The 272,453-nt window shown below is 49.5% G+C and overlaps 3 protein-coding genes across 6 annotated transcripts in view; 1 reads left to right on the forward strand and 2 right to left on the reverse strand.

The window, feature by feature from the left end:
- GLP2R (glucagon like peptide 2 receptor) overlaps positions 1-18,625 on the forward strand; it is a 41,658-nt gene extending 23,033 nt beyond the window's left edge. Inside the window, exons 9-13 of the mRNA XM_010991773.3 lie at positions 277-346; positions 4,765-4,853; positions 11,705-11,843; positions 16,994-17,035; positions 18,045-18,625. Coding sequence (XP_010990075.3) covers positions 277-346; positions 4,765-4,853; positions 11,705-11,843; positions 16,994-17,035; positions 18,045-18,380 — 676 coding nt within the window. The 3' untranslated portion in view covers positions 18,381-18,625. The remainder of the gene's footprint in view (positions 1-276; positions 347-4,764; positions 4,854-11,704; positions 11,844-16,993; positions 17,036-18,044) is intronic.
- Positions 18,626-23,011: 4,386 nt separating this feature from the next.
- On the reverse strand, positions 23,012-30,568 carry RCVRN (recoverin). Its single transcript, XM_010991774.3, has 3 exons — positions 29,871-30,568; positions 26,715-26,826; positions 23,012-23,302 (listed from the first exon to the last, which is right to left on the reverse strand). Exons 1-3 carry the CDS (start codon positions 30,249-30,251, stop codon positions 23,187-23,189), a joined length of 609 nt encoding a protein of 202 aa, XP_010990076.1. The 5' UTR covers positions 30,252-30,568; the 3' UTR covers positions 23,012-23,186.
- Positions 30,569-38,075: 7,507 nt separating this feature from the next.
- Positions 38,076-222,425, reverse strand: GAS7 (growth arrest specific 7). Of its 4 annotated transcripts, none has more exons than XM_031467632.2 (14): positions 221,822-222,425; positions 104,810-104,930; positions 83,417-83,497; positions 72,726-72,810; positions 65,900-65,957; positions 60,340-60,429; positions 58,410-58,525; positions 55,833-55,907; positions 51,127-51,205; positions 44,350-44,478; positions 43,350-43,473; positions 42,258-42,337; positions 40,748-40,846; positions 38,076-40,018 (listed from the first exon to the last, which is right to left on the reverse strand). In XM_031467632.2, the coding sequence occupies exons 1-14, from the start codon at positions 222,002-222,004 to the stop codon at positions 39,905-39,907; spliced, it is 1,434 nt and encodes a 477-aa protein (XP_031323492.1). In that variant the 5' UTR covers positions 222,005-222,425; the 3' UTR covers positions 38,076-39,904. The 4 variants fall into 4 exon arrangements, with proteins under 4 accessions (XP_031323492.1, XP_031323493.1, XP_031323495.1 ...); XM_031467633.2 differs by having other exon boundaries at positions 65,900-65,953; positions 72,725-72,810; positions 221,822-222,423; XM_031467635.2 differs by lacking the exon at positions 221,822-222,425 and adding an exon at positions 118,582-118,939.
- Between the last annotated feature and the right edge of the window lie 50,028 nt (positions 222,426-272,453).

Consider the following 272,453-nt stretch of genomic DNA (forward strand, 5'->3'; position numbering starts at 1 on the left):
TGCTTGTCTAAGAGTTTATGTTTGTAGGAACACGGAGAAAACTGTGGAAGGATACACACCAAGATGTTAGCATGATGAGCACTTCACTAGTAAGAAGAGTCAAGAGTACCGTCCTAACAGGAAGGGACTGGAGTCCTCCCCTCCCCTCCCGCCCTTTAGGAGAATGGTGGGAGGAAAATGAGTCTTGAGTATGAGCATCCTTCTTCCGGAGGGCGTGAGCCCTTCCGTCAACCTTGTCTCGATTGTAAGTCTTCTGTCGCCTGCTTTTTGCCGTAGGTGCTGGGGAACCAACAGGAATAAGAGTATCTGGTGGATCATCCGAGGACCCATGCTGCTGTGTGTGATGGTGAGGACAGCCTGCCCACCTTCTTCCTCTCTGAGCTCTGCAGCAGGAGAACCCCGCCCCCTTCGCTGCCACCCACCCTGTTCTCTGGCTCAGAATGAACCCGGGCCAGGTCCCCTGAGATGGAGATGCTGAGCTGTGAGTAGGATCTGCTGAAGGAGAAGAAACAACTTAGAAAAGTCTCTTTGTTCAGGCTCAGTCCCGAAATCCAGGCTTATACTATCAGCCTTCTTCCCTCTGGGTTTTCAAACGAGGTAAAGAAGACTGCAGTCAGCTCAGTGACCTCCTCGTAAGGACTGGCTGTGCAGTGTACAAGGCCCTGGGGTTAGTGTTTTCAGTCACAGATGAGCCCAGGGCTGGCAAAGCTATTGGCCTGGATTTTAACACCACTAGCCAGAGGGAGGGGAGACAAAGGAAGCTTCTTTTTGAGGAAGAAAACATACAATGGATATTAACCCAAAGCCCTGGTGGGGGTGGAGTCTAGAGATGCTGCTGCTCTGAGACCTTGGGGAGGAAGGACCTCTGTTCCTTAAGGCTCAGAATTTGGGGGCGGAGGAGAGACTGCTCAACCCAGAGTCCTAAAGCTCCTTTTGTTTTGTTTGCTTTTGTTTTTCTGGGGAGAGAGGTAATTGGGTTTACTTATTTATTTTTAGAGGAGGTACTGGGGATTGAACCCAGGCCTTGTGCACGCTAAGCATGTGCTCTGCCGCTTGAGCTGTGTCCTCCCCCACCTAAAGCTCCTATGGATGACAGTGTGTGAGAATGATACCCGCCAAAGAAGTTCAGGGGAGGGGCAGGGAGTTAGTGAACAGTTGGGAGGATGAGCAAGGTCCTGCAGGGAAGTGGGAAATCCTCCTGCCTGGACCCAAGGCCAGCGCCTCTGGGTGCTCACCAGCCAGGCTCCTCTTCCACCTGCTCTCTTCCGCAGGGGGTTGCTGGGAATTCCCTTTTTCCATTTTATGTAAATAGTCTGGCTTTTGTGGTTCCTTGAAAAAAAAAAGCTTGTTTTCACAGAAGAACGTCAGTGTTTGTCAATAACAGAAGGCAACTCTCCGCCCTGAAAGGGAGCCTTCTGTGCTTGAGGCTCTGAGTGCCCCCCATCTGGCCCCAGAGTCCAAGAGGAGTTGGCTGGGCTCCTTAAAAATTTCCTCCTTCGGTCCCTTTCCTGCCCATGCGCAAATGACAAATAGCCCCATCCGAAGGTGACAGCAAAACCCTTGTCTCCTGGGGCGCCTGGATGAAAGGAGGCTCTGTGGTCAACCGAGCTGGTGTTTCCTTCCGTGGCCGTGAAGATGCTGTTCTTCCATGTGGTCCAGTGGTTGATGCCCATTTTCTCTTGTCTGGTCTCTGGGAGACACAAAGAACCACGAATCAACACGCTTCTCATCCCAGCCCTTCATTTCCTAGGAGACAGTCCTCACCGAAATTAATTCGCTGAAATATGTGCCTTTCCCCTGTTAGGCTTACTTGGTAAGAAAAATGCCCGAGTTCAACAAATGGCTAAGCCAAGGACACAACGTTTTCCCTTTGTGATGAAAAACAGACAACCCATTAAAAGGGATAAATTACTTGGTTACATTTGGTTTGTGTTTAAGTGTTCTGTTACTAAATAATTCTTTGGCTGGGAATCTCCATTATTCCCGTTGGCTTGTGGATTGGATGAATAGCCTCTTGCCTGAAACCCTAGTCTCTTCGCTTTGAGCATTGATTCTCCCGAGGCCAATGAGGCAAGTAATAGCAGGTGGGTATTGGATTCTACAGCTTGTGTTTCGTTCAATATGTGGTTTAAGACAGGGACATCAGTATTGTGTTGGCTCAATGCCGTAAAGACTTTTCTCCGTTAATTGTCACCCGACCGCCATCTCTGTGGGCTCTTTCTCCATCGCACAGAGGCATTTTTAAGTCTTTGCAATTTTAAGAACAACTGCACCCAAACGCCTCTTCTAGCTCCGTAAATTAGTGGAGAGACATTATCTCCAATCTGCATCCCTTGCCAACTACTGTTCCATCGATCTGCTTCCTGTCGAAGCCAAGCCTCTTAAATGTGGTCTACACTCGCTGCCTTCCATCTTCACAAAACAGCATTGAGACCTGGCTTGTGCTTCTGCCTGTGAACTTGTGCTTCTGCCTCTCGTAGTGAGCTCCTTGTTGCTAAGTGCGGTCTTATTTTGCCTAAATTCCTTGTAGCGTTGAAACCTTCTTGAAATTCTTCCCATCCTGGGCTTCCAGGAAACCGCTTCCTTGTGGTTCATTCCGGTTGGCTACCTTTTCTCCATCTCCTCTGCTGTCTCCTTTCCTCCACCTTTCCCTTCATTACAAGGTGATTCTCTTAACCCTCTTTTTCTCCCAGTCTGCGTAGCCTCCCTGGACATCTCACCTGCTTCACTGGCTCCATGCTCTGTCTGGGACCTCCCTGCTGAGGTCTAGACATAAATATCTCACTGCCTTGAGATAGCTCTTGTGTCCGAAACTACTAGATTCCCCCTGGCCCGAATGCTCTTCCTCCTCCAGTGGTCATTCTCGGTGAGGGGCACTAGCACACGTTGAGATCTACAGGAAACTTTGGAGTCATCTTTGACCTCACACCCAGCCGGCAGCAAAGGTCATCTGATGCAGACTCCTTAATACTGTCTGATCCGTCTCTTCTGCTCCGTCACTGAGCCACCAGCGCTACTGCTCTTCCCCTCGCCCTCATCCTCCCTGGGAACTCAGCAACTGCCTCCCAGCTCATCTCCCTTCCTCCATCCAGTCTTGCTTTCATCCAGTCTCTTCCCAGCCTGCTACTAATGAGATGCAGAAATGCAAATCTGATCAGGTCACTTGCCCCTTTAAAATTCATCACTGGCTCCCCACTGTTTTTCAGAAGAAAACCCAAACTCCTTAGGGTGACTGTGAAAGGCCCTGTAGGAACTGGCCCTCCCTCCCTCTCTCTCCCATCTCATGTCTCACAAACCCGGTTCTCATTCTCCAAGCCCTACCCACGCTCGGACCACTTGCTTTGCCTTCCCAGGAGGTTCGCAGTCTCTCGTAGGGTTGCTGTCAAGAAGGTGGCCGGGCTGCAGCCCTGTGAAGGCTTGGCTGGGCTGGAGGGTCAGCTTCCAAGGGGGCTACATGTGTGGCTGGTAAGAGGTGCTGGCTGTAGGAGGGCGCGGCCCCCGACGTGGGCTTCTGCTTGAGTGTCCTCACAACATGGCGGCTGGCTTCCCCCAGAGTGAGCGCCGAGAGAGAGGACACCAGGTGCAAGCCATCCTTTGGAGGACCTGGCCTCGGAAATCGCATAGCATCACTTCTGCCATATTCTTTTCATTAGATGCAAATAGCTAAACCCAGCTCACGTTCCAGAGAGAAAAGGGAAATTCGGCTCTGCTTTTGAAGGGAGCAGTGTTGAAGAGCTTGCAGACAAATTTTTAAAAATTTTTCCAGCTTTAGTTAGATATTATTGACTTGTAACACATGTAAGTTTAAGGTGTTCAATGTGATTTTTTATTGAAGTATAGTTGATTTGGGGATTATCAGATATAAACTATTATATAGAGAAATAGATAAACAACAAGGACCTACTGTATAGCACAGGGAACTGTATTTAATATCTTACAATAATCTATAATGAAAAAGGATGTGTGTGTGTGTGTGTGTGTGTGTATATATATAAAATAGCTGAATGACTATGCTGTACACCAGAAACTAACACAACATTGCAGACGTATTCTTAAATGTCTCCCAAGGCTGACAATGAAGGGTCCAGTTTTCCCAGGCCATGACAGTTATGGAAAATTGTCTAGGGAATGGAGAAAATGTGCTTTCCAGTGAATTCCATGGCAGCAAGAGGATGTCAAATTTGACTCCAATAGGCCTGGAGTCCTTTGCAGCAGGAGGCATTGTGGCCTTCGGCTTAAGTAAAGGGAGGGTGATAATCAGATAAATCTGGACTTAACTACCAGCTCGTCCCTTCCTAGCTGTGCCACCTTGGGAATGGTACTTGCCTCCTCTGTGCCTCTGTTTTCTTACTGTATCATGGCATAAAAATAGTGTGGCTTCCTCAGAGGGTGTTGTGAGGATGAAATAAAATAATGTTTGGAAAGTTAGCCCAATGCCTGGCATGGTGAGTACTTAATAAATGTCAGTTAAAAATAATCATGTAAATGTCCAGCTGCCTTCCTCAGATGGCTGCGGTGGTGGGTCTTCCTGAGGCAGAAGAATAAACTAAGTGACTTTTCAGGATCCTTTCCAGACTCTCAGTTGAGATGGTATTAGGGAGAGTGGGGATTACGGTAAACACTTAACTACCTGACGGGCTGACTGCTGCGTTGCCCCTGTTTACATGGACAAGGATCTGATGGCCTGGTCCAGGGTGACCTGAATATGCATAGCCACATGGAGTCCATCACTTACCCATATCTGTTTGTTTGTTTTTTTTCCAGGTCAATTTCTTCATCTTCCTGAAAATTCTCAAGCTTCTCATTTCTAAGCTCAAAGCTCATCAAATGTGCTTCAGGGATTATAAATACAGGTAAGTAGCCAGAGGTCAGGACATCCTTTACACAGTCACCCTTTCTTTGTAACTTGCATTTGCTGGGTCCCGCCTTCTGTTTCCATAGCGACCGCTGTCCCACCTTACGGTAAGTCAGATCATAGGTATTTCTTGAGCTCTGAATTGCTGTAAAGACGAATGAATGAAAGAATGGAAGATAAAGGACTCCCTCCCACCTTCTCCCGTTACTCTTTACTTTCTGTAGAATCTGTGCACTTCTTGGGGACAGAATGTTTTAACCCAAAGTTTAGCTCCAAAGGTGGAGATTTCAGTCCATGTGCCAGGCCAGAGGTGGAGGGGTGAGTGAGGATGGCTGTAGCTCTGTTTCTCCCTCTCTGAGGCCAGAGGAGGGTCAGAGCCAGGTGAGACGGGAAGGTAGTTTTTTCATTCACCTGGCAAACGTTTAATGAATGCCCGCAGTGTGCTTGGCACAGCGCTTCGAGCAAAAGGTAAATAGGATGGGGATCCCGGCTGCGAGGAGCACACATTCTGACTCACCAAGGGCCTGGATGTTGGTCTGGAACGTGAGGCCGGAGGCCATGGCCCCAGACTGACCCAGGGCAAGTTGCTTGGCCTCCCTGGGCCCGCCCTCTGGTGTGTAACGTGGGAGTGGCACACCGGGCCCCCCTACCCTGCTCGCGGTGAGGATTAAAGGAGGTCAGAGGCACAAGTGGCTCGGTGTGGTCGGATGTGGTGCTTGGTATTTACCCAGGGTTTCCAGACCCCACATCTTGTCTTCCTAAAACTCTCCCCCCAGGAATTCCAGAAGGGAAAACACACACAGCTGAGGGCCGGGCAAGTATGTACCATAGTTGGCTCAAATACCTTACAAAACCCCCGAGCCCTGGGGCACTTGGGCCGGCCTGGACCGCACAGAGCTACGCCGACTTTCTTGGCGCCTCTGGCCGAGTCTCCAAGTGGCCGACAGCCTCGTTGGCCCTTTTCCCAAGGCTCAGCCTCTCACTGCTCTCTGAGGGTGGAGGCCCAAGGCCAAGAGCCGGGCTTCTCTTGTCTGCTGCGTGGGCCCGTTCAGGCAGGGCAGCCCTCTCCCTAACCAGGGGCCGGGGGCACCCAGGCACCACCAAAACCCAGCAGGAGACGGCAGGAGACGGCAGGAGACAGAAACGGGGCAGACGAATGCCAAGGCACCACTTTCCACTCAGACCGAGAGCCTAAACCCCATCATCTTGTGCCCCCAAAGCCCACCATGGAGCACTGGGGCTGTCCCCAAGCTGCAGACCCACAGCGGCCCCTATGGTAGCTTTCCGTCCTTGCTGCTTTAAGCATCACCTGACAGCTGGCCCCAACTTGTGAGCCCCCCACAGGGTACTTGACTCAGTACGTGAGGGAAGGAACCCCACCACGTGACCTTCTTACAGGAGAATCCCCAGAAGATTCTGATACACAGCCAGAGTCGGGGGCCGCAGCCAGATGCTCTAGTGAAATAATGCATGGAATTTTCTGGTCGGCCCATGGCAAATGTGTTTCTAAGAAGCCTTGACATCCTCTTTTCCTGGCTTTCCTGCCTTTCCTCTAGAGTTATCCAGGACAGTGACTCCCAGGCTTTTCTAATCACACATCGCTGTCAGTAAAGAATGATGTCACCTCATCACATACACACGTGGTCTACTGAATGAGTGCATACATTGTAAATACCGACACAAGACAACTACAAGGAATAGATAAAAATTAACTTACATAGAACTTCTATTATCTTCTGTTGTATATTCTTCCAGTACCAAACAGATTTCCTGGCAGAGCCCTGAAGTGTGCACACCTGATTGGGAGCCAATTATCTAGGCAAGTGTAAATTAGGATGCTGGGGAGATCTTCATGACTGAGCAGTGACTCAGGCCAGCTATCCTGGGGAGAGAAAGAGTAACCCTGACTTACATCCACAGTCTAAGGACCTGGTGGCTCCTTTTTCCTTTCCCCTGTCATTTCCTCATTCAAGGAAAAAGCTCAAAAAGAGGAACCTGGGTACCTACCAACCTGGAGGCCTCCCAGTGTGAGACACCTCACCTGGGCGAGTCTGCCCTTACCCGGGGACTGTCCTGGTGACTTCTCAGTGTCCCTGAGTGGCTGAGACTTTGGAGGGCTGACAAATACCAGCTGAAGTCACAAGAGACTAATACACAGACCAGACTATACAATTATTCATTCTTAGAGTCTGTGAAAGATGGGGGTAGGGCGGCGGCAGGGGTCCTTCTAGTGCCTGCACTCCTCATAAAGTTGACATCGAAAGATCCAGAAATCCAAAGCAGTCCGCAGAATGCTGCTTGGTGATCATGTCATCTAAGTGGTTGGTGTTGAAGGGTCACTGTGGTGGCCTGAGAAACCACCACTCCCCTGTGGCGCCCCTGGCTGTTGAGAGGGAGGGGTCATCCCCCAGAGTCTCCACCCATAGGGCTGGGTAAGTCCTGAGAACTTCCTGCTTCTTTGTGACTTTTCCTGCCATTTTGGTTGCCCATCTGTTTTCTGTTTATTCATTCTATCTCCATGCAGAGTGCAATACAATTGATTATCCACTAAAATCTGGAACAAGACAAGGATGCCCACTCTTACCACTAGTATTCAGCATAGTATTGGAAATCCTAGCCATAGCAATCAGACAAGAAAAAGAATATATATCTGAATCACTAAGCTTATGCTTATTAATTAAGAAAAAGCGAGGGCTCTGTCTCTTAGGATGCACCCAGGCCGCCTTATTTTACTCCCTGGGCTAGCTTTGATAAGCCCATTTGCCCATTTTTTCCATCTAGGCTGTGCTAACTCCCTCATTTCCAAGTTCTGGGAGGGCTGCTTTCTATTACCCCAGTGCGTCATGAGCACCCCAGCTCACACTGCCCTCCTTTACATTAGAAAGTTCTCCTCTTCCACAGCCCCCTCCATGTACATGTTCCATTAGGGCCCCCTGCTAGGGTGAGGAGGAAGGGGCAGTGGGCAAAATGGCAGCCCATTTTGTCCAAACTCTGGTAGGAACAGGCCTGTCTCCAACTCTCCTAGATTTTGAGAACTTTCAGAATGTAGTTTTGGCCCCTCTCCAGGAATATATTTCAGGAAAGTTTAAATTAAACACACTTGCCAGAGAGGCAAGTTGCTAGGAGCTGGAGAACCTTCTGGAGTCCTGGCCCTTGTCCCCAGGCTTCTACCTTTCAAGGGGAGAAACTGTAACCAGCCCAGCTGCCTGGTCTGGAGAGGGACCACTGAGCCAAGCCTGGAGGGAAAGCAGTGCCCTTGGACTGTGGACAGACACCAGTGGGCCCTCAGCTTCTCTGCTCTTTGTGGTTCCCAGCACAGAATGGCTGTCTCCTAGATAAATGATCTTAGCTTTCCATGTGACCCGTGGGGCAGAACTCTTAAACATATGAAGGAGAATCATTTCTTAACATGCTAAACCCCTGAAAGGACGTTCTGGTAGGCAGCTGAAGATGAAAAATGTCACAGATGGAAGTAAAATTATTTATCCAAGTCATTGAGGTTGTGTACAACTTGAGGGCAGGGATGTCTTCTGTAAAAATAGTGATAGCTGGGAGGTGGGTGTGGCTCAGGGGTAGACAGTATGCTTAGCGTGCAGGAGGTCCTGGATTCCATCCCCTGTACCTCCAATAAAAAAGTTTTTTTTAATTTTAAAAAAGAACTATAAAATTATTTAAAATAAAAATAGTGATAGCTAAATTTTATTGATCATGCATCCTGTATCAGGTACCATTTATTCTAAGGTTATTTAGTTCTTACAATGACATGTTATTTAATCCTGACAGTGGCACTGTCAGGAATTACCATTAATAATACTTTTATTATTTTAACATTTCACATTCTATTATTAGTAGTACAATCCTCATTTTCACAGATAGAGAGGTGAGATGATTTGCCCAAGGCCACATCTCTAGTAACTGGCGGCGCTGGGGTTTGAGCCCAGGACACAGGTACTGTCCCCACGTCCTGCTGCCTTAGACCCCAGCCCCTCCTCTCTCACTTACTTGCTCATATGCCCAGAGAGATGCTCAATAAATATTTGTTGAATAGCTAAACGACTGCAATAAACTAAACCATTTAAATAAACAAATGACTATAGATGAAAAACAGGCGTAAACACAGTCCCTAAGAGGAAGCTGCTATAGATATTTAGGGATTTTCATGTGGACAGCGACACACATAGTACTTTGTCTAAGGAGAGCTGAGAATGAGATGAGGAGTGGGAAGTCCCTTCTGACATCCACCCAGCGAGGCGGCAGTTATGAAAATGGCCCAGAACTTCATAAAAAGATGGTTATTCCTTCTTTTCATAAAATAAGCTGCAAGAATTTGGATTTCTGGGTCAAAGGATGTCAATATTTTAAAAGATTTTGATGTTTAGTTCCAAATTACCTTCCAGAAAGTTTGTATAATTTACATTTCTTCAAAAAAAATTCTTTAACACTGGATATTAAATTTCAAATATTTTGCTGATTTTATTTGTAAATATTAGCAATAAAAATAATATGATTAATATTAAATATAATTAATATTGGGCAAAATATGGTTATTTAAAAATCATCCCATGCTAAATGTGGGATCTTGGATTGGATCCTGGCACGTGGAAAGGACCTTAGTGGGAAAACTGGTTGAAATCTAGATAAAGTCTGAGTATTGGTATTGGTCACATGCCAACATTGCTTTCTTAGTTTTGACAAAGGTTCGGTGGCCGTGTAATATTTCAACATTAGGGGAAACTCAGTGAAGGGGATGTGGGCACACTCTATGCTGTCTTTGCTAGTTTCTTACAGATCTAAAATTATTCTAAAATAAAAAGTTTATTTAAAAAATATGTCAGGGGGGCAAGGTGTAGCTCAAGTGGTAGAGCACATGCTTAGCATGCACAAGGTCCTGGGTTCAATCCCCAGCGCCTCCATTAAAAAAAAAAAAAAAAAAGTCATAGCCTGGCCCCAAGACTAAGTTGATAAGACATGGGTCTGCATGTAAGTATGTAAGTGCATGTCCGGGTGGCCCAGAGCAAGGGTCGTAGACTCACACACTTGCAAAGACCAGCAGGCTGGTCAGGGTTGGAGAGCACGTGGCCCCTCTAAAGCCTGTAGCCGACGATTGCCAAGCAGCAACTGGGGCCCAGAGTGGCCAGATCTCCCTGTTCCAAAGAAGCTGGAAATGTGGACACCTTTGCTTGAAATCTCCTTGTTTTCCAAGATGGTGCCAATGACAAAAATCACTGCCTAGCATAAGCAGAAAGTGTCTGCAGGCCGAATAGCCCATGGTTGCCACTTTGCAACCGTTCAGCTAGAGGGTTTTAAAACACTCCTGGAAATTAAACAAAACCCCAAACCCTTGAATAGTCTCTCCTCGGGAGCGCAGTTAGGTGGCCCTGGGCGTGGAAGCGGATGTGAGGTCGGCCCAGGAGGACCACGTAACTGGGGCCCGTGCCTCAGACTCCCCACTGCTCGGCCTCCCCTTGACCACCAAGGCCCTGGGACACTCAGCCCACGTGCTCAGGTAGAGTCCCTGTTCCTTGGTGACTCCTGCTCAACTCTTACTGGCTTGAGGTCCTTTTAGGACACAAAGGTGAGGCTTTCTGTTTCATTGACAACATTGCATTGAAATGACTCTGACAGACACAGGATTCGTGGTCAGCGCTTCCTCTCGGATAGAGTTAAACCTTCCTGGAGATACCGCCCAGGAGGGGCTGATGACCCCCTCTGTGTCCGCATCTTTGATTCCAGGGGACTTGTATTCAGTGGGGAGGGACTCTGGCCTACTCTGGCCCTTTAAGACAAGTGACTTGGGCTAAAAAAGAAAAAATCATTACATTTAAATTCTTTTTTCCCCAATGTGTATCAGACAGTAGCTTTGTTTATGCCCTGAATGTGAGTCACCTTTGCTAATGGAGTTAGTTTTAAATTGAGAAGCAGCTCAGTGGTAGAGAGCAGTTGTTCCCAAATGTGGCTGCTGACGCCGTGGCCAGTGGGGAGGTCTTTCAAAATCCCCGTTCCCAGGATATATATATATCCAACCAATAAAAAATATATATATTTAAAAATCTCCGTAAGGAATTCTGGTAGCCTATTTGGGAACCACTGGCATGCGGTGCGGAATGTTTGGGCCCCAGCTGTGCAGTTTGCACGTGGGTGGTACCGAGGAATGTTTGTCTTTTTCGTGTAGAGTGTATACAACAGTGACCTTCCACACAGTGCTTTTTTATGGGGAAGGATCAGTGTCTCATTTCCTGCTGCCTTCGCTGTCACCAGGGTTGAGGGGCAGCCTGCGGGCAAATGGTGAAGTCTTGCTTGGAGGGTGCAAGGCTTGAGTGCGAGGTCTGAAGCCCAGCTTCCAGGCTGGGATGTACCACTTAGTAGGGGTGTGACCCTGGGAAAGTCACTTTCTTTCCCTTCTCAGGCTCAGTAGAGCCCTGACACAGGAAGTCTGGAAAGAGAAAGAGGTGGAGACTCGCTGGCTAGCCAGGTGATCGGAGACGTGTCAAACCTGGAAGGGGCGTGGCGTCCCAGGGTGACAGCCATGGGCATGGCAATCTACCCATCAGGCAAAACGTTAGGGTCTGTAGGTATATCATAATCTACGTGGGGGAACTCATTCATTCATTCATTCATCCATTTATTCATTCAATCCATGTGCTCTGAGCATCTTCCATGAGGCAGGTGTGGGGATGCTTCAGTGACCAAGACCACACTGGTCCTTGAGGCATTCCTTGAGACAAGCAGACAAGTGGGAAAACCCGCTGTCGGCAGGATAAGGGCTACAGTAAAGGACGCCCAGGAGAGAAGGAAATGTTGCCTGTTCCCCGTGTGCCCTCCTGACAGCGGTTGGGTTGTTGTTTGCAGACTGGCCAAGTCAACGCTGGTCCTCATTCCCTTACTGGGTGTTCACGAGATTCTCTTCTCTTTCATCACTGACGATCAAGTGGAAGGATTCTCCAAACTTATCCGACTCTTCATTCAGTTGACTCTGAGCTCCTTCCACGTAAGTAGACATCTGAACAAGGATGCCTTGGTTTTGGAGAAAACAAATTGCCCTTGACCTAAACAGATTCAGCATTGGGAGACCCCACGGTTAGAAACAGATTCTCGCATCAGCAGGATTTATCGGCGAGGGCCTCTGGCATTGAAGGGTGTGTAGATGGAAGTGTCGCCTTAATCCTGCCAGCATGACTCAATGACAAGGAAAGGAAAAGTGGTTTGTTTCCTGCCCTCCAAGAGTTCGTGTGACTCACGATCATATTAACTGTGAGTGTCAACATGAAGCCTTTTATTAAGTGCCTGTTTTTTGCCGGGTTCTCTGCAGAGCTTGGGCAGAATGAACGTTGTCTGTGCTTTACACTCTCAGAACACAACACAACTTGGGTAGGAACCAGTGAGCAGAGGCCAAGAGGGTCTTGAAACTTGACAGATGTGTCGGGGCTGAAACCAGAACCAGGAGGCCAGCTTACCTCCTAGTTCAGGTACCTAGGTGTTTTGGTTATCCATTGCCTCAGGTGTTATCCATTACTTAGCAGATTAAAATGACAATACTCTATTTCTCGCGATTCTGGGGGTCAGGAATCCAGGTGGGACCAGTAGGGCTGTCTCACCTGGGCTCCATGTGATGGCTACTGGGGCTGGACCTCCTAGATCACTCCCCGCTCACGGGTCTGGGGCCTAAACGTCGAAGGCTTGAGAGGCTGAGGCTGGCTGGAGCGGCTTTATTTGGGTCAAAATAAATTGCACTGACCCCTCACACCTGCCGCTGTAAGGGAGCAATTATTCTACAGTTTTAAAGATGAAGGGCCTGAAGCGCAGAGGAGAATTTGCAAATAATGCGAGGAAGTAAGTAAGAGATGAGATTTGCATTCAGAGATTAAGCCCTTGTTGGAACCACTGTGCAATGGTGCCTCTCAGGTGCCCCTGAGGGACAGAACCAGGAGACACCAGGTTCCTTATATCAGGGTCTGAAAGCCACTGTCACCAAGCAGGGTCAGGAACTGAGATTCTGTGGACGGAGGGAAGAAAACGTGCCTGACCTCTGCACACACACCAAAGGCCAAGGAGACAGAGCCTGGGTTACGGGCTGGGCAGCTGGACCATGGCTCTTTTTTCCTTCTGGTAGAGCTGACCTGATGTGGCTTTGAACCGAGACAGAGGACCCACGGGTAACTTTCTTCATTTTGAAACCATGTTTAATTTATTTCAATCTTCTGGGGGATTTCAAAGACTAAGGCTTAGTAATTTGGGTTTCCTCTGTTGCTTGACCTTAATCTTCTTTAAAAAGTAATCCCAAATTAGAAACAACAACAAAACACAAAACTACAGCTGTTCTTTCTGGTGTATCTGGTGGTCTTTTTTCCTCTGAGGGCTTGGTCGGTCACGTGACTCCTGGATCAGCTGACCTCCCACACCCAAGGCTAGCTGAAGATCAGGCACTCACGCAGAGCTTTGCAGGACAGATTTCTGAGAATGAATCCGAGCCCATCAGACTCCTCTGGTGAGGGAGCAGGTTTTGGTTGTCCACTACTCTGCCACAAGCTACCCCCAAACTTCATGGCTTGAAGCAGTAACCATGTCATTATCCTTAATGATGCTGTGAGCCTGGGTGTCTGGACTCAGCAAGGTGATCCGTTTGATACACGTAATCCTTGAATGGGGCTGCAAACATCTGAAGGCTTGACTGGGCCGGAACATCCAAGATGGCTCCTTCCCATGGCTAGTCAGTCGTTGACCTGCGCTGTTGGCTGGGAGCTCCGCTGAGGCTATCAATGAGAGAGCCTCAGCTGTCCTCCATGGGGCCTCTCCATCTATCCTGCACCGCAGCTGGACTCTCAGGGCATCCCAGGAGCAAGTGTTATGAGAGAGAGGAAGCAGGCACTTCTAACCCTCTCAAGGCAGAGGCTCAGGAAGTCCCAGATGTCACTTCCACCACGTTGTGCTGGTAGAAGGAGTCACAAGGTCACCCCAGATTCAGGGAGAGGGGAATAAGGTCCATGTCTCGATGTGAGGAGCAGCACATGCCTACAGGGAGGGGAGGGATCCTTGGGGCCATCTCTGGAGAGCAGCTGCCACATGGGACCATTTGGTCCTTTCCTTGCTACTTTGGGGGCCCTTCACTCTCCCAAGGGCTGATTGCATGGAGAGTCTCACCAGCTTCCTGCTGTCGAGGGACCTTTGGAGGGACTGCCACGTGCTGGTGACACGTGACATGAGAACCTTACGTTCATGGGACCACTCCCTTCACACTTGCTTTGGTAGGAGACCTCTACCAGACTCCAGGACATTCCTCAAACCATGAATCAAGAACCCAAAGAAGAGAAAGACATGCTTGTGCTGTGGAATCCTATTTTAGCCAACTCATGCGCAAGAGTTCTGGCTCCCTGAAAACCCTCCTCTTCTAACCTCATATGCCCAGAGGCAAATAACACCTGCGCTGCCAACTGTGCAGGGCAGCTGGGACCCTCTAAGGAGATGGTGTGTCTGAGAATGGTGACCTGGACCACCGCACCCCTGTCCAGGAGCAATCACCATGGAATAAAGGTGCCTGAGACAAGGAAAATTCCACACTCATGGACAGAATCCCCACATGTGACAGCCAGCGTGGAACTCTCTGGCTTCCGTAAGAAGGAGCATAAAAATCTTCCCCCAGAGCCACATTTTATAATTCCTTTTCAATTTCAGCTCCTTTCCCAGGACCAAACCCCCCTTACTAGCTACAGAGGGTGAGAGAAATGTTGTCGAGAGAGATGGAAGGGTCAGTCTGCACTGTGAGCTTCACTCTTGATTTGGAAATGTGTCCTTTCTTTGTGAGTCCTGGCATTTTACGAGATTCTTCCCATAAACACTCAAGTCCTTGGGTCCTGCACACAGATTTAGCACCAATATATCAGACACACAGCCTGAGTCCCACTGACCCTCGCGTCCCAGGGAAGGCCATGGCTCATAGGTTGCCACAGGAGGCTATTTAACAAATTAGGATGCAGAAGAGTCTGGGAAAACAATGGAAACAAACATTAACAAGGCGTCTTTGATTCCAGACCTCTGGTGGTTAAGCAGCACATCCAGAAAATGTTTGCAACCTCAAGAGATTACCCCTTGGTCGAAACTTCCCCAACGTGGATGCTTTGTGAACAGACACGCCATATAAAGGTGGCCTCATGTTTGTTGTGACTCGTGCCCACAGTTCCAGGAAGAGAACAAAGGAGGTTGTCCTGTCGTAATTCAGAAACGGCCTGACATTGTACAAGGCAAGACTCTTTTAGTCATGACAGAAACTCAATTCATTCATTCGTTCACTCATTCACTCAACAAATACTGTTGACCTCCTACTATGTGCCAGGCGTTTGTTTCGGGTGCTGGGGATCTGGCAGTGAAAAGACCAGATAAAGGCGCTGGTCTGGTTGGGGAAGGTGGGGGCGGGGAGGGATGGATAATAACCAAGTTGGCAAATAAATAACAATTCTGGTTATTTGTATCCTGAAGAGTATAAAATGGAGGACTGCGATAGCGACTGGAATGGCTACCCAAACTTGAGTGGTCGGGAAAGACTTCTCTTTTAGGGAATTTTTGAGCTGAGACCTGAATTTTGAAAAGCCAGTTAGGCAGAGATATGAGTGGAGAATGGTCCAGAAAACAGGACGTGTGAAGGGACCCGAGGAAGAAGTGAGTTACAGTAGCCAGTCTCCAACATGGCCCCCAATGAGCTTTGCCTCCTGGTTTTCAGGTCCTTGAGTCACTCCCTCTTACGCTGAGTAGAGTTGAGCTGGGTGACCGTTAAGGTATTGTGGACATGAAAGCATGTGATGTTTGAGACCAGGACATAAAAAACGAGTCGCAGCTTCCACCTTGCTGACTTGGGTCACCCCCTCTAGGGGAGGCCAGCTCCTATATCATGAGGACACCCAAGAAGCTCTAGTTGAGGGGACAGAGGTCTCCCACCAACAACCAGCACCAACTTGCCAGGCACGTGAGTCACCTTGGAAGCAAGTCAAGCCTTCAGATGCCCGAAGTTCCATCCAACATCTTGACCGTGAGTCAGAATACCCAGCTAAGCCATGGCCAGATTCTTAGCCCATAGGAAGTATGTGAGATGACAAATCTGTTGTTTGGATCCACTTAGTTATTCAACATCCTAATACATCAGCTTGAGATGCTGGAGGCAGCCAGAGGGCCCGCGTGCCTGAAATGTGGCGACCGAGGGGCAGCGTGGTACAAGATGAAGTCAGTAAGACGGACACAAGCCCACATCACCTGAGCTCCTTCTGTGGTTAGGATGTTAGATTTGAATCTAAGTGTGATGGGAACCCACTGGCATGGCATGATCTATCTTTGCAAGAGGAATATTCTGACAAGAGAAAGGGGTATCTGTGATCTCACAAAAGTGCAAAGTCCAGGATCAGGCATAACTGGATCCAGGGACTCAAAGAACATCATCAGAAATCTGTCTCTGAGCATCTCCAGGCTCTGCTTTTCTCTGCGCTGGCTTTACCCTCAGTCAGGCTCTCTCCGTGTAGCTGGGAATATGCCCTTGAGCATCTCCAGGCTAACTTTGACTGTAAAGCTGGCAAACACAGGGAAGACGGTGCAGCCTTCTCTTCTTTCACGGTGAAAAGAACTCAGATGGGCCCTGCTCGGGTCACATGCCCATTGGGGTTGGTTATAGTGGTCATGGCCACCCTGGAACGTGAAGACCACATGATTGACAGCCTTGCCAGAAGCCCAGGGAGTAGGAGAGGGTCAGTTTCCAAAAGGAAAGGATGCAAGCCAAGCAAAAAACAAACCAAAAAAAAAAAAAAATTAGCCATTGCCCACTGTGGACAGGTAGAAATCAGTTACCTTGTACAGTATTTATATAATTGAATGAATGAGAATTTAGGGTCTAATCATCATTGACCTGTAAGCACCTAAGCAAACATCTAGGCTGATATGGGTGGTGGGTGCTAACGAGGACACCCCGTGGAAACCTGAGTTAACAGTGACTCAGTCACTGTACGGTTAGTCACAGAACACGACTAACTGCAGTTACTTCTGGCAGGTAGCTGCCTGCCTCTTGTAGGGGCTCCTAGGACAAGGGTGACTTTAGGACTTTCCAAGTAACCCCCAGACACCTCTACCAAGTAAAGCTTCATGCCCCTCTTACTTCCATTCCAGGGACTACTCGTGGCCTTGCAGTATTGCTTTGCCAACGGAGAGGTATGTTTCCCACGCTGTCACCCTAGGCTCCTGCGAGGCTGGGGCTGGCATCCCACAGTCCCCGGAGATTCCCGCGTCCATGATGGCGCCATGGGGGGAAGTGCAGTGGCCAGCATGTGCCGTGGGCATCCAGCAGAGAGAGCAGGAGGCAGCTTAGAGCGGTGGGGAAAGGTACTGGGATGTGCGGCAAAGCCAGAACCCAAACCTGGCCCCGCTGGAGCCACGCTGGGAGGATCAGAGTGTGACAGAGGGAACCAGCTGGAACTCTGGTGTCCAGAAATCTATTTAAGCCACGACTCACCTACTGAGGAGCTCTGAGTTAGTCAGGTCAGTGTAGTTCTTTGAGCCTCAGTTTCCTCATCTGTAAAATGGGAATAATAACTGTCCCTACCACACAGTGTTGCCCTGGGCATGCCTGGGAAAGGTCCTATGCCTGGTAACAATGATTATTTTTATTATTTATATTATAGCGTAGCCCCAGCCAGCTCTGTGCACCCTGGGAAACAGGCTTGAAGGGGGGGGGGGCAGGCAGAGGCCCGAGCAGTTTTCTCCTGACTTTAGGAGTTGGTGGAAATTTTCTGGCTCTCTTTCATGGTCCCCTCTCTCCACCCCAGGTTTAAATATGGATTTCTGTCTCCTGCCACTAGAATGTAAGCTTCTGGGCAGCAACACCTCTTCCGCCTCGCTCACTGCTGCCTCTTCTGTATCTTCACGCAGGGACCCCTTATCTGCCAGGCAGGTCTCAGATGCCACCTCAACACAGTCCTTTTCTGAGTGCCGTTTCTCACATTTTTGTCTCTTACCCCACTGTCCTGTTTAACAGCCTCCAGGTGTCACTCCCGCCTGCTCTGCTCACATGCATTTGTTTGCTTCTCTTTGCTTGTTTCCCCCAGTGAGAAGGTAGGTTTCCCAAGGGTGGCCCAGAGAGGACACTTGAGAAATATTTGCTGGGTGGACACGTGGTGCATTGGCTCCAAGACAGTAACCCTGCCCTCTCCTCACCTGGTAGGTGAAGGCCGAGCTGCGGAAGCAGTGGGCCCGCTTCCTGCTGGCCCACCACTCGGGCTGCAGAGCCTGGGTCCTGGAGAAGAACTTCCGATTCCTGGGGAAATGTCCCAAGAAGCTCTCGGAGGGGACCAGCGCCGGAACGCTGGGGAAGGTGCAGCCCTCGTCCGGCAGCAGGCAGCTCCTGCACTTGACTGTGGAGGGCCTGGGGGAGGTGGGCGCCCCGCCCCGCCGCGGCCACGCCGCCTGGCCCCGGGGCAGCAGCCTGTCCGAGAGCAGCGAGGGGGACTTCACCCTGGCCCACACCATGGAGGAGATTCTCGAGGAGAGTGAGATCTAGGCAGGAGTGCCCCGCTCTGGCTCTGCTCTGGCTCCCGGGGGACTCCTGAGACCAGCGGGGAGGAGGCGGCCAAGCCAGATGATGCTGCTGTGGAGCAGAGTCCGTGTCCTCCCGCGCATCCCGCCCACACTGACACATCCGTCTCCTGGCTCTTCTGCTCTGTGTGGCAGAGGCTGCGCAAACACACTGCTTCTGCCTGCCCTCATCATCCTCATCACCCCGACAGGTGTGCTTTCTAGAATGACCCCCAGCCTCGGGGGCTGGCCCTACATTCAAGTGAATGGAGCCCTAGGACACAGGGAGATGTCCGCTGTGAAACAGGCCAACCGCCATCCTTCCTTCACCCTTCACAGTGCAAGATGTGTATCTGAAGTCGAGTTCAAGGTGTCCAAGGACTGCCTGCAAAGCGACTTAAATGCAGAGCCTGACTCATGGCAGAGATTCTAAGAGACTGTGTCCGGGGCCATGGGAATTGTGTAGCACGCATCCCAGGTAATCCGGATGCAAGCCCACACTGGGCAGGGTGTGCAGGAGCTAGAAGGCCCTCTGAGCCGGCAGATGGCGGGATACGGCCGGTGCGTCAGCGGTGAGACGCACGCCTTCCTCTGATGGTGTGGACCCCACATCGCCCACCAGAGCCCACTCCTTTCCTTCTCTCCTCTTCCTCTCTTGTCAAGTCCTTCCTTCCTCTCTGCATCTCAGTTCTCATCCGTGGGCCGCAGAAGTTCTATCTGATCCGTAACAGCTCCATCCTTCCTCTGAGGGTTGGGCCCTGCTCCCAGGGCTCCTGTGAAGGTTGCCGTTGGTCATCTCCTCTTTTTTCTGGTTCCACCGGCCTTTCCGAGCTCGGCTTCTTCAAGCCTGCCTTGCCTACTGTTCTCTTGGCTTGCCCTTGGTACGTGGGCGGCTGTACCTCCTGCTCTGGGAGGTTTGCCCACTGCTCTCCCTGACTGAGTCCGCACCGGTAAGACTCCGACTCCTCTGATGGGGACGGGTGCTGAAAGCTGGAGGGGGCCCAGGGGAAATCAAGGACTGGGGCTGATCTGGACACGCCCAGGCGGCCCTGAGGACCCGTTCTGCTGATGGAGTGCAGGGTGCTTCTGGAGACTGAGGAGGGCCCAGGCAACCAGGGACAGGCTCAGTGGCTGAAACTGTAAGTCTAGAGGCTGAGGAAGATCAAGGGAGGAACATTCTCTGGAAACAGGGTGTCAGTGCTCAGAAGTGTGGCTGTTACAGTATGTAAAAGTATGTGTATGTGGGTGGGTGGTGTGTTGTCATGGAACCAAATGCTGCCCTATGTTAGGGGGAGGGGGTGATATGATACTATCAAGCAAGGTTGCCAGATTTAGCAGTCGATTAAATTTGAATTTCAGATAAATGAGTAATGTCGTTGTATAAGTATAGCCCATAACTGTAGCCATAAGTATGTCCCATGCGATGTGCTTTCTCTGAGATTCAAATCTCATTGCACATCTTGTATTTCACCTGGCAACTCTCTTGCCAAGAACAAATTGCAGCTGGGCAGGGACGAGGGCAAGGCAAGTGATGAATTTGGGATGCAAAATTTAAGAGAGTACTGAAAAAAACCCCTCCATTGTCAAGATAAGTAACAGTTTAATGCAATATTTTAAAAAATCAAATCTGCAAACTACAGCCTATGGGGCATTTATAAAAATAACATTTTATTGGAACCAGGGCTGGGAGGAGGGTGGGGCAGGTGAGGCCATGAGATGCAAATGCAGGGTCTGGTCCTCACTATTTACAGTTTTGATATTTTGCTCATCATGGACATTTTAAGATTAATTTTTATTTTTAAATGATTGCATCAGAATATTTATCTTGATTACTGAGTTTTTTTTGGCTCCTGAAGGTCAAAACTAAATTTTGCTCCAGAGGCCAGTGCCCATCTTGCCTTTGCCCCAGTCCTGCCTCTGCTTTGCACCGGGGGATACGGAAGCAATGACATTAGGCAAGTATGTAATAAAGTAAAAGCTTTTTGGGAGCGTCCAGATTGTCTGTAGTTCAATCATTAAAATATGCATCCTTCTCGCTTTTCTTTTCTGCAAATATCCCTGCCATTTCTCATCAGCCCATTAGCTCCTGGAAAGCTGGGGTGTCTCGTATTCCCAGCTTGTATTCAGAGCAGGTGCTTAGAACACATTCATCAAATGAGACAAGACAGAAATGTCTCGGGAGCATTGGATGCTGTTGGGGGTCAGTTATCTAGGACCTGGTCACTGATAGAAGGAACTTTAAAAAAAAAAAAGCATTTGTAAATATATTCTCCCCCCTCTACAAATGGGGTGGCGCACACACACCCTGCTTGCTCTTGTTCTCCTAATAATTAAAATAACCAGTTTATTGAAGTTGATCTGTATTGTTGATTCTTTTATGTTGGTTTCTCACTGGGGCTGCAGGTCTCCACCCCTGGAGAGTCTGGGGCCAGAAGTGGGGAAAAGAGCTGCGGTATTAAGCCTGGGGACCTGGTGGTCCACTGTCTCAGGGACCAAGAGGAGTGGGCAGAAGGGGAGGGGAGGGGAGCAGAGGTCAGAGGTCAAAAGGGTGGAGGACAACTGTCTCCCTTCTTCTAGACTACTCTCTAAATTATTCACTTTGCTGTTTCCTTGAAGATCCAGCTGGTGAGTCTCAATCCTGGCATTGCACTTACGTGGGAAACTTTCAAGAAACACTGATGGCTGGTGAGACCAGAAGTCTCACCAGCAGCCCAGCACACAGCTCGGGCATGTCAGGAACGCAGTAGCCTGGCTGTGGTGGGAATGTGGTGCCCGGTGGCAGCAACGGCCCCTGGCACTGAGACACCTATTGGCGACTCTGTAGAGGACACCTCCTAGGGACGCTAAGAAATACCCAAGAGCCACCACACAACAGGCTGGGACCATGTGAGAGCAGTTTGGGTCATTGTTCTTGATGAGGCCACTTCTGCCCTTGAGTTTCCACGCACATGAGGAAGCAGGAAGTTCAGAGGTGTGAAATGACTTCTCCAAAGTCTCTGTCGTGGACACCTATTATTACAATCCACTTCTCTCAGACTAACAGCACCAGCATTTTCCTCTTGGAAATCACACATCTCCCACTCTCAGTCCATGAAGTTTGAGTGGTTCCAACTCTACTCTCAAATCTGAAAATCTGCTTGGCCAGCCTGAGCATGACATCCTCCTGGCACCAGATACCGGGTCAGGGTTGGGCATATAGCCAATCAGAGCCAATGAGAGACAGTCCTGGAACTTTGGGACTCTAGACAAAAAAGAATTTTTTTTCACTGAAATTGGAACCATGAAGTAATAAGCCTGGGTTGGCTGGTGGCCCCTTGGGGAAAAAGCCTGGCTGGGAATAGAGCCTCCACAGCAGGAAGCAGAACCAGGAGAGGGAGAAGGAGCCCCGAGACCTTGCAGCCCCTGGATTAAGCCTGGCCCAAAGCTGGTGCTACTCCGGGAATTTCTGTTGCGTGAGTCAATAATCTTCGTGCCACAACCGGTGTTGGGTCTTCTGTTCCTTGCATCTGGAAGGGTCTTGACATGGTTCCTTACCACCCCTACCTCTTCCTCTTCTCTTCAGTCAAGTTGGACTTTACACTGTTCTCTTAGCATCTTCACAGAGTGTACTTCACAGAGTACCCTACAGCTGTACAGGATGCCAGCCACCCTATGCTCCCAGAAGACGTGCTATTTAGGTTATGACTCCTGGGTCCTCCAGGTGGATTCTCCCTTCTAAACATTTCTAGAGTTGGCCCCGTTCTCTCCATCTCACTGCTGGTACCCTGGCCTGGGGCCACCTGGGCAACTATGAGAGAGTGACCTTCAGGCTCCCTGCCCCCAGTCTGGCCCCTCTGATTTATTTCCACCGGCCAGAGGGATTTCTGACAAACATATACCCCTCTTACCTCAAACCCCGCAGTAGTACCCACTAGCCCCACGGTAACGCTGGGTCTTCCCATGGGCTGCAGGGAAGGCCTTGCATGGTCTGGCCCCTGCCTGCCTTGGAGGCTTAACTCACAATTTGCTCTCCCTCCTCCCTCTGCTCTCCGGCTACACGTGCCTTCTCATGGTCCCAGAACTTGAAATGCTCTTTCCTGCCTCAGGGTCTTGGAGACACAGTTTCCCCATCCTCACCTTTCCCCCAGCCCAGTCCACTGGGTCTTCATTTAAATGCCTCTTCATCCGGAACCCCTTTCCTGACCTCTGGACAGGTCAGCCCCTCCTGTTGTTTCTTCCCACACTGCTTTGCTTGTCTCCATGGTCACTGCATCGCCAGTAAGGGCGTCTTCAAGGTCTGCAGTCCCCTGTGCACCCTGAGCCGTAGGAGGGCAGGGCCAAGTCTGTCTCCTCCGCCACCGCAGTCCCCGCACCCTGGCCTAGGACCGCAGTGGCCACGCATTCCGGTCTTTGAGGTTGAACCGACAACTCATCTCCTTTTCTGGTTCAAGAACGACCAGTCAGCCATGTGCCCAGCTCCTCTTGCATTTATTGGAACCTGCTTACCCAACAGTCCACAAAGCAGCTTACACGGGGGCTGATATTTGGGGCTCCTGTGACCTAATCCTGGGATTATCAGGGAGGCCTGGGCTGGCGGGCGGGGGGAGGGGAGGCGGGCAGGTAGGGCGGGCGGGACGCTAGACACAGAGGGAAGGTGGGACCAGTGAATCGCTAAAGACGCTTCCGTTTGGCAGGGAGCTGTGCTGTGGGTTTACCGTGCTGCGGGTTGGAGGCTCTCCCGTCCCCCGGGGTGTGTGCACACGTGTGTTTGTGTGAATGGCGGGGAGAGGGGAGGAGACCTGAGCAGTTGACATCAGGGTTTCTTTTCCTTCAACTTCTCCTTCACTTTTTGTGGCTCAAATTGGATCAGTCGCAGAATTTCCTTATTCGCCAAGGTCCCCTCAATGAATTCTTTCTCTGTAAGTTTATCTGCACAGGGGGAAAAGACCACAGTCAGGATAGGCTGTTTCCAGCTGTGATGAGGCTAACATCGGCCAGCATGCCCAGGATGGATGGCTCTATTCTGAAAAGACTGAGTCTCAGTGCCCCTGGGGGTACCCCCGCCCCTCACTCCTCCCCAGGACCCCTGGATCTCCCCATGAATGAACAATAAAAGGGTTAATGACAGGCACGGCAGGGCCTCCCGGGTGCGGTCTAGTGCTGTGTCTCCTCTGACTGGTTGGCACCTCCGCCTTGCTGGTTATGAAATATTTCGAATATGACTCCAGGTCTCCAACCTCATGCTCTGGGGGATCTTCTAGGGGACTGGGCAAGGAAAGAGAGTCTCAGTTAAGAAGCAGGAAACAGTGTCTGCCCAGGAAGTAGGGAGTGAAGGGTGAGGGGTCCAATGTGTCCCAAGGAGAGGCTGGCTTATGAGGTGGCTCTCCACCCTGCTCCCAGCTCCTGGGCAGCCCCCTGATTCTTGGCTGACAACCCCTCCGTGGTCCTTCCCTGCGTGTCTCTGCATCCTCAATCTACCTCCTTGTTTGGGACGAGAGAGAGCCTCCAGCTATTGAATTCAGTCCTATCTAGTTAAATGCACGTCACAGAGCCCTCCCTCTGTGCCAGAGCCACTGTGCTTGTGGCTGAGATTGCAGGGGGCAGAGGGTGGGGTGTGGCATGGAAGGGAGTGAGAAAAGGCCCCTGGCCCTGGGAAACTGTTGGTCTGATGGGGAGACAGTCACCTGTAGAAATGACTCTAGAATGAGGCAGGTGCTCCTTCCTGTTTATGGCTATCCTCATAGTCCTGCACGTAGTAGGTGCTCAGTAAAGCTTGGCTGAACTCACTGTTTACAACAGCCAAGATGTGGAAACAACCTCAATGTCCATCGACAGGTGACTGGATGAAAAACTACTACTCAGCCATAAAAAAGAATGAAATCATGCCATTTACAGCAACATGGCTGGACCTAGAGATGATCATACTAAGTGAAGTTAAATCAGACAAAGATAAATATCACACGGTATCACTTATATGTGGAATCTAAAAAAAAATGACACAAATGAACTTATTTACAAAACAGAAACAGACTCACAGACACAGAAAAAAACTTAATGGTTACTTAATGGGAAAGGAGGGGACGGATAAAGTGGGAGTCTGGGGTTAGCAGATACAAACTACTATGTGCAAAGTAGGTAAACAGCAAGGTCCTCCTGTACAGCACAGGGAACTATAGTCAATAGCTTGTAATAACCTAAAATGAATGAAAAACCTGTAAAACTGAATCACTACGCTGTACAGCAGAAACTAACACAACATTTTTAACCAATTATAATTCAATTAAAAAAAAACCTCAGCTGAACTGAATTGGGTTTCCATTGGCTTATGTCCCAGGCCTTTGGGCAATCGTAATCATTCCTGGGTTAGGAGCCAGGCTGCTTCCCGGTGCAGGTCCGGCTGGGAAACTGGGTTTTAAGGTTCCAGCTGCCCTGTCAGCCTCGCACAGAGCTTGAAATCCCACCCTCGGAACCCGATGCTGGAGTGAGGCGTTGACTCCAGATGGGCCGTGTGGAAACACAAGTCACCAGGTACGAGCGCGCGTGTGAGCCCCCAGCACCTCCCTCCCCACTGTGACTGTGAAATTCACCTGGGGCAGTTTTCCGGTTAGCAAGTAGCAGAACAAGGGCCTCAGCACGTGGCCGACCCCGAGGGACGTCACGAAAGGGGCTAAAGAGGGGCGAGGAGCCTCAGGGAGGAGCCTTGAGCAGCCAGGGTCTGGGCAACGGAGGAGAGGATGCTCGAAGGGGGAGATGACGGCTGGGTGAGGCACGGGAAGGGCCTCCCCTGCGAAATCTGAGGAGGTGCTCAGTTTCAGGGTCGTGTGAGCACAGGGCTGGCACTGACAACAAGGGCCGCCTTCCATTTGTGCCTGGGCACCTCCTTGCCTTGCCCTAATTCTGGCCCTACCATCAAAGACCTCGTTGCTTCCCGACTTCCTCCTGGACCGCAGAATAGTAGGGCCCTGATTTAAGGTCCTGCTCAGACCTGTGCCGGGGAGCCCCGTAAGAGGCTGCCCCAGAGACCACAACAGGGGCCAGTCCTGGCTCCGCAGGTGGCCTTGGGCCATGCAGGCCGTCATCAACGGAGGCGCTTCAGAGGTTAAAAATCTTGACTGCAGGGGTGAGGGGAACAGCTCAGTGGTAGAATGCGTGCTTGGTGTGCATGAGGGAAAAAAAAAAGAAATCTCAATTGCTGGCTGCTCTTTTTAAAACAATCAGGTAGCGAGACACCAGCAGCCCCGCACCCCCACGTGGCAACAATCGATCAGAGGCCATCAGACCAGACAGCCACTCCCCACTGTTCGCCAGGCCCTCACTTACTGGGCAGCCGCTCTCCTGTTCATCCTCCCAGCCCCGGGAGCCATTCAAGTTTGCCGCCCCCGTCTGACACCAACCCCTCTCTCATGTCCTTCCTGAGCTGCACGTGGGCACCCTGCATTAGCAGCCCCCTTTCAGTGCCAGACCACGCTGCTTCCAGCCAGACGGAGCAGGGCAGGGAGCCAGGAGCAGGGGCTCGAGGACGCCCCATCGGCTTGGCCAAGACCTTCTTAGCCCAGTGCTGCAGTCTCAGACTTTTCTTAAGCCCAAACTACCCAGAGGCGTTTGATCTACTTTGCAGCCCGATGGCTCCTCCAGATCCCTCCCCATTTTCCCTCATAGGCCTTCCCCCCCATCAATCTCTTGCCGTCCAATTTAAATCTAATCCCATCTGGTGCTGCCTCTCGTGGGCTCCAAATTAACTTCCTAAAGTAAAACCGTTTAAATCCAGATCCTGCTTGCTTGGGACTGGGTGCTCATTCAGATGGAGACTGAGCTGAGGTGTGCCCTGTCCTAATTGTGCAGAAGGCCTTTTTATAAACAAGTAAACCAAAGTGTCTTTGAAGGAAAAAAAAAAAAAAAAAGGGCACTCCATTTAAAAAGAAAGCCGTTCGCAAAGTCTCAAAACTCGCCATTTGCCTACGAACTGCTCCTGAGCTGTGCCCTTTCCTGGTTACTACTCCCTCAGTGTGGGTGAGCTCTGTCGTAACGAAAGAGGTTTTCTTCCTTCAAAAGCACAACATCATTTAGAGCCTTGCTTCTCCCCAAGAGCGTCTCAGGCAGCAATGGAGTTTTACAAGCAGTGGGAGGCGGTACTGTTTCCCGCCAGCTCCAGAGTGGGCGTACGCACGACTGCCCGCGGGCCGTCCTGTCACCACCCACAAAGGCCCGTCAGGCAGCCCTGCAGTGGGCGGAGGTGACCTCTGTCCTGCCTGGGCACCGGACTCGGAAGGATAAATCTGGCTGGGCTTTCTGGGAAACACCCCGGGACTGGAACAAAGGCTAGGAAGGAGAAGGAATTTACCGTCTTCCTTCTTGCCAAAGAACCCCCAGACCTTCTCGGCTCGCTTCTCCGGGGTGTTTTCATCATCCGGAAGTCGCTTCACGTCCTCAGGACTGATCATTTTGAAAATAGCCTGCACCAAATCAAGAGGAGGAACCCATCAGAAGGAGCAGCTCCGGGGGAACCCACGTCGCCAGCCAGCATCCGCTGCGGCAGAGGCTAAAATGCAGGTGTCCAGGTCCCAGCTTGCCCTACTGAACCCCAGTTCCTGGGAGTGGGGACCGGGCATCTGGACTTTTGAGACCCTCAGAAGGGATGGAGAACGCAGGGGAGGGGGTGAAAGCAGCTTTCACTTCTTATTTTGTCCCTTTCCACCCTGCTGGAATTTCCTGATCATGTCAGCATATTACTTTCATTTTACTAAAAAGTGAAAATAAGAAATAAAAAGCTTCCTGATGATAATCTGACAGCAGCCCCAGGGCGGCAGTTTGGGATCTCCTACCTCGAACCCCACTGTCCAGAAATTTAATAACAGCAAATGGCTTTTTCTGGGTCCAGGGGGTACCTTGGTTGCCAACCCGGCTGGGCTAATATATAAGTGCTTAACGTGTGCCACCTTTCTAAGCGTTTTGCATGTGACCTTCACGACAACTTTATGAGGTGGGTATTATCGGCCCCATCTCACAGATGAAGAGACTGAGTCAACTAACCTGCTAGAAGTCCCTCACCTGGAAGTGGAAGAGTGGAGGTTCTAACCCAGGTGAGCTTGGTACTAGAACCTCTACACCTGCAGCACGTCCTACCCCCGGAAAGCCTTGGAGAGCGTTCTGGGGGCTGGCGAAGGTCTCCCAGGGCACGGGAAGCCCCTCATTTACTCTTCTCAGGGAGGCAGCCAGAGACAGATTCAGCTTTAAGCTCAAGGGTCTTGCTCATCACCCTCTAGTCTCACTGACAAAGGAGCAGGAAGTGGTCAGGGAAAGGGACAAGGCCGTCTCCACGTGCCCTTCCAGCTCCAGGCTACTAGGAGTCCACCAGGGCTGGCCAGGCCCAGAGGGGACACTCAGGATCGGACTCCAGGGAAACTAGGCTGGAGGGAGGATCAGCAGCGTCAGCAGCCCCCTTTCAGCGGCCCCCGCGCTGTAACACGCGGAAACCAGACCCAGCGGCTCCGGGCAGCAGCCCCGACGACGGCGGGACTCAGACCCGGGAGGTGCCCAGCGCAAACGGCAGCGGCTCCCTTAACACCGCCATCTGTCCTGAGCCGGGGAAGCACGTGCAGGCCGGAGGGCTAACGGCTGGGAGTGATTGGCTGCCTGCCCACCCTGCGTCCAACACTGAGGACAGACCCTCACGGCCTCAATAAAAGGACAGAGAAAGAACCATTGCATCTTCACCCTGGGCCCTGGGAGGTTATATGGTTTTCCCGAGGCCACGCGGCTTGTTGGTGGCACAGCTGGGACGAGAACCCATCGCTTCGGACTCCCAGGCCAGTCACGTGGACTTGGTAAACAGCGGAGGCTTGGCGTCGTCTTGCATAACCTCAGGTGTGGGTGCTCCACAACCTCTCTCCCCCTCCCGGCCTCCGTCCTCCTCTCCCCGCCCTCCCTCCCTCCCCTTCCTCCTCCTTTCCCCGAAGGAGCGCCAGCTCACAGGCCTCTGCTGGGCCTGGCATCCTTTAGGTGGTTCCGAGGGTGTGGTCCTCACCCCCGGCCACCTGCCAGTGCAGGGGGGCTCATTCTGCAGGCCGAGCCCAGAGCCCAGCGAGGCTCCCACACACACCTGTCCCTAACGGGAGGCCCAGGCAGAGTCCACTGACCAGAGGCTGCCTGCTTGGCCATTTTATTTACAGTTTCCCCGAAAAAGGGTGGGAGAATTGTGCGAATGAAAGCAGGATTATAAATGCATCGAAAATTATATAAAATATGAAAAACATCCTCTCTCACAGAAATGGAATTAGAGAAATAAAGGAAGTGGCATGAGGTAGAGGGCAAAAAACAGATCAAGTAAAACGAGGGTGCTGTAAATGAGGTAAGAGGGGAAAATGCAAACATTCGAATCCTCCAGACATAGAGGAGTGGGTACGTAATATGGCATGGCCAGACGATGGCGTTCTAAGCAGCTGTTAGAAATGGTTTGATATTGAAAGCACTCACAACAAAACAGTGACTGAAAAAAGGAAGATAAAAATCACATGTGAATATGTCATTGTTCTAAAATTACTTGTAAATATGTGGATGCAAGGCTGGAAAGGTGTATGTCAATACGTTGACAGTAGTTTGCTCTGGACGATGACATTAAAGGCCATTTTAACTTTCTTTTGCGTCGGTTTCTAAATTTCACTAATTACTTACATATTATAAAACTATTTTCCAGACACTGAAAGCCTTCTCAACAGATGATCTGATGCTGGGCCAACATGGACAGAGAGGAGAGCAGGTGTTGGGAAGCCCTGGCTGGCAAGGAGAGTGAGGAGCCAGCAGTTTGTGTAGAACACGAGATGGACGCGAAAGGCAGGCTTCTGGGATGAAGTGACCTGCCCCAGGTCGTGAAGGCAGGACTAGAACCCAGATTTCACGTCCTGCAACTTGGGCCTTTTTCTTCGGGATATTTGACACATGCTATGTCTTTTAAATGACTTGTGGGGGAGGGTGAGTCTATAGCCCAGTGGTTGGGCATATGCTTAGCGTGTGTGAGGTCCTGGGTTCAATTCCCAGTACCCTCATTAGAAAACAAAATTTTTAAAAGAGGGCAGGGTATAGCTCAAGTGGTAGAGCGCATGCTTAGCACGCACGAGGCCCTGGGTTCGATCCCCAATCCCACCCTTAAAATAAATAAGTAAATAAATAGACCTAATCCCCTCCCCCACAAAATGACTTGTGAAAGAGCCAGAACGTGTACTGTTGAAGGTTTTGAAGGACATTCTCATGGAGAAAGGAAGGAAGTTGGGAGGGAAAGAAGGCAGGACGGAAACGAAAAGATAAATACTAGGAAATGCCCCGATTCTTCTGGAGGAGGAAAACGAAGCCATGGGTAAGTGTCCCTCATGAATATCGGACCCCTCCTGACCACGCTCTTGGGCCACCGAGTCACAAAGCCTGGGTCCCCACCCCGCTGCAGCCCCGCCCCCAGGTGGTGACCCCGGCGCCCAGAGCCGGAAGCCCAGAGGCCAGCACTGACCGTGACGATCTCCAGCACTTCGCTTTTGCTGATGGTGCCGTTGCCGTCCACGTCGTAGAGGGAGAAGGCCCACTCCAGCTTCTGGTTGGTCTTGCCCGCGGTGGTCATGTGCAGGGCGATGACGTACTCCTTGAAGTCCAAGGTGCCATCGCTGTTGGCGTCGAAGCTGCGGAACACATGCTGGGCGTAGGCCTTGGGGTCGGCCTCGGGGAAGAACTTGGAGTAGATGCTCTGGAACTCCTGCCGGGTGATGCGGCCGCTGGGACACTCCTTCAGGAAGGACTGGTACCAGGTACTCAGCTCCTCCTCCGTGAACTTGGTGTTCAGCTGCAGCTCCTCCAGGATCTCCTTGGACAGGGCCCCGCTCTTGCTGTTCCCCATGGGTGAGGCGGCGTGGGCCCGGCCGGGCAGGCGCTGCTGGGCGGGCGGGCGGGCGGGAGTGACCGAGGCTCCCGGCTGCCGGGCTGGGTGCCGCTGGGGACGGTCAGACCCTGAGAGGCTGGTGGACTAGGCGGATTTGTGGCGGGTTCACCCCAGCACTTGGAGGGAGGAGGGGCCTGGAGCTGGAGGCGGGAGACAAGCTCCTAGATGCCCCCTGAGATTAAAATAAAGAGCTGACAGCAGGAGGTCAATCCACGTCGGCCTCCTGGCAGGACTGGGCAAGGGGTAGAATCTTCAGAGCGGAAGCCTCCGGCCGAGGCCTTTCCTGCTGCCCCTGGTCCATCCCTGCCCCAGCCCACCTCTGCCTCTGGCTCTCTGGCAGCACCGATGCTCCCTGGCTGCCCGCTGCCCTTACTCTGAGGACCTCAGAGGCAGAGATGGCCCTGTAATGCAGTGATTAGGAGCCACGCTCTGAAACCAGCTTTGGTTCAAATCCCAGCTTTGCAGGTACTAGCTGTGTGACCCCAGGCACGTTTCTTAACCTGTCTCTGCCAAGAATGCGCTTCTAATCTCTCACAGCTTTCCTTAAATGTCACCTTCTTAGCAGGGCCTATACTGAGCACTCTATTTACCGTAGCACCCCTACCCCCAACCATCGGCACGCCCCCAACTTTCTCCTGCTCAGTGGTTCTCCCTCACGAGTACGCCTGACTTACTGTTTATTTATTCTTGGTGTTGTCTGTGCTTGGCAGAACGAGAGCCCCGTGGAGGCTGGGGTTCTGTCTACTTTGTTCTCCACTGCGTCTCCATTGCCCAGACTGGTGCCTGGCAGCTTTGGGCCCTCAGTGACTATCCCCTGAGCAGACAGCAATAACAATGGTGTCTACCTCATTGTTACCGTGGGGCAGAAATGAGCCAACGTGTGCAGTGCACTTAGAATTGAGCCCGGCATGGAGTGAGAGCTCAGTATCTACTGGCCATTGTCATTCTTTGCCTACCACAGGGACTCAGCTGCCTCCAGGGGCCTGCAGGCAGGGTGTGCAAGTGAAGCAGGTGGGTCGGAGAGGCCGTAGGGAGTGGTGAGGCCTGTGTCATACATGCAGGGGACGGCCAATGTTCAATTCCATTTGAATGTGATCATAAGGGACAATGGCCCAGTGTTACTCGATTTCTTTTTGATAATCCAAGGGAAATCCAATTGCTAGATGGAATTGCCAAACTTTTAAATGTTGAGAGCCATTTCAAAATTTTCAAAAACCTGGTGTGGGCCAAATACAGCTTCTCTGTGGCTGTTCCAGCATGCAGGTCGTCAGTTTGCAACCAAGCCTGGTGCCAGGAGCTGGCAGACAACAGTCCATGCTGTCAAGTGAATGAACGGGTAAATAGGAGAGCAGGGCTCAGCCAGGGAAGGCTTCCACCCCTCAGTCAGCTCAGGCCACAGGGAGAACCCTCATGAATATGTACCTTAAATCGCACCACCCAGAGGAAAGGTTGGTGCGTCCTGGCGTGGCTAAGCGTAATGCCTGGGATCCCAGAACCACCATCTTGGATGGGAAAGATGGCTCCGCTTTGTCTAGGGGTGGTAACTACAAAATCAAAGCCCGCAATGTCTAGGCAGGAGAATTGGGGTTTGTATTCTATTTCATAACAGTCTAGCAGCAGGGGAAAGCAGGTCCCTGTTGCTGGGAGAAAGCCACCTGCCACCCCTCCCCCCGATGTCACTCAGGAAGGACTGAGACGCTCAGGCACCGATGTGCTGACCCATCCCTCCCACCCACCCCAGGCACTGCGAGGCCAGAGTACTTCTCAGGAAGCCTTAATGTTGTGGGCGTGTGTGAGTGTGTGTACTTAGTGTTTTTCCCCACCAGTTTGTGAGAGCATATCATTTCTTAAAAGAAGCCCTTTCTCTTTCTCTAGCTTTTCACTACCCACAGCAAGGCATTGTTCTCAAGAGTGGTTAGAACCAGGACAGTTGCTGACTGGACTCAAAAACAAACACACAAGCAAGATGCATGCCATGCCAGTGAGGCCAGAGGCCGCCAAACCTGGCACGGCAGGCGATTAGAAGTGCCTCCTGGGTGTCCACACCGAGCCTGCAGGTGAGGCAAGGCCAGCGTTGCAGGAAGAAGCCAAGCTGCAAAAGGATGTTGCCTGCCTACGTCACACGGTTGCTAAATGACAAAGCCGGGAGGCGAGCCTCCCTGCTCAGAGCTGTTTTCACGAGTTACAGTCGCCTCCCTTCCCAAGGAGGCCTGAGCAGAAGGGGTGAGAAGATGAGTTTCCGGAGGTGAGGGGCTGGGTTGCTGTGACAACAGAGGAGGCCACGGGCAAGGAGACAGGGCCCCGGGTTCACACAGAAGGCGGCCGAAGCCCTTCAGTCCCTCCTGTCCTCCCTGAGGGCGAGGAGGAGGAGCCAGACCAGGTACCATCCACTCCTCCCGGCTGCCGTGCCTGCGAAGGGCCTGGCGCGGGGGGACCACTGGCAGCTGTGTTGATGCTGCTGAGAGAGAGGTCATGACCTGGAGGTTTGTTTGAAAACCTGCGTAAACATCTTCTATCAGAGGGAGAGTTTATTCCCCTTAGCCAAACAAGTTGTTGGAGATGATGTATTGTGAATGGATTTGTTAAGTCTGAACTGGGGCCATAAACTCTCCCCAAACCCCAGAGACCACTGGGAAGAAGGCCTCAGCTCTGGCCAGCGAATCTCAGTTGGTGACTCCCCATCCGGGTCCCACCATGACTGAAAGAAGCAGGCTCTTCCCAGAGGCTGGCCCTGTTGCGTCCCAAGCCAGGAGTCCCCCAGCCACCACCCCATGCCTCTTCCCTCCCCTGTTAGGAGCTGAAGGACAGAGAGCCCTTCCACGCCGGCCTGGAGCCAGAGCCTGCCCACAAGTCTGCCCTCGGGGGGAAAAGGGGCTTGGAGAGGGTGGGTGGGAGGCAGAGGAGGGGGAAGAACCCTCCTCCCATGGCTGTCCCCATCCCAGTAAATAGCAGTCCATCCTTTCGGTTGCTTGGACTGAAGTCCTCGGAGCCACCCCAGTGCCTCTCTGTCACACCCCACTCTAATCTGCCTAGAAACCATGTTGGCTCCACCTTCAAAGCACATCCAGAACCCGACCATTCTCCCTGCCTCCACGTCACCACCCCTGCTGGCACCGTCCCCTGGACGTACAGCGAGCCCGACAGCAAGGACGTCAGGCCGTGCACCTCTCGGCTCCGACCCCCCCGAGTAAAAGTCATAGGCCTTCGATGGCCCGAGAGGCCCTGGAGAAGCTGCCCCACCCCCACCCCTCTGCTCCAGCCACACTGGTCTCCCCCAAGTAGGTGCCTCTGGCCTTTAACCAGGCCACCTCCTCTGCCTGGAACATTCTTCCCCCAGCTACCTGCTGGGCTTCCTCCCAGGAATCCCGTCTTGGATCAAATGCCACCTGCGCAATGAGGCCACCCCAGTCATCCCACCTCATGCTGCAGCTAACCCTCTCTCACCCGAGACCACTGATCCCCCTCACTCCGCCCTGTCTCTGTAACACCCAGCATCTTCTACATCCACACTACACAATTCCGTGAGTCTGTCTCTTCCTGCTAGAAAGGAAGTTCTATGAGGTCAAGGTTCTTAATCTGTTTTAACCACGGATGTGTTCCCAGTACCTAGAGCAGTGTCTGGCTCACTGTGGTGGTCTGTAATTACTGCATGGATGGATAGACGGACAGACGGATGCATGGGTGGATGAATGGATGGACAGATGGATGGGAAAAGAAACAAAAGGCAGGAGCCCTTCTGTCCACAGGGGAGGGGACTGGGGCCAGGGCCAGGGGTGTGATTTTGGCAACGTGATACCCCGCTGGGGGTCAATGCCCAGGTGTCCTCTATTCCCCTGCTAAGTCATCAGGGGTAAAAATAAAATCACGAAGCCTGGGAGTCTGGGAGCAACGCTGAGCCCATTCGTACAGAAGGGAGTGTGGCAGTCCTCCAGGAAGGAGGGTCGCCCAGCGGGACGACTCAGTGTCTCTGGACAGTTTATTTTACATGGGATGAAGCTAAGCATCTCAAGTGTACACACAAAGCCAAAGGGGGGGAAAATGAGAGCATTTAACTTCCTGAAAATGCTCTATCATAATGCAGAACAATTATATATAGCAAATGCCTTCAAAATTTAAACTCTTTTAAACATTTAATTTGTCAGCATCAATACACACAAATGCTATTACAGGGGTGGGGGTGGGGGTGGGGAGAGGGTGGGAAGGGCGGATTACAGCCTCCATAGGGATCAGAGTTTCAACAGTGTTACTTATAAATTATAGCACATCGATTTTATTTACTGATCTAGGCAGCCGGGGATGGAAGGATATACAATGTGGAGTAAACACATTCATACCGGGATGAGGATTGCTGGCAGGAGACGCAGCATTTTAACATTAAAAATGTATAAAGTATTTAGCAAAAGTTACAGAAAACAGAGCAAACAAGCAAGTCTGTTAGAAAATTCCACGTTCATGGGGTTTGCTGATGTGCTCGCGTCTGTGAAAGGGCTGCCCCCCACCCCCATCATCTCCTTCCTAAGGGAAGGGCAGAGATGCAGATGTGGGGCCCCCGTCACCAAGGATGGCTGGTGTGACAGTCCCTGGGTCCACCTGGCTTCCCGGAGGCCACGGTCCCAAGAGCCGGCCGCTGTAGCTCGTGACGCTGGGTGCGGAGCACCTCCACTAGGCAGAGAACAGAGGTCCCAGGAGGGGACGTGGCTTAACTTCAGGTTACAGGACAAATGAGACAGCAGAATGGGGCCAGTCGGTGCCCTTGCCCGGGTACCTCCTTCCCTTCCTCGTCCCCATGTCACACTGCCCGCATCAGAGCACCCAGGTGCCTGCCTGCCTCCCCCACTGCAGTCCCATTAGGAACGTCCCTCAGACACCAAAGGGTCCGTCCCCCTGAACAGCACTCAGAGGTGCAAGGGCATCACGACCCCTCTCCCTCAGAGGCGCCCCCCGACCAGGGCTCCACACAGCCACGCCCCAGCATCTGGAGGCTCAGGGGAGACGGGACATGGGCTTCTGTCCCCTGTTTATTCTCACCCAAATCAGGAAAGAGTTGGGTCCCTCACCTTCAGGAAAGGCCAGCCAGAGTGCTCTGGGGGGACGAAGGGGAAAATTCAACCCAGAAGCGTCCTAGCAACATGGGACCCCGAGACCTGAGCTCCATGACCCACACCCTCACCCGGCCTGGACCCAGGAATGCCTTCCATTTGCTGGGAGAGGTGCCTGGTTGCCTTCCGGGGTTCACCTTTCACTGAGCAGGGCACAATCAAGTATGGCTTGGACGGGTCATGACCCTGGGGGTCACACCCAGAGCCTGACCAGTGTTAACAGCAGAGATCCAGGAAAGGGTGGTGAGCCCCCTGCTGTCTCATCCACGTTGCCTCCATCTTCACCCTCTAACGCTCAACAGATGGCTGGGAATGTGCGGGTTGAAGGGAGGGGAGGGTCCCCAGGAGCTAGTGGATCTGCCAGCTGAGATACAAACTTCAGGGTGTAGCGGAGACCCTGCCAGACCCTGCCCCGACCCCTGGCCACTTTCTGCATTGTCAGAAACCTAAAATGAACCCCATAAGCAAGTGTGAGCCCTAAGAACCACTCGTGGGCACAGTGGGTGGAAGTAGCCTTACAAACAAGCTGGAGAGCCTGGGCCGGGGACTCTGGGGACAAACAACTCATTTTAAAAGCAAGGAAGCAGTGGGTGCCCCCAGGCAACGGACGGAAGGCGACTTGGAGATGGAGATGCGAGGGAACCAACTACTGACACACAACGTGGTGACTCAGAGGCATCAAGGTGAGTGAAGGAAGCCAGACTCGAAGGCTGCATCGGTGTGGCTCCACTTTTAGGACGTTCTGGAAAAGGCAGAACTCCAGAGTCACAAAATCCATCAGTGTCTGCCTGGTGCTGGGGCTGGGAGGAGCGGATCGACATCAAAGACGCCTGAAGGCATTTCTGGGAGTGATGGAAATGTGTTGATTTTGGTGGTGGTTACAAGACGGCATAAATTTGTCCAAATTCATTGACCCATATACTTCAAGTGGGCGAACTTTACTGTATGTCAGTAAACTCCCAGGACTGTATATTGAATACCTCAATAAACCTGGAAGAAGAAAAGCCAGTGGCTCTTGTCAGGGTGGGGAGGATGTGGGAACGAGACAGTGTGCTGGCTAAGGCTGCGTGCTGCTGGTCTGCCCCCCACCTAGCATCTGTCCAGTGCTTCCCCTACCTACATCATCCCCAGCAGGTCTGCAGGATCCTGTTTAAACGCTCCTTGTCAAGGCCACTCACAGCAGGAAGTAAAATCACTTAAACAAGCCGAGGTCTTTGACGTCCTTTGAATTTTATGGCTTGTATTTCCAAGAAGGGACTTTGGCTCTGCCAAGATCTCTATGCACCCATCCCCTAATCTAGGAATTGATTGGTTTTCACAAAGGGAGTAGAAACAAACCTCTGGTTCCTGAATGTGTACACGGTTTCTATTTGCTTTAGGCATTAATCAGCCCCACCGTGGGGAGAAGTGTCTCCCCCCACAGAAACGCAACCCTATCCCGGCCAACAGGCGTTGGCTGGAGTAGAAAGGAGCCCAGAGGGGTCCGATGGCAGACCCTCAGCACAGCCGTCTCTGTGGTTCAGGCTGTCACGGCAACCAAGTCACTTTTGTCTTAGAGACTGTTTTTTTAAACAATCAGGTTTTTGCAGACAAAACGAAGCAGCACCCATGTCTCCCAGGCAGAGGCATGTAGGAGAGGCTCACCTGTTCTCAGGAAGGGAACCATGGATGTGCTCAAGAATAACCCGGAGTGGCTCACTCTGAATAAAGCCAGGCAAACCCCCTTATAACCTAAACACCAAAACAGAAACCCAACCAAACTAAACTGAAACCGCAGAGCGCCACTCAGAAGCGCCCCTTCAGATATTCCAGACTTCATCCGAATCTCGATTTTGCCCAGAGGGGGAGCCCTGTTAACACTGGAACAGGGGCCTGGACCTTCAGCTCCAGCCCAGCTTGTAAATCACCATTCATTTCATGGCCCTCAGTGGCCATCCTTGGGTTTCATTCTTCCTCTTTGTGAAGCGAGGGGAAAGGAAATCTCTGAAATCTGAGTTGGATATGAGCTGTGAGGGTCTGGCTTTTCCGTCCTTGGGGAAATGCCACGTGGCAGTAGTTTGTATGATGAGTACAGGCTCCCCGTAGGTTAAATGTGGAAGGGTGCAAAGCTGTCATTCTCCAGAAGGGTCTGAACATCCCCCTGTCCACCTGGAGAACAGAGGGGACGTGGGGAGTGCCTGTCCTGTACGCACCCACACAACACCTGGCTCGCCCCAAGTGTCTGCTGAGTAATAGGATGAAGGAGTGAATGAATGGACAGAGAGCTGTCAGCGCAACAGACAGTATCGCGGCAAACCAAAATTCTGCACAGGGTGCCCGTGTGTGAAGGCCAAGGTCACTGAGCCGCAGGGCCCTGGAGAAAGACAAGTCCACACAAAACAAGAGATCGTGGGGCTTCCCTGATGATAGGGCCATTTCTTGTCCTCAGATCTTAGCACATGGCCCAGACTTAGCTAAATGCTTGATGATGAATGAAGGAGGGAAGGAAAAAGGAAAAGAAGTATGTGGAGGAGCTAATGAGACCAAGGGGAGGGGATGAAGCGGAAGAAATGACTTCAGAACGCAGACTGGCCCGCACTGGGCCAGCCCGGGCTACCCTGGAAGAGGCAAGAGAGGTCCACAGAAGAACAGAAGACTCTGGAATCCTCAGATGGGAAGGAGGAAACAAAATCCACGAGCCACATCACACTCAAAATATCTGTGTTAATAACAAGGCTACTGGCTTTGAATGTTTTAAAACCATCCACAGATTAGTTTACCAAGCCACAAAGCAACTGCTACTAGCACCCATTTTTTTTTTTTTTGAAAGAAACCAAGGAATATATATCCCCAAACTGTCAGCTGGTGTCACGGCCCAACCTCACACCCGGAAGGAGTGGTTCTCCACACCAGACACACAGACCCGTCCTGCAGGCCTTCGCCTTGAAGGCCTTCACGGTGAGCTTTCTGGTTGGGACGTTTTAATAAAAGTGGCCGAGCTTGGTTTGCTGTAGGATATTTGGCATCTTTTCTGTGATAAACTATGGCGGCGCCATTCTGACTCAATGAGAGAGAAGATTAACGAGTCATCAGTTACCAGCACGTAAGATGGAGAGAAAGACCAGTGATTTGTGCTCTTAGACTTCTGCCCTTTGGGAGACGTATGGGATCTGTACATCCAAAGTAATCAACGGGAAAGATTAACAAGAAAGATGGGTTTTCAGGACACGGGTTCCAGGCTAGAAATCTGCCCCTTGCTAGCGGTGTGACCTCCCTCAGCCCCTTTCTTCTTCTGGTCCCCTTGAGCTGAGCCTCAAGATTTAACATGATGGAGAACGTGTTTGCTGTGGTTCTGTAAAGGGAGAAAGTGATGAGTGAGACAGGGCCAAAAGCTTCCCAGGTCACACTCAGCCCAGGCTTCTCCAGGAATTGGGAGGCGGGGAAAGGGCAAGGTGGTACCAGCGCCAAGCGGGGGCTCCGTGCAGGGCTCTGGAACGTGCAGAAGGGGCTGAGAGGCCGAGGCGGCCGACTGCCTGGAAGGCGACACGTCCTGTGGACGTGAGGGTCTACGGTGCCTGTATGGTACCCACCAGTGAAAGCCACACAAAGGACAGTGGTCCCAACCCCGCCGGGCACAAGCAGGTGGAGCCATCTGGGGGGTGACAGAGACTTGCACCACCACCCATCTCCCTCGTGGAACTGAGCCAGCCCCTGGGATGGGCAAGGGTGGGAGGAGGGAGCTTCCTGGAGGAAGAGGCTGCAGGTTGAGTGGACGGGGATGTCCAGAGAGGGGACTTGACAGAGGATTCCTGATCTATTAGGAAACAGGATTTGATGCTCCGACTTGGGGCTAATTTGCTGAGTGAGGTAGTTCCATCCTGACCTCTCTAGGCTGGGTCAGTCCGGGAAGACAGGGGCCAGGCCTTCTTCCCAAGACTCCCAATGATGAAAAGGAGCAGAGAAGAGCCAGGATGTGGGCTCCCGGAATGCAACGGGGAAAAATCAGAGAGGAGGGTTGCAAAGGATTCTGGGTGCGGGCTGTTGAGCTGAACGGTGGCTTCTATCCATGATTCTGTCAGGACACTCGGTTTTGAGACAGAGACCTCCCTCCCCTGCCCCTCCAAAGCCCTGGGGACAGGGGGGCCAGCTGGAGGAAGGGCCTTGGGGCTTCCAGGGGCACAAGCGTGTGACACAACCGTCTCTGGGTGGGGAGGGGACCCTGCAGTGCTCAGCAGGGACCAGAGTTCCAGCCTCAGTTGGTTCTTGGAGTGGCAAGCACAGCACAGGATTGGGGGGCTTCAGCCTCGGAGACAAGGGCAGGGCTGTGGTTCCATCTCCTCGGCCTGGGAACTATGGAGAGCTCCCAATGGGGCCGTCCAGGCCGCCCTCCTGGCATCACTGTCCCCTCTCCTCGGGGGACCAGGAGAGCGGGTGGGAGGGAGGCTCCGCCTGGCAGCAGCCCCCACGGCGGGGGCGCCACTTCCTCTCCGTGGGGCCCCCAGCCCCTCCTCGGCAGGACCCCCGGCCGCGTGTCTAGATCTCCATGTCCACAGGGCGAATGTTGCCCGTCTTGTGCTCTCTGACCCACAGCTCCCGGTCTTTGGCTGGGTCCACTTTTCGAAGCAGTTGGTCCACAGGCTCGACTGTCTGTAAGGGACGGAAAAGCAGGGAAACCATCAGAGGTGGCGGCCCAGCCAGGGACGTATCTTCTGAGCCATGCCGCCTGCACCTTTGCGCCCATATCAGAGCAGCCTCTCTAGGGGGTCGTGAGGCACCAGGAGGCCCAGGCAAGGGACACGTGCAGGGGGCCATGAAGGGCGGGGCCTGGAGCCCTGGTCCCTGGGAGCCTCCAGACCTCAGGGTGGATGAGAGGGCAGGTGGGTCTGCAACCTGTTTCTCCATTTGTCCCCATGTTTACCACCTGAGAGCAGGTCAAATGGAACTTCAGCTTTAGCTTTTTGCTTTGTTTCGTTTTGTTTTGTTTTGGGGGAGATTAGGTTTATTTAGTTAGTTATGTTAATGGAGGTACCGGGGATTGAACCCAGGACCTCGTGCATGCTAAGCATGTACTCTAACCCCGCCCCCCAGTTTCAGCTATTTTGAATATTTCTAGAATTGTAAGAAGTCCACCGGGGGAGGCAACGACATCTCCAGCGAATTCAACTATCGTGAGCATCTTTTACCTCAGCGCCCGGGCTCATCTACGTCACGCGCTCAGGAAGGATTCACGCGGACGTCCAGGGCCATTGACACGTCCACCCCCAGAGGTCGCCTGCAAGGCCGAGCCCCCACCCAGCGCCTGCCTTCAGGACAGATTCATCTGTAGCAGCTCCTTAACCTGGTGGCCCGGGACCCGGGGCCCCGCCGGGAACTCACGCTTTGGTTGAACATGTCCGTCTCGTGCCGCAGCTGCGTGTACTGGCACAGGTGCTGCCGGATCATCTCCACCCTCTCCACCTCCAGCCGCTCCAGCTCCTGGGGAAGGAACCACCGGAAACCTTCGAGCGTGTCGCTGCACCCTGGGGACCACGCAGGGCCCAGACCGCCCGGCTCGCACCCCGCCCCATCGGGCCCTCTGGGGTCTGCCGAGGAGCTCGCCCCATAGCCAGGGGAGGAGGTCCGGCTGCGGGTGCAGCAGCTCCTGATGCCTGAGTCTTGTTCTGCCAGACGCGCTGGGTGCATTCCTTAATAGTCCTCACAATAAATTTAAGGGATAGGTTCTAGTCTTATCCGAATCCTCCAAACAAGGGAATTAATTCCCAGAAAGGGAACATCACTCGCTCAAAGTGACACGGCATTCTGGGAGGAGTGGGCTTGGCACCAGGGTCTGCTGTCCTCTCAATCGTGGTTCTGCACCAGCGCAGCCCAGCCCCTGGTGGGGGAGGGAAACGGAACATGTGCAGGGGCTTCTGTGCCTCAGACTCCTGGGGCTTTGTCCCCAGGCCTCTGCTGGGTGGCCTTGTCTCCTCTGTCCACCCCTAGTGCTGAGGGACCAGCCAGAGACAGGCCGGGAGGGTGGGAGCGGGGTGGCCACTGTCAAAGGGAAGAGCGGACAGGGCTCGCCCTTCGGTTCCCCAGTGGTTCTGCATCTTTGCAATTTAGGGGATCAGACTGTTACTCTGCACACAACTAGGTCACTGCCCAGGTGGTTAACGGAGGTAGGGGGAGAGTAAAGAAGGAGCTTAATTAGGAGATTAACCAGGAGGAAAACTGGGTCACTGTCCCTGGGGGAGGCCTCTAATCTGCTCTGGTGGGCTGACGCCTGGGGACGGCAGGGGGTTAGTCCCACGCTGGACGGACAGATGGACAGGGGTGGCTTTGGGCAGTGGGACGGTGTGATAAGCACCTGGCATGTCTCCTTTCTCGTCGCCCAGTGGCCCAAGCGCCAGCCTCACCTCACTGTCCCACTCAGCAGGTGCTGACTGACTTCACTGGAAATACTCGGGAGATCAAATAAAGGGGTCTGATGCCTGACCCCCTGGCCCCTGGTCAGAAGCCTCCCCTGACCCCTCCCACACTGCTGCCCCAACCTCACCTGTTCACCCGCCTCACAGGGCTCTCCTGTCTCGGACCTGCACCTCTTCGGGGCATGGGGAGGCTCATGCTTCCTACAGCTTGGTTATTTTTCCTAAAAGGACCACTGTCTGCTTGGTTGACCCTGACCCCCCAGGGGGCGGAGCAGAGAGCAAGAACTGATCGTTGCCTGTGTTCACAGCCCGGAAGGGCCAGAGCAAGGATCTGAATCCACACGGACTGGCCCGGAGCCGAGGTCTTGGTCCCAACACTAGAGTAGACCTAAAGACCATCTCCAGGGTCCTCTCCACTCCGGGCTTCCTGAGCGCCTGTCCCTGTACTGTGGCATGCTTATGCATCTCTGGTCACTCACCAGTGTGGTGGTCACCATCTCTTCGAACCACTTGGACTGGGCCTGGTTGTAGAGGTCCACACAGCGCATCAGGTCATCTCCTGAAAAGGGCCAATGCCACCGTCAGTGCTCCATCCTGTCCTCACCGTGGCTGCCCTTTCCCACCTGCACCCAGGAGCCAGGCCCCTCGTCTCACCAGAAATTGACACAACATTGTAAACTGACTATACTTCAACTTAAAAAAGTCCAAAAAAAGACCTTTATATACAATGCTGTATTTAATTTCTTTGTCATTGACATTTTTATGCCACTTTATCTCAAAATGTCCATAAGGTGGCTGTTTCATCCTATAATGAACTGATTGTACTAGGTTCACCAGAAGTTAGGATGAAAGGGATTTAGAGACCAACTAATCCAAACCCCGATCCCACAGCACACATGTTAATCCCCCGAAGCAAGATGCATTGTCCTTATACACAGTAAAACTGGTTTTTTAGAAATATTCAACATTTTTTTTAGCAAGCTTTTTTTCTTCCTTAGTGGAGGTACTGGGAAATGAACCCAGGACCTCATGCGTGCTTAGCATGAGCTATACCTACCCCCACAATTTTGTTTAAACTGTTTCTAACTAGCTTTTCTCCCCCTTCCTTGCGCATTAGCTAGTTTTTACCTCTAGGGGGAAGCAGAAGCTAACTCACTGGGGCACTCCTTTGGAGAGACTCTGAAATGTGGTTATTTCATCAAACAAAATGTCGGCCTCTGTTCTGGGACAGAAGCCTGTCACCGCAGGTGAACTGTGCAGCCTTACTCCCCGGGGAGGTGGGACAGATGGGTGGGTGGGGTTTGCACTTATCCTGGAAGCTCCACGCGGCAACAGGACCCCTGAGTTCTGGGTGCCTGGAGGTGCTGGTCCATCTCCTGGCCAGAGACCCAGGACTTCAGCCACAAGGAGCCCCCTCTGGGGAGTGTGGGGAGCCCCGGCCCCCGCCATGGCCTGGCCACGGCCTGGCCTGCTCCCCACTCCACAGCCTCATCCTGTGGGACGCACCTGCCCGGGGCCCCATCTCCCGGGCTGCTGAGACCCGCTGAGGACGGCGGCGGCGCCGCGCTCACCTGCCTGCGTGGACTTCCTCCGCGCCTTCTTAATGTCCTCCTCTGTCTTGTTGCTCAGCTTAATCTCTAGCTGCTGGGTCTTCATCTCTAGGTCTCTCTGCCGCTCCGTGAGGGCCTTCCGGGCCTGGGGTCCGAGGATGTGGAGCTGTTCACGGGGCTCAGAGCCAGGAGGGCCCGCGGGGCACCCATGTGGCCTGGCCTCCCCTCCTCGAGGTTTGAGTCCTGGCTTTTCCCTGCTTTTGTGGTTGACGCCACGTGGCTCCGACAGGCTGAGCAGCTAGACTCGCATCACCCAGCCAGTGAGGGACCCTGCAGGGGCCCACCCCTGCCTCTCGGCCCAGAGCAAGCGTCTCACACCGTGCTTTCACTGGAGTGTGTGCACGTACTGGGGGCCCAGGCAGTCCCCAAACCACAGAGGTCACCCTCCGTCACAGCAAGGCTAAGCAGATGGAAGCACCAGCCACTGCTTTCTGGGGCAGGATGGGCCCTTTGGGGGTGCCCGCAGCAGTACATGCCCCCTTCTCCTGCACCCCTCTCTAAGGCTGGCTGGAGTCAGCCCCCAGGAAGACCTCCCCCCCCTCCACGACTGGCCACCAGCAGCTCCCACCGAGGTCACCTCAGCCTCTGGGAGGGAAGCGATTCCGTCAGGAGGGAATCTGCCAGGTGAGACCCAGACAAAGGGGGATGTGCTGTGTGGACCAGCAGCACATCCAGACTCCAAGTCCCACGAAAGCAGGGTAGACCCTGTCTCACGTGCCGGATGGAGGCCCCTCCATCGCCCACTGCAGGTGCAACCTCGTCTGCTCCCACCGGGGGTCTGAGCGCCACCAGCTCAGAGGGAGCAGCTCTTACCTGCCCTCTAGCTGGGGGTAGGGGTGCCCCCAGTCCCACCACAGAGTAAACAAAGGCCCCTGCCTTGGCACACGGGCCCCGTCCTGGCTCCCAGCCCCCTCTCCCCCACAGGACCGCTCCCACGAGGCCCGGCGTCCTGTACCCTCACCTTCTCCACCGCGGCGTAGCGGCTGGAGAGCTGCTTGCGGAGGTCAGCGATGTGGTGGTCACACTTTTTCATGTCTTTCTTGAAGTTCTCGCGGAAGTTCATCAGGGGTCTCTCCACCTCGCTGTGCAGCTGTCGATGAAGGAGACACACTCAGGACCCCGGGCATCAGCGGCAAGCAGAGGGAGGGCCGCTCTCCCCAACCCCGCAGGCGAGGATGGGGCCCATCCCGCAGGAAGGGCAGGGACAAGCGGCTGCTTGTCCGGTCACGGTTGAGGAAGTCACCTCAGCTGGCCAGGCCCCGGTGCTCACGCTGATGGACAGGTTAGCGTCTGGAACCTTCCGAGTCCCCTTTTGGCACCCTCTTCCTGCTCTAAGCCCCCAGAACTTCCTCTAGGGCTTTGCTCAGGTGTCTGTCCATCTTCCTAACTTTCCAAATTGGGAGCTTTCTGGGTGTGGAAACCAAGCCACCACCCCTGCGTCCCCAAGCACCTGGCACAGCGACTGCGTGTGGGTGACGTTTCATCAGGTGATCCTGACTCGGTGCTACTTATTGGTCATCTCCTGTGTGCCAGGCGCTGAGACCACAGATGGTCCGGACATGGTCCAGGGCCCAAAGAAGCCAAGGTGGGAGCTCACAGGGCCCCTGTCCTGAGCTGCACCCTCACGGCTGCGTGGAGACAGGCGCACCCCCATCCCATCAGACCGACCTGGCCTCGCACCCTGGGGGCCAGAGAAGGGGTTTATGCTCTGAGAGGCACTAGGTGACGTGGGTTGTCGAGCTTTTTCCTTCTCTTTCATTCCTTCCCTCTTTCCCCCTCCACTCTCTTTGGAAGAACTTTTTACTTAAACCTTTTTTTGGGGGGAGGGGTTTGAACATAAGATGCATCTGGTGAGAAAACAGATAAATGTGGACCTGCTGTGGTCAAGGTCACAGCCTAGATCCCCCCGGCTCAGCCTCTCAGACCCCTACCCACCCCAACTTAGCTTCCTCTGGCCACTGACCCTCCAACACAGCCTTCCAGGACCCCTGACCAGCCTCCTATGCAACTTTCCAGAACCCCCCTGATTTGGTCTATGCCTCCCCCAAGACAGCTTTTTCCAGCCAAGAGTTTTTCAGGAACCTCTTGATTTGGTCTGTGACCACCCCCCCCCCCCCGCCCCAACACAGCTTCCCAGGACTCCTTGACTCAGCTTTCCAGGACGCCTCCACAGGCCTTCCAGGGTCCCCCAGCCTCCATCCATCTCTGGGAAGCAGAGCTGAACGTCCCCAGCCGGATGACATCCCAGCTCCAGGATCCTGTGATTTCTCTCCTCTTCCTCCTCAACAGGCCCTTGCCACATTATCCTTTCCCCGGAGACCTCGAGGACGGGGTGTTCCTAGTTCCAAACCACCGCTCACACATGGCTGTGAGCTCTAAGAGGGTGAGGGCCAGGCTGGCTTGGCCGCTGCTGTGTCCGCAGCATCTGGCCAGAGCTGGCACGCAATGAGTGCCTCTCACTACTTGGAAGAATGACAAAATCTCCAGGGCCCGATGCCCTGGGTGACAAGACGACGTCTGTCAAAGACTAACAGAGAGCAGGCCACGCACACGCCCCTCTCCTCCTATGTTGGTTATGATGTCTGCTGTCTTTTTTTTTTTTTGAGCTCCTGGAAGTTTCCTTGTACAGGAAAACACCCCCATCTGCTGGCAGTTTGCAAGATGCTACAAACTTGAGTGCTGCCGATGAAAACCTCTTCCCCACAGATTAGGCCTTGGATGGGAGTCCATGTGGGTTAACTGGGCTTGTTGACCCGGTGACTCTGGGGTCTCTTTCTGAGGGCCTGGGAAGAGACAGACGTCTAGACTTCAACACGCCCAGGAGTGGCCTGGAGGGGCTTTCAACACGCAGGACTCCTGGGCCCCGGCCCCAGGTCCTGTGGTCTGGGGAAGGGCCCGGGATCCTGCCAATGCAGCCAAATGCTCTCCCCAAATTCCAAACGACATTCTGGAAACACGATGCTACTAACTGTCAGAAGTGATTTAATCCTGTAGATGGAAGATCCATGGATTCTCTCTATATATGTTAAGTGCTTAAAAGGCTAATTGTTTTCTTTAAGAAAGTTGTCTGGGTATCTTTTCATACTCATTCTTAACTTTCCAGCATCTTTGTTTAATAGGAGGCAGAAGTCCCTCCAGCAAAGCTTGCCCTCATGAACTTGAGTCAGCCTGTCTTGGCTGGAACCGGCTATTACAACCATTCAGTTTGCCTTTCAGAACTCCTGCCTCCTTTCAAGTCACTCATCAGAAGAGAGTAAGAGAAATCTCAAGTTGGAAGGAATTTCAGAGACTAAAGTCAGACCTCAGAGACAGTGCAGTTCAGTTCCAGACCACCACAATAAAGTGGAAATCGCAGTAAAGCTAGTCACGTGGATTTTGTTTTTTGGCTTGCCAGTGCACGCAAAAATTACATTTATGCTACATCGTAGTCTATTAAAAGTGTGCAATAGCATTATGTCTTAAAGATGCACATACCTTAATTTTAAAAATACTTAATCGTTAAAAAACGCTAACCATCTGACAACACAGGTGGCCACAAACTTTCAATTTGTAAAAAACACAATAAAGCAACGTGCAGTATAAAATAAGGCAAGCCTGAATGTAGTCCAGGGTTTTTGTTTTCCAAACAGTGAGTTGCTAAGAGTTGTGAAATCAGTTTAGTGGGTCAGGACGAGCTTTCAGATGAGAAGAGACCAGACATGAATAGAAAACAGGGTGCATTTCAGGCAAAAGGGTAAGCAGTTTCACGAAGGAGCTGTTTCAGCTACGTGTGTGCGTAGCTGCGTGTGGATACCTGGGCGTCCTGGGTGGCTGTGAGAAACGTATTACTGTGAGTCACAGTCAAATAAGTTTCAAGTTCACTGATCTGGTCAAAACGCTTCATTTCATACATGAAAAAGCGGAAGCTCAGAGATGCTACGTGACTTGCCCCAGGCTGCAAAGCTTGTTAGTGATGGCACTGACAGCAAAGTCATGTCTCCTGACTCCCGCTGTGCCCCTGAAATCTTCTGGCTGAATGCATGGCCTCTGCTGCGGGATCAGCTTTTCTCTCACCATCAGAAGGAGCTTTTCTCTTCTCCCTTCCTTTATACGCAGCAGTCTTATTTCTTTAACAGCCCGTTGCTATGAACAGTGGCTCGGGCTAGCAGACTAGAAAGGCCTAAAAGATTGCCGTAATGAAATTACATTTCCTAAAGAGCTCTTGCCCCAGACACAGCACATTCAGGGCGGAACTTCAACGAGCCTTTTGGAGCAGATGTTAAAATGGGTTTTGCGTGTACATGGTTGTGTTATCCTTGGTGGATGGATAGTCCTTGCGGCCTTTTCTTTTTAAGGAATCATCAGATAACCACTGGGCCACCACTCCGACTGCCTGGGGCCACCAATAATGATTGACAGGTTGGAGGCACAGACATTCTTCTAGAAAAATCTATGGGTGAATTTTGTGGAAATCATCTTCATAATCCTCCCATCAGCTAGATGAAGTCGGCCCTGACTTAAAACATCCTGACATTTGGAGGGCCAGCTTGTACCACCCCGCACAGTCCCTAAGAGAGGGTACTGTGCTCCTCAGAACAGGGTTCTGTGTTTTCAATGCCACCGGGCTTCCAGGAGGAAAGGTCTGGGGCTCCAGCCTCCAGTTCGCTCAGTCCTCTCCTTTGCTTCTTCAGTAGCTGAGCCCATGTGGCTGTGTGACCATGGGCTGTGATGTAACCTCTCTGTTCCTTCTCATGTGTGAAATGGAGAGGATGTCTTGTGGGGTGGCTGATAAAATTGAGAGGGATGAGTTTGTATCCTACACATAACCACCTAGAACATGTACATCACTGTGATTTAATAACAAACATATAGTTTGGTCTTTGTCCCCAGCTCCTGGCCACAGCTCCTAAAGCCACTGCAATTTCCTAAACAACTAAGGTGCCAGAAGCATCTTTACATCTAATGTTGGGACTTTGATCCCGGTTCCTGACCCCATTCCTACATCCTTTGGAATTTCATGGGTGATAGGAGCATCTTTTGTTCTAATGAGGCGACTCTCGGTGGGCTTGTCGAAAGCTTCAGGATGGGGGCTGGTCACCAGAAAGGCCAAGCCATGATTAGAAGCCTGGGACTTTTGGCCTGACTCCCCATCCCCTGCGGAGAGGGGCGGGGCAGGAGCTTGAGTTCACAATTGATCATGCCTTCATGATGGAACCTCCATAAAAATCTGTAAATCACAGGCCCCAGAGAGCTCCTGGGCTGGTGAACACATCCACGTGAGGGGAGGATGGGGACAGGAACAGCATGGGGACAGGCTCTCCTGCACTCAGGACTCTTTCATACCTTCCCCTACGTGTCTCTTCATCTGTATCCTTTACGATATCCTTTAATATACAATAAACTGATACACCTAGTGTTTCCCGGAGTTTTGTGAGCTGTTCTAGCAAATCATTAAACCTGAGGAAGGCGTCATGGGAACCCCTGATCTGTAGCCAAGTTGGCAGAAGTAGTGGGACCCATCTGAAGTGGCGGAGGGGGGTTCTGCGGGACTGAGTCCTTAACCTGTGGGATCTGATGCTGACCCCAGGAAGTTAGTGTCAGAATTTAGTTAAACTGTTGGACACACAGCTGGGGCCTGGGAACTGGTCGGCGCCAGGAGCCCAGGGACAGGAAGGGCACTCCAGGCTTCCTGTACCAGCTCCTCCCTGGCCAATTCCCACCCACTCATTTGCGGACCAGAAGCACTGGTGCGAGTGGCGGTAGTAAAAGGAAAGATCAGAAGGAAACAGTGCAGCAGGCGTTCTGTCGCCCGCTGAGCACTTTATAAACAACCGAGAATCGGGGTCCCGCTGATGGAGAGTACACATCACCAGGATTCCCGGGGAGCCACAGGCGACCATTCAGAAGCTTGCAGACCTGGCTCCCAGCCCCACCACTCCCGGCGACAGCCCCACCGCCCTTCATCTCACAGTCAGTGGAGGTTTCTCACCGCAGAGAACAGAGCTGCTGGGGGCAGGAGAGGAGAAGGGAGACCTAGAGGGAACACCGCCATGAGCTGCAGCGCAAAAATAACTCGCTGCTTTGTAAGCAAGGCTCAAAAGAGACTAATTCACGGAGCTCCCTTGTCTCTCAGTGGCAATTTCCTTGTGAAAATGCTTGGGGTATGAGGTTAGTGTGCCGCTGTCAGCTCAGGAGTTCTCCCTCGCATCTGGTGTCAACACCACCTTGGGGCACTAGCATCCTTCAGATGCGAGGACCTGGTCCTTCCTCCCACCCCAGCTCTTTATAAAGCTCCTCCACACGTCTCAGCTGTGTGAGTCATTCATTCTGTCCTCACTGTGCGGAGAACCATGCTGGGGTGGATTGGGGAGAGCTGGATACAAAGCCAGTGTCTTGTCCCCCGACAGGATACAAAAGCCCAGAATCGCAATTGCTGTGGGAAAGGCACTAGGAAAGAGAGAGGACCAGAGAGTGCTGAGTGTGGAGGTCCCGGGAAGGAGCAGCCGTCTGCGGGATGCCACCTTCAGTAAAGGAGGTAGTGTACCCCCGATTTTAAAATGTGGGCTCAGAGGGTTTAAGCACTCTGTCCCACTGTTGTCTTGGGCTGCTGTGTCTGACGGGTGACTGTGGGAGGGCAGAAGAAAGAGTGTGGACCCGGTAGGCAAAGGTCACTGGGAATGGTGCCACTCTCCGGAGCTCCTCCTCCTTTAAAAGGCAAGCATGCAAGTGGGTGGTCCCATCAGTCATGCACACTTTAGTGTGAATTTCCCCCTTAGACTCTTGGTTTATTTTCACCTGAGAAGCAGCTGAGAGCCTGAGAGGGAACCTGGAGGCAGGAGTCAGGGACTGGGGAAGAGAGAGTCATTAGGAAACTTGGAGAAATCCTGGGAGAAAGCAGGCCTGAAAAGACGAGGGGGCCGAGAGGAGATAGGGGCCTGTTCATTCATAATTCCAGGAAACATTTGTTGAGCATCTACCATGTCCCAGGCACCACCCTGGGTACTGAGGGCAGAGTGAGCAGCACAGAAACATCGCTCTCCTCAGGGTCACAGTGCTAGAGTCTTTTGGACCAAATGAAAGAAGGGTCAGTTACCTAGTCTGAAATTCTCTAGTAACAACAAATGAAACAAAACAAAATTCTCCCTTTGAAACAGTCTAGTTTCTCTAGACACCAAGAAGAGGCAGAAAATGCCAGTGCGTTCCTTTGAAGGCCCAGCGACATGAAAGTGTGGTCCCATCACTCAGGGGCTCACCTGAGGAACGGAGGGACACCCACCCTCACGGCACACAGGTGAGCAGGGGCGGCTCGTACCGGCTCACCAGAGCCCAGTGTTAAATTCAGAGGAACTCTGTCGCCTGGTTGTTAAAGATGGCCAGTATTAAAAATTACACGAGCGAAACTTAAAATTAACAAACTATGCTAAAAACAGGTAACACGGGGAGGGAGGGAGGTCTAGCTCAGCAGTAGAGTGAGTGCTTAGTGTGCATGAGGTCCTCAGCTCAACCCCCAGGACTTCCGTTAAAAACAAAGGTAAGGCACACCCAGCCCCTGTCCCTTCCTAACCACCTGGGACTGTTACCCACGCTCCTGATGGACGTGTACGGCTACTGGTACAGGGGAGGACCCTCTAATGCTACGTGTTTTGTACTCTTGAAATTTACACCACTGGGCGACACCACACTGGAAAGATATTTGCTAAACATTCAGCGGTACATCGCTGTGTAGGACCAACCCAGGGAGGCCGCGGGGAGAGGTTACCTTGGCGGAGAACTTGAGGTGAACTTCGGCCTCGTCCGCAAGGCTCTTCTTCACCTGCGCCCACGCTTCTCCCAGGGAGCTGCAAGACCAAGGGCACGGTGAGGCTCGGAGGGGTCTGCGCGACCTCCCGTCAGACACCACGGCCCTCCCTGAGGCTGGCTGGTGGGTCTCGACCCCGAGTCCTGGGGGAACGCAGGACCCCTGGGACGGTGGACTTGGATGAGGCAGAGGCCAGGCACAAAACAAACGCGGGTACCACACCTCACCCGATGGGACCAGGTGAGGCATCCTGAACTGAGCTGAGGATCTTGGAGCTGAGAGGACAGACCACGGCAGACAGCTGAGTGCCTGTGGAAATATCAGGGGGCCCAGAGGACTGGGGAGATGTGAAAGGGAGGTGCGGTACAGTGCTGTGAGGGCCCGGACACCTGGCCCGTTACTGTCCCCTGCCTTTCCATCACTGCTCCCGGGTTTATTGTTGAGGAGTACGAACGCCTGCTGGCAAACCAAGGAAGGAGGACGGCTGCATTTTTAGGGAGAAGCTCTTCTCAAACAGAAGGTACCAAGTAGCCTGGCTTGCAGGCAAACGTCCAGTGGCTTGACTTCCAAGAGGGGTCAAAGACGGACCATCTGGGTCAAGGGACCTCTCAGAGAGCTCACCATCACCACCCTCAGAAGCGTGCCCCCCCCCCCCCCCCAGGCTAGTACTGATTCTGGATATGAGCTCCAGGGCTGCCTGGAGCCCGCAGAGAACAGAACAGAAAGTCCTCTAAGCTAAATCACTTTTCCACTCGAAGAAGCTGCTCCAAATAGAAGCAATCTCCTGAAGTCCCCAAGACCTTCGAATGCAGGCCCCCACGCTCCAGTCTCCCTTATTTGGAACTCTTGAACCTCGCTGAACTTCCAAACGATACCCCAGCATCCTGACTCGAGACCTCTCCATCCAGAGGGTAAACCCCGGCTGAATGTTCAGTTGACTCAATTTCTTCCAAAAGCCACTTCCCCCAGAGAATTCACTAAACTCAAGTGGCAAAGGCTGATTAAAAGACAGCGTACTGTGAGGCTTCTGGGTTTTGAGCCCAGCAGCCTACAGCTGAGAATTACCCAACAGAACAGAACGGATCCCTGAGACCACAGTCCAGGCCTGTCCGGTCGTGGGGCTGGCTGGGGCCGAGGTGGGTGTCTATGGGAAATGACTGACAGCTTTTATCTAAAGTCTGGCAGCTAAGAAGGTCCGCTCGGGTGATCTCAGCTGGGGGGGCCCACCAAGAAGAGATGGAGTGAGAAATGGGGTCATCCAAGCTGTTGACATTTGTCTTGGCCTGACGGGCCTGAGCTCCTGGAAGCCGGGCTGGGGCAACGCTGGGTGGCCTGGCTCCTCACTTTGATTTGGCAGACAGGTGAGGGGTCCACGGTAGGGGAAGGAGGGAATGGAAGCAGGCGTGATAGTCATGCAGATACAGAAACTGAAAACCAGGTCCAGAAAGAAACTCACCCAGATACGGGCGATGAGGGTGCATCAAAGATGCCAAGCATTTCAATGGGGAACAGACGGCCTTTCAACAAATGGTGCAGGGACAACTGTGCAACCACAGGGGAAAGGGGGTCCTGACCCTGACCTCGTGCCACACACACAGATTATCTCAAGATGGACCGCAGGTCTAAAGTGAAAGCCAACAAGCTTACAGAGGCAGTCCCGGGAGGAGCGGGGACTTGATTAAAGGAGGCTGGAGACGGGGGCTTGTCCCTGCAGCCGAGCCACACGTGAGCCTGCGGGAGGTACACACAAGAGCCTGGAAGCCAAGAAACCCTGGGTGGTGTCGAGAGTTTCTAAATCTTCTGTCAGCAGAGAACGTGGTCTGTAATTGGCCCAGGGACCGCAGTAGTGGCTTGAGACTGTCATCTGAGGGTTGCCAGGAAGAAAGGAGGAAACCCTGTTTCACACTCAGGACAATGTCCTTGGCCCCATCTCCTGGCTGGGCCTTTGCGGGGGGAGGATGTCACTCCAAACATTCAGATAGGCCTCTCTGAGCTAATACATTCCCAGGCAGGTCTCCCCGCTACCAGTATTCCAGCCCCACTTGGAGCTGCTTCACAAGGTAGAAAAAAGCAATTTAGAAATTCTCTCATTGAAGAGAGATTTCTTCATCTGATAAGAGGTTAATGAAAAAGAAAAAAAAAAACAAAACCCGAGCTATAATTCCTGTGCCAGGAGACCGTCTGAGGCCTGCCAAAGCAAAACGCATGTGACTGTCACAATTCCCAGCCAGAAAAGACCAAAATCCCGTTTCCTTTCCACACAGGAGAGAAAACTGAAGACAGAATAAGTCTCCTGGTTCTGTTTATGTACTGACCGACATGCACGTCTCAAGCCTCCCCATAGGCATCTTCCTAGACGGCCCCAAACTTCTAGGCTCCAGCACTGCCCTCTTCAAGTTTCAGGTGGACGAGCTGATGCCCAAAGCCATGCAGTGTAGCTGCACGTTGTGAGTCGAGGGCCGACGCGCCTGCTGGAAGGAGCGGGGTGGCCGCAGCGCAGTGCGTGCGTGCAGTGGCCGTGGGGTATGTGTTCACGGCCATGAGCAGTGCTGGTGCACGCCCATGAGTGTGCGGCGGCTGCCCCCTTGTAGGTGCTGTGTGTACGGCGTGGTGATACCGCCTGACTCGTGCAGCTGGGAGCATGTGCCACGCATGCTGGCGGGATGCAGTGGCCCTGGTAGCAGCCCAGGCCGAGGACGTGGAGACCAGTGCAGCACTGCGTTCCAGGGCACGGGGGTACTTAGGAAAGCCCCCTTCCTGCCCTGGTCTCAGGCCCAGTGTTCGGAGCAGGAGTCTGGAGGCAACTTCACTGACGTCCCCAGGAGACACTGGCCCTGTGGGGCTGCCTGTGGCCTGCTGGGTCAGTGAAAGCCATTCAGAGGCGGCCTCCTGGCTGCACAACAAGCCCACGCGGAGGCCCTAATCAAAGCCGCATTCGGTCGGCAAAGCCCTGTCCCCTGAAGGACTCCAGCCGGGCAGGCAGACTTGGGCTTGTCCAACATCACAGCTCTCTGCACGCTCCAGCCATCGCACGGCAGAGCGCCTTCCATCCTTGGGCTCACTTCCCCTCGCAGGAGGGATTCAAACAGAGACTGCACTGCAGGGAGGTCGGACTAGACAGAGGACCTCGGGGGACCTTTCAACTCTAACCTCCCGAGACTCTGCATTTGTGTCATTATGGAGGTGAAATTCACAGAACACAACATTAACCATTTCAAAGAGAACAAGCTTTCAGGACACTCACCACCCTGTGCAACCACCACCTCTCTCTAGTCCCCAGACATTTTTATCACCCTGTTAAGGACTGAATGTTTGTGTCCCCCAAATTCACGTGTTGATGCTCTGACCCGCAGTATGGCTGTAATTTGCAGGTAGGGCCTGTAAGGAAGTCACTGAGATTACATGAGGTCATATGGATGGGGCCCTGATCTGATAGGATTTGCGTCCTTGTAAGAAGAGACACCAGAGAGCTTGTTCCCTCTCACGGAGGAAAAGCGGCGGGCAATGCAAGGAGAGAGCTCTCACCGGACACCAACCCTGCCGTCACCTGACCTTGGACTTTCCCAGCCTCCAGAACTGTGATTAATTGAATTTCTGTTGTTTAAGCCACCCAGTCTATGGTGTTGTTACAGCAGCTCAAGCAGATAAATAAACATCCCCCCCGAAAATAAACCTATTAGACAGTTACTCCCTTTTCCCCCAGGCCCTGGCCACCACCCACCTTCATTCTGTCTGTATGGATCTGTCTCCTCTGGACGCTTCACATAGATGGAATCACACAAAATGCAACCTTGGTGTGTGGCTTCTTTCACTCAGTATAATGTTTTCGAGGCTCATGCACATGGTAGCATGGATCAGTATGTCATTCCCTTTACGGCTGAATAATATTCCATCATATATCCATGTATCCAATGTGGAGGGGCCACAATTTGTTTGCATTCACCCCCTGATGAACATTTGGGCTGTTTCCACCTTTTGGCTACAGTGAGTCCTGCTGCTATGAACATGCACGTATATGTATTTGAGTATCTGATTTTCAGTTCTTTTGGATACAAACCCAGGAGTGAGACTGCTGGGTCATACAGTAATTCTACGTATAGTTTTTTGAGGCACTGACAAACTTTTTTTCCATAGTGGCTGCGCCATTTTGCCTTCCCGCTAGCAGGGAGGGGGTGAACCCTCTTTGCTAACAGACGGAGCAGAGACGGCCACAGTCTTTTCCCAACGAGGGATTCTTCTGTGGCTGAGAAGGTGGGGCTGGGCCTCCCCCAGCCCAGGGCCCTGCCCGGGAGGTCTGGGCTGCTGCAGCTGGAGGGGGCGGGCAGCCTGGGCCTCAGGCCCACAGGAGGGAATTCTAAACAAGGGGCTGGGTGTCAATCCTCACACAGCCAGTTTCCCGCCAGCCTGCTCTCAGAGGAAGGGGAGCAGGGGCGGGCGTCTGGGGCCGGTGCCCAGCTACCACGGGACGGGCCAAAGGGGGTCCTGACACACTGCAGCACCTGGCGGGAGGCCCATGGCCACCACAGAGGAGATAATGTGCAAGTGCAGCCTTGAGCCAGGACTATGGAGACCTCCCTATCCACATGGGACCAGGGCCATGGTGAGCGAGGGGTGAAAAGGGACTCCCCTTCCTGAGTGTCCCCTCTTCCTCCCCACTCCCTACTCACCCCTCCTCCTGTGCGGCCAAGGAGTTCTGAGACAGCTTGGCTAAGTTCTTCGCATATTCTTCTTCAATCTTTATCCTGCAGAGGGAGAAAAATCCAGGTCAGCTCCCCGGCGCCAGACTGTGGGTCCGACCTGCAGCCCTGCTGCTTACTAACCATGTAAAGGAACCCACCAGGCCACAAGCTCTGAGAACGTGGCTCTTGTCCATCCCCCTGACACACAGTAGGTGCTTAATCAGTGTTTGTTGAATGAATGAGTGAACGAAATTGTTGGAACCTCCATCTCCTCATATGCAAGGTGGGATGTCTGCACCTGTGTCCCTGGCTGTGGCGATGAAGAGCTGTCATTTGCGCAGCTCCTGGCACAGGGCTGGATGCCTGGCAAACCCTTAACTGAGTAAATGTCACACATGGACCACTGCTGTCCCCCTCTCCCAGCCCCAGAGCTTGGGGTGGAGACCCTGCAAGGCAGTGTCAGCCCATCTGCATTCTCCCAGCCCCCAGTGCTCCTGTCAAGCCTGCAGGGCACAAGCATCTCCATGGAAACCAGCAGTGCCCAGATCCCACTTCCCCTGAGAGCCAAGATGCCTTGGGTTTCGCTTCCAGCAGGCAGGCCCTTGACACACTTTCTAGGCAGCTCTCTGGGGAGTGTCTTGTATTATCTGGCATGTCCGTGTAAAATGTGTTGTCCTGGAATTATTCACCACCTAAGCGGTCCCCCGAGGAGCTGCGCTCATCATGACCAGAGCTGGCCAGGAGGCGGGGGCCTCAGAGCCCCTGGGCTGTCACTCGGCAAACAGAAAACCCCAGAGATGCCCCCAGGGCTGCAGCACGTGCTTCCAGGCTGCACAGAAGCTGATGCACGCAGTGTGTGAGGATGCAGGCAGGACGTCCCGATCAAGTCCCGTGGCAGCATGCTGAGTGAGGATGATCTCCCGCTTTGGTGCTGAGAGACCACAGTCTGGTTCCTGCCCTCACCGCTGTGCCCTCAGCGCGCTCTCCATCTACCTCCGGCCCCCATCACTCGCTCTCCGTTCACTCTGCCTGTAGTCCCTCCCCTCCCCTCCCCAGGACCACAAGGATGGCCAGCCTGCAGCCTCTAGCCTCCAGCCCGAGGCCAGGAGACCTCTCTAGAAAGCAGATCTTACCATGTCACATCCTTAGCATCAAACCTCCAAAGGCGTCATCAGTGCCAACTGCGTGCACCGGGCACGAGGCCCGTCACCCCCAGAGCCCGCGCCCGCACCGCTCCCCAGAGCCGAGGCCACGCGGACATCCGGCCTCCAGCCCAGCGGGCGTTCACCTCTGGCCCCTCCTGGCTCTGAAGGGGCCTCCCTACCAGGTCCCGGGTGGGCTGAGAGAAGTCTCCGGAGCCCACCTGTCCCAGGAAAGACCAGAGTCCCCGCGTGGAACACTCCATTTACTTGTCAACGTGACGTCTTTGTGAAAGTATGAGCCCTAAGTGTGCTCACAGTCAGCTTCTACAGCCATTTTCCTCTTGGCCTGCTCTGCACCGCTGTTTTCTCACACCTGAGCTGTGCCACTTCTCAATTTCCTACTAGTTTAATGGGTCATAAAATAAAGACTTGATTATACCAAGAGGAAACAGGTGCTTTAAAATGCCAAAGAATTGCTACTGGATCATCGTTGTTATCATCAAAAAAGAAATGTTTTAAAAACACACTGCCATTTACTACAAATATTTCCAGTGTGTCCTGGAAACTCGAGAAGGGAAGTGTGTGTGTGTGCACGCATGTGTGCATATGTGGGGGTGGGGTACGTGCACATGTGGGAGTTTGCAGGTCTGCGGGTGTGTGTTTAACGGGGTCTCAAAACTTGGAGAGGCTGAGAGGAGGAGGGAGATGGAGGAGCTTCTCTTCTTTGCAGCTCTCCCCACTTGCGTTAGGCTGAATTCACGACTTCCTCATCTATGGTCAGGCAAACCACTACTAGAATCCCTGCACTGATTATAAGGACCTTATCTGACTCCCCCATTAGAATGAGCTCCCTGAAGGCAGGGATGGGATGGTAGGGGTTTCCGTATGCCCAGACCTGCGACATAGTTTTGGCTGAAAGATGAATTGAAAGGTAACATTCTCCTTTTTTGTTATGATGAGAAGCAGTGCTTCAAATGGGGGCCCTACAGGTAAATAAAGGGGTCTGTGTGGGGATACAGTAGGGAGTGGTGGAGAGTGTGGCAAACTGGACACACATGCTCCCTGTACAGGGGCAGCTCCAGCCAATTACGGCATCACTTACGTTATGAGGGATGCAGAGTCACTGTGGCCAAACTTTCTGCTTTCCCCAGAGATGCTAGCTATCCAGATTTCAATGCGAAACCTACCAATGTTTTTTTTAAAAAGTCGGTTCAAATCTTTAAAAACACTACATAGGCCAAAGCAACACATCTGCTGGCCAGACATGTCCCCAGGGCTGTGAGTCTGCGGCTCCAGTCCTGCGTTGCCCTGTGCACTAACCGAAGTGCTGGGTGTGAGGTGCTCAGCCCCTGCTGCTCACTCCCTCAGGCTGAGGGTCCAAGGTGGTCACCAGCCCCCAGAGCTGGGTGGGCCCAGGCCTCACCTTTCCCGGATGAACTCCGACATTTCCTTCTGCATCTGTTTGCCCTTCAGCTGTTTCTGAAGCAGCAGTTCAAACCCAGCCACAGTGCCATTGCCTTGCGGGTCCTTCTTATCCGCCTAGGAAGGAAACAGAGTCCTGAGTGTCTAGGTGACACCGGCACCTGGAGCCAGGAGGAGTGCAGCGTAGGGAGGACAGGCCCCAGAAGGGAGTTGGACGCCCCTAGTAACCCCAGCCTCAGCCTGAGAGGAAGCACAGGGGCGGCAGTGCCAGCTGCCCCAACTCGTGGCCCCCCTGGTGCCCCGGCTCCCCCACGTTCCTTGGTGCTTAAGCAGTGCTTTGTCCACACTGGGAAAAACCAGCAAGATGTGGGCTTTAATAACTGGGTCAGCAGAGAGATTTCTGTGAGAGGAAAAGGTCTTGGCGGTCAGGGGGGTGAAACCCTGAGCTAAGTTTCAGAGTCCCAGGAGAGCGGGAATCAAGGTGAGAACTGGATGAGGCTGACCAGCGAGTGGCAGGATCACACAGTCCCCTCGGCTCCCCGACACCCCTACACGATACCCCACAAGCTGACTCCGGCTCCTTGGGTGCCCATTCCCGGGGCTCGAGCCAGTCTCCCCGCACGCTCTGTTTCCTGCACCCTCTTTATGGATGATGTCTCCAAGCCCAGCCGCGTCTCTCCATCTCCGCAGCCGCCACCATCTTTACCGGTGTCCCCCACCCGCCTGCTAACAGGCACTCCTGGCTGCTTACATACAGCCCTGCCAGCACAACACAGATAAATCAGATCACACCTTCTTCCCACTTCAACCCCCCAGCACCTTCCTACTGCAAACTGAGTAAAACTCAACAGACCCGGAGAGCCTATGAAGTCTCTGATCCCTGCTCATCCCCGCCCCAAAGGTGTCAAACCCAGAGCCATCTCTATCCTGTTTGCTGCCTCTGCCCAGATCTCAGATCTGGAAGACACACAGCTGGGGCAACAGGAATCTTCCACTATCTTTTAAAGCCTAAGAGATTTGGTAGGAATTAAAAAGCACTCTTGTCCAACACTCGGTTAGCGAATCTAAAAACAGCGTAGATACAATCCATTTTGCACGGTGGTGAAAAACAATTTTTAAAAATTTTATTTCTTGTTCCCTGGGGCCTTTGCAAAAGTTAATTTTTTTTTTAGGTGTGCTATTCACTGGTATCTGATTCCAGAATGGGGTGATTGTATTTTAAAAGTGATTGTTAACTTTAAAATGCAAATATCTAAGGCTATCCCCAGAGCTTCTGAGTAGGACTCTGCATTTCACCAAAAGGCATTTATTTAATCGAGGAAAAATACACATGAAATTTACCATCTCAACCATTTCTAAGTGCACAGCTTAGTGGCATTAAGCACATTCATGTTGTTGTGCAATTGTCACCATCATCCCTCTCCAGAACTTTTCTATCCTGCACAACGGAAACTCTGTCCCCGTTAAACGATTTGCCAAGGCTCTGGGACCACAGAATTCTTAAAGTTGCAGCTCCCCCCAGATCCATGTGCCCAGCCTCCTCGTGACTTTGATGGAAACAGTCCAGGAGGAGAAGCACTTGTCCCAGGTCACCAACAAGAGTGACAGAGCAGGTGTGGAGCCCAGGCTCCTTTAATGAGGTTGATCCTGCTCTCCTGCCATCACTAAGGGACAAAGTGACCCTCCAGCATTCTGGGTGGGGTTTGCATGTTTTCAGGAATGAAAACTCTGTTGACTTTGAGATTCGTGGAATGATCTGGACTCCAAGTGGGTCTCAAGTTCCCACCTCAGGTGCTCAACCGACTGCCAACCCGTGAAGTTTCATCCGGAGACGTCACTCCACTTTGAGCTCAAGGCCCCTCCCGCCTCTCCTGGGTGTCCACTCCTGGTCCCCGGGGCCACAGTGCAGGGGGAACTGAGGCACCGCTCACCCAGAAGTAGTCGCAGTAGCTCCACTCAGTTGGCTTCAGCAGCTGTTGCTCTGGCATCGTGTCTGGGTGAGGAAAGGTCACGCAGTTTATCTGGAGGGCACAGAACAGGGAAGAAAATGGTTTGACTAGAGGGTTGGGAGAAGCCATGAAGGCTTTGGTTCCAGGACACAGCACTAAAGACGCCTCCTTTTAGGGCCAGCTTGCTAGAGAACTCACACAGGGGTCCCGGGACGCTCCAGCGGCCAGCACTCACCCTGTGCCCCCAAGAGGGGCTGAAACTGATACAAATTCTCTAGAGAGCAGCGGGACAGGGTCTGTCTACACTGCAAACGTCCAGAGCCTTCCATCCAGCGGCTGCCCTTCTAAGACTCTGTCCTCTGGGTGTGGTCACACGTACGCGTTCTTCACCACGGCTCGATGTGTAGCAAAGACTGGACCCCGACTCCACTGCCCATTAACAGGTGAATGGTTAAAAAGTGTGAGGCCGACACTAACGGGGACTGCATCTGTGCTGAAGGATGTGAGCACGTTCTTACACGGTGGGTGGGTGGCGGAAGAGCACGATGTACAACGTATTTATTGTTTGCCACCTTAGTGCAAAAAAAAAAGGAGGAAGGAAAAGATACACAGTTGGTTTATTTCTGGAAACTGGTAACATTTTCATCTGCTTCCAGGGAAAGGAATTAAGTGGCTGAGCATCCTGGGTGAGAGGCTGCCTTGTGAATTTTATCTCACAACATATATTCTAGGAACAGGGGAGTTTAAATTCTACTCCAGGGTGCATGCCCGGGGCTGGCCCGAGCCCAGGAGAGGGCAGTGCAGGGGCTCCTGGGCTCTGTCTCAGCCTTTCATGCCCGAGCACGTTGACGATGCCCCTGGCTTCCCCGCTCGGTGGAAGTGGCTTTGCCGCTGACCCCACGGACGTTGCTTCAAGCCCTAGATCCACTCCAAGGGGAGCCGGCTAATTTGTTTTGGGAGCCGCAGGCCTCAGGAAGGCAAAGCCTGAGCCCTGTCAGTCTTTAACACCCATTGCAGCCCCAGCACCTGCCAACATGGGAGCCGTCAGATGTTCAAGGCAAGAACAGCGCAGAAAATCCCCGAGGTTTTGAACAGAAGCTGCGGACTCTGATGCCTGGCAGCCACACAAACAAGGAGGTGCTGGATGTCACGGAAGCTGCAGCTCGAGTTGAGGGGTGACCAGCCTCCGTTTTGGGAAGGACGGGGTGGGGGATGGAGCCTGTGAAGGTCTGTCTAGGGGCCTGATCCCCTTCAGCTCCCACCAACTGCTGTCAAGCCGGAATGAGGAGTCCAGGGTTGTCAGCTGACATGATAATTTGACAGATGCTGAGAATCGGGCTTTTTATAGGAAGTGTCTCAGTGTTTAAATGCTGGCAATTAATTCAAGGTTTATCATCGTCATCAACACCGTGCAAGCCAAACCAACCCCTGTCGGCTGAGTTGGGCCCACAGGCCCCCAGCCATGGTCTCTGGTTCAGGGGCTCAGGGCAGCTGGAGGTAAATCTAGGCCCCTTGGCTCTCAGGGGCACAGGCCTCACTTGTGGTCCTGAGGGGAGAACACAGGAGAAGTCCCAGCCAAGCAAAGAGCCCCTGCCTCCCAGATACTGACACCCAGCCGACGTGAGGGCGGAGATTCCCGCTCTGGAGGGAAGCAGGCCACAGGAGGAAGCATCAGGGGCAGGAATGACCCAGAGATCCCTGGAGATGGGGAGCATGGAGTTTTACCAAGGTCAAGGTGGAGGCGGGAGGGACCCCTGCAACCCCAACCAGGTTGGGGAGTTTTCTCCCAATGCCACACCTGCAGCCACCCAAGGTGTCACTGGCCTGCAGGAACCTGCTCAGGGGAGGGCCAGCCTCCCAATGCCCAGCTCAGACAATGGTCTCCCCACACCCTCTTTTTGGGGCTGACACCCCAAAGTGTGTCCAGAGGTGGGTTTCCTTCTGGAAACCAGAGCTGGATTCCAAAGTTTCACATGTTCCTTATTTCCTATTCTTGTTTCAACAATAACAATGGTCACAGCCCATCTTTATTTTGCTTAATAACGTGGTCCATGAAAATTTCAAACAAATTTAATGATAAATTAACTACGACATTACACTGGGCATTAAGAATCATGGAAGCGGGAGGTTGAAGGTACGCAGCAGTGGGTATAAAGGTTTTCTAGAGTGCCCTGGCCAGGGTCTAGAAGGTTGGGCTGTGTGTGTGTTGAGCGGGGTCCCCACAAGTGGCCCTGTAACAACCACTGGAGGAGAGAGATTGGGGGTGAGGGAGAGGGGTTAGGGGAGGGTAAGGCCTCATCCCTCTTGTGGCTTCTGCCCCCTCTCTGAGGACACCAGTCCTTGGATGGACTGGCCAGTGCACCTCCCTCCCCGGGTGCCTGTCCCCACCCCTGTCAACTCTGGTTTTGGGGTTTCTCACACCCAGCAACCCCACCACAGTTTCCCTGAATCCTCCCAGAGCCCTGCACCCCCTGGTGGGCATCTCGAGAACTGCACCTCATCGGCCCCATTGTGGGATTCCTGGGAGAATTCCTGCCAAGAGCTTTAGGTGCATTCTCACTTCATCTTCCTGGCAACACCACGAGCTGGGTCACATTGGCCTCATTTTATTAACTGAGGATCACAGAAGTATCTGCACCCAGACTGGGCTGACTGCAGAGCTCAAGCACTCAACCACGATGCTGTGCAATGGAACACTTGCTTGATCACAGTCCATGCAAACATTTGTTGAATGGCTACTTGGGGCCACGCACTAGGCTAGATCTTTCCAGCACTTTGCATATGTCCTCCTGGCAGGAAGCTAACCTGGGAGGGTGTGGCAGAGGCAAAAGCCAGAGCTAGGATCCGTGGAAGCAGAACAGAAATGCCCTGAGTACTTACACCCCATCCTCTGGTTCCCACCTCAGGTCCTGAGGTCCCAGACTGGCCACACCGGGAAGCGCAGAACCACGGGAGTCCCCAGATTCCTCTTTCTAGGACAGGAGCATGGCTGGGTGGCCTTACTGTCTACCATTCTTTCTGGAATCCTCCAGATTCTGATGCATCACGTTTGTGCCGAGGGCTGGAACCTGCCGTGAGTGCCCGTCACTCCCAGTCAAGCCCACTCACAGCAGCCCTGCGCGGGGGGAGGCCCCAACGCTGTCAAGAAGCCCACGTGTCTGCCTCTTCAAAACTTGTTCCTGGCCCAGGTCAGTTGGGGAGCTTCTTGACTGCACTGCTGGCCAGACTCGGATATCTAGCTGCATCACCCATCGCCACGCAGGCCTGCAAAGTTTCTGCTCCATGGGTCAGACTGCCTAAGGAGATGCACGGGGAGAGGGGAGCTTGGGCCCTGGCCTCCTCCCCTGCAGGGTCTCCTCCTAGGGCAACCATGCGCTCTGGAGGATCAGGACTCTGGGCAAGGGGCCGGCATAGGGAGAGCAAGGGCTCCGTGGAAGGGACCGAGCAGCGGCTCAGAGGTCTTCAGCCCCACCGGCTGGCCAGCAAGGATGCCCGTCTCCACCCTGGAGATAAATGGGGCCACCTGGGCTGGCAGCCGGCAGCCCCGGGTTCGACTCCAGGGCTCTGCTCCTCACTCACCCTGTGCCTCTCCCTCAGTTTCCCCAGCAAAAATTCCCCGAGGCTCAAGTGTTTATTTAAAGCCTCTAGGAGTGCTGGTCACAATGCAAAGTTCCCAGCCTGGCCCCAGAGAGACCACCTGTAGGTCCAGGATTCTACTGAGGAACCTGCATCTTAAATAAGCATCCTAGAGGCGTCAGATGCCAACCAGTTTGCAGGCTACCTTGTAAGAAGCACTGATTTAGGGCAGCGGGAAGGAGGCAGGAAGGCGGTGAGGCAGGGATGGACCAGGTGTGTTGCCAGGAGACGCGGGCCCACTATGAGAAAGCCCCAAGCTCTGGCTGGAAGGCAGACCAGAGCAGATGACTCGGGCCGCTCCCAGTGAGCTGGGCACCACCCCCAAAGGTCTTTTAAGCAACTCTGGGAGGCATAAGACACTGCTTTTCAATCTCTCGGATTCACTTTTCTTCTACGATGCTAATATATTCCCTCTCTTGTACTTTTTTCTGCCTCTTTCCAGGAACCTGTGGGAACTCCTGCTTTGCCCCAGCACTCTGGGGCTTTTTGTGATGATGGAGACTGTGCTCTCGGGAGGTCTGGCGTGTGAACCTGTCCACGCCCTGCCTGGCCATCATCAGCTCCAGTACCAAGGAAGCTGTCCCTGGCCCAGGTCCACGCGGGCTGAGCCACCTGGTCCTGCCCTCAGAGGGCAGCTTCCATCGGGGACACTGCTGGTGGGTGAGAGTGTGGGTCTCAAACCCCTATGCTTTCCAGCTGTGAGACTGCGGGTGAGGCACTGCTCTGAGCCTCAGTTCCCTCATCTGTAAACAGGGTGATGAGGAGACCAGCGCGAATTGAGCATTTACCATGTGCCAGGCTAAGTGCTAAGTGCTTTCCACGTTGAGACTCACTCAGTCCATACACCATTCCTGTGACATGCACGCTCACCGTCACCCCATTGTACAGATGTGGACACTGAGAGACCGGGAACCTTGCCCTGGGCTGCTGCCCAGCTGGTAGGTGCTGTGACTGGCACTGGCTTCAGAGTCCAGGTTCACAGTCACCACACTGCCTTGGTCCTGTCACCTGCACTGGCGCATCATAAATGCACACGCGATGGCAGCAATTATTATTGCCATTGTTTGCCCAACGCTCTTCTTCCTCCCTAACAGGACTTTATGCCTGCAGGAGCCCAGGCAGGGGACCCACTCTTAGTTCCATCTCCCTGGGGGTCAGCAGCATGGCTAGAAGTGTGTGACGGAGACTGAGCCAGCGACTCCCCGTCCCCAGCTCTGCAGACTTGGGTCAAAACCGCAAACCTAGAACCACACATCTCACATCTCCAAGTTCTTGGCTGTTTGAGCAGCTGGACAAGTCATTTCTCTACCTGGAGGGGCACTGACGTCCAGTGCTCACTTTCCCTCAGGAGCACGGGGCTGACCTGGGGCCAGAGATGGGGGCCTGGCGGGCTATGGAAGGACCCTGGGAGGCAGCCTGGCCACCCCAGGCAGAGGCTGCCTGCTTCCCGTCAGGAACTCCCAGGAACTCTATTCTTAGGGCGCATTCTCTTGCTGTTAACTTTGACGTCTTCCAGAAGTTACCCCGCACAAAAGCCACCCTGCCGTGGCTGTAATTTACATGTCACATCACTTGCTCAGAGCACAGTCCACCCCCTCCAACCCACTCCTGCATGCGTACCTTCCCCTGCCAGCCCCGCAAAAATGGCTTCTGCATGATTCCAACCTCCATCCTTCCACCTGTTTGCCCAGAGAGAAAAAGTGAAATGGGAAATCAAAGGGCCGGTTGAGGGTGGTGGGGGAGGCAGGGGGCAAACTTCCGCTACATCCAAGCTTTGGAACTTCCCAGATTACAGGCTGGGCATCGCTTCCACTCCGCGGTCTGCATTGCCATAGCAACAGCCCAGCCGTGGTCCACAGCCCCATCCTGCCACCCAACCTGTGCGCGCTCCGCGGGAGCCGCTTACCGTGATGGTGTTTTCCTTGCTCTGCTTTTTGCCTGGTGACGAAGATCCCAGGTTCTGGGGAGAGAGGCAAGAAACATCGTCAAAGCTGCTCTCCATATTGGACATCCTCTCTTTCATTCAGTTTCCCTGAAGGTGGAGGGACTGGTTAAAAGCCCCTTGCCAGGGAAGTTCGGGGATGCTCCGTTAACCCCCTAAGTCACCATATTCTGGGAGAAGGCAGGCAGGAGTCTCTCGCGCCCCAGCTTGAAGGCAAATTGGAGGAAGCCTCCAGCACAGGCTCGGAGGAAACTGCTCCAAACCAGGTCTGCCTCCTCTTCTCCCCGCTGTGGCTGGGGGAGTTAACCCCTCAGCTGCCCTCTGCTGGTAAGCGATTCCGTGCGCCGCGTGCTGCCTGAACCCACAGAATCCACCCGGGAGCACAGAGTTAAGGCAGATCGCAGACCACCTCCTGGCACTGAGGATTCAGAACATGACATCTTATTCCGAATTCCCCAGGTCCAACATACCACGCCCTATACCACGAGCACTGTGGGCAGGGGTGCTGGGCCACCTCCGTGCTGGGCCCCCTCCCAACCCCAGGAGCAGGGAGGCTGCGTTCTGGCTTCCATTCAGACTTTGGGTTGGTTTTTGATGTCTTCCCTTTGCCAGCAAGAAAATCACCATCCCAAGTACTGCCAACCCCACAGGTCCTCAGCATCTTGCCCCGGACCTAGGGTGCTCCTGGCATGAAACATTAAGGACTGCCAGGTGAACACGCCACATTGGTCATAAAGGGGAGTTCAGTTCTGGGTCTTTGTTGTCCCACAATCAGCGTTATTACATTAAGGACTCAATAGGGTCCCTGAGCAGACATGGGGTGCCCACTCCTGTCCCGAGTCCCATGTCGAGCTGGGAGCAGGCACTGTGGTGGCATCACTCGCGTGGGTGTTCTGGGACTCGTGGCCTTATTCTGTCTCTAGTGAAATGGAAGGGAGTGGCTGTTGGGACTTTACAGAGAAAGGCCCAGAAAAAAGCGCAAAGGGGCTCCCCAGCAAGCCTCAGGGTACCAGCAGCCCCGTCCCGGGGCCAGCACAGCCTGGCGCACCTGGCAGGATGAGCCTCAGGAACCCAACTGCTTGTCAGGCAAAGCGGGGAGCTTTGAGGAGTCCCTGCTTACGGTGCCCTCAGCCCCTCAGCCCCATCCAGGCCTCCCCTGGCTGGCAAGTAGACGAATGAGGACTGATATCTCTGACCGTCCAGCTAAAAGGGACCTTACAGGCTCCTTGGAGAAACGGCTAATTCCCAATGCCAGGCGGACCTGGAACACCTACTGGGCTTGGAGGTAAGACAGTGTTCAAAGAATGACACCACAGAAGGCAGCTCAAGGGGGCTCCCACAAGCCAAATTTGGGACCATCTGAGCATGAGTATGAATAATGACCAAATATTAACTCCAAAAGATGGAGGGGGAGAGAGGGCCGTGCTTCCTTACAGAACGCCAATTAAAGTATGCATAAGGGCTTCAAAAGCCACGTTTGTGAACCCCAGCGTCAAGAGACTCAGGTCGCGGCGTCAGGGATGCTCGGAGCTCTGAGTGAGAAGGTCGCTCCGGAGCAGAATGTGTACGCGGCCTCGCCCTGCCACCCCAGAGGCTGCCAATACATCCGGAAGGGAAAACGTGCCCGTGCCAGGGAGAACTCTGGGGGTCCCCGCATGCACAAAGCACTGATAACCCGGGACTGTGTCTCCTGACGGCTGCAGGGAAAAGTATTCCACAGGCCCCCAGAGCTGCTAAACCTGAGCCCAAGCAAAAGGGAACAGCCAAGTCAAGAACGTAGGTCATTCTACCAGACAACTGACCCGCACTCTCCCCTAAAAGAGTCAGCGTGAGGAAAGACAAAAGAACAAATGCGCAGGAAATAGAGTCTAGATGAAAAGAGACTAAACAAAGCGAGAATCTGGATGAAATGGTAACCAGACACACACAAAGACCACGTATGACATGATCCCACATGCGTGAAACGTCCAGAATAGGCGAACGTGGACACAGAAAGCGCATCTGTGGTCGCCTAAGGCTTAGGGGGACTCTTCTGGGGGTGATGGAAACGTTCTGAAATTGATTTTGATGCTGGATGCACAACTCTGAGACTAGACTAAAAACCTCTGCGCTGTACAATTTTAAACGGGTGAACTGTACGCTATGTGAATTACATCTCCACAAAGCTGTTCTTAAAAGAGAAACTAAAGAGAGCGAGAGAGAGCAACTGATGCATCCACGTGTAAAACTGGAGCCTGGGCTGCGGAGAAGAGCAGCTATGAAAGATATTCTGGGGACAACTGGGGAGCATAAACACGGCTTATACACGTACGTATTAGATGATCTATTGAGTTCATGTTTTCGTAAAGTGTGCTAATGGTATTGTGGTTATGTCTTCATCCTCAGGGATATGTTCTGAAATATTTACAGTTAAAACCATACGTGATGAATTTGCTTTAAAGGAATCCAGTGAGGGGGTGGGGGAGGGGAGAGAGAGGAGAGGGGAGGGAGAGGAGACGGGAGTATAAGTGAAACGAGACCGGCAGAATATTTGCTGAAGTTCCATGACTGGTCCGTAGCACTTTATTATAATATTCCTTCTGCTTTCATATATGTTTGCAGATATCCATGACCAAAGTTAGTTTTTTAAATTTCCCGTTCCTGATTCTAGAAGTTTTTTCTCCTCGTCTTTTTTTGAGCTCCCTCCCCAGCCTGGTTTCCTAGCCTTGCCTGGGCTGCTTTGCTGTCACTGTGAGGACTGACAGACAGTGGGGACACACAAGGCAGTGCCAGGTGGACTTGCAGTGGGTCACTCCCAGCCGATCCAGTGAGCCCTTGGTCCACATGACTTCTCAGCCCTGTCTCCTTTCTCTGTGAATAATCTGGGCCCCACATTCTCAGCAGGTGGGATCCAGCGTGAAACCCCTCAATGGCTCCCAGCAGGCCTTGAGGACTCCTCCAGTCACCTCTTCCATCCTCCCTACACCAGCTAATAGAGTAAACCACAGCCCTACTCGGCCTCTCTGGGTTCTGTGAAATCACTGTTCTCTGTCCTGCCTCCAGGCATCCATATATGCTGTTCTCTCCACTTGAATGCTGTTCCCCTACCACCACCTCTTAACCAAGTTAAACCTTTGCTCATCTTTCCAGTCTTAGCTTTTCTTAAAGAGTCCATCCCCGACATTTCCATCACCACCTGGTCAGGTCCTCAGAGCACACACTTCCTCCAGCCCTGTCACTGACAAAATGAAATAATCCTTTATCTCCAGTCTTTCTCCAGGACCAGCTATTACCCTCCATCAAGACAGGGGCTATACTGTCTATGACTTGGTGCCCAGCAAAGACAGAGATGCTCTATAGAACATGTGATATTTACTAAGGAGGGAAGGGGGAGCCCCATGAAGCAAATGAGCTCTCAGAATCTCACCTCCTTCTCCATCTAGAGCTCCCTTCTCCAATAAGTCCCTTAAGTTTTCAAGCTCTTAGTCCTGTTCCCTTTCCTCTCTCTTGCGTCTAAAGACAGCCTTCCTGGGGGGGGGGGCAGCTCATGGAAGCTGTAACAGTTGAAAGGTGGGTCACAAAAGGGCCTGGGCTCTGATGGGAAGGTTCCTTGTCCACCCTTTACATGTGCAGGGATCAAAGAGGGCCCCCACCACCCTAGCCACAGGCAGGCAAGGGACGGCCTAGAATGTGTCTCCGCAGAGGCCAGCAAGACTGTCAGCCTCTGATTCCCCCAACCTCCAAACAGGTGGGCCCCACATATCCAATACCCAGGCAGGGCTGCAACCCACCCCAGGGCTGCAGACTTGCAAAGCTCCACTGGGTGGCACTAGATCACCACCACCACCTGTGCCCAGCTGTCAGGTCTCCCAGAGCTGGGGAAGGAGGGGAAGGGCAGGCGACCCCAGGGCTGCTGGGCACCCAGCCATCAGACCCCACCCATGATGGCATAGACACACTCCTGGTTTCCATGAAGATTAGACACGACCCCCACCTGCCCAACATTCTAATTTTCCTGATTAGTTTGCTCAAGGAGGGGCAGCTAGCTGGTAACAGAAAAAGAAAGATGCTTAACCCACCCCCGACCCTGCATCTCCAATGGCCATGTGTTCATTCATTCACTCATTCGTTCTTTCACTCATTCTTTAAATACTATCAGGTGGTAACTGCCATTAGTTACAGCCGGCAGCCTGGGGCAGCGGGAGTAAATACCACGCACACTCAAGTGTGCCGTATATACTCCGGGGACCATTTGCCAGCGCGCTCCGTAAACGCCAGCCCTGCTTAACCTGTCTCTATGGTTGGCCTCTGGCGCCTCTGTGGTTAGGCAGCTCCGCAGTTCACAGACCCTTTGACAGCATAAAAGAATAACACCGTACCTTACAGTTCTGGGAAGCAGTGAACGAACGCGGCTTTGCTCTCTCCGCGTCCTGCACTGTTTATTTTGGTCACTTGGACGGTGCCGCACCCTCTTGACCTTATCGTCTATACAGAATACGCTGGAGCCCGCCCGTCCTGAAGCAGCGCCCAGGCCTGGTTCTCCAGAGCTGCCCTTCCCTGCGTGCCCAGGACCAGCACCTCGCCTCTAACTCCTTGCTTTAGAATGCTCACTGTATGTGCCTTCTGGAAAAGTAAACTTGTAAATTTTAAAAATACTAAAAAGCGTATTTTAGAAAAATCACCTCAGACTAAGATGTCTCAACCTCTGCCCCAAGCATTTTTCCAGGCTAGGTACTTCTTCATTGTGGGGCCATCCTGCGACTTGTGGGGTGCTTGCTAACATCCCTGGCCCCCACTGCCCGGGTGCCAGCAGCACCCCCTCCCCAGCTGTGACAACCACAGAGTCCCCCAACGCTGCCAGACGCCCCCTAACTGAGAACCGCAGTCTGAGACGCAGACAGACCACCACCAACGTTCTGGCTTATCTGTCTTCTAGCCACTTGTCTCCACATATGGGTAGACTGCCTCCTCCCAAGTGAGACGGACTGGACACGCAGCTCTGTTCTGACTTTCCCACTCCATATTACGGCCTCAGCATTCTCCTGAATCATTCAATTTTCTTCCAAAGAAGGCGTTTTTCACAGCTGCCTGGTATCTCTGGCTGGGTGGGTGTCAGTGCCATAATCCGTTTGACCCGTCCCCTGTTGTTGGACAATTAGGTTGTGTCCAGTGTTGCAAGACTGAAAATAAAGCTTTAGTGGACAGCCTCACACACAGATCAGAATCCCTGAATGTACCCCAAGAACATGCTGGAAGGGAAATTCCTGGGTCAAAGGCATGGCACACACTGTCAGACTGGCTTCTGAGAAGGCTGGGTTTTAAACGTTAGGTGACAACTTGGTAGTCTTTCAGGGTCGGGGGAGCCGTGTTCCGGGGGGGAAGGCAGGCAGAATAATGGTGGGGAGCAGGGGCAGTTTCCAACATCCTTCCTGATGGTGCCCAGGGGAGACCAGCCTGTTGAGCTGCCGGTAAACCACAGCACGACTTCGGCTGGCGTCCTAGGGAAACCCGCCGCAGGTACACGGCAGATACCCTTCATTTCAAACAGACCGACAGAGGCTGCGATGAGAAGGCTACCTGGGGGCCCTGCAGGCAACACGCAAAGTTGCTGTGGGGGGTGCTGTGAGAGGGGGCGAAGGGGACACGCTTGACTGCCTGGATCCTCGGCGGTCAGGCACGGTCCCCCCACCAGCAACACCAGCATCCCCTGGGGGCTCGTGAGGCCCCCTCCTTAGACCCCCGAGTCAGAACCTGCAGTCTAATAAGAGACCCGGTGGTTCGTAAGCCCATCAGCGTATAAGGAGCCTTGTAGGTAAGAGGTCCCAATTCTCTTCCAGAGTTTGAACTGACCTGACCTGAGCCCAACGTTCAGCCTCCTAAGACAACAACATAGTTAGGTTTCTGAGAATTAACACTCTTGCCTGCATGAAAGCTAAGTGTCTCATTTGAGCCAACCGTCATCACAGACCACAGGGTCTTCCTCTCAGTGATGGCACGTAGTACCCACCGGTGTTGACAACAACCAGCTACTGTCACCACCACCACCACCATCACCACCACCACCCTGGGAGCCTGGCATTTTAACTCCTGGAAAGGGCTGGTGTGGAGGCTTCGTTAGGAACATCTGGGTAACTTGTGGCTGGACCACAGAAGACCAGTCCTCAGGTCCTCAGACACGGCTGAATGCCACTGGAAGAAACATGGGACTTGGCATCAAGTCTAGTCTGACCGCTTGGTAATCGTATCTACCTGCGTGAGTCACTGAACCGATCTGAGACTCCGCGACCTCACCTGCAACACGGCCATCGAGCTGACACTTGCCTCATGCGCTTGCACAAGTGTCAGCTGAGATGACACGTGAGAAAAGAGCCTGGGAATCTGAAAACATACTCCCACCGCCTTCCATCCCATTGCTGCCCCTCTGCTAGACTGTTAAATGTGATCAAATGTTTTACTCAATTCCATTCTGGGTGAAGTCTGGGGGTGGGAAAAGGGTGGGTAGAAAGGAAAATGGCCTGGCCTCGTCCACATTCTTCAGAGTGCTGCAAAATCCAGACAGCAGGATGGAACAGCTGTAATTCCATCACCATCACCCCATCCAAACCACCCTCAGCTTCTAGAGAAAACCAGCAGACCACAGCGGTCTGCTCTCCCCGAAGGGACGCTGGAACGACCTGGACACCAGCCACTTTCTACATGGGGCAGAACAGGGCTGTAGCCACCTGGATCCCCACAGCATCCCCGTCCTAAAGACACCTCCCTGGCTCTGCCTAAATGGCTCCCCCTACCTCCCGAAACAGGACCCCTTACCTGGGAATCACCGGTGGACTTTCGGACACTCATGTGGGCAGTCTCGGGAGGGTGCGCTGGGGTCCCTGACGTGTGGTATCCATTCACTGCGGGGACAGAAACACCGCTCAGACGCCGTGCTGGCCACAGGCGGGCACCGCTGACCTTCTCCCACCTCATCGCCTGGTTCTGAAGGGTCGTGCACGGCTAGGACCACCTCTCAGGATCTCCCCAGTGTCTGGAGCTGGAAATGGGTTGAGAGCCTCTCTCTAACCCCCAGCACGCAACTACCGAACTCTTGGGGGACCAAGTTTCCTTTTGGACCAGAGAGGAAAAGGAAGATGTGTAGAAAAAGCTGAAATCGTCGGAGTCAAACAGCCACCACAGACAATGCCGCGTCAACTGTGGTCACTGGTGCTGATCGAGGGTCCTATCTTTCTCTACAGGTTCAGATGGTCCTGGGCCACCTTCCTGCAAATCCCACTGAGGAACTTCTCCCTAAGGACCTTCTCACCCTTAGTGAAATGTGAGTACAGTGAAAAGAGGACTGGCTTCACTGGTTTCCATGAAATTTGGCTTTACCAATTAATAGTCAGAGGATCACATGACATCCTTCTTGAGTCACGGTTCTCCTGAAAGTTTACCAAAAAAAAAAAAAAATTCAAGGCCCTAAAATTCTACCCCTATGACACTCATTCATACTCCTAACGTGAGCTGATACACCTGCTCTCCAAGGGGGGATGGGGAGCCTGGTCCGCAGCATTTGCCAATTTCTGTGGCATCAACACTCCCATTGTGGCCAATTCAAATTCCCTGTCATTGCTGCCTGCTCCTGACACCACAGGTACACACTGCAGCCCATGCATCCTCAGCTCTCAGAGGCGGTCCTGCCCTCTCACAGGTGTAGTTACATGAGCCTCAGTTTCTGAATCTGTAAAATGGGGACAATCCCACCTCGTCTCTAAACCTACTTTGTTGATATGAAAATCAAACAAGACAATACTTGCAAAAGGGGTCTGTAAATTACAGAGTATCCCACGACAAGAGATGGGAGGGATGGAGAGAGGGAAGGTCATTGCTTCTGTTCCTGAATCTGGTGGCCTTGAACCTCAAGCCTGCATGATCTCTGGAGACCGGGAAAGCATGCCTTCCTCAGGCCCCGGGCTTGGCGGACTTGCTACAACACAGACACTGAAGGTCAGCCTGGAGAAAAATTCACCAGCCGACATCCAGCTGAGAGCACTCTGCAGTGAGGGAGGAAGGGGAGCAGGAGGGGTTGAAGTCACTACCACCTGCCCATTTGCAGGGCTGGGGTCGAGCAATGGGGTGTAAAGGCCACCCCACAAACAGCCTTTTTCATGCTGGAGGACCCTTCCATTCTCCACCAACTACAGCCAGAAAATCCAGGACCACTCGGAAGCAGAGATGCACTCAGCAGATTCCCGCGGGTGGCTGCATTTCTCCCTGATATGCCTGTTGGTTCCAAGCTCCAGAAGGAGAGTGGGCAGAGACACTCCAGGGCGACAGCAAACTGGCCACAGAGCTGGCCTCCCAGGGCAGTGGCTTAGGGAAGCCACAAGAGACAGCAAATGAACCCCGCATGGCCAGCCACGCTCAGGGCCCTCAGGAGGCCAGCCAACTCTTGATAGTTGCCAGCAGTCCTCTAGGTAAAGGAGGGGTGGGTAGGGGCCAGGATTCCAAGGGCATCGGAGAATGTTGAGGTCGTCAAAGAGAATCTACTCATGTAGGCATGAGCTACGTCAGGCAGGCACTAGACTGGTGCTAAATAAAACCCAAAGGAAGGCATAACATTCGAGGAATTTTTACTAACCCAGGAGCACAGGGCTGGCATGGACAGAACACAAATGCTGGAGGATCTAAAAACAACAGTAGGAAACCTTAATATATTGCTCTCAGCCTTGGGCTGATTAGTGGGCAAAAAGTCAGGATGTGGACTATCTCGGTAACTTAATTTAAAAGGCTGGCTGATTGAACTTGATGTATTAAATGTCATATCCTATAAACACAGACAATATCTTTTGCCAAGAAGCCATGGAACATTAAAAAAAAAAAAGAGTTGGGCATATTCAAGCCACAAATAAAATATCAATAAATTGCAGAAGGCATAAATAACACAAGCCACATTCTTTGACCAGAAAGCAATTAAAATAGATACTAATAATGAAAGAACAAATACGCAAGGTTCCTCTCCCTCGGACTCCCAAACGTTCAGAAATTTAGGGAAATACCCCCTGAAACAATCTCAGGTCACAGAGGAGTTTAAAACTATAATTACATAATATTTGGAAAACAAGGAGGAAGAACATATCAAAACAAATGGGATAGGGCCTGAATTATATTTAGAGAAAAATCTATGGCCTTAATTATTTCATTACCAAAGCCAAGAGAATAAAAATAAATGGACTAAGAATTTAAGAATTTAGAAACAAATTTTAAAAGCCAGTAAAATAAATCAAAGGGAAGCATGAGAAAAGAATATAAATATGACCACAGAAGTTAATGAGTTAGGAGACAGGATAACATTAGCAACCCTAGCTGGTTCAGTGTGTGTCAGGGCAGTCGAGATGGGGGTGGTAGAGGGGTGGAGAATCACAACAATAAAAAAGGCAGAGCAGCCTAATTTGAGAGTAAGAGAAAACCCAAGTGCTCAGAATTGAGAATTAGAAAACATAAACATGACAAATATAGTAGAAAAAAAATTTAATACAAGAGCATATGATTTATAACTATGCTATTAAGACTTCCGTAAGGCTCACAGGATCAAAAGGGGTTCAGAGGACACCTTTTACCAAAATGAGTAAAAACTTTGAAAAATAACCTCCTTCCAAAAGGCACTGGACCCAGGTGGTTTTATGGGCAAAGTCATTCAAACTCTCAATAAAGAAATACCCAGGCTCAGATCGCACCACTATAGAAACACCTGGTGAGTTTCCCAGTTTATTACACAAAGCCAGACTCTAAAATCTACCACCACCAACAAAACAGAATCAAGTTCAGTTGATCACAAAAATGAAACACATAGTTCTTACCTGAGCAAGCCTTAGTTTGGAACCAGTCACTACCTCTGATGGCGCCGGGTCCTTGTAAACCACCTTCCTGAGGGCAGAGGCTGCCCTTCTGACCCCAGCTGTGCCCCTTCACAGCGCCTCAAAAGTGCACCCTCAACACACCGTTCTGTATCCCCAGCTTCCAGCCTCCCCCAGGCTTGCAGCCCCCATGCTTAGGGCAGCCAGGAACCGTCTAACGCCACGGCATTTGCCTCTAATCCATCCTCTTGTTCTCACTTCAGTTCTGGTCTGTCAGCTGTTGGCTAATTACTGCTCATGTCAAAACAATTACTGAGGAAGAAAAAATAATTTTCCATTCAACCATCTCTCCCCACACAGCAGCTCTGCTCTGACACCCTGTCTTGCTGCATTTCACTCAAACAGTCCTGACATCTTCAAAAAAAGTCATCAGTGGGGATCTGAACAGTTACATCTCACCCACAACGCTCCTGACTGGCAATCCCATGCCTCTGGGCCCCCAGTGCCAAGGGTGAGACCCCAAAACAAACGAGGCCAGAAGTGGGTGCTTTCGAGGCCTCCAGATGAAACCGAGCAGTACCCTATGGGGTCCGCCCCAGTACACATCGTTTCCATGCCCCCCGTTTCTTGTTTGTAGCACATAGGCTTCATTCAGCCTCCTTGACCCCCCCCCCCCGACGAGTTCCAAAGGGCAGATTCTAACAGTTGCTAATCAAGGAAAGGAGAGAATGCAGAAACAAGGGAGGAACCGCCAAGAAACAACAGTGCAGGCTTGGCAGGGTCCTGGTTCCTCCTCCAGGGACACACGTAACAATACGAGTAAGTCCTTCTGCAGGAACTAAGGCCCTCATCCAGGTGGAGGACAGCAGCTTCAGGCTGGACCAGGATTCCTGGAGCACCGCCTGTTACCTCACCGCCAGCCAATTAGGAGACAGTCACACGCTCTGCAGCCCTCACTCCAAATTTGACCTATAAAAACCTCTCCCCGAAAACCACCAGGGAGTTCAGGGTTTTTGAGCACAAGCCACCCGTCCTCCTTGCTTGGCCCTGCAATCAATCTTCCTCTGCTCTGAACTCCGATGCTGTGGTTTGTCTGGCCTCACTGTGCACTGGGCACATGAACTTCTGTGCAGTGACCCAGCCTCCGAGGGGAAAAAAATAAAATAAAATTGATCAAGGATTACTCATAACCAAAGGAACATAATTCAGTTGGGGATACAAGAAAAAAAATGTAAAATGCCAAATTCAGCTGTTTTTAAGATAAGAAAAGGGAACAGAAAGCCCTATCTAGTGACTTTTGTAACTTCAAATACAAAAACATACACATTTTATTTCTCTTTATGGGCAGTGAAAGAGAGAGCTTGGGAGACGGATGGTGAGAGGCGGGCTGGATCCTGTGTAGGAAGGAGGGGGGGCTCTTTGCGGGGGAGGGAAGTGGATAAAAACGGAAAATAAGACGCAAAGAAAGAGCTGTCCCCACGAGAGTCAAAGCCACACAGAATTGCCAGCGTCACCCGCTGCCCAGAACTCCACCTCCCTGCAGTCTGGTACCATCCCCAACTCCAATCCACCACATAAAACACCCGTCCTCCGAGTCCCACTGTCCAGCTTCTATGCCCTAAAGAAACCCGAAGACAAGACTTAACACTTCCGAACAGGAAATCGGCCTGACACCTTCCTCCTGCCTCCTGTGGGGATGGCCTCACCTCCCTTCTCTCTGGAACAAACAGGTGATTTCCTTCCTCAACCAGAAGAAACCTGGCAGCCCGAGGGCCCTTGTTTTTGAAATCCTTCTTCCCTCCCAACTATGACATCAAAGGCGGAAGAAAGGAAATCTCTCCCCAGGCGTTCGATGCATGCACCAAGTCTGCGGGATGTTCACTGGATGTGTTCCGTGGTGAACGTACAGGGCAGGGTCTTGTGGTCCAAATGCCCCCAGTATTCAGATTTGACGTTGTTTGTTTACAGCAAGCCTTTTAAAACACGCTGATGTGCTCTGTGAATCTCAAACGACGCAGCAGCGAGGTAGTCCTGAACTTACACGGACCGTTTGGGTGCAGGAAAGCTGGGGTGCTGCAGAACCCACTTCGGGAAATGCAGTGGAGGGCTGTCAGAAGGCAGGTTTTGAAGTCAGGCTACGAAAGCAAGCACCAGAGCCAGATCCGCAACTCAGCATCTCTGACTGCGCAGCAGGCAGCACCCTGCCTCGCTGCCCCACCAGGCCCAGGAGGCCACGGAGGGCTGCCCTTCCAGCATCACATCCACCTCGCCGGCTGAGCGCTGCACCTGCCCGGGTCTGTTCAGGGGACTGGTTTTCACATTTATAGCCTTCTGGTCTGGAAATTCTTCTGGTTTTGAAATTTCTATCTGGCCACCCTGTCCCCACTGCCTCCCTGGTTGTCTGAGATGTAAACTGTATTCCCCCAAAGAGAACCCACAACACATGTGTCCGTGGGTGTGTGGGGTTGGAAAGCTGCAGCTATTCTCCAGGGTGTCAAAGGTTAAACAGGCCTTTGGGGCCTCAGCCAACAGGAAGCCGGCTTCTAAAGGAACATGAGCCCCCTGTGCCTTCCCAGGGGGGCCATGGTGAGGTCCAGTTGGGGCCACAGAAACTGCTGTAGGCCAGGAGGTTTTGCTAATTCTGCAGTGAGGAGGGGTCCCCGTTTGCTCCTGCGTGGGAGGGGACAGCCGCCCAGGGCTTCCTGATCTGGAGGAGAAAGTGTGGTGTGGGTGGGGCCCTGGGTCTTGGAGCCCTTTTCCTGGGGGAAGCACAGCTGTCTGTCCGCACACACTCCAGGCCCGAAGGCAGGCCTTCCCGGATGGACAAGAGGACTGGCTCACTCCCCTGGGACCTGGCTCTCCTGGGGCTGCTGGTGGCAGGCTGTTTATCCAAGCATAATCCCTGAGCGGGGGTCAAGCTCCTGGCCAGGCAAAGCCAGCATCTGAACCCAGGGTTCCTGACATCCCCCGTCCCAGGGTAAGTCAGTAAGAGAGAGATTTCCTCCATCCTGAAAGGAAACAGATTCAAGCTCAACACACATCCAGGCCCAAAAGCTCAGAAAGGGATTCACTGCCCACACCGGCCCTGCCCAGTCAGATGGGGCGGCCACTAGCCACAGGCGGCTATGTCAACTTCAGTAAACTCTAACTGCAGCGCGGAATCCAGGATTGGATCCTAGAACAGAAGGACAATCTTGGAAAAGCTGGTGACATCGAATGAAATCTAGCTTAGTTAATAATACTGTACAACACCGATGTCTTAGTTTTGACAAATGTACCCCGGTGACGTAAGACGCTCACGCGAGGGGAAATTGTGTAAAGGGTATATATAAGAACTCTCTGCACAGTTGTTGCAATTTTTCTGTAAACTTAAAATGACTCCCCAGTTTAAAAATCACTACAGTATGTTCAATGAAGTTGAATATTCAGCCCCTCACACATGCATGACACATCATGTCAGGTACCCGAGAGCCACATGTGGCCAGCGGTTGCCATACGGGACTATGCAGATACAGGACACTTCCGTTGGTGCAGAAGGTTCTAGGGGACAGCACTGGTCTACGTGGTCATCCATTCTACCCCGAAACTCCCTCATTTTTCACTCACATTTTTTCTTTCCATCTGCCTGTTACTGCTTCTCTCTCTCTGAATCACGACTTCATAGTAAACCAGCCTGAAGGAGATTTTTAACACAAGCAGTCGTTACTGACTAGAGCTTTGGGTGTGCTGTTTGGATTTCAACTTTACTTATGTGGACCTCGCCCAAAAAGCCTGGCAATAAGTGCCTCCTGTAAAGCTACTGAATAAACATAGCCCCCACTGTGACATTAAAGGAAGCCACGGAGGGAAAGTCCGGGGCCCAGTGCTGACTCCAAGCACCCCGCAACATTCAAAGGGCAGGATCCGATGTGTGGGGGGCACTGGGTGTGTTTCCAGGTCTCCCTCCCCAGCTGACAACCTGGCTGGCTATGCTTCAGGCATCAGACAAACCTGTACTAGGAAGGGAGAACCAGCCCTGTGCAGGGGTGGTCCTTCCAACCCTCTCCAGAAGCTCGACTCAAAAGTAAAACTGAGCCCCGCAGCCGCCTCCACCCGAGGCCTCCTTAAAGGGGAGCTGCCTAAGCTTGGCTTGGCTGGTTCATTTGTGGTTCCCGCCCTCCTTCTTCCTGACCTGTGTTTCCATGATCTTCACGAACGGCTACATGGGATGCTTGTGGTCAATAAACGCAGTTAAGTTTTCCTTCCGCACTCCCCCACCCACCTTGCAGGTAACGACCCCCGACCCCACCACGGCGAGCCAAGAGCTGCCTGGCTGCTTCACGGAGTCAGCTTCTTAGGAAGACAGACACCTCTGCTGCATTTCACTTTTACCTGAGTCCCAACCGTCACGCTCAGAGTGAAATCCCCATGGCGCCTTCCGCCGGCTCAGGGAGCCTGTCAGGCCCCACCCCAGCCACGGTCTTCCTCCCGGCCCTCGGCTTACCAATGGGCAAAGTGAGGCCTGGTGAGAAGGGACGTGCCCCGAGGCCCCAGTCTAACGAGTTGCAATCTCAGAAATCCAAGGTGTCACCGATTGTCAGAGGTGCCCTTAGGTACTACTGAGCAAGAGAAAGGATGCTTGCAACTAGACTAGGCTTCACCGTTGACTTCCAAGGTACCAAGCCTGGGGAACAGTACGTGGGTCTGAGGATCAGTGAGCTGGGGTCCTGCAGGCCTTGTTGCTGCTTCTCACTGCCATGGGCTGCGGTCCGTCGTCTGACCCCGAGCACTGCTGAGAGGATGCTGAGTCCCTCGAGAAAAGAGCTTCTAGCCCGGGCCCTGCTGACACACGGGACTGGATGATCCTTCGCGGTGGGGCCGTGCTGTCCTGAGCACCGTAGGGTGTCTAGTAGCATCCTTGGCCTCTACCCACTAGAGGCCTGTAGCATCTCCCCCCAGAGTGACAGCCAAAAATGTCCCCGGACATGGCCAAATGCCCCCTGGTAGGCAAAAATCACCCCTGAGTTGAGGACCACTGCACTCGAGCCAGAGAAGCTTAACACCAATGAACACAGGATGCAAACACACACACGAGGACGGAAGCACCGAGTTACACGATGTCTTCGCTTCAGGCCTTCTCTGAGCAGATGTGCAGTCTCCAAAGGGGCAGAGAGGAGTCAGGATTTCCAACCATATTTGACCACAGAGCCCTTTCTGGCAGAGGACCTGGCAGATCTGGGATCCCACGGGAATCAGGTGCCTGGGGCGGGTGGGGCAGGGGAGGGACAGTCGGGGTCCACACACTGTCTAATGCCTTGGCCACCTCGGCAGGTCTCATCACTGGACCAGACCCTTTCCACGTCTCCCACCTTTCTTGGCCCCTCGGAGCCCCAGCACCCAGCACAGTGCTGGTGGACACAGCTCTTGGGCTGGTCGTGAAGGCACGAATCTGTCATGCCGAGGCCTCTGGGCCAGGGGGCCTGAGCCAGCATCTCCCAACCCTCCTTTGGGGGATGGCCCCACAAACAGCAAAGAGGGGACAGGATGCTGCCGGGGACAGCACCAGGGCCAGCGGGCTTTGGAGAGGTGACCCCACCGACTCAATGGGCAAGTTCCCTGACGAGTCCCACGCTAGCAGGCTGCACAGCCTGGCAGTCCTCACCTGTCCTCTCTCACCCACACCTCCCCCCGTGGCCTGTGTCACAGCCTGGTCCTGCTCCCCAGACCACTGCAGCCGAAAAAGACAGCTGGATTTTCTTTCTAGTGTGCGGGTGGCCTGGAACCAGCCAGGATAGAGGGCCCCACCTCACATTATCCACACTAGGCATTTCTATTGTTTAAATAAAAAAAACAAAACACAAGAACAGCAACAAAAGACAAGGCAGTGTGCCTGGAAACGCCTACTGTCACATGACAGCCAGGAAGGCCGATGGCCCCACTTCTGGCCACTTGGTCTGAGGCTGCAGCACTCACTGCATCATGAAATCAGGAGGAAGTGCCCCACGGCCTTGCCCCACATGGGGTTCCTTTCTTTAAAAAAAAAAAAAAAAAGGTGGGGTGGGGAGGGTAGAGCTCAGCAGTAGAGCGCGTGCCTAGCAGGTACAAGGTCCTGGGTTCAGTACCCAGGACGCTCACTCACTCAATCACCTAATCCCCCTAGCCAATTACAGTTAAAAAGAAATATATATATGTGATTACACATACAGACAGACACACGATCACAAATATAAAAACACTTCAAGAGCCTAGAAGAACTTTCCATGGGAAACAGCCACACATCCCCTCTCCCAGGCCTCAGCTGATTCTCCAGATGTGTGTTCTGCCACCACTTCGGTTCTGAGTTCTCCTGCCAACAGTCTTCACATCCCTGAGTAATGCGCTTTGCTCACACTGTGATTTCTGAGTGTATCAGTGGTGGAGAACACCTAGTCTCTCCACGAGGACAGGTGGGGCCCTGGCCCGCTCCCACTGCACCTCCTTTCCCCCGGCCCAGGGTTTAAGAGTCCTCTTAGGACTTTCAGCTTTTCGTTCGGTTACCTGGGATGCCTGAAGTAAATTATTTGTGTTCCAAGAAGGTTATGAGGCTCTCATCTCCCCTCCCCTGGAGTGAGGTGAGGGTATGGCTGCTGCTTCTGCCCTCCCCTGACCCCCTACCACGTGCCTCCCCTACAACCTGCCTCCCCTCCCCTGTCTAGCTGCAACCACGATGTCACAGCTACTGATGTTTACATTCCAGGCTGCAACCACCACCACGATCACCATCACCAGGCCTGGCCTCAGATTGATGCCTGAAGTCAAAAACCAACAAATGGGCTTCACACACCACATGATTATGGAGACATTTGTGAATTCACTCAACACTGAGGCCAGGCTCTGTCTGGGGACTGAGGAGTTTACGAAAGAAAAGGAGAAATGAAGTCTCCACCTCAGGGAGCTTACAGTCTGGAGTGGGTGAGTGACAGACAACAGGAGGAGTGCTCTAAGGGCAAGGAAACAGCAGGAGGCGGGGATCCAGAGTGATGGGTGTGGACTCTAAAGTAAGCCGGCCGGGGAGGCTTCTTGGAGGAGGTGACATTTAAAACAAAGCCTAAACCACAAGAAGTCAGAAGCTGTTCTCCCCACTGCTGCATCTTGCAGTCTGTCTCCTGGGATCTCAGAACAAGGTACTTCCTAAGAGTAAATAATAAACCTCCCACCTATTATAGTAATGTCTACCTTGATGACCTCCACTTGATTACCTATGCAGACGGAGAACTCATATCCTTCACAAGGAATCTATTTCCTTTCCAAACAGTGTGAAAATTTCCCTGGAAACATCTGCCTCCTTTAGCTTCTACTCCTTGATGCCTTGGGGAACCATGTTTGGAGCAAGTCTGCCCCTGGTTCGGGTCTCCACACTGGCAGACAGGGGAGTGCTCTGATGCCTCACCTCACCTCACCATCCCCTCTCCCTGAGCACCTGAGAGGGAGTGAGAGGGACCAGAGCTGCTGCCGGCACTGCCAGGGAGACACCATCCCACGGGGAAATAGACTATGGAGCCTCCGAGTCCTTTCTAAAGCCTTCCCCAGGTTTGGCCCACCATATCCCTAGCCAGGTTTCAGACCCGGGATCCAGAGTCTTGGCCTCTCCAATGAAGGTGTGTGTGCGGTCCCTCCCGGATGCCCCAACGTAGCGCATGGACAGTACCTGTTGGAGGCAGAGAGCTCCGGTGAGGGCCAGGGCTGGCTGGAATCCCAGGAGAACTGCTGGGACGCTCCCAGGTGGTCTCTGGTCAAAGAAAGAAAACAACCGCTTTGAGAATTTCACAGGGCAGAAGCTTGGAGTGTCACAGAGCAGCACTAGCTGGGAAAAACAGAGACATGGCTGCCACCTTCCTCCTGAACCTCGGGAAACAGAAATCTGCCTTCTGCTCCCACATCCATCTCCCTTCCTGCCTCCCGTGATGACAGAGCTTCTTTGCTGGGGACCCTGCTCCATGCAGCTGGGACCAGAGGAGGTAGCCTTCCAGCTACGCCCAAGGCTGCTAACTCACACACCTCCACTTTGGTCTCTCGTCCCAGAATCCCAGCTGCTGACTGGGCATCACTCCCCAGACGCCCATTGTCACCTGAAACCCCCGAGTCCAGAGGAAAGGAGCCCTGGCGGGGGTTTGCACAGAGACACGGGTCCTCTGCCACACGAGTGATCCTCTTCCTGGTCTACAATTCTGCATCTTGTTTAAGTTAAAGCTGCTGCATCTGACTGGACACTTCTCCCTCCTCCGTTGCCCAGAGAGGATTCTAGAGAACTGGATTTTTGCCTCGGTTCTGCCTCTCATCTGCTGTGCAGCCCTGGGCAAGCACGCTACCTCTCTGGTCCTCCGACTCTTCATCTAAAATAAAGGAGCTGGGCTGACTGGTCTTCTAGGCCCCATACTCTTGCCCTCCAGCTTTGATCAGTGGTCTTAAAACCTTAAGACTCATCATTTAGGTGTAAGGATCTTATGGCTGTAGGAGTCGGGTGGTAATACAGTCCCTTCAGGTGCTCCCAAGAGCACATCCCGCCTCGAACCTCCTGCACATAAGTGTGTCTCAGACTTGTCTGAGAACCTGACCTCAGAGCCCCACCCCCAAACATTCCATCCAGCTCCTTCCAGGGAATAAGCACTTTGTCAAAACCTCAAGGCACAGATCTTAACCTTGACATTGATCTCATCTCCTAAGGTCCACATCTGTGGTTGGCTCCCCTTTTCAAACAAGGCACCTCACTTGACGGACGCCTGGACAGATGGGCCGACAGGAGGATGGACATCGTGACGGCACGATGTGGATTCCCACCCGACGTACCTCCTCTCTCCAGGGATAAACAGACAGCACCAGTCTCCGAACAGCGGGAAAGGTCCTCAGAGAACTATCCACTGGGTACTGTGGCCTCCACCCCTTCGGTGGTTGATGCCACCAATCTTACTTCAAAAGAAGACCCAGCAGCTCCTTCCAAAATCTCGGAGCTGGTAGAAGTCTGCTGGGAGCTGGACTTCCAAGTCGGCAAATATGTCTGGAAGGCTATGGTCTGAGGCCATTGCTCTGGTTATAAGCGGAGTCTCTGGAACCAGAGGGAACCCACAGCTCTTCTTAAAATAAAAGGTGTTCATGCCTGAGATGAAACTGAATTCTATTCGGGCAAGAGATGTGCCTATGTATACAAAGCAGTGAACAATACAGTGACTCCTGGTGGCAAATGGAACAAAACCAGAGGAAGGGGAGGGGAGGTAACTCATGCCTTGGAAACAGTAGCATTTGGGTCAGACTGCAAAGCAATCTTCTAGCTCAGGCCACTGGGTCTGTGCAACACTGTACCCCTCAAGATGTGAACTTATTGAAAAGTAAATAAATAAAAGTGTAAATCTGCTCTCTTGCAAAGGATGGGAGGAGGGGAAAGGAAACCCAGCAGCCAATGTGAGGACTCTGCCATTTTATTTCCTGGCAATAGCAGGGGCTCCCGATTCACGCACAGACTCTTTCTTCCATCCACGCACCCGTTCGTCCATCCCTGTGCGCTGCCAACTGCAAGACACCACCAGCCGTGGGGAGAAACAGACACTTAATATTTAGCAGAGAAGCTACTGGTCCCCACTCCTCCTTCCCGAGCCTCTAGAGCTCTAGTAAGCAATCGAGTCCTCAGGTAGCTAATGGAAACGTGCCCAGAGCAAAGGGCAGGGTGCAGCTGCCCCTGAGAGGCCCATCTGCCTCTCGACGGGAATCCCAGTTACAGAGAAGAGAGGCCAGTGTGGCATCAAGTAGCACAGGGGGCTGCAGGAAGAGGCTCTGAAATCACAGGTAGATGCTGCCTGTGGTCACAACCCCGCTTGGGATGCTGGGTCCCAATGGACAGCCCCTTGGCCTGAACTCACTGGCCTGGTGCACTCACAGGCCCCAGAGGCTGGAGTCCCTTCTCCCCATAAGCACTGTGCCTGCCCATCCGACCTCCACCAGGGCTCCATCAGGGACAACGCAGACGCCTAAAGGATTCCGCCCAGCCTATGTCTTGGTGTTAGCCAGCTCTGATCAGCCCCAAACACAAAGCTCCTGGGAGCGTGGGGCAGGAATGGGGCAGGCCAGGCCTGACAGATATCTGGAGAGAGGCCCCAGGGCTCTGGCTGAGGGACCTCAGCAGCAGCAGGAAAAAACTGTCCCAGATGACCGCACCATCCACAGGGAGGAAGCCATTTCCAGGTCTTTTCCCATAAAAGACTCCCTAATCTATTTACAGCACACCAGGCTCCTGGACGGAGCCAGAGCCAGAGCAAAACCAAAGTGGCAGCTTGGGGCCCAAGTTACCCTGGGCTGAGGCCCCCTTGCATTCTCTGGGCTGCCATCCTGGGGTTCTTGGTCATTCCAGGTGACCACCCAGACTCTTAACAGAGTCACTGCCATGCCCCAGAGGCTCTAGGGTGACAGCGAGGTCAGAGTGCAGGGAGTGAGACCTGTGCTCTGAAAGCCTCTGACCGTCCAACCCAATTCATGAGAAACACAGTTTTTTTCCCCCCAAGGCAACTCTAACTCAATTTGAAACTCTTCCACTGAAACCAGGGGAGACAGACACACACAAATGACCTGACCATGGATCAAACCACCTCAAGGGAGGTTGCTATGCTAGCCACCCATGCTAGAAGCCAGAAATTTCCAGTTCCCCATCAGTGGATTACAGCAGCTGCCCTATGTAGAATAAAACCCTTAAAGAGAAAGTATAGTTGAAAGGTGGAGTGATGTAAATCCGGCTTCAGAGCAGAGGTGCCCCTTCCTTAAAATAACGATAATTATTATAATTATTATTTTAAATAAACAGTAAGCAAGGCAGGAGTTAGTAGCTCTAAACAGTCACTTCTGGACTTCGTTTCCCCTTGCTAAGACTGCATCTTGCTTGCATTACATGTGTTAGCTTCCAGTGGGAAAGACCCAGGCCACTGGTCACGGTGATTTGCCCTGGGCCATCTGTAAGCCTGGGCCCCCTCCCTTTACCCTCTCCCCACTCTGCCCCACCCACCAGAGGACTCCTGTTCCTGATTGGTCAGTTTTCTTGGTTGGGTAGTGGCTCTCTGCTGCCCCCACTGGGGGCCTGAAATTAACACAACATTGTAAATCAACTATACTTCAATTAAGAAAAAAAAAGAAAGAAAAAAGGGTGTCTTATTGAGCCAACCAGGTGTGGGCAGCCGTCGGCCAGCTCAGAGAGATTATGACCCCTGCTGTATGGCTGAGAAAACTAGGTAGGTATTGAGAAGAAAATCTTATCAATTCAAAGCCTGGATGCTCAGGATTCAGGCCCTAAGCACAGCTACTTGGCAAACCCCAGTCTTGTTTCCCAAACTTGTTCGCTCACCAGGATGATTGGAGCTGCCTGCTAAAATGACAGATTTCCAGACCTTGTGCCCAAAGATTCTCATTTAGCAGAACTTGGGTGGAACCCAGAAGTCTGCATTTTAACAAACAGTCTCAGGGATGAACCAGAGGCCGGGAAAACTGGTAGAGTCCATGGTGAAACATGACAGGAACCAGCCACAGACTGGGAGGTACCAGGATGAGACAGAAACCCCAGGGGAGGGGTCAGCATCAGGTGTGGTAGGAGGCAAGATGCATGGTAGCAATGTAGGTAACTCAGGGAACCCCCAAATGCCATTTCCACCTCAATTTTCTAAAAATAGCAGGTTCATAACATCTGTCCCCAGAGAGTCCCTGCTTTGACATGTGGCTTTGTTATCTTAGTTCCTGCGGGAGCCTTATGAATTAGAGTGAGAATTACAGTGATCACCACAAACCCTTTAGCATGACTGAGTCCTTGGAGTTCTTCCTAGAAAAGGAGAGGGAAGAAAGCACTACAGTGAAGGAAGCCAGGAGGGAAAAGGCACCAGGAGAAGGTTCTAGTGAGTGTGCAGCATGGTGGGGGAGGTGCTGCAGCAAAGCCTTATCTTAAGCCCCTGAGGGCAGAGTCCTGAGTCAGGACAAGAAGGGTGAGTTTTCTGCAATCCTGTTCCCAGGTGGTGCTTGGCGAGGACGGAGCTGACAGATCAGGGCCAGCAGGATATTCTCAGCCTGGCTGGGACACTCACGGTCCTGTGTGCGCCCCATCAACATCATTCAGACTTTCTGAGCACTAACTATGACCCGGCACCAGGCTTAGGGAAGAGATCTGAGAACCCACTGCATCGTCTCTGCCCTCAGGGAACTGACAGCAGGGGCGTGTGGCTGACTCTTCTACCTCAGCTGTAACGTCTGCCTTCAGATCCCACCCCACACTAGATGTGCTCTGAGGGCAGGGACTGCGTCAAATACATGTATCCCTGTCTCCCTGGCACCCAGTACAGCAGGCACTCATAGGGGTTTGATGAATCAATGAAGATTCAGTTCAAAGAGCTGTTAGAAGTCAGTCTAGTTACACGGCCAATGGCTGACTTTAAAAATGAGTGAGTGAGTGTGTGTGTGTGAAAAGACAGAGAAACAAATGATAGGAAGGCAAAGAAGGGCTGGAAGGGCAGATAGCACACCAATTCCCTTCACACAGTATGAATTACAGATCAAGCAAGACGCCCAGTCTAAAAAGAGCCAACACACACACAGGTGACTCACAGAAAAATAGTTACAAATGATCCATGAGGAAGAAAATGATGTTCCTTTTCACTCAGGATCGGAGAAGTGCAAATTACTAAGATAAGACACATTTTTTCACCCACTAGGTCGCTTGTCTTTTAAGATGAATAATCCCTCATTAGCAAGGATCTGGAAAAACAGGTTGGGAATCTCTCTCTTCAAAAGGCAACACGCATCATTAAAAAGTCCACAAACGATAAACGCTGGTGAGGGTGTAGAGAAAAGGGAGCCCTCCTACACTGCTGGTGGGAATGCAGTTTGGCACAGCCATTTTGGAAAACAGTGTGGAGAGTCCTTAAAAGCTGAAAATAGACTTGATCCAGAAATCCCACTTCTGAGCATATATCCAGAGGAAACTCTGATTCAAAAAGATATATGCACCCCAATGTTCATAGCAGCACTATTTACAATAGCCAAGATATGGAAGCAACCTAAATGTCCATCAACAGATGACCAGATAAAGAAGGTGTAGTGTATATGTGTGTGTGTGTGTGTGTGTGTGTGTGCATATATATATATATATATATATATATATATGGAATATATATAAATGGAATACTACTCAGCCACAAAAAAGAATGAAATAATGCCATTTGCAGCAACACGGATGGAACTGGAGATCGTCATACTAAGTGAAGGAAGCCAGAAAGAGAAAGAAAAATAACATATGATATCACTTATATGTGGAATCCAAAAAAAAAAAAAAAGACACAGATGAACTTATTTACAAAACAGGGTCAGACCCACAGACAGAAAAAGTTACGGATACCAGGGAGGAAAGGGAGTGGGGAGGGGTAAATTGGGAGTTCAGGATTTGTAGATACTAACTACTATATATAAAATAGATAAACAACAAGGTCCTCTCTGTAGAGCCCAGGGAACTATATTCAATACCTTATAATGGCCTATAATGAAAAAGAATAGGAAAAGGAATATAGGTATGTATAAATAAATCACTATGCTATACATCAGAAATTAACATAACATTGTAAATCGACTATATTGCAATTTTAAAAAAGTTAAAAAAAAAGGCAACGTGGAGATAGCTATCAAAATCCGAAATGCACATACCCTTTGACCTAAATAATCACACTAGGTGTGCAATGATGTAAGTATAAAGATATGCTTTGGAGCACTTTTTGCTGAAGGGAAAACACTCCTGAGAGACAACACAAATGTCCACCAATAGGGGACCAATGATGCTGCGTGGAAGGGATGGCATTCTGTGCAGCTGCTCCAGCGAATGAGGTAGACCTGGGAGACGCCGACAGGCAAAGCAACTCCAAAACACCCTGCTAAGTGCCGGGTGTACCAAAGGTTCTCAGATGCTTTTATAAAAGCGCCTAAATTAAAGGGCCATGAATGGAAAGCTGCAGAAAGAACACACAAGAAACATCTGATGCTGATTAATCCCTAGAAATGAAACCAAAGTAAGAAGGCTCTTTTTTTTTTTTTTAATAACAGTATAGCCCATGTGAATGTTTTCCCAAGTACATGAGAACTTCCCATGAAAGAGAAATAAACTGTGCAGTGCTGGTGCAGGAATAAAACGACATATCTATAGAAAGGAAAAGAAAAAAAGAAAAAGAAAACCCAACAAGAAACAGACCTAAGCGGACCAGTTTAGCGCATGGTAGAGAGGTGCATTTCAGGCAGCGGTGAAAGGCTGAATCAGTCAGTAAATGCTGTTAGAACAACCGGCCAATGGTTTGAGTAATAAAGAAGGCAGATCCATTTCCTATGTTATTTTCTGAAATTAAATTCCATCTGGATTTAAAGCTTTAAGAGGGGTGAAAATTCCCAGCCTAAAAGAGTGGTCAAGATAATATTACTCTTTTGTTGTTGTTGCTAAAGGTCTTTAGAAGTGTGACCTCAAAAGGCAGAAATTGTAAAAGGGAAAAGACTGGCTGTCCATGAAAACAGAGTTTAGAAAAATCACAATCAGAACGATAAGACATTAAAAAAAATTAAAACTATGTGCCACTATGATCAAGACCCCTTTCTAAGAACTGTCTAAACCTCAGGGCTCCTCCTGGGCAGACCCACGTGTCAAGGGTGTGCCAAACTGGCCATTGCACTTGGACCAGCATCCCCTAGAATAGGACTTGGGGTGGATATCTCCTACCATCTGCAGCTGTTTTCTGCTAAACAGTTGCTAAAGAAAAAAGGCAAATCTGCAGAGAAAAATACGTATGAAGCAAACCCAGAGGAAGAAGGAGGCATAAGACATGAGGAAGTCCCAGAGACCCAGGATAAACAACGCAGCTGATTTTCGGTTCTTAAGTGGAGGCTTCTGGGAGATGCCCCATATCCTTCTAGTGAAAGTCTTTTTTTTTTCATGAGCTAGTCTAGGTAAGCTTCTGGTCCTGTAACAAAACAGCCCCTGCCCACAGACATTCTCCAAACTGCACTGCCCTGTGAATGGCCTATGCCAGCCCCAAGGCCATTAGATCCACATCTGGAATCTCCTTCTGTGACCATGCTGACTTGTGATTTCTTAACAAGCCCCCAAGTGGGATTTCCATACCCTCCTAAGGAAAAAAATCACACTGCTCAACTGTTGAGAAGCTCCTCTACCCACAAAGTGGTATGTTCTACTCTTACATCATCTTGTTTTGTTTTCTGAGAAAACTCAGCATTTATGAACTTCAATCGTTCTGCATCACTAATCCAGATTTAGAAGACTTTTTCCAGTAAAAGGTGTGACTTTGTATTTATAAATAATGCTCAAAATCACTCGGAGTGTTGCTTTTCACAAGCTGGAGGAAACTGTCAGAAAGAGCTAAGGTTATTTTGGGAAACAGAACTCAGCAATAATCTCTCTGAGGTGCAGCCACAGAGGCACTTCCCAGCCCGCTGGATTCCCGAGGAAGGCCGGCCATCCCCTGCCCAAGTCACAAAGGGCCCACAGCCCCTGCAGGTGCACAGAAGTCCTTCTTGTGAATCAGCGCCACAATGAACAGGTGTAGACATTCTGGGCAAAATGAGTTCTTCTCAAACATCAAGAAAAGGTATTCAGGATAGAGAAGACCACGCCAGATGGGGAAAAAATAGGTAGCATTTTAGAGTTGAATGAAATAAGATGCCTCGGGAAAACTGCAGGAGCAGGTTAAAAAAAAAATTCTGCTCTGCAAAGAAGCCCCAGAACACTTGATCCACTTAGGGGAATTCAAGAGTGCGGGGAACAGAGGCGGCCTCCAAGGTGGGGCTCCTCCAGCTTTACAGCGTCACAGCATCACCTGGAGGGCTGGTCAAACCACAGAACACAGCGCCCATCACGGTGTCTGATTCAGGAGGTCTCGGGTGGAGCCTGAGAAACTGTATTTCTAACAGATTCCCAGGAGCTGCTGATGCTGCCGGCCTGGGGACCCCACTTTGAGAACCACAGACCTAGAGGAAGAACGGGGAAGGGCAGAGTTCCCTACAACTTTGGGAGGTGGGGCCATCAAAAAAATTTTTTTGAAAGGTACAACAATCAAACCAACCCACGAATTACTACTCCTGACTTGAAAGAAAGTGTCCACTGCTCACCCCTTCCCTCCAAACAGGCGGTGCTGCCCAAAACCGCGGCAAATAATCAAGTTGTCTGGAGACATCCAGAGAAAGCCACGTGAAGCCCACAGGGCAGGTGCTCTGAGAGTGAAGAAGAAATCCACCGGGACCACAAACACTCAGGATGTCACAGAAGCCCCCGAGAGTCCCCCTCCATCTCTAAAGTCCACTCGCTGAGAAAGCTGTGCATCCGCACAGCCGTAATAGGAATTCACTCTTCACGCGCAAGAGCTAAGCCCGCTGGGCGGGGATGTGGTGTCCAAAAGCACCGTGCGCTCCCTGCCCCTTCTGTCCTGCTTCCCAAGGCTGTGCCCCTGCTCTGTCTTCTCCATACCTTTCCCGGCAGTGTCTCCCCCATCAGCACATATAGTTTTTATATACCAGCAGCAGAAAGCAAGTGAAGTCTTTATGTGAGGTAGGGGCAGAGAGAGAAAGAAGAAAGGGAGGAGGGGGAGGTGGGGGAGGGGGAGGAGGGGAGGGGGCCTCCTTGACTCCCAGCCCAGCACACCCCTCCTTCTGTGGCAGACATCACGTGGCCTGGCATCCTCGGACACCCCTCACACCATATGAAAAAGGCCCCTTCTGGCTCCCCTTTGTGCATCTCAGCCCTGGAAGAGCCCCCTGAACACAAGACCCCCTCTTCAGAGGGACAGAGGAGGGTGGATATTGTGCTGGGGAAGGGGAAGAAAGATCTCTGGCGCTCAACCCCGGTCTGCTCCTCTGTTTCAGAGAAATTATTTTTACCCTACTTAATACAAGTAATGCAGGGCCAGGGAGAAAACACTGGAAAACACAGGAAAGTCAAAAGAGAAAATAAAATTCCTCCTTAGTCCCACTGCTCAGAAAGAACCATGGTGAACAAGCATCTCCCTCCACATCTAAATGCCATGGTACCTCATGAGAGTGGAGGCCACTCCGGGCAGCAGGGTCAGGGACAGAGGGAGGCGGTGGCATGGAGCTGGGTCCTGTCTGCATGGCCACGGGTCTACCCCTAGAAAATACAGAGCTTGGAAGGGGCTTTCAAAAGCATCTCCTTTAGAGATGGGGGCGCTCGAGACCAGGATGCAAGTAGGAACTGGTACGCCAGGCAAGGGCAGAGCTGGAGCCATGACCTCCAGCCAAGTCCTCTCTGGTGTATTCAAGAGAAGCATCATAAGTATCTGGAAATTGATTGCTTTATTAGGGTCTCTTTTCTGTGGCTTGTACTAAAGGTTTCCTGCAAGCACTTCTCTGGGAATTATCAGAATTCTGGTACCCAAGGCAGCTCTTTTAAACCAGAGCCTACACCCCATATGCACTGTTAGGTTGGAAACACAACAGAAAAGCAGGCTACCCTTCCTGCTGCTGGTGCTACCTGACCCTTAAGCCAGGTGTCTGAGACACGGATGGCAGACTGCTCCATCCCAAGGCCTTGCGGGGGACAAAACATCACCTGTGTGGCTTAGCAGTGCCCAGAGGTGATGAGTGGCATGATATATGTGGGAAGGGTACTGGTTTCCTGCGCTGCCCGAACAAAATACCACCAACCTGGCAGCTTCAACATCAGAAATGCACTGTCTCACGGTTCCAGAGGCTGGAAGTCGGAGATCCAGGTGTCAGCAGGGTGGGTTCCTTCTGAGGGCGGTGAGGGAGAATCTGTTCTAGGTCCCTCTCCTGGCTTCTGGTGGTCTCGGTCATTCCTTAGCTCATAAATGGGCTCTCCCGGTGTCTTCACATAGTCTTCCCTCTGTGGGTGTCTGTCTCTATGTTCAAAATTCTCCTTTTGGCGAGGATCCAGCATATTGGATTAGCATCTTAACCTGATCATCTGCAAATACTCTATATCCAAGGTCACCTTCATGGGTCTTGGGGGTTAGGACTTAAACGTCTTTTTTTTTTTTTTTTAACATTTTTTATTGATTTATAATCATTTTACAATGTCGTGTCAAATTCCAGCGTAGAGCACAATTTTTCAGTTATACATGAACATACATATATTCATTGCCACATTTTTTTTCATTGTGAGCTACCATAAGATCTTGTGTATATTTCCCTGTGTTATACAGTATAATCTTGTTTATCTATTAAACTTCTTTTTTGGGGTAAGGGGATTGCACAGTTCAACCCATATCAGGAAGCAAAAGGCTGGAGCTGGCTGGGAACTGTAGGACCCCCGAGTGGAGGCTGAGCTAACTCAGGGAGTTGATCTGGGTTGCAGGCAAGAAAGTCCAGACAAATGAGAGACAGAGGAGTCCGAGGATTCAGCAGCAGAGGGTCTGGGTCTGTGGCAGGACCAGAGGGGCAGCCAGGAGCCCGACCACCAAGGAACAGGGGACAGCTGTGCCCCAACCCTAGCGCACATGCCAGCAGGCATCCAGGCAGAGTGCATGAGTGCAGTTAGACTGGTTGCTCTAATAAGTGAAAATTTTCTGTACCAGTTGGAAAACTGCTTCTGCTCTGATCTCTCCACTCCAAGTATCCACAGTCACCAGGACCTCCCCATTAGGTCACCACAGGGCCACTAAAGTCCTAATGCCTGGGGAGGGGGCAGAGAGAAGTACCCACCTCCGGCATGTTGTTCCCACCATCCATTCCTGTGCCAGACCACCCATTACCGGGGCTATTTCTTCCCGAGCTGAGGGCATCTCTGGGCAGATGGGCACACTAACCACAGCTGGCAAGAGGGCAGAGCTTCATTCAACAGGAACACCCAGGGGGCCCAGCCTATGATCTGTTGAAGGACAGCAAGACCCTTCAGGGGAGGCTCTCAGTGCCCCGTGCACAGCCCAGCGCCCCACTGCCAGGGAGTGGCAAGCAGTAAACACTCATCTCGCATGAGTAACTTCTCACCCCATTCTCCTCCCACACCTCTTGGAAGAGCACTGCCTACTTTGGAATCCAGCTTGGACTGAAATAACAAAAAAGCTGTTCCCCGACTCCAAGATCTTCCTCCAATAGTGAAGATCCGATCGCTGGGAAACCACGCCAGCTTTCCATACGGAGGCACGTTCCCCAACGGTGGTGGGTGATGAGCACGGTGGTGTGGCAACTCCTGGTCTCATAGAATCTTAGATCCGGAAGGGACCTTCAGAGGGCTATTCAGGCAGGAAAGGAAATTGACTTCAATCTCCAATCTCATCTCCACCGGGAAGCACTCACGTAGCCACTCGCATCCTGCTCGCCCACACCACCCCTGCAAGAAGCCATCCATCCAAGTGGATGTTAGAAATGGGCAGAGAGAAGGCACTGAGCAAACACTTTATTGCCTGATAATCAATTCACACAGTCCTTGCCCACTCACTTATTAGAATATGACTTATGGATAATTTCCATTTTTGCCAAGAGTTCCACTGGCTCCATGGGACCTAACCCTTTAAAGAGCGAGGATGGTTACCTCTGCTGAGACTGCCCTTCCCTGTGGACCCCGACTTCCTGCTGCAGTCACATGCTCCCATTCTCCCCACGGACACACTTACGGGCTTTCCAGAAGCCCACAAGAGGCAAAGCTTCCTGAGCTAATATGTCAGGTGCCCGTAAAAGCTCCAAGAATACAGCAGAGCATGGGATGAGTCTGAAGGTCCTTGTTGAAGCTAACCAGTCAGTCCTTTCTCCCCAGATTCTTGAATCTCATGCCTGGTCCGCTTTCATAATCTCCAATTTCCAAGTTCATTTATAAAATAGCTTCCCAGCTTTCTGTCTACTACCAGTTCTCCCCTACAATGCTTGCTGGGAAGCCAGGAGGCTCCTTCTGAACAGAGGTCAAAGCTCAAGCTCCCACAAGAGCCAGACACATAAGATGCTTGCACGAAGCCAACTAAGTAAGAAGAATCCGGAAAGGTGGCGACGTTCTCAGCTTCACCCAGTTGTATTCAGGCAGGAAGGTGGGTGGGATGTAGTCACACCTTACGATTTTTCAAAATGAGACATGTATTTGGGTGCTTGTGGGAAAACTTTCAATTTTTCAATGTTGGCAACTCGTCGAACATCTTTAAGGACTGTGGACGCAGAATGAAATGCTTCTGTGGACAGCCTCTGGCCTCAAGACAACACAACATGTGCCATCTACTACACCTCAGTCTTCGCAAGACAGCTCCCCTGGATCTAGAGGTCCTGACCCTGCCCTGCCTGATGCCACCACACTCATAGGCACTACGATGCCACTGCCCTTGAAATGCAATTGTCACAGACCAGCATGTTGTTTTTAACAAGAGTTCAAGCCAAGCAAATGTCATTCCTTCTGGGTGCACAGCTCACAGTCAGCTTGTACTTTCTTTGCTCTTTAACTAATGGATGTGGGTGGCTCTAATGACTGGTATAGATCTGGCCAATCTGCATGGGTGGATTAGCCTGACACGGCTAGATTAGGCATTCAACACAACCCGATCCCACTGACTCACTAGGCCACTGGACTCTGCAGTGTGACGAATGAAGGGGGCACAGCCTTCCTGAGCAAAGCAGAGGCAAGCGAGGACCCAGGCTACAAATCTCCAGAGAAGAGAAATACGAAGGCAGAAACCGTACAGCTTCCTTACGTCTCCAGGGACTGAACTGTTTCACTGGACTTCACGTTCCTTGAAGGCAGGGGTGGTGTTCAGTCTGCCTAGATGCCAGAGTGCTATGCAGACGCGGACAATGAAGACAGTACAAGCTCACAATTCTCTGACTTAGCTGCAGCTAGAAGCAAAGCTGAAACCGGAGTCCATAGGTTTTTTATTTTTCCCTAATGGCAAAAATACACTTTTTGAGATTAAAAAAAAAATTGTTTTTTGAGCTATTGACTCAAAAGCTTTGAAATTATAAGACCTGCCACTACATCCTGTTATGTTGGTAAGAATAAATGCTAGAAATAGCCACAAGTCAGCTACCTTGACAACACTGAAGACTATAAACATTAGCCAGGTGAAGGGCCTTTCTTGGCAGTTTTACACTCATTCTGTGCCCTGTCATATAAAACTGAGTTATTCGTCTTCAAGTCCCTCTTCCATGAGATTCTACTTTAAAGACAATAGTTTATGGTTATATAACCTTTAACCTTAAGACCAGAATACATGTTTACTTGTTTAAAGAAAATTTTATTTTTGCATTGGATTTCCGTTAAGAGAAAATTGGATTTAAACGGACTCTTTAGCTTCAGAATATCTGATCCACTGACCATGCTGCCATCAATCTGGTTGTCTCCTTGCAAGTAAAAAAATAGGTGATGACTATTTAAAAAGACTTACAATTCTAAAGCATAAATTTTTACTCCTACCAAACAGTAGATTCCAGTTCAGTAGGTCTGCAGTGGGACTTGTCTATTGATATTTTTTCAACAAACTCCCTACGTGCTTGTAATACCACCAAAGTTTGGGAAACAGGCAGAAAGAATGCCCCAGCTGAGGCATCTAAGGAATTGTTCTGGAAGGACACCAGGAAGGTCACCAACTCGCCCACCCTCCCCAAAATGCCTGTTTTTATTGTGATTTATCTACCATAAAATTCACTCTCTAAAATCATACACTACAGAGGCTTTTAGTATATTCACAGAGATGTGCAACCATCACCACTATCTAATTTTAGAACATCTTCATCACCTCAAAAGGATCCCTCTTACCCATGAGAAGTCACCCTTTCCCCCTACTCCCTGGAAACCACAAATCTACTTTCTGTGTCGATTTGCCTATTCTAAGCATTTCACATAAATGGATTCACACAATATATGGCTTTCTGTGTTCTGGCTTCTTTCACATAACATGGTATTTTCAAGGTTCACTCATGTTGTAGCATGTACCCATTAATACTTCACTCCTTTTTATGGCTGAATAATATTCCATTGTGTGGATAGAACACACCTTATTTATCCATTCATCTGTTGATGGACATTGGTGTTGCTTTTGATTTTTGGCCCTTATGAATAAAGCTGCTATGAACATTTATGTATGAGTTTTTGTGTGGACATGTTTCCAACTGTCTTGGGTGATAACTAGGAGCAGAGCTGCTGGGTCATATTCCACACAGTCCTTTTTGTTTCACACCTGAACCATTCGCTAATTGGTGACTCCAGCTCACAGTCAAAGAGGATAGTTCTTACACTGCTGACCAATAAGTAGTCTTTTTCAAAGTAACTCCAGCAAGCAGTAAAATTATTTGTCTCCTCTGTCTTTTGATTTTAATGGGTCATCAATTTACAGGCAGCGTAAATGGCTCTCTAACCCACTTGGCATTTGCAAAATTCCAAGAGATTACCCGTCTTAAAAACTGCTGAGAAATGAAGGATGTGTTGTATGCTTAAGTGTTACCCTAAAATTACAAATTAAAATGAATTCTCTGCAAGGAAAAGCAAAACCCACACAGAAACATACTAATAGTAAGATTTAAGGTCTAACAGCCTTCCATTAAGACTCCATCAAAGAAAAATAAGAAAGCCAAAATAAGAAACATGTATAAACACACACACACACACACACACACACACACACAGAGAGAGAGAGAGAGAGAGAGAGAACTAATCCAATCAACAGAATGTGCCAATTAAAAGCATCTTTTTACTAAAAGCATCTTTTTAATCTCACATTTGTTCAACACAGATGCACAGAAGAAAACAGATCAATGTTTTTGCATGTAGAAGCATCTCAGGGCAACTTTTATGAACAGGGAATTATCAGGGCTGTTCTATCTGGGGAGTTAGAAAAGTATCTAATTGCTTGTATCAAAGAAAAGCTCAAAGAACGCTTTAAAAAGTGTTCTACAGGAAAACTTATCCAGAAACTCATATTAGCTCCTGGTATAATAAAGTTAAATGGGAATCTGCTCATTTAAAGAAAAATTAAAACAAGAAATCAAGAGAAGCACCACCTATGTGGCAGACAAATCTAAAAGCTCAAATCCTGGTTTAATCCTCCAAGCTTCACTCACAAACATAATAAAACATTTATACAGATGAATTCTTTGTCAAAAGAGTTTAAAAACAATCCCCAGGTCTTCTGGGTTTCAGTTGATGCTCTAAGAAGACAGTTATGTTTCCCTTAAAAGTAAAAGTTATTTCAGATAGTTTTTTCTACTAATCCATGAACTCAGTCATCCTAACTGCAAATTAAGTCACCACTCCCCATGCCCATCCTCCTGGATACTGAGGCAAACAAGAAAGGATTAGAGGACAGCAGACCCAGGCAAAGCTTGGCCGAGGGAAGGCCAAGGAACTCTGACTGAGTCCCTCTACCATGTAGGGGACTCCATCCCGCCTGTGTGAAATCAGTGGGCTCTACTTTGCAGAACCATCAAACTTTTTCTTCTAAAGGCCAGAGAGTGACTACTTTGGGTTTGGGGAGCTACATGGTCTCTACTCAGCTCTGCCATCTTGCTGCAGCAGCAGCCTTTGGCAACAGGTAAACAAAAGAGCATAGCTGTGTTCCAGTAAAACTATTTACAAAAATAGGCTGCCAGCTGAATTTGGCCCAAGGGCTATAGTTCACCAACCTCTGTGTTGGATGATTTGGAAGGTTCCCCCTAGGATGACTGCAGAGTAAAAGTCATTGGCCACCTAAACCCTATACATAAGCAAGTCCTCCAGGTCAGACGGTGGAGAGGGTCGCACAGCACTCAGTGCTACAGGAGCCTTCGGGCTGGGACAGACATTGGGCCTTCCCTCAAGTGTCCATCGACCGCCTCCTTCTATTTTGGTTGGTATCTCACCCATGCTCCATTGACCATCCACCTTGGGCTTGAATGAAGCATCACTCCATAGGGGTGGAATCAGGCTTTCCAAGAGACTGCTGGGGGAGGGGGGGTGGCGGGTGATACAACCCCAAAATGTGGGGAAACAGCTCTCCAAGCAGAGGAGCTTGGCCAGTGGGAAACAGGAGATGAGAGGGAGGTGAGCAGGTAAAACACCTCTGCTCTCCTACGGACTATTCCAAGGCATGGCTTCTCTCCGCAAACTTTCCAGAGAAGGGAACACACCTACTGAGTGACCTGCTGATCTCTCTCAGCTTACCATCAATGCTAGCCAAAATCACGGGGCATCTCCCTTTGCCTCTCTTCCCCCTCTCACCTGCTCTCACTGCTCTGGGCTTATACCTCCTAAATAAGGCATTAACACTTAATCCTTGTCTCAGGCTCTGCTTTCTAGAGAAATAGGGCTAAGGCGCCACCCTCCCAACAAATGATCCTCTTTCTTTAGAAATGAAAGACATAGATAAATGAAACTATCCCTTCAAGATCCCAATGGTCAAATATATCCTAAACAATAGCTAAAAAGTCGGTATCTCTCCAAAAAGAGGACCTGAATCCCTATGATGCTATCACTATTAAGTGATTAAATGCGCGTATCTGGCCTTCCAGTTAGAAACAGAACAAAACAACTTTGTTTCTGTATTTCTTGAAATGCAGTTCTCTGTTACACAAATAAGAGGTGCCCCTTAACACTAGCTTAGGTGCCTGAACAGGATAGCTAATGATGATAGCCAGACATCCAGAAACTAAACACAACCCTAATTTTTGAGAATAGAGTCAAATTTAGGTGGAACAAAGCACTTTCCAAGACAGTGTAGTGCAAGCAATTTCCTGATACCAGAACCCCTGGGGTTCCTGGGGCCTCAGCTCAGGACTGCCCTGAATGACAAAACACCCTGGAGAGCCATTAACCATGGGGAGATAGGGTAGATGAAGGCTTCCCAAAGTCATGTAAAGCATGCTCTGATGGCCTTGCTGAGTTTATATGAAATCAACAGCATCACTGCATTAACTTACCCACCGAAATTTCCTGTTAGCCATCTGGTCCAACACCATTTATTAAATAACCTGTGCTTTCCCCAAGGATTTAAAATATTCACCCCCTACCCTCCACCATAAATATGATCTGTATTTCAGTCTGTCTTGACAATCTTTTCTCCTTTGCCTTTCATGACACTGTCTGCTCTAGGATGCCTCACAGCTCTGACAATTCTTTCAAAGCCTCCTCTGACTGTCCCTTAAGTGTGGTTCTGCAGGGCTCTCTACTCCATGCCTGCCCTGGGTGGTCTCCTGCATTCTCATGACTTCATTTCTCTGCTAATGAAATGCAAATTCTGGGCCACCCGTGCCTGTGCAGGTCGTTCACCACACAATGGGGCCAGGCCAAGAGGCAAATGGGGGAGAAACCCATCCTGCTCTCTGCCCGCAGCCACACGGCTCCCCAGAGTCCTGTCTCTGGCCCAGACACCCCCTGAGTCACAGACCTATCCATCCAACATAGGCTGACCATCTCTCCCTGAATGCTCCACAGGGAACTGTACACCAACATGGATTTACGTCCTTTCTTCCAAACCTGTTCCTCCCTCGTGTCCCTGTTCTCACTGCACTGCTCCAGCACACAAGGCAGAGGAATGTGGAGGAAGCTGAGAGGTTCTTCTTTGCGGGACCCGCCACATCCCATCTGACAGATCCTACCTCCTCCCCTCCGCCACAGCTGCAGACTCGGCCCTGACCTCATTACTTCTCCTCCTATCGGGTCTGCCAGGTCCCTGCTCACCATCACATCACCCTTCACTCTGCTGCACGAACAACCTTGCCACAACATTCCGATGATGTTAAGCCACCACTCGGAAACCTTCCATCACTTTCCAGGCCCACAGGGCAAAGTCCCAAATCCTCAAAGGGCCCTATGGGGTCTTTAGCAGCTCAGACTGAGTCCCTCTGTCTCTCTGCTCCTCACCCAGGCCAGGCACAGCAGCCTGTCCCCTGCTGCCCGGCTTCTGCTTGTGCTGCCACCGCAGCAGGGACGACTGAGACGAGGGCTCCCTCTTCAGAGATTTGTCTGCTGCCCAGATAGAGCTGACGACCCCATTCCTCGAGCCCCTAGATTTCCACGCTGACAGCCACAACACGTGCTGGTGTCTGCGCTTCTCTGCCTGCACTAGAGTTGCAGTGGCTGAAGGCGGAGACGGCCTCTGGTTCGGTTTTGTGTCCCTAGCACTGTGAGCATCCCCATACAGAAAATCCTAAATGGATTTGAAACTAAGAAGATTAGCCAGAGCAAGGGGATACAAATGTAAATTGAGCTGTCACCTCGTTGTATCTGTACATGGTATAAAAACGGGGGGCAGAGTGCCTAGCGTGCCCCAGGACCCTCTGCCAAAGAAACGATGGGGGATTAAGGGAGACTAGAACAGTTTGGAAGAAAGGGAGAAATGGCCCGTGGCAGCTTAGAGCCAGGCTCTGCGTCCTGGGCAGTGGTGCGCGGCTCTGGCCCGAGTCACACGGTGGGAGAGGTTCAAGAGTTGGGGCCCAGAGGTGGATGCAGCTGGCCCAGTTGAAAGGAGACATGAATGCCTCCAGGAGTCAGGAGGTCAGATAAGCATCTGCATGAGGCTGTTCTGATAAGAACTTTCCCGCAGAAAGGCAGTCAGTCTGATTCAAAAATTTAAAAAGCAGCCCAGCAGCCAAACATAATAGGTCTGAAGAGATCCCAGAGGAGAATCAGAAAGACAGCTGGGCTGCCGAGTCCCTTTAAAGAGCAAAATCCTTCCTGTGATATTTAGGGTCCACACGATCCTTCCCAACATGACTATCTTTGCTGTCAATGTCAAGAAGGACTTTCCCAACCCCAACTCCTTCCTCATGCTCCCTGTCTCAGCTGAAGGGCACCTCCTCCTCCAGGAAGCCTCCCCTGACCTCCCAGGGTCTCCCTGGGACATGCTCTCAAAACACCCTGCCTGGACTTCTCTCCTTCACAGCCCTGCTCAAGACTGTCATCAAACACAGATTCATTTAAAGTCTGCTTCCACTCTAAGGCGGCAAGCACTTGAGAGCTGAGCCCGCTTCTTTTTTTTATTACTATATCCCCAGCATCCAACACTCTGCCTGGAACAGATCTGAGGCCCAGTAAATGTTCGTTAAACAAATAATTCAATCAACCAAACAGATAAAAAATGAATTAAACAATGAATTAATAAAGCTGGCATGTGTCTAGAACGCAAGACTGAGAGCCAGGATTGCGGCGAGCACATGGGAGAAGGTGGGGAAGGCTGGGCAGGGGATGGCAGACAGCCTGGAGTGGCGTTGGCAGCCATTATGGCCTGTGGGCCAACCCCGGGCCACTCTGTTATCATACAGGCGGGAACTCCTTAACTAAGACCCTTAGTCTTTGACATTTTTAAATGGTTGAAAAAAGAAGCCAGAGTTACCTGAAATTCACGTTTCAGTGTCCATAAATAAAGTTTTATTGGAACACAGCTGCACCTGTTGGTTATTATCGTCTACAGCTGCTTTTGTGTGACAGTAGTAGAGCAGAGTAGCTCTGACTGAGATCCCATGAGCCTCAAAGCTTAAAATATTTACTATTTGGCCCTATACAGACAAAATCTGCTGACCCCTGGCCTGTGTCTCAGGACCCACAAGACAGGGCTGACCCATGGCACATGCTAACATCTGGGCTTCAGGAAAAAAGTTTTCTGATGTCTGGTAACGTAAAATGCGACTTAAATATCCCCTTAAAAAAGGGGGAACTAGTTAAATTAAGGAGAGCATACACTAGCAATGGACTGTTCTATGGCTGTTTTGGAAAAATGAGTTCGACTTTAGAAAGCCACTTTTACCTCATGCCCCTTTGCTCCAGAGTGACTCACTCAGGACATGAAGCCAAATTCTTAACGATCTCAGCATCACATGGACCAGTTCCTGCACTTTACAGATGGGGCACTGCACATAAACACAGTTTCCTCTGAAACTTCAAACTCTGATAACAACACAAAGCTGCTCGTGTGTTTATTTTGAGGAAGCTTATGATTAGAAAGGTCAGAAACAGTGCTACTTCCCTTTTCCTAGAAACCCCGGTTACCTTGTCAACGAGAACAACCCCTCGAGCCCGCAGAAGGCCAGGTTGCCAGGGAGTATAAACAAACCCAACACCCCGAGTGGCAGCTGTCAGCTGCTTTCTCTGCGGCTCTGGTCTAAACAGCAGCTGGCTCTCCTGTCACCAGGTCCCCTCCGAGTGCAGGTTCACAAACATCACTCATGTCAACGGTGCCGTCCGGTGGAAAGGTGGCCATCAGTCAGGTGGGCACAGGCGAGGGAAGTGACGCATCAACAGGTGCATCTGGGAAGGACCTGGCGTTCTGCCCGGGCACACACCTCTGTGAGGCCCACCAAGTCTAACTTTCTGTGTTTTCCTCTCTCGTGGCAATTTCCCTGGGGAGTCTTGGAGGTCGAGAGACAGAGTCGCTGGCTGGGTTTGCTCTCCCCGGCCCAGGACCACAGCCTGCACACCTTGTATAAATCCTGCCGCTCCTCCTTCTATAACCCTTCTCTGGCCTTCTTGCAGGTCACTCTGCAGCCTACCTGCTAGGATCCTGGTGTCGCTGTGAAGGCCCAGGAAGCCCACAATAATTGCGGGCAAGGAGGTACGAGCCTAACTCAACTCAGAAATGCACAGAAAACTTCTGTTACAGGTTAGAATAAATCATGAAGGAGCCCCAGCATTTCCCAAAGAACATTCTAAGAAATGCCAGCCAGTGAGATACTTCAGGGAAGAGAGAGTGATGCTGTGGTGAAATTAGGAAATCCTCACTGTCGTTAAGCCCTGCTCAGGTAGCCACTAGTGCATCCCAGGTTCCAAGAGATCGTGTAGTAGCTTAACCTGTTTAACTTGACTTAAACCAGCTGTGCGCTGTAGACCCCTCCGAGATCCCAGTTTGGAAAACACAGCCCCAGACCATGAAGCTGAGTTCCACAAAGATGCCAGGTGGTCGTGGGGTTCCAAGGATGACCCTGACCTTGAAGGGCACCCTTCCCCACCCAGGCGCGGCCCCCTCCCACCCAGCCCGGCGGGGAAGACAAGATCTCACTGCAGGTAGACTTCAGAAGGAAAAGGCTAAAACCCAGGAGGTGGAGGAGGGAGGGGAGAAACGCCCCCCACCCCCGACAGAGGACCCAGGAGCTGGCGCAGGACGCTCCCCGGAGCGAGACTCACCGTTGGTGGCCGTGTTGACATAGTAGCGCCGGCCCTGGGGGGACAAGTAGCTCTGCCAGCCCGGTGGAAGGACGAAGGTCTGGCTTTCCTCTCCCGGCGGAGGGGGGACCATTCCAGGCTTCTGTGGAGGAGGAACGGAAAGGTCACACACATGTGGCATTTTTTGCAGCTGTCTTTCAACCAGGAAGTCAGAGGCAGATAAAGGCTCCTTGGTGTGTCTCGACGTTGAGGGGTGTGTGGCCCACAGGCCTCCCTAGGGGAGGTCACCGTCCACGTGTGTGTTTCGGGGGTTGCCTGAGCGGGAGGAGCCCTTGATTTTCAGAACGACCGGAGAAGGGACAGCTCCCCCCAGAGGACAGAGGAGATGCCAGTCAATTAGCAGAGCGGAGCTTTCTCCTCCTGGCCGCTAGAAACCCACTTACAGGGCTCCCACTGCGGAATCTGAAAATCCCCAGGACCACCGAATTCAGCAGCAGACGAGGCCCAGGGCCTGGGGTGGGAACCCCCCAGAAGTAATTAACGCAAGTCGCAGCGGACTTCCATAACAAGTCCGGGAACTGATGAAGGGCTGGGTGGGTTTTTCCTAATCTAGTATCCAAATCACTCTGGCAAGGAGAACTGGGAGTCTGAGTGGAAAGAGGCTTCCTTTCCATTGTACGCACTTGTGTACGGTTTAATTCTTTTAACCATGCACAGTAGTACTTTTCTTTAAAACAAAATGAGAGAAAAATATGTAACAGAGGAACGAGATGCAGATACAAAGGCTGAAACAGACAATTCCTGGTGGTGGGATGACAGGGAATTTGTAGTCTCTTCTTTTTGCTTCTCTCCTCCACCTAAATTTCCTTCAATAAACACAGAAATAAAAGTTGTTAGCTCAAGAACATTTAAAGATAAGGAAAGAGGGTCCAAATGAGCCCATTCAATTGCTGTTCCTTGCGAAGAAAGAAAACTGACTAAAATCAGAATTCCAGCCACACGAGAAGTGCTGTCAATTTCTCAACAAAGATGGACTAATAATAAAAAATATTAAAGCTCATCAGCTCTTCCCAAGCATCCTCAGCATTCCCCAGCCAGGCCTGCAGAGGCGGTTTCCAGTCACTAAGGACCCCTACTTAGGAAAATAAGAGACTGAAAGCCAGCAGTAGAGACACGCAGCTCCCAGACTGCTCTCGGCTTTCTGAAGCTGCGAAACCACAAGCGTCCGCTCCCTGTGGTGTGCCCTGCACGCCCTCAGCGGGATCAGACCAATCCTAGCTGCTCCTGGGACTCAAGTAAACAGCCTCCCCGTGGCCCTCTGCGTAGTCACGGTGCGTGTTTCATTACGAATTTTCACAATTTAATTAAAAGCCCTCCCCCATGCCCCAAATGCTTCTGTCTCCCACACACCTGTCAACCCGCAGTGCCTCTCTGATTCCGTGTGAAAGGCTGGCTTCTAAAGACGGCAGCCAGGAGGCCTCCTCACCAGCAGGGCACATTCACCGAGCCCAAGCACACACCTGAGCATGTTTACCTGGGCGTCTAGACACTGCTCTCGCCTCTCCCGATCGACGGGTGGTCAAAATACATGCAAGACCAATAGCCCTATGATGAGCACAGGGCTTGTACATATAAAATATCCCACGTGCAGGAGGTGGACCTTTTGGGTGAATGGAGTTGGGCGTAAAGTAGGAATGGGAAGGTCTTGGCTTGAGAGAAGAAGTCTAGAACCAGGTTGCTTCTGCTTGAGTTCAGGTAACTTATAATCTAAGAAGAGAAGGCCAGATGGGTGCTTGTCTAAATAACCTGGTAAGAAATGAGAACTTGTTAAGGGGTGTTAACCAAGGGTCAGAGATAGACACGGCCAGAAATAGGTGGCCGAGGAGAGAGGGACCCAGAAGCACAGTGAACCAGCCCTGTGGCCTCAGGCTCACTTAATCCTGACGCGACCACATAGCCGCCATATGACCCGGGGAAATGACTCGCCCCACCTGCCTATTGCCACATCTGTGAAATAGAGGATGATGGTATTAGTCCAGCTGTAGAAGATGCCATGGAGGTTAATAACCAACTGGGGACCTAAGGCAGTGACTGTCACCATCGTACTCAAAAAAATGGGAGTTCCAGCCAAAAGGGGACCATTTGATGCCAAGCTTCACACAGCCTCTGCCTCCTGTGATGGGAAGTTCAGGGGCACACACCCAGCCTCCACCCAACTCTCACAGCAGCTGAAACATCACCATTCACAGTCACTTCCCTGAGGTGTCTGTTTCCAGGACTACTCAACTTAAAAGGCAAACACATACCCACAGGGGAGGCTGATGGGTTAAGACGCTGACTCACATGCTCTGGTGAGAAGGCCTCTCCTTATCTGGGCTGGTGGACGGAACCTGCCTGACTCTCTGGGTCCCACCTGCGGAATCGATCAATGAAATCCATCCCATCTCCACAGCTGGGTGGTACTTTTCTCTTTAGAATGACTCCAGTTAATTTACTTAATTCTGTAGGGTCAGAGCAGCCCTGCTTTCCAACTAAGGACACTGATGACCAAGGAGGGGCTGTGACTGCTCCGAGGTGTCCCCCATCTAGGAAACGCAGGACCTTCGGAAGGTACCTGGAGGAGGCATCTCTGATGCCGAGCCAAGGAGGGCCAAGAGGTGCTGACAGAGAGAGGGGGCACCAGGGCCAACTCAGCCAATTTCCTAATGTGGCCATTGTGGCAAAGATGGTCCCCAAATCCTCTCTAGCAAGGTCCCTGCTCTGCCTGCCATCTGTGCTCTGCCACCACCCTCCAAGGCCGCCACAGTCCCCTTGCCTTCTCCCCTCTCCCAGATAGAAGTTATTCCTGTTGGCTGGCCTGAGATAAGTCAGGGGTCAAAGACATGGAGACAACTGGGTACATCCCAAGAGAACTGGAAACGGAGCTCAAACACTACACTTACACACACATGTTCACAGCAGCGTTATCCACAATCACCAACAGGCAGAAGCAACCCAAGTGTCCATCAGCTGATGAACAGACCAAGCGAATGTGGTGTATCCATAAAAAGGAATATTCAGTCAGCAAAAGGAATGAAGGGCTGATATGCCCTAACCCACGGATGAACGGTGAAGTCACACTAAGTGAAATAAACTAGACACAAAACCCCAGATTCTGTGTGATCCCATTGACATGAAATGCCCAGAACAGGAAAATCCACAGAGACAGAAAGCAGATTAGTGGTCTCCAGGGACTGAGGGAGGGGGAAGATGGGTACAGGGTTTCGTTCTTGGGGTGATGAAAACATTCTGGAACTAGATGGTGGTGATGGTTGCACAAAACTGTGAATGTATACAGGTCATGGATGGTAAATTTTATGTTATGTGTATTTTACCACACACACAGTTGGCTTCCCCACCTGCAGGCCCTCATCCAAGAGGCCCAAACCACCATGGTTACCTCACTTGTCATGGCCGTGGACGGGCAGGCCTCGTGGGAGAGCTGCCCCACAGCCGTCAAGGGGATTCAGCTGAGTGACTACCCAGTAATTAAGGTCTCTGCCAAACCTATTCTTCTAATTACTTTTCTTCCAAGTTCCTTCCAAGTCAAATCCTCCCCTTCCCTTCCCTAGTCCTGTGGCTTCTCCCCTTCCATTCTGGCATCTCTTTCCCATGGGAATAGGAACTAGACGCAGTGGTGAGGCTGGCCCAGGGACTGGGGGCCCCGCGTACAAGGAACAAGATCAGAAGGAGTGGGAGTCGAGGGAGATGAAGACAGTTTACTCCAGCTCAGAAATTCTTAACCTAATGCCCAGGATGGCTGTGCGGGAATTAGAAAACGCTGTCTCTTCCTCCAGATAGGCCAGCCCCCTGAGTGCAAGGCTGGGTTTCAGCCTCCTTGACTCCCTAGTCTGGGCCCCCTTGTTCAGTAAACAACCTGCTCAACTGCACATGACAGCCCATCCTCTGAGAATCGGAAGAAAATGATGGAGCTTCTGCCCCAGCAAATGAAGGCAGGTGAACACGTACTCACTCACCCTATTTCCTATGGAATAGCAAGAGTCTCTAGAGCACTCCAGAACTCCAGTCTCAGGTACTCAAGAAACATCTGAGCACAGATCCCATGTGTGGCCGTGACAGTGACACTCACCGCTCACCAAATGCTACAGCGCACAAGGACTGGGCCAGGTGCTTTACATACTTATCTCTGATCTTCACCACAAGCCTACCACACAAACACCATTTTTCTTTCCCGTTTTAGAGTGAGGAATCTGAGACTCAGAGTTTAATATCTCACCCAGTGCTGCACAGCTAATTAAATGGTAAAATCAAACATGAAAATACTAGCTTTGTCCTAGAGACTTCTGTCCAGTCATCCAAATCCTGGCTACCCTCAGCCTGTCTCTCCCCAGCTGTCCATGAGCAGCTCCATGTCTTCACCTGGACCACCTGACGTCCCAGCTCCCACTGAAGGAGGATGGCAACTCATTCTCCTGCCTGTCTCGTGGTCTCCAAATGAGCATATGCCTTCCAAGGAGACGGGCAGAAATATCACCACCCACATCCAGGCAGTCACGTTCCCCGGCTGCGGGTTGACTTCCTTGTCTCCTTACTTAAAACAACACAACCGAAGGAATTTTCCTCTTAATGATGGCTACTGATTTCCCCCGGGGTGGGGGTGGGTAGAGCAGGCAAACAAAGGGAAGTCACTCAGAGATTAAAAGCAAATCCCCCTACAGCAGTGTTTCTCAGAGTGTGGTCCCTGGGACACCCAGTCTTTCCCCTGGGATGTGGGTTAAAGTGTAGATTCCAGAGCCCTGACTCACACATCAAATCAACCTGTGTCTGGGACGCCTGCTGCCTTTTAACAGGCGTCCCAGGTGCGTCTATGCTCTGTGAACTCAGAAGAGACTGGTCCGCGGCTTTAGAGGGGAGCCACTGAGAGAAAACATCACTTCTGACACCAGAACTGCGAACAGGGAAGTAATGATTTACAAAAGGACAGTGTATGGCTGCATGGCTACTTATTAAAGAAAAGGGTCTAGCCCCTAGCCCAGACCCTTCAGATAGACTATTTTAAGAGAGACTTGATCTTGTGTCTGCAGCCCTCAGGCAGTAGCAACCCCACACTCCGCTCCCCACAGCCTCCACCACAATTCAAGTTCAACCCGGAACTCCTTTCCCCTCAGGAGACTTCTGGGAGCACCTGATTCCTACCTTCTGCAGCTGTGAGCAAATGTTATTCGCCAATGGTAACGGGTGGTCTTCAGATACTGGATTTCGCAGCCGGATCAGACAGTTTTAAGGTCCTCCTATTCCACGTCCTCTCACATCCCAAACCCAGAAGCAATAGGAGCTCTAAAGAAAGGCATATCCACGGGGCCCCACACCCCCACTCCCCCCACACCCAGATCTATATATAACAGTGCTGAAGTTGTCAGCCTAACGAGCCACTTTCTGGCAGACCCGTTGCCATGGCAATGACTGCTAATGAGCCCGCTGCTGTGATTGGCACGGCTTGAAGGCTTCTCCACAAAGAACTCTCCAGCAACTTCTTCCTTCCCCAACCACACGGCCAGCTGGGACACCTGGGAGCAGCCAGGACCTGGCTGGGTGTGCCTGGGAGCGCCTGGGAGGCATGGGTCTCTGGGAACTGGTTTGTTGGTGGTGCGCCCGGAGCAGTCCAGACCCAGCGGCCAGGAGTGGCCTCCACTGTCACTCAACGTGGGTCAGCCAATTAGTGACGGGGCTGCAAGGGAGCCACCAAGAAGACCAAGTCCTGGCTGGGCAGGAAACTGGAGAGTCACGTCCTCCCCATGCCTTTCTGCCGGACACCTGTTTAGGGTGGAGAGATTCCTGTGCAAAGCCAGGAACGGCTACCCAAGGATAAATGAGCTCCGACTCCAGGTTGAAGACACAAGGCAGAAAGCAGGGCCTCCTCCCACACCCACGCCGCAAGCCTCAGGGTCTGTGTCTACACGAATATCGGGCACCTTGCCTCGGTCTCACAGGTGAGAGTACTGTTCTCTCTGGCTGCCTTTCTATCCATAGAGAGCGACTCACAGAAAATAGCTGGGGGAAGAAGGAGGGGACCCATGGCAACAGCACGATGCATTTTGGGAAGTATAGTCCTCACAAGCAGTTTTACAGGCTGGTGGGGAGAGGATGGACACTGGCACCATCTTCACGTTCTTCTAGGGGTGAGAGATCTGGAGACCTGGCCAGAGGGAGGAGGAGGACAAGAAGTCACACAACAGAGAAACAGACTAAGGTTCAGGAAGGCAAGGCCATGTCCATCTTGCTCCTAGTGTTAGTCTCTGTTCAGTACCCAGAAAACTGAATGGATGGATGGATGGATGGATGAATGAACAAATGAAAACTGGGAATTGTAGTAGCAACTGGGCTTTAAACAGATGTGAGAGGCTATTTCGCCAAACAAGTAGGCAGAGAATGGCAGTCCATGCAGTGTGTGTGCCCTACCTGTGAGCAAACCCCAGCTCTTCACGGATCTGAGTGAACCAACTGTTCAACTTTGAGTGCAGGGAGGTGGGGGAGACAAGATAAGAAAGCGTTTAAGTGCAGAAAATAGACCGAGGAACAGTATCTGAAAGCCTCAGGAGAAGCACAAACTTCTACTTGAGAGCTCATCTGGTCTCAGAAAAGAAAAAAAAAAATTCCAGGAAACCATTCAGCAACCTCAAAAGTGGGCAGGAAGATACAGCATCCATCATACAAAAGCAAAAAGTCATAAGGAGAGAACAGATACAAAAAAGGCAAGATGGTTTAAAAAAAAAAAAGATATCAAAGAAGGACAGGATATGCTCCAAACTGTAGGGAAATTTAAAAGGTAGTAACAGGAGGAACATCCACATTGGTTACAATAGAAGACAGAATTCGTACTGCAGAAAGGAAAAAGAATTATGCGCAGAACAAACTTACGAACTTTTTTCCCCAGAATGCAAAGGAAATGGGAAAACATGAAAACAGAAGCGACAGAAGATATGGATGTTGTGCGTTCCTGAAGAAGTGAACAGAACAAAAGCTGTGACAGAAAAGAAACTATAAAGGAAGGTTAATGGGGGAAAAGAAAACTTCCCTCAGCTCAGAGAAGACGCGCACGCGGCGCGTGGAAGGTCCTGTGCGGCTCCAGGCAAAACGGGTTTTCAAAGCCCAACAAGCAAAGCCCTTCTAACAATACGTTTACACAGCAAAGATGAGGCTTAAGTCCTACAACTGTTTAAGTGGGAGGAGGGCACCTGCCTCCAATAAAGCAGCAGAAATAAGCCTCAGGCTCCTCCGTGACCACAGTCCCAAAGACAGCCCCGTCTGGATTGTTAACGCAGTAACACGCCGACCCCTTCCTCTGTGGCCCCCATGTCTTTCAAGAGTGAAAGCGATGGAAACACCTTGCGTTACAGACAAGGGTTCAGGATATTTACCACTCGTGTGGTTAGGAGATGCACTCCACCTGCCTGAAAGATTAAAATCATCACAGGTGAAGAAGGAAGACCTCCAGTTCAAAAGGGCCAGGGCTGAATACCAAAAGCTTTAAAAAAAAATGTGTACGTCATCATCACAAACCTAGTTACAGAACATGTGTATGTGTCACTATTCTCAATATATAGCATAAAAAATGAAATAGTAACCTGTATCACGAGTTCCAGGTAATACTAGAAAAGGTCACGGGGTGGGAGGGCAAAGTGAGGACACCAAGAGGAAGGAAGCAGGTCCCGCTCTCCCTTTCCTCCTCTCCCCACCCGTGCCGAGCCTATCAGGTACCTGCTGGTGGCTCCCCTCCTCTGGCATCTGGTATCTGCTCTCCTCTCTTCCCCAGAGGAGGACACGTTTGCAGCCAGAGGGAACACAGTTCTTGGAGACCAAAGACCTTCCTCCACAGGGAATCCTGAGCCCTGGAGTCCATAAAGTTGGACAGGTTGGGACCGAAGCGTTTCGCTGGATGAGGGAAAGCTCCTAGGGGCCCAGGGCTTCCAGAAGACTCAGTTGCACCCTCTGTTTGCCTTTGGAAGTTCTCAGCGCTCAGAGAAAACTCTAACCACTGCCCGGCCCGAGTCTGAGCTGTTCTGCGTCCCTTCATCCACTCTGCTTAGACGCCTGGTGAAAGGGGATTTAACCATAAGGCTCACCTCCAGCCTTTCCCAGCAAGAAGCCACAGAGCCATGGGGACACCATTCTCCCTTCCACTTCTCTGCATGCAGGATTCCTCAGCAAGCAAGACTGACTTAGAGGTTTTGCCAGAACCTTCCATGGGGATCCTCACACCCCCCCCTATCTATAAATCACCTGGTTGGCAGGGCTGCCTGTTGGAGTCCATTTGAAAGGAAATATCCAAACCAGGCTCTCCGCACTTAAATGCAAATGTCCCAGAACTCTTCTAAACCCGGTACCCAGGCATCCTCAGGCCTCGCTGGCCAGAGTGGATGGGTGGATGGGCTCACATTCACAGCAATAATCCACATCCCTCTGGCTTGGACCCCCCTCCCCCCACCCCACTTCCCCTTGCTTATGCCAGATGTTGTATCCGCTGCTGAAAAGCCTCCCAGGATGACACCTACATGTGCCCAGACGGGGGCTCACTTGGACTCCCCAGCTCCATTCCCCACGAGCATCTGCCTTGCTCTTCCTTGCCTGCATCAGCTACCTTCTGCAATCCCCCACGCGACTCTGTCACTGTCCTCCATCCACAAAGCTGCTAGAGGAAGCCTCGCCCTGTGGCTGCCGCTGGTGCCCACTACGAGAGGTGGACATCAGTGCCCTGGGGGTGCCCGCATCCACCAAGCTGCCAGCCCTGGGCCTGCAGGCTGAACCGCTTTGAGCATTGCAGACATGTCTCGCTCCTGGAAGACAGTCCAAGCCACTCTGCATCTCCATCTGCAAGCCCCCAGTGCCTCCCTGGGGGCCAATCAACTCACTGGGCCTGTTTCTCAGGACTCAATAGGCAGAGAACACAGAACAATAAACTCTGTATTTTCTGACCCCAAAAAGGAAGAGGATGATCTGGTTAACCAGGAATTTTGATTAACACAATTACAATGTAGTCCATGCAAGGAGACAGGAAGTCAACCCTCGCAGGAAAACTTGCTAAACTGGAAACCATGGGGGTCTCCACCGGGGCAAGGATGGATGGAAAAGTTTTGTAAACAATACCGTGAATTACAAGAATGAGCTGGAATGAATGAACCCTCCTGGTTCGGAAGCTATGCCATGGCCGTGAAGTGTCTGGGGGCCAAGCAGCAGGGGGGCCAAGCAGCAGAGGGGCGGGAAGGAATCGATCGTGTAGGAAGTGGCTTCCCCGTGGGCCCTGGGTACCTTCCTGCATGAGCCCCATTTCACCGACCCTGGAGGGAAGAGACTTTTATTCTTGTTGTACCTGGCAGACAGATTTAAGATAGAAGAGCCAATTAACAGGTTCGAGAGGAGACAATGCAAAAGATGAGGAACTCTGGACGGCTGGTGCTTTTCCTGGTGACACCGTCCGTCATGACAGGGATCTGAGAGATAACACGCTCTTCAGCATCTCTGGGGAGAATCTCCACCTTGACCCGAACAGCATGATTTGTGCCATTGAACAGCACAGTCACTCGTGCTGCTTACGAGGTTTGGAGCAGGTGCCCAGAGGCCGCCTGGCTGTGGTGAGGGCCACGTGGGGAAGGGGATTCCCACAGCTGTCCTGGAATATGAGAACGGCTCCAGGAATAAGATGGGAAGCCGCAGCTGCCTCCCCACCTTGGAGTCTAGAGGGGCTTGGGGAACCCCAGAGAAAGACCCCAGGTTTTGTCCCGTTTCTCAGGTCTGCCTGACTTTGAAAGGGAAAGGCAGTGTGCTCCCGGCAGCCTGTTCCAGCATCTGGCTTCTGAGCAGGAAAAATCCAAGTGATTCTGCTCACCGGCTTGTGATTAACAGAGACATTTTATTCAAACCCAGCTTCCTGATGGGCTGCTGAGAAGGCTGGCTCCCTTCCTCCTACCCCTCCCCTGGCAGATAAAAATAGCAGGGGCTGTTCTGACATCCTACCTCCACATTGGGACTTTCACAAGCATCTGCAGCAAGTACCGGGGGTCTGGGCATAACGAGACTGTGTTTCCCGGGCAACACGCTGTCTGTAATTTACAGTCCCCTTTGCCTCTCTGGACCTCTGTGTTCTCACCTGTAAAACCAGGGACTGCCAGCCCTCAAACACTGGGGTTCTGCACCCTGAGGAACGTCTTTCGTAACAGAGCCTAAAACTACCATAAGAGAAATTTCAAGGGATTTAAATGCCCAGCGCCAACTTGCAAAAGCAGCGGCCACATAAGCAAAAGCGAAGACAGAGACGTCCTGGCAAGGAACATAAATGTCCATGAAACATTACCTTTTATTTTTCTTTTCCTGTGCAAGTCCCCCAAACTCTTTTGGGCTCCAAAGAGGAAGAGGTCTGAAACTCTTTTGGTCTGGAGATCCTGCTTCATTCACTCCAGACTCAGAATTGGTAGGGGGAAAGATGCCACTAATGTGAAACAATTAGCAGAAATTGGAAATCATGAAATTTATGCCCAAACCAGGATACTAAGTTATGGGCATTATACCCCAAACCTCTACGTGGAGGCTGAACATGTAATTCTCCTCCTCTGCCACAGGTCACTATTCTGGCCGCTTTAAGGCTGAGATGTCCCTATTTGTCAGAGGAAGGAGATGGGCCAGAGTTTAGCACTTCCCATAGTTCTAAAGGATCTCAAAATGCACCTGAGATTTTCTATACTAGTTTCTATCTACACTGATGTCAATTCGCCTGCCCTGGGAAATGCTTTTGAAGGACACTTTGAGGCTCATACAGCAGCAACACTCTTCCTAGGGAGCTCCTGCCAGGGTGAAGCCCCCTCTAGATGATTCCAGGTCCAGCTTCCCTTCGCAGAGGAAAAAGCCTGGGAACAAGAGAGCTATGCCAGCACTTGGTACTGGGACAGGGTTGGGGGGACAGGCGGGAAGAGAAAAAGAAATACAGCCTTTCTTTAGTATTAAGGTGCAAAACCCCAAGATGCCTTATGCCACTCTTTCTGGTACTCTCAAGTTCTTCTGACTCTGAAGAAAACCCCATAACCAAATTTCCCAAGCATTCTGTCCTGTTCAAAATTGACCTAGGAAGTTCAGAAGTGAGGGAGGGAGTTGAAGGTTGCTAGCCCCGGCACTCAGAGGCTTGGCACCTCATGCAAACCAGCCTGCTTGCCAGAAAGAAACTTCAACGACAGGTGACACAGCTGCTGCCCACAGATGCTTGGGGGGGGGGGGGTTAGTGCCGTTTTAAAGGAAGGTGGACTGGAGCCCATTAGGGCACAAAGCTGGGAGTCTCTGACAGCTGGCCCGTGGCCGCCATCCAGCTGGTCCAGCTTGGCGGATGCTACTTGCAAGCCCACGGGCACCAAAAGAAACGCAGGGCAGCCAGTCTTCTCACTGCCGAGACGCAGTCCGGTTACGCTGCAGCCCCAACGGCCCATGCTCCCAGTGATTCCAATCAAAGGCCTCTGACTCTGCAAGCTGGTTCTCAGCGAGTCCTAATTGGCTCTGAACCCTGAGCACCGGAGGGAGATAATGGCTCAGAGGGGCTGGAACCGTTTCTATGAATCAGAAGGGGCACACTTCTGACCAACCCAAGTCATTTTCAGAGCCTCTGCTCCTGGAAACTAGATGAATGGGACAGCCGAGGACATGACTATGGGGGATGTACCCCCGGCTCTGGGGCACAGGGCAAAGAACACAGGATGTGAACAGGGAGGCGGCAGTGCCCAGGCCCGGAGCGGCCGCTGTCTTGCTGCGAGATCTTGAGCAAGCCACTTCATCTCCGCTGGTATGGAATTTCCTCATCTCAAGAATACGGAAGTTGGACCAGATGGTCTCCAGGGCTGGGGTTTTTTGTTTGTTTGTTTTAAATATATAGCCTAATAGTCGATGTTTCTGGATGTCAGTCTATCATTTTTGAAGACGTGCAATTGTTGGAGTAGGAAAAAAGTCACATTCAAGTGTAGACACAGGATTTAGAGGCATCTGACTGTCCTGGAACGCATCCCAGGCCCCAAACACCTGGGCTTCTGCCTCTCACCAGGGTGAGTTCTGGTGAGTTCTTCTATCCTGATGGCCTGTGTCCATCCCCTTCCCTGTCACTCCCAGAGCCACCCAGGGTTGTGCTCTATTTAGCCTAGAACCAGACGTCCATCCCAGCATCTTGGGTGTCCCTGTGTCCAAAGTTAGAATTTGCCTAGCATGGAAGGCAGCCTCCAGTGGAACTGTTCCAGGCTCGTGGGCAGACAGCACCTCTGCTCACCCCTCACACCACTCCTGCAGCCTGGGCACAACCCGCCAACGGCCCGCACCCCACACACCTCGGTCTCTGCCAAGAGCTTTTCTGGGCTCCTCCCCACTCCCTGAATGCCCCTCAGTGTTCATCTTCTTGCTAATCCCTTCTTCCCCATAAACCTCCTGGCCACCATCCTCAGCCAAGGCCAGAAACACCAGAACCCCCAGGGCTCTGCAGCCAGGTCCTGGGCAGCTGTAACTGTCAGAACTTGATGGATTGGTCTCAGTTCTTTACCAGAATCCTTCTCCAAGTGTGGTCCCTGCACCAGGAGCCCAGGCATCCTCTGTGAGCTGATTAGAAATGTAGTGAGTGCTTAGCATGTGCAAGGTCCTGGGTTTAATCCCCAGCACCTCTGCTAAAAAATAAATAAATAAACCTAACTACCTCCCCCGTCAAAAAAAAAAAACAAAAAACCAAAAACAAAAAAACAGGCAAGCTCTCGCCCCACCCTAGAGCCAGGCTCTACAATTTTCAAGGTCCCTGGGCAATTCAGATGCACCTTGAGCTCTGAGAAGCCCTGCTGTGAACTTTCCTAGGTCAAGATGCTCCAGGATAATGAGCACTCTTTCTCCTCCTGGTACAAGTTCAGGCGTCTATTGCAATTCATGCCGAAACCAGAGATGCTGATTTTGACCCAGCCAGTGGGACAGAACGTCCTGGAAGAAGCTTCTGTGCAGAGACAGACGAGCCTTTCTATCGAAAGTGGACTTCCCTCAGCTGTCCAGAACCTCAAGACAGTGGCTGCTAAAGTCTTGGCTGATAAGAGATTTTCTCTTTCCAACGCGGGGAGTCTAACTTTTAGAGGCAGAAGGGTTAGCGAAATAAGGCTGTTCTCCTCCTACATCTCAGGAAAGCATCCATCATCTTTATGGAGGCCACTGCTGCCACCACCAAACTGGACAGAAGCCTCCAGTCGAGCCTGGAAGCACAGTGCAGATACCAGATTAACTGGACAGATCTTCTAGGGAGCTGTGTCCCCTAATGGGCTTTTCACCCTGCAGTGCCCCTGCTGGAACTGGGCCATGGAGTAGAGAGTAGGTGGGTGGGTAGAAACCAGGCCTTGGATTTGGGAGGAATTAAGTGGGAGAGGCAAGATCTCTGATCCCCATGATAGAAAAATGCACATCTCTACCCTGCTTCTCAGTCACAATGAACTAAACTGCTTCCCCAGGTAACCAAGGGGGAGCCAAGACTCCCCTTCTCTCAACAAACACCCCCTTTCAATCATCTCCCCCTCTCTTCCTGCTTTCTCAAACAGCAACCGCATCTTCTCTTCCCCTCCCTCCACTTGCCTTGGGCCTGCGAAAGGCGCCCCCAACACACCAGACCTTGTAAGCTCAGCAGCTGGGAGCCCACATCTCGGGGGGGTTCTGAGAACGGCCTCTTTAAAATGTCAACGTCATTCCAGGATCATGCGGAGAAAAGCCAGCTGAACACACATCAGCAGGCGAGCAGGATCGGGTCTTACCATCACTGGGGAAGAGCTCATCTTCGGGGGCTGTGCACTCAGAGAGTCGTGGGTCCTGTCTGAAGTCGCCGGGCTGAGGGCCAGGCCCCTGCCAGCTTCCTCTGCATGGCCCCCTCTTCGGGAAATGAGGCCCAGGCGAGCAGCTCCCCCAGGGTCAGGGCGCCAGGCACCCGGGAGGATGTTCCTGCGGCTTTTCTCACTGCTGTTCTTTCACAAAGAACCCACCACATTGCGCATTTCCTTCCAAATCTGCTCCTCTTGTGGGGAAATCAGCAACACATTCTGGACTTTCCAGATGCAAAGGATCTGGAGGCCTGCTTTCTTTCTTTCTTTCTTTTCTCTTTTTTTGCACTCTCCCTTTTTCCCCTTTCTCAGCTAAAAAAAAGTTGGCTGAGGTCACGACATACAATGGCCAAGCCTGTGTCACTGACCAGATGCCTCCCACCCCCAGGCCGGTGGACAAGAGCGCCTTTGTCCTCTGTATTTTAGGCGGGACTCCCTGGGTCTGCCCAAGCCCTGCTGGGGAATGTTCCGCCAACTTCTTCCCAACCCGAAGTCACGGCTCTGGCCCCAGCTCCAGCCCCAGCTGCGTGAACCCAAGGCCAGATAAAAGTCAACAGAAAAAGGATGGAAAAGGCTCCCCCAAAGAACCAGTGTGTCAGACCCGTCCAGGGCTGGGAAAGCCGCGGCTCCCAGAGGGGCAAGGTGAGGGTCCCCTGCCTTCACTCACCCTCGTCACCTCCAAACCAGGACAGACAGCAGGTGAAAGCGGAGGCCATGTTGGGCATCTCAGATGAAAACAGCTCATGGGTCACAGAGCAGTTAAGTTTCAAGTGAAGAAAGGATTGTGGGAGCAACATCGCCTCCACCAACGAAATGAGTTTCAGCAGGGACTTGGATCCTTGGTGAATATATCACACTGCTCAGAAAGCTTTTTGGAGTAGCTGAAGGTTTAGCACTTCAAATGTCATGCACTTCTAGGGGCAGGTTATAGCTCAGTGGAAGAGCCCACGCTTCACATGCCCGAGGTCCTGGGTTCAATCCCCGGTACCTCCAATAAAAAAATGATTAATTAGTAAAAAATGAATTTTTTAAAATGCCATGCACTTCTGGGTTTGCTTTCAGATGCAAACCTCTGGGATTTTAGGAACTGATTCTATTGAAGTAAATACGGTTTTCCGGAGGAACCAAGGTCCCGAGGCCTGGGTGATTTCCTATAAACTATCACTTCTTTTCTCAAACACATGGATGAAGTGTCCACTATGAAGAGGTTTCAATGCCAGCTCCTTGGGTGGGGGCGAGGACAGCAATGCTATCCTCGGGGGACAGAGTCAGACCAGGGTCACACCCTCTAAGCTTCAGTTTCTTCCCGTGTAAAATAGAGATGACCGCAGAATCTTCCCCACATGGCTGCTGTGAGGATTAACGGGGAGAAAGAACTCCACGTAAATACTTCACGCAGCGCGAGGGTCACGCAAGTCATTAGGGCGGCTGTTACTATCAGCAGGGGCTGGTGGAGTAGGACTTGCCCTGCAGTTTCCCTGGACACAAAAAAGTTGAGCCTCAGCAGCAAACACAAACCACCCAATTTTAAAAGAGGTGAAGGGCATTTCTCTAGAGAAGATATACAAATGGCCAAAAGCACATAAAAAGATACTCACATCCCTAGTCATTTGGGAAATGCAAACCGCAATGAGATCACACCTCCCACCTTATTCACAAAAGCCAAAGGTGGAAACAACCCAAGTGGCCACTGATGGATGGATGGATGGATAAACAAAATGTGGTCCATCCATACTGGGATACTGTTCAGCGTTAAACAGGAATCTGACACATGCAACATCATGGATGAACCTGGAAAACACTGTGCTATGGGAAATAAGCCAGCCACAAAAGGGCAAATACTACACGATTCCACTTCTGTGTGGTTCCTATAGTGGTCAAATTCACAGGGGCGGGAAGTAGAATGGTGGCTGCCAGGGCCTGGGGGGAGGGGGAGGGGGAGTTACAGATTAATAAGGGACAGAATTTCAGTTTTACAAAGTGGATAAGTTCCTTAGATGGACAGTGGCGATGGTTGTACCACAGTGTGAAAATACCTAATGCCACTGAACCATACCCTTGAAAATAGTTAAAATGGTAGATTTCATGTTAGGTTTATTTTACCTCAATTGAAAACAAAAGTCTGGGACCCACAGACATAGTTTAGATCAAGAGAACCTGGCCAGTGTGACCCAGAAACAGGCACCCAGAGGGAAGCTACCCAGCTCCCGACGAGAAAGGCAGCCAGAAAACGAGAGGGACCATGGGCAGCAGGGCTCACCGAGCTCCACTGTGCATTCAGTCTCAGGGACCTCGTCCTGCGCTGGACAAATCGTGTTGTCCGATAATGACAATAAGAAAGAATATCTGGGAATGGCAATGACTCACTTTTTCTAAATGCTTCATAGTCCTGGAGGGAAATCATTCACCAGCCCGTGCAGTCTCCAGGGTACAGGGTCTCAAAGACACGCCCACCCCCTCCCTGATGGGCAGCCCCTTGGCTACGTGGTCCATCAAGCAACTAACAGTGACTAACGACCCCTTTCTGAATGCTGTGGACCATGCAGGCAAGCATCCTGTACAGGACCTGACTTCTAAAGCTTGGAAGATAAGGCAGAAACACAAGTGAAAACAAGGAATAACCGTACATGGGAGTCTGTGAGTAATGAGCGCCAACTGATAAGCCGACGGACAATGAGAGCTTTCAGAATCCAGAGGAAGGCAGAGCCCTTTCAGCTGGGACGGGCAGGAGAGGCTCCTCAGAAGGTACGGAATTTGCCCGACAGCGGGGATGGAAAGGAAGGGCTTGACTGGAGCAGAGGGACAGGAAGTAAGAAGGAGAATAAGCCCTGGTAACTGATGAGACATAAGGGGAATGGGAGAAAGTAAAAGCCGGCGCTAAAGGGAACGAGAGAACTGGTCACCCAGAGATCCAGCCGTGGTGGGAGCCATCCCAGGGCACATGGTGGAGGTTGTTGTCTACATATCCAAGTTCAAAGTGATCCCTGGACGAGTCTGGCCCTTGGCACGTGAACTGGAGCATCTGACCGGAGATGGCGGTGAAATCCTACAGGCTGACTCTGAATTCAGGCAGAAAGGGTGCACAGCAGAACCTTGGTGGGGATGGGGAGGCTGGCATTCAAGTAGCAGGAGAATGAATTCTCCCCGATGCAACAGCCCAGTCCATCCCACCCCTGCGCCCCTCTCAGAACTCTTAAAGGCAAAAAACCAGGTTTTAATCCTCTTCCCCTCCAACCCAGCCCAGTGCCTCACACTCAGGGGCTACATGATAGGGAGAAAATGGATATGAGGTTTGAGAATCAGAGTCACAGGAAGCAAACAAGGAAGGGCTCTTAAGAAATTCGTAGTTAAATGTCCATGTGATGGGGTGGGAAGGGATAAACTGGGAATTTGAAAATTGCACCTCTTGAGGAGTGATGGAAATGTCAGCTATCTTCATTGTGGTGGTGGTTTCATTGGTGTAGACATCTATCAAAATTCATCAAATTGTACATCTGAAATATGTGTAGTTTACTCTACAGGAATCACACCAAAATAAAGGTGTTAAAAAAAAAAAAACAAGTGTCCACGTGAGATAACGAAGAAAACGCTTACTGACCACTGAGAGGCGGTTACCCCTGCTCATCTCCAAAGGAGAAATTTGGAAGTAAGGTGGGCGTGGAAATCTGCATACAGGTACACAAGGAGCTGGGGAGCGTTGAGGACAAACAGTGAAGGCAGGTAAGATATTCATATAGATGCCCACGCAGAAGAGAGCGAGAAAGAGGGCAGGGCTGTATGAAGGTAGGGGCTGGCCCAGCCCACGGGGCCAGTTGATGGCTTCCGTAAAGTGCCTGGAAGTCATTTTCTTGAACCCAACACGGTTGGGTCCAAGGACCCTCAAAAGGTTTGTATGTGTCCCACACTGTAACAGATTCCCAAGATCAAGTGGACATATCAGAAATGGCACCCAGTTTCAAAGGCCTCCTAACAGGCCCCGTTCTAGACCCAGGAGGTTTCCTCAGCTCAGCATCTCCCAGACCTCCGTCACCCACATTCCACTGTCAAGATTTTCCCATAATTATGCCTCGGCTGCACGATGCTTTACATGACTTTTTTAACTGACTTACAGGGAACCTGAACTTAGACTGGCCCTCAGCAATACATATCTGTGAAATCATGGATTCATTTGGTTGGTTTTTTTTTTTTTCTATTACACACTAAAATAAATGTAACTTAAAAACTGTTATCTCAATGTGATCTAAGATCATCTCGCCTAGCTTTAGTTGTAGACACAGCCCACTTTGAGAAACACAGCTTCAGGCCACGTGCAAAATGATCGTGCCGCATCCACCAAATGGCTTAAGAGGTTCTTTTTTGAATCCCAGAAAACCAAACTTGAATTCTTTACTGACCACATACCCACAACTATAGGAACGAGGTCCCCAGTGCGAGCCTGAGTCACCACGGGGAGGACCAAGAGCACAGTAAAGGGATGCAGAGGACTTCCCATGGAAAGGGACACCGGGCAGGAGCCCTGTGGACACCACTGTCGACTTCTGATTAAAGTAGCAATAAGAGGAAAAAAAAACAAAAGCTAAAACTCACCCAAGCTTCAAAAAAACTAAAAATTGTGGACAATCAGAATCTGGTGGAAAAACCCTCCAGAACCATTAAGGCCAGTGGAGCAAATGGAGAAAGTCTTATAAAATGGAGACTAATTGTGAAAGGGGAAACAGCCCCCACCCCCTCGCTGCTGTCTCTAACTGGAGATGCACCTGGCGTCTTCACCATTCCCAGCCCCTGATGTGAGGTGCATGACCTGCACCCACCTGAGCCCCGAACAGCCAGCTCCTGTGGCTCAGAAGCAGCCCGAGATCTGCTTCTCCGTCCCCATCACCTGTTTCTGTACAACAATTCCCAGGAAACAAGCAAGCAGGCAGCGCAGGTGGGTGCAGGGGCTGGGAAGGGGTATTAACCATTCAGAGCGGGATGAATCACACAGGTCAAGTAGGAAGAATGCCCTGGCCGCAGTACATGGGGATGGGACCAGGGGAACTGTGATTTCTCACGCACTCCACCTGTTCAGAACATCAGAGAGCCAGGCAGCCGAGGAGCAGTGTGCCAGGTGACAGCCAATTTGAACACAAGAACTGGACTGGGAGATGTGTGCATGGTTGAACCTGCAAGTATGCAACTTGGAAGGGAATTCAACCTTCTTCCAAGTGCACAGAGTACCACAGCCAGTGACAGATATCTGTACTCTGCTGATATAATGCAGAGTCTACACAGATCCTGCTTTGTTAAGAATGAGTAAAGAAAGGGAGGAAACACATGGGAAAAGAGTGAGGAAATGCCACCCAGAAGGCTCAAAGGAAGAGCACATCTCAGAAAGAAACGCAGAATGTAAGTCAAAGTGTCAGGAAACTGCTAGAGTCAAGAAGCTGTTACCTCTTTGAAAGAGGAACAGAAAAATCATAATGGAAAAAAACCAGGTAGAGTAGAATGGATGACATAAAGAAGAAACCAGATGAGGTAAGGATTATACGAAAACTGCTCATTTAAATCCACAGTAGCAGTTGTGGATAAATAAAAATATTAAAAGTTACATCAGTAAAGTGCAGGGTAAACTTAAAAGGATCTCCCAAAATTGCAAAGTGAAAAAAAGCAAGGAAATAATGAATTAGTGTGGGCTTAAGAAGGAACACATTAGAAAAGACCAGAACAAATATGTTAAAATGAGTAATCAATGGCAAAAATAATAAAAAGATGATTTAAAAATTCATGCACACCAACAGGAAAAGAGGGAAGGTATCTAGGAAATTAGTTCTTCCCCAGACTTCTCCTCTGCTCCTACTAACAGCTGGAGAACACTTCCCACTAGAATAAAAGCTCCGTGAGGCAGGGACTCTGTTTTCCTCACAGCTCATCGGGGCCTGGCATTGCGCATCTGAAAATGCTACAAACTGCTCAAAGACAAGTCCCACTGAGGTCAAAGCTTCATGGGCATGGTCGTTGTTTTGTTCAATCAACATTTGTTGAATGATGGAACAGGCTGAGCTGCAAATAGGAGTTTCTGTCCAAAAAGTTTGACATCGATGGGTACATATCCAGCCAAGCTGTATTAACATTGGATATGAAAGAAACAGCATTGTGCTGTACCCCAGAAGTTGATGCATTGTAATTGACTGTACTTCAAGCAAGCAAGAAAGCAAGCAAGCGAGCGAGCGAGCGAGCGAGCAAGTGAGCAAGCGAGACGGTTTCTTGAAGGTATGCAGGTGAAGACACCACCCACTTACTCTCCAGGCACTGAGAGATCAACTGAAATTAGGAAGATGCCACCAGGGAAGTGATCATTATCAATGCATCTGAGACCCCTCACTTAGTGAACTCTCCCAACTCAGGAATCCAGCCAATTGTGCTGTCTGGTGGATTCTCCAGATCAGGGATGAGGTTGGTATCTGAGTGTTTCCCTTGGTCCCCCTCTGCTGCTTCCCTCCATTCCAGAACCAGGATAACATGTTTCTCCTGCAACATCCTTCAAGGCCAGTACAGATGAAGCCTCTGGCCATGTGTGGGGAGCCATCTGTAGCTGATGCCACCTTTTCTGTCCAAGCTCCTGCCGACAATGGGGGAACTATTGAAGCTTTGTGGACGCTGTGCTGCGCGACTCACCAAACAAGGAGCCTCTGTCTCCCTCCTCCACCCAAGCAACGCTTCACTATGCAGAGCACCATCGAGGCCGCTTTCTTTGCCAGAGAACCTGAGTGGTGACTTTCTGCATATTTAAAACTCATATTGAATGAACCAAGTCTCCCCCCTACCCCCTTAAAACAGGAAAGACTAATAAACCACCCAGGGGCCAATGCTTTCTGCCATCAAAACCCTCTTTTATATCATCATCTCTCTAAGAGTGGTTCCTATTTTAGACATCAGAATCTGCTGCATGACCTCAACCACAGAAAAATAATGCTCTCCCCACCCCAAGCGAAGCACGAAGGAAACACACAAAAATGTTAACAGAGGTTATTTTCGTATTGTGGGATTCCGCTGTCTGTTGTAAGTGTATTTATTTTACCATATTTAAATTTTTTAGTAACTTTTTTAATTTTGAAAATTAAAAAAAATTTTTTTCTTTATTTTAAAAATGTATTTACCAAATTTTTTTTTACAAGCAGGAAAACACTGCCCTTCTTCCAAATGAATATATACAGCTTTAAACATACCATATGATCCCAATCATGTAGACAAATATATACACCAAAAAAACAAGGAAAAGAATGATATTTTTTCTTATTTCTGCTTTTCTGTATTTTCCAAGTTTTCCATAGTGAGCACATGAATTTTACTGCATTTTTAAAATCTTTAACTTACTCCATTATGAGCTAATGCACAAATATAGACTTATTTAAAATATTTAGATAATATTTGGTAGTAAAGTCCCCCTTGACATATCCCATCTCACTTGCCAGCCCCTAAAATGAACACTGTTCATTAGTTTAGGGTTCACTGTATTAGCTTTTGAACGGCAGGGAGACCTGCAGGGAGGGAGGGCTTTATTTGTAAGACGAATTGACTTAAGACAAAATGAACAACAGTAAAGAACTTTCTCAAGCAATGCAGGGCTGACACAAAAATCAGAGATGGAAGGGGCCTTAAAGATCATCTGAGCCCACGGTGCCATTTTACAGGAGGGGAAACTGAGGCTCAGAGACAGACGGGGATTGGACGCCGTGTCTCCCAGTCCCGGTACGGAGTCTCCCCCTTGCTCTCCGGCCACTCTACACCCTGGTGCTGGTATTGTCGTCATGGATGGAGGACTAGCTCTGGCCAGGTGGCATGGCAGAAGCCAAACCCCACTGAGGACCCCTCCCCAGGCTGACCCCCACACGGCTCTGTGCAAGGCGACCTTTGCCAATGAGCTTGGCTCTCTGCTCGACCGCGAGTCACTTCCTATCTGTTTGTGGCCAGTAAGCCTCCGTGAAGGGGGGTGACCCAGGGAGGAAACATCTGTGCACACAAAGAGGAGTCATAAACTCACTTGATTTTCCCTTTTGGCAAATCCTCTTCTGCTTATTTTTTTTCCACTCATTGAAATGCAAAGCTCCATTCCAACAAGGGAGCCTGGAAGATTCCAGAGGCTTCGAGGAACCACAGCCTCCCCTCTGTGACCCAAAACAAGGTATGCACAATGCACTGGGGTGTGGGGATGAGAAACAGGAGATGCAACCCCCACAGACCACTCGGTCACCCACAGACGTTCCTTCGCTTGTCCCCAAACCCAGCGTCTAACCTTCCGCCCGGGGAGAGGAAGTTCAAGTGCAGGTTCCACCCCCTGCCAGCCATACAACCTCAGGCAAGTCACGTCACCTCTTTGAACCTGTCTTTTTTTCTCTTCCACGTGTAAAAATGGAAATACCACCACCAATGCACAGGATTCTTGCCAAGACTAAATATGAGGGCCGCAACAATGGAAGAAAACTCCGTCAGTATTAGCTGTGCCCCGTACCGTCCCAGCCCTGTTAGATCACTGAGCGACCTTTAGGAAACCCATCAGCTGAGGTCACCAACGCTGAGTCACTCCAGCTGCACGACCTGCAGGCTAACCTCTCGGAGCAACACCTTCTGCCCTTCCTGACACAGACCACGCCAGCGAAGGAGAATGAGGAACAGCACGTGAGATGGAGTCGGCACGCTTGGCAGGCAAGACTGGGATTTCAGGGACCGTCAGAAGGAGCCAGTAAAACCCATGCAGCCGAGAACACCCATATCCACCGGGGCTGCTGGGGAGCTGGTGACCCCAGCAAACCAGACGGAGAAAGACAAGAGCTGTGAGTCAACCAATGCAAGGCCAGTCTTCAAAAAGCGGCCTGTGTTATGCCTTCATTTGACCTATTGCCGTCAGCAAGGACACCCCAATAGAATGCTCCCAACCCTGATTTCAAGCTCCTAATGAGACAGGTGCATAATAAGAAGGACAAAGGGTCAGGTTTTTTTTCCCCACCGAAGTTGATCCACTCTTAGTTCTTTCCTATGGTTCTTCCTTGATGAAGTGCTGTCTGTTGTGGTTGAGTAACTTGTATCTATTGTAGCTTATCTGACCTTTACAAGAATCCTGGGAGAATTTTATTTTCATTTTATAATCAAATAAACCCAGGTCTTATCCAAGGTCTTACAAGTAACCAGACACAGAGACCGGTTTGAGCCCGGTGTCCCGTCTCCAAGGCTGACGCATTTCCTCCTGACCCCAGGCCATCCCCGGATTCTTCCCTGGATATCGAGGCTCAGCCTGGGTTCAACACTCCAGCTGGGGCAGGGATCCCTCCTGCTCTGTCTGAGGGGCCAGGCTCCTCACTGCTTGCTGTCTCCTGGGAGATGCAGCCACTCCACAAGCCCCACGTCCCTTTCCCCTGGAATGGTCCACTCCCCACCTTCATGGCCCCTCTTGTTCAGGGGCCAATGATGAGTGGTCCTCACCCCACCGCTTACCTGAGCTCCCTGAGAACACAAACAGTGTCTGACTCAAATCTGTCCCCAGACACAGAAAATACACCCAACAAATACTGAATCAATGGAGTTCTTTCAGTCTCCGGGTAGGACTGTTAGCCCACTAAGGAAGTGGGGTTGAACCTCCAAGTAAATATACTTGGGAAAAATGTACTCTCTTGGCTCACTTAAATGACTGGTGAAGTCACTAAAGCCTTTAGCCAGAGAGCAAGTGGACAGAAGCCAAGTGACCCTCTAGGGCCACAGCAGTCTGAGTTACCGAATTAGACCTGGTACGTTCATAGGTGATTGGCTCTTACCTCCAAGTGTTTAAAGAGCTGGTATATTATTTCCCCCTAAGGACTCCCAGCCCAAGAATGCCTGGTTATCTTTGCTGAGCTTGTGCAGCCAGCCTGGTCCCTCTCAGTGGGATTCACTCCCTGGCCTCGTTTGCTAGGGTCACACACTGACACTCCCCTGGGAAGAGAGCCCAGTGACCATCTATCTCTCCAGGACAGTCAAAAGCACCAGGACTCCTCCACCACTGCCGCCCCAACGGGACCCTCAGATGGGTGGGTTGGGAAAAAGGGGACTGGATTTGCTGAGACGTTGTAAGTCGGAAGGATTCCTCCAGCCCTTGAAGCACATACAGGGCGCTGCCTGAAGTGATGTCGGGTGAAACCCTTAACTCCTTCTCCTCGGCTCGGGATCCCCATTTTCCTCCCCCGCCCCCAGGTCTTAAAAGGATGGAAAGTGACACTAATGGGACCCTGCCCTTGCTCTGGGCCCAGAGGAGTGGTTCTCAGCCTTCAGATGCATCCGAAGAGCCAGCAGGACCCAGACTGCTGGGCCCCACCCACCACCATGTTTCGGAACCAGTGTGTGCGGGATGCACCCAACAATCTGCATTTCTAACAAGATCCCAAGTGCTGCTGCTGCTGCTGGCTCAGGCATCACACTTCGAGAACCAGAAAAACCAAAGGAAAAAAAAAAAAGGCACCTGGTCTAAGTCTACCACCATTCCTTAAAAATTAATCTTTAGGAGATTCACTTTCAGAAAGAACCTCCTTAACACCTTGAAAACCGTGGTCCTCTCCCCTTCCCTCTTCTCACAGACACGGCTACAGGAGCTATTTCACATTTCCCTACTCATGAGAGAAACATCACAAATCACATGAATATCCATTACTGCTTTCAGGACTGGCAACCAGCAGAGATGGGTGGGGACTGTGGCAAACTGGAAAAAAAAAAACAACTCATTCACCATATTAGAGCCACAGAGGACGGTGGGCTCAGCATCGCCAAAGCTACTCATTTTTGCAAGAGAAGCTGGAAATCTGAATTTTTAATGTGAAACTTACTGATTTTTAGATGTTGGCAACCAACTCAAAAAATTTTAAATGAAACCATGGGCAAAAACGAAAACAAAACCACCACCAAAAGCCCCCAGAGTTTCACACTTGATTTTTCCCATCAGCCACCAGTGTGCAACTCCCGGTTTTAATTGTTGGGTATCCACACAAGCAGTCATTTGAAGAGAGGGCGCCCTAGTTTTAAAGAACCAAACACCACAATCCACCTAGACTAAGAGTGTAATTAGCACTTTTACCCCATACTAACCATCCTCTTGCTAAGACCTCTTACTACCAGCGTCTCCTGGTAGCTGAGCTCCATGCCGGCTTCCGGGTTATCAGTGCAAACTTCCCAAGGGCTGCAAAGTTGTGGCCAACTCCATCCCACCCAGAGCTGAGCACCCCAGCCTGGGTCCAACCTTCCTTGGAAGGGAAGCATGGGACAAGGTGTGGGGGCCAGAAGGGACCCTGGAAAGTCTGTCCTACTCTGTCTATGGAAAAGTGGTCCCCCAACAGCTGATGAGAAGGTTCAGAAGGGGAGGTGGTAGGGAGGAAGCTGATACAGCTTCAGGAGCCAGGCACGCACCACTGGTGGGGCAGGGAGGCAGGAACCTCCGTGCACAGAGCAGGAACCAAGGAGAAAGAGAGCCAGGCCCAGCAGCCTCGGGAGGCGAGACGCACGTCCACGGTGTGTAAAGGTCAGATACACAGGTGCCACAGTGAGCAGGGAGATTCCCACGTTTTGCATGCACTGAGCAGCCGGAAACCAGCATCCTGGGAGCACAGTGCTGGTGGGAGGACAGCTGGGTCCATCCCTCGTGAGAGCAGTGAAGGATCCACACCTGCAGGGCTCCAGGGCGGGGGAACGCGGGCTCTGGGGCCGCTGGGGAGCGTGCAGGGTGAGTTGGCAGTCACCGCAAGAATCACAGGCATCCTTCTCAATCTGCCCACGGGGAGCTCTGACCTCAGGCCCCGGGAGGGGAGCTGCCGCCTCCAATCCCCTGACCTCATGCTTCCCAACCAGTCTGCTGGTCCCTGTCTGGGCTGCACGCTGCACCCCAGCAGCTTCTCAAGACGATGTTTGCGTGGGGCTCTCCCCTACTGAGAATCCTTCTTTTTTCCTTCCAGCTTTTCCTTGGAAAAGAAATCCCCAGCCAGCCACAGGAGACTTCAGGCTCGTCGAGTCACCACTCAAGACCAGCAGTTGCCATTCTTTTGTTTTGAAAAGTCTGACCCACAGGAAAAAGCACACTTCACTCCACACGAAGCAAGTTTCACGTAGCAGGACTTGCTTTCCCACGTGCAATGCACACTGATGCTTTCCGACTCTGGTTTTCATGCTGGTTAATATGGATTACAGACACGGCGTGTTCAGAATACACTGCTTTACCTGGTCTTGATCCCCTTTTTTAAGAATCTCCCCCCTTACACTTATTTTTCATTATAAATTCCCATAAGGGATTTCTTCATTCCACTTTTCTTATTCACCCAGGCAGAGGTGAGTGCGTGTTCCCAATTCTGAATCTCCCAGCCCCACAGACTAAATACCACTCACAGGCACCTAGATTCTAATCGTACGAATATTCCCTTTTCAAGAACAAGGAGTCTTGAAAGTCTGTGGATCCAGGGCACTTAAGTTATTTGTAGAATGTTTGTTGTTAAAGAGGAAACCCGAACGAGGCTTCCTAAACAAAGATAAAATTGCACTGCGCTTCAAGGCACACCGCAAAACCCCATCTGCAGAGGAGCCCTCGGCTGCTGGGGGCAGCCTCTCCCGGCAGCGGGCGGACGGCGCCGCGAGGGTGCCTCATGGTTTCCAAACCGCTCTGGCTCCCCGCAGGTTCACGCCGGCTGTGACAGTGACCTTCCACAACAGGGCTGGGAAGGGATTCCAGCGTTTAGGGAGGGAAATGGAGCCTCCAGAAAGGCGGACACAGTTGTCCCACAGGAAGTGGCTGAATCTGCATGAATCCCAGTTTTCCAGACTCTAACTTACATGCTCTTTCTGGAAGCCTTAATGGCTTCAACTCCTGTTATATAATCCTGGGTTCCTTACAGGACCCCCAACTTGTGACATGAGAAAGGAGCACCCCTGAGGGGACCACCCTCTCTGCAGCACCCTAAGTCTGGTGTGTACACCCACAGCCGTCCTGACCCCCATGAGAGGAATGCCTGCATCAGAAGATCTCTGGGCACCTGGTTCCCGTCCCACTCTCTCCCTGACTGGCTGTGTGACATCTGGCAGACTGTGCACCTCTCTGGGCTTCTCCTTCATTTAGAGCTGAGGGAGCTGAACCTGCCGATTCCCAAGGTCCCTTCTGGGCTTTTCCTGAGCACTCTCTCTGTACCATGTGGAGTCATCTGGCCCCAACAGGAGAAAAGGCAAAACAGAGGAGGCACAGATTCAGACCGGGGAACCAAGTCAAAGGAAACAAGGAAAATTTACTCTGCCCTCACCTCACCTGACACCACCCTGCCTCAGTGGCTAGCTCTTCTCTCCAGAACTTCTGGTTCCCCGAGGCCCAGGCTCACTGAAAGGATGAGGAGGGGAGATCCGTGGGGAAACAGAAGTATCACCGCCCCCAGCCGAGCAGGAGGCCATCCAAGGAGGGCTTCCCCGCTCCCACAGGTGTGGCAGGTGTGGCTGCCTCGCTCTCTCCCTGCACCAATGAGCTTCGAGCACCTGGCCAGAAGATAACCCGCACCGCCCGGGGGCCCACTCACCTCAGCCCCGCAGTCCCTCCTCTTGCAAAGCTGACCCGCTGGTCATTTTCTGCCACCGTCTCCACATCTGCTGCTTCCCCGTGGCATCAGCTAATTCACTGTGCAAAGCAGCATTTATATATAGAAAGTTGCAGCCACGCAGGTTAGCATTAAAATAGAGACTTGATGTTGCTGTGGCAACCAAACAAATGATATTCAAAATGAAAGAAGTATTCTGCAATCGGGAAAGCATGTCCACCACCTTCCAGGGCAGCTGCACTGTTTCCCCTGCGAGGGTGGGTGGGACCACCCCTGAGAAGGGCCTGGTCCCCTATAAGCCTCCACCCCATGAAGTCACTGGCTCTGGTTTCAGCTGTGGCCACGGCCCCCGGCACAAGCTCCTTCCTGAAGCCAGCTCCCACCCAGAACAGACCTGAGTCCAAGACACCAAGGGAGTATGGTGATCTTGACCAGGTGTATCAACCTGCAGAAGCTCTACTCCTCAAGCACCAAGGGGACACAGCCTGTGGCCCCAGGGATACTCCCACGATGCTTCTGGAAATCAAGGTGGCTTCTGCCAACTGTGGGTCACATGCAAAGGGTCAAGAGGCACCAGTGAGCTGTGTGACATTTGGCCAGCTGCTTCCCCTCTCTGAGCCTCGATTTAAAAATAAGGAGGGATGAGGGGGTGAAGGAGCCTAGTGCCTCCCACCTCTGTGATTCGAGGATATGCACCTTTTCTCTTGCCTCACTTCCTGTTTCTACTTTCCTTGTTTCCTTAGTCCCTAGATACATGCCTTTACCCTGCCACAGGTGCCCTGATATTTCAGAGTCCCCAGTCTCACACAGAAGCTACCGGTTTCTAGTCTGGCATGTGAAATAACCTGCTCAGCACAGCCACCACCCAGAATGCTCACAGCCATCAAGTCAGAAGGTCTGGATTCTAGTTATTCACGGAGCCACCAAGAGGCCAGGGGCCTCGGACAACTCTGAGCCTTTCTGAGACTCATTTACACATTTAAAAATCAGACATGATCCAGAAAGACTAAAATGTAAGAGACTGACCAGGACCAGGTGCTGGCCAGGATGCAGAGCAACTGGCCATCTCAGCCACTGCTGGTGGGAATGCAAAATGGTGCAGCCACCCTGGAGAGCAGTTTGGCGGTCTTCTATAAAGCTAAACACACCGACCATACGACCCAGCAGTCCCACTCCTAGATATACACCCAAGAGAAACGAATATACAGGTCCACACAAAGTCGTATACACAAATGTTCACAGCAGCTTTATCCGTAATAACCCCAAACAATCTCAGCGGGGACTGAGGAACAAACTGTGGTACATCCACGCAATAGATCACTCAGGACAGACACAAAGGAACACACTGTTGATGTATGCCACAACCTGCAACCATCTCACAGATACGATGTTAAGAAGCCAGTCTCATGGGGGAGGAGGGTACAGCTCAGTGGTAGAGCGCGTGCTTAGCATGCATGAGGTCCTGCATTCAATCCCCAGTACCTCCATTAACACGCTGATTGCCCCGTCACCCAAATCTGGGTGACAGTGTGTTTCCCCAGAGGCACTTGGTCCACAGTGGGCGGTCAACGTGGAAGAGAGGGAGGAAGCGAGGGAGGAAGAAAGACAACCCAATACTGTTGTCATCTAATGGCCGAAATAATTCAACATAAGGACATTAAAAAAAAAAAAAAGCCAGTCTCAAAAGGTTACCTCCTGTATGATTCCATTTATTCAACATTCTCAAAAAAGACAAAACTATGGGGATGGTTGATGAAGGGGCAGGTTGGGGGAGGCTGTGAACGGAAAGGGAGGCACGAGGGAGGGTCACGGGGTGATGGAACTGCTCTCCACCGGGGTTGAGGTGGTGGTTACACGAATCTATAGCATGTGTTAAAATTCCAGAGAACTGTGAAAAAAAAAAAAAATCACAAACATCGATGATGACGCTGTCGCCTCATAAGATTTTTCAGATCAAAAGCGGGGTCCTCACAAGCAACAAGGATGTACTGTACAGCAGAGGAAAACAGAGCCATCCTTTTGTAATAACTTGAGGTGAAATATAATCTATAGAAATATTGAATCACTAATGTTGTACACCCAAAACTAATACTGTAAATCAACTATACTTCAATTAAAAAAGTGAGGTAGGTCCTCACCAATCAACTGTAAAGTCCTGAGGACCATCAGTTACATCATAAAGACCCTCGTCTGGTTCTAGACCAATGACCCTCAGCCTTGGACCAGCAGCATCAGTATCACCTGGGAATTTGTTCCCGAGTAGAGACTTCTAGGCCTCACTGCAGCCCTCCTGAAGCAGGAACTCTGGGGGTGAGGCCCCGTAGTCTGTTCTAACAAGTCCTCCAGGTGAGTGTTTCTAATGCAGGTTGAAATTTGGGGACCACTGGCCTCCACACACCAATTAGATCCAGCAAAGTCCAGCCCATCATGGAATGATCTGGCCCTTTAATATCAAAAGCACAGATACAGGCGATGTCTTCCTCCATAACCTCCTTGCCCACTCACTGACTGTCCCTCTCTTTTCTTCTCTCCCTGCATCTGCCTTTCCTCTGCCCCCAAGCACGGCCAGCTGTTGCCTGCAAGGAGGAGCCAAAGGCCGCAGCTCCATCTCTGGGCTGCACCCAGAGGCAGCAGGTGACATGGAACCACGTGTTGACTCAGCCAGGGACGCCTGGAATGAGGCATCGTATGACCCAAGCTGAGGACCAAGGAGGGGCCCTGGCTGTGCACACCCACCGCAGGCTCTGCAAAGCCTCCTCCCTTCTGACCCAGCGTGGCTCCTGGGCCAGGACCAGAACCAATGTGCTTGGGAAGCAATGTCCACCTCCCAGTCGCAACTCCCAGAGCCCTGCTTGAATCAAATGGGGATCTCACGGTTGCCCCCGTGAACCCTGAAAAAGCACCACGTCCCACTTACCCCAGAACAACCACTTCAAAGCCGCTTCACATGGATTCTGGCTCCGAAGCCACACAGAGACGACGGATCACAAAGAAGAAATCGGAACCATGTGGATTTCGCAGTCAGCAAAGTAAACAGAATGACAGCATCAGGGTTGGGTTGAAGAAACCAGGGGGCGGTGCATTTGGCCCAGAGCCCGGGCTGGGTGGCCCCCCATGCAGGCTGGGCTCCCGGCCTCTCCTCTCTGCCCACGACACCCACAAACAGTGCGGGGAACACCCCACGTGCTGGCCCACCTTGCCCCGGACGCCGCTAGCAATGCTACTTCGGCTGACGTTTACTGAGTTCCTACATTCTCTTTGATGATGTAGTTGAAGACAGTTCAGCTGCTTTTCTAGTTCTGTACAAACAGGCACAAGTGCACTCTGCCACGATGACCGCGCGACAGGTCCAGGAGCCCCGGGGAGGGGCTGGGGGAGCAGCTGTGGCCCCCACCCGCCTTTACACCACTGGTTCCTTCCTTCCAGAGAGAACCGTGCTGGGTGCACCCACGCCTGGCCTCACTCTCATCACAGAGCAGAGAAACTCTTTCCTCTCCCAGTTTCTAGGGAAATACCATGGCGGTCCCCATAGCCAGCGTCTCTGAACCAGGGGTGATTTTGCCCCATGGGGACATCTGGCAATGCCTAGAGACATTTACTGGTTGTCACAATGGGCGAGTGTATCAGTTCCCTATTGCTGCTATAACAAATTACCACAAACTCAGTGGCTTAAGACGACACAAATTTCTTACCTCAGAGTTCTGTATTTCAGCAGTGGGTCTCACTGGGCTAAAATCAAGGTGTCGGCACGACCGCGTTCCTTGTGGAGGCTCTAGGGAAGAATCTGTTTCCTTGTCTTACTGAACTTTCAGCTTCCAGAAGCCACCTGCATTCCTTGGCTCATGGCCCCTTCCCCCGTCTTCAAAGCCAGCAACGGTGGGCCGAGTCTTCCTCAGGCTGCCAACTCTCTGGTCTTCTCTTTTCTGCCTCCCTCTTCCACTGACAAGGACCCTTGTGATTATGTCGGGCCCACCTGGCTCATCCAAGATACTCTCCTCACCTCCAAGTCAGCTTATTTGCAATCTTAATTCCACCTGCAACCTCAATTCCTTCTTGCCATGTGACTGAACATACAGGTTCCAGGGACGTGGACATTTTGCAGGGAGGGGGGTCATTTTTGTATCTACCACTGGCATCCAGTGAATAGAGGCCAGGATACTGCCAGACAGCTTACAATGCACAGGACCCCCTGCCCACAGCAAAGAACTGTTCATCCCAAAATGCCGACAATGTCAAGGTTGAGACACCCTGATACAGCCTAACGCTCAGACCGGGTCTTAGCTGGTTCCCCATGACTCTGATCCAAGTCCATTTCCACAGAGAGACCAACTGTAGGACTTCTGGAGATCACAGAGAAGCTCTGACTCACAATTAAGGAGGAATATTAACCATTCTGTTAACTACTTTAAAGTAGATTCTGTAACTGCCCGAATCATCCTCAAATGTTTCCTTGTTGATACACACACACAAAAAAAAAAAATACACAGACTTTAAAAACAAATAAAATGCATCTTGCCCACTGAAGGCACATGAACACTGTGGACACAGATCATTTAAATCTCTTTATGTAAATAATGTCAAATAACATGGCTAATTTGGCTTGGCTGCTGGGTTGCTGTTGGTTACAGAAGTGCCTGAATTAGCAAGCCAGGGCTGCTAGTGTTCCCTCTCCTCCCTCCCCCAGGAGGGCTGAGCCACCACCAGATGATGAGGGTTTCTAATGACCCTGCAGATCTTGGTCCCCACACCATATGCCCTCCAGCCCCCGGGCTCCTGTGGGCGCCCAGGGAGCCCCATATGCGTGAGGCCTGTGGCCACCAGGACACCCGTAGGGAAGGGACGGCTGCCCAGGAGGCCCTGTCCAGCCCTGCAGGCAGCAGGGGCCACTCAGAAAGGACAGCGCCCAGCAAACACAACCTCTGCCCTGCCCCAAGGGCCGCTGCTGGCTGGCCTTCCCAGAGCAGGTCAGGAAGAGGCAGCAGAGAGTGACTTAGTGGTGGTTTTGTGGTGATTTGCTGGGTCAGGAAAGGCAGGCAGAGCCCACTAACACCACTTTTTGTCATTCTGACAAAAGGAGTCCCTGCTCCCTCCCACCTCCATCAAAATGCTGAGTAGGGAACCCCCCTATGCGGTTGGTAGTTTGGTGCAGCCACTATGGAAAACAGTATGGAGATTCCTTTAAAAACTGAAAATAAGCTTAACCTATGATCCAGCAATCCCACTTCTGGGCACAGACCCAGAGGAAACTCTTAATTCAAAAAAGATACATGCACCCCAATGTTTACAGCAGCACTATTTACAATAGCCAAGACATGGAAGCAACCTAAGTGTCCATTGACAGATGACTGGATAAAGAAATTGTGGTATATTTATACAATGGACTGTGACTCAGCCATAAAAAAGAATCAAATAATGCCATCTGCAGCAGCATGGATGGACCTAGAGATGATCATACTAAGGGGAGTAAGCCAGACAGAGAAAGACAAGTATCATGTGATACCACTTACATGTGGAATCTAAAAAAGTGATACAAATGAACTTATTTAGAAAACAGAAACAGACTCAAAGACATAGAAAACAAACTTACAGTTAAGAAAGGGGGAAGAGGGGATAAATTAGGAGTGTGGGATTAGCAGATGCAAACTACTATACACAAAATAAACAAGGTCCTACTGTACAGCACAGGGAACTACATTCAACAGCTTGTAATAATCTATAATAAAAAAGAATATGAAAAAGTATGTATATGTATATGTGTATAACTGAATCACTCTGTTGCATACCAGAAAGTAATACAACATTGTAAATCAACTATACTTCCAATTTTTTAAAAATGTTGAGCAGACAGAGGCATGGGGGGACCTGGCATGTGCACGTGTGCCCACATCCAGGGGTCCCCCATCTTCCTACAGCCCAGACAAGCCCCTGCTATTCTGCTCTCTCTGCTCCACACAACCAAGTGCTTATCTAACTTCTCTGTGGCAATTATCCAGCATTTTCTGCCAGAGCCACCATCTCTGCCCCAAAGCATGGAAGCAGCAGCTCAGGTGAAGTTGGCACAATGTGTGAATTACCCGGGACTCAGGAACACCCGTGCCAAGATGCCGGCTAACACAGCACACACTGTGTGCGTCCACTTATCTGTCTAGCAAACACTTGCCGTTGCATGTCCTATGCTCCAGACACCCTTCTGGACCGGGAAACCATCGCAGCCAGCAAGACAAACAGGCCTTGCCCAGGGGGAGCTTAAATCCAATGAAGGGAGAAAGTAAGTTTCTGCTCTGAACACTGATGCACATTATCTCACTTAACACTCGCACCGACGCTGGAGGCAGGTGAGGCATCTTAATTTTCAGTTCATTACAAGCACAGCAGGAAACACTTAACGTGACACAACGTGCCTGAATGTTCTCATCAGTTTACGTACAGTCACTCACCCCACCTCCATCACCACCCTGGAGGTATGTCCTGCAAGTACAGATGGTCCCCGACTTACGACGGTCCGACTTAATGATTTCTCGGCATTACGACGGTCCAAAAGCGATACGCTGTAGAAACCGTACTTTGCATTTTGAATCTCGGTCTAGCAAAGGGATCCACTGCTCCCAGTCAGCCCCACAATCAGGAGGGTAAACCCCCAGTCATTCTGGACCCAGGGGACCACTCTTTTTCACTTTCAGTACAGTATTCAATCAATTACATGAGATCGTCAACACTGTATTATCCAGCAGGCTTTTTGTTAGATGATTTTACCTGACTGTTGGCTCCTGTAAGTGTTTGGAGCATGTTTAAGTTAGACAAGGGTAAGCTATGATGTTCAGTAGGTTAGGTGTATCAAATGCATTTTCAGCTTGCAACATTTTCAACTCACAATGGAAATACTTAAGTTGGGGAAGATCAGTATACTCATTTCACAGGGGGAGGAAACTGAGGTTCAAACAGTTGGCAGCCTGCCTTAGGGTGTAAGTGGCATTTACACTTGTAAGTGGCAGCACTGGGTGAGGCTAGACCCAGGTGGCTCTGAAACTTTGTCAGGGTGACAAACCCAAGTTTACACCGTAAACAAGACATGACAGAAGGCAGCCTGAACCTGCATACCTGGCTCCAGAACTCTGAGCGCGTCACCTCTCCTCCGAGCTGCTCGTGGAGACAGCTTCCTGACCATCACCTTGCACAGCTTAACCGCTGGGCACCCTCCAGGGCCAGATGCCTCCTCCAGGACACGAGGCCCAGGGCTCCCACCTCCACAAGGCAGAGAAGGGGCAGGAGGAGTGTTGTTTTCACGTGGCCACAGCAGGTCCTCTGTTGCTTAGTCCCCACAGTGAGTCACCTCCCTCCACAGACTGTGGCCAAAGAGAGCCCCATTGTAGCGGGAGCGCTCAGCTCCACTCTCCTTTTCCGTTTCCCAAGCGCAGCTCTCACCAGGTCGAACATCAGTCACGAAACGCCAACAGAAGTTCAAAGATGCTTTGATAATGAGATTTTCTAATACAAGCAGCTGCTGCTGCTGGACACAGAGCTTCTCAGCTCTCTCACCCGATCCCCGCCTTTTTTGCGACCTCCAGGGTCAGCTTCTCCATCTCCTGTGATGTGTGGGGCTGAGTCTGGTTTTCACACTTGGATTCTTCTGGCAGAGGGAAAGCCTCAGTGGCATGGCCTGGCATCTCCAAGCACATTGTGGGGGATCTGGGGCCTGGAAACCACCATGGTCTTCACTGGTGTCTCACAAGCCTCAGGAACCACCAGGCAGGACACAACTTGAGACAGTTCTCAGCTCTGTGTGACTGTCCCACAGCCGTGCTTCTGGTAAGAGCACCCCTGGTTTTCCTCTGGGGATGTGCTTTTCCCTGACTCTCATTCATCACAGTTTGTGGGGACAGGTGGCCCCCACTTCTCCAAGGAGTCTATCCCCTTCACCACAGTGGCTAGTTCTGGGATGAGCAGGTGACCCAGAGGCTCAATCCCTGGACTTTGGTTGGAATTACTGGGGAGAGGAAGCAGTACTATGATAGAAGGTGAGCCTGAAGCTGCGGATGGTCACCTTGACACCCTACAGGGAAAACTTCCCTGAGAATGGAGGCCACAGAGAAGAAAAGTGACTGGTGAGAAACAGAAGGGACAGGGTGGGGGGCAAAGAGAGACATTAGACTGCTGACACTGTGTGAACCCCTTGATCAAACCATGCCTGAAGCTGACACCTGGAAATGTTTCAGTTATACCAACCTACAAATTTTTCTGTCTGAAGCCAGTCTGAGGGGCATTTTTGTAACATGCAATAGAGTTATGCCTAATAGTCCCTTGGCACAGGCCAGGGCAACAAAGCTTAAAGATCATAAAGTAGAGAGTATTTAGAGAGTCAGCCCTTTTCATCAGCCTGCATTTGTGGTAAGGGCTTCTCCCAAAGATACCTGCATTGCCAGATACCCTCTGTATTACTTTCCTATGGCCACTGTAAAAACTTATCACAGATTTGGTAGCATAAAACAACAGAAGTATGTTGTCTCTCCACTCTGGAAGCCAGAAGTCCAAAATCTGTACCACTGAACTGAAATCAAGGTTTTGGCAGGGCCATATTCCCTCTGGAGGCTCTAGGGGTGAATCCATTTCTTGCCCCTTCCAGCTCCTGGTGGCTGCCAGCCTCCCTTGGCTTATGGCCACACCACTCCAGCCACTGCCTCCCTGATCCTCCTCCTCCTGTTTTGTATGTAATAAAATCACCCTCTGCCTCCCTCTTAAAAGGACAATGGCATTTAGGACCATCTGGATAATCCTCTCATTGTAAAATCCTTAACTTGATCACATCTGCAAAGACCCTTTATCCAAACTGGATACCATTCCCAGGTTCTGGGGATTAGCATGTGGACACAGCTTTGGGAACCACTATCAGCTGCCTCCCCCCAAATCTGGCCAGGTCGGACTGTTGTGTGACTGTGGATGAGACATGCTGCTGTTCACAGCTCCAAGGCCTCACTAGGTCTGCCTGGCTGGGCGCCACAGAACCATGGGGAACTGCTGGGCAGGTCGAGTGGCACTTGGAAAAGAAGTTACTGGGGCGGGGGTGGGGGATGGCTCAGCGGCAGAGCACATGCTTAGCATGCAGGAGGTCCTGGGTTCAATCCCCAGTACTTCCATTAAAATTAAAAAAAAAAAATATATATATATATATATATATAAAGTAAAAAAATAACTGAAGCATAAGTAAAACAGCATTAGAGCAGAAGACATACAGGGAGCAGAGTGCCGAGCACAGCCAAGCAGGGCTGGCACCCCCGGGACGAGGCCTGCTCAGGGACATTTGGAGGAGCTGGAGTCAGGGGCCTGCTTGGGGGTAAAACGCAACTTGACCTCAGAGCAAGATGCAGATAATTAGAATACACCCCCACATGCACCCCAGTTTCCCCAGTGACCAGGAGGGCTGGGGCAGGATAGGGTGGAAGGCCCCATGAGTACTAGAAGCAAGAGGGACAGGGGGAGACAAGAGAGTGTGACAGGAAGCCACGTCCAGCTGGACTGTTTCTTACAACGTAGGTGCTTCTGGCCTGTACCTGCTGTCAAGGGGGCCCTGGCACCAGAGGAAAGGGCAAGCCCGCCAGCTGGAGAGACCTGGAGCTGCTGGTGCAGGTGCTCACCAGCCGGGCAAAGGTGGGGTCTTGCCTCTGGGGTGGAGAACAGAGGCTGGCCAAGCCCACAAGGGTGTCTGGGTGGACCTGGAGCTGAGTGGGTGTCCACCGCAGCCACCCCGAGAGGCCTCAGGCAACCAGGGAAGGTGCCCTCACCCCCCTGATCACAGCAGGAAGCCACCCCCCCCCCACCCTAGCCACGTGGGAGTGCTGCCACAACGCGAGGCGTAAACAGCTCTAGGGAAACACCGCCATCGAAACCAACTGTGGAGCTTCTGCTGTGGTCTGCAGACCTGGCTCTAAGACAAACTGGGTTCCCCAAAGTGTAGGCGTTTCTATAACACTGGCAACACCCAAGATGAACCCTTAGGTGGTGCCCAAGATGACACACAGGATGCACTGAATTCCCCCAGCAATGAGCTCTGACAGTGGTGGGAAGTTCACCTACCAGGGCTGCTCGCAGAGACTCAGAGCCCAGGGGCTCCGTGGGGGGCTGGTCACGCAGGCACCCTCTGCCCGATGACGTATAGCAAAACCCCAGTCTCCCTGGAAAGCAAGTGTTCACAGAAACCACAACACGTGTAAGAACAGTTTCACTAAGAGCCACCCTTATCATTCAGGGAATGGTGGGACCCTTACCTAAATTCAAGGTCCCGGGTGCCAGGCAAAGACAAACATTGTAAGCAAGTTTTGTAACGGGAGAGGTCTTGGGCCAGCTCTGTTAACTTTCTGCACACAGGCTACAGAATGTTCCTTAGAAGGGACGTCCCCTGCTGTCTGGCCCATTCAGTGGCAGATTCCTGCCACCAACTCCTAGGCAGGCGATGAGTCTATGAAACATTTGTGCTGACGGAGAGCTCACTCCCTCACAAAGCTTGCTAGTCCACAGCTGGCCTGTGCTCACTGATGGCCTCCAGGTGCAAGATTTCATGTTGATGCACACTTCATACAATAATGACCACCACTTACTATCACTGCATCGGGCACTGGGCCCAGCACGTGACATACATGAGTTCATTTAATACAATATTCCCATTTTACAGTGGCGTCAGCTATTGTTCAGAGGCATGAAATGATGTGCCCAAGGTCCCGTATTATAGGGTCCCGTTTGACCCTAGAGCTGGATACCCTGGACCCCTACACCCAGCTCCCCCGGGGAGCCAGGTGTCTTTTACCAACCACATTATCATTTTCAGCCTCCCATCATACCACTTCTCCTCTTGTTTAGTTACTATTTTTAGTTGACTTACTTTTTCACTTAAAAAAAAAAAGCCTTTCTCACAAAATTTTATAGCATTCTCTGAATGGAAAACTAGTAACATTTGCCAGAAATAGCACAAAAATAACTGCGACTGCAAAACCAAGCAGTTACTGAGTCCCGGCTGGAGCACCACCTGCCGTGGCCGGTCCTCACCCAGCACCGCCGGAAACTCTCCTGAACAGAACCAGAAGCACTGAGGGCACTGCAAAGGGAAAACCCTTCTCCTTTTGTGATTCCGTGCTACTGAAAGCCTTGCCCAGAGACCACGGAGACCCATCCTTGCCCAGTCTTCTGGAAGACACTACGTGATTACCTTCTGCGCTATATGAACCTGCCCCGTCTGGCTTGTGCCCTGGGGTCATGTGCCATCGGTACCCATGTGGATCCGCTGCTGCTTCCACTCCTGGCCTGTCCCCCTGTTCACCCTCGTTCCTCGTTTCTGCTGCCATGGGCTCCACTCAGCTGGCCTGGCTACTGACCTGACCTCAGGGAGACAAAATGCCAACAAAGATGCTGTCCTTCCGGCCCATTTCCAAAATCAAGAGGAGGCCGGGAGAGAGGGGCAAGTCATAATCTGGGATGTGGGGGTGGGGACAGGATGGGGGAAGAGCTTACAGAAGCTGGAAACGTACAATTTCTCTACAACAGGGGACAGTGGAGGGGGTGGATATAGCTCAACAGTAGAGCACGTGCTTAGCATGCTGAGGTCCAGGGTTCAATCCCCAGTACGTCCATTAAAAATAAATAAACACCAACTTAAAAAAAAAAAAAGATCAGAGAATATATATATATATATTTTAATTTTAAATAAAATAAAACAGGGTACTCTGCATTCCAGATTCCTACTTCCCCAACACCACACATGACCCTCTGATGGGGCCCGACCATAGGCTCTGAGCCAATCAGAGTCAGAGGGTCCGCCTCAGAAGCTCATCTGTGGGGTATCCGCAGGCAGAGGGCACCAAAGGACGCCACGCACAGAAAGGCAGCAGGATGGCCGAGAGCTTGGGATTATGAAGCAAAGAGACCCAGGTTCAAGTCTGGGATTCACCATCCCATTGGCGAAGTGACTTCCCACATCTGAGACACAGGATCAAAATAACATATACCCCATGGGGTTGCTGAGGGCTAGCAGGAATTACCCAGCGTCTGGGCTCAGCAAACATTTTTATGGAGCTGGACTCTGAGTCTGAGGCCAAGAACAAGAACAGGACACGGGCGTACTCACCCACAAGTGCAGGGAATGGGGGACGGGCGGAGCCCAGCCTCATCAGCGTCTGTCTGAGAGGTGTGGGCTTAGCCTGTACGTCAGGGGCCTACATATGAAAACCAGGAAATTTCCCATTGAAAAATAAAGATGGCAATCATCTCCTGAAAAACTGAAAAGGCCGTGCTGAAGTTGCCCTGACAGCATGGAGATAAACGTCTCCATCTTCTCTGCCATCCCCTGATGCAGTGGTTTTCAGCCTGGCTGCCAGTGAAAATCATCTGGGAGTTTTAAAGCTGCCTCGATGCCCAGGAGTCCCCTGGCCCGTGAAATGGGATGCCTTGGGGAGACACCCAGAGGCGGGGGCCTTGTAAGCTCGCAGGTGATTCTAATGGTGGCCGAAAGGGCTGCTCTGACATCTCCATGGCCACCACTTGCCTCTTGGGGACAGTACCAGACACGACCTAGCCCACAGCTTACTCGGCCAAAGTTAATAATTAGTAAAGGCTGGGTCCCCAGGACACAAACCAGCATGCAGACCCTGCCAGTGGCCCCTGATTTAACCATCATCCATTCCCCAGCAGCTGTGCAGGCCAGTGTGGTGCCCCTGAGCCTCCTCTCAGGGATGCATCACCTCTGCCCATCCTGGAAAAAACCGACGGACGAAGCTTGTCAGGGTCCATGAACGCACTTGGAGCCGTACGCAGGGAGGCTGCCCCTGCCCAAGGTATGAGGACGGCCCCCAAGGCATTCAAGTTTCCACTCTCCTCCTGAGTAAGAGGTTCTTCTGGCTTCAAAGATGCTTTCTGTAAAACCCTGGAGCCAGACCATACCCAGAGAAACCCCAGGTCCCATCACTTACTGATCAAATGATCTTCTGTCCACAAGCCTCCAGGACCCACAGGAGTTGATAAAAAAATGTGGGAGAAAGAACAGAGTGGACCACTTGCCAGCACTGTTTCGGAGACGTGATGGGGAGAGCCAGGGACAGAGGTTCGGGGGTGGACCTCTGGTCTGTCTGGCCCCAGGGTTGGTGCATTATGGATTTACGTGCGATTTAGGGCACTGCCCCCTGGTTTTGTGTCATTTCTCTGAAAACAAGGGACTAAGAAAAATGAAGAAAGCCAGGGTGAGGATGTCACAGTCTCCAGTCTGTGTTATGATTCTGGGCATACAGGGTGAGCTGCCTGTGTCTTGCTGGGGGCAGGCAGCAACAACGGAGACATAAGAGGAGGTCCTCCCGCCTAGGGACCCGAATGACAGCAAGGCGAAGGCTCGCCGGAATGAAGCAAGGAAACAGGATTCTGACTGCACAGATAAAGTGTGGCAGGGCCAGAGGACAGTGACAAGTGACATGAGAATCACAAAGACGAGAGCGTTTCAGGATGCAATGCGTCCAAACAAGCCAGGTAGCTCAGCCTGAGAAACAGGAAAACGGGGAGGAGGGTGGTCACGGTGCAGGGAACTTGGAGAACATTCAGGGTTCAGGGCTGGGGACGAGCACACGGGTCATGAAACACAGTTTGGGGCAGTGATACCCTTCCCTGGCCAGCATGTGCTGGGATCTTTCACAGTCACTGGTAAGAATCCTGGAAGTCAGGATGGTTTTCATTTGAGTCTGTTCTCCAAGGATAAGAGTCACTCCGTTGTCCCTGAGGCCCTGGGGGAAGAAGCCACGGTGGCGATGACAGCATGAACCCTTGCTCCATAAAGCATGGGCCACATACCAGCAACAGTGAGCGTGCTGGAGACGCAGCATCCAGGCCCCCCCCCCCCCCCGCGCCCCTCCTGCATCAGCATCTGCCGTCTAACAAGCGCCCCAGGTGACCTGAGCTCAGGTTAATGTTTGAGAAGCTCTTCTTTGCTGCGCAGGTTATTTTACTGCCTCTCGGGGAACTACCGCGGACCCATCAAGGGCAGAAAAGCCACACGGACAGCTGACGACTTTATAGGTTTCAGCTGAGGCATCTCACCCTGCCCTTTTCCCCAGTCAAATCCAAGGCTGCGTCTGCTGTCTCGGTTCCCAACTCACAGATCCACCCAGGCGATCGCTGATTAAAACAACTCCCCATAGCCACTGAACCTGACAGAGTAATGCCTCTGGATTTACTTGCCCCTCTGTTCACTTACTTATTTACTTGTTTGACCCACTCATTCAAACACTTACTGGGCACATGCTCTATGTCAGGCACTGCGAAGCAGCAGATAAATGACCCAGAAGAGGTCCCCTCCTGTAAGAGAGAAAGATGGCAGACGGGCAGTCACAGTGCAAAGTGATGGAGGTGTGCAGTGCTAAGGGGAAAAGCCAAGGGGTCCAGAAAGGCCGAGGAGGAGGAGGTGCTGCCTGCAGGGCATCATGATGACATGCTTTCTCTTTGCCAGGCTTTTCTCTTTGCTTCTTCTGCTCCCCCTTGTCTTGCATTTTTTGAGATTGATTGTATTTTCTTTAGTCTCCTTCCAACCCCACAACCTTGGCATTTGTACAGTCTGTTGATACTTACTTAGGTGGTGACACTGACATTTTTAACATGTACACTTGACTTCAAGCACCAAGTTAATCGATAGCTCTTTCCTTCCTCTGAATAACACAAAACCCTGCAATGCTCTAACTTTGATCTCCTCCCACCTACCTCCTAGGTGTCCGCAGATTGAAGATGCTATCAGCGGAAGATGCTTTTTTCCCACGAGTCTTGGGACAGCCTGGTTATTTACTATCTCCTGCCACTAATCGTTTTTCAGAAAAACTGAAAATTCCAAACTAACTCAAAAGGAAATAGAAAACCTGAATAGATCTATAACCTTCAAAATCAGATGCTGCGGTCTTAAAATCTACCTTAAAAAATGATAATGGGTTTATGTGGTTTTACTGACAAGCTTTCTCAAACCTTTAAGGAAAAGGCAACAGTTAGCCTCTCCCAGAAAGAGACAGAAAAACAATCAATTCCTTTTATAATACTCAGGTACCAACCGTCGAAGATAAACAATGTAAGAATTAAAAGCCTGTCTCCTAACCTCACAGGGCATAGGTATAAAAATCCTAAATACACATTAGCCAATCCTGGGAATTAAAGGATATGAAAACATTAGAACACTCACTAGTTACACTCACCATATTACAAGATAATAAGGAAAAAACAGAATAACCCAGAAACAGAAAAAGTACCAGACAGTTAAAACTCCTCACAAACTAGGAATGGAATTTTCTTAGTCTGATAAACTCTATTAAAAATTACAATAAACGTCACATTCAATGGAAAACACTGGAAGCTTTTCTTTAAAGTCAGGAATAAGACAAGGCTGTTCTCCACCACTGCTTCTTTTCAATAGTGTTGAAGATTCCATAACACAGAAAGGCAATAAAAAGGAATTTTAAAATATTTAAGGATTGCAAAGAAAGAAACTGCAGACCCAGATATTCATTCCCCTTCGAGGTATCTGTCCTAAAGGAACACTCACACATGTGCACAAGGAGAGGTGTACAATGGTTCCCAGTAACCTAAAGTGTCCACCCACAGGGATAAACTATGAGACATGCATGTTCTAGAAAACCAGAGGGCCGTTAACATGAACTAGGTCTACATATATCGACGTGGATAAACTTCAAAAACAACGTGTGAGGAAAACCCAGTTCCCAAAAGGGAAATACATCTCATGCAAGTTTAAAAACACATGAGACATTAGCAAATGTTATTTTAGATGCATATGTGCTAATAAAAATTTTAAACGTGCTCATGGAAAATATGCATCAACCGCAGACTAAGGGTTACCTCCGGGGAGAGAAAGAGAAAAGGGAATTGAATTGGAGCAACACGCAGGGATTTTTTTTTTTTAATGCCAAGTGATGTGTTATTTTTGACACTTGGCAAGTGTTAATACTTGAGAAATCCGGAGATGGTGATGAGCACATGAAAAATGTTCAATATCGTTAATCCTCAGGAAAATACAAGTTGAAAGCACGATGAGAAACCACTTCATACTCACTAGAATGGCTAAAAAAGAAAATGTTGGCGAGAAGCTAGGACAACGGAAAGCGCATAGGTCTCTGTGAGTGATGAGTGAGGTGGAGAAGATGGTTTTGCCATTTCTTATAAAGTTAAACATACTCTTCCCATAGCATCCAGCAATTTCACTCCTAGGTATTGACGCCACAGAAATGAAAACATGTCCGAAGGACTTATATACAAATGTTCGCAGAATTATTCATAACAGCTAAACACCAGAAACGATGCAAATGTCCGTCAACTGACAAATGGATAAGCAAATCCTAGTATGCTCAACTGATGGAATTCTATTCCTCAATAAAAAGGAATGAACAACTGATGCAATGATATGGATAAATCTCAGACATTATTCCCTGTGAGAGAAGCCAGATTCAGGAGTACACACCCCACGATCTGTTTCTATGAAATCCTAGAACAGGCAAAGCTAGTCTACAGGGCAGAAAATCAGAGGTGACCTCAGGAGATGAGTGAGAGGAGAAGAGAGAAACTGACTGCAAATGGGCAAGAGAGAACTTTCTGGAAAGATGTCCTGGACTTTCATTAGCATGGAAGTTACATAAGTGTATATATTTGTCAAGTCACCGACCTGTACACTTGGATAGGGTGAATTTTATTTTATAGTAAATTATAGCTATGGTAAATTTTATTTATTTATTATGGTAAATTATGATAAATGTATGGTAAATTATATATTTTATGGTAAGTTATATAAATTATAGATGATTTTTCAAGTAGGGACAGTAGATACATTGGTTATAATTTTTTTTGTAGACAACTATTATTAAAAATTAAGTGGATTCTACTCTACACTAGAATTTGACACAATGTAAAATGACTATCACTCAATGAAAAATGTTAAAAATAAATAAATAAATAAATAAATAAATAAATAAATAAATAAATAAATAAATAAATACAAAAGTAAAAAAAAAATTAAGTGGATTCTAGAAAATATTGGTCATTATCGACATATATGGTGGAGCAGGAGGTTTCAGGGGTAAAATGAAGAACTGAAGGCTACTGACGCTAATTCCTGGCCCTTCGCCGCAGAAGAGCCGTCTTTTTCATCACTGGAACAACCCTGTTAGAAACCCAAGGGTCCTTTGAGATCATCTAGTTCAAGCCTCTCATTTTCAGAAAAGCAGCCCAAAGTGAGATTTGTCCACAACCATTGCAGCAACTGCTGCTTAAGTGCCCACTGTCCTTCACCACTTATTTCAACACCACGCCATTTCTGTTTTTAGGAAATCATCTCTCAGTGGGTACTTTCTCTGTGCATCTCTTAAACACGAAGGGGTCGCCGGGCGGGGGTTCCTTACTTTTCCGCAGAGAGAAGGTGTGCCTGCCTCTAGATGCTCTCTGCTGATCCCTCACGAGACAGGTGGGGTTCCTCCATCACCGCCAAGCACACCTGGCCACACTGGGTCCGCTAGATCGCTCCTGTTAGTCCTACCACCTGGCCTCACACAGCTGAGCACCTTGGCTTCTATGTGCTTTTAGGAGGTTTCCCCAGCCTCCTGCCCATTCTGTGAGCTTCCAGTATCTTTGCAATAAATTCCACTTTGCTTACATCAGCTAGAGTCGGTTACTGAAGTTTGCAACCAAAGAACCCCGTGTGACACATCACCCAACCGGCCCCAGGTAGACTGGGCTCACAGCCCAGAGTTCTGGATTCTTGACAACATCCCTGGGCGTGGCCGCCACCTAGCTCAGTGTCAACACCTCAGTCCCGCTGGGCTGCTGCGACACAGCATGAGAAAATGATCCCGTACTGAGTGACACGTTAAGCGCTCCGCCATGCTTTAATTCCATCCTTCCCACAGCCTGGTCATGTAGGGATTACCCCACTTTACCTATGAGGACAAAAAGGAGGAGGAAGGTATTTTTCCAAGGTCACAGAGCTCATAAGTGGCAGCGCCAGGACTTGAGCCAAACTCTAAAGCCTCACTCTGTTTTGTCTCGCTCAGGCCAGCTCTCATCTCGCTGCCTCGTCTCAAGAAACATTCAGTCTTCTCCTCCTACTTTACAATTAGGTCACCAGGACTTCAAATTAGGCATCAGAGGCATGCCTGGATGTTGGCCACACCTACAAAGTGGCAAGGGGGCAAGGTGGGTGGGGACGGGTCAACCGCATACACTGGGCCAGGACACCCACCCAGAAGAGGGTGACAATGGATTGGGGGGGGTGATGGGGGTGCAGCAAGGGGTGGGGGGCTGAGGAGGACATTGCAGCTTCAGGAAGAACAGACGTGCCCGGAGAGCAGTGTGGGAAACATCCACATCCCTGAGGAGGGGAAGTGAATTCTTTCTGCTTTGAGATGAATGCATGTCCACGTTCCCATGGCAACGGAGCATGCTCACTGTTGTCCACACCTGACAGTGAGGGACTCACGTTTCTGGCATCACATTAGCCCAGCCCTGTCATTAGCTAGTCAGCTGAGAATGCACACACAGGGGGGTGGGGTTCGGGGTGTCCCTCTGAGGCTCCAAGAGCAGAGATCATATCTCCTTTGCTTTGACAGGGCATTTGCAATCCCTGGCTCAGTCCCTGTTCCCAAATCATTGTAAGGAACCTGAATTTGTTCCGGGTGCTCTAACTAGAGGGGATGGTAGCCGAGTTTCAGCTAAAACTGAGGGTAGGGAATTAAACATGACACGAAAAGTCAATCAACTTGGGTTGCACAAGCTGTTGAAATCAATTAAGAACTGCTGGGGAGGTGGAGAATTCCAATTTCAGACCAAAACTTGTTAATAAATCCTGACGGGTGGCATGGGGAAGAAATGATGAGATCCTGCTGGGGGTTGGGCATACACATCCCCAGGGAGGAGGAAAAGGCATCTCAGAAGATTCTACATAGCTACTAGCTCCTGGGAATGCACCACGGCTAGCTGAGCCGTAAGAGAGACGGGGGAGGTGGGGGGAGCAGTAAGAGCCGTGGCGTAGACTCCAAAGAGAGCCCAGGTCAGTGGCCTCTCCAGGAAGAGGACGCCTAGAAGCTGCAAGGACACCCCTAGACCAACCTGGAAAAACTTGAATGTTTCCCAAGTAACTAAAATGATTCTATTGGTTTAATAAATTTATCTATAGGGCACCAGCAGATACTGCTACGGTTTCCCTCTAAAGAAAGGGAACACCTGTGGTTCCCACGTAGTTTCAGGAAAGTTCAGAGGTTCAGGTGGGCACGGGGGAAAGCCAAAGAGGAAAATCTACCAGACGAGGAGAGTCGAGAGTTAAGGGGACATCCCACCCGCCCAGATGTCCCAGTGAGCTGGGCCCTGACTCCCTGGGGGGAAGGGGGATGTGCACACAAACTACCCCAATTTCTGCTCAGTGGGCAGCCCTCTCCCGGAAGATGGGATTGTTGATAAAGACTAGGACCAGGATGTTTTTTGAGGGGCGCTAACACCACCACCACTTCAATAGCACTTGTCAGAGAAGGTTTAAGTAGTGCCTGGCACATGCTTCTCCTGGCCTGGCAGTGAGCTTGTTGGCTGCTGGGACGCAGAAGGCCAAGTGTCCACACTGGGTGTCTACACTGCCCACAGCACCCAGCAGACAAGCCTTGCCCACTGAAGAAATTCAATAAAGGTTCACTGAACCATGCTGGATGGATGGATGAATGAATGAATGAATGAATGACAAGGCCTTTCTGAACAGCTTCCTCAAACAGTTCGGAAGCCTTCATCATTGTAAAGAGGCCTGACTCAGGGAGCCTTTAGGTCTCAGAACGCAGCCAGGCCACCAGTGCCGAGCTCAGGAATCCTCTATAAAGAGAGGACCTGGAAATACAGAAATGCACCAGCCTGTTAGAGGATATATTCAGAAGGAGGGGAGAGAATGAAATTCTGATCAGTTGTGCTGAGAGCAGACCTATCTGCTCAGCAGGAGGGTTGCTGGGGTTCCAACCAGCTTGGACCTATCTCACCTTGCTGTGAACCAGGTCCAATTTCAGTCTATTAAAAGGGTGGGGGGGGGGGTGGACAGCATGTGCTGCTTTAATAAAAAAACAAAAGGTGGGGGGAGAATCAATTTCTCAGCCAGCGAACTGTGGCTGTTTAGGGTACCAGGGAGGTGGGTTGGGTTGGAAGGAAGATAGAGAGGGTGGTACAAGACCCTGGGCAGCCAGCTGCTGGAGAACATCCAACAGTTCGGTACTCTGAGCCCCTGAGCTGAAGCGATGAGGGCTCAGGAAAAGGGGACCCATGCATCCCGACATGAAGCTCATTGGCCTCTGGTCGACTCTCCTTAAACCAGTGCAGGCTTCACGTGGCATCTTTTAACAAGGATCAGCCCCGCATGTAGGATTCCAGTAAGTCCTCACATGGACCATTATCTCTAACAGAGAAATAAATCATCCTTAATGACACAGGGCAAGGGGCCACGCGTCCTATTTCTGAGTGGTTGCTTCCCATGCTGGAAGTGGGGGAGAGTGTGGGATGGGCACAAAACCCAGAGGAGGGAGGTCAAGTTCAGAAGGTCTGATTTCAGAGCAGGGAGAGGCTGGGAGGATGGAGCGGAGATGAGAGAGTTAATGAAAGTCCCCACACCACATCTTCCCTCATCCAGACCCCAAGTGCAAATTAGAGAAAGACAAAATAGGAGCAGAAAAAATGTGATGAGGTCTGGCTGAGGTCGGGGACCTCTCCAGTCCAATCTCCCAGCACAAGAGGGTGGCCCCAAATTTGGCATGGAGCTTTGCAGCCAGAGCAAAGAGGGACCTGTGTTTGGCTAAGGAGCCCTTGGTGTCTGTCCTGAAGATAAAATGAGCCACCTGCCCAGGGGAAGCACAACCATCCCTGCCCTGATGCTAAAAGAAATTCCTCCCATGGGTTCAAAGAAAAGAAAAAAGAAAAGAAAAGGAAAGGAAAGGAAAAGGAAAAGGGAAAGGAAAGGGAAAGGGAAAGGGAAAGGAAAGGACTTGAGAGACCATGAGTTTCACAGGGCTGTTCATTCTAACCCTTGGTTTGAACCAGATCCTTAAACAACAATCCCTGGCATCAGTTTCCAGCTGCCGTTCCTACCACCCAGGTGTTGGTGAATGCCTGGCTAACAGAATAAGTAAACGTAAGCAGCAAACTGTCCCATCTGGGGAGGAGGGTAGGCAGAGTGCAAATCACTCCTCATCTTTCTTAACAGGGAACCAACAGACAGTGCTAACGCAAACAAATCATGAAACAACAGCGAAGTCTTTAAAATTCTGGCAGTCACGGTCAGAAAAACTAAGAATAAAATGCAGCTGGAGAGGGAAGGAGGTGGGTGTGAGTTGTATAGTTTAAAAATGGTCAACTTTCAGGGGGTGGGTAGAGCTCAGTGGCAGAGTACATGCCTAGCGTGCACGGGGTCCTGGGTTCAATCCCCAGTACTTCCATTAAAAATAAATAAATAAATAAGCAAACCTAATTACTTCCCTGCCCCCAGAAAATAAATAAATAAAAATATACATTAAAAAAAAATCAGGAGATTTTTTAAAAAATCAAATGCTGAATTTTTGTTAGATGAATTTTATTAATTTTATCTCAATCTTTTAAAAAATGTCATGCCTCAAATCGCATCTGTCCAGTGAATGCCTACCTTCCTCAGAGTGAAAACCCATGTTCGTGGTGGCCTGAACAGCAACCCCCTCCCTCCCTCTATTCCAGACCCAGCAGAGGGGCCAAGAGCACATCCACCCCTTGGCCCACAAGTTAACTCTTCCCTCCCCTGGAACATTCTCTCCTCAGACATCCATTGGCTTGACCCCTCGTATTCGGGTCTTTGCTCAAATGTTAGCAGCCAGAGACCCTTCCCATCGACCCCACTGAGAACAGCACATCCTGTTACCCTCTGCTCTGTGAGAGGAAAACAGAACCTCATTAGCTTGATACTGTATCCCACAGTTATTTGTTTTCTATTGTTTGCTTTCCCCAGGAGAATCGAAGCAGTGTCAGCAGAGACGGTGTTGTAGACGCCCAGCACCTAGAACAGGGCCCAAGGTGCAACAGGTGCTCAGTAAAAATGCGTTGAAGGAATGCATGAATGTTCATGTGTTCAAGGTGCAAAGTTCTAAAACAGATAAACAGTAAGTTTACACTGTATAGCACAGGGAACTACACTCAATATCTTGTAGTAACTTATGGTTAAAAAGAATATGAAAACGGATATACGTACGTTCCTACATGACTGAAGCATTGTGCTGTGCACCAGAAATTGACAGAACATTGTAAACTGACCACACTTCAATATAAATATATTTAAAAAAAAAAAGGTTCAAAGTTCTTTGACCAGGGATCACTATTTCCCCCACAAGGGGCATCTTGATAGGCTGGCTTTGACAAATGCTCGCTGTATTAGTCTCATTCAGCTGCTGTAACAAGTAACCCCAAACTTGGCAGCTTAAACCAACACCCATCTTTTTCCCTCTTATAATTCTGGGAGCCAGAAGTCTGAAATCAGTGACGCTGAGTCCAAATCAGGGTGTCAGCAGGCCTACACTCACTCTGCAGGTTCTAAGGGGCTTTGTTCCTTGCCTCTTCCAGACTTCCTGATGGTTGCAAGCATTCCTTAACTCGTGGCCACATCACTCTTATCTCTGCCTCTGCAGAGAAGTGGGGACACATCTTTACCCCACAGCCACAGGGATGGGCATGTTGGCTCATTAAGCCAGCTTGTACATGCAGGCGGACTCTGACCGGCTCTCCTCTTCCAGGGCATAGAAGGTGGCCCATGGCAGTAGCCATGAAACCAAGGAGAAGGTGCCCATGGGCCACAGGCTGCTAATCACTAACCAAAGGCGATGACCCCAAGATCAGCCTCTCGTAGCCGCTGCTTTGCATCCCGTGGCTCATTCCTAGGTCCCCACTTGGGTTCTGACTCATGTGATAAACCACATTCTGCTTTAGAGACACATGCCATGAACACCTCAAATTCAACATGTCCAAAAGCAAATTCTACTCCCTGCCACATAGACAAAATATATACATATTTTAAAATATTGCTAGTACTCAGAAACCCAAACCCCACATCAGACATCTTTGGTTTTCCCACTTACCAAATGCACCACAGTCAGTCACTTCCAAAGTGGTCTTTAAAGTTTCACAGGGCTGTTTATTTTAACCCCCAATTGGAACTAAGTCCTTAAGAAGCAATCCCTGGGTTTCCGTTTCTGGCCAAAGTTCCTATAACCAAGCTGTCAGTGAAGGCCTGGCTAATAGCAATAGGATAAAGAAGACAACTAATGCATCTGGGAAGAAATGCAAGGGAGGAGTCCTAGCTACTCAACCCAGCAAAATCTCTCCACATTTTCTTCCCCTACCCACCCCTCTGCTGCCTGCCAGGACAGTGTCCGCCTACTCAAAACCACCTCTGACAGCCCCTGAACGGCATGCAAAACAAAATGCACAAACCCTGCAGGGATCTTCAGCCTTCTGGTGAGCAGTGGTAAACACCTGCCAATCTGCCCGCCTATGCCCCCGGCCCCCTTCCTACAGCACTGGCACCCCACTTCTCCTGTGGGGATGCACACCTCTCCATTCTCAGGTGTGGGCAAGGCAGAGCCATTACCCAGCCAACGAGCACACTCCACGCCCCTGGCCACAGCATCCGGTCTGAAACCTACCGGACTTAACTCGGAACTTCATGGGAAAAGCAGCCCTTTTGCTGACGGCCTCAAAGCAGGGAGGACGACAAAGTCTTCACCGTGGGGCTGGCCTAACGATGCAGATGAAGTGAGAAAAAACACATCCTGACGTCCTTGGGACTGTGGACCCTGTAGGGGAGTTCAAACATTCTTTTCTTGGCTGAAGCAGCCCTGAGCTGGTTTTTAGCACTGGCAATAAAGAGGATCCTGTCAGAGGCGACAAGTTCCTTCCTTCTCATCATCTCACCTCTCACCCCCATGCGCCTTCGGCCACGCCAGATCAAATGTTTTCTAAATCAATACAAAGCAATCACCAATCAGCCTATTCAAGCAAGTCCCCTCAGTTAATCCCCAAGCTCACCTTTGGTGCCTCTGTGCCTTTGCTCATGCTGATCCCTGGCCTGGGTGGCCCTTCCCTCTCTGGCACCTGGGAATCCTCCTCCTCCTTTTAGAGGAGAGGACTCCCCCTCCGTGAAGTCCTCTTCACCATCTTCTGAGCCCCTGTTAACATTCTGAAGCCAGCGCCACAGGCTCCCTTCCAGGCTGCTTTGTTTTCCTGAGCTTTTACAAACCCGAGACCTCAGAACCGCGTAACTCACTCAGGTTCCGGGCTCCGTGCCTTTGGCCAGACCTACAGGCAGGTATGGGAGGAGCACACTTGTAATTTCCTCACTCCGGGTGGGGAGGGGGGGTTAAAATGTGCATCGGGACCTACTTCCTTTTGCCTGAGAGACCCTGGGGAGCCTTGAGTTCCTGTTAGGCTCCAAAGCTCCCATCCACTTCACTGCCCCGTCTCTCCTCTCCAGGGAACCTCTGGGTGGCGGGGCAGCCAGAACAGCTGGAAGGAGCGGTGGTGTGGGGGCTGAGGGACACGTGGGGACCTGCCCCCGGGGCTAGCCTGGCCAGAAAAGCAGAGATGGCTTCCTCAGTTGACATAAAAGACTCCTCTGACCACAACGCCCCAGCCGCCCCAGGCAGGGGGCACTGCCCTCTGCCCTCTCCCCGCTTTCACGCTGCCCTTGAGTGACTTCTTTGCTCAGATTTACTCTGTATTCACTACACAGAACAGATCTAATGGGAAGACAGGGCGATGGGGTGGTGTAGGCATCACGTGGGGAGGCAGCTTTCATTTGCCTAAGGTCCCAGTGGCCAAGATGGCAGAGGAAGAGGATACTTGTGAGGCAGGATTCGAGAAAGCATGAGGGTCAGCTCAGGGCTGGGGGAGCTGCACACATCCCCCATGCTGGGCACTCACTTCCTGAGTGTAAATTATCAAAGAAGGTTATGTGAGGGGCAGAATGTGTCCCTGTGCATGGAGGCGAGCGACAGGTCCCCTTGTCCACCTTTCCACTCACTGCTCCGGGACCTTCTGGAAGCCCTGTTTCCTCATGCTTGTGAAATAAGCCTGCTGGATCTGATGATCTATCTCTTGAGGCCCCTTCCAGCATCGCAGCCTGTGAGTCATCGGAAAAAGCGGAGGGAGCTGGGGACCGGCCTGTCCTGCCCTCCCTCCACCACGCCCCTGTTTACCAAACACCTCCTGCTCCACCAGCCGGGCGAAGTCAGGACGCATTCCTGCGGAGTTCAGAGCTCCCAGGAAAGGTGACACAGAGAGCCCTGCTTGGCCTCCTCCACACATGCTGCACACACGCAGTCTGGGCAGGCAGAGACCTGGTAAACCTTTCCGGCCGGTGAAAAGTTTAAACTGGGTTGCAGCGTCAAGCGACCCAAGAGGAGCGTCTCTCCACCGCCTGCCCAGGGGGTGGATTCGGGACAGTTAGCCAGCTTCTCTCCATGAGGGCGCTGGACGTGAGGCAGGAACTGCATTTCTTAATGTCTCCTCCAACGTATTTTCACTCGCAGTATCCTGGCGTAGTTGGATGGTCAGGCACGAGCTGAATCCTCTAACACCCTGGACGCCCACCCTGTGAGATGCCACAGGAGAGAGGGCCATCCCAGGCTGTTATAAAAGCACCCACACGCCTGCACACACAACGCTTGATTCTGAAAAGAAAGCTGCATCTCCATGCCTTCTGCAAGATTAATCGTCCTGGGCGCACCACCTAAGTGTGCCGGTCCGTGCGGTCCCTGTGCCAAGGTTTCCCCCGGAGCTGTTCTCTCGCAAACCCAGCACAGCTCAAACCTGACAACGTGATGAGCTAACTTCCTCCCAGACTCACTGGAAATGATCAGCGTCTGCTTCATACCAAAAGGTGGCTGACTGAGCCCGGGAAGGGCCAGGACTTTGCTTCTCTGCTGCTGGGCTGGAGAAATAGTCTTAGCTTACTGCCAGCCCAGCTCTTTAGCAGGAGATCAGGAAAGGACACAGAGAAGAAATGAGGAGGCTGGAATCCAACCATTCCCCACCTTGGTAGGAGTTCTGAAGGTTCAGGAGGAGGAAGCAGAAACTTTAGGTTAAAAGAAGACTTAGGGGACTAATTCAGGTTTAACAGGTGACAAAACGAGTGATTTACATGGTTCCTGGCAGCCTTGTCTTTTTGTGATTCATTTCATTATATTTTTAGCCCTGCAACCGGCAACCTGCAACCCTGTCTCCTATTAGCACAGGTGATCAAAATCTTGCCACCAGACTACTCAAAAGAATGGTCTCTCTCTGCCTGCCTGGTGCCTCACCAGCACCACGTGTTCCCTTCTTCATGTCCTTGCCTGGACACGGACACAGACACTCTCTCACACAGTTAAGAGGGATCACCACTTCCCACAGGCCTTTTCTCGGCCCTCAGTACCCCAGGCTCCTTGCAGCCGCTGCTTTCACACCTTGAGACTTAACCCACTGATGTCAGTGACACTGATCATTCAGTCCCCTCTCTGCCTGAGAGCTGGGCTGGTTCTCCCAAATCCCATCCAGGCTCACCTCAAGGATTCCATCACTTCCACATCTCATCAGTTACCATTTGGGGTAGATTTCCATTCTCCTCCCTCTGGAACCAGCCGACCTTGATTTTCTCCTCTGGGTACCACTCTTGTTCCTTTCTCAGTCCACGTGTTAGGATGACCCCATCTCCCAACTATGCCATCCACTGGAAAGCTGCCCAGTGATTTCCCCTTTTTCTTGGAATTACCAAGAGTTTTCAGAATCTTTCCGAAGAGGTGGCTAAGTGAGACAATGAAGCCGACCCACGGAACGGAAGCCAAGAGACAGAGACTTTTGACGACGTTGCCTTCACCTCTTCTACTAGTTATTAACTGTTGCGTTTTAACAAATTAGCCCAAAACTCAGTGGCTTCAAAACAACACATGTGTCGTCTCAGTTTCTGTGGGTCAGGGATCTGGGGACAGTTTACCCAGACTTTGAGCCTTACCCAGGGCTTCTCACAAGGCTGCACCCCAGGGATGTAGTCATATCAAGGTTCATTGGAGAATCCACTTCCAAGTTCATTACCGTGGCTGTTTGCAAACCTCAGATCCTTGCTGGCTGTCTAGGTGTTAGTTCCTTGCCACATACAGAGATGCTTTAGTTCCGTCTGACTTGCATCATGATTCCTGTTAATGAGTGTTGGCAACTGGATGCTAGGACCCATCTTATAAGTTGGACTTTCTGTTGGTCAACTGTTTTGTTCCTCTGTCCTTGTTCATGACCAGGCCGTGTGGCTCAAGGGGCCCCACCATTTGGGTGCCTTCTTTGAAGCTGTCTAAGGGGCCTGGGACCAGCAGGGACTGGCAGAACCTATGAACAACCCCCTCTCCAGACCCAAATAAGTTCCCCCCAACCCATGAAGCCCATACATAAGGTAGACCAGATGGCCCCAGGAGCTCTGGCCCGTGAGCCAACATGGTCATCCCAGGACCCCATGAAGACTCCAGAAGAACAGCCTAGTGAGCAGATTGCTCCTGCTGGCCGACGTGGAATTTCTTCGGAGGGACTATGCAAGACTGGGCAGCTAGAACAGCCTTGAAACGCTGATTAGGGGTGACTCGAGTTGTTTATACAGACAGGGGCCCACGCATCCTGGGGGGGCCCTGCCTCCAACCCACTTTGCCCACCTACTCCCATGGTCATCCCCTTGACCCAGTATTTTAAATTAGTGTTTCTCAAGCCTGGATGAACACTAGGATCAACAGGGAAGCTTTTTTAAAAAATGAGGGTGGCTGGGATCCACCCCACACAGATTGATTTGGAATCTCATTCAGAATTTTAATACCCAGGCTCGGGGATTCTTGTTTTTAAGTTCTCCATAGAATTCTAACTTTGAGAAGACCTGCTTTAAACGGATGGCCACAAATTTCAAACTGGCACTCAACTCTCGCTGCTCTGCCCTGAAAGTAATCTCAATGTGCGACAATTCAGGCATCTCCGGGGCTCGAAAGAAGTTGTATGTCTTCCTAAGTTTCCCACCGCAGAAGCACAATGGAGTCTTGTTCCTCAAAGTGGGATCCAAAAACCAGCAGCGGCAACACCACCTGAAAGCGTGTTAGATGTGCAGAATCTGCACCTTAACAAATCCCCAGGTGACTCACTTGCACGTCCGAGAAGCACCATTCAAGTCAACTGGCACCCCTACTGCGGTCAGCCCATGATTTGCTCTCCATCTTCAGAACAAGGATTCCATACTCTTTCTCAGATAATGGCCTTGCCTCATACTTCACTTAGAAAGACAACAGCAATCTGACAGTAACTGGTCATCAAGTCCCCGCCCAAATTCCATCCTGCCCACATCAGTGCCCACGTTCTCAGCCTTGCCTGCCATTTCAGCAACTGAAAGGCTCTCCTCTTATCAAAGGTAACCTACAGCTTTCTACCTGTCAGCACATAACACCTGGCTTTAAAAAAAAGAGAGAGAGAGATCTATCTTCTTACCCCCGCTCCTCCAGCCAGTGTCTATTCCTTCGCTTCTCATCACAGTGAATACTTTCACCCAAAGACCTACTGATATCATGACCTCTACTTTCTGACCCACTCCACTCAGTCTGATCTCCAGTGTCAACAATGACCTTCATGCTGTGACCAAATCCAAGGGCAACTTGGACTCTTCTAGAGTCCCTGGCCAGGCAGCCACATTCAACACTCCCTCCTTCAGGAAACCATGACTTCTCGTGGCTTCCATGGCATCTCAAGTAGTCATGTTTCTGGATCTTTCCCCATGCTGTCTTAAATGTTACAGCAATCTCCTGCCCTTTCTGTTCTTTCCTACCTACTCACTCTCTCTTTAGTGGCCTTACCCATAGCTTTATACATCCCCTATTTCCTGAGGACCCTAAATTCACTTCTCCAGCCCTGACCTCTCCCCGGGGTCCATCTGACCACTTGCCAGTGCTACACAGATGCTCGAAAGGAATCCCTAAAAGATCCCAAAAAAGAACCCATTTCCTTGCTTCCAAAAACAAAGCAAAACAAAACCAAACCCACTCTCCATGCCTCATTTGAGCAGATGGCGCCATGATGCATCCTGTGGCTAAAGCCCCTAATCTAGGATCATCAAGTTCTCCCACTTTTTCCATCCACTCCCTCTCCACTCCTGTCAGTCTTCCTCCAAAACTCATCCGGAATCCACTCAAGTTTCTCCGTGTCCACTGCTGCCATCCTGTCCCCAAGGCACCATCCCCACTCCCTACATTGTCACAATGATCTTCTAACTGGTCTAACTGGTCCCCTCTTCATCCCCTACAATCCTTCCTCAACACAGCAGCCAGAGGGAACTTACAAAGCATTAATCAGATCGTCTCACCCATCTAACTACAATCAGGCTTCGCACTGCCTCTTCGAGAAAAAAAATCCAAGCTCTTTATCCTAATACACCAGGCAGTCAAGTCTGCCTTTTATCGACCTGATCCTTCAACATTTTACAGCCCTCTCCCTCCAGCCATGCCAGCCGTCTTGCTCTGGGCTGTTCAATGCAGTGGACACCAGCCACATTTTTCTCTTAAAAGTTAAATTTAAACTCATGAGAACTAAAGTAAAATGTGAAATTTGGTTCCGAAGCCTTCCTAGCCACATTTCAAGTGCTGACTTGTCACATGGGGCTGGTGGCCCACACAACAGTGCAGACCCAGAACATTTCTGACACTGCAGAAAATTTTCTTGGACAGTGCTATTCCGGCTGTTCCTTGGATGAGGAAAGTGCAGTCCTTAAGGCTTCTGCACTCGCTGTCACCTCTGCCTGAAGTCCCCTTCCCCCAGCTCTTCCCAAGGCTGGACCCAGACATCAGCTTAAATGGGCAGTCCCCTTGCCCAAGCATCTGATCTAAAGAAGCCACCAGTTTGTTATTCTCAATTACACAAACCAACTTAATTCTCCACAGCAGTTACCACCGGATAGTGGTCCTCTTGTTTATTTGGGTTTGTTGGATTATCGCCCAGCTCCACACGCCTCCTCACCCTCAGCAGACTTAGGAGATCAGGGACCTTGCGTGTCTTGCTCCCAGCATTCCAGCGCGTCGCCCTGTGCCCATGGAGGAGGGCACCTGACACACCTGCTCCATCAGTGGTAACTGGTTGTTAGACCCACGTCATTCTCATATTTCCTCTCAAATCCCTGACACTCATCACGTTTCCTCCATTTCCCTGCCACCACCCAGTCTGGGACTTAATCCACGCCACCCCGACAGCACTACAAACAGAACCCTGCCTCTGCCCTGCCTCAACCCTGCAAACACCAGCAGGTTAAACTTGTTAGTATTCCTCTCTTGAAATCAGTTCCCCGTCCCTGTCCTTTCTGATCCTAAAGGGCCTCTGTGTCCCCAAGTGGCATGCTGGTTCCTACCTCCGTGCTGCAGTCGTCTTTCCCTCCACCTGGAGTCCTCTCCCGGCTTCTCGGTGCGGCCACGCCTTCTCCTGCCTCCCAGGTGTGGCTCAGGTGGCAGTTCCTCTGCAGACTCCGGCCCCTCCTTGATTTGCTCCAGCGCTTCCCATCTGCAGCACTCACTCACAGAGGACGAGAAGTCCCACCTCCCACACGCATGCCGACAGTCCCCGAGACGGCTCCTCAGAGCGATGGTCCCCAGACTTCACTGAGGCGCAGAGGCACCTGGAGAGTGACTCAGGAGCACACCAGTCAGGGCACCACTGAAGCAGCACAGATCCGGCCCTCAGCCCCTTTTCCACAGTCCCTCGGTGGCTGGGAGACCCGCCAAATTTGAGCTGCACTGCTCTGTAACATCAGACCCTCAGGGTGAGTGGTTCAAGTCCTGCCCACTTCCACCAACTCAGAACCCTTGGGCAATGCCGGAAATACCCTTCTCTCGCACAAACTTGCTCTCCTTCAAGTACTGGAAGCTACCCCCTCATGGTGCTCCCCCCACCAATGGAGCCCCATCTTAATCTTTGGAACCTGCATATGTTACCTTATATGGCAAGAGAGACTTGGCTGGTGTAATTAAGGATTTGGGGATGAGAAGGTTATGCTCAATTATCTGGGTGGGCCCTAAATACAATCACAAGAGTCCTTATCAGAAGGAGAAATGGTCAAAGAGGGAAGAAGCCAATGTGAGGCCAGAAACGGGGAGAAAAGGTAACAGGATGTGCAGCCATGAGCCACAGAAGGAGCTTCTAGAAGACGGAAAAGGAAAGGAACAGACTCCCTCCAGAGCCCCCAGAGGGACGCTGCCAGCCCTGGGACACCTTGATTTGCACCTCGTCAGACTCATTTTAGACTTCGGACCTTCAGGTGTAACAGAGAGGTGTTGTTTTAAGCTACTATATTTGTGACAATCAGAAACTAATACAGTTCCTTTTAGGTAACACTACAAGGTCAAGTTCCAAGTGTCCAAGGATGATGATTTTCTCCTTAACTCATTACTGCAAGACAGCAGGGGAAGAAAGAAATACATGAAGTCCAGAAATAGATCACCGAACTTGACCATCTTGGGGCAGAAGTACTACCATATTTTGACTTGTGGAAACCTGCTTCTTAGACTCTTATTCCCATCCTGAAAAGTGCATGACTTAGAGCTGTGCCGTCCAATATGGAAGCCACTACACACACACAATTTAAATATTAATTAATTAAAAATAAAACTGAAAGGGGAGGGTAGAGCTCAGTGGTAGAGCACATGCTTAGCATGCACAAGGTCCTGGGTCCAATCCCCAGGACCTCCATGAAAAAAAATTAAATATACAAATAAACCTAATTATCTCTCCCCACCCGCCCCCAAAATAAACAAAAACCAAAAAACTGAAGACCCAGTCCAGCAGATACACTAGCTACACCTCAAGTGTTCACATGTCAGTGGCTACCACATTGGACGGCCCAAAAAAGCATTTCCATTACCGTGGAAAGTTCTACTGGACTGTGCTGGCTGAGAGCATCTCTCCGACCACGCTTGTCTCCAGCCCCCTCACTAGGAAACCTTAGGGGAAAGGAATGCGGCCACCACGCCCCACTCTGCCCTGGAATTCATTCTTGAGCATGTGTCCTAAGACGCACAGCTAGGAGTGGGGTCCAGAGATTCTGGCCCAAGTCTGACTTTCCATTGAAAAGACTATCTTGGGAAAGTGAGGAACAGAAGTAGCAGCTACAGAAACTGCACACGAGTGACAGGACGTATGCAGGGGTGAGGTGAGGGACAACGGAGTTGAGAGAGAGGAAGAAGCAGGGAAAGGTAAGGGGAGCAGCATGCAGGAAAGGGGCTCTAGTGATGTTGCCACGAGCAGAAAATTCCAATGTCGCAAAGGAGGCCTCCCCAAAGATGTGAAAGCATGTAAAACAGCAGCCAGCCTGCAGAGGGGCGAGACCACTGCCCAGAGGAGGGTCTGCAGGACAGACTTTTATCTGCTGTGCGTACCCTTACCTCCACGCGCTGTCCCCATAGTGGGCAGAGAGAGTGTGGAGGCAAATGGGGACAGGAGGTCAACCTGAAAGCAAAGGCACGAAACTCTTCCGTACAGAAAATTAAAAAACTGGAACATGCATGGTGCTGGTGAGGCTGTGGGGAAATGAGCACTCACGGACATAGCTGGTGGAGGGTAAGCAGCGCTGCCCCGGTGGAGGCAATCTGGCACTTTCCATCGAAATTACAAACATTTAGACTCTTTACCAGACTTTCAACTTCAACAACTGATCCTTCCCTGGCAAGCCCCCATGGCTGGAATGAGGGACACACAGGGTCTCCCCGGCAGGTCAAGGAAACAGGAAAAGATGAGAAGCAACCTATGTGTCCATCAGTGAACTGAATCACGGAGGCATTAAAAAAATGAAGATGCTCTTTCTATGGACTAAACTCCAAGAAATATTGTTACAGGGTCTGAAAAGCAGAAGCAGCAGCAGCAGCAAGGGGAAGAAGTAAGAGGGAGCTGCCACAGGCATGAAGGGAAATGTAGCCGCAGGTCTATCTGTAAATATCTGCGCTGTTTCTTCTACACCCACAAGAAACTTGCAGCTTGCTCACCTTTGGGGAAGGGAACTGACAGGCAGAGGACAGGGTGGGAGGGAGGCCAACTTTCTCTCTGTACTTTTTAGTGCCTATCAAACGTCAGAAATGATCAGTATATTACCTAGTCAATAAAACTGACAAAGATATACTTCTGGGTATGCATACTCAACAAGAGTTTAAAACCAACCCCCTACACACCCTCCTGCATGGATGCTACAACCTCAACAGGAAAGTGGTATCTGCCAGGTGAGTGGGCCCAGCGGACCAGCTGCACAGCGGCCACCAGCCCCCAGGGTGCCCCAGGCACCACTGTTGCCCCTCCCTGCAGCAGGTGTCTCCTCCCCTGTGGTCTGGGGCCTCAGAGCAGCCTCAGCAAACCCAGGCTGCAATTCAGACTTGGAAACAACCAGGGACAATCCTGCCTCAACCGGAAGCCCAGCTTCCCGGTCCCACTTCTGACCAGGGTGCCACCACATCCCAGTCCTGCGAGGGCAGGGCACCCGCTGCCACAGCCAGTGATGCCCCGCCTGCCTCACTCTGGGGGCTAAAATGTACGGCTGCATCTGATAATCACTATGGACACCAGCCACCAGCTTGTATCAGGTCTGCGTCCAATTAGCCACCCCCGCAACACCACCATAGCAACGAAGGTAATATTATTGTTCTATGGAGAAAAAGAGAAACACACACACACACAATGTGTCATACAAAGGCTTTCAAAGCCACAGAGGTAACACTTCCCTACGCCCTACAGCTTGCGCCTCTCACTCCTCGATGAAGTGGCGTCTTCGGCGGGAAGTCACAGGCTGGGACAATTACCTCGTCACACACCTGCAAGCTGTGTGCCCTTCACAGGAAACAGAAGGAGTCCCCAGCAAGCCAGGAGTAGGGGCTGTGTGCCTCCCTCCTGGAGGCAGGGAGGCCGGCTGGGGGCAGGACAGCCTCCGGGTGAAGCTCCAAGCTGCCCTCTGGCTGGCTGGCTGTCTGGCTGGCTGGCTGGCTGGCTTTTCCGTGCCAGACCCAAGGTGGGCACTGGGGTTTTGGTGGCTGCAGCAATGAGCCACACGCTAATCTTCAGACCCAAATGTGGAAAGCATTAACCCAAATGGAAAGACATAAATCAGGAGGGGAGCTTATGGCACAGAAGAAAACAGCTTTTCTCGGAGGGCCTGGGCTGTTGCACAAGAGCTGAGTGAGTCACCCGCCGGCAGAGGGAGGACTGCGGACCGAGGAGGGAGGGGAGCCCCAGCGGGACAGGCGGGTGTACGGGGGGCGGGGGGCGGGGGCAGTGGTGCAAAAACACAGCTGTGGGTTCATCACTAACCACCCTTCATCAGCAGTCCGGGGAGAGGGGGCTAACATGTCACCTCCCCTTCCCAACTCAGGAAGTGTTTCAAAATGTGTCTTCCCCAGAGAAGACAGCAGGAAAGAGTCTTCCTAACAGTCAACTGGTCACCCTCTAGGGCCTGCAGCTGCGTCCCAGGGAAGCCAACCTCAGGTCCTCTACAAAGAAGGCCTCCCTTCTCCTTCTTTGCTCCTCCCTGGCCAGGCGCCATGCCCTCTGAGGGTCTTCAAGCCCAAGATGCCCACTGTGGGCATACAACCCTTGCCCCACCTGCCACTGTTTCTTTTCTTCCTTTCTGTCTTCCAAACACCCCATTCTGCAAACAAGCTGCTGGTGACAAGACAAACCCATCAGCTTCCCCGTCTCCCGTCCCTGGGGAGAACCTCCTGGCTTCTTTAAAGACCTCGCCTCCCTCACCTAGTCCTCTGCCAAGATGGACTCCCAATCTTCTAGTTCTAAGGACCTGCTCTGAGGGAGGCCCTGCAGACCCTGGGTGTGGCTGTGGGGAGGAGCCCCCGAGAGAGAATGCAGCTGGAGAGTGGCAGGACCAGGCAGCCTGAGCCCTGGGGGCTCTAGAAATCCCCATGGCAACGCGCTAACTTTGGGCAGGACCCATCCCTCCTTAGGTCATCTTCATCTTGCTCTGATGAAATAAGAGGTTGGGCTTAGAGATCAATGCAGGGGGTCCCTTTGACTCGGACGACGCTATGGGAGAAACACACAAACAAAACTAATCCTCCCAGGGTCCCTGGCCGCCGTGGGGCTCACCCCCGAGAACTCCCAGGGCTCTGGGTGCTGCATAAGCATGACCAACAGAAGGCACCACCCTCCGCGCCCTGAGAGGCAATTTGCTTACAGGAGAGGAGAGGCTGAAATGGACTTAGACAACCGCAAGCCAAGAGGACAGGCTAGGAGGAGAGGACATTCTTGGTCTGGAACCATTCGTTCACTCAAGACCGACTGAGCCCCTCTTCTCTACCAGACATGTTTAGGTGCTAGGATGCCCCCGTCAACAACACAAAGATCCGCGCCCCAGCGGAGCTTAAGCGTCTCTGAGGGCAGACATGCGGCCCATGAGACAGGTAAATCATCCGGTTTGGTTGGAAGGTGATGAGTGACGGAGAAAGATCAGAGCAGGAGAAAGGGATGGGCCTGGCAGAGTGAGCAGGAAACTCAAAGCAGATGAAGGAATGGCCTGGTCTCCGGTGGCCGCTGTACCAAACCATCACGGGCTAAGAGGCTCAAAATTACAACACAAATTTCCTGCCTCCCAAAGTCTAAAACGGGTCTCCCTGGGTTACCGTCAAGGCATCGGCAGGGCCGGTTCCTTCTAGAGACCCTAGAAGAGAATCGGCAACCCTGCCTCTTCCAGCTTCTAGAAGCTGCCTGCATTCCTTGGCTCGTGGCCCCTTCCTCACGTCCTCAACCTCTTGCTTCTGTTCTCACATCTGCTCCTGACCCTGACCCTCCTCCCTCCCTCTTAGAAGGACACTTGTCCTTACGAGGCGCCCACCTGAGTAATCCAAAATCATCTCCTCCGTTCAAGAGCCTTAATTTAATCACACCTGCAAAACCCTGTGTGCCTTATACGGTAACATTGACAGGCTCTGGGCGCCTATGGGGGACCATTACTCAGCCCACTGCCGGGAGGTAGCCACGTGGGCTGCCAAGGCCTTAAGGGGGAGGCATGCCTGGAGCATCTGAAGGGACACCAGAGAGGCCGACCCGCCGGAGAGGAAGGAGCGAGGGGCGAGGGAGGAGCGGCCCCGAGGTCAGGGCCGTCACCATCCTGTGGCACCCTGTCAGCCACCATGAGGACTTCTTCAGCTTTCACTCTGCCGTCCTGGGGGCCCATCGGGATGTACTGAGGGACAGAGTGATAGGACCTATTATCTGAAAAGAACAGACGGGGGTCTGGCAGAGCCGTCAAGAGGTGACCGCCCTAGTCTGAGGGCACTGTGATGGTGGCTGTGGCTCAGAGCAAGATGACAGTGGTGAGGGTGGCCAGGAGTGGCTGGATTCTTTAAAATTCTATCTGGAAGGAGGAACCCATCATGCCTACCTGACAAACTGAACATGGGATGTGAAGGAAAGGGCAGGTGGGGGGAGGGGTCAAGGGTTTGGACTGGAGCAGCTGGAGGAACAGGCCTGCCATTAACTGAGTTGGAGAGGCCGTGGGTGGCATGACGTTTGGACAGATTGATGGGGGATGCCAAGTAGGCAACTGGATATGGGTCAGGAGGTCAAGGGCAAAACCGAGCAAAGACTTGAAATGGCCTCGGAGTGGGGGCTGCCAGGGGTCTGGGCTGGGCCCAACCACCAGGCTAAGAAGTGGAGTCTGGACTTGAAACTGACAGCAATGGAAGTCTGGGCCCAGGGGCAGCCCCCAGTGGAGACAGCCGTGAGGACCCGGATTAATTCTGTGGGTTGGGCACCAGCTTGCAAGACAAGATAGAGGCTGAGTAAACAGGGACTTCACCTTAGCCCTCAATTGCTCAACCGGGCACCTTTCCATTTCTCACAGCCCAGCGGGTGGGATCTGAGTTGTGGGGATGGGAGGGGGAGAGGGCAGGATTCAGGAATGTGGTCTGACCACAAGCTCCAGAATCCTGAGCTACGGACAGCTCTACTCACTGCCTGCTCATCCCTCCCTGTCCTGCCCGCCAATTCTGGAAAGCCTGTGTGTGCCTGGGCCGTCGGGCAGGCTCAGCGTGGTCCCACCTCAGGGGCCCAGTGAATCATGAGGACCAAGCAGGCCGAGGGCAGGCGGCCAGACTGTGCGGGCACCTCCCAGGGGACGCAAAGCTGCCCCTCCCACAGGACAGCGTGCTCAAAGGTCTACTGCAAGCGGATTCCCAGGGACAGATGGCACAAGCCAAGTACCTCCTGGGCACTCTGATCCATTTATTCATTCGACAAATATTTAGTGAGCACCTACCAAGTGTCAGGCACAGTTTCTAGATACTTGGGGCATTTCCGTCATCAAAACAGAAGGGAGCACTGGTTCCAGCAGGGGGTGGGGGGAGCAGACAATAAAAACTATAAAGAAGCAAACTATGAAGAATTTTAGAAGGTGATGGAAGAAGAAAAAAAAGAACAAGGTAAGGCGAATCAGGAGTTCAGGGTAAACTGGGAGGGTGGGTAGCAATTTTAAATAGTCCAAAATGTTGCAGTTGCTTCTAAGACATAGCTGAAGATCTTTCTATCTCTTCTGTCCCTCTCCCTCCTTCCTTCCTCCCTCCCTCCCTCAGTTATCGAGTGCTGACCTAGGCCAGCCCTAGGCGCTCCCCACTCTCAAGAGACCGTTTTATTTTATATTTTGTTACATTTTATTACACATTTCATTCAGGGACACAGACATTAAGATGACGACTAATTCCAGAAGGGTTACGAATGAGCAGAGACTCACTGTCTCCTAGGATTCCTGCAAGCATGCTAATCACAATGTGGAATCCTCCCAAGAGCGTCTGATTCTTGGTCCAGGTCCCTGGTCCCCCTTCCTCCCTCCTGCTTCACACCTCCTCCCCCCATCACCACCATGACCTGGATGAGGAGAAACCACACCTCAGTGGTTTCTCCAGAAGCTGCCCACAGACTGTCCTTACACCTTGCCCGGTCGCCGTCCCAAAGCACTGACTGGCTTTAGGGCCTCTGGACTAACGTGGGCTCCACACTCAGACCCAACGACTTCTCAAGAAGCACCAGCCCCAGTGCTGAGTGGGCCTGTCGGCCGCCACCTCACCTCCTCTGCTCCGAGTGCCTCCATCAGGCAGGTTTTGATTCCTCCTGCCCAGCTTTGCTCACCTCCAGGCCACGGTGACCCGGGGGCAGAGAATGACAGGGGAGGATGTCACACTTGGGCTGTCTGAGGACAAAATCTGTTTGGCAGCTCACGTCTCTGACCACAACTTGGAGCTCTGTTCTCAGTGGTGCTAACCACCAGGGAACAGCAAGTGAGCCCAGCGCGAAGGCGCTTCCTGTCTGGAGCAGAGTCAAGGCCGGCCTCTGACGCACATGCACATCCCTGACAGTCTTTTGGCCTCTGGACCCACCGTCTCCTCCTGCTCTGCATCCAGCTGTGAGCCAGCTGGACCTGTGCTGGCCCCCGGCACCAGTGGATGACACAGCCACCAACGAGAGGGGGCAGCCACCAGGAGCTGGCCCAGCCGCTGCCCTGGCGGCAACCCTTCCGTTCTCATTTCCTCGCAAGGGTGGGGGGAACTTGAGAAGACGGGGCACCATCACTTTCTTTCCTTCCTGTCTCACTACTGAGTCTCCCCCAAATGGTTCAGCCAGACCAGGACTCAATCCCCAGACCACGAAGATGACACTGCAAAACTGCCTGGAGTCCTCCACACCTCCATAGCTGCACAGATGGGCAGCTGGGAGGGGGAGGCATGTACCTGCAATGGTTCCACTCCCCTCCGTGGGAACGGGGTGCAGACTCAATACAGCCACCAGCAGTTCAGATCGCAGGCTCTGGAGAGAGATGGCCTGGGGACAGACCCGTCACGGACTGGATGACCCTGACGAAATGATCTCACTTCTCTGTGACTCGGTTTCCCCACAGGTGAAACAGGCCTGGCAGTACTCATAGGTTTGTTGTGAGGATGGAATGGATGACTAAATAAAGGTGCCGTGTCTGAAACAGTGCCTGAAAAATACCAACTGCCATGTAAACGCTGTCTGTTATCATTCAATATTTTTGAGTCGACAGATCTGTTTTAAAATAGTCTATCCAACCTGTGCAGCCACAGGTCTGTTTATTAGTTAAGAAAATACAGAAGGAGGTAGTAGTGAAGATCTGCCCACGTACCACGGAGGCTCACTACTCATCAACCTCTCCCACGCGTCTCCAGCCCCATTTTCCCAACGAAGTCTCAGAAGGCCAGGTATTCCTGGGTGCCACCAGCACCCCAGCAAGAAGCTCGGCAGCCCTCCCACCCAGGGCACAGCACCGGCATCTCAGAAACCACTGAGACCCATTCTCACAGGGGAAGACTTGAGAGCCGGTGGGCCCCTGATACAAAACCCCCAAAAGCACGTGGCAACAGTCTGGCCGCTCATCAACAGCCATACAACTTCCGTACTCCAACAGCATCCTCAAAGCCCCACCCTGCAAATGTCATCAGCGCCACAGCCCTTGCAGGTGGCAGGATGGAGGGAAAAGAACGTCCGAGGACACAGTTTACCCGAACCCCCTGAGAGCACGCCTTCTCATCTGTGAACGCGGTGGTCTGCCTCCCCTAGACCCACCCCGGAGACAGCGCCTCAGAAAGCCTAAAGCCTCAGAAACGGTCAGCCCCTGGGTCTGCCTTCTTCCTGCCCTCCCACTGAAGACTTGCAGAGAGTGCTTTCTCCTTGGAAAAGCCAGCTTCTCTCAGAAACCCTCACATGTTGAGACAGGGACCCAGACACCCTTCACTGGAGGCACCGTCCCAAACACTTGGGCTGCTGTGTGTGGCCGTTTTTAAAAGCGCACTCATTTTCTCAGACTAGGCCAGGAGCCACCTGGGGCCTGGCTCACTGGGCGCTCCCGGCCGGAAGGGGCGGCCTCACCCCACTGGCCTTACAGTTGATGGTGGGTTTGGTTAACAGCCGTTGGAGGGAGGGTAGAGAGTGGGAAAGCCTGGCTCCCAACCACATCTCCACTGCACAAACATGTTACTGACTACCATGAGCCTCGGGTTTTTTCACACATAAACCCAAAACACAACCTTGACACAGCTGTAGAATTAACTGAAATATGCACAAATGTGCAGAATGAGACCTTCATCTTTTTTAAGGTTATATGGGGGGGGCCCACGTTCAAAAAGATATTTTCATTACTCTCCTTTTTCACCTTGACATAGTCTGTCTCTTCTTCTGCCGCTTTTTTTTTCCAATTGAAGTCTAGTTGATTTGCAATGTTGAGTTAGTTTCTGATGTACAGCATAGTGATCAGTTATACATACGTGTATATATATATATATATATATTCTTTTCCATATTCTTTATCATTATAGCTTATTACAAGATAGTGAATATATCTCCCTCTGCTATACAGTAGGACTTTGTTGTTTATCTGTTTTATATATAGGAGCTGTGTCTGCAAATCCCAGACTCCTAATTTATCCGTACCCTCCCCTTACTATCTATTTGACTGTCTTTAGATGGGCCTAAGCCCTCCAGGTTGCTGTGGCTTCAACACTCCTGAGTCACCTGTTGGACCCCAGAATGCACTGAAACCTGTTTTCAAACACCCTACTCAGAGCAATGGTCCTGGAGCTCCCGCGTGCCATAGAATTCCCTGGAGAGCGTGTATAACACAGATCTGGGGGCTCCACTCCTGCTTTCTGATTGAGCAGGTCTAGGGAGTGCTGCTGGATCAGGGACCACAGTTTGAGAAGCCCAGCCTTAGAATCTGAAGACTAGAAAGTGTACCAGGATCCTCTTCTAGGATCACGAGAAGAGCCAGGGGACACTCCAGGCCCCGTGCCTGGTTAACAGCTCCTGGTCCAGTCCTGCCACTGACCTGACACGGGGCTGTTCCAGCTCCCATCTCAGACACAGGCGGGGCCAGGCAGAGGCCCCAGCATCTTGTTCATCATTCACACAATCTGTGGCCCCTGCTGGTTCCTGCTTCCTGTCCCTCGGGTCCCCGGGCTGCTGCCTTCGACGTCCAGCCTCTGGATGGCCTCTCCTTGGTCCCTGCTCCGAGCCAGGATCTACCCTCCCTTCCAGGAACAGACAGGCGTGGTTGCTCATAGGAGGTTCTCAAGGCTGGGAGGGTGGAGTCCGAGGCCCCAGAGAAGGGAAGGGGTACCGCAGAGCCATGGGGGGCAGTTGGTTTGAGGCCAAGCCCCTCCATCCTGAGCAGAGCTGGAGACAGTGGGCTCTGGGGGGTGGGGGGCCGGGAAGGCACACACACTGCACCCAGTGTCCCCACCATACAATGGACAAGGGGCTGGCGGGGCAGGCAGCCAGGGCCCACTCATGCCAGTACCATCTGGGCGCCCTTGCCAGGCCTCGGAGGGCCGGCTGAAGAAGCTGGACTCTGTCCTGGGGCACAGTTGGGCTCTATTCTTATCTCAAGGGGGAATGCGTGACTCTCTTTGCAGTGAATGGGGGCCCCGGGCAAGGTGGAGGAGGAAACAGGGCCGTCACTGTGCCCAAGAGGGCTCCCCACACGGCTCCGACCAGCCCCTGGTGCCAGGGCCTTGCACGAGCCTCTGACAGGGACAGGCCAGGCGACAGCGGGCAAGGAAAAGCACAGCCCAGCGCAGACCGGCCCTCACTCCCTGCAGGCCCCAGGCTGGCGAGGCCTGATGGAAACTGGCACACACGGGTCCTAGGTAAGACCCAACAGGATGGGTCCTCAGGGGAGACACAGCCTCCACGACACAATCCCTCACCAAATCCCAAAGGAAGGGGCCCAGAGAGCCTATGCACCCCACACACGGGCAGAAGCCCCCCTGGCAGATCCGGGTCCCCCTCTCATCCAGCCCACATGTGCAGGAGGCAACAGATATCATTAAGATCTTCCTTTCGTTTGACAGAAAGAGTCACCAGTGAACCTGGCATGCATTCAGCCAACCTTCCAGGTGTCTCAGGACCAAGGAACAACCCACTTAAGAGCCTGGGTCACTACAATGCACTCAAAGACACAAATCACTCATATCTTAAGTCTGCAAGTATAAAGGTACCCCGTGGTGGATTAAGTGACAGATGAGGATTACAAGTGATGTGCTGGGGGGCAAGGGGATGGAAGAGCAGCTATGTGTGTTGGAATAACTGAGGCAGACCTGAAAATAAAGAAGTGAATTATTTACTCGTCACCCACTGTGTGTCAAGTATATAACTCTGTAAGGCAAGTATCAGTGTTCCCATTTCAAGATCAGAAAACAAAGTCACCACGGAGACAAGAGATTTTCCTTAGGTAGTTAAATACACAGCCAAGATTCGCGACAAGGCCCTCAAGTTCAGCCCTCTCTGCCCACTAGTACCCCCACCCCAGTTAGCAAGGTGCTAACTGGGCCCAGAAGGGACGGGCAGGAACAAGGCATTGAGGAGGGATCAGTGTTGGAGAGGGAGGAGGTGTCTCAGGCACGGTGACCCACAAGGGTGTTGGCAGACTACACCGCTGCACATTTTTCTTTCACATTTTCTCCTTTAGGCCTGCAAATGACAGTCGTGGCCAGCCAACGGGGCAGCGAGGGCTGGAAACTGGTACCACCTTTCTGAAGAGCAAAGACAGCACGGGTCAAAATGTACAGCATAGGGGTACACGACGGAAATACAGAGCATCCTTCTTTCTAGGAAAAGTCCCGTCTCAAGGAACGTTGGCTTCGGTGATTTGAATAATAGCAAAAAAAAAAAAAAAAGAAGAAGAAGAAGACACAAACTCAGTGCCCATCACTCGGGGATTGTAAATAATAAGTAGTTCATCCAAACAATGAACAGCAAACACGAAAAATAATGCCTTAGATACATCTACTGACATAGAAAGATATTCAACATGTATTAAGTTTAAAGAAGAAAAGACAGTTTTCACAACTGCATATGTAATACGATTAAAAGAGGGGAAACAAAGGAGATTGTTCTTTCTCTCCCAGGAGGATGAAGGAGGGAGGTGAATGGTGACAGGGCGATGGGGTGGGGTCAGGGTGGAGCTGGGAGCGAGGCCGAGGGTAGGGGGGTCAGCTGACGGTGGGAGTCAGTGGACAAGTTAGCTTTCCTCTAGATCAGCCCTAAAGGACTAGAAAACATCCAGAAAATACTGAGCTAGTAAACCTTTTACAACCTCGTCTGCTTTATTTACTAATGTTTCCTGCCCACTCATACCCCGCTTCCACCCCTAACACTCTACCCCGATTCCCATCATGGGGGCCGAAGGACCTGGACAAGGTGGACCCGGTGAGCCCTCAGGCTCTGCCCACCGTGGGTGCTGCCAGTCGGGGGCCAGGACTCCCGCAACACCTGGCTCTCCATCTCAGAGCAGCCCCGGCAGCTGCAGGGGACCCACAGCAGGCACTGAGCCTGGTGACATGACTCCGATTCCCCAGACACCAACTCACCAGTAGTGACCGACCCAGAGTCCGTGCCCAGTGAGGAAGGGCACAGGTTAAACGGGCCTTCCCTGCAAAGGGGAGCTGCTTCTCAGACCAAGAAACACACAGGCCGACCTCAGAGACACTCTGGATTCGGTTCCAGACTCCCACGATAAAGCGAGTCACGACAGTTTTTTGTGGTCTCCCAGTGTGTCTAAAAGATATGTTTACATGACACTGCAGTCTGTTAAGTGTGCAATAAAGAGTATTATGTCTAAGAAACAATGTACATCCCATACCTTAATGTTCAAATGCTTTATTGCTAAAAAAATGTTAATCATCCTCTGACAATGCAAGGTTGCCACAAACCTTCAACTTGTAAAAAAGAATGCAGTATCTGCAAAGCACCAAAAAATGAGGTCTGCCTGTATTTCCTTCCTCTTCTGACTCTCAAACTCTCTCTCTTCCAGGGAGCTCCTTGGAGTTCTCAGGGAGGAAACCCGCGGAACAATAAATGGGTGTGGGGGAGAGAGAATTCACATGTCTGCACACACACACGCCCTCTAGATCTCCTCTGGTTCGTGAAAAGTCCACAGAATTCCGGGAAGCTGTTGCGGTCAAACGACAGCTGTATTTGGAGGCTGAGGAGCCAATCTCAGGGTGGAGCTGTGGGAAGAGAATGTGACCAGGACCCTCAGACCCCGATTCCTGTTCCAGTGACAGCGGAGCAGACAGAGCCAGCCAGTTCTGGGTTCAACTCCAAACCCTGCCCCTTCCTGAGCCGGGTCGTCTACCTCAACCACGTTGGGTCTCCTCCGTCCCCTCCGCTCACGTGGACGGCCAGACACAGCACCCGAGCCTGGGTGTCCAGACCCAGGTGAGCGCAGGCTGACGACCAAGCCGGTGACCTTGGGCAAGCCACCCTGTCCCTAGAAGCAAGCGTCCTAGGCAGGGAGAGGGTTGCAACCAGGCCGTTGGTAAGTTCTGGTTGGCCCACTGTTGCTGGCTGTTGTTTTTAGTTTGAATCAATTACCAACATTACAAAACGGGGCAATTTCAAATTTCCGGCTGGGCAGATGGTCCCCAGGACGGGCCGAGGCTGCCTGTTCCCAATGGCACATAAATCCTGGGAGCTTAGTGGGGTCTACCTGGCGCCTGATAGCTGAACCTGCCACCCCTGCACTTGAGATGATGCAACATTCTGTGACTGTGAGTATCTCTTCGCTCTGAATGCTGGGGTTGACTAATAAGCCGTGACGCGGGGCGCCCCTGGGAGAAGGCAGCAGTGTCCCCCTCGTCAGCCCCTCCTTGGACCCAGCTCTGACTTATGACTTACAAGGGAAACTGCTGGTTTCCCAGGCGGGGTCACCACATGGCCCTCAGTTGGGAGCTGCTGGGGGCTGGCGGGGGGGCTTCTGCTCCTGGCCCCATGGTCTGGAAGAGACCTGGGCTTGAGGCACTACATGGAACGTTCACTTTTTCCTTGTTGCAGAATCTTCGTCATCAACAGCTCCACCCAGCTGCCGCAAAAGCATTTCAGCTATAAGCTCACAGAGGGGTAGGCTCAGGGCTGGAGGAACCAATTCTTGCTTGAGAACTTTGATTGACTGATTGGTTGATTGGTTTTAATGGAGGCACTAGGGACTGAACCCAGACCCTTGTGCACGCTAACCATGCACTCTACCACTGAGTTATACCCTCCCCTGCAAAGTACTTGGATTTTAAAGACACTAACCTCAACCCAGGAAACACTGGACCTGGACAGAGAACTCCCCTAAGTCCTGAGCTCTGACCGGATTTCCCTCCAAGATGTGAGCCTCCGTCTCCATCCCCTGAAGGCCCTGGGACTGGGCAAGTTCCCACCAGGCTGAGAGGACCAGGGCAGAAAGCTCTGAGCAAATCCTGGAACCCCAAGTCTCTCCTCGGAAGCGCAGACGAAACACGAGAACCACACAAAGATCTGAGCGATTCCAGGACCACCTCTGGGGCCACATAAGCTCTGGAGAGAGCACACACAAACCCTGAGTCAGGGTTCTAAACATCTGGGGCTTAGCTAATTCTCTGCTCTGGGGCGTTCAGCTTGGGTGGACTCCCGGGAACTGCAGAGCCGGCGGGGGAGCCGGGCCAGGCCTGGGAGCCCAGCACACAGCCCTGCCCCGGCTGGGGCCCCGAGTCCCACCCGAGGCCAGGCGTGCATCCCCCTGGCCCACGCCTGCCGTTCTGGGGCAGCTCCTCGGCCCAGCCCACACGTGGGAGGCAGAGGCCTCAGCCCTCCAGGAATTCCAGTCTGCGGTGGAGGCTTCTAGAGGAAATAATTCCCTAATCCTCTTCCTAAATCAAGGCCAAGAAGCCGACTTGTGCAGAGTCCCCCAGACTGCTCCCTCTGCCCGGCTGTCCTTGCGTTGACCTCCTGTAGCTAAAGGGCCATGGAGGGGTTCCTCGTGCTCACAGACCCACACTTGATGCAGTCGGCTCTGATTTTCAGTCCACAGTCCATCGAATTCCAGAGCAAGCCAAGGCCAAGTGCCTCTCCCACTCACCCTTAACTGGGCCAGAATATAAAACTGCGTTTCATTACTTACAGTTATTCAACACCATTGTTTGCTGCCTATTTTCACTTTCAGGGAAAGTTTTCATTGGAATCTTGTTTAAAATTCCAACCAAGGCATCTTTTAATGTAAATGTTCCTTGATTGATTTGATTTCTCCCTGTGGGTCCGCAGACAGACTGGAGATGTTTCTTCGCCCGATCACTTAAATTCATAACGTAGTTAAAAGATGCCTCGATGATAAAGGTGCCAAGACTGTAAAATGGAGATAGGACAGTCTTTCCAACAAACAGTGCTGGGACAAGACAGCCACCCACGAAAGAATGAAGCTTCCGCCTTTCTCTCACCCTTTACAAAAATTAACTCAAAAGAGATCTAAGTTCTAAATGTAAGAGCTACGACTCAAACTCTTAGAAGAAAACAGAGTGTAAATCTTCACGGCCTTGGGTTAGTCAACAGGTTCTCAAACAACGAAAGCACAAGGGACAAAGGAAAAAAAATAGACATCATCAAAATTAAAAACTCCTGTGATTCAAAGAACACAAGAAAGTAAAAAAGACATCTCAGAGTGGAAGAAAATTTCTGCAAATGGCATATCTAATGAAGGACTTTTCTCTGGAGTATATGAACACTTCTAGCTCAATAATAAAAAGACACTTGTTATTTAAATCAATACAAGAAAAAAAAAAGGCAAAGGCTCTGACAAGACCCTTCTTCAACAAAGATATAAGAACAGCCAATAAGCACTTGAAAAGATGTTCAACATCATTAGCCTTTAGGGAAATGCAAATCAAAACCACAATGAAATGCCCTTTCACACCCACCAGAAGAGCTGTAATCAAAAAGACAGATAATAACAAGTGTTGGCAAAAATGGAAAGACCCTGGTACAGATAGGAATGTAAACTGTGCCCCAGCTTCCGAAAATACTCCTGTAGCTCCTCAGAAGGTTAAAAGTTACCATCTAACCCAGCTGTTCTGAACTCCTGATCTTCAACCCCACCCACCCGACATACGTGAACACGTTCACATGCACATGCAGATGACTGTCACTCATCATTGGTCTTTGTCTCCACAGCCATGACTCAGCCTCCCTACGGCATCACATTCGAAGAAACATCACTCAGGCAACCAAAAACTGTTTTAAAAGCAATATGACCTTAAACTAAAGTCTCTTTTAAAAGAGGGAGAAAGGCCTCATTCACAACACATAACAAAACTTAAAATCTTATCTTCCCTTTCAATCTGAGTCACAGGCAGCAGCCAAAGTCCAAATCTCCTTTGTCCTTGCTCCAGTGGACTTGAAGTTCCTCCCACACCCCTGTGGCTTGGGTCTTTCCACCCTGCAGACATCCTTTTCCAAAAGAAAGAGAGACAGACAGATACTCATACACTCATCTTCAAGATCAGTCCTTTCTCTCTTCTTCCTGAAACTAGCCTTCCAGGATGCTCCAACTCTGTCCCTCTGCCCACTGCTCAGACTGGTTCTCCACCATGAAGGCCAGGGACTGGGCGAGCCGGACAGATTTCTCCTAAGCGAATAAAGGCGGAGGAGCAGCTATGATGGCCCCATGTCGCTCTGCTGGTTTACGTCTGTTTACATTTCTGACTTCACCTTTTACTATTATTTTTCATGTGTGTTTTCCCATCTCTGTGTGGAGGGAAAAGGTCCGGCAGTACAGGCACGATGCCATTTCTTTCCTGTCCACCCATAGCTCTGGTCCCGCCTTCCGAGCTCTGTGCCCCTCAGCACACAAGATGCAGGCTTAGAACTAAGGGTGGGGTGGGGATGGGGTGGGGGGGGCGCCTGCCTGCCAAGCCAGGGTCGGTGGAGGTGGTGGTGAGGGGTGGGGGGGTCTGCATTGCTCAGAGCTGGATGCCTCAGCTCCAGGAAGGAAATAAATTTCCAGCAGCAGATCAAAGGAAGGAACACTAGCAGAAAACCAAGAGGGAAGACCTGAAGCTGTAACATTTAAGGAGAGATGAGACTTTTCCCCGTTCAGAGCTGGGGGTGGGAGAGAGTCTCAAGAGCAAGGACATCAATTAGCAACTTGGCCCCACGGGAGCTCGGGGCGGGTGCAGCCGGCCCAGCACAAAGGGATGTCTGCAAGAGGACCAGACGCCCCGAATTACAGCAAACGCCTCCCAAATGCGGCCTGTCTTTTATGAGTTAATCACGATGTCACCCGTGGCTGTGACTAACGCCAGCTGTAACTCAGGGGGGCGTGGGGCCAACTTACTCATCTTTCTTTCCAAACGAACATCCAACGACCCATGGGAGGCTGGGGCTTCCTCCGTGGATCCGATCAAACTGCAGTGTGTGTTTCTGGGCTCGTCCTCAGAACAGAATTTCTCCTGGGGACAGCCAAACCCCCTGGTTAGTTTCGTCTCTCAGTCCAGCCAGAGGTTGGGAGAGTTGCTGGGGGTGGTCCTCAGAGTTTCTTCCGACTCAGCACAATGGTGCTGTGGAAAATGCAGGCCAGATTTCTCCGGACTAGAGAAGGGGGGCTTGACACATTTCCTTCTCACAGGAAAAGCCAAGGAGCTGTGTCTAAGACGAGGCTTGCAACCCATCAGCAAACTCTGTCAGTGCCTCCTCTGACACGGACCCCAAATCCAACACTTACTACCACCTCCGCAGTATCGTCCCAGGCTGGGCCACCCTCCCTCGGGCCACAGCCCACTTTAACTCAGCCTCCATGGGCAGCCAGAGTGACCCATTAGGACAGAGCGACCCAACTGTGTCACTCACAGCTCATACACCCCTCAGTGGCTTCCCTTCACACTTAAAAAATAGAGCGGCGATGATGGCCCACAAAGTCCTGCATCATCTGACCTTCCTTGACCTCTCAGTCCTCCAGTCCTCTCCCTCTCCTCCTGCCAGCTCAGCCAACTCAGGCTCCATGGACACCGCTGCCCTTCCACAGGGCCTTTGCACATACCACCTCTCCCAGATCTCCACGTGGCTCACCTCACTCCGTCTTCATTATGTTCTCTGCTCAAGTGTCACCGCAGAAAGGTCTTCCCTGACCACCCCACTTAAAGTAAACCTTCCCCTACTTGCCTCACTATCCACTCCCTCCCCTTGCTTTATGTTAATCATATTCATAATATTTATCACTTAGCTGACACATGTATGGAAAGTGTGTGTTTACTGGGAACTTAGCTTCACGGCGTAGGAAGTTGGTCTACTTTGTTGACAGCTGTATTCCCAGCGTCTGGGACAACTCCTAGCATGTTGCAGTTGCTCCATAAATATTTGTTGGAGGAATGAGTGAATGAACACATGAATTCCTGGTTGATGATGGTCCAATAAAGAGGTTATGGTACCCTCTCATTTTACGCTTTTTTCATGGTTCAAATGAGAAAGCATTTAAAGCATTCAAGCAAGTGGAAAGGAAGGAACTACTGATCCATTGTTATCTTTCCAACTCACCAGTAAGAAAGGGAAGGAAAAGAGAGATCTGCCCATGTGATGGATGTGAACATAGAATATCTTTAAAAGGAATAAGGAAGGGTGCCAGCTGGTCCGAGGTCAAATTTGCAACCAAGAACCAAACTAAAACTAGAATCCAGGTTCCCAGACTCTCTTCCAAGTTGCCTCTGATTTCAACACTGTCCCGCTAGAAAATCTATTAATATCATTAATAATAACAATATTTCCAAAATTAAAAATATATATAATCATCTTGAGAGATGTTGACAAGGCACCATTTGATAAAAATCCACACCCATTTGTGGCTTCAAAAATACCTCTTCTTGGTATTAGGACCAGCCTAATCTTATACTCTCCATGAGAACACAGGAAAACACACATAAAAAGGATATTAAAATGCTAAGTAGAATATACACATGCTATCTAAAACCAACAGCCAGTATCAGAGTTATAAGGAAATTCCCATTAAAGACAGAACCTGATTATTTATCAACATCCTTCTGGAACAATATATCATCAATAACCAGTTTAAAGCCTTAATTAAATTTCATTCACAATAACAAGAAGAAATATCAGCTTCCTAGGAATGAACTTAATGCAGGGAACTATGCAGCCATTTATGGAGGGGACAGAGTGAAACTGAATTATATGGAGGTATTATGTTCCTGAATAGTGTCAAGAATAGTGAAAGGTCTGAGATTTCTTACTGTCAGTCCAGGAGCAAAGTAAAACACTCGACATTCTGGATTTGATTTAATCCTTGCAATGAATCCTCTACAAAGAGGGGTTTAGGGTTCTTATTTCCCCCTTCGTGGAAGAGGCACCAATCAGATAACTCCCCCAAACTGAGATCGTTCTGACTCCCGAACCTGCTGTCTTCCCATCCGCTCACCCAACCTTCAGGTGGTGTGATGGATTTTAATGTGTCACCTTGACTAGACTGAACTTCAGCTCCCAGAACACATGTTCTTGTACGTTCTGGTTCAAGTGGACCATAGGAAGAGTCTCGGGAGGTCAGAGGGCAAAAGGGAAGTGGCAGTCACCTGGTAGTTCACACGCCTTCCTGCCGACTGCTGACCCGCCCCACGGGCATGAAGCAGCAGCCTGGCCACAGCTGCTCAAACCCAACCACACCCCCACCCCAGGATCGCCCAGATCCTCCATCGGCTACAACTGCTCCAAACCCCCAGCCACCCAGCCTCCGCCAGCTTCTCCACTCCCAGGCCAGATGTGTGCGTGGTTTGCAGGACGCCCACACCACCAAGGTCAAGTTCATCCTCTTGAAGTTCCAGCTCATGATCCTCCCTCCTGACTCCGCCTGCCCTGTGGGCATCAAGCTCCAGCATCAGGAGTGGAGATGACCACTTAACCAGCCCCAGTGCATAAGACCGATTCCCTGTCAAAACCCTCTCTGGAAATGCATATATGCATTTATAGGTAGAATTAAAAAAAAAAAAAAGACACAAATGAACTTACTTACAAAACAGAAACAAGACTCACAGACATAAAAACAAATTTATGGTTATCAGGGGGAAAAGTGGTGGGAAGGGATAAATTGGGAGTTTGAGATATGCAGATACTAACTACTATATATGAAATAGATAAATAACTAGATAGAGCACAGGGAATTATATTTGATATCTTGTAGTAACCTACAATGAAAAAGAATATGAAAAGGAATATATGTACATACATGTATGGCTGAAACATTATGCTGCACACCAGAAATTGACATAACATTGTAAACTGACTACATTTCAATTAAAATATGTGTATGTGCATAAACAACAAGGACCTACTGTAGAGCACAGGAAACCATATTCAATAGCTTGTAATAACCTCTAATGTAAACAAATATGCTGCACACCAGAAACTAACTCAACGCTGTAAATCAACTATACATCAATAAAAAATTACATTAAGTGACAGAAACCAGACACGCACAAAATGCGTACATATTCGTGTATGTGTGTGTTGTGTGTGTCTACACGTGTCTGTGCATATGTGTATACATGTGGTTGTGTGCACTGTGTGTGTTTGTGAACCCAGTGCCTAAGATGAAGCCCCACGCTGGCCACCATCCCAGTGCACCTCACTGGGTGCCCCATGCAGGGGACACACACACAGGGGTCTCCATCATTACTGCCAGCTGCCAGGCTGGCCCCATCCCAGCCTGCACCCAGCTGGGCCCCTCTGAGAGCCACGTTAAGGCTGCTTCTGGAGACCCTGGGAGGTGGCCCCAGGACCCTGGCCCTGCCTTGGGAGGCTGCTCACAGGCCACATAGAGGGGACATTAGTGCCACTGTTCAAATGAGTGCTTGGCAGCACTGAACAGCCCCTGCAGGTACCCCAGGGCAGAGCCAAGCCCTAAGAGCTGCAGCTCTGAACGCTCCCCTCCAGAAAGCGAGCTCCAAAAAAATAAAAGGGAGGGAGGGAGCAATGAAAGCAATTACCCCAAACATGCAGGCCTGACAGGATGGGAGCCACACAGACTCCAGGCCAGACCCCAGATCTGCCAGATCCTAACTCGAGTGGCCTTGGGCAACTGCTCTCTGAATGCCTCATCTTTCAAACATATATAGAGGGGTGGGTACAGCTCACTGGTAGAGTGCATGCTTAGCATGCATGAGGTCCTAGGTTCAATCCCCAGTACCTCCATTAAAAAAATTTTTTTTAATTTTTTAATGTATAATAGTCATCTTACAATGCAGGGTTGTGGAGAGGGTTAAAATTTTTAATATTTTAAAAATTAAGTGTAATAAGTGTTAGCTATTTTTGTTGAGATTACCACTCTTAAGAACAACTTTGCCACAGCTCATAGCAGAGTCAGTAAGTATGTCTGAAGAAACAGGGATGGAGTATTTACAAAGTCAGCAGTAGTCACAAAGATAACGATTAGAACTAAAAGCTGACTGTAAACCTTTCAAGTTATCTGAAGAAACACACAAAATACAGTCAGTAAAACAGACTATATAGTAAGTCTATGTAACTAACCACATATTTTAAAGGTTTAAAGACAGAGAACATCATAAAATCAGAGCACTAAAACCCATCATAATTCTCATAGAAAGATTCTCAGATGTCCTCAGTAGGTTCTGAACTTACACAATTTTTTAATTCCATGCACCCTTGATCAAGCTGGACGGTTTTGTACGTAGGCACAGGCGGAACTCATGGGGGTTCAGACAAGAGTAACAGAGTGTGTAACAGGAGCTGCGTTGTGTCACACACTCCCAAACCCATATGTTGAAGTCCTAACCCCCAGGACTTCCGGGTATGACTGCCCCCTGGAGACAGGGTCTTTTAAATCACCCCTTTTAAAGGGTGATTCCGTTAAAATGAAGTCATTAGAGTGAACCCTAATCCAATAGGGCTGGTGTCCTAAGAAGAGGAGATCTGGACACACAGGAGGGGAGACCAGGTGAAGGCACAGGGAGGAGATGGCCTTCTACACACCAAGCAGAGAGGCCTCAGAAGACGCCAACTCTGCCCACAGTTTGACCTTGAGCTTTGGGCCTCTAGAGCCATGAGGAAATAAATGCCCCTTGTTTAGGCACCCGCGGTCTGGGGAACTTTGTTCTGGCAGCCTGAGCAGACGCATACAGTGTGTCGGGGGCTCCACGGGCAAAGGGGCTTTGCAGCTCAAGCTGGTGAGTGTGGGGGAAACAGGAGCCTATGGGAGGGGCTCGGGGCCCAGCCCCGGCCCTACTCCGACCTGGCCCAGGACCAAGAATGGTTGGGCCCTGGTCAGGTGCTCGCCCTCACACTCCCGCAGCTCGGAGGAAGCAGGCGGGGCCCTCAGACTGGTCGGCCAGTGGCCCACGGGGATGTGATCACAAGGAGTCCAAAGGCTGGGGCGGGGGAGGGGGTGCTGGCGACCGGTTCCAGCTGGGGTCCTGTGTGTAGCTCAGGAACCCGCTGCTGGGCCCACCGACACTCCTCGCTGCCCCTAAAACAGAGCCAGGCGTGCGTCCTGACCACAGCTGCCAAAGTGCTCGCCGAAAGGTGCCCAGGAGGACAGAGGGGCTTCTGCCGCTAATGGGCAGTGCTGGGCCCAGGGGAACACCCCCTAGTGAAAGAGAGTGACTCTGGTCAGAGCACAGCAGACCCCGGGCTCACCGTACGGGTTTAGGTCAATCAGGCCAGAGTAAATCCCATGCAAAGTTGTGACATCAGCCCACAGCGGCTCATGTCTGCAGGACCCCTGGTACCGGATAAAAAAGGGTTTGGGTAATGACTGTGTAAATCACTATCTATGCACATCGAACTTCTAACAAAAACTACAGCTTCTGTGCTCAAAGAGAATTCTATGGCAGACACCACTGGCCAGAACAATAGCTGCTGCCCGCCTCCTGACCAGAATCCTCTGGAAACCAAACCCCTAATCAGAGACTGGCACTGGGGGAGGAAGTAGTTTGTATCTGGGATTACTGTATACACAATAAACAACTGGGTCCTACTGTACAGCACAGGGAACTATATTCAATGCCTTGTAATGGCCTATAATGAAAAAAGAACATGAAAAAGAATACATATATATATTTACTTGAATCACTATGCTGTACACCAAAAACTAACACAACATTGTAAATCAATTATACTTTAATAAAAAAAATAATAAAGGTAATAATATAGATTTTTAAAAAAGAAATGGAATGGTGTGTCCACTCAGCCCACCCCAGGTCAACCCAAGAAAAGATGCCCCGGGAACGGGTCCTGGCCAAGCCTTCCACATAAGGACTGAGCTTCATACCTTTCTTTACAAAGCAAAACCCTCTCAAGAAACAGAAGGTGAATTCCCCGGAGACCTGCTACTCAAAGTGGTGGTCACAGACCAGAAATGCAGGTTCCCAGGCCCTCTGGTTGGGTCTGAGGCCCTGCTCAGCTTTAATGCACCATGGCTGGAAACTGACCACCTCGGTAGGTAACAGGCTACACCACAGTCAATGGGTAACACCTTAAAGGTCACTCCTTTCCGGCAGTGAGACAGTAAAAATCTCTTACATTAGGACCTACTATTTCAGAATCCGTGCTCCTCTGGGTGTGCTAACTTGAGATTTACCTATTAAGTTAAGAATTTCGATAAGCAAGGAGGAAACCAAAAAGCCTTCTTCAAATGTTTAGTCACTCAGTTTACATTTTTCGTTAACGTGTCAATGGCAAAATACTTTTTCGTACCTACCTAATTCGCTTTAAAACATTTGAAAATACTGTGTTCATCATACTTGGGCAAGATCCCCTTTATGCCTGGTTTTTGGCTTATGAATAAATAGTTGTTTTCACACTTCTAGGCAAAGCCACAGCAGTGGGGTTTGGGGTTTTTTGGGGGGTCGGGGTGGGAGGAGGCATGTATGTGTCCCTGTGTTTAATCACAGTTTAGTTTAAATATACAACTGTGTCTCTGAAACTTGCAAAACCTCCCAGACAACCTCAATTCGGTTTTGTTTTGTTTTTTTTTAAACACTCAGACAAAAGGAAACATCCTGAAAGTTTCTGTAAATGGTGTTTGATCCCAGCTGAACCTATCTACCAGTTCGGAATTTACTAGCTACTTAAAAGAACAGGGACATCCTTCTATTTCCTCTTACAGCTCAAAGAGAGACGCTGAGACCAGCCAAGCAAAGTAAGAAACCTCACACATAAACACAGAAAATAAACTTGTAAAAATATGCTGGGTAACTGTGTGTGTGCACACGGGATGGGGTCGGCAGGGGCACAGGGCTACCCCTCCCTCTTGTGCCAAAGATCCAGCCACAATTTTACCAAAGCTTCCCAAAACCAAGCTTGAACTCTCTAACGTGATCCTTTAAAAAAAAATTAGAGTATCTTTATCTTGATTTTAAAATGAGCGTGAACATTGCCAAGATCTTGTAATAAAAGAGCACAGAACTCAGTCAAAACGTCTGAAAGCTAAGTCTGTCCTTGACTAACGGCCACTTCCTAACCTGGAGCAAATCACAAATTCCGAGCCTGCTGTGCCCTTGGCTATAAAACCAGGATGATGGGAGAAGTAACTGCTCCCCCAAGCTCACGGTCCTGCTGAGGACCCACCATGCGTTACACGTGAGAACATCTGGTAGACCTGAAAGCTCATGCAAACCTTAATTATTGCCAAGAACAGGCATTTTTGACTGAGCAGCTAGGGAAAGAGAGAGTTAGGGTTGTTCTTGTTTTTGTTTTTTTAATTTCTTGGTTGCATTTTGTTGTCGGGGCTGACTTCCGTGGGAGTGGCTTTGTTGGTTTGGGTTGACCTGGGCTCTCTCATCCCTCTGATGATCCTTTACTGCTGGTTAAGAACGACCATCAGGGCTGGGGGTCCTCCCTCAGGTGGTCTAGATGAACCCACAAGCCAACCCCCTGCTGCAGAAGGTTGGCACATGGCATGTCAGTTTCAAGAGAAGAGGGGCCATTTTTAAGGGCATACCATCTCCCATCTCATCGAATTCAGGATACTGCAGCCAAAAAATGAAGCACCAAGTTGCAGGTTTACAACCTTCCATAGATGGCATTTAAGGATTAGAGGTTAAATAGCTAGGAACAAGTTGGCAATTCCTCAAAAAGTGAAGCACTATGTGACCCCACAGTTCCACTCCTGAGTATGCACACTCAAGAGAAAGAAAAAATAGCCACACAAAAATTGTACACAAACATTCAAAGCAGCATTATTCATAACAGCCAAAAATAAAAAATCACCCAAATGTCTGTTAACAGATGAATGGATAAATTAGATGGGCTCTATCCACACAATGGAATATGACTAGCCATAAAAAGGAATGAAGTCCCGGGAAGGGAGGGTATAGCTCAGGAGTAGTGTGTGCTTAGCATGCGTGAGGTCTTGGGTTCAATCCCCAGTACCTTCAAATAAATAAATAAAATACTTAATTACCACCCCTTGCAAAAAAGACCATTCTCTTAAAAAAAAAAAAAAGGGAATGAAGACGCATGAGACAACATGGATGAACCTTGAAGACATTGCGCTATGTGAAACACCCCAAACACAAAAGGCCACACGGTGTATCATTCCATTTATGTGAAATGCCTGGAACAGGCAAATCCAGAAAAGACAGACAGTAGATTAATGGTTGCTGTGGAGAGGGGGGTGTCACCGTTAATGGGGACAGGGCTCTTTTTGGGGTGACAGAAATGTTCTAGAATTAAATAGTGAACATTCACTGAAGGGTATACTTTAAAAGACTGAATTCTATGCTACGTGAATTCTGTCTCAATTGTTTAAATATATTGTAAAAACAAAGCACGAGGAATGGTGCTTAGCCCAGCTCATTAAGATGACAACTAGCCGCCCTAACAGGAGTTACTCACTGACGCCCAAAATCAGGTGTGACACAGACAGCGGACTCCATCTTACCCTCAGCCTCCCAACCCCACACATTCTTAGACACCTCTTACCTTTCTTTTCCCCTTCCTCCCACCCTCTCCCTCCTGCCTCTGAATTTTCTTTCCTTTCTCTCTTTTCCTTCTATTTCTTTCTCTCCCTGAACTGGTTATATCCTTGAGGGGAAAAAAAAAAAAAAAGAACGACTGAATGCAGGTTAGGAGGTAGAGGGTTTTTTTCCCCCCAAATTTCTCTCCTTTCAGACAGTAATTGTTCAGTAACGCCTGTGAGAGGCAGCATGGTGGGATCATTCAGAGCATGAGCTGGGAGACTGGCTGTCAGGCTTTAATCCAGGCACCACTGTGTGATGGTGGACAAGTCACTTTACTCCTGTGCCTCAGTTTCCTCACCTGTAAAATGGGGACAGCGGCAGAAACTACTTCCAGGAGTCGCTGTTAGGATTCAAAGAGTTAGAACAATGCCAGGCACGTAGCAAGCACTCTATGTGTGTCTGACAAATAAGAAAAATGAAGGAAAGAAATCTGAGGTCCCCCAGACCTGACTCACAAGCACTCTTTTGAATGCAAAACTTCTTTTGAAGACTGTTTTCTAACTGCAAAACTCACACATGTTCACTGTTCCTTGGTGATATTTTGCCTTATTAAATATTCTTCTACATCATTCAATGACAGCATAGCATTTGATTAGAGGAAGATGTATACCCATTTAAAATAAAATCTGCCAGTTTTGACTTTTTACCTGCAACACCCTTTCTCTTCCCCTGTTGCTAGTGGGACAAGAGAAATCATTGCTGCCTTCCAGGATGGAAGGAAAGGAGAGCCAGGGCTCTCAGTCATCCACAAATTTAAGCCAAAAAGGATGGGGAGGGGGCAAAGGGGAGTGGACTTATAAGCTCCTGTTACTGGGTAGAGTTCAGGGATGACTGATGACTGGTTCCAGGGGCTCACACAATGTCAGTGGAGTGCCATCTCACCTCCTGATTGGCTGTTCTCTGCAGGTGAAATCTCCCTAATTTAGGGGACCATTGGTAACTTCCTCCCAGCTCATTTAGCAACCTACCTTGGCTGGCAAGCACCACCAGGACTACAGGGTTGGGGGTGAGGGGGAGAGGAGGCTAATTTCCCCAAAAGATGAGAGACAGGACATCATGATGGGCCAATCAAAACTAAAGCTACAGCAACTCTCCTTGGAAAGCAATCGACTGCCCCAGAAGATTTTATCGGGAAGCTATTGGGTGCTCAGCACTGGCTAAGGCATTCTGGTGGAATACAGAAGGATTGATAACAATACCCTGAGTTTCTATAACTTCTATAATTTTGCTTTACAGTGAAGAGGTGGTTTCACAGACATTTACCTCTTAACTCTTACAGCTCTCAGTAATATTAGCTTAATTTTACACATGCCAAAATAAGGCCAGCCTAGACTGAGTGACTCGTTTAAGGTCAGCCAGCCAAGATGTGAATTCAAGTATAAATTCCTTGAATCTTAGTGCTTCATACATCACTGCCCAGGTACAAGAGACCATATTAAAAATCACAGAAGAAACAGATACAGTCCCAGCCTCAAGGACCTCTCGGTTTTTACATATATGCTTCAAAAAAGCCAATTCAAAGCAGTATATGTCAGATGCCTCTTAGGTACTTCCTTCCCAAGGAAGGAGAGAGATGGATGACCAGCCAGACTTCCTGGGGGAGGGCCCTGAAGGATGCAGGGAGATGGTGAGGAGGGACAGATAGGCCAAGGCACAGTCCAAGAGTGGGTCATCTGTTGGACTCCTTCAGAAGGCTCCCAAAAGAAATCAGTAGGGGGAAAAAAAAAGATAAAGACAAAACAAAATCTCTGAAGTTCTACCTTATTTACATATATTAACTGCTTTATTTAATTCTTCCAAAATTTCTGTTTGAGTCCCATATTATTATGCCCATTTTACAGATGAGGAAATGGATGCAGTGAGAGGTTGGAGTAGCTTGCCGTGGGCCAGAGGCACCAAACACGATTCAAACCCCGATCAAAGTCAGGTTCCCCGCGTTCTTATTGACTGTATTCCACTGCCCACTGTGATGCTCCAAGCCAGCCAGGAAACAGCTCCATGATGAAAGCTGAAAAGACATACTCATCTCACTGTGCTCTGGGAAACCCACCCTGGAGAAATGTTTCATAAAAGTGGAGTCACCATCATCCCTTACCCAGGCCACACACACACCACCTCCTAAAATTCATCTCCACAAAGCTTCAGGGAACCTCCACCCCTAAATCCTCCTGACCACTAACTTTTCAAGATGAGGAAAAAAAAAACATTTAAAAGTTTTCCTCTCCCTCAACCTCCCTACCCTCAGCACTCTTCCTTCTGATGCCCACACCCCCATGCTGTCCCCCAGCTGTGCTCTATTCACAACTAGAAGGGCCGAGGACTATTCATACTAATGTGTAAATGACTAGTGAGCCGCCTCTGACAAATGGCCAGCCTCCAAGAAGAAGCTAACTCAAGCCAATTTCCTTGGCTCACCTCCCACTGCTTTCTCAGGGATCAATTTGGATCATGGCTTCCCTCCCATTTTCTCTTCCCCGGAGGGACCATTCCTCCCTTCCCTCCCGCCCCCAACCCCAAAACTGCTCCACTCGGTCCTCCCTAGTTCACAGGCAGCCTTTGGGACAGGGTCAGAGAACCTGACAGTTAAACCATAAAGCAATGGTTTACAGTTTCTAGCTACTGACTAGAAATACCCAGGAACCTTTAAAAATATGCTAATGCCTCGGCCCAGCCTCCAGAGGATGCAGGTTTCACTTATGCGGGCCAAGCAGTGATATTTTTTAAAGGACAATCATATTAATAGATCGCACTGATTGCCTGGTTACTCTGTGCTGGACATTATTTTAAGGTTTGTGTCCATTTATTCATTGGAACCTCAATACAACCCTATGAGATTGGTTTAAGAATGGTCTCGTCTCCAGATGAGGTATCTGAGACATAGAGAGGTTAATTAATCTGCCCAGGGTCCCAGAGCTAGTAAGTGGCAGAAGAACGCAGCACTCCGGAGCCAGAGTCTACACGCTGGACTATTTTCTTCCACGGCCATAAATAAGCATCACCAGGAGTCAAGATCCCAGAGACTAACTTCTCCTTCCACCAGCAACTGGCTTAAGCTCAGCCCATTCCACAGACTTCTGCCCTTGGCCCTTGTATTTCCTTTCTTGTTCCACAAGCCAGCCTTGAGGTGGGGTTCTCTACCTCAGACCTGGATGCTTCTCCAACTCTTGAGTTGACTTCTCCTTCAGTAAAACCTAGGCTCTGCCATGACCTCCCTTTCTTTCCATCTCTTTTTGATACGTGATATTTCCTTAACAAGTGGACTTCCCAGGTCCCTCTACCCCCAGGACCTCATTCTGGCTCCCCCCACCTGAGACCCACCATTTCTCCAGGGTGCCTCTGTTCCTCCCAGACCCTTGGTACCACGGCCCAGGAGTACCCCTCTCCCACTGTCTCCTGACTCAAAGGCAAGTAAAGGAAGAATCTCTACGTTCAAGGCCCGTATTTGCATTTGACCTCACTTCCGTTCTTAAACCAAAACTCCTTTCCAAATTCTCCACAAGGGGTTTTTAATTTCTTCCTCCAGAGCAAATATATTGGCACTTTAACATGGGACAAAGGTCTGGAAACAGTTCCGGGCTGATTACTTTCTATTTGCCTGTCAGGATCTGCACCCAGCCCTTCTCCCGCCTGCTCTGTGCACCAGACGGAGAAGGGACTGCACTCAAGGACTCCCCTGTCCACTGGTTAACAAGTGGGTTCAGCCAATGGGAGAGACAGGTAGGAGGCGAGAGGTAGGAGGCGAGAGGTCGGAGGAGAGCAAGGTCTGGGCATTTCCACCTGCTGCCTCTCTGCGGCGGGCTGTGGTCAGCGGTAACATCCACCAGTCAGCCCACTCCAGCTATAGATCTCTCTCCAGTTTCCTGTCTCTGCTCCCTCCCCTTGCCTCCCCTGGGCATGCTCCGCCCTCTTCTAACCCCACAAACACCTCCATACAAAGCCCCTCCTTATATGCCCCACTACCTCCACAAGGGTGTTTCTTTGCTCTCCAAACTTTTACCGATACACCTTCCAGTGGTGCCTTTGGGACATGACTGCCCCTGAGGACAGGCTCTTTGGACAACATTTTGGTGACTACCTGCCCCTAGCCAGTAGCTCCTTCACAAAATGACATCTGACAAGAAACAAAAAACCAAATGAGGATGTGCTTGACCTCACTTCTCCCCCCCACCCCGGCCCAGCCCGCTCTCCATGACAAGGCCACATGCATGCAGCTGCAGGATGCGACAGATGGGGCCCCAGGGAGGGGAGGAAATACCCGCCACTCACAGACTTGCAGCAAACCCAGAGTCCTCGCCCACGAAGGGTGGGACGAGGCCCGAAGCCCCGAAAGGCAAGATTAGCCAACCCTGACACTGACCAGGGAAATGATTTTTTTAAAAGCTCCTTTTCTGCCAACTGCCCTGAGCACATCAGGCCTTGCGCCAGCACCCTCGCCTTTCAAGACGAGGACAAGTCTGACACCCACGTGGGGGGCTCAGAGTCACACTTCCTCTGGCAGCTGCTGGTCAAATCCCTTTACAAAATCTGCTAATGATTTTGAGTCCTCTTGCAAGACTGACACTCACTGTAAAGAAAGTTACATAACTGGAAATGATTAGATGATAAGGCTTCGAGCGACATGCTTAAAATTTTCACTACTCTACCCAATTTCAGGGTGGATTTTTAACAAGCCAGCATTTCCTTGTTGGGAAGTCTTACAGGGCATGAGAGAGTTGACCCTCAATTAACAGCAGACACCTTGGAATCATATCATTACAGGAATACACTCTCGGTATCCCCTCACCAAACCCCCCTCAAAATTAAAAGTCATCCTTAGACATGTTATAAGCGAGGAAACCCAAACAGCATATTAAAAGGTGCCCAGCATCATTAGTCATCAGGAAGATGCACGCTGAAACCACAGTGTGATGCTAGAATAGGGAAAGAAAAAAAAAATCAGAGCAATGGCTGCTTCTGGCAGGTGGGGGTGGGGACTAACAGGGGAAGGGGCTCGTGGGTGAAGGTCACGTTCTATAACCTGATAGGGTTTGGGGCCACACAGGTGTAGGCATTTGTCAAAACTCAACAAATGACTCTTCCAATATACACACTAGACGGTACATAAATTAAATCTCAAAAGGATAAAATAAGTGTCAACACTGTGCTGTGGTGTTTAGGGTGAGGGGTACTGATGTTCTCAGCTTACTCTGAAATGCTTCCCCCCAAAATACGACCGACGGATGGCTAGAAGAATGGATATGTGATAAAGCAAGAACAATAACATGCTAACGGCAGACGCCAGGGGAAGGCACAGGGAAGCACGGTGTGAAATTCTTGCAGCTTTGCTGCATGTTTATAATTTTTCATAATAAAACGTAGAATTTTTTTTAAACTGAAAAGGTAAAGATAAAAGACATAATGTGAAACTACTACACACTCGCCTAAATGACTAAAAGTCCGAAGGCTACACCAGGCGCAGGCCAGGATGTGGAACTCAGACGCTGATGGGACGAATAGAAAAGCAGCACAAGGTCCCAGAGAGAAGAGAATCTCACCGGACCAGCTTGCACCACAGGCCCGCGCCTGGATCACTTTGGCCAGGGGCAGTCAGGACAAGCCTGGCTCACGTGTCCACCCTTAGGGTTCAGAGGCAGCACGAGCCCCAGTAAGAGCATTCCATTTCTATGCACTCATCACACCTGTGGTTCCCCAAAATAAAACTGAGGTGCTGTTACCAGAATAAGGAGAATAAGGGACAACAGAGAACAGATATCTACATGGTCAGTATCATCTTTGTCCCCTAACTCAAGCATCATAGCAGAATTCTACCATGGCCCCGGGGGGAAGGTCACAGGCTTCGAACCTGAGCTTCATAGGGGCTCACACATTTCCGCTGTCATCCACTCAGTGACTGAGTGTTACACGTAAATCAAATATGCCCCCCAGTTAGCCCAAAACATCCAATGACAGATGAGGCAGCCAAAGACAGTCAACGTGCCCATCGATCTCAAACACCTCTCCAGCCTCCTGCAGAGTCCTTCACGGGCTCCCACTTGGACATGCTAACTCCCCAGGCCTCTCTGGAGACGCAGCAGACAGCAGTCTCGGCTGAGGACCAGCCCTGCTCTGGCGGCCGGGCCGAGGGAGTGGGAGCCGCCCTGTGTCAGTCACAGAGCCTGTGTTCAGAGCGCTGGGCGGACTTGTCTCAGCTGAGGGGGGAATAAAACCCCATGAATCTTCTCTCTAGGAGGAAGCTGAAGATTTTATAAATGGTGTGAACCATACCTGCTGTCATTTCCTCAAGTTATTTGAAGAACTCTTCGCGTTTCCCCCTCCCAGGCACTCTTAACAAGCAAGGGGGATCTCATATCTTCTGACTTTTTTAAGGAAGAATCAGGGGAAAAGAAAACCCTCAAAAAATTGCAAAGATCTCAGTTTGCTCCATGGTCATTTTTTTAAAGTTCAATCTTTTTCATGTCACCAACCACTTGTCCCACTGCTTTTCCAGACAGGCACAAAGTGAGAAAAAACAGAGCCAGATCTGATCAAGCTGTATTTTTCTATGAATCCACAAGTCGGTATAAAACGGAGTCACTTGTGCTAAGCCCGATGTGTCCAAAAACCCAAACACAATACCTAACCAACTGCAGTTTCAGCCTCACTCCCAGGAGTGGAATTTTAAACCAATGAGTCTAGAATTTCCTGATCAACACTAGTGAGGTCATCTGCATGACAGACTAGGACCCATCCTCCAAAGGAAGGCGGCCTTGCTCCAAATCATCCTTTTTCCCTTTCTCATCCCTTCTCTGCCTATAAAAACCTTCCTTTAAATCCAGATTCTCAGAGTGCTTTTCTATCCACTATGTTTTGGGACGCTTCCTAATTCATGAATCGTTTAGTAAAATCAATAGACTTCCAAATTTACTCCACTGGATTTTGTCTTTTAACAATTATTTGCCTATTAAAAATATTTTAGAATGCTAAGTGAGATAAGCCCATCACAAAAAGACAAACACTATATGGTTCTCCTTATATGAGGTACCTAGAGTCATCAAATTCATAGAAACAGAAAGTAGAAGGGTGGTTGCCAGAGGCTAGAGGCGGGGGTGGAGAGGCATTGTGTAACAGGTGCAGAGTTTCAGTTTTTGCAAGATGAGTAAGTTCTAGAGCTGGCTGGTGATGACGGCAACACAACCAAGTAAATGCACCTAATGCCACTGAACTGTACCCTTTAAAAAAAGGTGAAAATGGTCAAATTATGTGTATATTACCATATTTTTAATGGATAATAAAAACAGACAAGGAAAAAATATTTTACATAGGAATAAGAGAACAAGGTTTAAAGAAATAAAAATATCCAGGTATAAAAAATGCATTAAAAATGCACTAGAAGGGGGAGGGTATAGCTCAAGTGGTAGAGCACGTGCTTAGCACGCAGGAGGTCCTGGGTTCAGTCCCAAGTACCTCATCCAAAACTAACTAAATAAATAAACCTAATTGCCTCCCCTCGACAACAGCAACAACACGTTTTTTTTGTTTAATGCATTAGAGAGGAAAACACTGTTTCCACCTAGCTGAAGAGTTCTTGGGCCACCAGCATGGTGCCCTCACTGGTCTCCACAGCCTCCTTTTACTTAGCAACGCCTTCTGCCATCAAATTCTATAGACTGCTCACTATGTCAGCAAGCTTTGTCCCCCAGCTGGGTTTTTGCCAAGAGTGCCTTTAAAGTTAAACCTTCCCCTTCCCCTGGACATCTTCAAATAGAAATCCACCCCCAACATAAATACAACCAGAGTCTTCTGCTTGCATCTTTATGTCATATTGACCCCTCCCGCACAGAGCCCCCCAGTTCCAGCTCCTCCCACTGTGGCCCCCACCCGGGGTGAAATCTCTGTGTGTGTCATCTCTTTTATCCATTCATCCAACTGAGGTTGTTTCCATGTCTTGGTTATTGGAAATAATGCTGCAATGAACATGGGGGTGTGGAAATCTCTTCCACATAGCTTCCTTTTGCTTTTTAATGAAATACTCATGTTTCTCTTTTTAAAAATGTTTGTGTTTCTCCAATGACAATATTTATACGTGTTATCTGTAAGAAACTGAGGAAAAGGGCTAATTGGAAAAAGCCCAAAAAAGCAACTACACGTTCCCATAAACCCTTCACCCGGCAGTAACTTTCATTAGCATTTTGATGAATCTTCTTCCAGCCTTTATTTTATACACACTCATCTTTTTCACACAAACTTGGGATTCTGTTGTGTATATTTTGTGGCCTTTTATATATGGTGAACTAATATTTTTTTAAAGAAAAAAATGTTTCTTATTCTGCTTAGTCAGTGAAAGCACCGGGTAGTAAAAACAGCTTCAAGCCCTCTAATATTTGAAAAGTAAGGAACCCTTGACTGAATTAAAAAAAGACTAGCATCTTGATCAAGGCAGGGCCCAGCCTCCCATGAGCTCTGTCCTGGGCAGCCCCCCCAGGGGGTCCATCCCAGACCGGAAGGACCCTCAGAGTCCTCCTCACCTGCCGCCCCATCACAGTGGGCAGGGACTCCGCCCCAGGTCTCCCCTCTTCCACGGCCTGCTGCATGACCGTGGACAAGATGTCTCACTTTTCTACATGTCAGTTTTCGCACACCTAGAGCAGGGCATGAAAAAAAGACCTGCCTTCTGGGGCTGTTGGAGAGATTTAAGGACACAACATGCTCCAAGGCCCTGTCACGGAGCCTGACGCCAGCGGGGTGCTCAACCTCCCCCACCCCTAAGACTTCAGCCCCACCACCTAGGAAGTCCTCTTTTCATGTTACCCATCAAGCCTGGGCACATGTGCAAAAATGAACACTGCAGTGGTATTTTTAATAGCGAAAAAGGGTGGGGAGAGAAGGGAAGACAAACTAAGAAACACCCTAAACATCCATTAACACAAGATAAAAAATGAAATACACCACATCCATACTGCAGAACATCACATGGCTTTTATAAATAACCACGACGTATCTGTGCTAACAAGACAATACCTCCAAGCTGGATTGTTGAGTGGCCACGAAAAAGAAGTCAAGAAACAATACACTCTTATAATTTATGCAAAAGAACTAAACCCACGAATTGTCAGGATATATGTCCACAAGGGGCTGGGGAGGTCATCCAAGGAGGCTTCGGTCCAATTCAGTTTCTCACCTTCCTATTCACGATCACCCTCTCTAAGGGGCCTTTGAAGACGTCTTCTGTCATCACTCCCCTACCATCAGGAAGTTTTAATACTTCAGTCCTACTTGCTGGTCTGTTTGTGTATCGTGAGCCTTCAGAGAGCCACAAATTACGGGTAAAGACCTAGGATAATCAAGAACCAACTCTCTCCTCCCCACTGTGGGTATGTGGTTGAATTCACATGTTATTTGTGTGATTAACAATTAATCATTTTAAAAATTCTGCCCTCGGCACCACGTGAACAGGGAGGCTATGCTCCTTCCCAAACTATTTGTGGATGGGCTGCCAGGGAGGCCGGGGGATGGGGCAGGGGATTAGCAAACTGCAAACATGATTTGAGCCATGCTAAGACGTCTGTGTTTGTGCTGAAAGGGTGCAAAAAAAAAAGAAGAAGAAGAAAATTTTAGTCATCCTATAAGCTGCAAGTCTTATCTCAGAAACTGTCTGGGGTGTGCTTAGGACCCCTGAATGCTGTCTAATCCTGGGGAGCCTCGGTGTCCCAGTGACCCTGAGCTGCCGTCTCAGAGTGAGATTGCTCTGGTCTCCTGATTCCCCTCCCACCCACCCCGTGGCTGAATCTTCTCCTTTGCGGTTGGTATTCCCCTCGCCCCCTTTGGGGTGCCTCTGGGCCCCATCCCTGGCCCTCTTCTCCGCCCACCATACTCCTTGGGTGATCTCATCCAGCACAGACCATCCACACAAGAATGACTTCAAAATCATAACCGCAGCCAACCTCTCCCCTGAACTCAAGCATCATCTTTCCAAATGCCTACCCAGTATCATTGCTGGAATATATGTAAGAATCTGAAACATAACACGCCAAAGCAAACTCTTGATACTCTCCCAAAACCCACGTCTTCCAATCCTCACCTTCTCATTTAATACCAGCTCCTTCCTTTCAGTTGCTTAAGCCAAAAACCTTGGAACCATCTTCAAGCTCTCTCTCATTATACATTCAATCCCTCACCAGATCCCATTGGTTTTACCTTCAAAATACAGCCAAAATCCAACTGTTTCAACCACATCAATATCTACTACCCTAGTCCAAGCCAGCATAACCTCTCGCTTGTGTTACCGCGATAATCTCTCTACTCACCTCCTTCCTTTCATCCTTGCCCCCCACTGCACCTGCATTCCCCACATCCATTCTTAACAAAGCAGGAGAGCAATCCTTATAAATAAATCAGGTTACATCAATCCTCTGCTCAATGTCTCCCCCTGGCACACGAAGTAAAAGTTAGGATCTCAAAGCTCCTCCTGCCCTGGGCCCCTCCCACTTCCCTGCCCCCATCTCTAATACGCCCCACCCACAGCCACACAGCTGTTCCTGAACTCCAAGTATGTGCAGGCCACGGGGCCTTTGCACTGGCTGTGCCCTCTGCTTTCTGGCTGGAATGCTCTTCTCCCAGAAATCCACACACTTGCTCCCTCTTCCAGGGGCGTTTGCTCAAATGTCCTCTCCTAGTAAGACCTTCCCTACTCATCCCATTTAAGATGATAAATCTTAATCAATACACAGCTTAGTTTTCTTTACTGTCTGCTGCCCTCAACTAGAAGGTAAACTGTGTTACCTGGTTTACTCCCGTATCTCCAGCTTCAAGGGTGGCGCCCTGTATACTGTAGGCTTCCAGCTTTCACTCAGTGAATGAATTCCTTATCTTGTTCACGTGCCAAAGGGTTCCAGTGTGAAGGCAGTGCCCCTGTATAATACCCAGCAGTTTGGTCACCTCAGGGAAGGTCTCTAAGCTTAAAAAATACCACCTCCCTGCCAACACATACACACAGGTCCCTGAACAACTCAAAGGCCAGTGGGCACTTCCTGTGGCTGAGCCAGCAAACATCACTGGTCCATGTTTTCTAAGCTCAGCAACCTGCCCAGGGCGGAGCCCCTCCTAACTGCCAGGCACTGTTTTTCTCTCTACAGCTTTACCCAAGCCACAAAAAATCTAGGTTCCATCAAGCTCTGAGCCCCATTCATGGAAAACCCTAAAACTTCCATCATTCCTTAAGTCAGAATCTTTTCCTTCTCTGATTTGGAAGAAAACCAGAGGTGTTAAAACCAAACATCTTGACCCAATTTCCTCCAGGCACGTTTTCCCTCGGCTCCCTCACTCCAACATCCCCCTCCCTCTGCAAGACCCAGTTGAAGCCAGACTTCTCGGTGACTTCGTCCAATGCAGAGCTCCAGAAGTGAACCCGGAACCCAGTTCCAAGCAGCAACAGCATTCAGAGCTGGCTCCATGCCTGTTACCACGAATGGTAACAGTTCCTTAAATGAGACTCGCTGGTAGCAAATGAGGAACACAGCAAGATAGCAGGACACTGGCTTTCCTTGAGGCTTCTCTGAAGTTTGTTGAGAAAAGAGGAATCTGTACAGGTTGAGTAACAGGGCAGGCCACCTGCAACTTCTACAGAAAAAAAAAAAAAGAAGATCTCCAAGATGAATGGGGTCCAGCTCCACAAGGATTCATTTCCCATCTCCCTAAGTAAGTGCTGCTGTGTGTCCAGAGCAAGTTCCTTAACCTCTCTGAGCCTTAAGTTTGTTTAGTTGAGGGATAGACTCCACTTTGCCAGGCTGTTAGGAAGATAAACAAGAAATCGCACATGGAAGCCCTCTGCAACCACTACAGGCATAAACAAGCAAAGTTCTTATCACTTATATTCAACACCACTAAGGTTCAGAACCTATGAGGGATGCCAAGAGCAAGCACGAGGGGGAGAAATAAAAGACAGCCATCGCCTTGCCTCCAAGAAGTTGAAACTGGGAAAACAACACACACGGGATGACATAAGATGAAGCATTTGCAAAGCAACACACCAAAGAAAGCACAGACCTCTCCATCTGCCATTTTCCTCCAAGTGTCCTTTGGGTCTACTTATTTGGATTCTAATATCTGCCTAATTATCCATCAATCTGGTTACTTTCTGGACCGCAAAAGGTCTCGAAACTGCCTGTAAATGAAGTCTCTAAAGCCAAGCCCAAGGGAATGGTGGGGCCACTTCAGCCCACGTTTTCCCCACTCAGGTCCGGCCGTGACTGACTTCTCCCCCATCATCCAGGCAACGCTGCCAACCACCTGCCTCTGCCGCCCCTCCCAGCCCTCCCAGCGATGCCTGGATGACACCCCATCACTGTGGGCATCTCCAGTGAGGCACTGGATGGAAGACTACCAACTATGTCCCTGGGCCAGCTGAAGAAAGAGGAAAGGAAAAGGGAATTCAAATGAAGCTTTTAGCAAAAAGGAGAAAAGAAGAAACAGAGAAAAACAGAAAGTGAGAAAATCAAAGGGAAAATGAGGAACATCAGTAACTCGCATTTGACATTGGATTTTCCAGCTCAGAAAGGAATTCAGCTCACATTGTAATGATCTGTGCCTCAAACAACATTCTGTGAGGCTGAGTAACGAAGGCAGAGAATTTTATACCCATTTCAGCAATGAGCAAACTGAGGCTTGACAGGGTCTCAGAGCTGGAGCGAGAGCTAGGACCATGAACCTACCTCCTCGTCTCCCAAGTGCTTTGTCCTCCACCAGCAGCCCATGCAGCCTGGATGGGCTAAAGAGCATTTGGAAGCAGCACTGGAGACAGAAAAACAAGTGAACGGTGCTAGTCACGATGGCCAAGATGTGGAAACAACGCACTTGTCCATCAACTGACGACTGGATGAGCAAAGGTGGTGAATCCATGTGATGTAATATTGTTCAGCCCTGAAAAGGAACGAGGTCCTGACCTGTGCTACAATGTGGGTGAACCACGGAGACATCATGCTAAGTGAAGGAAACCAGACGCAAAAGGCCACAGACTTGATTCCATCAACGTGAAATGCCCAGAACAGTCAAATCCAAAAACATAAAATAGATTAGTGGTTGACAGGGGCTGGCGGGGTGGAGAGAGGATGGGAAATGACTGCTTAATGGGTATGGGGTTTCTTCTGGGGGTGATGAAAATGTTCGGGAACGGGATAGCAGTGACTGTTTACATGTACAATACTGTAGATGTATTAACTGTCACTGAACTTTTTATTTTATTTTATTGAGGGGGGTAATTAGGTTTATTTACTTATTTACTTGTTTAATGGAGGTGCTGGGGATTGGACCCAGGACCTCGTGCATGCTAGGCACGCACTCTACCACTGAGCTACACCCTCCACCCCCCGAACTGTTTACTTTCAAATGGTACATTTTGATGTGGTATGTGAGTTCACCCCAATTTTTTTTTAAAAGCGGGGGTGGAAATGAAAAGAAAACTGGATGCAGAGTAGGAGGAATAGGAAGTAGTCAAAAATTCTCGGGCAGGTCACGAGTTTCTCAAAGTCAGGGACCTTCTCCACATGTCAGACCAGGGGAACTCTGCCCTGTAAAAGAAGCCTCTCCTCTTACACTGAGCGGATAACAGGATGCCTGAATCAGGGGCTGCAGACAAAGAACCCCCAGCAGCAGCCTGGGGAGGAAAACAGAGCAGCAAGCACAGGGCTGGCCTCCCTGCACGAAGTCCAGCTGATCCCACCGGGAAAGGCTTAGCATTGACTTATCTACTCTTTATATTGATGGAATTATTCATTCCCCGAATATGACCCAGTCCCCAACTCTGTGCCAGCCACTGTCATCGGCATCAGGGACGCTGCAGTGATCAAATCCCTGACCTCACTGAGTTAACCCTCAGGAAGGTGACAAACCCATTGGCTGTATGACCCAGTTTAATATCTGTGGCTCAGCCCACCAAGTGTAGAAAAACTAATCAATGAACCTTTCTTCTCTGATTTTTAACACATTTTAATCACATTTGGTGCCTGAGTGGAGATTAGAAAGATAAGGGACACAGTCTGGTGACAGAGAAGGAAGCCACCTCGCAGGGTGAGCTCCAAGCTGAGACCTGGAGGCGAGAAAACCAGCTATTTTAATTAAAAATTTTGGGTTTAGGCCCAGAGTGAGGAATCTGACTTCAGGCCGTTGCTTTAGACAGAATTCATCCAGAAGACGTGTCCCAGTGCCAGCGTGGGCCCTCACCTGTGCCGGGTCCCGGGGAGCCTGCAGTGAGCGGACCAGACACAGCCCTGCCCTCGCGGGCTCACGTTCTAGTGTGGGATGTGGGCATGTCACGTGGTCACGAGGGAGAAAAAAACAGGACAACCAAGGTTTTGATCCCAAGCAGAACTATACAAATAAGTCCTTCACCCAAATCCAGGTTAAGGGACCTGCAGGAGCCGGCTCAGGAAGCCTGAACAAAGCACCGCGGGCCGAGGGCAGCTCTGGGGGCTGGAGGTCCCAGATTAAGGTGTTGGCAGGGTCGGTCTCTCCTTGGCTTGTAGACAGCCATCTTCTCCCGTGTCTTCATGTGTCTTCCCGTGTGTATCTGTGTCCTAACTCTTCTTATAAAGACACTCTAATGACACCATTTAACTTACTTACATCTTGCAGGACCCTACCTCCAAATAAAGTCATCTTCTGAGATACTGCAGGTTAGGACTTCAACATATGAATTGGGGTGGGGGACACAATGCAGCCCCTAACGGGTCCCAAGTGCTCCCATGGCCCCAGACCACCACCTAGGGCCCCTTGCTGCACAGGGCTTCTCTCCCTGGCCACCCTCCCAGTCCCCCATGGACTAAGAGCCCTCTGACCACAGGGACCCGTGAGTCGCATTCTGTCAGCCTCATTTTCAGCTGCATCCACGGGGCCTAGAACATACCTCGTGCCTCGGAGGGGCCCAGTTCAAGGCCGCAGAGAAGGAAAAGGGAGGTGATGAGGCTGACGGAGCTCTCACTCCAAATGCTTAAAGCATGTCTGGGACAAGAATATCAACAGCTCTTTTAATCACCCAAGCAGTGGACAAGGTGGCCACTTCACAAGCAAGTTCCAAGGGTCCAGGGCAGAAAGGACCACCACAGAGGGCTGAACGGTTGGGACAAGGCCACCAGGGAGAGTCAGAACAGCGGGGTCCATGAGCACCACACCCTCCCCTGCTTCCTGCACAGCCTCTGGTCACAGGCCTTGTGCTCATCAGCTCACCCTGAGATTTAAAGCAAGTTCACATCCACCGTCACCTTGAAAATCCTTTCAACTCAAGAGGCAGCAGAATGGGGGTCACCTCCCCTTTGCACATGAAGAAACTGAAGGTCAGAGACTTTTAAATGACTTTTGCAAAGTCAAAAAGTCAAAAGGTGTGTGGGGTAGAAGGTCCTACAATCAGAACCCATGGCTTCTGACCATTGTCCACAGAGTCCTGGGCTCACTCACCCGTCCCTGCAGCAACACGGCTAAGAAGCAGGTCGGGGGACCGGCCCATGTGATACCTGCTCAACTGTCCCCTGCCACTCTGGGGTGTCCTGTCCTGTAGCCCAAAGAGCTTTGTTCTCCAGGCCCCAGTGGCCTTACTTTGATGTTCAGCTCTAAGCTGACCTGGCTACCCGTCCCCTTCTAACCGGGGCCTTCCATGACCCCAAGCCTCACCCCAAGGCGATTTACATCTTTTCAGAGAAAGGTGGATTCAGCCATGAGCCGAATTCAGAGCAAGATGTGCCCAATTCTCTAAGACAAGCTCTCTCTCCATCCTCTTTGGTTCATCCATCCATCCAGCTGGCTATCCCACAGTTACCAAGCCAGACCTCAGGGATGCCAAACGCTGTGCCAGGCTGGGCAGTTTTCCTGCCCTGGAGGAGCTCAGAGTGCAGGAGGGGAAAGAGTTGTATAAACAAGTCACTGCAGTCCCACAAGGTTAAGTGTCATCACAGTGGGAGGCCTGGGGAGAGATCAAAGGCCACACTCAGGCTGGATCTGAAGGCGGGTGCTCACTCCCCAGGCAGGCAGAAGGGGGAAGGGACCCCAGACAGAAAGGCAGCTGCGCCAAAGGCACCACGGTGTACCAGGGAGGGCAGGTGAGGTGGCCAGGTGCGCTCTGGGAAGGACTGTGTTCGCCCCGACAGGGAGCGCCTTGACACGGGGCAACAGGAGCCAGGGGAGATGCCTCTGTTGGACCCAGGTTTTAAGAGGACACCATGGATGGCCACATGAGGCCAGTGGGAGAGGGACAGTACCTCTAAGCCTGGGGTTCCTGGCTGAGTGGAAACAAGGAATATTTACTAAGAAGCAGATTAACGGAAAACTTGTCCACTTCTGGCGAGGTGGAGGGGGACGTCAGTCAGCTTCAAACCGCTTCCCTCCAGCCTTCCCACGTGGGGTCCAGCCCTCCAGGAACAACCCTTGCTCCTCCTGCCCCTCCCGCACAAAGCCAAGTGCAGGTGAGTCCGTGACCATCAATCGTGCCAGTGGCAGGTCTGCGCTGTAATCCTTTCCACCTTGCCTGCATCTCACATTGGTCCTCGTTTGCAAGAGACTCGCAGCTACAGCTGAATATATATATATATATAGTCCTGACGATTTCCAGTGAAGCACAATTTACACCTGCTGCTGCTTCTCCAAGTAATCATTTCCCCAAGACTAATAATAAGGCGGACCAGCCACCTAAGTAACAAAGCGACCCAACCTCCCCCTGGCACCCAACTCAGAAACAAACCAGAACGACACGACACTCGGCGGTGGCACCTCCCCTCCCCCACCGCCCACAACCCCTCCCCCAAGCAGCACCTGATACTGGGCTTTCCAAACCGTGTTCCCCAGGGCCCTAGGTTTCCTGGAGGAGTCTCCCGGAGCCACTCTCAACAGGAGTGATCAAGGGCCGGCCCACAGCCCACTAGGAGTGTGTGTGGCCAGAACAGAAGCGCTTGCATCCGGCCTCCAGAAGCCAGCCCAGGGAACCCCAGGTCTGGGAGACGCGCAGACTTCAGGCTGGCTCTGCCTCCCATTCACGCAGCAGCATAGCTGTCGTCTTGGGCCGGGGGCACAGTCAGGAGCAAAGGGCCCAGGGATCAGGCCAGGGCTGGCTCCACAGTCCCCCGGAGTGGCTGGTAATGCTTTGGCCAAGCTGTTCCCAACACCTCCCCCACCAGAGGGGCTCGCCACCAGCCAGACGCACCCGGAATGGCTCCATGCAGAGGGCTCTGCACAGATGAGCAGGAGGCCTGGCTACACCTTCATCCTATTTTCTCTGGGGTGAGGCGGAGGAAGTCCACCTGAAATTCTAAACACGACCAGGATCTCTGTGGCCACAGCCACCCCAGGGCTCCTTAAGGGCACACGCAGATCAGGTCATGGACCACTGCTGTCTGCACGGACCCCTGCAAACCCCAGCTCGCTGTCGCTCTGATCCCAAATTCCCAATCAGTGTGCGTCAGTCACCTGGTCAGGGTGCAAGCAGAGACCTTTCGAAGATCCGCATCCATAGATTTTATTTCCTGAAGGCCACACTGCCTCCTCTTTCCAAAGCAGGAGTCAGAAGCAGGAAGACCCTCCCTGCCCTCTCCTCTGGGTGGGCTGCAGTGAGCCCAGGGAGACTTCTCTCTTCTGTGCCCCGGTTAACGGGGGGATGAGAGGGGAGCCAAGGATGAGCAGAAGCCTCACCAGTGCCACCCTGAAGGCCTGGGCAGAGGGGACCTGGGACACAGGCAGAGGTTCCCACTATTGGGCTACCCTCTCGCCCCCAAAGAACCTACAACAGTAGCGCTCAGAAATCCAGCAGCTGGCTGACTGAAAGAAGGAATCAAGGGCTGTTTCGCCACGCCACACACACACCAACTTGAAAATATCCCCAGGTCCTACGATCCCTCACTCCGAGCAGGACCGCACCCAGGGCCTCTGGATGCAACCTGCTGCAGAAAAATCTGCATTTCCAGGCAGGTTTATCTGCCCCAGGCTCTGAGACAAAATTCCCCTTAATTACTGACCTGCAGCTAAGATTCTAATCTTGCTCACACACCCAGGGAGGTTTAGCCCCGTCAGGGAGGGTCCAGATGGGAGGCGATTCAGACAACTGTGACATTTCAAAAAGGGAATTTCTGGTTGAAGTTAGTGGTCTAAAGACGCCATGGCAAAGCAGAGGGTCCTTCCGCAGAAAGGCCGTGACTTCCAAACCCATCTTCAATGATGATTCAAAACCTGACAGGAAGGGTCTTACTTGGAAGAACCAAGATGGAAACTGAGCTGAGTTGACAAGAGCCAGAAAGACAAGGTCTCCACCAGAATTGATGACCCAGGGGTCTGGAGTTAAGAAAATAGTGACCAGAACCCTGAGTGATGGGTGGCCACCAGCACCTCCAGGCCCTGGCCCCAGGCTCTCTGCAGAGCATTAACAACCAAGTAGACAGTTCTAACTCTCACAATCATCCTCTGATACGAGCCTCATTATCCCCATTTTAAAGATATGAACACTGAGGTCCGAAGTCAGATAAGCAACATGCCCTAAAGTCTCACCCAGCCAGCATCCAAACCCAGGTCAGATCAGCTGGAAACAGCATTACACTAGAGGATCTACAGACCCACTCTAGGATTCCAGGATGACCCAGCAATCAAACAGTCCCCAGGGAGGTCAAATTCCTCTGCCCGTTTCTCCCTCCAGCAGGATATCATGGTGTGCCGCAACTTCTGGACGAGGAGACAATCCTACCTCATGTAACCCAAGCTATTTGCTCCCACAGGGGGATGTTCTGCCCTGAGTCCTGCACACTCTCTTCCCCATCTATCCTGGACACACAGTCCACACGTTCAAGATGTCTGGGTGGGGAGTAGAGATTCCGTAAGTGTATCACTCTGCGAAGTCTTTTATTATTGTTTGTCCCCTTTGAAACCAAATAGCTATCATGGGTGCAAACCCAGAATCATGTATTCGGCGGCGCCATGGTCAAAATGACTGAACTATGTATGGTCCGCCTACGCCTGGTTGTGCGCTGCATGCTGAGTCTATAAAGATCAGAGACCCAACCCTCGACCTCGAAACATTGACAGTGCAGTGGAGGCAACGTCTGTTCCAACACCGTGGGGTGAGTGCTAAGATGTCTGGAAGAATGCAGGGGAGCTGTGTCGGCGAAGTCTTCCCAGGAGATTAACACCCAAAGCTAAGAAGTGAGAACAGGTTCATCTGGCTAAAAGGAAAAGAAAAAGAAAAGAGATCACAGCAAAAAGCATGAATAATGCAGGGGCAGGGAGGGCATAGCTCAGTGGTAGACTGTATGCCTAGCATGCACGAAGTCCTGGGTTCAATCCCCAGTACCGCCATTTAAAAAGTAAATAAACCTAATTCCCTCCCCCTTCAAAAAAAAAAGCACAAAGCATGCAGTCAAAAATGGACAAAGAATCTGAATAGACATTTTCCCGAAGAAGATACACAAACTGCCAATTAGCACATGAAAAGACACTCGTCATTCTCAGTCCTCAGATAAATGCACATCAAAACCACAGTAAGATACCCCTTCGTATCCACGACCATGGCTATAATTACAAAGACAGATAATAAGTGCTGGTGAGGAGACAGATAAATTGGAACTCTCATACACTGCCCTTGGGATTGTAAAATGCTGTCACCACCTTGCAGAAGTCTGGCAGTCCCTCAAAATGTTAAACATAGAGTTACCATAGGACCCAGCCATGCCACTCCTAACTATATACCCAAGAGAAGTGAAAACCTATCTACACAAAAACTTGTACACAAAGGTTCATATGAGCAATATTCCTAATGGTCAAAAAGGAAAAACCCAAATGTCCAACAACTGATGGATGGATAAATGAAATATGATGTACCAGTACAATGGAATATTATTCGGCCATAAAAAAGAATGAAGTACTTATTTATGCTACAACATGCAGGGACTCTGAAAATAGTATGTGAAATAAAAGCCAAACACAAAAGGCCACCAATTCTATGACTCCATTTATATGCAATGTTCAGAAGAGGCAAATCTACAAACAGGCAGTGGATTAGTGGTCGTGTGAAGTTGGAGTTTGGTGGGGAAACGAGGAGTGACTGCTAACAGAGATGGAGCGATGACAATGTTCTAAAATTGATCCTGGTAACGAATGCACCACCCTATGAACATGCTGGGAAAAAATCACTGAACCACACACTTACAATGGTATGTGAATTATATCTCAGTAGAGCTGTTAAAATCAAAAGAAAACAGGATGGGAGTAAAGAAAGGATGGGGAGGAAGGTCATGTCAGGGAGAAGAAAGCAGGACGTGCCAAGGACACACCCAGGAAAGCCAAGGTACATCCCAGAATTGAGTGGTCCCACCTGGATGTGACAGCATTATGCATATGGAGAAATGGCTAAAACACCGCTGGGGACAGAGGCAGAGGCTACGGCACAAAAAGCCTTATAAGCAAAGCTAAGTCGTCTTACATCCTAAAGGCAACGCAAAACCTAAGGAAAGTCTTAAACAGGAGCACTCCGTGATCAGACTGGCTGGAAAAATCACTGTGGCATCATTGTGGAGAAGGGACTTCACTGAGGGATTAAAGGAACAGCCACTGCTTTTAGGCAGCCATCCAGGCAAGAGAAGAGAGGCCAAGTCTGAGCAGTGCAGGCCTGCGTGTTCTACCCGGGGGGCCAAAGAGGATGCCTGCTTTGTGGCACCACCACCAACTCTGGTTTCATGCCCTAGGGCACGGGCCCACTTGTTCTGAGCCCCACAGCAACACTTGCAAAAGCGAATTTCCATCCAGATCCTTGAAACAAACCTTTCCTTCGCCCCAGGATCAGCAAAGATTAAAAGGAAAGCCTAAATCCTGTAGCAGCCTCTTACACATCACCTCTCCCAACAAACAAAGCTTCTTTCTCATTGTAAGAGCCTCTTCTGGGAGCATCCGGGCAGCCAGGGGCCCATCAGACCCAGGAAAGAAGCAATTACGACTAATTAGCCCGGCCTGAGCAACGGCAAGGATTCTGCAGCAGTTTCAGAAAACTAGAACCGGCCAGCAGCGATGGTTCACTTCCTTTAACTAGTAGGACCTGTGTCCTGAAAACCGCCCCCAAAAGTGCTCTCCAGTCGTGCTAGTCAAAGTGTGGGCCCAAGACCAGCAGCATCTCTGTGTTAGAGCCTGTTAGAAACGCAGACTCTCAGGCCCCAGCCCAGACTGTCAGAAGCCAAATCTGCATTTAGTAAGATGCCCAGGGGATCTGTGCCCATGGGTGGGAAGGCCCTGACCACAATGCTGCAACCAGACAGTCTCGTACCTGATCTCAGAGGGGCCCATAGAAAAAGGTTTCTCCCACCCCAGCAGCTCCTGCCCACAATGGGAGCCCCAATTAACTGGCAGCTCTCAGCATTCCACTTGGCAGGATCCCCAGAACGTGTGGGATGTAGACTCCATTAACAGAGTGTATACAAGGTGCCAGCTACCCTCACAGGAGCCCAAGGAAGCTGAGGAAGATTCTGCAACTCGCCTAGGGTCTCGCAGGCGGCAGAGCGGAGCCAGGATTTGAACCCAGAGCTGCCTGCCACACTCTTGTCCTGCACTCCGAGGCCCACATGGAGGGAGGTTCTGGCCACGTCCTTGAACAAGTCCAAGCAGTGGAAGTAGCTGCAGGGCTCACATTCAAGCCCACAAACCCAACCACACAAGGCAACCAGCATCCCCTTGGAACCAAAAAACTGCCTTGAGATGTGGCAGCCACATCCCCAACGCACGTTTTTCCAAACACTGTTGGTACCTGGCAAGACCATTCCAGGCTCTCTCTCTGCCATCATGTTCGCACTGCAGTCAAGACGCTGGGCCCGCCACGCCCGCCGCGTCACTCACCACTCTGCCCCCAGCCTCTCTTCCTCCACAGCTGGCTCCTCATCTGGTAAAACATTGAGCCCTGCCTCCACCTGTGATGGAAGGTCCCTCTGGGCAAACAGGAACACCAGCTTCCCCCATCTCCACACCTCTGTCCTCTCACAGTCAAGTCTAATTCCAAAATCTGTGTTCTTTCCATGACCCTGTGTAGCCTCATATCATCCACAAAGGATAAAGAAAAAAGAAAGTAACCGAAATCCAATCTAATTCCAGGATTTAATCATGACTGGCAAACTTAAAAACCCCTTAGGGTGTTCAAATGTTCTCCTACTCAAATCGTGGCTCAGAGGCCGGCTGCTTCAGCACCACCTGGGAGCCAGTTAGGTAACACAGAGTGTCCGCCCCGCCCCAGCCCCACCGAATCCAAACCTGCATTTTAACCAGAGCCCCGTGTGATCTGCACACACACTAATATTTGAGACGTGCTGGCCTTAAAGCCCTTCATGGTAATGTCATACAGGTAGATTCCACATGCCCACACCAAGAGAGAGGCCCCAGCATCCAGAACCTTCTGTATAATATGAAAATATAAGATTGAGTACCAGATTAGTAGATTTTGTGGTATGCCCTCGATTATTCAAAACTCAAGTTTTATTTTTCACTCCAAGCACAACAAAGGTTTGTAGCCATTTATCAATAAAACACTTGCTAAAATAAAAACAGTCGACTCCAACTTTCTATTTCTATTTCCACATTGTGTCACGAATCAAAAACAAATGCCTCAATGACACTCATTCTTCCATGAACCACTGCTCAAGAATTCCTGTCGTGATTAAATTAAGACAAGGACTCATTTCTGTAGAATTTTTTAAAATATCTCTGAAGGGTTCTCACAACTCAATTAGTTTTTTGTTGATGAATCCTGGAGTCCTCAGTGCATTTGACAAGCCAATGAGAAGAGAGGAGGAATTGAGGCATCTGAGAAAGAACAATGGATGCTAAGTGACAAGTCTTTTAGAGAAGTCACCCACCAGAGTCACCTGGAGGGGCCAGGCCAGCACATCCCCAAGGGCTCCCAGAGGAAGACTTTGGCCCCAGGTCTTGGCTGTATCCACTGATACAGCTTTGTGGAGAGCCTGGCCCACACAGTAGGCGCTCAAATATAAATATTTGTTTTTGTTGAACCAAAAGTTGTGACAGATGCATTTACTGCAAACAAACAAAAAAAAATCATAGGCAGTCTGGGATCAGGCCAAGAATCCACTGGTGCGCCCAGCAGCACTCAAGATGCCAGGATAGCTCGGGGGAGGGAGTGATTTGAAAGACCAGTCAGAGTTCATCCTGGTCTCAGGAGATAACGGCACCTGTGAGGCTGAAGTCCAGGGGAGCTCATCAGACATGGAGAGTTCCAGGCCTCATCCCAGACCTACCAAGTCAGAATCCAGCCAACAAGACCCAGAAGTCTTGCTCTAGAGGCATCAAAACCAGCTTGAGAAGCACTGCTCAAAGTATGGTCATAAAACACTGAGGCTGAACTAGCCCAGAAGCGGGGCATCCCCCTGAGTGAGGCTGCACCTGGTGGTCCCAGGAGCTGTCCACGAACAGGAAGCTCTCCCCTTCTCTCCTTTTGGGCATGTGGCTAGAGTGCATTTCCACAGTCACTTGAACTTTAGCATGGCTGGGCTTTAGTCAATGAGTTCTAAGCACAAATGTCATGTGTCACTTCCGGGATGAATATGATCACCAGCAGGATTCCAGACAGTGGTTATTCCCTTATCCTGGGTCCTGGAGGGTCTTACAGCCCCAAACCCACTTGCAACAGACTTTTAGCATGAGGTAGATGCAAACCTCTGTTGTTTTCAAGCACTAAGATGTGGGGGTCGTTTGCTATGGCAGCATCACCTAACCCATCCTGACTGGCACAGCACCTAAGCCCCCGATGCCACCATCTTCACAACATCTCTCTTACTCCCTATGGAGAATGGCTCAAACACATCTTTCCTTGAGAAAAGGACCTCTCTTTAAACCCTGAACAGTGTTACTTAACTCAATTACCTTCTACACTCTTCCTTCTTCACTCCAACAGTCATCTTATTTTCTCCTTCCCCTAGATTTCCCCACGTATTTGTGCTTTTATCTTATTGTACCGTATGCTTTTTGGTAAGCTGCTTTATATCCTTTTCTCGACAAGGTGATAGACAGACAGTCACATGTACAGACACACCAGACTTGGCTCCAAATGAATTTTGCCTGTTTCCAAAAAAAAAAAAAAAAAAAAATCAAATCCACCCCTCGAAAGACAAAAATTTGCTGTTACAGAGGATATTTAAAAGCATATGGTCCTGGGCCAGGCCAGCATCCCTTCAACCTGTTCTTGGCACAAAAGAACACATAGAGCATGCATTGGAAACACTGTCTCTGCTTTTAAAAAACAGTTCATTCTTGGAAACACTATCTCTATTTGCCTCGTCATAAGGCAAAGTCTGAACCATGCTAACTCCTTGAAAACACTTAGTATCACTGACAAAAAATGTTTCATTTATAAAATTGAGCTGAGTTCCCTCTGCGTGTCTGGCCTGTGTGAAGCACAGGTGAACCTTATTTTAACCAGTCCCTCCTGATGGGCAGGTAAGGCGTGGCCAATCTGTGCTCTATTATAAACAGTGCTGCGAAAGGCACTCTGGTGCTTACAGCGTGCCTACCAGACGCTTCCTGAGCCCAGATTTCCAGACGTGGAATTGCTGGACCAGAGGGCATGCACGTTAAGGTTTCAAGGTATACTGCCAAATTTCCCTCCAGGATGCGCATGGCAATTTCCCTGCACCCTTGCCAACACTCATTCTTTTATTTTAACCACTTTCATCAAAGCTATCTTTTACAAAAAAATTTGCAATTCTTTGATTACTAGTGAGGCTGAATATGCTGATGACTGCATATCTTTTATGATAAAGTGTCTATCCAAGCTCTTTGCCCATTCTTATAATGATGTGTTCCTTTTTTCTTTTCTAATCATTTTTAAAAGTACTTTCTGCATTAAGAGCATGAACTTCTTCCCAATTTTTATTTGCCTTTTACCTCATTGTTTTAAGGAAGTGGTTTCTGGTGGCAGCATGGACGATGCACAGATGAGGAAAATACAACAGGAAGTGTGTATCACAACTGGCCTGCAGAGGTGAGGCCCTCAGCGCCTACAGTCAATCCGGCAGCAAGTCCTTTTGATTCGATCGATCGACAAAACACATGCCCAAAGCACCTACTTCTATCTCAGCATCTCCACTCCCATCGCCCTGCTCCGAGCTTCCTAACTCATCTTCTTCCTTCCCCTCTGCCCTCTTTAAATCCATTCTCCACATTACACCCTAGGTGAGCTTTCCAAAACAAATCAGAGCACAACAGCCCCTTCCCTCAAACCAGAAGTCTTTCTGCTGCATTCAGACACCTACCAACCACTAAAAAGAAAGGATAATTAGGTAACATGATAGAGGTGTTAAATATCACTATCATGGTAATATATAAATGTATCAAATTAACACGGTATATACCGGGACTTGACACAAGATTGTATGTCAAAGATACTCAATTTTAAAAAATCATTGATAGGGAGGGTACAGCTCAGTGGAAGAGTGCACACTTAGCATGCACGAGGTCCTGGGTTCAATCCCCAGTACCTCCACTTAAAAGAAGAAAGCAATTAAAAATACATAAGTAAACTTAATTACCTACCCCACCAAAAAACAAAAAAAAATAATCATTGGTAGCTTGAAATCAGCCACAGCGAGAGTATTTACACCCTGGAAATTGGTAAATGCTACAAATCAGAACTTCTCTCTCTCTCCGCCTGCCACCCTCCACCCCACCAAAGCTGGCTGTTCAACATTTACCAGCACACCAGTGGAGGCAGAAGCAGCTTTAGACAGTGCCAGTCCTCCCAAAAACTGCTGAGAAGGAGAGGAGGGAGCTCCAGACAAGCGTCTGTCTGTCCCTGGCAAAAGTCTGGGTGGACAACAGAGCCCCACACGGGGAAGGACAGTTCAGCAGATGCCCAAATGACACTGAGGAACAGCTGGGCCCTTGGAATGATGCTGTTTTCGGTTTAGTCCCCACCAGCACATAAAGCAAACCTGGGGAAAGGCAAGGAACCTCAAATTATTTGACATCTCTTCCACCATGCAGAATAGAGACTCGAAATAGCAATTCTCATAGAAAAATCAAGTTCTGCACATTGTGGGGGTAAAAAACAACTCTGCAACTTACCTGCCTCCCTCTGTGTCACATCCCAGCCTCTCTTGCCCCGGCTCCCTGCTCTCTATCCATTCGGGAATACTCTGGCTCTCTACAACATATGAAACACACTCCCCTCTTCAGGGTTATCTGCAGTTGTAGTGCAGGTACTTACACTCCCCCCAGATACTCACATGGTGCACTCCTCTGTCTGCATCACTCCAGTCTCTGCTCAGGCATCCCCCTCCTTGGGGAAGCCTTCCCTGAGAGTCTTAAGGAACCCCTTGCCTCCACCCCATACCCCTACTCTGTCACAGTACCCTGTTTTTTTTTGGCCCCATGCCATTTTGAAATTATCTTTCTTTTCTTTTGCTAGTTTACCATCTCCCCAACTAAAAGGTAAGCTTCTTTTCTATGCCTTTCACTGCGTCACCTCCAGCACCTACAACAGCACCCACAGCTCACCCTAGGTGCTCAAATTAGGGATTGTTGAATGAATGAACGATCAACTTCTGAACAGGGATTGGCAAACTACACACAGCCCATAAGCTAAGAATGAGCTATCCATCTTTAAATGGTTGAAATCAAAGCAAAAGAAGAATACTGCCTGGCACAAATTCAGATCTCAAGATCCAAAAATAAAGTTTTATCCGAACGCAACCACGCCCACTGGTTTCGGGACTGTCGATAGCTGTTTCATGCTTCATCGGCAGAGCTCGGTAGCTGTGACAGAGACCAGATGGGCGCTCGCAGCTTCTCGCCGACTCCGGTGCTCTACCAAACACAGGGATGCAGCTGTAACTCGGTTTCGCCTCTTGGCCCACAAAACCTAAAATGTTCCCTGGCCCTTGACAGAAAAAGTTTGCCATCGCACGTTGAGAAGGAGAAAGCTTCGAGGCATGTTGCTAAGGGAGAGCAGACAAGGCTTGGTAACAGAATGAACAGGAGGGAAAGGGCGGGGGAGGGGAGGGGCAGAGGCAGGTGACATGATGGAGAGCGAGATGGTAGGGACATTCACGACGCTTTGGAGGGTGGGGGAAGAAGGCAGCAAAGGGAAGAAAGAGATGAAGAGTTGAGTCTGGACATGTGACTAGTGAGTACCTTGAGACTGAGTCTGGACACTGGCTCTAGAGTGAGGGAAACACAGAGAGCCAGGAAGTGAACCTAACAAACCTTTATCAGATGATTGGACAAACAGGTGACACTAAATGTGAAAGAAGGGGTGGGTGGGTCCTCTTAGGAATCCACAAGAACCTCACACAATTCACACACTCGTTGCAATGGATCCTCCACAATGTCACCCCAGGCTCTAATTCTCCAAAGGACAAGCCAGTCCGAAGCCAGTCCGACCTGCTGGCCACCATTTCTACATCTCCCCATGGGGATAACCACCACCCAGATGCTCGCCATTGCAGGGAGACTAGAATATACTCATTTTGCAGTTAAGTACCGGGGGGACCAGTGCTGACATTTTTTTAAAGAGCTTGTCACGTGTTGCCTTGCCGCTGGGAGCAATGAGGGAGCAAGCCGGGAGAAGCACGTCCCCTGGAGGGGCCCGACAAAGACCCTAACACCTTACACAGATCCGAGCTTTCCTGGTTTACCAAATGTTTTCTCTCACTAGCCAGGTGGAGTCCAGCATCCGTGCTCGTAGACGAGGTCAACCAGGCTGTGAGATAAAAGCTGGGCTTTTCCAGGCTGAGAAGAATACAAGCCCGTCAGCATCTCATTCATGTTTCTAGCTGGTCACGGACGGCAGGGATTCACGTGGTGGTTAACAGATGTCAGGGATTCCTGCCGACTTGTTGCTAAGGGAACTTTTGTGAAGATGCCCCGAATCCAGAGAACCCATAATCCCTGCCTACCGCTTTGAAGTCCTGTGAAGTGGCCACCTGACCAGACCCGCACACGGCAGTGAAGGGGGGGGCTCCCCTGGAGCAGAGGCAGAGAGAGGGTGGCACCAAGGTAGAGTTTCCAACCGAGGGAGCCACAAACTCGGGCCACAGCCCCCTAATCAAAGGGCAGGATGACTGAGTGATGATTCCAGAAAGCACTTGAATCTTTTTGGTCACAATTACATGCTCCACAAAACACCAGCCCTAATTTTACTTTGTGAACAGAGCTAACGACCGCCTGAAAAAAATCAGCATGAGGGACAAGGTCACACCCCTTGTAGGTAATTTCCACGTTACAGAAAGACAAGCCCGGTATGAAAATCAATTTGCGCCACCCAGCAAGTACCTGCTAGATGTCAGACAGCTCAGATACACCATGTCCATTAATAACCAGCACCCAACAGCCCCGACCTGAAAAAGCTGGGCTGGTGCGCTGATGGCCCGGGAGACAGACCCCAGGCTTCAGGGACAGGAAAATCTGGTTTCAAATTCAGCTGCCACCATTTGTCCTATGGGATAAAGAAATTCCTGGTGTCTTTTTTTTTTTTTTTTAAATGGAGGCACAGGGGATTGAACCCAAGACCCTGTGCATGCTAAGCACACACTCTACCACTGAGCTATATACCCTCCCCCACTCCAAGTAATCCCTGGGGTCTTTAAAAAAAAAAAAAAAGCCTCCAAGGATGGTGACAGACTACCCTTCTGAGGCAGCCAGTTTGCAAAATGGCCCTCAATAAACCTTGCCTTGCTGCATCCACACCTGTTTGCATCTCCCTCCCACACTGAATCCGGACTGGTCCTGCAACTCACTTTACCAATGGGACATGCTGGAACTGATGTGCTAGTTCTGAGCCTAAGCCTTGAGAAGGCCTGGCAATTCGCACTTCTGTGTTCCTGGAAGCCAGTATGTAAAAACTCCAACCGCCCCCTGCTGAAGAGAAAGGCAGCAGAGGATAAGACGCCAGGCAGAGAGGGAGGCCCCGGGGAAGAGCACCAAGACACCAGACATGGGAGTGAAGATGTCATTTTGGAGGTTCCAGCCCAGCTGAGCCTCCAGGACCCTAGCGGCAGCCACCATCCAACTGCAAATGCGCGAGAGGAACCAAGATAGACCAGAAGAACTGCCCAGCTGAGCCCCATCGACCCACAGAAATGAAGAAGATAGTAAGTGGTTGTTTTGTGACGTTAAGTTTGGGGGTGGCTTGTAACATAGCAATGGATAAAACATTATCCCTTAATTATCTACAGCCCAGCCCACATCCCCAGCTCTGTATCCCTCTCCCCCCAGCCACATCTTGTAAACTCTTGCAGCACAATCACATGAACCCAAAACGGGAGAACAGAAGGTGGAGAGAAGGAGGTCAAGTCCAAGGGTGACCCTCTGCAGCCAACTGGTTTGGTGGGCAGTCTCATATTCTGTTAGTACCTCTGAGGTCCAGACCTTGCAGCCAGGTCATGGATTCTGAGAACAGCACCCTCATTCAAGGAAAGCTGTTGTGTCTGCATTCCAATCTTATTACCCACCAGCATGACTTCCCAAGAGCTCTGGCCGTTTTCGAAGACGTCTTACAGCATCTTCCACATCCCTAATTTCCTCTCTTCATTCGAGGTAAGAGCATCACCTCGGCTCCTTCTTGACCATGTCTCTCTCAGCTTCTCTCCCTCCTCATGGCTGAACAGACCCTCAAGAAAGATGCTTCTGGTGGCTTCTATCTAAAGGCCTTGATAACTCCTGGGCAGCTGTGGGCCTTATCTGCTAGGCCTCCTCCCTTCTCTGGGAGCAGCTGGCTCCCTCCTCCCAGCACCCTCTGGAAGGCTGCCCACCTGCAGGATCCTTGCAGCCACTAGTTGCCCACCATCACTGCTTGGCTGAGGCTTCCCTGGTGGCCACCCTGTCCCACCATTTCCTTGGGGTCTTGACCAAAGAGATTTCCCCAGTAACCAGAACCAGAACCTCCACCAAACTGGCCTCTCCCCCAGGGCTGGCTGGCCACCAGGGCAGATCTTCTGGCCCTCTCAGTCAGCTCCCAGCTCCCCTTCATGGGACATGCTTCCTGTAAACCAGGGCCACTTGGTTCCCCTTTTTTCACATGCACAAGGGGGAAATACTCGGGGCATGTTCATTTTGCACACACTGCTCTCAATCTTTAGCACATTTTTGCCAAGATGGGGTTTCCTGGAATCACTCTTTCCACCAGAGAGCACATGGTACACTGGGGCAGGGGTGATGCTGGCGGTGCCATCTCAGCTGTGTACCCACCCTCCCCCTCCTCCTGCAGGAGGCTGGTGAGGTCCATTCTGTCTGTACTTGTAACCCCAATAGCTCCCCTGGCCGTCTGAACTCCATGCTCCCAGCAAGCTCGTTGCCAGGCACCCCAGTAGCGGAGGTTTTTCCACTTCTCGTATCCCTGGGCCCCTTCTCTTGCCTCCTGGCTTCTGCACCAACTGCCAGCCTTGAGGAACACATGACTGGTGCTCCTTTAGACTCAGGATTCGTTACTTTGGCCAGTCCACCACCAGTGACCCCTCGGGAGTTCTGCATTCTCCACTCATCCACTTTGTCTCTGGGGACTCACTCCATCCCAAGGGACTCTACCTGCATATACTCCATCTGTACCCAGCCCTGAGGTCCAGCCTGCTCATGCACAAGGTTACCAGACACAAAGGGCCCTGTTGAAACTGCATCTGTTTTGCCCTGAAAAGAGTCCCAGGGCTGAGGCCCACTCCTGCCTTGGCTGGGAAAACCAGCCAGCTCTGGGTGAAACCAAACTTCAGGGTTCACAGAAGAGATGCTCTATGTGGGAAGGAGCCACTGCCCTCACTGTCACCCCAGCATCCCAGCCTCCCCTCATGGATGCTGTCACCAGCATGCTGACCTCAGGGGCTGCACTGGCCCTTTCCCACAAAGACCCAGATCCTGCCTTCACTTGCCTTCTGGTACATTTGGGCCCAGGGTATTGGATTTAAAAGAGACATGGGAACATTCAGTCAGCTGAGCCACTAACCAAGTATACCAACATAACTCCTTGGGTGATTGCCTTCACCTGTCTCATACTCAGTTTGTCTGCCTATAAAATGGGGATAGTGCCTCCCCTTCCCAGGGCTGTCAGGTGAATTGCTGACCATGTATGTACCATGCCAAGTAGGTGCTGAACAAATGGAGGCTCCTCTGGGGTACTGCTCACACAGATGGGTAGACGTCTGAGAGCCCCTTAGGCGACAGAGATTTCCTGTGTATGTGTATGCCACAGAACTGAGATTGACACACCCACGACTGTCCCAGATGATCTTTCTGCAGGTTCCCCTGGGTCTGATTCACTTTCCCCAGGAAGAGAAAGCTGAGCCACTTCACTCTTGCTAACACAGCCTACAAACACAGCAGCCTCACCCCCACCCAACACACAGCTGGCTCAGTCCAGCCAGGGACGCTCCTCACCGGACCTCCAGAAGCCAAATTTCCACATCAGTATTTCCTGGAAAACTGTGGCCACCGGAGGACTCTATAATAGTCTCTCCCAGGGCTTCTGGGCTGGAAACAGGAGGCTCCAGGTCTTCAGAAGTAGCAACTCACTCGCTTTCTTTCACTCCTGAATCTCAAGAAGGGAACCAGGAAAGCTGAGGAACACCTGAGCCTCTCCCACGCACACAGGTTCTCAAATTACAGAACCCAGAAGGTCCCAAACATACTCAGCAGACAGCCTGTGAAAGCTCCTTCTAGCCTCAACTTTACTCAAATGCTACTAATCCATTTAGGGGAGATTTTGCTGGTTACCCCGAACCTGAAAGAGACGTACCTGCAGGAGGCCAGGCTCTGTTTTTGATAATGTTTCCACGGGCTATTTCTCAGGCAAGCTCACCCATAACCAATTCGCCTCTATCTTTCTTTTTTTCTTTTTGGAGTTGCACAGAGTATTTTCAGTCAAAATTTGCTACTTTGTTCTTCATGAAGTAGGTCAGAGGTTAAATTATTAATGAATTCAATCTCTATGATTTGGACAGTGTTTTGCCAGAATATTCCTGTGTGCTCACAGTGTCTACAGCAGTCCTGGGGTCGCGCAGCCTTTCACTAAAGGGAACATCCCGTAATCCCCCGCGTCCCCCCACCAAAGGACTTTAGAAACTTCAGATCCCACTCAGTCTGTAACCATGAGCTCTGCAATGGGAGGACAGTGAGGCCTCCCAACTGTCACCCAGACAATAAACAGCCAGCTGGCTTGGCTCAGCAGGTCCTGTGAAGCCCCGGGGCCAGGCCAGAACCCCAGGACAAGCCACTTTTCAGGTTCTGAACCTTGGCCTGGGGAAGCTGGGTCGGGGAGGAGGCGCTGGCCGGGGGCTGCGGCACGCCTGGATCAAGCCTGCGGACGGGGCTCGGGCTGGTGGCCAGCCAGGCGCAGCTGACCAGCAAGTGGGCGGCCCCGAGGCGGTCAGGCAGTCCGACCCGCCGCAGCACGACCGTACACGGGTCGGCAGGCTCGGGGCTCCGGGGCCCAGGCGGTGCCACTTTTCCGATCCCGATCCTCCGTGCGTCTTCCCCAGACCGCGGGCTCGGCAGCCCTCTGGCGGCTCCGGCCACCGCCGGAACGCGCCCGCCCGCTCGCTCCAGAACTCATACAGGCAACAAGTTCTCGCTTCCTCGGGGCGGCCACGATGTGCTCGCGAGGCCCGGCACGGGGGGCGCTCGGGGGTCGAGCCCCGCACTGCCCACGCCCCGAGGAGCGCCCGCCGCCCTCGCGGCTCCTAGGAGCGCGCGGCCCCGGGTCGGGTGCCCCTCGGGAAGGGGTGGCTCCGGTCTCCGCGGCGCGGGCAACAGGTCTGCATGCACGCCGAGGACGGATGCCCCGGCCTCTCAGCCCCGGCCCTCGCTTCTTACCTCCAGCAACTGCACGTAGCTCGCTGGAAACCAGCCGCGGAGCCCGTCCTCCTTCTCGCCTTCCCACCAGCCGCCGTCCGGGACCTGCAGCAGCGTGATGAGCTCGCCCGCGGCGAAGCGCAGCCCCTGGCCATGCCGCTCCCCAGAGAAGGGGTACAGGGTCCGGCAGCGGGCGCCGGACATGGCCTTGGCGCCCGGGTTCACAGCGCAGCCTGCATCCCTGCCGAGCCCAGCGGGCTGGGCAGCGGCTCCGCCGGATCCCAGGCGCCCGGCGCTCCGGGCTCCCGCGCTCTGGGCGCGCGCCGTCTCGGGGGTGCACGGGGTCCCCGGCCGGGCGGGGGACGCACACCCCGCGCAGAGAAGCGAAGACTCGCGGGCTTCGGAGAGCGAGCGGCGACGCCCCCGGGCCAGGCGGCTCACGGCTCCCAGCTTGGGGCGGGGCTCAGGGGGAGGAGACCCAGGCACCGCGGGCTCCGGAGACAACTTCCCGGGGACGCGGAACGCGGGCAGCCGCCGCGAGGGCCCACCGGAGCCCGGGCGGCTCTGGCGCGCGGAAATGCGCAGCTCCCCGCGGAGGTGGGACCCGGAGCATCCCCCTCAGCCCGGCTCCGCGGCGAGGGAGTGGCGGCGGACGTGGAGAGGGGGCTGGCGGCCGGGCGGGGGCTCGCTCGGCGCGAGGGGGCGGGGCGGGGGCTGGACCAGGGCGGCCACGCCCGCTGAGGGCCGGGCGCTCCGTCGCAAAGGGGGCTGGTCACTGGGGAGGGGTCTCCCGGCTCACAACCCCACCGCCACCGAGAGCCGCGGGAATAGAAACGCCCGTCTCTGCCTGTTTTGTTGGCCTGGTGGCCCGTGGCGGGCGGGCGCCTCCTCTGAGGTGCCTGTGAGGGAATGTGTTTGTGGCCGTCACTATAGGGGTTGAACCTGGGGTTATACTTGACTCACCGGAAACTGGACAATGGGTGAAAGACAGGTTTGAAGCCAGGCGCCTCAGCCGGGAAGCCGGGTGGCAGCGTGTTACACCGGAGGGACAGAGCGGGGAGGCGACGGAGTCGGAACCCGAGTTGGTAGAATTGGAAGCAGGTCGATGGGCATCAAAGGAGAAGAGAGGGAAGGTGAGAGAAACAGCCCTCATGATATTGCATGCGAAGGGGAGGCTGGCCCTGGGTGCCAGACCTCTTGAAATAGAGATGGGCCAGGCTGAGGAGTCTACATTCATTTACTCAGTCAACAAACATTAGTGGGAGGCTACCACCTTCCACACAATGTGCCAGATAACTGCAAAATTCATTTGGACAAGCTCCTGCTATGCAGGGAGCAGTGGACCTAGGTGCTGAAGGAAGCTGACCTTAAACTGAGGATATAGAAGTAAAAGACAGCTTTCTTTGTTAGCCTACTCTATAGGAAAACTTAAATTCCACTTCCTAAATTGTAAATAGCTGGACTCTTTAATTTCTCTGTATACTTCTAATTGCCTATCCTTACATCCTCCTCAGTAACCTTCCATGGCTCCCTATTGCCCTTTACATTGAGTACTGACTTCTCAGCCTGTGCATTTCAGGCCCTCCCCCAGCCTCATCTCTCACTGTGCTTTCCTGGATACACTTTACCAAACCAATCTGGCTGGGCTGCCAGAGCCTTAAGACCTCTCACATCTTTCCATGCTTTGAATCGGTGGTTCTCATTAGAATCACCTGAGTAACTTTTTAAATGCTTATCCCCAGGCCCACCCTAGCTTTGAGAATCCCTGTTGAGCCACATTCTGCATTTAAGTCATCTCTCCTAGGCAGCCTCAGCCTGGCCTCTGGCAATAGGCAAGTTGACAAAGGCAGGTTGTTTATAATACTCCATCAATTGCAAACTCACAAACCCTTCCTTCTCTACAATCAAAGGGAAACCAACTCTTGACCACCGTCACCACTGAGAGTCCCTTAAAGCAGAGCTGTGAAATTTGATATAGAAAACAGTCACGAAAAGTAACTGACCTAATCAAGTCTTCTAAAAAATAATTTTATTTTTGTTTTTGGGGGGAGGTAATTAGGTTGGTTTGTTTATTTAAGTGGAGGTATTGGGGATTGAACCCAGGACCCTGTGCATGCTAAGCAAGCACTTGACCACTGAGCTATACCCTCCCCTCAATCAAGTGTTAAAGGGACTGGAATGCCCTGTATCTCGGCCATGTGTGACTGTCAACAGGTTAATCTCAGGTTTCGTATCTGATGATATGGCCCAGTTCAAGTTAGGACAGCTGGTCCAGAGCCTTCCTGCAACCCAAAATCCTCCAGGGTGCCCATCAGCAAACTGCGATTCAGTTTGGACTTGAGACATCTCAGCCTACACAGCATCCCACACACTTCAGTTCCAAATGACCCTCCCCAAACAGTTCTACAGCACCAAAAGTGAGCAAGGCTGTCAACCTCTTCAATTCTTTCATTTCATTCCTATAATCCTATGAGCTGGTGTGGTTATTGCCCCCCGTTTACAAGCAGAAAAACTGGGCTCAGAGGGTATGACTTGCCCACCATAATATATATGGCCAGTCAACAGCAGAGGTCAGGTCTGGCTTGTTGTACATCGAGCACTGCTTCTTCTAGTCCATGCTGCCAGAGTCAGAAACCTGTGTATCCTTGTGGCTCATCCACAAATAGCATTTTAAGAAAAGGCTGTCATCAGTCTTGATAGAAGTAAGACTGCACCAGCATCAGTGGAACTCCTGTCCCTGATCTCTTATCAATCAAGTGACCTCAGACAAATCCAGACACCTCTGGGTCTATTTCCCCACCTGTGACTGGAGGCTGAGTCCATCAGCTGGACTATGGGACTTGAGGTGGTTCAATATGTAAGCCCTTGGGGGGAGGGCATAACTCAGTGGTAGAGCGCATGTTTAGCATGCACAAGGTCTTAGGTTCAATCCCCAGTCCCTCTGTTAAAAAAAAAAAAATGTGTAGGCTCTGGTCTCCCTGTATCCAAACCTCAGTTCTGCCATCTTCTAGCTGTGGGCCCTTGCGCAACTTACTTAACCTCTCTGAGCCTCATTTTCCTCATCATTAGAAGATGATAGTAGTATTTCTATCATAGAGTTATTAAGAGGATTAAATGAGTAAAAATCTTAACTGTTTGGAGCAATATCTGGCACATTAAATACTCAAATATTAGTGGTCATTTTTATCTATTGATTTAGTCCAATGGTCCTGGTTATTTATTATCCAACACTTCTTTTTGAACTTAGATTTCCAGGACAATAATAGGAGGGGAAACCCTTACATCTTTGGAATGTCAAAAATTTTAAAGGAACACACTCTGGGTTTCTATTTTCGCACCAGATCTTGAAGGAAGGATGAGTTCCTCCCTTATCTGTTTTCCTCCTTGCCTTCCTCCCCTGCCCCAACCCCCCATTTTCTATTATTATCTTGAACTTGTATTTGAATCTTTAAATTGTTAACTTCTTTGATAACTCTTGTTTTACTGATTAGTTGCTTAGTAACTGGGTGGAGGACTTGGGGGAGGGAAAACATGTTTGCTTTAAATTTCCATCTATCCCTCTTAAAGCCTAACATTGAGTCTGGCAAAAAGTAGGCATTCACTGTTTCCCAGATTCGTTTTGCACAGATTGTTTGCCTTTGTTCATATTCAGATTTCCCAAATTGCTGAGTTACTCCATAAACACATGTGTTAGAACATCTGGATTAGGCTGTAAACTCGTAAGAGCAGGCTTTAGTCCCTCTTTCTTAGCTTTTTCTCAACACTGCACGTTTGATAGCTATGTGCTGGCAGATCATTCTTTTCTACTCAAAACAGCCTCATGTGCCTTTCCATCAGCAGCCTATGGATGACAGAGAAATTTAAGGGTTTCAGTTTCTTAAAAAGTTAAACATAAATTTGCCATTTGACCCAGCAATACTCCTAGGTATCTACCCAAGAGAAATGAAAACAAACGGCCACACAAAAGCTTGCAGTGACCATCCATAGCAGCAGTATTACTAAGAGCCAAAAAGCGGAAATGATCCCAGTGCCCATCAGCTGATAGAGAAGGTGTGGTCTACCCAGACAATGGGCTATTCCCTCTGCCACAAAAAAGGAATAGAGCACTGATCTACACCACGGATGAATCTCAAAGACATCATACGACACAAAAGGCTACATATTGTATGATTGCATTTATAGAAAATGTCCAGAAAGGGCAAATCTATAGAAACAGTTAGCAGATAAACAGTTGCCTGGGGCTAGAAGTGGGAATAGAAAGTATGCAAAGGGGCAGGAAGTTTCTTCTGGGGGTGATAACAGTGTTCTAAAATTGGACTGCAGTATGGTTGCCCAGCTCTGAAAATCACTGAATTGTACACTTAAAACAAGTAAATTTGGGGGTATGTACATTATACTTCAAAGAAGCTGCGAGCATGAACCAAAAAATAAACAAAAACATATAAAGGCCTCATTTATTCAACAAGGGTGCTTTCCCAAATCCATGCATATGGGTTCATTCAGCAACAAGCTATTAAGCACATGCTATAAAAGTATGGAGCATATATAAAGAATTCCTATGGATCTGTAAGAAAAAGACGGATGGCACCATAGAAAAAAGGGCAGAAGACTTGAACAGGCATCGCATAAAAGAAAATATCCAAATGGCCAATCACATTAGAAGGTGCTCCACCTCGTTAATCGTCAAGAAAAGCAAATCAAAATCATAAGGTGGTAACAATATACACTCACCAGGTAAATATAAAAACAAACTAGAAAATAGCAGGCATTGTGAGGCCATGGGGCTCCTGGCGTGCTCGCTGAGAGGAGCCCCTTGTGATCGTGGTGCTTGGCAAAGCTGTATGGAGCATCTTTTCTGAATCATCCATTCCCCTCCTAGGTACAGAGCCACCTGAGATGTGTTCATACGTTCACCAAAAGACATACACAGTGCATACAGCAGCCCTGTTCATAATAGCCCCAAACCGATTACAGCCCAGTGTTCACCACAGCAGAGTGGATAAATGATGACAGATTTACACAATGGAAAACTTTACACTTTGAGAATGAACAAACTATTGCTCTATGTAAGTGAATCCCACAGATGTAATGTTGAACGAAAGAAGCCAAACACTAAAGGGTACATATAGCGTGGTTCTGTTTCTGTGAAATTCCTCAAAGTCAAGAGAGTCACTATTTGAGGGAGGAGTAGTGAGGGCATGGGGTTGGGGGGTGGACCTGGGATGCTGATAATATCCAGTTTTTGATCTGGATGCTAGTTACACAGGGTGATTCTCCAGACGGTACATTTACCTCATGCACTTTTCTGTATGGACGTGCTATGCTTCAAGGCAGTTTGTTAAAGAGAATAATATAGTGCCTGACCCCAAAGAATAGGTAGTATCTTGATTCTAGAGTGATATTCTTACGACTTTATCGACTGTGGACCTCTATCAGTAAAACTCCCAAATAGATGTATTTTTATTTTTTATAAATTAAATACATGAACCACTAAACTAATGAGTATAATACACAAGATTAAAATTTTAAAACAGTTATATTAAAACATACATTATACACAATAAGAGGTTCTAAAGTTGTCTTCCTGCGTTGTAGTGGGTGTTCTGTGCATTTCTTGGGAATCTCAAGATTCAGCTTCAAGAAGACAGTGGGAAGGAAAAGAAAGTTAGGGTACTGAAAATAAGCCTTTTGAAACCATGACTTTGGAAAAAATAAATGAGTCCAGTTCTTCTCTTGGAGTCTGGGAAAAAAAAAAAAAACTGGCGTTGGGACCACGAGGAAGAGAAAAAACATTCAGAGCTTCATCCATCCCCTCCCCAGTTCTCCCATCTGGAGTGTGAGTCAGAAGTGTAGCCAAAGAGTCTGAAACTTAAGTGTATCTAAGAACCACCGAGGAGCATGCTAAAAATGATGCCTGTTCCTGGAGATTCTGATTTAGTGGGTCTACAATGGGCCCAGGAATCTGTGTTTTCAATAAAACTCCAGATTTTTCTACTGGAGTCCTTACGCTGTACTTTGAGAAACACCATCCTTAACACCAAGGTTGCCAGACTCATTTCCAGGTATTCCTTGTACCATCAGAGAACATTGTCATTTATAAGAAGGGAAGGTTTGCATGTGTATCCTATTTGGGCAGGCACACCACCACTTAAACAGATGCTGAGAGGCGTGGAATCAGAGCCAGAGGCAGAAGGTGGGAGGCAGAGACATAAGGGATAAATGAGGAGGGGAGGCATTGTGGGGAAGAGAGGAGACAGAGACTATAGAATAAGAGAAAGGGGGTGTGAGAGCAGGGAGGGAGGAGGAAGAGAAAATACAGCCCATCTTTCCCCCCACCTCCCCTACCCCCAACCCGACTAGGCTCTGAAACCAAGGAGGACCAGACCCCACTTCCTCAGTGACATTCACTAAAAGAAGCTTGAAGAGTAGAAAAGACCTCAGAGAAATTGTCAGTTGTGGGGCCAAAAATAACATTTAGAAATTGAAGTCTGTCTTTCCACCGGCCTTGGTGGGTGAGGAGCAAAGGAGTGTCCACCCCCTTCGCACTCGTCCCAGGGTGGCTGCAGCAGAAAGTATGGAAATGAGATCCCCCCCAGGAGTAAATAACAACAAAATACCCCTCAAGGAGTCCAGCAGAGATAGGCAAAGCTACATTAAAGAGACGGAGTGTCCCCAGGGAGAAGATCCACCTGCAACTTGATGGCGGCTATTAGCATATGGAAAGCATGGAAAAATACACACACACACACACACACACACACACACACACACACACACACACACACACACACACACACACACACACACAGAGGATGGGCTTCTGATTAACATCCTAGCCTGCTTCTCTTACCCCCAAAGACAAGCCAGACCCTAACCCCTTTCCCCAACAGTGTGGCTGAGACTGGAGTTTACCTATGGAGGTGCTGCCTCACTTATCAAGATGGGAATATCATTGTCCAAAGCAGCTTAGGTGGACACAAATCCCCAGGGAATCTTGAGCTTTGAATAAAGGCACAAGGATGACCTTGCTGCTTGTTGTTGGCTTGACCCTGGAAGACTGCTGGAAATAGCACGTTTCTAGCTCTGAACAAAACCTCACCACAAGTCTCCATTCTTTAGAAGACTAAAAATAAATTCAGAATTAATCACAACAGAAAAGGAACAGGCTCTTCAATGACTATAATTAGCTCTCCGTTTATTAATGATGACTCAAATTATTAGGCTCATCGGAGTCCCAACTTTTTTGCTTACTAATTACACACCCGGGACAAGTGGCTTCACCTCTGGGAACCTCCATTTCCTCGTCTGCAGAAGAGGGGTGGTGATACCTGTTTCAGGAGACCACAGGAAGGATCCGCTCACAGGAGGCCGTCTGGGGAGTGTTCTCAGTCGAGAGTCCAGCTCTAGCGAGCAGGCACTGGTCTGGGTTCAGACTGGAAGAGACTTTACCCAAATCTAGGATCTGAGAAGCCAGAGGGTGGCTTTATTAATCATCATTTATTAATGATGATTGTCCTGATGTCATAAGCAGATGGAATTCATACTAATTTACTCTATAGACTAATAAAAATTCCTTCCAGAGCCTTCCAGGACAACCTTGGTGAGGAAATAGAAGACAGGTTTACATTCCTCCTGACTTCCCCAGCAGGATCTCCCGGTCAGGCAAATGCTCTCCGGTGGTCACCTAGAGGCCAGAGCCTGAGGAGCATGTGGACCCTGGACGCAGCCTGAAGATGGGGGAAGATGGGCTTTGTGAGAACCTTGTAGCAAATCGCCCTTCAAAGCTGCCCGGGCCAGCATCTTTTTTTTTTTTTAAATGAAGTATAGTTGGTTTACAATGTTGTGTCAATTTCTGGTGGACAGCATAATGTTTCAGTCATCCGTATACATACATATATTTCTTTTAATATTCTTTTTCATTATAGGTTACTGCAAGATAGTGAATATAATTCCTTGTGCTATACAGTAGAGCCTTGTTGTTTTGTGCAACTTGAGTTACCACTAAGAAATGAAACTGCATGATAGGGTCCTCTATGGGTATCCAAAGTTGATGCTAACAGTACGGGAATATCCAGGTCCTTCAGGAATCCAGAATTCAACAAGAACTGAGCAAAAGGGAATTTTGGACAAACAAGACAAGAAATGTGTACCATGTAGTTAATTGTTGAAGGTGGGATCCTTCAACCAGAGGGGGGTCATTAGTCTGTTCTCTCTCCTTTTTTATAGGTTTGAAATTTCCCATAATAAAAAAAAGGAAGTCTATGTACCCAAGCCTCTTCCATGTACCTACCTGTTAGGAAAGTCCTTCAGGATCTCAGTGAGAGCCTACCTGCTCAGTTTTCAAACAATTCTAACAAACTAATTTTTTTTAGCTAGTTTTTTGGTCCATACTATATGGAACAAGGTGTCTTGACAGCAGGAGGAAGCACCAGCTGACAGTTGACACTGATGGGGAGAAGGATCTGGGAGAATTACTAAAAAAGACTCAAGAAAATGAAAAGTATGTTAGCCCAGAGCCATTTCTCACTCAAGATCTCATTAAGGTGTCGGTAATGGACATTCATGAGCATGCTGAGCAGCACAGACAGACAAGGCAGAGCTGAGTCAGCAGATCCTGAACGAAGCTTGAAAAGCAGGTGATGTGGCTGGAGCCTCAGTCTCCTCATCTGTGCAACAGGAACAAAGGTCTCTGCCCTACTGATCTCACCGCTGGGAAAACCAAAGTAGGCAATGCATTGAAGGGTGGCTCATGAACTAGAGAGCTTTCTCAGATACGAAGTTTTGTAAGAGTGGCAATGACCCTGAGCCCTTACATTTTAAAAGTCAAGGCACTGTGTACCCCTTTTTAAAATGATCTTTGTCTTAGTCCATTTTGGCTGCTATAACAGAATACCAGAGGCTGGGTAGTTTCTAAACAGAAATTTAATTCTCACAGTTCTGGAAGCTAAAGTCCAAGATCAGGGTGTCAGCAGATTGAGTGTCTGGTGAGGACCCACTTCTTTGTTCGTAGACGGCCCCCTTCTCACGGTGTCCTCACAGGGCAGAAGGGGCAAGGCAGCTCTGTGGGGTCTCTTTTACAAAGGCACTAATCCCATTCATGAGGGCTCCATCCTCATGACCTGCTCAGCTCCCAAACACCCCACCTCCTAATACCATCACACTGGGGGTTAGGTTTCAACATATGAATTTTGCAGGGGGACTCATCCAACCATGACCACCTTCATCCACAGTGCTTAAACTACCTCAAGTTATTTCAAGTGTTTGCAAGTAAAAGGGACAGAAGTTTAGTTGATTGACAATATTGTGTTAGTTTCAGGTGTACAGCAAAGTGATTCAGCTATATATTTTTTTCCTTTTCAGATTATTTTCTATTATAGATTTTATATAGAATATAGTTCCCTGTGCTGTACAGTAAATCCTTGTTATTTCTCTCTTTTATATATAGTGGTATGTATCTGTTAATCCCAAACTCCTAATTTATCCCTCCCCCGCTTTCCCCTTTAATAATCATAAGTTTGTTTTCTATGTCTGTGAGTCTGTTTTTGTTTTATAAATAAGTTTATCTGTGTCATTTTTTTTAGATTCCAAGTATAAGTGATATCATATGGTAGTTGTTTTTCTCTGTGTGACTCATTTCACTTAGTATGATAATCTCTAGGTCCATCCATATTGCTGCAAATGGCATTATTTCATTCTTTTTTACAGCTGAGTAGTATTCCTTTGTATATGTGTGTGTTTTCTCTCTCTCTCTCTATATATATAGTATATATAAAACATCTTTATCCATTCATCAATTAATGGGCATTTAGGTTGCACCCATGTCTTGGCTTTTGTAAATAGTGCTGCTTATGAACATTGGGGTACATGTACCTTTTCGAATTAGAGTTTTCATCTTTTCTGCATATATGCACAGGAGTGGGATTGCTGGATCATATGGTAACTATCTTTAGTCTTTTAAGGAACCTCCATACTGTTTTCCATAGTGACTGCACCAATTTATATTCCCACCAACAGTGTAGCAGGGTTCACAAAAAAGGACAGTTGATTTACGGACAAATTCATTGATGTGGAACCAACTCACTTCCTAACAAAAATTAAATGAGGTGGCTGTAAACATTGGTCATTTGTGGGGAAAGGCAGTGGAAATGGAGGGGAGGGTAGGAGGAGATGACCCTTTCTTTATAAATCTTGGCATCTTTTCATTAGTTTCAATGAGCGCATATGACTTCTGCAATCTAAAGCTAATAAAAAAAGAGTATTAAAGAAAATGAGGGGGGAGGGTATAGCTCAGTGGTAGAGTACATGCTTAGCATACACAAGGTCCTGGGTTCAATCCCCAGTACCTCCTCTAAAAATAAACAAACATAATTACCTCCCCCCACCAAAAAAATAGAAAAGAAAAGAAAAGAAAATGAAATACTCATAGTAAGAAAGGGAATAGAGATCTTGAACAGAGATCTTGTACCGGTGGCCCTTCACCAGGTTAGGCAGGGAATCTGGACACTTTTTCCCATGGTGAGCTCCATCTTCCAGCAACACTTGCCTTAAAGGGGCTGAACCTGTTAGCCTCCTGAGCAGGGCATCAGGCCCTGAAGCTCTGAGCAGAAGGTTACTGAGATGCGGAGTCCAGGTCTATGCTGGTCACGGGATGGGATCAAGAATTAACTTTGGGAAGATAACTCCAGCAGGGTCCTATAATTGCACATATATCACATGCAGGTAAGCCTGTGGGGCTACCTGGAACCTTGAACTCTGACCCTCCCCACGTGCCCCCACCCTCCCTGCCTCTTGAAATAGTATCCTAGTGAGTTGGTGTTAAATTGAGTCATACAAAAACAGCAGTGCCAGCTCCTTTTGGGACTTCCAAATAACAATTTTGACTTCACAATTTCGGTGCAACATCTCCCATCCAGACCTACCCCTAGGAGGAAAATGAGGCCCATGGAAGCCCCCAGTCCAGTCCCAATTCTCCCACATTCCTTGTTGACCATCCACTCTACAAAGCTTTACCTTATGTTATGCTGGATTCATGATATAAAACACCAGCAGTTCACTGGAATCACTGGGAGCTTGTGACAAATTCAGATACCTGGGACCCACTGAGGAGACTTTGGTTGGGGAGGTCTAGGTGGTGTGCATGCTTAAGTTCCTTGGTGGTTCTCACGCACAGACCTGGCTGAGACCCTTGGCTGAGTGCAAGGTTCCCACCTCTTGCTGTATATCAGAATCACCTGGAGACTTAAAATATCCTGATGGCAACCCTGTACTCCATACTCAGTAAATCAATATCCAGGAGGGGGAAGCAGGCATCAAGATATTGTAAAGATCTCCAGGGGTGTCAATGAATAGCCAAGTTTGGGAACCACTGACACAGTGGGTGATGGACTTTGCTGACCTTTATTCCCAGAGCCAGGAGTCACCTGCAGCCCAAAACTGACCACATCATCAGGGAATAAAAATCATGCAGGGAGGGTAGAGACCTGCCCATGTGGGGCTCTGATTAGGCCCTGGGTCAAGCTTACCTGTTCCCCTAGTACCAGACTCACTGGCTTTGCCTACCTGGCAGTCTGGCTGTTGAGACTGGATACTTGCTAAGCCTTGCTGCCTCAGCCCCTCCTGTTTCCAGGGCAGCTCGCCTTCTGATGCCCATAGCGAGAGACACACTTGGGAGCTGCTTCCCCTGCCTGGGAGTGCAGCCCAGGACCCACCAGGGAGCATGTTGCCATGACAATTGTGGCACACTGCTCCCCAGCCCCCTTCTGCCACTGCAAAAGCCCTGTGAAAAATCAGAATTCACAGGGCTTTTCAGACTGCCCTGACTTCCCACGAAGGGGATGTGGGAGATTTTTCCCCCTCTGTAGTTTGGGAAGATGGGGCAAAGGAGAGGACAGCCACCAAGAAACCAAAAAACAAAACCCAAAAAACCCCAAAACAATAAAAAACAAATTTCCCTGTCTACTAGTATATATGAAGAAATCTACTTTCCTATAGCAAGGATTGTCAACCGTAATTGTTGTCATGGCATTTGTCAAGAGGAAAATGAGTGGGGACATAGGAATGAAAAAGAGCCATTTCTTCAGCTGGAGGAGGAAGGCTGGAATGGAGAGAGAGGGGAGAGAGCGTGGGGGCTGCACTGAAGGGTGATCCTTAGAGAGAAAACCACAACTGGAGGAAGAGGATGAGGTTGAAGGGCTGTGTGGGGCAGGAGTGGGTAGCCTAGTAAAGAAATCAGGGAATTTCGCCAGGAAGGAGAGATAGATCAGGGAAGAGAAAACTAGTTACCCACTGTTATGGAACAATTCCTGCAAAATATAGTGGCTTAACACAACAATAAATATCTATTAGCTCATGGTTTCTGTGGATCAGGAATTCAGGAGCAGCTGAGCCGGGTGCTTCTGGCTTGGGGTCTCTTAAGAGGTTGCAGTCATGGTGTCAGCAGGGGCTGCATCATCTGAAGGCTTGACTGGGGCTGGAGGACCTGCTTCCAAGATGACTCATTCATGTGGTTGATGAGCTGGTGGTGGCTATTGGTAGGAGGCCTCAGCTCTTAACGCAAGGAGCCTCTCCTTTGGGCTGCTTGAGTATCCTCATGACCTGGTAGCCAGCTTCCCCCAGAGAGAGCGATCCAAGAGCCAGTAAGACAGAGCTGCTGCCATGTTTACGACCTAGCTTCAGAAGCTACTCACCTTCCCTCTACAATAGCTTATTATTGGTTACACAGCCAGCCCTCTGTGGGGCTCGGAGGGATTATGTGAGGGTGTGAACACCAGGAGGTGAGGCTCCCTGGAGGTCATCTTGGAGGCTGGCTACCACAAGGAGGAAATCCTTCTGAGTCATGGGACTGTCAAGTATAGTTGCACAGGTTAATCTCTGCACAAGGAAACCCAGCATATGGGGCAAGCGCGGATTGCAATCCAGGTTGAACTCTGAAAGTCTGGCCATGCCCCAGCCAAAGCAGGCAGGTATACCTTTTTGTAATGTGCCTCTCTAGAAGAGGCATATGCATTCTTCCTACAAAGGTATAGCTTGTGCCTCAGCCTCAATTTATCAAGATACTTTTAAATGTAAATAATAGAAAATCCACCCCCACCCCCCCACAAAAGAATGTAATGTATTGGTTCCTATAAATGAAGGATGCAGGGATATGAAGCTTCAGGCATGGCTGGATCCAGGGTCTCAAACAATGTCCTAATCTCTCTATATCTTAACTCTGCTTTCTTCTGATTTGATGTGACTCTGTCAACTTTACTCCTTAAAGCTCTCTCATTATCATGGCAGCCAGCATCTTCAGTCTTACTAATGCTCAGATTCAGCCCAGGTATGGAGATTCTTTCTTCCAGCATTTGAATTAAAAGTTCTGATCCTGACTCTCTTTGACCCCTTCCTTGAACATTCTCTGTGGCCAAGGGGACGGGATATGCTGATTGGCTTAATCTGCAATATATGGTCACCCCTCAAAACTATGGGGGCTGGCTTAGCCCCACCCTGCAATTTCAAGACGTTTCCCCCAGGGGAAGCCCTGGATGCTAGGGAGGTAAAAATCCCAGTGGTCTTCCATAACTCTGAGTCAGTACTTGACTGAATCTGGATGGAGAGGGTTCCTCCTGGAGCCTTGGGCTGATGCTAATGGTCAGAAGATGGACCAGGTCAGTGCTGAGATACAGAGGTACAGGAGGAAACATATGATGGCTCACTTAGGCGAGATCAGAGTTTCCCCCAGGCTTGGCTGATGGAGCCTCAGATGATAGGCTTATGATCTAAGCTGCAGACCTTTTAGAAGTAAAAAGTAGAATTTTGTTTTCAAATTACTTTTCTCAGTAGTATATAAACTAAAAGAATCTATTCACTTACCAAATTTTCCATCAAACACATTTGAAGCACTGTGCTACACTGACTTGTGATGAAACAATATTAAAATAAAAAATGGGGAACCATAGGTGTAAATCCAGGACTGATCCCTTTTAGAATTTAACTCTCAGTACCCATTGCTTATCCAAATCTACTCACAGGCATGAGTTAGACTAGCCTGACTCTCCTTTTGGAATTGGAGACCTCTCCAGGTGTGTGCCTATTTGGGCAGTTCCAATTTTGGGGATGAAAGTTTCCTGCTTTGCCTTTTCCCATGCTTGAGTCATGGGAAACTCTTCAAAATTCAGCATATTCTTCTCCGGTTGGGGACCTTATCAATTCCATCCCTAAACTTTAAAAATCCTCAAATCTTACCTTGCACAGCAATTCCTGCTTTACCTACACATTCCTCTGTCCTGAGGCAGAGAAAAGAGAAGCACCTGGAGACCCGCGATTCCGGTTCAAGCAGGGGAAATGAGATTCCTGTTAGCTAGATGAGCCACCAGCTCCAGCCCCCTGCTAGCACACTCTATGGCTCCCTCCTTCCCCTTTAAGTGTCCTTTTCTACATGTTAGTAACTCTACCAAGAATGATTTAAGATTCTGCTCAATTCTGCGTTTAAAAATCTGACTCTGCGAAAATTTGCTGGAGAAATGGCTTCTATTTTTAAAGGGGCTGATTCTTTATTCTTTTTTTCTGATTATTTTCAAGTGAAATTTGAACTTAATGGAGCGGTTTTGAAAGCCCAGCTGCACCGTGGATCCTTCCTAAGCTGTGCAGAGCTGGGTCAGTGTTTCATGAAGTGAGGGGGCACTTCCATTGGGGGTCTGGTGATTTATTAGGTAATTGCAGGGGGCATAGGGATGAGCACTTAAAATGATGTTAAGTTGAATATTTTGATGAGCATCAAACATGATTTCATGAGGTTTTTCCTAGCACAAGGTGTGGTAAAAGTCATGAAGGTGGCTTTATTAATGTCCCACGGCTGCTTTAACAAATCACTGCAAACTCGGTGGCTCACAAGGACATACATTCATTCTCTCATGGTGGTGAAAGCCAGAAGTCTGAAATCAGTTTCACTGGCCTGGCCCTGCAGCCTCCAAAGGCTGGAGGGGACAATCTGTTCCCAGCCTCTTCCGGCTTCTCTGGTAGCTGTGGCTATTCCCCTGGCTTGTGGTCACGTCACTCCAATCTCTGCCTCCCTGCTCACATGCTTTTTCCTCTTCTGTGTGTAGTAAAATCTCCCTCTACCTTCCTTTTATAAGAATGCATGTGATGGCATTCAGGGCCCACCTGGATAATCCAGGATAATCTCCCCAACTCAAGATCTTGGATTTAATCACATCTACAAAGTTTCTTTCTTTCTTTCTTTCTTTCTTTTTTTTTTTTTTAAACCAAACAAATGTATTTATAAGCAGCAGGGATTAGGATGTAGATATCTTTTGAGGGGCAAAGGGGTATTATTCAGCCTGTCACAGTGGCGTAGGAAATTTGGAACAGAGCCAGTTAAGAAATAAAACTTTGTGTACAGCACTAGGAACTACATTCAGTTTCTTGTAATAACATATAATGGAAAAGAATCTGAAAAGAAAAAATATATATAGGTATGTATATGTGCAACTGAATCACTTTGCTGTATACCTGAAACAAACATTGTAAATCAACTACATGTCAATAAAAATTTTTTTTAATTAAAAAAGAAAGAAGACTGTACCTTGTACACCCACCCAAGGGTCTCCACCTGCTGTTGTGGAATCTGCTCCCACCTAACTGTCACCAAAGACCCTGGAGGAGTAGGATGTCAGGGGAAGGACAGTCGTCTCCAGGCTCCTGTGGCCTGTGGAGGGGAAATACTTGTGGGAGCGACCCTGGACCCATTCATTCTCCGTAACCTGAGATTCTTGGACACTGGTGACAGCCACCTTGGACAGCGTGAATTTTAAGTTGTCCAGATTCCAGTGAGGGCTGTTTTACTCCATACCGATCACTACCTTGGGGGTCCCCCTCAGATTTGCACTGTATTTATTTAAATTACTTTTGAAATGTTAATCACCGAATGTTAATAAACACAGTAATTACTCTTGATTTTCCTTATGGGTTCCATTTATTAACGGGAACTGAGATTATTCATGATCTCAGAAGGAAGCATGAGCTCTCTAAGTAGGCTAATGCGCTTTTCTTATGAAATTAACGAAGACATTTTCTTATTGCATAATCAGTAAATTAGAAACGGGATTATGCCATTTAGGGGAAAGGTGCCGGAGCAACTTCTCGCTGGATCTGATTAGCGCATTGACAGAGAGGGCTGTCTCTTGGGCGCCTTTCTGGAAGGAGGGTTTAGCAACTGATCTCGTGTAATTCGGCAAGTTGAGTTAAAGTGTGCAAGTGAGGCCAGTGGGAGAGACGGACTGGATCTCCACCAGCTTTGATCCGATCTGGCCTGCTCCCCACCCCCACGCCCACCGCCCGCCGTCCACGCATCTGCATCCGCGGGGCCTGTGATCGCTCTGTCAAGTGGCACCAGCAAGTGATGTCTCCTTTGGCTGAGCAGACAAGAGCAGACCGAAGGAGCCTGAGAGCTCCGGGGGAGAGGCCTGACAGTCTGCAGCTGGCGGGAAGAAGGAGCCAGACCAGTGTCAGGTCTTTCTCAAAGACTGAGAACCTTGGCAGGGAAGCTCGCTCAAAAACCCCCTTCCCCAAAGGTCAGGCCTGATGACCTTTCTTTGACCCTGCTCTTCTTGGGGCTCACCAGCATGGGAGATGCTGGCTCCGGACCCACAACGGCCGACCCCTACCATTGTCAGGCTCAGCTCCTGCCTCCCCTGATCTTGATTCAAATCCCAGTGTAGGATTTTTTTCCTCAATGGGGTCCTTTTAAATAAAGGATGTGTTGTTCAGGAAGATAGGAGGGCTTCATGCCTGTGCTGTAGTCTTTGGTCAAACACAGAGCAGACTTCCCCACGGAAAGAGCATGACGTTGTCCCACGGCTGGGGTCCTGGGTCACAGGGAGACAAAGCTCTGATTAGAGCTAGTCAGAAAGACACGGCGGGGTGGACATCTTGCTGGATTTATTCACAGGACCTATCACTAGTGACCAACAGCTAGAAGCAATAAAAATAGGTCTCAAAATTGTTTTTTTTTTTTTTTTTTCAAAAAAAGAAGCTTAAATGAACATTCTGTACCTTTCCATATGATAAACGGGGATTGATCTTACTATAAATTATGCATCAGCACATAGAATTTGCCTCAAGTTTTTGGATGAATACTCCCTAAACTGACCATGTTTCTAACAAGCAATATTTAAATAAACTACATTTATTTTCTGTCTTAGAATATTAAAAATAAAATAAAAAGAGTCCCATGTCAGGGGGGCAACGGACTCAGCGACTTTAAAGGTCCCTGCAGTCCTGCCAGTCTGATTCTTTTATGACTCGCTCATGCCTTCCTCCTGGGCAGAGCGGTAGGGTGGTCAGAACATGGGCTCTGGCATCAGACAGATGGCCCAGGGTTTGTATCAAATTCCACTGCTCACAACTGTGCAGCCTTGGGTTTGTCACTTCTCTGGTCACTTGCCCTTGTCTACGAAAATGGAGATACCATGTTCCTCGACAAGTTGTTGGAAATTATGAGACAGAAGGGCACTGGGCCAGTAACCAAGCCCAGGCCTTCTTGACAAGCAGCATGTGCCCTGCCCCTGCCTGGCTTTGTAGGTAGACAATGCCTTGGTGCATCTGGGCACCTAGGGTTTCAGAGGCAGGAATTCAGATCGAGGATCCAGAAAAATTCCAGTAGGGGGAGAGCCTAAGAGAAATCCCAAGAGCAGACTTAACAGACCTGGCCATGTGGACCCCAGAGCCTTGGACCACTTTGCTTTTCACACAAGATGCACCTCCCTCTGGGGACCTCCCACCAATGTTTTCTGGTTTTGGTTGCATCAACAGTTTCCTCCCTTGGGTGGAGAATGGCCAGGTGTGACCTGAGGGGAGGAATTGGGGCGCTCCCCCTAGTGGCCATCACCAAGCATGTCAACAAGGGGCCTCCCGCCCACAACTCCACCCCATCTTCTCAGGGCCTTGTCCTTTCTGAGTCTGCTTTCCAAATCTGGCCGCTGCCTCTTTACACAGGGCCAGTGACCATAGGTTGGAAATCCGTGGCTCTCATTTACATGTTCAGCACAATATTGTTGAAAAATGTTATTACATGGTAGTACTTAAATATCCAATTTGACATAAAAATCCCAATGTGTAATTTCTCTTGAAAAATCAGAAACTCTGGCCACACGGACCTTGAGCTTCTGCCTGGTAACAATTGGTCAGAGCAGTGTGCAAAACAAGCAAAAATTCCTGCCCTCGAGGAGCTTATGGACTGGTGGGGAAGGGGAGAGAGAAATAGCCCTTAATAAAACCAATTGTGATGCATGTGGGGGAGGTGAGACCCTGCAGGGCTTATAGGCCACTTAAAGGACAAAGGTTTTTACTCCAGTAGACAGGGGGCCATGGGAGGGTTCTAAGGAGGCTTCTGTCATGGGACATGATCGCTTTTACTTTAAGTTAGGTAGTTCTGGTTGCTGTGTAGACTGGGGCGCAGGGGCAGAAGCAGGAGGTTCCTTCAGGGGGTTGCTGTCATCCTCAGGTGGGAGGTGACTAGGATGCTGTCAGGTGGGAGGTGGGTTACCCTCCTCCAAGTCTTCACAGGTAGCCCATGTTTCTATATCCCGGGGGGATCATTCACCAGGACCCAGAGAATACCAGCTCTGTACCTGTACCATATAGAAGACACCAGCAAAGGCCAGCCCCCCATGTGACTCACAGAACACTTAGCAATTTTGTTAAAGTGTCTCCCTCAGGTCTCTGGGATCTTCTACACACTACTCTCCTTCCTTAGAAGACTTCTCCGCTCCCCCTGGTTAGCCCTGTTTTCAGCTTAGACATTGCTTTCTCCAGAGAGCCTTCCTTTACTCGAGGCCTTTGCTGGGGGTTGTTGTGTGGTGTGTGCTTCTCCCAGTCCAAAGGGGCTCCAATCCCACCTTACACAGGACTGGGACTAGGGGACAAATTCTGAGGTGTTACTCTCAGGGCCGTGCAAGGGTAGGGGTGGCTTGGGGGAGCCTCCTTACCCCAGCCCAGCCCTGGTTGTGGTCCCCCATATGGGAACCCCAGGTGAGGGGTCCTCTGCCTGGCCCTTCATGGCCCCAAATCCCTTGTCCGTAGGGTTTCCCTGCCAGGGTGTTCCAATGAGATTGTGGCAGGAAAATGGTTGTGTTCCAGGTCTCAGGTAAGTCCCTGGGACACTCCTCGCCAAGGGAGGGTCCTTGGCTTCCCATAGGAAAGAATTCAAGAGCGAGCGGTAGTAAAGTGAAAGCAAGTTTATTTAGTGAGATGCACGTTCCATAGGCAGAAATAGGGACAGTCTCAGAAGGGAAATTGGTCCCCGATGCAAGGGGTGGTTAGTTTTTATGGGCTGGGTAATTTCATATGCTAATAAGTGGGAGGGATATTCTATTTCAGGAAAGTAGGCGGGGATTTCCAGGAATTGGCCCCGCCCACTTTCTGTCCTTTTACGTCAGCCTGGGAAGCGTAGTGGCGCCTGGAGGGGTGTCACTTAGCGGCTGGCGTAGTAAAATGAGCGTAGGAGGCGCAAGATGTACCGGAAGTCCATTCTTCCGCCATCTTGGTTCCAGGAGGTTCTAATTACTTTTTGCTGTATTCTCAACATCTGCGGCATTTCTTTTCCAAGGCTGTGCCCTGCCCCCTCCCTCCTGTCTCCGGAGGCACCGGTGTGGTGTTTGGAAGAGAGAAGAGCAGCAGAAGCCACGGCTCTCCAGCGCCCTCGCCTCCCCCCGCGGACGCCCCTCACTCCTGAGTCACCTTCCGGAGCTCGCCCCGCTGGGGGCCGCCGGCTGCTGAGAACGTAGGTGAGACCATCCCGCGTGTTCCCCACGCCCGGTCATTTCCCGCCCCACGCTTCTCTTTCCCTCCAGTGAACAGCTTCTTCCCTTAACTACCTGAGTGGCTTCCACTTTCCAGGCTGAACCCTCACCGACATAACCCCCGCCGTCCCCCATGAGGGGGTGGCTAAAATTGTCCCCAGCCGCCTGAACAAGCACCAGCTGCCGCCGGTAAGCTCCGCCCACCTGGGCCCAGGCCTCCCGCCTTCCTTTAGTGCCTCCACCTGGCACACGGCTCTGCCTCTGCCTCCCAGGCAGAGTCCTCAGGAAGCCTTCTCTGGCCGTGCTCACCCCTGAATGCAATTCACTCTCTGCCCCATTAAATACTCAACTTCTAACTCCATAGTTTTTTCCGCCCTCTTCACACAACTTATCCCAATGTATTTCTTGATTATTCATTGACCACCAGCCTCTCTCAGTAGGGTTTATAGGGGCAGGCAGCCTTCAGCGCTGTGGTGTCTTGTTGGGAAATGAATGAGTAGCAGACACATAATAAGTAGATAAATGATTTGTTGCACTGAATTGCATCAAGCAGTCACCATCCATTGAGTACTTAGGGTAACATCAGCATAGTGACAGGCCCTGTGGGAGAGGTAAACAATAAATAATCTATAAAGAGAAATGAAGGGCTAGGTGTTGTTTATTTTTATTGAAGTACAGTTGATTTACAATGTGTTAGTTTCTGGTGTACAGCATAGTGATTCAGTTATATATATATATTCTTTTTCATATTTTTTGTTATAGGTTATTACAAAGTATTGAATATAGTTCCTTGTGCTATACAGGAGGACCTTGTTGTTTATCTGTTTTGTATATAGTAGTTCATATCTGCTAATCTTAAACTAACTTATCCTTCCCCTCCTTTTGATAACCATAAGTTTGTTTTCTGTCTGAGTCTTTCTGTTTTGTAAATAAGTTCATTTGTATTATTTTAAAATTTTTATTTATTTTTAATTTTTTAAAAATTATAGTCGATTTACAATGTTGTGTTTCCGGTATACACCATAGTGATTCAGTTATATATATATTTTCATATTCTTTTTTGTTATATGTTATTAAAAGATAATTGGATATAGTTCCCTGTGCTATACAGTAGGACCTTGTTACTTATCTATTTTATATATATCGTTTATCTCTATTATATGTAGTAAATAAATATAAATATATATAGTATATAAACATATGGTGTGTGTATATATATAGGAAATATATATACATATATAGTTAGTATCTGCAAATCCAAAACTCCCAATTTATCCCTCCCCTCCCCATTCCCCCACCTGTAACCATAAGTTTATTTTCTGCGTCTGTGAGTCTATTTCTGTTCTGTAAGTAGGTTCATTTGTGTCACTTTTTTAGATTCCACGTATAAGTGATATGATACAGCATTTGTCTTTTTCTGGCTTACTTCACTTAGTACGACAATCTCTAGATCCATCCATGTTGCTGCAAATGACATCATTTCATTCTTTTTATGGCTGACTAGTATTCCATTGTGTGTATGTTTATATATATTTGCACATTCTTTATCCATTCATCTGTCAATGGACATTTAGATTGTTTCCATGTCTTTGCTGTTGTAAATAGTGCTGCTGTGAACACTGGGGTGCATGTATCTTTTGGAATTAGAGTTTCCTCTGGATATATGCCCAGGAGTGGGATTGCTGGATCATATGGTAGGTCTGTTTTTAGTTTTTCAAGGAATCTCCATGCTGTTTTCTATAACGGCTGCACCAAACTATATTCAAACCGGTAGTGTAAGAAGGTTCCCTTTTCTCCACACCCTCTCCAGCGTTTATTGTTTGTGGAGTTTTTACTGACAGCCATTCTGACTAGTGTGAGGTGATACCTCATTGTGGTTTTGATTTACATTTCTCCAATAATTAGTGATATTGAGCATCTTTTCATGTGCTTATTATTCATCTGTATGTCTTTGGAGAATTGTCTATTTAGGTCTTCTGCCCATTTTTTTTTATTGGATTTGTTGTTGTTGTTGTTGTTGTTATTGAGTTGAATGAGCTATTTGTATGTTCTGGAAATTAAGCCCTTATTTGCAAATATTTTCTCTCAGTCCATAGGTTGTCTTTTTGTTTTGTTTATTGTTTCCTTTGCTATGCAAAAGCTTACAAGTTTGATGAGGTCCCATTTGTTTATTTTTGCCTTTATTTCTGTTGTCTTGGGAGACTGACCTAAGAAAACATTGCTACAGTTTATGTCAGAGAATGTTTTGCCTATGTTCTCTTCTAAGTTTATGGAATCCTGTGTTATGTTTAAGTCTTTAAGCCATTTTGAAGATTTTTGTGTGTGTGTGTATGGTGTGAGGGTGTCTTCTAACTTCATTGATTTACATGCTCCTGTCCAACTTTCCCAACACCACTCGCTGAAGAGACTGTCTTTCTTCTATTGTATATTCTTGCCTCCTTTGTTGAAGATTAATTGACCGTGGGTGTGTGGGTTTATTTCTTGGCTCTCTATAGTCTGTTCCATTGAGCCATATGTCTGTTTTTGTGTCAGTACCACGCTGTTTTGATTACTGTAGCTCTGTAGTATTATCTGAAGCCTGGGAGGGTTATGCCTTCAGCTTTATTCTTTTTCCTACGTATTGCTTTGGCAATTCTGAATCTTTTGTGATTCCATGTAAATTTTAGGATTATTTGTTCTAGTTCTGTGAAAAATGTCCTCGGTAATTTGATAGGGATTGCATTAAATTTGTAGATTGCTTTGGATAGTATGGCTATTTTATTTTATTTTATTTTATTTATTTTTTTTCGGTGGGAGTGGGGAGGTAATTAGTTTTTATTTTTAGGAGAGGTACTGGGAACTGAACCCAGGACCTCATGCATGCTAAGCATGTGCTCTGCCACTTGAGCTATATCCTCCCTAGTATGGCCTTTTTAACAATATTAATTCTTCCAATCCAAGAGCGTGGGCTATCTTTCCATTTCTTTAAATTATTTTTAATTTCTTTTACCCATGTTTTATAATTCTCAGTGTGTAAGTCTTTCACTTCTTTGGTCATATTTATTCTTAAGTATTTTGTTTTGATTTTTTGATGTGGATTTTAAAGTTTTGTTTTTTTTTTTACTTTTCTGATATTTTATTGTTAGTGTAAAGAAATGCAACAGATTTCTGTATGTTCATCTTGTATCCTGCTGCCTTGCTGAATTCATTTAACAGCTCTAGTAGTTTTTGTGTAGAGTCTTTAGGGTTTTCTATATATAGTATCAAGTTATCTGCATATAGTGAGTTTTACCTCTTCCCTTCCATTTTGGACCCTTTCTATTTTTTTTTCCTTGTCTGATTGCTGTGGCTTGGATTTCCAGTACTATGTTGAATAGAAGTGATGAGAGTGAGCATCCTTGTCTTGTTCCACATTTTATCAAGGGATTGGCATTGTGAAGGCATTGTTCCACTATGGCCATCAAAAAATGTCTCCCATCCCATCAACTCTTGTTGCAGTATAACCTTGACACTCCCTCCATCAAAAAGTGGGTCTGTGTCCCCTTCTCTTGAAATTAGGTGGGCTTTTGTACCTGTTTTGACCAATAGAGGACGGCAGAAAAGTCGTAACAAATGATACAGCTGCCACCTGTATGGAAAACTCACTTCTGAAGTTTTCAGCTATAAGCACTGCAGCTCCCCTGAGGCCACCATACTTCTAGGAAGGCCAAAGTCCCATAGATGGGAGGCCCTGAGACCACTTGAAGAAAGATGCCCAGCCAGCCCCCAGCTCTCCAGCCACTGTCTGATTGCAATTGCATGAGACCGAGGCCAGAACCATCCAGGTAAGAACTTCCTAAATTCCTGACTCTGAGAAATGACTAGTTTTATTTTAATCCATTGAATATTGGAGTGATTTGTTACACAGCAAAAGATCACTAGAAAAACTCTTGACTTCAAGGAATTCAAAATCAAATTGGAAAGCCAAGAAGTGAGTGAACTTAGCCAGGTTTATTAGACAGTGCCAGCAGTCTCTGGGTGACAAAGACCCAAGCTGTAAAGTCCTATCTATGTAAATATAGTAAGTACACCCAACCATGCACCCACCTTTTCTTTCCCTCCATTCCTATACCCAGCCCCTTCCTTTTCTCCTGATCTTGATTGACCTTCCAAGTCTTTGGTTCCCATCATAAATCTGCAGTTCTCTGCAGGGCTGACTTTCTCAGACTCTCAACTTGTTGGAGCTCTAAATTAATGAGCTACCTGGTCTCACCAACTTCACTTTGGATATACTGCCGAGAGTGGAGTCAAGGATGTTTAGACCACAAATCCCTAGTTCTGGCTCCTGGTTCTTGGCAACAGTCGTCACATAAATTTTCCAACAAGAGACACATCCGCATAATTAGACCAACGATATCGCAGACTCAGACACATGCAAAGAGGGCAGGGCTGAGAGAAGGGTACTATTCATCAAAACCTCATCATAAATTCAAGTTGAAGGATTGAAAAGAAACAAAACATGGACACTTCCCAAACTCGGCAGCTGGACGTCTCACTGAATTTCTGAAATCACTGCTGCTCAACTCAACATCTGGGAGAGAATAAAAAATAATAAAGATTTAAAAAGAACAGACGCTTGGCAATTAGCAATTGAAGTGCGTATCAGGAATATAAATTCTCCAAGGGCCTAAAGACAGAAATATACATTGGCACATGGGTCTTAGGACTGTGAATTTCATCCAGCTGTCACCACCATTCTTTTTTATTATGGCTAATATTTAGTTAGCAAATGTACTTTCTAAGCAACGAACATAATTATGTTCAGGTTGGCATGACCTGAGTTAGGATGACCAAGTTTTTACTTATTCAGCATTGGCAGTGTAATACTACGTCCAAAAGATTTTAGTGCGGACCAGTAGCACCAAAGAACATTGGGAAGAACATTGTATTTACATTTGAGAGACTTGGGTTTAAGTCCTGACTCTTCCATTTATTAATTGTGTAAATTTGGCATTATTTAACCTGAACTTGTGAAGAAATCTGTACGTAGAGATAAGAATTGCCTCACAGAGTTTTTATGAGGATTAAGTTAGGTAACTGATCTTCAAAACTCCTGCCACATTGCTTTTAGCTTCTTCATCTATGAAATAGGAACAATACTTCTGTCACAGGGTTAAGTTACCCTGTAAGCTTTCCTTAGCTTATAATATTACTTAAGCTCCTTTTAAGACATGTAAGGTGCTTTTGGCTGTAAATAACAGAAAGTGAGACTCATATCAGCTTTAAAATGAAGGATTTTGAATTGTTCTAGTTAAAGAGAAGGCAGGAGGTAAGTGGTTCAAGGGTAGGATCAATGGTGTCAGGTGTTGAGTCCAGATCTCTGCAATCCATGTGAGTTTCCCCTCATGGTGGCAAGATGGCTGCTTCAGCTTCAAGCATCACATCTTTATACCAGAGCACCCAAAGCATGAAAGGAAAGGAATCTTTTCACACACTCTGATCAAGGAAGAAACATTTCTTAGATACCTCCTGCAGATTTCCCTTTACATTTCATTGACCAGAACTGGCCTGTGGCTGTCTCTTCTGGGAGGCAATCTGGGGAAATGAATGTTCAGCATTTCCAAAAGCTAACATGGGAAGCCGCTTCTACCAGCAAGGAAGAAAGGAGAGAAGAATAACTGGGGTAGGAAACACACTCTGCGCCTGCCGCTGTAACATATGTGAGAGCGTTTACTATGCTGGGACCCACTGGTCAATGGAAGTAACGTTTATGGAGAGCTTAGTATATGCTAGACATCATTCAAAATGTTTTACATGCATCACTTTATTCCATCCTCTCAACAACCCTATGAGGAGATATGACTGTTATCCTTATTTTATAGATGTGGAAACTGAGGCTCAGAGAAGTTAATAAACTTTCCCAAGGTTACACAGCCCATGAGTGCTGGGGCCAAGACGTTTCATCTGAGTCCGAGCATATTGAGTCTTCACAGGAGGACAAAGGTGGATGCCCAGCTCACATCTTAATGACATGCTTATCCTCATTCTCACCTCAAGTTCAAGTGGGTTTGAGTTGTCATGTGGTTGTTGGGTTGTCTACCTATTTATCTATCTTAGAGGTGAACATGTCCATGAAGCATTACCATTAAGCAGTGAGATCTTTTAAGTTGTTCAGAATTTACATGTTCAAATTGTGGTGGTCATCTGGGAGTGGGGACTTCATGATCAGATTCACCGTGGGGGAGCTGTGAGGTAAGTGACCCCAGCTCATCCTGGGATAGATTTGCACCTGTCACTTTACCTGGGGGTGGAGAGATTATCTCCAGAGACAGGGAGAGCAAGGTGCAGGACCCGCAGTCTCTTCTGTGCCCAAGAGTGTCTTGTGACTGGGTGGGGAAGCCACAGGAAGGAAGACCCCAGCACAGCGCATGGGGCCCTGGGGAGAGGATTTGAGCCTGGCAGGAGGAGCAGGGCTCAGCCACTGGGCCTGAGGTTCTGGGTGCAGCATGTGTGTCTCCCCTGAGGGAGAAGATCTTGTATCACTAACGCTCATCATCCCAGGCCAGGGAACAGAACAGAGAGAAGGAGAACTCCTTCCCAACTGATCTGGAGATGAAAGCAAGTCCCGGCATCCCAAGGCAGAGCAGAGCACAGAGCTGGGGCGGGGCCTCGGGTGCTGATACAGTCTCCTGGAGCCTGGGGGAAACAGCCCTCGGCACCACCAGCTGCAGACAGAGGTCTTCCTTTGACCCCCTATTGTGTGCCAGGCCTGGGCTGGCTTAGTCCGTGCTCCCTACAGATATACTGACAAGTGAAAAGGAAATTAAACAGTGGGCTAAATTCCACGAGGTGGGGGTACAGGATGCCAGGAGAGCCCCCAGGAAGGGCAGGCACAGGTGGGCTTCTGGAAGCCTTCTTGTTAGATCTTTCCTAATCTCCTGTCCTGCTTCTGATGCTTCTGCTATCTTGCTCTTCTCGGTAGCACCCCAGCCTGCACGGGGCAGCTAGATTTTTCATCCTGAAGCAGTGTTTTCTCAACCTTTTTATCATGATCACCTCTCCCCCGTCGTGAAATTTTAATACCAGAAGTATATTGTCTGTCTTTGTGTTACGTGTGTATCTGTGCTTTATGCATAAAAAGGGTAAGATTCTTCCATCTCCCGAGAACCAGTTTTTGTCCCCTCGTTGGCAAAATCGCCCCCTGGTTGAGAATGTACTTCTAAAAGAATAATCCCACCTTCCGCTGACTGGCAGCACGATCGTCCGGCTGTGCTCCGGCGTATCTTGTGTAAAGGCATTCAGTCTTTTCAGTGTTACGTAGAGCCCTTTCATCAGGGCTGGGAGGCTAAGGCACAGACAGGCACACCTCGGGGAGACTGTAGTCAGTGGTTCCATCAGTTATCTGTTACTCCATAACAGCTACTCTGAAGCGGAGCAACTCAAGACACACATTATCCTTCAGTTTCTATGGGTCAAGAATCCCGATGAGGTTGAGCTGGGTCCCCCAGCTCGGGGTAGTCCCACAGGCTGCAGCTGAGATGTTGGCCAAAGCCAAAGTCATCTCAGGTTCATCTGGGGAAGGATCCACTCCCAAACTCATTCACTGGTCATCGGCAGGATTCAGTTCTTTATAGACTGTTGGACTAAGGACCTCAGTTCCTTGATGGCTACCATTTGGAAGCCCCCTACAGTTCCCTGCCGTAAGGGCCTTTCCATAGGGAGCTGGGGTTGGGGTGAGGGTATGGCGTGGGGAGAGAGAGTGTGTGAGCAAAGCAGAAGTCAGTCTTCTGTAACCTAGTCTCAGGCTGACTACCATCATGTTTGCAGTGCTCTTTTCCTTAGGAGGCCCTGGGTGGGTTCCAGGAGGCAGAATCTCTGGGAGCCATTTTAGAAGCTGCCTAGCGCAGTGGTCAGGCTGAAATCAGGGGACACACAGGTCCCAAAAGTCAGGCCATGGGTGGTCTAGGTAGGGTAGGTGGTCTAGGTAGTGTGAGTGGCCAACAACTAGGCAAGCAGCCCAGGACCTTGTCATTAGAGCAAAGCCACGGGCCAGGACCAGGAAGGTGACACAAAATCAGGCATCTGCAGGAGTAGCATTCCAAGCAAGGTGTTGGGTCAAGTTGGGAAGGATGCTCCTGACCCCAGGCAGCCCTGGCAGCAGAGATGACCCAGGGCAGCAGCAAATGTCTAAAACTCGGTGATGGCCGTCTCAGCCAGGTAGCCTCTTACATACCATCTCCCTGATAAAGATGACCCCAGACCTTGGTGGTCCAGGGCCTGAAGGTGGGAGCAGTGATGCTCTTTAGGAAGGAGAGGAATTGGGCAGGCTAGAGGCAGAACTCAGAGCAGACAGGGAAGCAGCATGGAGAAGCCTCTGGAACCAGGCTGGTGGGCTGAGCAGCCCAGCCCAGCCCAGCCCAGCCGTTTGCATGTTGTGGGACCTTTGGGGAGTAAATTGACCTCAACCTGAGTTTTCTCCTAAGATAGTACTTAACTCATAGTGAGACTGAGAAGATGAAGTAAGATACTTAAAAGCCCTTAGTTCAGTGTCTGCTGCAGAGCAAGCACTCAATAAATATTTGTTATTGTTATTACTGTTATATAAGAGTAATACATGCAGAAAGGAAAATGAGTCCACTTCTCAAAATCAAAACTGCAAAAAGAGCTGAATCTTTTATGGTTGAAAAGATGCCAATTCAAGATCTAACACAATTTCATATTCATTAATAAAGTGTGGCAAGCAGGATGGGAACCAGAGTGGCTGAGTGGCTATTCGATGTCATACGTGGAGCGAGGTGCGTTATAAATCTGTCTTCATGCCTTCCTTTCAACTCACATAAATGATGGGTTATTATTCTCATTTCACAGATGAAGCAATAGAGATCCAGAAAGATCCAGTATGTTGCTGAAGGTCATGTAGTTAACAAGAGTCTGAGCTGGGAATTGCATAAAAGCCCCTTGGTGCCCAAGCCCACGACTTCTTAAATACAAGATCCTATTTATATTAAAAGTGGTTGGGTAGAGATGTTAACCAGACACCACTTTTCTTACTCAAGGTACAGGTGTTACCACGTCCAAGCTCATACTGCTTGCTGCATGACAAGCCAGTAAATCGAGGGACAAGCTGTGGGGGCAAGGAATAGTGACTATTTGGAAAGCCAGCAGACTGAGAAGATAGTGAACTAGTGTCCCAAAGAACCACCTTTCCTGAGTTAGAATTCATGCTTCTTTTATACTAAAAGCGGTGGGAGTAAAGTCGAACATTTCTGGTTCCAGTCAGCCTCCCGGAGGGGATGTGTTAATTCCTTCCTGCCTACAGTCATTCACAGGTGGGCCTGGTCAGGATGTTTCCTGTGAGCTATGCAAAGGTATTTTAGCTTAATGCTCACTACCTGGGAGGCAGGGTTCCCAGAGATGAGCCATTATGTGTAATTTAAGCTTATAGGCAACATACCTTTAGTGATTAACAAGCAATAGAGGTGGGCTGGGTATAGCTCACAGGTAGAGCGTGTGGTTGGCATGCACAAGGTCCTGGGTTCAATCCCCAGTACCTCCATTAGAAATATAAATAAATAAAAATAAATGTAATTGCCTCTCCCCCCAGAATTAAAAAAAAACTTAAAAAAAAAACAAAAAACAAGCAACAGAATACAAAGGTTAAAGTAAAAGAAGCAAACCAATACGGGGTCAGTCCTTCTTCGCTGTTACACAGGGTGCCAGAGGTGAGTTCAAGTCGTGGAGGATATGACAAGAGAAGACGGTGAATCAGCCAGCTCCTGAGGGCAGAGGATCCCGGGAAGGAGGCAGGTTCCTCTTTAGGCGATCAGAATCAGTCCAAGAGAGCAGAGGACCACGTACAACCTTATCAACAGGCATCAGCTCTTTATCACTGGGGTTACCCCTGGGAAGGAATGCCCCCTTCCTCCAGTCCGTCCTCCAGTCCGTCCTCATCTACAAACAGACTTACTTTTACACATGGTCTCCAGCAGGCTCTGGACTTCCAGGAGGTTTTGATTAAGGATGGAAGATTCTCCAACACTGTTTTTTAGATACCACAGTGTGCACTCAAGGTCAATGTCAGTTGTCAATTAGATACAATGTCAATTGGAGACAATGATTGAGGTGCTTAGTTGCAGGAAAGTGTAAGCAGAAAGGGGTTTACTATAGGGTATTAGGCCATTTGCAACGGGTCTAAGAAGGCTGGAAAACCAAGCTCAGATGTCACACAGCCAGGAACAATGACAGTGCGGCTAGCTAGCCATACTGTAGGGCTTTCCTGGTTTTAAATTATGTATTAGAAGGTGTTTGGGGACGTGCTTCAAAATGACATGGGAGGGGGAAGAGTATGTTGGGGTAGAGATGAAAAGAAATTGGCCTCAATAACTTAAACCTGGAGTAGGTAAAGGAGCGTTTTTTTTACTAGTCTATTTTAAAAAACAGATTTCTTGAGATGTAATTTACATACCATAAGTTTCACCCATTTAAAGTGTACAATCCAGTGATTTTTAGTGTATTTACTGAGTTGAGTAATTATTACTACATCTACTTTTAGAACATTTTTTATCAACCTTCAAAGAAATCCTGTACCATTAATAGCCACTCCCCTTTCCTCCTCTTCCCAGCCTCTGGCAACCAGTAATCTCCACTTTCTGTCTCCATAGATTTGCATGTTCTGGACATTTCATATAAACGGAATCATACAGTACGTGGTCTTTCGTGATTGGCTTCTTTTACCTAATGTTTTCTAGATTCATCCGTTTGTAGCATGTATCAGTGCTTCATTTTTTCTTGTTGACTAATATTCCATTGTACGTATATATCACCTTTTGTTTATCCATTCATCTGTTGATAGGCAGTTGAGTTATTTTCACCATTTGGCTGTTGTGAATAATGCTGCTATGAGTATTGGTATAAAAATATCTAAGTCCCTGCTTTCAATTCCTTTGAACATATATCTAGGAGTGAAATTGCCTGATCATATGGTAATTCTATGTTTAACTTTCTGAGGAACTGCCAAACTGTTTTCCACAGCAGCTGCACCATTTTACATTCCCACCAGCAATGCATAAGGGTTCCAATTTCTCCACATCCTTGCCAACACTTGTTATTTTTGATTCTAGCCATCCTAGTGGGTGTGAAGTGGTATCTCATTGTGGTTTTGATTTGCATTTCTCTGATGGCTAATGATGTTGAGCATCTTTTCATGTGCTTATTGGCCACTTGTTTATCTTCTTTGGGGAAATGTCTATTCAAATCCTTTGTACATTTTTAAATTGCGTTTTTAAAAATATTTTTAATCAAGTTGTTATAATACTTTATATATTCTAGGTGCAAGTACCTTATCAAGAAAAGGATTTGCAAATATTTCCCAGCATTCTATGGATTGTCTTTTCACTTTCTTGAGGGTGCTGTTTGAAGCATAAAAGTTTTAAACTTTGATGAAGTCCAGTTTCTTCTATTGCTTATGCTTTTTGTGTAATATCTAAGACATCATTGCCTGAACCAACTGCATGAAGCTTTGATTTACTTTTATGTTTTCTCCTAAGAGTTTCAGAGTTTTAGCTTTAAGTTTAGGTGTATGATCGATTTTGATATTGTGTGAGGTAGGGGGTCCCAATTTATTCTTTTGCAAGTGGATATTAGTCTGTCTACATTAGTATATATTGAGTTTTTCACAATAAAGACCTAACTACAAAAATGGCAATGACAAATCATATACCAGGTAGGAACTGCCTTTAGTTGCTAATAACAACTACTTAAAAATAAGAGTGGCTTCAGCAGTATATGTTTGCTTTTTTAACTTACTCATTTTAGGTCAAAGAAGTTCGGAGGTAGGTACAGCTGATATGGCAGTTCCAGAATCATTATTGAACCAGGATCCTGCTCTCTGTTTGTTTCAACATTCCCGTGTGTGGCTTCCAGCCTCAAGGTTACCTAATGGTCACAAGGTGGTTGCTGGAACACCAGCCAACTCTTCTGCATTCTGAGCAGGAAGAAACAAAGGAAAATGGGAGTTATCCCTCTTTAAATAACTTTACCTGAAACCAATTAAAAAACTTGGGTTTACAGCTGATGGCTTCTCCTATGGTAGGGAGGCTGGGCATAGTAACATACTCGTCAGTATAAGGATTCTGGGTTTTGCGGGGAGGCGGGTAATTAGGTTTATTTATTTTTTTATATTTAACAGAGGAACTGAGGATTGAACCCATGACCTCATGCATGCTAATCATGTGCTCTACCACTGAGTTATACCCTCTGCTCCAAAACAAGGATTCTGAAAATAAGTTTTCTATTCATGGATATCAAGTAGCCAATGCAACAGGCTGTGGTGGAGTAGCAGTTATCCAACCAATATCTTTTCTTTTCTTTTTTTTCTTTTTTAGAGATTATCCAACTGCTAACTACATGTTAAAATGTTCGTGGGTTTGTTCACTGGGTCATATACTTTGTTTTGGGTTTTTTTAATATATATTGTTTTGAAGTATAGTCAGTTTACAATGTTGTGTCAATTTCTGGTGTACAGCACAATACTTCAGTCGTGTAGAAACATACATATATTCGTTTTCATATTCTTTTTAACTGTAAGTTGTTATAAGACTAATAGCTATTTTTCAGTATCTTTAGTGGCAAGTAGGATTGAGGGATCATGAGCTCAGTACTGCCAGAGCTTTCAAATTTTAGAGGCTTGAATTTTACATTTCCTATGAACTCTCCTGATTTTTCAGTGTTGGCAATCAACCAAAAAAACCACATTTCACCTTGCCTGGGCCAGACACAATCCATCTGTGGCCCATATTCCGTATCCATGCTCCTTGTTGGTGACTTCTGCTTTCAGGTGATCATCAGAGCCCTTTAAGCACCTGAAGGGCACGGGAGCGGTATTACACTTCCTCTGGGTGGCTCTGAGCCAGTGAGTGAAAGTCACGAGGAGGGAGGTTTTGGCTCCACTTTAGGAAGAGCTCCATCCGAAGAGCTGTCAAAAACAGAAGGAGCTGCCTGGGGAGGTAGGAAGTTCCCTGTCGCTGGAGGTGTTTGAGCAGATGCTGGAGAACTGCTTGGCAATGACTTCTAAGGTCTTCCCAACCACAGGAGTCTTGGAATATCACCATGATGACTACGGCTGCTGCGATGACTTGCTGAAAGGAGACAAGCAGAAGGGGAGAGGCTCTGCATCTGGATTGTGCGGGGGCTGGCCGCCCGCCAGCTGGTGTGTTCCTACCTTCTAAATAACAAGGAATATGCCCTCCCCGTCGAGATGACCTCTATTCAGTCTAGACGGACAGAAAGATTTACTTCCCAAATACTCACAACAGTGGTTTGATCCATCTCCTCATTGCTTACAAGCACACAGCACATACGGGACTTTTCATATGGAGGATGGTTCAGGCTATTCAATTCAATTCATTTAGTTATTCATACTTTCAGGGCTGGCTACAGGGACCTGCATTCAGGAGGGCCCCATGTTTGGCCTGCTGCTTTTTTCTTCAAGTTCTGAATCCTTTTGGAACAAGGGATTCCACATTTTCATTTTGTGCTGGGCCTTGCAAATGAAGTAGCCAATCCTCCACAGTTTTACTGAAAATCTACTCAGTATTTAGCCAGTGCCAGGCATTGAAGGTACAGCACCACACTTAACACGCTTATGGTCGAGTTGGGGGCCGGGGTTTGGGGAAGCTGAGAGATAAGGAACTACTGACGTAGCTGCTGTGTAGCATACTAGGTGTTTGCAAGAGGGATGTCTAACCTAGACAGAGTGGTCAGGGGGTAGAAAAGGCTATCCAGAGGAATCAAGGTCTTCTGAACTTCAATTGTTTGTTAAAATTTGATCTTCCCTTTTTAGATGACTGTAACTAGTCATGGCTGCTTAAATAAGGACTGCATTTCCCAGCATCCCAGCAGTTAGTTGTGATCATGTGACTAAGTTATCACCAATGAAATGAGTAGAAATGATGTGGACCACTTCTAGATCTGGACTTCAGAGCATCCCAGCATGCTGTCTCCATCCTCTCTTCCCTGTCGCTGCAGATGGAATGTGCATATAGTTGGGGGTGCGTCGCTTCCATCATGCAGCTAGATGACCATGAGGGCCTGGAGGCTGGCAGAGCAGTGACTGGCAGGAAGCTGGGTTTCTGAAGGACCACAAGGAGCAGAGCTTCCCACTCACCTGGACTGCTCATCTCAGAGAAAAGAAACTTACATTCTCTAAGCTGCTGCATTCTGGGATCTTTGTTAGCCTACTCTGCCGAACATGAGGAGGACCTAGGAGTTAGCCATGTGGCAAAAAGGAGAGGAGACAGGCTCCAGGGCACCTAGTCGAGAGGACGTGGCAGTTCAAGATGCCTGGAGTGATGGCTGTGAACGGGAGGGTGGTGTCTTGGTCAGGTTGGGCTGCTATAATAAAGTACCTTAGAGTGTGTGGCTCGAACAGCAGATGCTTATTTCTCACAGTTCTGGAGGCTAGGAATTCTAAGATCAAGGGGCCTGTAAATTCAGTTCCTGGTGAGAGCTCTCTTCCTAGCTTGCAGATGGCCACCTTTTTGTTGTGTCTTCACGTGATGAAAACAGGCAGCTCTGAGCACTCCTCTTCTCGTAGGGACACTAATTTCATCATAGGGTCTCTACCCTCGTGACCTCATCTACCTTAATCACTTGCCAAAGTTCCCCCTACCTCCAAATGCCGTCTTATTGGGAGTTAGAGCTTCAACATATGAATAGGAGGGGGTGAGGACAAACATTCAGTCCATCACAGGTGGGAAGAAGGAAGACTGGGCCACATCTTGGACCTTGTGTTCCAGGCAAAGACATTGGATGTCATCCTGTGGGCTGTGGGGAGCCCAGCTGGGGAGTGACATGATTAGATTAGCTTCTTGGTCTGTCAATTTGAGCTGGAACCTGCATATTTTCTAAATCTATGAAGTATTTCAGAAGACTAGCCAATAATCCAGTGAGCACTCACATACCCATCATCTAGCTTGAAAAATGTATCACAGATAAAGTTCCCAGCATTCCCTTCCTAATCCCATCTTCAGTTTAGTTGTTTGTTTTAGTTTTGTTTTTCCTAAGGACCCTTGGAAGGGTAAATAGGACATGCATCATTGAACATCTCCTGTGCCCTCAGCACTGTGCCGGGTACCACAGTGTATGTATTAAAGAAGCAGTCACAGCCGGGTGGGAAAAAAAACCAAAACAAACTTGTGCATTCCCAGAATGAGGTGACTCCCTTCTGAGACCAGATGTGGGTTGCTTGGAGAAACAAGATACAGGCTTTGATCTGGAGCACAGATACAAGATGTGATGGCATATTTGCTCAGAGTCTCCAGCCATTGCCTCCTCCTGATGCATGTGCAGGTAAATGCTGCAGCCAAAAGAAATCTGAAGTATGTCTCTGGAAGTCTTAAAGTTCTGAGAGGGACTTGGAAGGACTTGGGGGTACAGGTGGTATTCCATCTTTTCATCCAGCTGATGCCTGTGAATCTGGAGGAGAAAGGAAAGTATACTGGGAGTGAACAGCTGGTGATGTTGATGGTGTTGATGAGGATTTCATTTCCTGGGCAAGAGCCCAAGATCCTGGAATAGGAGACTACTGGCAAAGAACTGAGAACGCCACAAAGACAGGGGAGAATGTTTGGCAGGAGATTTCCCAGTGGCGTCAGAGGGCATTTAAAAAGATTGCTGTGCGATGCAGAGTGGACAGCTGTTGTTTTTGTCTGCTCAGCATCCGTTTGCCTTCTTCTTTTAACAGCCTCTTTATCTTTGAAGGGAAACCATCCATCATCTTCTCAGTCTGTGTGGCTAAAGATGGTTGATCCTATCCTTTGGCTTCAGAAAGAGTCCATCAAAATCTCAAAGACTGTTTCAGAGGTAGCCATGTGGCCGGATGTGGAACAATGAGAGCTCTCCAGGACTTTGCTCTCTAGAACTTTGCTCAGATGACTGGGGATGAGGTAAGCCTTCTTTCTCAATTAGAGTAGTTGAGATGGTAGAGATAAGCTTGAAGTTACTGAATGCCATTGCCTTAATGAGACTGGGAATGAAGTCCACATAGCAGAGAGCTGAGCCTAACGATGGAAAGAGAGAAATGACTGAAAATGTGACAGCACGTGGATTTCACCATGTTTGAGGCTAACCCTACCCCCTTGGACTTTTCAGTTACGTGAGCCCATATTTTTCTCACCCTCCCTCTGGGTTAGTGTCGTTTCTACTGATGTGCTACCACACTGACAGGAGAAAGTGGAAAACGGCCTTTGTGATACAGACAGAAGCAGGGAAATTGAGACAGTGCTGTTATTCTTGAGCAGAAATACACTTGGCCCGGAACTTTATTTATGGCCTTGCATGTCTGTTTCCCAAGGCAAAGTTTACAGGGAATGGATAGGCAAGATTTTCATGTTACCGAGAGAAGAAAAATACAATTTCATAAACGTGACTGTCACTTGCAGGGGATTTGTAACTAGAAAGTGACAATAGAAGGATATAGACTGCTTTAAAAAATGCAAATCTTTTTTTTAGGGGGGGTAGGTAATTAGGTTTATTTATTTTTAATGGAGGTACTGGGAATTGAATCCAGGACCTCATGCATGCTAGGCATGCACTCTACCACTTGAGCTATACCCTTCCCCACTACCAAGTACAAATAGGAAGGGAAAAGTATGCAGCATCTTCTGCCAAGGTCTGTCCGTCGGTGTGGAGAGCTTTTGGGTCAGGAATGAGGAGAACCCTAGAAGCAAGTGCCTACTCCACCCCCAGGCCAGAGAAAGCTTCCAGATGATGTTTTCCCAATACATGTCACAAAGGCAACAAAACAGGGTTTTTGTGGGGGAATTCCACTTATCCAGGCACTAACTGGAATTCTCCTTTTGTTAAAGTTTAGAACATCTGATAAATTATTAACTGACTTTGCTAACAGTTTCTCAGAATATAGAAGCAGTAATGGAAGAAATTGTTCTTTCATTTTATAAAAAAAAATAATTTTCTCCCTGGAATATAAAAGGAAGACATCCCTTTTATGGAAAATTGGATAATATGGTGGTACAATGGCAACCACTTATAAATCTATTTCCAGATGTAAGTGATGGGCCTTCAAGACAGATGCTGGCTAAGTATTTGCTAAATCAGTTCATTTAGTCTCCACAGCAATTTTAAGAGGTTCATTCTAGTGTGAGCCTCATTTGGTTGATGAGGAAACTGAGCTTTAGCAAAACTAAGAACATTACCTAAGCCAAGTCGGTGTGATAGAATTTGAACTCAGCCATCTGGGTCCTACCCACTACCCTCTGCTACATATTTCCTTCCGTTTATAGAAATTCCCCAGTTTATTGTCTGTCTGTCATTTTGTAGCTTGCTTTTTCCCTTCCACTTGATATGATAATATGAGCACGTTCCCACTTTGTTAAAAACTCTGACATATTTTAAAATTAAAAAAAATTGTGAAGTAGACTAACGTAAGGGATGCCCATGAACCCAATCACACAGCCTCCACAATGAGCAACCAATCTTGTTTCCTCCACCCGACTTCACGCTCCATTACCTAAAGCAAATTGCAGATGTCGTATCCTGTTACCTGTAAACATTTCATGAAATTTTAGTAATTCTTGAATATTATCAGATACCCAGTCAATGCTCAGAATTTCCTGATGTAAACATTATTGTAGATGCTGTTTACAATTGGGTTCCCAGGATTCATCGGGAAGAATTGGTGGGAGTGTGAAAGTACCAGAAACCTTGAACCAAAGCGACCTTGTCATTTTGGAGTTTGTCATAGCAAATGTGCAAGCAAAGCTGCCCTCCCCCAAATTTAGGAAACCAGATATCCAAAAGTTCAGTAGCAAGAATTATGTATCACGTCATCTTGAACTGCACTGTCAACAGTAGCACTAACCACACATGGCTGTTTACATTTATGGTAATTAGCATTAAATAAAATGTGAAAGTCCATCCCTCGGTTGCACTGGCCACCCTTCAAGTGCTCAGTTGCTGTGTGTGGTTAGTGGCTATCTTATTGGACAGTGTGGATAGAGGACATTTCCAAGATCATAGAAAGTTCCTTTGGGCAGCTGGTCTGGTGTCTAAGAAGGAATAGTATTTACAAGGGCAGGAGATTCTGAATAATTAAAATTTTGTCTGCACTGATGGTTGTGGTAGGCCTGGAAAGTGTGCCGTGTGTCTGCTTGAGGGACTTGACCAGCTTAACCTTCAAGAAGAAGTAAAACACACACCTCGGTTCTCATTCGTTTCTTTAACTGCTCTGATTGAACTGTCCCCACTTAGCCTTGCACCAGCGAGGTTCACTTTGTTTTTATAACTAGCTTCCTTTTTTTCTAACAAAAACCCTATTCACGCTTAACAGTGGAAAAATTGAAGTTAGCCCTGTCTTGTAAGTATCAGCTCTGCCCAGCCACTTCCAGTTTAAAATAGTTTCATTTTGAGGAAACGTTCCACCGCGTTCAGTTGTTAACTTGCTACCACATTTTCAGTTGAGAGCCCCTTCCCTGGGCTTGGGAAGCAGGAGATGGCTTTGGCTCTGTTTATTAGCGCTGCTTCCCCTTCCTCCTTGCAGCCCCTCGTGCCGGCTCCATGGGTCTCCTTGTGGAAAGTGGAGAACGCAGACCTCTCCTTTCTCTGCCAGGTTGTGTTTCTCTGTGTGACCAGGTCCTCAGTGTCCTTTGGCAGCTGTGCACTATGTGGGGTCCCAGGTAGGATTTGGCTGTGATGCTTGGTGTAGACCGTGGTCCCAACAGTGTGTCTCTGTCCAAGGTCCTCGTCCTCTGTGTCTGCCTCCCCCCCCCCCCTTACTTCTCTTTGGTGCTAAAATCTAGTAACTCAGTTTAAAAGGGTATATTAGTTACCTATTGCTGCAGATCAGTTTACCCCCAAATTTAGCAGCATAAAACAACCGTTATTATCTTACATAGTTTCTGAGGATCTGGAATCCAGGTGTGGCTGACCTGGGTGGTTCTGGCTCAAGATCTCTTGTGTGGTTTCAGCCAGGATCTCTGCTGGAGCTGCATCACCTGAAGGCTTGACTGGGGCTGGGGGAGCCACTTCCAAGATGGCGCACCCACGTGCCTGTAGGCACCCACATGCCTGTTGGCAGGAGACTTCAGCTCCTTGCCACAGGGGCCTCTCCACAGAGCTGCTCACGACACGGCAGCTGGCTTCCGCCTTCCCTCAGAGCAACTAATCCGAAAGAGAGAGAGTGACCAAGATGGAAGTGTCTTTTATAGCCTAATCTCAGAAGTGATATACCATCTCTTCTGTCATATCCTGTTGGTCTTGTAGACCAACCCTCATACAGTGTGGGAGGGGAGCTGAATAAGAATTCCAGGAGGCAGGGATGCTGGGGGTGGAGGGAGGCTGGCTACCAAGATGAGGTTCATTGAGTGAGGATTTGGCTGGGAATCAAGCTCTTTTAACTGTCTTTTAGAATTAGGCAAGTTCTTTTCACCACGCATGAGCTTTTCCAGGGAAGGAAGGGTCTTTGCTGCGATTACCCTGAATATACCTACTAATAAAATTATACTTTGTTTTTATTATATAACATGTGTTAATAGTAGAGAAGAAAAAAAAACCAGACAAGTGAAAAAGCAGATAAAAGTCGTTTTTTAGTCCCCTATTCAAAAGTAAACTCTGACATTATGGTTTTACAGAATTTTCTCCTGAATGAATGTTACTTTTACCGAGTCTTCTCTGTTCATTCATGCCTTTAACAACTGTTTTTTGAACATTTACTATATGTCAGTAATTCTACTTCCAAGAATTTTTTTAGTTGAAGTATAGTCAGTTTACAATGTTGTGTCAAATTCTGATGTACAGCACAGTGTTTCAGTCATACATATACATACATGTATTTGCTTTCATATTTTAAATTTTTATTTATTTTAATTTTGGGGGGTAATTAGGTTTACTTACTTATTTTTGGAGGAGGTACTGGGAATTGAACCCAGGACCCTGTGTTTGCTAAGCATGCGTTCCACCACTTGAGCTATAACCCTACCCCCTGTAATTTTTTCATTATCTACTTCCAAGAATTTAGTTGAAACATTTAAGGCCATGAGCAAACGGTTGGATACAACCAGCTTAATCCAACACATTTACCCAATAATCTTAATGTTGTTTTACATTTGTTTATATTTCAGATTTAGAAATCTTTTTCTTCATGGTTTCTGGCTCTGGAAGTTCTTATCCTAATCTAAGTTTACATAAATTCATTTTTAAGCAGTAGGGTTTAAAAAAAGTTGTCTACTTTCTATGCATTATAATTAAAAAAAAGGTATACTTATGGCCATTCAGTGTCCTCCTTAGCTACACTTTCCTTTCATCATTTTCTGGTCTCTTTGCTCTTTTCTCTGAATTTTGAAAACTTTTTTCAAGTTGGTCCCTACCTGTGAATATTCTCCTTTTTTTAAATTTTAAAATTCTTTTAAAAATATTTAACTAAATAAATAAAGCAGACAAAATAATATTCACAACACATGTAAGGTATAAGCTACCACTAACAGTTTAAGAAATCAAACAATATCAGTGTCTTCCAATGCTCCTTCCTCCTCCCTGAGGTTTGTGATTATCACTCCCTTGCATTTCTTTGTAGTCTTACAACAAACGTGTGTATCTTTATACAATACGTTGTCCAGTTCATGCATTTTTCTTGTGGAAATGCAATCACGTAGTGTATGCTCTTCGGTGAACTGCTTCCCCTCTCTTCCCAACATGACTTTTGTGAGATTTCTCCGTGCTGATGGGTATGACTGCCACGAATACTGTGCTGTAGTGTGTCAGCATGTGAATGCACCACATTGTGTCAGTTCAGCTCATGGACATTGGGAAATTTCTGGATTCTCACAATTCCAAACAGTGCTGTGGTGAACATTCCAGTAGATGTCATCTGGTGCGCACACACCAGGATTTCTCTCGAGCAGTCATTCCCAAACTTAACTGCGCATTGGAATCATGTGGGAGTGAAGAAAAACTTTTGATGTGTGGCTCACACCCTCAAGACATTCTGATTTAATTGCACATCTGGGTTTTAGGAAGCAGATTCGGAACCATTAACCTAGTGTATCTGGGAGTGGAATTGCCAGGTTGTAGGTTATGTGCATCTTCTGTTCTACTGCAGGTTGTCAAATTGTTTCTTACCAAGAGTGTGCAAGAATTCTAGTTGCTTCAGGTCTCTGATTCAAAATTTTTTTAAATTGAGGTATAGTCAGTTTACAATGTTGTGTCAATTTCTGGGGTACTGCACAATTCTTCAGTCAGATATGAATATACATATATTAATTTTCATGTTCTTTTTAACCATGAGCTGCTACAAGATGTTGAATATATTTCCCTGTGCTATACGGTGTAAAGATTCAAAATTTTTTTGGTGGCATCAGCTCTATTGTTGGTGAAGGGAGTTGTGATGTGAATTTTAATCTGCTCTTGTGTTTAATTTCCTTGTATTCCTCCTTCACCACTCTTTTAATGCTACTTTTATTTGTCTCTGTCTGTTGCCTTCTTCACCTGAGTCTATTTCTCCTGCGATCCTATATTTCAGAAAGCCTGTGTCTTCTGGTGGATGTGAAAGGATTTCCCAGCACCATCCTTTGGCAATGAGTGGTTGTCAGTGGCTTGCTCTTCTTGTGGGTCTTCTAATTAGGCATTTACCTTTTTTTCCCCCTTCTGCATTTTTTCATGGATACTATGCCAGTTTTGTTCTCTTAATTTGCTCTTTTTGGAGGCGAAGGTAATTGGGTTTATTTATTTATGATGGAGGTACTAGGGATTGAAGCCAGGACCACGTGCATGTGAGGCATGCACTCTACCACTGAGCTGTGCTCTCCCCTCTTCTCAGTTTGCTCTTGAACAACATGTGATCCGATGCTAGTCAGTGGATAGAAGGCAGATCACCTGTGGTCTCATGGGGGCAGTGGTCCTGGTTCCTTTCCAGCCTACAGCTGAAGTGAAGCAGATTAGTACACTTCCTTGATCGAAACAGGCTCTCACTTGGGATTGCACAGCTCTAGGAGGTGGCGTCTTCCTCTTGCTCGCATCGTAGGTTGTGGGGAGGGGTCAGATTTAACGGATTCAACACCACATCTTCCTGCATTAATGGTAGGGCAGGGGAAGTGAAAGTGCCAGTGGCCTTCCCTGAAAATTTGAGTTGATAACAGTGTCTGCGGATTAATTACACTGAAAAGTCTTCGCATAATGTTCGACAGATGGCAAACATTTAATAAGTGGTAGCTACCATCATCATCTTATCGTTGGTATATTATTAGTCTGTTGTATGTTGGTGGGTATAGTATTGACCTGTAGTATTATTACTACTCATCCCACTGGAATGAAAGCTACAATGAAGGTAGGGATTTTTGTCTGTTTTGTTTATTTCTTTATCCTCAGCAACTGGAACGGTGCGTTACACATGGTGCATGCTCAAGAAATATTTGTTGGATGAATGAAATTTTGAGAATTTGGAGAGGCTGTAGTAGGAATTGCTCACCATGTGCTATTTTGAATCAGAAGTTGGCAGTGTCATTTATATTGCGAACAATTTGAATCAACCTACATGTCAAATAGCAAGGGTTAGTGGAATAAATTACAGGACGTCATATGCTGGAATGCTGTGCAAATTATATTGCACAATGTTTTTTGACAGGAGAAAGGTTTACTTATATTGTTGGAATGGAAAAAAGTTACAAAGCAGTGTGTATGGTATGATCTCAAATATATAAGATGTGTGCATACAGAAAAAATCTGAAAGTAATGTAACAGTATACTCATAATGGTTGTCTCTGGTGGTGGGATTAAAGATAATTACGAATTTGCTTCTTTGAGCTTCTTGGTATTTTCCAAGTATGTTTATAATAACCATACATTATTCTGGAAACGAGAAAAATTATAATTTTTAGCAGACACGTACCAAAAGATGAATTAAGTGGCATAAATCCCAGGGATGCAATACAACAGTGGGAGAGTAACGTCAGGAAGGCTAAAGCTGAGAGTGCTTTAGGGCCCAAAGGAAGTTTTAAAAGACAACAAAATAGATGCTTGATAGATCAAATAGCATTTTTAGTTGCAAGCACCAGAAATTGGCTGATTTAAAAATGCAGCAAGGCAATCTATTTAAAGGAACCAGAATAGCTCCTAGAATTGCCAGGAGGGCTGGAGGACCAATGTCAGCTGCCATCTAGTGAGAAACAATGCTCCAGATCTCACTGCAGAATTGGCCCAGCTTCCCCTGCTGATCCTAGGGACAGTGTCAACTCTGCTGCCCTGGGACCTGAACTTGCCCCTGGGAACCACAGGCTGTAACTCAGGTGTGGTCCTGGGAGAGTTAGAAATGCAAATTCTCAGGCTCCACCCCGGCCCTACTGAGCCAGACTCTCTGGGGGTGGGGGTGGGGGCACGTGCAGCTCAGCAAGACTTCAAGATGATTCTTGAAGACACCAAGGTGTGAAAAGCACTCTCTATGATTGCTGGTGATTCTTTGCATTCAGAATCCAAGAGGAATATGTCCTCTTGGCAGATCCTAGGTCACGTGCCCACATCCTTGCTGCAAGAGAGGCCATGGAAGTGGGTGTCAGCAATGATCAGTTCTGCTTTGTACTACAATTTATGGGGATGTGGGATTCTCAAGACAGAGAAATGGTCCAGATGCTGACCCACCAAAAGAGATGACTGGTGTCTATATCTTATCCCAATCGTTGGAGTAATCAAAGGAGCAAGAAGGGATAAGGTTGTTGTGTCAACATTATTACTTAATAATCATTTTGGTCTGGTCTTTGTCAGAAAGAAGAACAGATTTTCAAACTGAAAAATGCACAACTAATTTTTAAAAAAAATTATTTATTGAGATAACACCGACTTACAACATTGTATGTTTCATTTGTACGATACTATACTTCTACCTCTATATACCTTACAGTGTGCTCACCACCAAAAATTTAGTTTCCATTCATCACCCTACAGTTGACCCCTTTACCTATTTTGCCCTCCCCCCCGGCCCCTCACCCTCTGTTAACTACTACTCTGTTCTCTCTGTATCTATGTTTTTGTTTTTGCTTGGTTTGGTATGTTGATTTATTTTGTTTTTTGTTTGTTTTCTTTTTTAGATTCCACATATAGGAGAAATCATGTAATATTTGTCTTTCTCCATCTGACTTAGTTCACTTCAAGGTCCATCTATGTTGTCACAGATGGCAGGATTTTATCTTTTTTATGGTTAAGTAGTATTCCATTATATAGTCTCCTTATCTTGGCTATTGTAAACAATGTTGAGATGAACACTGGTGCACATACATCTTTTCAAATTAGTATTTTGTATTCTTTGGATAAATACCCTGAAGTGGGGTAGATGGTTCATACAGTAGTTCTGGTCTTAATTTTTTGAGGACTCTCCATGCTGTCTTCCATAGTGGCTGCACCAATTTACATTCCCACCAGCAGTGCGTGAGGGTTCCCTTTTCTCCACAGCCTCCCCAGCACCCATTATTTCTTGCCGTTTGATAATAGCCATCCTAGATGTGAGGTGGTCTTTCCTTGTGGTTTGGTTTGCATTGCCCTGATGACTAATGGTGTTCAACATCTTTTCATATGCCTGTTGGTCATCTATTAAGTCTTCTTTGAAAAAAATGTCTATTCATCACCTCTGCCACTTAAAAATTTTTAAATTGGGTCTTTTTGTTGTTGTTAAATTGTATGAATTCTTTGTGTATTTTGGATATTAACCCCTTATTGGATATATCATTTGCAAATATCTTCTCCCATTTGCTAGGTTGTTGTCTCATTTTGTTGATGGCTTCTTTTGCTGTGCAGAAGCTTTATAGTTTAATGTAGTCCCATTTTTTTCTCTTGCTTTTGTTTCCCTTGCCTGAGGAGACATATCCCCCAAACTTAGTGGCTTAAAACAACAAACATTACCTTGCAGAGGGTCATGAATTCAGGCGTATCTTAGCTGGGCAGTTTGAGCACTCAGGATGTCGCTGAGGCTGCAGTCATCTGTATCCACTTCCAAATCCATCCATGTAGCTGTTTTGGGAGGCCCCAGTTTCTTACTGGCTGTTGACAGGGGGCCTCGGTTCCTTGCCGCAGGAGCTGTCTCATAGGGCTGCTGCCAGTGTGGCAGTTGGCTTCTGCCAGATTGAGTGATTCAAGAGAAACAGAATAACCAAGATGGAGGCTACAGAGTCTTTTGTAACCTAGTCTCAGAACTGATCTACCACCTCTTCTGCCGTATTCCATTAGTCTCACAAACCAACCCTGGCACAGTGTGGGAGGGGATGGCACAAGGGTGTGAATTACAGGAGGCACGGATTATTGGCGCCATCTTGGAAGCTGGAGAGCACAGTCATGGACACACAACTCATAGAGGAAGGAACTCAAAACAACCAACGAACTATGAAAAGAGGCCCACTGTGACTAATACTCATTACACATGAAAATATTGAGAAACTATTTCGTACCCCAAAGCTTGGCACCTGTTAGTAAGTCTGACAATACCAAATGTTGGTGAGGATGTGGGAAAAGAGGTCTTATATAGTCCTGGCAGGAATATGCATTGGAACTAACTGATAGACTGTCTTGCAGAGCAACTGGGTAACATAAACTTGAAGATGCGCACACCCTAGGACCCAGCACTTCCACCATGCATCTGTCTTAGAGGAACTCTGGAATATGTGCACAAGGAAATGTGCTTAAGGACATTCAACGCAACACTTTTTGTGGAAATATTCGAATTGTCCTTCAGCAGAGAATTTTGTTTAAAAATGGGAGATTATAAAGTAGTTAAAATGAATTAGATCTATATGTATCAATATGGATACACTTAAAAAACAATATTGAAGAGTACTAGGAAGGTACATACATGTAATGCTACTCACGCAAAATTTTCAAATGGAAAAACTCCGTAATGGGCTTTGTCTAAGGATACATATAAGTATACTGAAAGTACAAAATGCAAAGGAATTACACACTCCTTTTGGTGGTGGGAGGGGGATGGGAGTGGAACTTCAGCTGTGTTTGAGATGCCTCATATCCTCAAAAAAAAAGATATCTGAGACAAATATGGCAAACTACTAACATCTATTTCATCTTGGTAGTGGGTACGTGGACACAAGAATGATACTGATGACATTTAACCACTGACACACCCTTGGTTGGACGAGAACAGACTCCGACCGCAGGTTGGAACCCTGTCCTGCCATGCCAACCATCACCTCATTACTTGTTGGATTGTGGGTGGTTCCTTGAGAAGGACTGGGTGAGATGTATGTGGCCACCAGAGCTCTTAGGTAGGTTTGGAAATGATTATATCTCAGGCTGGAGACACACCAGCAGACTGCCTTGGGGCCAGCTCTTGGCTCTGTTCTGTCCAACAATGGTATCTGTAACTCAGATGAAAACATAGCAGGGACATCCGCCAGATTCTTAGGATATAAAGCCAGGATTCACGAGCAACCTCATACTCACTCAGTCTCAAGACTCCAGATCTCAGATGCTCAAGAGTCAAGACTGAGTCTCTAATGTAATCATCCCAACAGGTGGGAAAGAGAAACTAGAGTCAACAAAATAAAATTTTAAAAGTGTAAATACAGTATTTGATTTAGCTTAGAATCAATGATTACTTATAGACATCTGGCTTGGCAGGCTCTCGTGTGAAAATTTCAGGAGTCTTAAACCTTTTATAATCCGTCGATAGAAGTGTAAATTGGTTCTAGAGAATAATGTGATAGATAATTAAAAGCCTCACAAGAAAACACATGTCTTTTGACCCAGCAATTCAGCTTCTGGGAATGATTCAGAAGTCATCAGATATGCTAAGTGCAGTAAGTCAGACAGAGAAAGACAGACTGTATGATCTCTCACATGTAGAATCTAAAAAAACCTGAGCTCAGAGAATCAGAGTGGTGGTTCCCAGGGGCTGGAGGGCGTTGGGAATGGGGAGATATTGATTAAAGGGTACAAACTTCCAGTTACAAGATTAACAAGCTCAGGGGATCTAATGTACAGCATGGTGATTATAGCTAATAATACTGTATTACATACTTGAAAGTTGCTAAGGAGGAGATCTGAAATGTCCCCCCCACAAAAAAGAAATGATAATTATGTGGCGGGATGAAGGTGTGAGCTAACCCTGTGGTGGCCGTCATTTTGCAATATAAACGTGTAACAAATCAACACGTTGCACACCTTAAACTCACACAATGTTACATGTCAATTATATCCAATAAAGCTGCAAATAAAGGAAACCATCAGAGAAACATACAAAGATGGATATATAAGAGTGTTTATCGAAGCATTGTTTACAATAGCAAAGCAAACCAAAACTGCATGGAATCCGTCCAGAGGGTACCAGTTAAATATGTACCATACTTGTGATATTATGCAGCCAACAGAAGAGACAATAGAATAAGCAGATCAAACAGTCTGGGAGATTTTATAAGAATATGTTTACAGTGATTATCACTGGGTGGGGGGTTGTGAGAAGTTTTAAAATTTATCTTTTGTATATTTGTATTTTCTCATTTTCAAAGATTATGTGTTGCTTGCATGATGAAGAAGCAATGAGTTTTAAAAATTAGTTTTGATTGAATATATATATTCTAACGCAATCCAATAATGTAATGCCGCTGCTAAACAAAAGTCACCATTTTTTAACACTTTTTATTGATTTATAATCATTTTACAATGTTGTGTCAAATTCCAGTGTTCAGCACAATTTTTCAGTTATTCATGGACATATACACACTCATTGTCACATTTTTTTCTCTGTGAGTTATCATAACATTTTGTGTATATTTCCCTGTGCTATACAGTGTAGTCTATTCTACAATTTTGAAATCCCAGTCTATCCCTCCCCACCCTCCAAAAGTCACCATTTATATAATTAAGGAGGAATACAGGAGAAATTGTGACCCTATTATACCCTTCATGTTCCCCTGACGGGGGTTACATTTTAAGGGTTCAGGGGAGTGGCACCAGGATGTTGATAGATTTGGAAATTTTATTCTACAAGTAAACTGTTGAGAAATCAGGGCTATTTAAACCAGAAAATAGATGAGTAAGGGGAAGTATATTGCATTCAGATATTTGAATGTCCATCCTATAGAAAATATTGGCTCAAAATTTTCCCAGAAAACTGAAGACAGTTGTTCTAGAAAACAGTTGCTCTGGAAAACAGGAATAGGGTAGAAGTTACATGGTGTAAGAGTTGAGTTTGCTCTAAGGAAGAGCTTTCTAACAGCAAGGGATGTTACTGTTGCCACCATGAGTCGAATCAGGATTCTTTGGTTACAAACAATAGAAACAAACTCCTTAACACATGTGCAGGAAAAAAAAATAATGGAGGTTGGGATGTCTCAGAGAGAAGTCTGGGGAGCAGGCTTGGAAGAATGGAGGAAGTGGGAAATGTCTGGGATTCTAGATGGAAGGAACTCAACAGAGCGGCTACTGTTAAAATAAATTAGCTCCCGACTCCACCTTAGAGGTTTGGCATCACTGCACTCAAGATCTAGAATTCGTGGAGTTAGAGTCGGATAAGCCTGGCTTGGCTCAGGGAAGGCAAGATGCCTTCATTGACAGTCCTCCTAAGGTGTCACACAATGGACAAGAGATCATCTCAGAGAGAGAGCGGGAAGGAGAATGTGACCCAGAGAGTGCTGTTCTGTAATAAGGGAGCGTGAATCCTAGGGACAAAATAACCAATATCAATACATCATTTTACTGGGCTAACCATGTGCTTCATCATTGAAGGACTTTAAGCAGAGGCTGAATAGCCAATGACTGATAATTGTCTGTTTAGGCTGCTATGTTTGGGGTGGGGCTGTGGACTGAATGAGTTCTGTGGGCCCTCAGTAACCCAGTGAGCCCAACATTCTGTCTCTGAGTCATACTGCGGGCGTTCTGCAGAAGCCACTGGAAATTTTCATCCAAGAATATTAAGAATATACTTCTTAGAACTCCCCAGGGCCCTCTTTACCATCCAGTATGGTTCTGTTACCCATGAGTTAAACAAACCTTTCATGAACCCAAACATTTTGGTATGCTCTACCTCTTCTGGGTACTTAATCAGGTCCACCAGCTTATGAAGTCCAAAAGATCATTACCATATAAATGAGCACTCAGTTTCTTGGTCCACAGATCCTGCTAGGCATTCACAGATGTCCCCTATTACCATGTTTTGGGGTTTAGTGAACAAGTTTATGTTTGCTGTCAAAACTCCTTTTATCTTAAAAATAAAGGGCAATTTTAGAAATTCCCTGCTGCTCACCCCTCCGCCCCAAGTTTATTAGCCTGTGGAATGATCTTCCATGGGATCTAGTGGAGCAGATGATTATAGAATGGAGTGGCTCCATGCTTTCTTTACATGAGAGAGGTTTTCCTCCCACTGATCAGAGCATCATGTAGTTAGAGTGAAACTTGAGTGGAAGGAAAGAAGTGGAGGATAAGGAGCCCAAAAGAGAAAAGAACCAATACAAAATTCTCACTCACGCCAGGCATCAGGCTAGACACTTAAGTAGTCAGGATTCTTCGTTATAAGCACAGAAAATTACTGAAGCAGGAAAAACGTAATTTGGAGGCTATTGGGTGGTTCACAGAATTCTCAGAAAGATCATATAACGAGGCAAAGCAAATAGGCAGAGACAAAGCAGGGATTTGCAGTCAGAGAACAACAAAAATCATGCCATAGAACTGGTTCAGCACAAAACAAAACAAAAAACCCTGCTGGCAGCACCACTGAATTCCAGAGAGCAGCGCTTGCATTGCTGACTGTCTAGCCTGGACACCAGACACCGAAGCTGTAACGTTGCCACTGTCTTACCGCCCGCCCCCTAACCCCACCTCATTCCTCTTTCTCACCTTCAGTTCCCCTCCTTCCCCTTATTCAAAGCCTAGAAACCTGTGCCTCTGATTGACGGAGTCTAGGTTACCAGCCATGCCTGAGCTTCACAGGAGGCTAGGAGAGGAGGAGCCAGAGTTTCCTACTTCTCTAGTTACTGCACGACTCTGCTTTGTTTGGGCAGCCGAAAACCGCTTGACATGTTTTCTAATCCAATTATAAAAATAATAAGAGTTAATAGCCATATGCTAGGTTATCTGCAGTCTGAATGAACAAGGATATACTCAACAAACATTTCATTAGTACTTACAGCATCATTAGGGTACCGGATGGTGGATGGAACATTGTCCCAGCCTTCATGGAATTCTTTTTTTCTAAATAGAAGTATAGTCAGTTACAATGTGTCAATTTCTGCTGGCCAGCATAATGTTTCAGTCACACACACATATATATACATATGCTCATTCTCATACTCTTTTTCATCATTGATTATTACAAGATATGGAATATAGTTCCCTGTGCTATATGGAAGAAATTTTTAAAAAATCTATTTTATATATAGTAGTTAATATTTGCAGATCTTAAACTCCCAAGTTACCCCTTCCTACCCTCTTTCCCCTTGGTAACTGTAAGTTTGTTTTTTATGTCTGTGAGTCTATTTCTGTTTTGTAGATAAGTTCATTAGTGTCTTTTTTTTTTCTTTCTTTTTTTTTTTTTAGGTTTGGAATTCTTATTCTAGCAAAGGAGCAAAAACATAAGTGCCTCTTACTGTTTTTATTAAAGTAAAGCAATATTATCAATAATGTCTTTAGGACTCTGCAGTGTAAGAAGAGTCTTTAACGTACACTGTCTCAGTTAATCCTCACAGAATTCCCATAACACCAATATTATCCCCACTCCACAGATGAAACTGTGCACCCAATCAACGTGTATTTGTTGAGTGCCTACAATTTGCATACTGTTATGCAAAAGGCCAGCTGTAGAGGGAGGTGGCAAAGAAGTGAAACCCATAGTCTCTCTCCTCACAGAGTTTACAATTTACTTGGGGAGATAAAAAATAATACAGAATGTTTCACAAGAGACAAGAGCAATGCAATACAGG

Source organism: Camelus dromedarius, chromosome 16 (genome assembly GCF_036321535.1).
Source record: "Camelus dromedarius isolate mCamDro1 chromosome 16, mCamDro1.pat, whole genome shotgun sequence".
In the NCBI taxonomy this organism is placed as follows: Eukaryota; Metazoa; Chordata; class Mammalia; order Artiodactyla; family Camelidae; genus Camelus; species Camelus dromedarius.

What these genes read in the sequence shown, in the direction of transcription:
- RCVRN (XM_010991774.3), bottom strand. Translation starts at nt 30,251, where the DNA reads ATGGGGAACAGCAAGAGCGGGGCCCTGTCCAAGGAGATCCTGGAGGAG. An exon ending in AAGTGCTGGAGATCGTCACG is followed by an intron (nt 26,827 to 29,870) that starts GTCAGTGCTGGC and finishes GATTTGGTGCAG; the next exon opens with GCTATTTTCAAAATGATCAG. An exon ending in CTTTGGCAAGAAGGAAGACG is followed by an intron (nt 23,303 to 26,714) that starts GTAAATTCCTTC and finishes CCCCCTGTGCAG; the next exon opens with ATAAACTTACAGAGAAAGAA.
- GAS7 (XM_031467632.2), bottom strand. Translation starts at nt 222,004, where the DNA reads ATGTCCGGCGCCCGCTGCCGGACCCTGTACCCCTTCTCTGGGGAGCGG. An exon ending in AAGTCCACCGGTGATTCCCA is followed by an intron (nt 65,958 to 72,725) that starts GGTAAGGGGTCC and finishes TTGCCTCTCTCC; the next exon opens with CCAGAACCTGGGATCTTCGT. An exon ending in GCAAGGAAAACACCATCACG is followed by an intron (nt 60,430 to 65,899) that starts GTAAGCGGCTCC and finishes TGTGCCCTCCAG; the next exon opens with ATAAACTGCGTGACCTTTCC.